We start from the raw sequence: 288,358 nt of genomic DNA, 5'->3' as shown, positions 1-288,358 counted from the left end.
GGGTATTCTCATTTTCTGTCAAGTTTGCCATAGTTAAAATTAACACTGCAAAATATACTGAATATGTATCTCATTTCACATAACTTTTGATGAAGTTTAAACTGCAGTTCCTGAGACATTTTCTCTGTAAGTGTTTGAATCTTCCTACAGTGTTAGTATACTTTGTTCTTGTAAAGCTCTTGCTTCCAGGCATTAATTCATTGTCAGTTTAGCCTTCTACCTATTTGAAAACAACTTTCAATAGAAGTAATTAATCCAGAATTTATCAGAAGTATCTTTCTTATATATATATTTTTTCTAATTATTTGGTTCATATTTTTATAAGTTTTTTTGAGAGTATCATTGTCAACAATGTATTAAAATGCATCAAAATAATACTAACATTTTCTCTAAGATTATAAAATTTTAGTTGTAGAATTATAGCCATGTAGTTCAGAGGTTCTTCATACAATTTTGGTATCAATTCAGTACTTGGAGTTTTGTTTTATAAAACACATGCTACTTAATTTTTAAATATATTTTCACTTCTAGAAGAACATCATTTTGCAGTACTTAGCCTCTGGCCAAAATTAGAAGGTAGCTATTAAGTGAATGAGTTTTTTCCCTTCCTTTCCAGTAAGTTTCCTCCAAGCCTGTATGCTGCTGGGATTTCTAAAGCACACCAGGAGGAAATAGCTGGTACTTTCCTGGTTACACTGAGTCCACTCATCAGTCAGCTTCTCACATTCCAGCCTTTTGTGGATGTGGTTTTGGACAGTAAATTAGGTAAGCTTCAAAACACATTTAATGTTAAAACATCTCATATTAATTACAATGTGTTCGATACATGGTAATTTTCCCTTACATAGTCATCCTTTTTTTAAGTTTTAAAAATTTTCTTTAAAGTTTCTTTTACTTGCTTTTCTTGGAGTATATTTCTAACTTAAAATTATAATTTTTTAATATAGCAATCAGAGTTATATAAAAATAGAGTATGTTTTTACCAATTTGCTATAACTTAATGTGTTTTTATCCCATGAAGAGCTGCCATGTGAACTACAGTTTCCCCAGTGTCTACTGCTGGTTGTCATTATGGATGAGCTGTCCTCTCGGTCTGAGGATGTGCAGGCCCTGTGGTGCACAGAGAGCCACGTCTCAGAAGCTACAGCCAGGTAACAGACACGATATTGTTTATCTCCAATCACATTACGATGGTTTAGAATGCACTGTTGTTTGCAATGACCTCGAAATTAAATTCTTTGTTATATCACATATTCTAATTAATAGTTACTATGTAGACTTCATACATATTGCTACTTAAACTATAAAATACACAAATCTTTGACAGGTGCTGAAAATATTTTAATTTTGTTCACTCTTTTAAAAGATATTGCCTAATAGTGTTATAAACATTGAGCAGAGATATAGTTGATAACATTTAAAGATGAGCTCTGATAAATGGAATGCTCAGACACTATAAGGTATCCCTTGGGAAATCTCCCTTGTATTCGTTCTTCTTGCCAATATCAGGCTCTAGTTCCTACAGTTTGGCTGTTGCTGTGTTCTAGTTTTTTATCCTTTCCTTTAGTGGCATCCTATATACCACTGTAAGGTTAGTCTTCCTAAACCCCAGCTTTTTGAGCTTGCAGTTCTCCTGCTCAGTAACTGAAGCATAATGTCCCATGTCCTCAGCTTTGCATTTAAAACCTGCTATTGTCATCATTAACTTTTGGTCCTTATCCTCTCTTTTTCTATACATATACCTTGCTCCTGTCAGACTGGTGATTCCTGTCTGCATTTTACTCAGGCTTTGTCATCTTTACCTATTATATTTTGCTTATTTTTAATTCATTTTTAAATACTCCATGAAGAATTCTTAAACCATTTCAATCTTAAAATGACTCCTCTCTGTCTGTATAATAGGGCCTATTTTTTATTTAATATATGATACCTAGTTTAGCTATTTAAGTTTCACGTTCCTTGATGAATTTTGTCTCAGACTTTGTATAGTTCTGTATTTTGTTAATCACTTGGTAAATGATAAAAGATGTATAGGAAAATTCTCCTTTAAGGAATTTCTCTAACTGTATTTTATTTTTATGGATACATGGATACATATTCATATATATTGGAAACTGTTAAAGATATATACACCTTGAGACATTTGGCTTTGGTAAAATGACGCTCTGTAGTGTTGTTACACCCACTAATTGTTAAATGTTAATAACGTTGGGTTCAATGTTTGCAATTTCCCTGCAGGGTGTCTCTACTCAAAGCCATTTTCTCCAGTTTTGAGCAGTGTTCTGGTGAACTCTCTCTACCTGTTCATTTACAAGGAGTAAAGAGTAAAGGGCAAACCGAGGTCGCTGTCACCTTGTATCAGCATGTTTGCATTCATCTGTGTACATTTATTGCTTCCCTTCACCCTTCACTGTTCCCTGAACTGGTAAGTTTGTCACTTGCAGGGCTAAGCTGAGATTACTTTTGCTTTCTTTTCATTGAAACTGTGAATCAGATATAGAAGAAAGTGTGGGGATAATAAATGTGTATGTATTTATTTACATTGGGGTATCGTTGCTTTAGAAGCCTGGCAGGCTGTAGTCCGAAGGATCATACAGAATCGGACATGACTGAAGTGACTTAACACAGCACAGCACATAGTTGTTTATGGGCTTCCCGGGTGGTGCAGCGGTTTAGCATCTGCCTGCCAGTGCAGGAGATGCAAGAGATGCAGGTTCAATCTCTGGGTCAGGAAGATCCCCTGGAGACAGAAATGGCAACCCGCTCCAGTATTCTTGCCTGGAAAATTCCGTGGACAGAGGAGCCTGGTGGGCTACTGTCCATGGGATCGAAAGCGTTGAACATGACTGAGCACTAATAGTTGCTTTACAACATTTGGTTAGTTTCTGCTGTACAGTGAAGTGAATCAGCTATATGTATGCATATATCCCTTCCCTCTATTAACTCCACTGCCACCCCATCCTACCCATCTAGGTCACCACAGAGCACTGAACTGAGTTCCCATCACTATACAACAGGTTCCCACTAGTAGTTTTAGATGGCAGTGCACATACGCCAATCCCAGTCTCCCAATTCATCCACCCACCTCCACCCTGACTGCCCTCCCTGAGGATAGTTCTGTACATCTGCATCTCTGTTCCTTCCCTGCAAATAGATTCATCTTACTATTTTTCTAGATTCCACATATATGTGATGATATCTGATATTTTTTTTTCTGACTTAACTCTATATGGCAGACTCTAGGCCCACCCATGTCTCCACAGATGACTCATATTATCTTATCCATATGTATCTATATTCCTGTCATCTTTGTCCATTCATCTGTTGATGGACATTTAGGTTGCTTCCATGTCTTTGCTATTGTAAATAGTGCTGTAATAAATGTTGGGGTGCATGTGTCTTCAAAAAATAGATAGAAGACCTAAAGAGACAATTCTCCAAAGAACACACACACACAGGCAACAAACATGCTCAGCATCACTAATTATTAGAGAAATGCAGATCAAAACTACAATGAGGTATCACCTCATACCAGTCAGAATGGCAATAATCAAAAAAATCTACAAACAATAAATTCTGCAGAGGGTGTGGAGGAAAGGGAACTCTCTTGCACTGTTGATGGAGATGTAAATTGATGCAGCCACTATAGAGGTTCCTTAAAAACTAAAAATAGAAATACCATATGACTCAGAAATGTGTATTTATTTTTGACTGCCATTCTCTCAGCTTGCACATTTTATGCTTTAATTCAGTTGTGTCTTAGGAAATGGTAATTTTAAGAGTCCTCTAGTATTCAGATGTAATATTTAGCTAAAATACTTCAGAAAACATTTGGGGTGGAAAGGTATGGAAAGACAGTGTGAGAAGAAGAAAAATGGGTCTATGATTTCACCTAATTCAGTTTCTTAAAAAGAAACAGAATAGCAGAATGTAGTACCAAGTCTCCTACAGATCCTAGGCTTAATGTGTTTGTTTTTTTTTAAACTGGAATTGTTTTGGTTTTTTAAAAATTTTTGGCTGCACCATGCAGCACACAGGACCTTAATTCCCCAACCAGAGATCGAACCTGTAACCCCTACAGTGGAAGCATGGATTTTTAACCACTGGACCACCGGGGAAGTCCCTTTTTACTGAAATTAGATTAGAAAAGATTCTGATAAAATTCTAGGGAAAAAATTCTTAAATTTTATTTTAAAATGAGTATCATTTATGATATTATAAATGGGTAATATTCAGCACATATTAAATATTGTCTTTGAATAGGTTAAGACAGAAACAGAAGTATAGGCATGTGTATTATATATATTGTTCTAGAGAGTTCAGCCTACATAGAGGATGTTTGTGGAGCCTAGTGACTGAGTTACCACATTGACAATCACTTTGCATCTCCATATCCCAGTCCAATGCTGAACATAATAAATGTTGAGGGGATGGCAACATAGATTCTTTCAGACACTAGAAAGTAGAGCTTTCCTATTGAGGATCTGTTGGGTTTTTTTGGATTGTGATAGTATTTTGTTGTTTTGAGAAATGTTAATGATAATTTATCATAACCATTTGTTTTTCATTAGGACACTGCCCTGTTGAATGCCGTTCTTAGTGCTAATATGATCACCGCTTTGCTGGCTATGGACGCATGGTGCTTCCTTGCTCGGTACAACATACTTTTTAAAATTTGGGGGTTGATTTACTGTAGTGATTGAAGTAAATGACTTTATACTTGTAACTTTATAGAAAATTAAATCTTGATAATCCTTTAACAGCCCCCCAAAATGGTTTGATTTCACATCACAGCACTGAATTAGGGACTGAGTTCCCTCTTCCTTTCTTTGGCTCAGATCAACAGAACCTATAGCTTAGGTCGTTTTGTATGTTGTGATATTCCTTTTCCATGGAAATAACTGCAGTTTAGAATATTTAGTGCTTTATGGTAGTTCATCTTGCTTTTCTGAATAATTGTATAAATAATTGTATGAAGATTGGCTTCTCTTTCACAGATATGGGACTGCTGAACTCTGTGCTCATCATGTGACCATTGTGGCCCATCTGGTAAGTAGAATTATAAAGCCTAAAACATTCAACTTCCCATGCATTTCCTTTGGGGATATGATAATCTTAAAGAATGTGAATATCAAAAGGAGAAATAGCATGTTAGCTACATGATTTTGACAGTAAATTAGTTTTTTTGTTCTGCATTAGTGCTGATGCTGAGCTTCCGTGGTAGCTCAGATGATAGAGAATCTGCCTGCAATGCAGGAGACCCAGTTTCAGTCCCTGGGTTGGGAAGATCTTCTGGAGAAGAGAAAGGCAACCCACTCCAGTATTCTTGCTTGGAGAATTCATGGACAGAGGAGCCTGGCAGGCTACAGTCCATGGGGTCACAAAGAGCTGGAGACGACCTAGTGACTTAACACTTTCACTTTCAATGTTGATGCTATTGAGAAAGATATATTAGAAAGATTGTAACGCTGGGGAATTGTCTCATATTTTCAAAATTTTTTGGAGTTTCATTGATCTGGGGAAGAAAAATTAGGTTGTTTTAGGATAAATTTAAAATTGAATACAAAGTAGAGAATAGGAGTTAGCCTTAATGTGGATGACCCAAAGTTCTTCTTACTCTCGCCTCCTTCCTCCCTCTCCCGGGCCCCTCTCTCCTGCCCCAGGCCCCTCTCTAATATGACTTAGACATCCTCACTCTTGATTTTGATGTATCTCTTTCTGAGAGAGACTAAATGTGATAGTAATTGATGCCTTTTGGGTAAAGAAGTAATGTGAATAGATACAAAGAGAAAGTTAATGATGACTTATGTTAATCTTTTCAGTGTTGATCTTTTGCTTTTAAATCTCGATGTTTATGTTCCATATAAGATTGGCATGACTGGTGTGTTTTTAGTCTCTGGATTTTGATAAGATTTTATGTGGGCCATGTGTCTTCTGTTTTTTGTTTCATATATTTCTTGGTTTACCCTATAAGGATATTGTAGACTAAATTCACTGAGGTGCATGATAACTAGGCAGCTGACATCTATGTCTCTGTGGCTAATGGTCTGGAGTGCTTACCCAATTTTTTTAAAAATCCTCATGACATCTTACACAAAACAGTGACTTTTATGTTATTTGTCACATAACTACTTTAAATAAAAGCTCTCCTAGCACATTATGATGGGAATTTTAAATTCTTTTAATGACGCTTCCATCTTACAGTTATATTCACCTCTGTACTTTTGTGCTTAGACTTAAAAAATTTCACAAGTTATCTTTCAGTAGGGGGATTAACATATCAAGTTATAATCAAAATGGTAATTAGAAATAGAAATTCCAAAGTATTGTTTTTAAATATATCAAAATTGTTTCCATATTACAAAAGTAGGTTCATGGAAGAGAAAAAATTAGAGGAAAGTGCCAAATCAAAAATTAAAATTCCATGTTATTTCCCAGAAAGAGCTGTTGTTAATATTTTGGCATATAAAAGCTTATAAAAGCTATGATTTTAAGTCTTGATCTCTGCCCTCTCTCCTGTCTTTTCCCAGATAAAATCCTGCCCTGGAGAATGTTATCAGCTCACCAACCTATCAATACTATTGAGGCGTCTCTTCTTCTTCATGGCCCCACCCCAACAGGCAAGGATATCATCTTTGTCACTGTCTTTGAGCAGCTGCTGAGAATTGGATTCAGATACTTTTGAAGGCTTTTTCACCCCCATTTATTCTACATGTAAATGTTAACATCTGAATGTAAATTTTTAATATATTGATTGCTTTGCTTATTGCTTTTAGGTGGATTTAGATTTTGATGTTAAAGAAAAGCCAGAGCTATACTTTAACATCAAGTTAAAGTGATAAAAATAGATCTTATTCAGAGCTGTCGCAATAGGAGAGAAGAGATTTCAGTGTAGAACTGGGCTCAGTTCTGAATACAGCATAGTGTGAATCTAGGGTCACGAAGCAGGGTAGGCGTCTTGTGGATAAAAATTCCTAAAAGGATACATCAGAGGTAAGGGGGTCATTCTGGCTTGACCAGATTCTTGCTGAACACAGACCAGGATGATCAGATACTAAGGGTGAGGGATTCTTTCTAAATTTAGTTATGATTCTTGCTAAAACTGGATAATGCAAGACCCAGAAAAGATGGATACAAGCCCAGGGTCAAAGGCTTCTCAAGAAGAGAGCTAAGAAGAGCTTGACTTAAGATTGGTCAAAGAGAGAGTCCTTGTCAGTATCTTTACTGCAAGTTACAGATAATCATTCTGTCTTCTGAGAGAACAGATGGTGGAGGAGTAGGTGGAGGTTGCACACATCTAACTCTGTCTTCTTTCTTCTTATTTCTCATACATTTAAGATGCTTGGAATGAAATGGTTCTGTATCCCCTGTCCCTTTAACTTACTTTGAAGAGCTAGAATATTACTTACTCTCTAAATGAAAATGATATCTTTATCTTTTTCAAAGTAAACAAGTTGAACTTTCTGGGGAAAATTGTAAGTATGATGAGCCCTAGTTGTTTGCCATTGTGAGGAAGACAAGCTCTGTGTTACAGAGGAGATTATCCAGTTACAGGAACCTTGGTAGCCTGGTGTAGTCCCTTGGATTAGTCACTTTGGAGCTCTTACAAGCTTTTTACAAAATACAGGTTCCAGGACCTAAGCCTGTGAATAGAATGGGTATGGAGTGGTGGCTGTTGGGTGAGGCTCAGTAACTTGTTTTTGTTATTATTAAATTCCTGCATGATTCTGACATGGATACAAGCTGGGGAAACACTAGGTTAGTGAAGTGGGTTAAAGGCCTTGGTGTGAATCCTGGCTTAATATGACCTTGGACAAGTCATTGTTTCTGAAACTGTTTCCCTGCCTACAAAGTGACAGAAATGTGTAACTGTTTTGAAAAATTTCGTAAGGATTTAGAGATAATATATATGAAATACTTAGCATAGTGCCGAGTTTAGAGGGTACTCAGTAAAGGCTGAGTTATTTCTGACCAGAGTGTTTACCCCAAGTCCATGCCTGCTTTCCTGCCAAGAGAGGATGGCAGGGCAGTGAGGAGCCGCACTGACCTTCTGGCCCTCTTCCTTAGGTGTCTCCAAGGCAGAAGAGCACAGCAGGCCCACCTCAGCGCCCTCCAGAAAGCATGTTAGGGTTGCTGTTCCGGCCTGTAAAACTCCTGAAGAGCTGTCTGCTCCAGATGCAATTTTACTACCTTCCACTCCCCTATCTTTAAAGGTCATACTCTTGGTTCCTGGTATATGGTTCTTCCTAGAAGCCCTGTTTAACTGGCAGGCCCTTCCTGAAGAAGTGGGATTTGGAAGAGATCCTCCATTTTCTCACTTTGTAGGAATAACATTCTTTTCCCAGAGTTGAGAAATTTTAACTTTTAGGATAATACAACTCAGAATGAATTAGCCCCAAGTGAGTTCTAGGAGGTTTGTTATAACAAACTCTAGTGTATGTTTAGAGATCTCTTACATACTTCTCAGTTTATTTTGAAATTTCCAAATAATTGCAACTATCAGATATGAAGTTATGGATAAATGAGGGGTTACTTGTAATATTTTCCTTCATTTACTTCATTTATCAAATACTGATTTTTCCTGCTGTGTTCAAGTTACTGTGGAACACTTAACATTAAGGGAGAAACATGAATTTGAATTCCTGTTCTGAGAGTCCTTGGGAGAGTTAGTTAACCCTAAAATTGAAATATTATTACTTAGATGGCAGTTGTGAGACTCAAGGAGATACAGTGTATATATGCATCAGGTGAGGATTTAACAAGTGTTAGTTGTTCTGTCATGTCATGTCATCTCTTTTTCCTTTTCTCTTAAGACATGATCCAGCATCTTAAAGGAAGCAGCAGGGAAACCTGTATTTTTTCAGATTATACTATGGACCAGGTTTTGTAATAGGCACTTTAATTCTTTTAATCCTTACCTCAGCCTTGTGGGATAGATGATATGTTATGTCCATTTTACAGATGAAGATTCAATAACTCAGGATAATTAAAGACCTTCTCCAAGCTCACACATAATAAATGACTGAGCTAGGATTCAGATAAGATCTGTTTTGCTCCCAAGTCTGTGCTCTTTCCATGTCTCCCGTATTGTTTTTAGATGGTTTTCAGGCAGCTGCTTCAGGGGCCTCCTCTGGGATGTTGCCTCTGCCTCCTTACTCCCTTTTACCCTAGGAAATATGCTTTTTTATTTCCTGAGGTTACCTGGTGGGAAAGGATATTAGTATGGTCTGGTTGAAGCACATTGGCAGCTGTGCTACCATTTTCATCTAAAGGAAAGATTATATATTTGCATTTTAAGCCCACTGGTGTATTTTTCTCTCAGTGTTAAGGAGGGAAGTCATGAGCTCTGCACATTAGATCCCCTTATATTTCACTCCTTGTGAACTGTCAGCACTAGCAGTTTTAAATCTTGAAAACTGTGTTGAGGCCAAGGTTTTCAAACCCAGAATAGTAAATAAATAAATCAGTCTTTGTATGTAACAGATCTTGGCAACACCTACCTATGTTGTCCAGGGTGTTATTATTTATAGTTCTGTTTTGGAAAGGGAACTCATTCACTCACTGGACTTTATTATAAAGAAAGGTCTTGTTTGAATTGATGTTAGTTGGCACAGTTCTCTTGGCTTTCCTGATGCAGTTTGGTTTCATGAGTAAAGCTGCCTGTTGTAATAGATGCATAGCTCATGACGGGATCCATTTTTCTGGCTTTACCAGCTGTCCCAGAAAATAGCCATGTAATTTCTCCCTTGTTTTGACAGCTAAGTATTTTCTCCAAACAAATAAAATTCAAATATAAATATGATGTGTAGAAGAGTTTCTCTGTCAGATTTAATATAGTGATGTGTTTTTTCTTTTCTCATTTTTGATGTAAGAAAATTTTTTTTCTTTCATTAAGTAGCCTTTGGATATTTGTAAAATGAATTACTCTTCTTAAAAATTACATCAATATTCCTAGAGTATACCTTAATTAGTAATTAAGTACACCATTGCTTTTGCAGTTTTTCTACCAGAAACTGATTTAAACAGTTTAGCTCTTTCTTAAAATAACTTTTGTTTGCCATTTTTATCTAGCCCATTAACATGGCATTTTAGAACAGTACTGTTTTTCTGTTAACCTGGCAAACCCTTTGAATTATTTCAGTGGTAGAATTGTTTTGCCAACCATACTGTTCTGAACACTTGCGAATGAGTTTCATATGTTGTCTAAAGTAGAGCAGAGCTGGCTAGCCCATTGGAAAACTGAACCTGTGACCTTTGCTTCTCTGTGATAGCTAAGTAGTAAACCAGAAAGGTTGGCTAAATCAATCTTGTTGGTGTATTTTGTAATATTACTGTACAAGTTGTTGAGTACACCAATTCTTAGGAAAAAAATAGACTTATTGGGTAGAAGCATTTAAAATAGCTGATATGACTAATAATTTAACATTTCTTAATGCATTTATTAGGGCTTCCCTGGTGGCTCAGGGGTTAAAGTGTCTGCCTGGAATGCGGGAGACCTGGGTTCGATCCCTGGGTTGGGAAGATCCCCTGGAGAAGGAAATGGCAACCCACTCCAGTAGTCTTGCCTGGAGAATCCCATGGAGGGAGGAGCTACAGTCCATGGGTCGCAAAGAGTCAGACACGACTGAGCGACTTCACTCACTAATGCATTTATATAGTGTTCCACTTAACCTGTGTTTTTTTCAATTTGGAAACAAATGCAGAAACAAAAAATAACTAAAATGCTTGTTCATTTAGGCTACATTGATCTGGTACCTTGTGATACTGTTACACAGTTAAGAACTATTATTTTTTGTCATACCACCCACACAACATGTGGGATCTTAGTTCTCCTACCAGGGATCCAGCCTGCTCCCCTTGCACTGGAAGTGTAGAATCAGAGACTTAACCATTGGACCACCAGGAGAAATCCCAAGAACTTTAAAAAAAATATTAAATATGGAAGCTAATACTTCACTTTGGTGTATCAGTTCACTAGACTGTCTTATGTCACTCTTGTTTTTTTAACAATTAATTTCAGGTGGAGTTTATCCAGAAATTTCCCCCAAAAGAAACAGAAAATCTGCTTCTGTGGCAGTATATTTCCTTTCAGGCATTACCTGCTGAGCTTAGGAAACAAACTGCACTTGAGGTCAGCAGAGCAGGTATTGCATGGTGTATGAAGTGGCTAGGCAGTAACCGCACGCTGGAAGAACTTGAGTCTCTGGTAAGTGCATTATGATGGCCTTGATTCATTCTGTAGCTGTTTATGAAGCTGCTTTAGTTACTGGGAATGTGTTGTTAAAAAGACACAGTTTGTGCCCTCAGAATATAGCAAGAGTTTCATATTTTTATACTGTAAGAGTCTGTGAGAAATGTGCTGTAATCTTGATTGATGTAAATATGAGAGGGGAGGGTGGAACACATTGCGAAATACTTTATTTGTAGTATAACTGCTGACATATTTCTAGATTTGGTAGAGAAGATTCTTCTTTTTGTACAACCCTCATTTTATGCAAATCTCTTCTGAGTCTTTATATACCTATTTAGAATGCTCCCTCTTAAAATAATGAAATAAAGAAGTTGATCTGTAAGTCAAAATACAATTTTGAAAACTGAATATAGTACATGTTGTTTGGTGTTTATTTGCACATTCTTTGATTCATTCATTCATTCAGCATATTTGAATGCTTATATGTGCCAAGCTCTGTTTTAGGCATTGGAGATAAAAAATATATCAAAGAACAAAACCAAAAAAAATTCCTGCTCTCATGGATTTACATTCTTTAGCTGTAGACAAAGAAGTAACACACATTTTATATATATATATATATGTAAAACTTAGATACATATTATATATCAGTTTGTGATAAGAGACAAATCAAGCAAGGTTGGGCACAGAGCATTCAAAGGGGTGAGGGTTTATTTGCAATTTTAAATTGAGTTCAGGGTTTTCTTGAGACTTATATTTCTAAACTGAGTGTAAATGTTCTGATTCTCTATTATATTTGACTGTAATCATCAAGATAATTTAAAGCATTTACATATATTGAAAGGAAATATTTCTATGTGCCTTTAAGAAACCTATTAAATACCTAGTTAGGAGATAGTGAGATTGTTCAGGTTTTGTATTCATTATACACAAATTTCTATAGTAAAGACAAAAACTTCTGTATTAGAGAAAATAAAAGCACCTATTTTCTAAAATTCAACAGATCTTTACTGTATGACCAAAACTAGATCAGCAAGTTAATGTTTATTGTAAAAGGAAATAAGTAAATCTTAAGTTAAAAGCTGTGTGGTGATTACATAAAATTAAGTGTGGTTGTTGAAGTATAATGGATGAAGGGCAAAATTTCTGATTGTTACCACACGCCAACCAACCCCATTCCTGGCCAGAGGGACAGATATGTGATATATCATTAAGAGTGAATCCAGGAAAAATTATCTTTTGTTTTAAATTCTAAATAATATACTTAGGTACTATATTTGTTTATTGAATGCAGTGTTGCTAAAATTTTTAAAGATTAATTATACAACAACAACAACAATAATTTCGTAAACTTTAAAAGGTTGCTAAGTACATAATGTGAAAAAAATTTAGTTGATAAATAGTATGAATTAGCTTGACCATATTGGCCATTTGTATCAAATCTATTTATTAAAATATGATACAGTTTCCATTTTGTTAAATTTTCAACCTAAAAGGAAAAATAAAAATTTTAGGAAAATGAAGCAAATGTTTCTGTGTATAAGGAAAAGTCATTTTAACAAAATATATTGGTTGGCCAAAAATTTGAGTGTTTCTATAACATCTTATATCTTATTTGGCCAACATAATACATGTGTTAAGACATCGCTGAAAAGATGGCTTTGGGTCTTAGAAATACACTTCTAGTATTTTTATGAAGAGTTAGAGGTAACTCAAAACCTGCAGGTAATTGGTTTCCAGCTCCTTTAGACTGATGTCTACACTCAGGTCCTTTCCCTGTCTCTCGCCTTTAGAACACAGTGCTCTCTGCTCTGCTTGCTGTATGTAATTCTTCTGGTGAAGCTCTGGATATGGGGCAGCAAACGGCAATTAAGGAAATTGGAAGTCAGCTTTCAATTCTTTTAAATGTTAAACTGGTAAGGAAAACAACTGTAATAATTTCGCTGAAGAACAAATAAAATATTGAAAAAGAGAATGAAATTTCCATACAGAGTAAAATGTATGTAGTTACTTTAGGTTCTTGGCAGCACTTGTGATTAGAACTTAAAAATGCCTACTTTTACTCTCTCAGCCAGTTCTATTTAAGTGTGATTGAATTATATTAATAAAACTAGAAACTAGTGAAGTGACAGTGACAGTCTAGCTTCTATTGTCAAGACCAGTTGGACTCTTTCTTTTCTTTTTTTAATTTCTTCTCCTACTGTTTTTTCTTCTTTCTTTGTTTGCTATGGCCTGTTTCTGTGATTCTGGAGTTCTTTTGTAAGATCTTTTGAGCAGTGCGAGAGTGGTCTGGCTTAATAGTAGAAGGGGCAAGTAAATGGATGTGGCTAACTTGTATTCCTCTTCTCCAGAAAAGCCAAAATCAGGCTAGAATTAGAATGATATATGTCCCACAGATCATTGAAATTTAAAAATCATATTTAGTTAAATATCTAACTATTGATAAGTTGAAATACTAGCCTCTGGGTGTCCCAGTCAGTGGAAGTTGAAGGCACCATTCACATTTGTGAAATAACAGAAATGGTTTTGCAGATGATATTTTATCATTAAAGTTTATGTATATGGTTAGATTTCACTGTTGTAGCATTTTAGCTTCAACAAGTTATTTCCCCTGATCCTCATTAAATCATTCAATAAATATTCACTGAGGATCTTTCCTGGTGATAAAGCTTATAATATAATAGAAGCAAGAGTTCTGGAGAGGAGAATTTTAAGACAGCTAAGGAATAAGCAAGCTTTTTCTGAGACAGATAAAAATAATGAGATGCCCATCTGAATTAAATCTCGGTTTAGAACATGGCTATACTTTTTCCTAACTGTGTGTCTAGAGGAAATTATTTAACCTCTCTACTCCTTTTTCTTAGTAGTAAAGTGAGGGTAATAATACCTGCTTCGTAGAGTTATAAGGAATAAGTGAAGTAATAAATATAAAGTGCTTAGCATATTTCCTGGAATATAATAAATGTGAATGTGGCTAGTCTTATGTAATGGAAAATTTTCGCCAAAATTATTTTGTGCTTCTTATTTAAGGTAATAGGTCAACCTTATGTTCAGCAGACACTCAGCCTTTTACTTCCACTGCTGGGATTTTTCATTCAAGATTTAGATCCTCAGCTGATAAGTCAGGTAAGAATAGTGGGCAAGCTATCTATTCTCTTATCTCTTTGATACTGAATAGTCAGACCTGTTTTGTTGTTGCTGGTAACTGCTTAGGAAACCCTGAGGTTAGGAGTCAGTTCACCTGGGAACCCTGCCTTCATAGCATTTTCAAAGGTATGCCAGAAGCTGTTGTTGAAGTTGTGTTTGTCACTCAGTCCTGTCCAATTCTTTGGAACCCCATGGACTGTAGGCCTCAGGTATGCCTCACTTTGGGTGGTTCTAAGTGATGGAAAGAGGGAAAAGGGGAGAAGGCCTTCATCTTACCTGAAGTGATTTGAGGATTTGGAATGAGTTCATAATAGACAGAACTGATCCCCTAATTCAGTTGGTTTAAGCTTACTGTCACTTAAGAAATAAAAACTATTCCAAGGTAAAGCTAGTCTTTCCTATTTAGGAAGCATATTGTAGAGAGTGAGACTAGCAACACCTTGTTTTTAGTAGCTCTGGTTTTGGTTGTGTACATGAAGAACTTAGCATTGATGTATGGCAAAACCAATACAATATTGTAAAGTAACTAGCCTCCAATTAAAATAAATAAATTAAAAAAATAAAAAATGTTTACTAATTAGGTATATTTTTAGTTACTATATATGAATTTACAGAGAATACAGTAAAATAATTGACTCAAATATGTTGATTCTGAAGATTCTAATCTTTTTTGAAAAATACTGATAGTTCTGATGTAATTGTACCTACCTTTAAAAAAAAATCGTAAATAACTAACATTTTAAAATTTCAACATAAGTAAATTATTCATTGAGACATTGCTGCCATAGAGACTATCTCAGTGCCCTTTACACCAGGCAAACTATGGCTTCCTGACTAGGTTTGCTCTTCTGTTTTCAGCATAGCTAAGGAAAATTTTTTACATTTTTCAAGGTTTGTTAATATATATATATATATATATATATATATATATATATATATGCATGCAAGCCCAGAATATTTACCATCTGGTCCTTTACAGAAAGTTTGCCAATCCATGTTTAAAGAATGAACTTCTCCCTCTAGAAATTAAAATACAAAATAATTTTTAAAGATTTAAAGGAAGAACGCTGGCATATTGTTTTTCAGAAACACATGAATTTTTTTTATTTCAATGGTTGGTAAGACTAATATTGTGGTAGTAACTGAATGAGTGATTTTATTGTTTTATTCAAATTCCACCTATGAAGTATAGGCTTTGTATAATCTTTGACTGTCCTGGGTTTGGTTTTGTTTCCCATCCTGCATGCCCATCTAAATCTTAGTTGTGTCTCTATAAAGCACTTGTTTTATAACTGCTTGTAACTATTCTTTGGTCTTTGCATCTTCAGGTCATAACTTTGCAGACCTCACTGCTTAAATTAGAGCCTCCTGACCATGTTCGATTGGCATTTCTGGATTTTCTCTCTTCTCTGGGAAAACTTTTTATACCTCAAACTATCCAGGTAATACTCTCTTAATCCTGTTGTTCCCATGTTAACAAAATCTCTAATAATTACTGAGGGATTTTCAGGCTTTAATTTCTGGGATTCTGTGGATTGCTGACAAGTGAAAATTGGAGAAAAACTATTTTGTGAAGAGAGGATGACTGTTAGTAGAACTCAAGTCATTTACTTTTAGAAAAATATATGTTGACATACAAATAATTTATAGAACTGGCTACAGTAAGATTTATGATAGTTGGGTTCTAGCATACAAAGTTCCTAAGGAAGGAAAATATGTCTTCTAGGGAACAATGTATAGTGAGAGGGAATAATGTATAGTGAGGAAATTGGGTGATTTATCAGTTATTCTCTTGGTTTCTATATCCACTAAAGGGAGCCTATTTGTTTTTTTAGAAGATATTTTTGATAATTTTGCGAAGTATATATAGTTGACAAATAAATATTTATTTATAAAACTGTAAAGGCCTGGTGATACACTTCTACTGAATCTTAAGACATACTTCACAGCAAAAAGAAGTCTTCCTCCTAAATTGAGTTTTTCCTTCCTTATTACTGTGGTTAAGACAATTCTAGACACTTGACATTTTCTCCCTACTTCTGGGTCATACTATGAAGATTTCAGTGCTGAGAACTTTTTATGTAAGTGGGGCAAAAATATGATGAATGTTTTCTCAGTACATGTTAAATAATTAAAACCTTGAAACCAAAACTTGAACTGGTTAATTTGTAAAGGGCTCTCTTGTTCAAAGGGAGACAATACCATACTGTTGGTTTTCATCATGTAAAGTTGTGTGTGAGGTAAGTGTAGACTTGACAGCTTCTTTTCAACTCTCTGGATAGAAGTATTCAAAGATACTTGCATTTGAGCTATATTTTTAGCATAAAATGAATGTAAATATATTCTGAAATTCTGTTTCATCAGTGCCATAGCCATGGACCCTTATGGGCCTAGAACCTACGGAACAAATGTTTAATAAAAGCAGAAATTACCTTACATATTCCCAGAGTGAAGTTAAGATCTAAAGAAATTTGGGGGAATTCATCAGCATAGGAGAGGCATTTAACCCATGTGATATTGATTCATTTATTCATTCAAGAAAAAGTTAAGTTCTTGCTATATGTCAGGTGCTATTTTAATCCCTATTTTAATACTGGGGATTCATTATTCAGTAAATCAAACTAATAAGTACCCTCAGCCTGTTGAGAAGCAACAGACTACTACAGTGGGGATAGATATAGGAAAAGGACTAAATTGGTGGTGAGTGCTATGGAGAGAAATAAAGCAAGAGAAGGGGAAGAAAGACTGTATACGTGGGAGTAGAGTCTGAAATCAGACTTGGTCACTGGCGTCCTCACCGTAGTGACGTGGGTAACACCTGACGCTGAGGGAGCAAACCAGGCAGGTACCCGAGGAGGCATCTCCAGAACAGGGGAAATGGGAAGCGAACACCCCGCAGCTGGAAGGATATTTGATAGGAGAGCTAACACAAAGGCAGTGGGGCTTAGAGCAAAGGAGGGACACAATTTAACACATTTTATTGTGTTCCCTGGGACAGAATTATGGAAAACTGATAACGAATGTACTTTGCTGAGGTTCTCCTCTAATAAGGTTTGGTTTTCTTTGTAGGACAGAATTTTGTCCAGCCTGTCTTCTGTTTTTGCTTCACTGCTAGCTGACAGGAACTGGCTACTAGAACAACATTCCTTGGAGGCATTTACTCAGTTTGCTGAGGTAATTAATTAGAAGGCCAGTCTGTCACAATGATGTCTAAAACATTTTCTGATATTGCAAAATATTCCAAAAACATGTATAGAGCTGCTTTTTGTATCTTAGCCATAAAATTTCTGGAGGAGATATTACTAGCCTTCTGTTTTATCGGATCTAAAAATGAAGGCCAGAGAAGGGAAGTTATTTTCCTAAGGTCCTCAGTAGTAATGATCAGAACAAGCATTCAGACTAGGTGTCCTAATTCAGATGCTGTTTGCGGTTGAATGATAATATATTTCATCTCCACCTTTCATAGGAGCTAAGTTGATGAACACAGACCTGTTAGCTCAGCTCTGTAGAGAAGGCGACCCTGCCCTGGGTTGCTTTTACTCTTAGCTGCCATTGTACAGTCCCCAAAATATTGGGATGATTGGGCAGAAATCGTTAACAGCTCACAACTTTATACTTGTGCACCCTCAAATAACTATGAGCTTATTATCTTCTGAGCGATTTTTCTTATAAAGTTGCATTTTTAATTAAAGTAGCTCTTAAAACTTGTGTACGTCTTTTTGCAGGTTATTAAAATGTACTGAAATTAGTTTTATCAATCTTTTAATAGGGAACAACTCATGAAGAGATAGTTCCACAATGTCTCAGTTCTGAAGAAACAAAGAAAAAAGTTGTATCCTTTTTGGAGAAGGTATTTTATTTGTATAGCATCCAAGTAGCAGAACATATTTTGTTATGTTACTTTTTTAAAAATTATTGCCAGGTTGAATATCCTGTTAGCTTATTAAGCAGTTGGGACCTCACTGCAGGTCAGAAGTGAAACACTTGCGTTACTCTGGCTATAGTCTGGGATACTGCAGTTTTGATCATCCAGACCCAGAGAAAAAGAATGCGGATCCCTAACTAGTAACTCACCATCATTAGACTCACACGTGGAATTGTAGGCCCAAGAGGGTCATATTCACCACCATAATCCAATCAGGGCTTTTCCAAATAGTGGCTCCCGTATTTTGTGTGAGCTTTGAAACTTACTTGGGGACAGTGGTAGGATATAAGTTAAAGGTTAACTGAAACACTAATAGAACAGTTAAACCACAAATTTAGAATACTAGGATAAAGTGAATTATGCTTAAGTACTTAATTTTCTTTCTTTTTTTTTTTTTTTTTTTACATTTCTCAGACAAGAGTATCTTATTGAAGTAGACTATGTCTCTTTTTTGTATATATGCATATATTATACATAAGCTGGATGTAAGTAAGTGTGTGTACATGGTTCTTTTAAAAATTTCTCACCCTATTCAGTAAAGGCTAGCAGATGATCGTGTTTTTTTTTTTTTTTTTTTTTTTTTTCCTGTAGGGAAGGCGTACAGTCTAAAATATTTTAACCCAAATCACACTGAGGATAATTTTTACAGATGAGTCCAACTTACTTCCAGAATTTGCCTAGTTCACAAGCTGAGCCTTGTAGTTAAACATTCGGCATTTAATACACACAGGTCTTTTCACTGAGTATCACACCATTTTGATAACAAGTTGAGAATGCTAATGTTGGTATTTACTTGGTTCTTCATGATCTCTGGCAGACAGGGTTTGTAGATGAAACGACAGCTGCGAGAGTGGAACGTATCAAACAGGAAAAAGGTACTTTCTGGGAGCCTTTGGCTAAAGTTACTCAAGAAGAAACAAAGATGTCATCTTTACAGGTATGGACTGCTCTTCACTGTGGATCAAGCTTTAATAAAACATTTGCTTTATTACTTACAAAAGTAAAACAAACTAGTGTGGTTCTTTGCCTCATACAGAATAGACATGTGAAATTGTTTTATGGTAGCTGCTCTCTTAAAAATCACATTTCTTCTTTCTGGAAGGCTAACAACACAGAGAACAGAGGTTGGACTCCAAAAAAAGTTTTAAACATGATACTGAATATACGTTTAATATAACTTTAAATTATTTGTAGTAACTTTTGGAAAAGTTATGTCTTTGTACCAGTGATACTACAAATGCAGTAGTTTTTGAACCACCGAAGAAAACTGACTCACATCCCTTCTTAAATGTTCAGTTTGCTCCTTGGCCTCATTCATCACAGTCCAGAAATGATATCTATCAAAAGGCAGAAATCTGACATTGCTAAGGATATTCAAAATTGTTTGAGCACTAATAGTATATTTGGAGTGGCAATCCATAATGGTAAATATGTTACAACTCTTAAAAACCTAATAACTGGTTTTCAAGACATGTCACTTCATGGGAAATAGATGGAGAAACAGTGGAAACAGTGTCAGACTTTATTTTGGGGGGCTCCAAAATGACTGCAGATGGTGACTGCAGCCATGAAATTAAAAGACGCTTACTCCTTGGAACGAAAGTTATGACTAACCTAGATAGCATATTAAAAATCAGAGACATTACTTTGCCAGCAAAGATCCGTCTAGTCCAGGCTATGGTTTTTCCAGTGGTCATGTATGGATGTGAGAGTTGGACTGTGAAGAAAGCTGAGTGCCGAAGAATTTATGCTTTTGAACTGTGGTGCTGGAGAAGACTCTTAAGAGTCCCTTGGACTGGAAGGAGATCAGTCCTGGGTGTTCTTTGGAAGGAATGATGCTGAAGCTGAAACTCCAGTACTTTGGCCACCTCATGTGAAGAGTTGACTCATTGGAAAAGACCCTGATGCTGGGAGGGATTGGGGGCAGGAGGAGAAGGGGACGACAGGTTGAGATGGCTGGATGGCATCACTGACTCGATGGACCTGAGTTTGAGTGAACTCCGGGAGTTGGTGATAGACAGGGAGGCCTGGCGTGCTGCGATTCATGGGGTCGCAGAGAGTCAGACACGACTGAGCAACTGAACTGAAGACGTTAACTCTTATGCCTTAAATCTACAAAGTGAAATATATCAGTAGTGTAAATAAGCTCTAAAGAATTTATATATTACGACCATCTTTAGGAAGACAATGATTTTAAAAACTGTATGGCTCTAACCCTTTGTCCTCCTTCTGGTACAGTGAAAGCATCATTATAAACTTAGCATTAAAAAGAAAAGGGCATTTAAAAAAACTCATACTTGGGGGTTTTTTGTAAGGACAGATTATATGGCTAAAGAACACTTACCTGGAGTCACTGGACAAGGCAGCACCTCTTCGTTTCCTCGGACCCTGAGCATCAGTTGTGGTAGCACCCTGAATCCCTGTCGCAAATCAACGCTGCCTTCATGTCTCTCTCCAGATGAAGGCGGGGGTAGGGGTCTCCTGCCCCTGTGAGCCAAAAACTAGAATAAAATTTCCGTATAAAACTTTACAATTTTAGAATTTGTCCTTGTAAGCTTTAGTCCAAAAGGAAAGTTCTATTTGGAATGGGGATCATGGCATTACATGTTTTTCTCATTTGTCAGCCTTGTGTGAAAAGAGCCCGTCATGAGCTCCCCTCAGAAGATGAGTACAGGTCGACACTGCAAGCAGCAATAGCAGCCTTGGAGGCGATCGAGTTACTACTCCAGAAGTCCCCTCCTCCAGACTGGCTCCTGATGGAAATGGTGACACTTCAGGAAAGGATTGATAAGCTAAAACGTCAGGTACTCTAAGGTGAAGAGTTAGTGGACTAGATCATTTTGTCAACTAGGTAAATGAGTTGAATATGATTTTTTTGTTACCCTATAGTACATTTTGTAAATGGAAATATTGACATATCTGTACATGGTCTAACACATAAAACGTTTCTGAAGTTGAATCTAGTGAAAATAAGTCTTTATTTATGGACATTTAAAGAGCAAGATTGTGAGGGATATTTCTCATTAAGGACTTTGGTACAAGGTAATAAAAGTGAAACAGTCGGTAACTGCCCAGGTCTCCACAGGGCCACTCACTCAGATAGTACCTCTGTAAACAAATAAATAAGCTGCCTAAGGAAATCTTAGCAATTTAAAATCATTTATATACTTTATAGCTAAAAGTTTTTCAGTAAGTTGTATTCCATAATAGAGTTTACTCTTCTGACAAAGAAATGGCACAGAATTAAGCTAATCAGCTTGAATTTTTGTATTTATTTTCTTTACTTCCAGAATTGCTCTGGAAGAAAGCAGTAAGTTCCACCTTTCCACAGCCACTTGCTCTTCACAGAAACTGGCCTCCGTCAGACGCACAGGCTCTTCCTCTGAGAAGGGCTGTGAACCTCTGCACTGCTCAGGGCTCTCCACCAGCAAGCCAGGTCTCCTCTCATTTCCATTGGCAGACTGGATAAAGAGCTCCTGACATGAGAAAAACAGGATGCTGGGGCTTTCTCATCTGCAGTGCCTGCTCCTGAGGTATTAGTTTGATTTTTTTTCTTTGTTTTAAAGAAATCCTTTTTCCTGAAAAGTGACTTGCAGTCACTGTCACCAGCTGTTATCGTCCCAGTTCAGATCACCATCTTCCCCCCAGCCTGTAGATTCTCCCTGCAACAAAAGAGAGCAAACAGGGGCAACCTGCTGAAACAAGTCACATTCAGATTTGAAAGATTGGGAATTTAAAAGGGGCCCAACACGTGTCTTTCGATGCCAGAATGCATTTCTTCATACATAGTTTACTATAACAGAAACGTGAAAAGAAGGGTCACTTTGGTTCCGCTATTACAAAATCACAGCATTAAAAAAAAACTTTCACAAGGACTATTTAACACTTAGCCCAAGCACTTCTATTACTACATTTTCCTGGGGAAGAAAAAAAGATGCCATTGACCGGAATTGATTTTGCTCATTTTCTGATCACATTAATAAACCAGTTGTGGGCATCAGTCTTCTCTCACTGGGAGAGTGTTTTTTTTTTTTCTTTTCTTTATAAATGGGACAATATAACTGCTTCCTGTGAGAGGGAAATAATGTAAACTAATAACACAATTTAATGATCCTCACCTCAGTAATTTCTGCTGCAGCAAATTTTGAGGAAAAGTGCATCACTGATGAGACATTATCCTTGTTGGGAACCACTGTTTCTGTCCTCAGTTCAGGCAAAATAAGAATAGCAGCTGAAGGCTTAATTTCTGGGATCATATCAGCAAACCAGTCCAACTCTGGGTCTTTCACTGGCTTCTTTTTTACCTGAATGGTAAATTCCTCTCCTAAACCCAGTTCTGATGGAACTTTAAGGCGCCTTTCTTGTGACAACACTTTTGGTGGCTTGGTTTGGCCTGGGTCATCCCTGCTTTGTGCAAGACTGGTCTTTTGGGGTAGGCTCGATTTCGAAGGCAAAGCAGGAGTGGCCTTTTGCTCCCCTGAGGTAACAGGTCTTGTGGCCATCATTCCACCTTCCAGGTTTACTTCAGTATCTAAGCTGCCAGGCTCAAAGTCATCCCAAGGCTCCTCTGCATTCAGGTTAGTGAGCAGGGACTGGGCCACTGCGTGGGTATCTGCAGGACAAACCTCTATGTTGACAGTTTTGTTCTCGGGCTCCTCAGGCTCACTCCAGTCAGGCCACTCCTCAGACTTTTTAGAACTTGATGGAAAATTTTCACTGTCTCCTGAGGTAATTTTCACTTCAGAGATGCCATTGATGGGAAATTTGATAGGCTGAGAAAATTGATCATCTGTGGGGGGATATATATGTACAAGAGTTATTCTCATAAAATGTTGGTTAAGAAATGTTGGTTAAGACATGCAATATATTTAGGAGAAAGTTAACACTGAAGAAATGTATAGACCCAATTCCTTGGAAATAACCCATGTACACTGAACTGTGATATAGCCCAGCAGAACATAAACCAACAAAGATACAAGTTAAACAAATGTGATTTGATGGGCACATACCAAGCAACAATTAACTGGAGCACCTAATCCTTTACTAAATACTCAAACATACTATATAACAAATACAAAAATGTTCTAGCCAGGCACTGATACCCTCAAGACGTTAATTATGTATACACCTTGAGAAAGTGTTGTATGCTCAAGTAGGCTGCCTCTCTTTAACATATCCTCATTTTAAATATATTTTCATTAGCATAGTCAAGTCATGAAGTCCTTTTTAGTATGGTCTGACTGTATGCTTAATCCCACAAACTTATTTAACCACAGAACTCCTCTGAACTCCTCTTTCATGGTATACCTGATAACATCTTCCAGAACTATCATACTTTGATATAATTTGGGTAAAGTCCCCAAAGTGAAGTATTTGGTGCAAAAAAGAATGCAAGCAATGTCTCCACCAGTTACGAAGAAAAGACAAGTATTTACCCTGTAGTCCAGAGAAAAAAGATGCACCCAAGGTGACTACATAATTGTAAAAAGAGAATTAAATCTCAATAGTTCCAAAATGCCCTTTAGTTTCAGAATTTTAATTACTCGGGAAAACATTCACCAAGCAGTGGAACAGCTGTATAAATTTAATAAATCTACCTGTCTGTAGAAAAGTACTGTAGTAATCTTGTGGTATGTGCTTCTTGCTGTTGATGGGCATGTTGCCAGAAAAACATTTAGGGAATATGCCAGGGGAGGGGTTCTTCATGATTGGCAAGCTCTGACTGCGCTGGCTGCAGGTGACGTGCACAGGAGAATCTGAAGATGAATAAAAACTCCAAAAAATGAAAGAGTAGTAAATTGCTTCTTTTCCTATCACATGTTAGGTGAGCAACAGTTAAGAGGAGGGGTATATTTAACACAGATAAAAAATAACCTGCTGGGAGAGGACGTCTCCAAATATTTGGAGAATCATACCTACTATGGAAGTGTCCACATGGTGGTAAACAAAGAATTCAAGCATTAAGTAAGCATTTGGAATAGAGAAAACCTTTAGGATACCTAGTTATAAAAGTTAACAGCCTTTAAAAACATCTCAATGGTGACTTAAAACTACTTGATTCTACTTTCCTTTTAAGAATAAAGAGTACAAGCACACGGATATGAATGTACTTAATGCCACAAAACTGTACACCTTAAAATGTTTAAGACAGTAGATTTTATGTTATGGACCTTTAACTCCCAACTGGAAAAAGAAAAATGTTTTAAGAAAATGTAGTCTTTAGCACCTTTTAGAAAGTTCATACTTTTAAGAATGAGTACTGGTCAAAAGGATCCTACCAAAATTTTTGACTACTTCGTCTGCCTTAGGAAAATGAGGGGGTGGCCTGGGCTGAGTCATCACAGGCCGCACCTCCCCTCCTCACCCCAGTCTGATCTTTGCAAGCCCACCACCCTCTTGCATATTTCTACCACCATCCTCCCTGCTGAAACCTACTAATTTTTCTTACAAATTGTCCCCTTCTCTACATTGTCTTCCCTAACTCTTGTTCATGCAGACTTATTTCCCTCAGGTACATTTTTCATAAACCTTAGTATCAGCCTTCATTCTTAAGTCTGATCAGGCAGGTAAACTAAGAACAGAAGGGAAAAAAAAATCTAAGAGTACCTCCTTTACACACGTCCCTCTCCCAGCAGCCCCTCTGCCCTATAGGACAAGGGCCTCTCTTTACCATAAATCTGGAATACAAGCTGCCACCAGGGTCTCAGCCATCCTGGAAGAGTCTAACATGGCAAGTCAGTGGGATTCAAGTTTTCAGGAAAATCTATTTTAATAAAAACTTATCCACTATTGATGCTTTGGTGCCCTTTTCTGTTTCCTATTCAGATTACAGAGTGATCCAAATGGAGAGTATGTAAAATATCTAGAACCAGAAAACCCCATCCAATAAATAAAGTTGTTAGGAGTGGGGACTTTTGTTAATTCAACATGTAAAGCTGTCCCTAGAGACTGACCCCTAAACCTTATCGCAAAACTATGCATATCCTCTCCTCTGGCCAGAAATTCCTCTAGTATGAAATATAAACCCTTCATCTGCTTTTTGTGTGCTCTGCTAAAAGAAAAACTGGTAACAATAGACCTCACTCAGTTTGGTGTGATGTTTCATGGCTGAAGAGGCGGCGACAGTTTCTACATCACCCTCTTGAAGCTCCTCAGAGTCACACTAACACTGACTCAGTAGCACCAAGGAAGCACTGACTCCTCAAAATTTGAGGAGTCAGTGTTGCTTTAAAAATTCTCTTGGCAGCAAAATTAGAGAAAAGTCTGGCAATTCTTTTTTACTAATAACTGTTTCCATGCTGTCTACTCACTATCATTGAGAACTGAATCAGATTCAGAGCTTCATAACATGGCCATCATCCTTCAGGGTTATACAAAGGAGCAAAAAAGCAAAGGCGCTGTCAATACAAAATTCTTATTTTTTTATAGCCTATAAAGACCAGAAATTACTGCTGCTTCCCAGGTAATAATATTTCAATGGGAACATCAGAATTAAGGATTTTTTTCTCTTAAGTACGTAAAAATCAACAGCTTGTCACCTAACAGGCCATCAAAATCAAAAGAACTTAAAACACTAAGGTGTCACTAAGAGCTGCTACAGCCTTTTTGGAAACTGACACTATTAAGATGTAAATATTCTGTATATTCTTTGACTCAGAAATTTAGAAAGGAGTGTAACAGCCATCAACAGTGAGGGAGGTCACTGAATGAATTACAGTCAATGAAATATTAGGCAGCTATCAATAAAACATTATTAGGTAGTTATGTATTGACCTGGAGACAGGTCCCTGATAAGCTGTTACATGAAAAAAATCAAGTTGTGGAACTGCATAGTATTTTTTTTTTAAAATCCTATGTGTGTGTTAAAATATATTTGTGTCTTTGTGGGCTTATTAAAAGGATGAAAGAATTTCCATTAAACCAATAAAATTGGTTACCTTAGATGCCCCAGAAGGAGGTGAAAAAGGGAAATGAACGTTTTCCTTTTAATTCTCTGTATCATTTGAATATAATCTATCTGTGTTACTTGTATAATGTTTAAAATCTAATAAGACAGTAACACTGGACCTTTTAATCACTCTTACCTTCTGGGGAAAGGTCCACAGTTTTAGTAAAGCTTGGGGCAGTGCGTTTGAAGATCTTGGTTCTCTCTCCTCCCACAACCACCTCTGGTCCAAGTAGCGAGACCAACACTGCTAGGCTGTGAAGAGTAATGGCCACGATGGAGTCGCTGGTATCACGCAGGCCCAGTAAAACCTAGGAGTAAATTGGGTAGTAAATGTACAGAACTATATTGCCTGTCTCTTCTCCCTTTCCCCCAACCCCAACAAGTAGTTGGGCTGCAGTCAGACTGTTTAAGTGAACTTCATTTCTTAGATGTGTTCTAGGTCAGTGGCTCTCTGTTTGTGGTCAAGGACCAATGTTTTCCCTTCCCAATCCAGCACACCCTGATCCTTTTTTGAAGATACAGTAAAGATGAAGTCAAATAAATACATGAGAAATGTATTAGAAATAAGACTACTCTGTTAAGTTGCTATGAAAGTTTTTAGATTATGATGCCTGTCGGCTCTTGCCTCTAAGCCACCGCCACAGAGTCCTCCCAAGGGCTGAACCCTTTTAAGTCTACAGCACCAAGTATTCCCAGGTGGTCTTCCATTCAAGTACTAACTAGGCCCGACCCTGCTTAGCATCTGAGCTCAGATGAGATGGATGCATTCAGCGTGGTAAGGCTGTAGGCAGTTTCCCAAATTGTTGGTGAATCTGAATACTCCATCCAAAAGACAGAGTTGCTGAATGGATTAAAAAAAAAAAAAAAAAAGACTCATCTGTATGTCGCCTCAAGAGGCTTCTCATGTAAGAACATACATAGATCAAAAGTGAAGGAACAGAAAAAGATGTTCCATGCAAATGAAAACCAAAAGAAATCTCGGGAAGTTATACTTAGACAAGACAAACTTTAAAACAGTAATAAAAGAAGGCATGACATGATGATACATAAATCCAACATTTATAACATTTATAAATACTTTATGGCTTCCCTGGTGGCTCAGAGGTTAAAGCATCTGCCTGGAATGCTGGAGACCTGAGTTTGATCCCTGGGTCGGGAAGATCCCCTGGAGAAGGAAATGGCAACCCACTCCAGTATTCTTGCCTGGAGAATCCCATGGAGGGAGGAGCCTGGTAGGCTACAGTCCATGGGGTCACAAAGAGTCGGACACGACTGAGCGACTTCACATGCACCAAACATAGGAGCAGCTAAATTAAAGCAAACACTGGTAGTCACTCAGTCGTGTCTGACTCTTTGCGACCCCATGGACTATAGCCCGCCAAGCTCCTCTGTCCATGGGATTCTCCAGTCAAGAATACTGGAGTGGGTTGCCATGCCCTTTTCCAGAGGATCTTCCTGACCCAGGGATTGAACACAGGTCTCCTGCATTGCAGGCAGATTCCTTACTGTCTGAGTTACATGGAAGTCCCTAAAACAAATATTAACAGGCCCTAAAGAGAGGAATAGAGCAATACATTAATAGCAGGGGACTTTAATATCCAATTTACATCAATGGATAGATCATCCAGACATAAAGCAGTAAGAAAATGTTGGCCTTAAATGACACATTAGATGGATTTAGATATACAAAGAACATTTCATCCCAAAGGAACAGAACACACATTCTTCTCTAGGGCAAACGGAACAGTCTCCAAGATGGTTCATAGGTCACGTGACAAAACAAATCTTGATAAATCGAAGAAGACTGAAATCAATCAAGTATCTTTTCTGACCCTAAGAGTATGAAATTAGAAATCAATTATAAGAAGAAAAGTGGAAAATTCAAAAATGGGGAGATTAAATAGTATGCTACTGAACAACCAATGAGTCAAAGGAGAAATCAAAAATATCTTGAGACAAATGAAAATGGAAAAAAAACAACCCATCGATGCATGCATCAATGGGATGCAGCAAAAGCAGTTCTAAGAGGAATGTTCATACTAATAAATGCCTACCTGAAGAAATAAAAATCCCACGCAAGTAATTCTAGATCTCAAGATGCTAGAAAAAGAAACCTCAAAGTCAGTAAAAGGAAGAAAATAACAGCAGAAATAAATGCGATAAAGAAAACAGAAATTCAGTGAAACTAAGAGCTGATTCCAGTGGTCATATATGGATGTGAGAGTTGGACTGTGAAGAAGCTGAGCACTGAAGAATTGATGCTTTTTAACTGTGATGTTGGAGAAGACTCTTGAGAGTCCCTTGGGCTGCAAGGAGACCCAACGAGTCCATCCTAAAGTACATCAGTCATGGGTGTTCATTGGAAGGACTGATGTGGAAACTGAAACTCCAATACTTTGGCCACCTGATGCGAAAAGCTGACTCATTTGCAAAATCCTTGATACTGGGAAAGATTGAAGGTGGGAGGAGAAGAGGACAACAGGGGATGAGATGGTTGGATGGCATCACCGACTCAATGGACATGGGTTTGGGTGGACTCTGGGAGTTGGTGATGGTCAGGGAGGCCTGGCGTGCTGCAGTTCATGGGGTCGCAAAGAGTTGGACACAACTGAGCTACTGAACTGAAGAGCTGATTTATTCAAAAGATAAAATTGACAAATCTTTAGCAAGACTCACTGAAAGAGGACTCAAAATTGTAAATCAGAGACGTTACAACTGGTACCACACAAAGGGTCATAAGAGATTACTATGAACAACCATGGTGGAGTCCCTAAGTCGTGTCCAGTTCTTTTGAAACCCCATGAACTGTAACCCACCAGGCTCTACTGGCCATGGGATTTCCCAGGCAAGAATACTGAAGTGGGTTGCCATTTCCTTCTCCAGGGGATCTTCCAAATCTAGGGATCAAACCCACGTCTTGTACATTGTCAGGCAGATTACCTACCACTGAGATGGCCACCTGGGAAGCCCCACTATGAACAATTAATGTACCAATAAATTTGACAAACTAGAAGAAATGGATAAAGTCCTAGAAACATACAACCTATCAAGACTGAGTCATAAAAAAGTAGAAAATCTGGACAGTCAGGTAAGGAGACTGAATCAGTAACCAAAAACCTACCAACAAACAGAAGTCTAGGACAGATAGCTGCTCTGGTGAATTCTACCAAACATCTGAAGAATGAATACCAACTCCTCAGATTCTTCCAAAAAACAGAAGAGTAGGGAAACTTCTTCTTCTTCTTTAAAACTCCTTTTAAAAGGTTGACATCACCCTGACACAAAACCAGAGAAGGACACCACAAAAAATTTACAGGCCAAAATCCCTTCAAGAAAATGTTCCCTTCAAGGGAACATTTCATGCAAAGATGGGCACAATAAAGGACTGAAAGTTATGGACCTAATAGAAGCTGAAGATATTAAGAAGAGGTGGCAAGAATACACAGAAGAACCATACAAAATAGATCTTTGTGACCCAAATAACCACGATGGTGTGATCACTCACCTAGACCCAGACATCCTGGAATGTGAAGTCAAGTAGGCCTTAGGAAGCATCACTATGAACAAAACTAGTGGAGGTGATGGAATTCCAGTTGAGCTATTTCAAATCCTAAAAGATGATTCTGTGAAAGTGCTGCACTCAATATGCCAGCAAATTTGGAAAACTCAGCAGTGGCCATAGGACTGGAAAAGGTCAGTTTTCATGCCAATCCCAAAGAAAGGCAATGCCAAAGAATGCTCAAACTACTGCACAATTGCACTCATCTCACACACTAGCAAAGTAATGCTTAAAATTCTCCAAACCAGGCTTTGACAGTACGTGAACTGTGAACTTTCAGATGTTCAAGCTGGATTTAGAAAAGGCAGAGGAACCAGAGATCAAATTGCCAACATCTGTTGGATGATAGAAAAAGCAAGAGTTCCAGAAAAACATCTATTTCTGCTCTATTGACCACGCCAAAGCCTTTGACTACATGGATCACAACAAACTGTGGAAAATTCTTCAAGAATTGGGAATACCAAACCACCTGACCTGCCTCTTGAGAAATCTGTATGCAGGTCTGGAAGCAACATTTAGAACTGCACATGAAACAACAGACTGGTTCCAAATAGGAAAAGGACTACAGTCAAGGTTGTGTATAGTCACCCTGCTTATTTAACTTATATACAGAGTACTTCATGTGAAATGCTGGGCTGGATGAAGCACAAGATGGAATTAAGATTGCTGGGAGAAATATCAATAACCTCAAATATGCAGATGACACCACCCTTATGGCAGAAAGTGAAGAACTAAAGAACCTCTTGAAAGTCAAAGAGGAGAGTGAAAAAGTTGGCTTAAAACTCAACATTCAGAAAACTAATTTCATGGCATCCAGTCCCATCACTTCATGGCAAATAGATGGGCAAACAATGGAAACAGTGACAGACTTTATTTTTTGGGGCTCCAGAATCACTGCAGATGGTGACTACAGCCATGAAATTAAAAGATGCTTGCTCCTTGGAAAAAAGCTATGACCAACCTAGACAGCATATTAAAAAGCAGAGACATTACTTTACCAACAAAGGTCTGTCTAGTCAAAGCTATGGTTTTTCCAGTGGTCATGTATGGATGTGAGTGTTGGACTATAAAGAAAGCTGAGCACCAAAGAATTGATGCTTTTGAACTGTGGTGTTAGAGAAGACTCTTGAGAGTCCCTTGGACTGCAAGGAGATCCAACCAGTCCATAAGGGAAATCAGTCCTGAATATTAACTGGAAGGACTGATGCTAAGAAAGATTGAAGGTGGGAGAAGGGGAAGACAGAGGATGAGATAGCTGGATGGCATCACCAACTTGATGGACATGAGTTTGAGCAAGCTCTAGGAGTTGGTGATAGGAAGGGAAGCCTGGCGTGCTGCAATCCATGGGGTCACAAAGAGTCGGACATGACAGAGCGACTGAACTGCACTGAATTCCTGATGAATGTAAGATGCCAAAATTGTCAACAAAATTAGAAAACAAATTCAACAATATATTAAAAGGATCATATACCATGATCAAGTGGAATTTTTTTCTAGTGATGCCAGGATGGTGGAACATCCACAAATCAATGTAATACACTACATTAACAAAACGAAGGATAAAAATCATATGATCATCTCAATGAACACAGAAAAAGTATCTGACAAAATTCAACATCTATTTATGATAAAAACTCTCAACAAACTGGATACAGAAGAAACATACCTCAATATAATAAAGGCCATATACAACAAGCCTACACTTAACATTACATCAAAAAGCCAAAAGCTTTCCCTCTGAGATGAGAAACAAGCCAAGGATGCCCACTGTTGCCAACACAGTGTTGGAAACCCTAGCCATAGCAATTAAGCAAGGAGGGGGGAGGGAGGGCAAAGACATTTAAATCAGAAAATAAGAAGTACTGTAAAACTATACACAATATACAGAAATTTGTAGCATTTCTATACACTAATAATGGATTGTCAGAAAAAGAAAAATTAACCCCATTTATAATTGCATCAAAGAATAAAATACATAGAAATAAATTTACCCAAGGAAGTGGAAGACCTCTACACTGAAAACTACAGGACACTGATGAAAGAAACTGAAGAAGACATAAATAAATGGAAAGATATTCTGTGTCATGGATTGGAAGAATTAATATTGTTAATAACCTGCCCATAGTTCCCTAAGCAATCTACAGACCCAATGCAATCCCTATCAAAATTCCAATGACATTATTCACAGAACTAGAATCAGTTCAGTTGCTCAGTCGTGTCCGACTCTTTGCGACCCCATGAATCGCAGCACACCAGGCCTCCCTGTCTATCACCATCTTCCGGAGTTCACTCAGACTCACGTCGGTCGAATCAGTGATGCCATCCAGCCATCTCATGCTCTGTCGTCCCCTTCACCTCCTGCCCCCAATCCCTCCCAGCATCAGTCTTTTCCAATGAGTCAACTCTTCGCATGAGGTGGCCAAAGTACTGGAGTTTCAGCTTCAGCATCAGTCCTTCCAAAGAAATCCCAAGGTTGATCTCTTTCAGAATGGACTGGTTGGATCTCCTTGCAGTCCAAGAGACTCTCAAGAGTCCTCTCCAGCACCACAGTTCAAAAGCATCAATTCTTCGGCGCTCAGCCTTCTTCACAGTCCAACTCTCACATCCATACATGACTACTGGAAAAACCATAGCCTTGACTAGACGGACCTTAGTCGGCAAAGTAACGTCTCTGCTTTTTAATATGCTGTCTAGGTTGGTCATAGCTTTTCTTCCAAGGAGTAAGTGTCTTTTAATTTCATGGCTGCAGTCAACATCTGCAGTGATTTTGGAGCCCAAAAAGTAAAGTCTGACACTGTTTCCACTGTTTCCCCATCTATGTCCCATAAACAATCCTAAAATTTGTATGAAACCACAAAAGACTCCGAATAGCCAAAGCAACCTTCAGAAAGAAGAACAAAGCTGGAAGCCTCACACTCCTTGATTTCAAAGCATATTACAAAGCTACAGTAAAATAGTATAGTATTGGCATAAAACAGACACATAGGTCAATGGAACAAAATAGCCTAGAAACAAACCTATACATATATGGTCAATTAATTTATGACAGAAATAGCCAAGAATACACAATGCAGAAAGGACAGTCTATTCAATAATGTGTTGAGAAAACTGGACAACTGTCTTATAACACATTAACTTAAAACGGATTAAGGATGTAAACATAAGACCTGAAATGACAGAACTTCTAGAAAAAAACACAGGCAGTAAGCTTTTTGACAACAGCCTTGGTGATGAATTTTTGAATCTGACACCAAAAGCAAAGGTTACAAAATCCAAAACTAAGAAATGGGATTACATCAAACTAAATAGCTTCTGCAAGGCAAAGAAAACCATCAGAAAGTAAAAAGGTAATCTGCTGAATGGGAGAAACTATGTGCAAATAATATATCTAATAAGGGGCTAAAGTTCAAAGTATACAAAAAGCTCATACAGCTCAAAGGGAAAGACAATTTGACTAAAAACTAAGTTGAAGATATGAAGAGATGTTTTCCCAAAGATGACATAAAGATGGTCATGAGTTACACGAAAAGATGCTCAAGATCACTAAACATCAGGGAAACAAACCCACAAGGAGATAGCACTGCATACCCGTTAGAATGGCTCTTATCAAGAAGACAAGAGTCAAGGGATGGTGAGGATGTGGAGCAAAGGGGACCCTTGTGTGCTGCTGGTGGGAATTTCCATAATGGGTACAGCCACTATGGAAAACAGTATAGATGTTCATCAGGAAATTAAAAATGGGATGACCATACCATCCAGTGACTCCACTTCTGGGTGTTTATTTGAGGAAAACCTTACTAACTCAAAAAGGCATGTGCACTCCCATATTCACTGCAGGATTATTTACATCAAAGTATCTCTTGATGAATGGATAAAGAAAATGCAGTATGCACATAGGAAGATTATTCAGCCATAAAAAAGCATAAAATCTTGCTATTTGCAACAACATGGACAGACCTGGAGGGCACTATGCTCTGCTAAGGGAAATAAATCAGACACAGAAAGACAAACGCTCACTTATATGTGTGTGTGTGGTGGGGGAGGTGGGGTAGAGGACAAACAGAAAAAAACAAGAACACAGATACAGAGAACAGATTAGTGGCTGCCAGGCGGAAGTGAGGAGGTAGAGAGGAAATAAAATGGGTCAAGAGGCATATACCACATTATAAAATAAAAAGGTCTTGCAGATATAATGTACAGCATAGTGACTATAGCTTATAATACTGTATTGCATATTTCAAAGTCACAAAGAATATTTTTTAAAGTTTCATCATGAGAAATTTCATAACTGTATGGTGACACATGGTAACTAAGCTTATTGTGATCATCTGCAATATATACACATCAAATCATTCTCCTGTATACCTGAAACTACATGCCCATAATATACCTCAATTAAAAAAAAAAGATTTTAAATGTTAATTTTCCATATCTGTACTCAGCTCAATGTAGCAGAACCATAACAAACAGTTCATGGACAGGCAATGTTCTGCAGAGCACACTTGAAACACTCATCTAGGTCACTAAGAGCTGTGTCCTTCACCTTGTAGCTTAACACACAAGAACAGGACTATGAAAACTTTTTTGATATCTGATGCCTATAACACCTGTCCCTAACTGAGCCAATTATGATCTCTTTCCCAGTAATAAAAACTGGAATTTAGAGAAACTGGTTATCTCTGGTTTGCTTAAAGGAAGGACAGTAAACTTGGAAACTATGGGGCAACTACGCTTCAGTTCAGTTCAGTTCAGTCGCTCAGTCGTGTCTGACTCTTTGCGACCACATGAATCGCAGCACGCCAGGCCTCCCTGTCCATCACCATCTCCCGGAGTTCACTTAGACCCATGTCCATCAAGTCCGTGATGCCATCCGGCCATCTCATCCTCGGTCGTCCCCTTCTCCTCCTGCCCCCAATGCCTCCCAGCATCAGTCTTTTCCAATGAGTCAACTCTTCGCATGAGGTGGCCAAAGTACTGGAGCTTCAGCTTTAGCATCATTCCCTCCAAAGAACACCCAGGGCTGATCGCCTTCAGAATGGACTGGTTGGATCTCCTTGCAGTCCAAGGGACTCTCAAGAGTCTTCTCCAACACCACAGTTCAAAAGCATCAATTCTTCGGCGCTCAGCCTTCCTCACAGTCCATCTCTCACATCCATACATGACCACAGGAAAAACCATAGCCTTGACTAGATGGACCTTAGTCGGCAAAGTAATGTCTCTGCTTTTGAATATGCTATCTAGGTTGGTCATAACTTTTCTTCCAAAGAGTAAGAGTCTTTTAATTTCATGGCTGCACTCACCATCTGCAGTGATTTTGGAGCCCAAAAAAATAAAGTCTGACACTGTTTCCACTGTTTCCCCATCTATTTCCCATGAAGTGATGGGACCAGATGCCATGATCTTCGTTTTCTGAATGTTGAGCTTTAAGCCAACTTTTTCACTCTTTCACTTTCATCAAGAGGCTTTTTAGCTCCTCTTCACTTTCTGCCATAAGAGTGGCATCATCTGCATATCTGAGGTTATTGATATTTCTCCCGGCAATCTTGATTCCAGCTTATGCTTCTTCCAGTCCAGCATTTCTCATGATGTACTCTGCATATAGGTTAAATAAGCAGGGTGACAATATACAGCCTTGACGTACTCCTTTTCCTATTTGGAACCAGTCTGTTGTTCCATGTCCAGTTCTAAATGTTGCTTCCTGACCTACATATAAGTTTCTCAAGAGGCAGGTCAGGTGGTCTGGTATTCCCATCTCTTTGAGAATTTTCCACAGTTTATTGTGATCCACACAGTCAAAGGCTTTGGCGTAGTCAATAAAGCAGAAATAGATGTGTTTCTGGAAGTCTCTTGCTTTTTCCATGATCCAGTGGATGTTGGCAATTTGATCTCTGGTTCCTCTGCCTTTTCTAAAACCAGCTTGAACATCAGGGAGTTCACGGTTCACATATTGCTGAAGCCTGGCTTGGAGAATTTTGAGCATTGCTTTACTAGCATGTGAGATGAGTGCAATTGTGCGGTAGTTTGAGCATTCTTTGGCATTGCCTTTCTTTGGGATTGGCATGAAAACTGACCTTTTCCAGTCCTGTGGCCACTGCTGAGTTTTCCAAATTTGCTGGCATATTGAGTGCAGCACTTTCACAGCATCATCTTTCAAGATTTGAAACAGCTCAACTGGAATTCCATCACCTCCACTAGCTTTGTTCGTAGTGATGTTTTCTAAGGCCCACTTGACTTCACATTCCAAGATATCTGGCTCTAGATTAGTGATCACGTCATCATGATTATCTGGGTCATGAGCATCTTTTTTGTACAGTTCTCCCATGTATTCTTGCCACGTCTACTATGGTCAACTACGCCTGGCCATGTGTATACCAAATAACAAAAGCTGGTCTTCAAAAGTCAAACGTGAGTGGATGTAAAGAGAAAGGAAAGGAATGAAGACCATATGGCTGAGTCCCAGCTGCTCTTGATTTCCCTCTTAGGTAGACTGACATCCTTTGATTAAAGTCTCTCTTTTGGGCTTTAGCCCATTTAAGTGGGTTTCAGTTACTTGCAACCAGAAGAACCTTGATTAAGACATTCACAAGGAGCTATCAGGAGAGGTTTTGCTCTGAATTGGCAAACATGTATAGAAGAAAGACAGAGGCAAAGCGTCTGCACCAGTCAGACACAAGGCCAGGATGACCGGACTGCCTGGTGGAGGGGGCATCATGGGTTCAGGAATCCTGGGTTCTGGTCCAATCTTTGCTGGGAATTCGCAATATGACTTAGCCAAGTAATAGTTTCATTTTTCTGGTCCAGTTTCCTCATTTACCTAAGATAAAGGTTTCCAACAGGACTCAATAAAGAAGTGTCAGTTCCAGTGCTAACAAACCAGGCACTGTCTCAAAACACAGCTGTACCAGTAAACTAAATCGTGGTTAGAATTCCGTCAGCTCATTATGGTAATCGTAAGAAACCACCCAAGCCAGAAACCCAACAGTCATCCTCTAAACTCTCCCATCTAGTGGAAAACGGAGTCCTCCCCCTTCTACCCTTCACCACCGCCACCACGTTCCCCCAGTCCTCGCCATCTCTTAGCAGGACTATTCTATACTGTCCTCACTGAACCTCCTTGCTATAGTCCATCTTCCACACTGCCACCCAAGTGAACATCAGAAATCAGCTAAGTTATTCCTCTGAAGGGGAAGTATCTCCACCGAGAGTTTTCATTGCTTTTCATGTGCTGAATATCTACTTGTTAATAGGTTGTTGCAGAAGTACTCACTGGTTTGCACTGTTGAACTGTTCCATTTGATACTGGAATATATTCTTAAATGTGGTTATGTCACACATCATTTTGATGCACATTTACTGCTTTATGTTTTTTGCTAATTATTATTGCTTGTTGTTTATATGTATTTTAGACTATGGAAATGATGTTAGACACAAAAGCAAATTTGAGCGATTTTCTTATTCAAGTTCAAAATGGGTCAAGAAGCAAGAGACAACTCACAACATCAACAAATGCATTTGGCCCAGGAACTGCTAACGAATGTCCAGTGCAGTGGTGGTTCAAGAAGTTCTGCACAGGAGACGAGTCTTGACGATGAGGAGCATGGTGGCCAGCTATAGGAAGCTGACAACAATGAACTGAGAACACCACTGACTAATCCTCTTACAACTACACAAGAAGTTGCCCAAGAACTCAATGTCAGTCATTCTACAGTCCTTCAGCATTTGAAGCAAATTGGAAAGGTGAAAGAGCTTGATAAGTGGGTGCCTCATGAGCTGACCGAAAATCAAAAAAATTGTCATTTTGAAGTGTCGTCTTCTCTTATCCTATCCAACAACAATGACTCATTTCTCAATTGGACTGTGATGTGCAACATAAAGTGGATTTTATATGACAACCAGCGAAGACCAGCTCAGTGGCTGGACTGAGTAGAAGTGCCAAAACACTTCCCAAAGTCAAACTTACACCAGAAAGGGGTCATGGTTACTGTTCGGTGGTCTGCTGCTAGTCTGACCCACTACAGCTTTCTGAATCCCAGCAAAATCATTATATCTGAGAAGTACGCTCAGCAAACTGATGAGATGCAATGAAAACTTCAACACCTGCAGCTGGCACTGGTCAACAGACTGGGCCCAATTCTCTGCAACAACGCTCAACCACACAGCACACAATCAACGCTTCAAAAGCTGAATGAATTGGGCCACAAAGTTTTGCCTCACCTGACCTCTCACCAACCGACTACCACTTCTTCAAGCACCTCGGTGCTTTTTTTGCACAGAAAATGTTTCCCCAACCATCAGGACACAAAAATCGCTTTCCAAGCATTCGTTGAATCCTGAAGCACAGATTTTTTTGCTACAGGAATTAACAAACTTATTTCTTACTGGCAAAAATGTGTTGACTGTAATGGTTCCTGTTTTTTTATTAATATAGATGTGTTTGAGGTTAGTTATAATGATTTAAAATTCAGAGTCTGAAATTACTATTACTTTTTCAAAAACCTAATACTGATCTCAGCTCAGGACCTATGACGGGACCTCTGTTTCAGAGTTAGAGTGCTTAGTTCCCCTTCTACATTCTCAGACGCAAAACAACTACAGGTAGAGTGACAACTACTGCCACAGATGTAAACACAAAGTGCTATGCTAGAGTAACGAGGCTGTAAAGCCAGCCCCCAGTGAACCACACCCCCAGTACCCATGGCCTTGTATAAACCCACCCCACAGTGAACCTGGCCTGACTTCTGTGACTCACTTCAATCAAGAGAATGTGACTGAAGTGATGTGGTCAGTTCCCAATCTATGCCTTAGGAAGGCTGCTTGGGCTCTTGTGGTCACCTTGGGCAGCCATGTAAGAAGTCCACTGACCTTGCTAGGGAAATCATGTGGAGATGTCACATGGGGGAACAAGGGCCCTGAGATGTCCAGAGACTTTGTGGAGAGAGAACCCCAGAGAAGCCTGGCTTTTCCACCCTCCCCTCTGAGGTGCCAAGGAGCTGTGTGGATGTGTCCTGGGGCCCCAGATGACTGCTGCCTTCACTGACATCCTGTGGAACAACAGAACCCACAAGCTGAGCTCAAGCAATCCAAAGAATTATGAGAATTAATAAAGTGTCGTGGGACTTCCCCGGTGATCCAGTGATTAAGTGATCCAGTGATTAAGAATCCACTTTGCAAGGTGGGGGATACAGGTTTGATCTCTGGTTAGAGAACTAAGATCCCACATGCCATGGGGTGTGCACCACAGCTACAGAGCCCTGATGCTGCAACTGAGACCCAACGCAGCCAAATAAATCAAAAGGTAAATAAATAAAATGACTGTTGCTTTAATATACTAAGTAGTTTTGGGGCAGTTTGCTACACAGATAACAAATATTCATTATCTCCCATCTTCTCACTTCTTGAAAGCAGGGAGTATGTTACACACCTCTATGGCCCCAGTACTTAGGCATAAAAACTGGCCTAAAACCAGGCCTTATCATCTTTAAATAAATTAATCTCATAGCAAAACAGACAAAATCTTTCCAAATCTCATACTGAGTTGAACAGTGTCTCCCCAAAATTCATGCCCACCCAGAATGTGACCTTAAATGAGGTCATACTGGGTTACAGTGGACCTTAAATCCAATGACCAGTGTCCTTATAAAAAGGCCATGTGCCAACAAAAGCAGAAACTGAAGCAACACAGCAAGAAGCCAAGAAACGCCAAAGGGCTACCAGAAGCTGGGAGGAGGAACGGAAGGACTCTCCCCCAGCACCTTCAGAGGGGGCCTGGCGGACACCCTGACTGCAGATTTCTGGCCTCCAGAATCATAAGAGAATAGATTTCTATTGTTTAAGCCACGCAGTTTGTGGTAATTTGTTCCATCAGTCACAGGAAACCAATACAAACCCAGAGGCCCAGAGTGGGCAAAGGTAGCAGGAGCCCTGGTGGTGGATCAGTGGGCTAAAAGCCACTGACAGGAACCATCTCCTTTCCTCTCAGCTACAGTCTAATTATTTTACAGTAAGTTAATTATGACACGTGCAGTTCCTCTTCACAAAGCATCCCACAAACGAATCTTGTTAGTTTTCCTCCAAAGAATTAGCAAGCAGAATTACAGGTTTCCGGTTATAAAGAAGCGAAGACTGACTATGCTGGTTTAACTGCTTCGCCTGGGTGACTGGCCTGGAAGTGCAGTTTTCGTGTCCACCCTTCGGGTTCCAGGAGGCTTCCACACTGAAAGGCTGTCTCAGGCCTTCTCAGCTGTTATCCAAATGCCCCCAAGCCCCCTTTTCCTTCCAGCCCACTCCCCGGGTGACTCAGGGGGCGCCCGCCGCTGACCCAAGCACCCCTACCTGGGGCAGGATGACCTTCTTCAGCTGCTCCTGCGTGAAGTGCTCCACGTAGGCCTCCAGGTGGGACAGCAGCACCACGCGCACATGCTCCTCGTGCACCTCGAAGAGCCGCAGCAGCACAGGGATCACCCGTGCCTGGAACAGCGCTGGTGAGAGGAGGCGGGGGGCTTCTCCCTGCGTGTTGTCTTCCCCCAGATCAGACGGGGAAAAAAAGCATCACTTCAGTGAAAGGAGCATGAAGCCTAGTGCATAAACTGAGCCCGGAACTTCACACACAATCCTAAGTACTCTTCAAAATTCTTATGTCCCAAATCAAAGGCAAGCGCTTCTTTGACCCCATATTACTCAAGGCTTAACTGTCTTAAGTACACTCCACCTTGTAGGAGCGTTTCTGATACACTCTTATACTTAATGTACTGCAAAGATATTACTGTTGCAGTTGTTCCTGCAAAGCCAGGAAGTGTTAAATGCTACAACAGGAGCTGGTCCTCTCTTCAGAGCAGTTAAGGAAGGTCCTTCAACAGAGACAGGCATCAGAACTATTTGGGGACCTTTGAAAATATGTATTCACCTGTCTTCCTTCTGTCCCAGACCTCGGGGGCCAGGCACAGGCAAATTTAGAAAAAGCTCCCCAGGTCATTCAGATCACCACACAGTAACCGTGCACTGTTTAAATAGGGACAAATAATTCCCAAACTCCGTAATTACCAAGAATACTTTGGAAAAAAAATTCACCTTTTTTAGGGCCGAGGAGGTAAGGAAGAAAACTCTTAACAGCTACTGGCTCTGCAAACACCAGCTGGTTAAGCAGAAGAGGCACCAACCGTGAGGCTATTAATTCCTCTGACAGGCAGCTGACTCTGTCCAGCAGGAATCTGGGGGCAAAGAAGGAAAGCCTGGGACACTGCAGCAGCTTACTTGCAGTTGAGACACATGCAGCCTGAGCCCACATCATCGAAGTGATGCATCTGAAATGTGGCTAGGGAAACTGAACAGGGGGGTCCCCAGATATTTAAGAAAAACACAGAAGGTGTGAGACAACACCAGCTAGTCAGTACATATACAACCTCCGATCCAAGCTAGGAAATTTTTTTAACAAATTGCCCCTCATTAATAATAGCAAGAGTGTCCTCTTTCCCCTCTAAAAACCCAGAGTCTTTTTAGTCAATAAAAGGTACTTTCTCAAATTTAAAACACACGTGTACTTAGTCACTCAGTCACGTCCGACTCTTTGTGACCCCCATGGACTGCAGCCCACCAGGCTCCTCAGTTCATGGAATTCTCCAGGCAAGAATACTGAAGTGGGTTGCCATTTCCTTCTCCAGGGGATCTTCCCGACCCAGGGATTGAACCTGGATCTCCAGCATTGCAGGCAGATTCTTTACTGTCTGAGCCACCAGGGAAGCCCATTTTAAAACACATAGGATATTACATTACTTAAAGTGTCTATGGTAAACAAAACACTGGCTTTTGTTAGAAGAAGCTAAGTACAAGCACTTTGTTAAGAAAGACACAGACATCAGGTATTAACACTAATAAGATGCCACCATACAATCACCCTGAGCAAGTACCTTGCCTCCTACCTAATGGGGAAATGGACCATACCAAGCATTACCTCCTTCAAGCCCCTCAGCCACTATCCACCAACAGGTCCACGGCCAGAATAATTCCCACCTCTTTTCCAGGTACCAAGGATGTGAGGGATTCCTCTTATTTAAGGCCATCGCCACAGGGCCATCGCTCCAACATTCCCTTCTACCCTAGGGCCACAGGCCAACAGCCCCCCAGCATGAGGGGGGCTTCAGTTCCTCCCTCACTCCCTCCAGCTCCATTCTGTGAGTCCAAAGACATGCTCCCATCTTTTCCAGCCTTAAAAACCGCCTTACTTGGCTCCCTTAGCAATTCAGTAGCAGCCCCATGTTCCTCTCCTCCAAGCTTTTCAGGAGGTTTTACCCAAAGGCCACGTTCTCACCTTCTGCTCACGTTTCAATTCATAGCAGTTTAATTCTCTCTGCTCAAATGGCTTTTTCTAAGACAAAGTTACAAAAGCTCTCTTGATGGCAAAGTCACTGCTATCTTTCTGAAATTCTCTACCGTTGGGAATACCAGCCCTCCTGTTTCTGAATCTCCCCTAACCACTGCTTCAGCCTCACTTGTCAGCCACTCCCTCCCCACCAGCCCCCTGACAAGCTGGGTGCCCCAAGTCCTTTTCATGCTACCCACTTTCTCTGGGAAAATGCCAGTGACTACAGGCTAATGAACCTTAATATTCACCTCCAGCTCATCCTCATCAGACTCCTCTCCTGAGATGCAGACCCATCTGCCCAAAGGCCCATGTCCACCTCTACCTGGAGGCCCACAGCCACTTCCAACCAACACGGATACCAGATCCTACGTCTTCCCTCCAGTATTTTCCAGCTCGTTTAGTGATCATCACTAAGGCTTGCCAGTTTTTATGTTTTAATATTTTTTATCTGTGTCTTCACTCTACCATCACTGCCCTTACCTGAGGCCTCCCATCTATTGCTGGCCTGCCATGGTCTGCCAACAACCCAAATCTTACATGAAGTAAAGCTGTGCCCCCTCCGTAGAAAACAGAGTAATCCACCCAAGGTGAGAGGCATCTGTCTCACAGCCTGTTTTCACTCCTTTGACAGTTTCAAGGCCTGAAGCCCACTGCTTACCAATAGCGTCAATGCTCCTCTCGGCCACATCCGAGCGTGCCTGCCCTACCCCCTCCAGCAGGACTCAAGTGGTCGTCCCTCCACACACAGGACCTGCTGCGTCTCACTGGTTCACACCGCCTCTCTAGGATAGCTTTTCTCTAACCTCCTCCTCCTTGCCCCGTCCTCTGTGTTCTCAGGACAGCCCCCTCAAGCTCCACTACTGTCTACGGATTATCAGTCTGTATCTGTTTCCTTCACCACAACTATACTTCCCAGGGTCTAGCAGAGAGCCTGACATAGAGGAAATGCCACTGAACTCTGTCTAAGAAACCCAATGACTGACTCATCTTCTCTAGGACCCCTGAAGTGATTACATGGACTTAATCCAAGTTACTAAATTTTAAGGCCTGAATTTTCTGAACTTACTTGAAAAATTCAGTTTTTTCCTCTTCGCTCTTCAATGTTAAACTTTTCAAGAAATTTACAACTTCTAGAAAATCATTCCTAAATGCCAAAAAGAAAAAAAAAAAAAACATGCAGGACAACAGATTAAAGAAGGCACATTAAATATCAAAGCCATAATGGCAGACCACACGGTCACACTACTCAACAGACACATCTCCCTGACCACGTGGACGACTCTGCTGTGACTAGTTTAGAAGACGAGTGCTCTAGGACAAGCCCTGAGGGAATTTAATAGTTTAAGAATATCAAAGGGATCTGTGAAGAGGATACATGCTTAACCACACAAATGTGTGCATATACAAACGCAAACAAATGCTGTGGTTTTAATAAAATCATCACAGTCATCCAAACATTTTGTTGTAACAGGATGTGGTTACATGAAACGTCCTCGGAGAAATGCTTTTACTGTTACAGAACAGTTGCTGATTCTCAAGTCTCCTCTGGGGAAGTAATAACTATTAAAGAGGGTTGCAGAAAGAGGCATTTCTGGTACAAGTCACAGGGATCTTCTCACGATGCCTGTTTTGTCTGGTCACTTTTCCAGCCAGGCAGGGAAGAGGGTGACAAGAGTGGGTGGTTTCCTGCAGGGCCTGCAGACAGTCCCAAAGCCAGCTCAGCTCCAAGCAAAGGCGGCCCCTGGGAGGGAGGCTTTAGCAGCAGCCAGCAGCCCCCACCAGCAGGGCTGACCTCCTCTCCTGGGTCTCCACACCTCACCTTTGCACCTGTTTCCCTATGGCATGGCAGAAAGAGCGCAAATGCCTTGACCAGAGAGTAAAATCAGATGGCTCAGCTGCCTCAGTAGGAGCTTCGGCCCTGCCTCCTCCCGCTGCCCCTGGCTGGGCTTTCCCCTCACGGGCGACAATCCCCCCACGGGCAACAATCCCCTCATATATAACAGTTTATGAAAGAGGGGGCCGGTGTGTGGTTCTGCCTTCCCTTTCCTGTTTTTATTGAAGGATAATTCAATTCAGCTTTACGATGTTGTGTTGGCTTCTGCCAAACATCACCATGAATCAGCCAGAGGTATACCTATGTCCCCTTCCTCTCCCTTGTTTCATCCACAAGTCATACTAAAGAACTCCTACCACACACAGTGATGAGAGAATCTATTTACTGTAAAGGATTCTTCTCCACAGAGGGTCTATCAGTCTGAAACATCCCCCCCCCAAAACACATGGAGATACCTTGGTTAAAGGACTCATAATGGGAAAGGTCTGAATAGCTCTTTTGGAACATAAGTAACAAGGCCCATGTGACCACAAGGAAAATACCCCCTCTGCTGTGTTTAATGATATACCTCATCCTATCTTAGAGGCCCCTCCAGGGATAATATCAACTCTCCCTTCACTCTGATTTCTCTCAGGCTTTCCGACTGCAAACCCATAAGGATTTTTAGTTTCACAACTGACATGAGTTTGATTTTGCTAATAAAAGCTATGAATGAGGAGTTAACCTGTGCAGAAGTTCTGCAGACACGGAAATTTAAAAAATGAAGGACACATAATTAAAACTAACCTTGGAGAGGTTCAAAAATCTCTCTGAATCCAGTGACAGTATTGACAGCTATACTGTGCCCTCCCTCTAAATTGACTTCTTTGCTGTTCCATCACAAATTACTAAACAAAGAAAACAATCTTCTGCCTGCCTGAAGAAAACCAAGCTCATTTCCATGCCCATCCTCCACCAACAAGTAAAATTCAACAATAACAAACTCGTATAAATAATACAATGTCAGCAAAACAGAGAGGCTGTGTTAACATTAAGTTCCTCAATTAAGTTCTCCAACTCTACACCACTGGACACAGCCTAGCTTCTTCATGTTCACAGAAGTCCTAAGGAATCCAGCTATAATGTCTAGACCCAGGTGTCCACGGTGAAGGGGTTCTAGAACTTCCTATCTGTGAGAGGAACGTGAGAGGCAATGACCACGTCTCCCTCTACTTCCCACGTGGACATGACTCACTCTCCCCTAACACTAAGGGGCAACAGCAGCAGCAGCACGAGGGCCCGCACCGCCCGGTCCTCCAAACCCCACCGCGGGAGTGTGGCCCACAGGAGGGCCAGCAGGGCCAGGCAGCGCGCCGCACCGGGAGCCTCACCTGAAGAAGTCGTGGCACAGGAGGCTGCAGAGCGCTGGCCGGCACTGCGGGCTGGGACTCAGCAGGGCTGAGTGCAAGGTCTGTTGAAAGCTGGAGAGAATATCCGCTGCAACTGAAATTCAGAGCAACAATTAGTTCCCACTGCCTCCTCCCTCCTGTTAGGACCTTTACAGCTGGAGGCCGACGGGAGCAAAAACCAACCTGGAAAAAGCCCGAACAAAGAGAGCCCTGGCTGGTGCTCAACAGCTCCCTGCCTGCCTGAAGTCAAACTCCTGGGCAGGTGGAGAAAACCATCCTGCCAACACATGCACCCCCCTGCTCCTCTTGGAGGCCCCCACCTTTCCTGACTGTCAGCTTAACTCAGCTCAGGCCTAGAGGAGGCAGCTGAGTAAGTGGCAGGTTTGAGGGCCTTTTCAATCAAGTCTCCTAACCCTCAAAACACAGGAAGTCATTTAAAGGACTGTATTTCCTCTCAAGGATGGTACAGAATTGCCACCATGCTAGAAATAGTGAAGAGCAGTGAGTTCATCACCCACAAAGGATGTCCTAGAGCTTAATTCTCAAATGTTTAGGCTGGGACAGCTCAGAGCTGATGGCTGAATGGTGCTTGTAACTTCAGAGGATGGAATGAACCAGGCAGAAGAAACTGCGTTAGAACTGCACAAAGCTGCAGCAAATGAGATACAGGCTGGTAAAGGGGCTTAATGTGTACAGACCCCAGTACATGTAAAGGATGGACATCTGAAGGCCCGGAGCAGGTGGAGGAGAGTGAAGCGGGCTGTCAAGTACGCCACCAGAGAACTCAGAGAACTGTGTGCTCAGTAGCCTGGCCTTCAAGGGCCAACCAAAGAAAAAAGTAATGAGTAAATGAAATCATGCCCCCCATCCCCCCAAAAAATCAAAAGGACTTTGAAAGAATCAAGATAAAGAAATGTTCATCTTAATTTAGAAATTAATTGTAAAAAACTCTGAATCTTATCCTCAGATCATTACATACACATCAACAGCACCATTCATTTATTTAAAGGCTGGTTTGATAAGGAATGGTCCTTAGACCATAAATACAGTACCAATCAATAAGATCATAATATAAGATACCCAAAGCCATAGTTCCAAGTTCTTCCTACTTAAAACTCTTTTAACTGTCCAAAGTGAAGAAGCCCAAAGCTTCTGCCCTCACTGCTATGACGATCTGCCCTGCACAAAGTTTCTTGGTAAGCAACGGTTCCGTACTACAATCAAACGCCACAGCATCCACCGTGGATGGCTGTCCCACTAATTCTGTAGATGCAGATAGCACAAGTCCAACTCACCCTGTTCACTTAAGACTGTAAGCAAACTTTCCACCAGTGTCCCAAAAGAATAGGCATCCCGGGCGTGTCCGTGGGACGCTGGCAGAGTCGTGAATTCTGGAGACTAAAAGCAGTAAAGACCATTACAACCAGAGGATCTGCTTCAGAAACCATTCCTAATCTTCTCTGAAGCACTTTCTCCCATTTTTGTGTTTAGTGAATCCAAAGTTAACTACGCAGTATCACACACAAATTTCTAAGCTCTTAAAATGATTAGTGAATAGAATTTATCAAAGATATTAATAATATTAAATAAGGAGGGGGGAAAGGCCATAATATATGTTTGTGGCTTTCAGAAATATTTCTGACTACAAACTGGAGTAAAAAAAATTACCAGCAGCATTATATGCACATATATGTGTAAGTACATAACAAAAACAGAAGTTTCAAAAAACAGTTCTTAGTCTTGCTCCTCAAGATGTCCGGTGATACTTTCTATTTACTCCCTTATTTTTTTTTCCCTTAAAATGCCAGTCAGGACCCCTACAAATCATTGGTTTGAAAGACACTAGTATATACACATAGCACTGCTTTGAATAAACCTGAGTTAGTTCAAGTCCTAGGTTTATACTTAAGTTTATTGTTGAGTTTGTGTTTCTTGCAAAGCACACTAAGTATGTCTTTTGGGATCAAAGTCTATAGTGGTTAAGGACAAATTTAGAAAGAACAAGTGCTTTTGAATTTATTGTTAAATATTATCTTTCTTTACCAGCACCATAATATTAATAATCACTCTTCCTCACATCTTGGAATCCCAACTAACGGCAGATAGGCAGATGATCAGCTTGGGTGAAGCAAAGGAAAGGGCTGGGCTCTTGTTTCCTCAACTCTCATGGCTTCCACAAAGGTACAAAGGCTCACCATGAAATGGTATGGTGCCCCCACTCTGCTCACACCGAGGTGCCTCTCATCTTTCAGTACCATCACAGGTGTCTACATGACCAAAACGTAAGTTGAATTTCAAGAAAAAAGGCTCTCTGCTGTGATGACATGATCAGTCTCAGAAGCCTTCAAGGCCAGAGGAATTAGGAAGTGTCTATGACTTAGCAAAAAGGTGGGCAGAGGAAAGGTTTATTGTTTTTGTTTTTTTTTAAGTTTCATACTCAGTTACAGAAAGAAGTCTTCGTGACATCTGAAGTGTATCATCTTACCATCTCTTCAGGAGGAATAGATGCTGGGTCTCTTACTGACCGAATACTCCTCAGAAACTAAGAGAAATAAATTAAGGAAAGTAAATTCAAGCATATATTTGGTGAACCAATCTCTTACATCAAGTTACAAAAGCAAAGAGCAATCAACACCAATGAAACCTTCAAACCAATGCTACAGGCTAAATACATAAATTAAAAATCTTCATCACTGAAAAATGGAGATATAGTGCCTGGTATGGCACAAGACTTAGTGGAAAATAAATATCAGTTCCCTTTCCTTTTCCTTTCAGCTGGTTTAACAGACACCCTCTGGTGTTCAGACGTATCTCTATATCTGATTTATTTATAAGGCAATTAGAAATACTTCTTTCTCATCCTACATGAAAGTGAAAGTCGCTCAGTCATGTCCAACTGTTGTGACCCCATGGACCATACAGTCCATGGAATTCTCCAGGCCAGAATACTGCAATGGGTAGCTGTTCCCTTCTCCAGGGGATCTTCCCAACCCAGGGATCGAATCCAGTTCTTCCACATTGCAGGTAGATTCTTTACCAGCTGAGCCACCAGGGAAGACCCTCATCCTATGGAGATATTAACAAATAAAAGACTTCTCCAGCATAGGACAAATCTATCATTAATCTGCTCTCTGAATCAAGTCAGTCTGAGTTGGTTGCCACATGAGATACGTAAGGACCTTATAAACTAGAGAGATAGAGCCAGCATCCACAGAACAACATTCATCTACTGACTCATCAAAGATCATTTCTCAAGAGCTTGTATGTTCCAAACGCCATCTAGGGCACCAGGAATACATATTGAATGCAAGAAATCCCTGTCCCCGGCTCACGACCTAAAATGTACACTAAGAACTTTGACAACCTGCGCTGGTTGAGCACCTGGGAAGCCCAGGAGGAGGACTACTCTTGTTAGGCAGGGGACACCTCGGGGAGGGCTTCACAAAGAGGAGATTTAACCTGATCTAGACTTCAGCGAGATGTCAGCCTCCTCTTACATCCTGCAGAGTCCAGGGGAAGAAAGGCGAAAGAACAGCACACAAGGGAAAATGCGGGTGAAGGAGGAGAACCCTGCTGGACTGCACGGAACAGGATGCAACCAGAGTGGAGCTCAATAACCGAGTGGCACCTGGAGCTGAAGGCAGGCTGGGGAGGAGCTGGTGAAGGGCCTGGAACCCTGTGGTACAGATGGGATACACCCACAGAGGGAATTACGCTGTTATACTGATTAGCTGGAAGCTGACGTCTGAGAAGAAAGGGATCAACGGGTACAGAAATAACAGAGGAATGTCTTCATGGTGGAAGGAGCATTTGAGCTGAGCCAGAGCCCCTGAAGGTACACCCGCAACAAGGCCCCCGTGAAACCTGCATACAAGGGAACAGGGGGAGTGAGGTGGAGCCAGAAGTCAGGGAGTCCCCTTGTCAGTAAGGAAATCATGATGTGTGTGTTTGTGTGTGTGTGTTTTAAAAGGCTAAGTCTAGTGGCAACATGCAAAATTATGGAAATAAGAAACAAAACAGAGAACAGTAAGACTGCTCAACTCCGGAGGGGAATTTGTAGACCTCTGTCAGACAAAATTATAAGACGGAGCACAGGCAGCAATACCATGGCCCACAAAGAGTTACGATGCACAGTACCTGACACCAGCTCTTAGGACGTAATGTATGACTCTGGAAAACACAAACAAGTGCTCAATGAGCATGTCTAATGTGCCTAATATGTGCCAGGCCCTATTCCACGTGGATGGATAAAGATACGTATACAACACTATCACCCTCAAGAAGCTCAGCCACTGGTAAAGAAGGTAGACACATGGAGGCAATTCGACATTAAACACTCAGTGGTAAAACTAAGTGCAGGTTACTACAGGAGCACAGAGGGTGGGCATTTAATGGAAAATTGATCAAGCCTCTTCCAGTCTCAAGATACCTTCGCTCTAAAATGAGAAAAGAATAGATGATGCCTAGCCCCTCTGGATGGTAAAAGCCGACAACCCCGTGAATGTGAGTATTGACAAAAAAGCCAAGTCTCCAAACCTCAGCTCACACTATTGCCGGAGCAAAGTCCCTATGGGAGAACCACACACCAAAATGCTATCAGACTCTGAGTGACACAGAGGGCCTGGCACCTGGCTTACCTCTGGCGTGGCCTGAGCAACTTTGCAGACTGTCTCCATTCCTCCCAGCTTCCAGTGCCCGTCTTCGCTCACAAACACAGACGATATGCAGACATTGTTGTGTGTGAGGTGTCCCTGGGGAAAAAATAACAGGAAGAAGATTGCCATTCCCATTTTCTGAGTGGAAGTTTTAGAAAACTAAGAACTCATCACCCAAAAAAAAAAAATATATATATATGGCAAGTCTTTCTACTTGTGGCATAATAAACAGAACTACAACTTTAAGAAATGACAAATTCAGTGATCCAGCTTAAGCATTATGAGGTTAGGAAAAAATGAAAAACACAATGGAAAGGCTTATCTCCCCCTGCCCAGTGTGGCAGGTTAATAAAGACACAAAAGCCACCGCACAGACACTGTACATCCCCATCTCCATCCGAGGTGGGAGATCCAGGTGTCCTTATAGGTAAATTTATAAGTCTTTTCAGCCTACATCATGTGCTTCAAATGCCTTTAAAGGAAAATTTTATCTTTGCTCCCATAAGGTTATTGTATTAATTTTCTCCTCTAAATACTTTCTCACCTACATTCTATCACGAACCCAGATCCACTTCACCTGAAATCTTGTCAGTAGGCATTAAAAAAATTCTGCCTGAAGAAGAGGAAAATGGAATGATAAGGACCACCAGAAATATCCCACAGACCACAGAAGAGCCAAATTTAAAACTATGTAAAAAAATAGTACAGTCAAATAAATGAGGGAAGAAGAAAACGAGAATGGGGATGAAGTATGTTTTTCTCAAACCAGAAATTATTCCAGTAGATAAGTGCACTTTAAATACTCTACCTATCAGATCCAATAGGTACACATTTTTTATATAAAACATTCTGAGGTATGTATATATATTTTTAAAGGAAAGCTTAGAATAGTATTAGGGTGTGTTTCTGCTTGAGAAAAATAAAGGCGAATAAACACTTAGGTATTTGCTTAAGACACACAAAGAGCGTCTGTGGCCTAACACACTGATCGCTGAGGTTGTCTATGACAAGAAGCAGGGCCCCGGCTTCAAGGACAGGGACTGGTTTCCTTGTCTGCACTCTCATACTATTCAAACTTTTTACCGCATTCAAACATTTTTCCAACAGAGAAAATATTCCACCACAGTGCAGCATTAATAATTCTACTTATGTGTATCTTAGAAATACTTTTAAGAGACAATAAATTCAAAGTGATATTTGGAGAGTCTATCTCCCATTAATAGAAAAAATGTTTTAAAAACACATTAAGATCAGTCAAATGCAAGGGCTTCTAACCTGTAACTGGTGTTTCTTAATCTTGGGAGGCTGCCATAGGCCTTTATACTTCAGAATGTAAATCCCATTAAGAAACTAGTAGTTCAATAATACTGTTAAGAAACAGACCACAAGTAAACAATACCACTTTATCCCCATAATAGTATTAAGGGGCTGCCTATCTTTGGCACCACCTACTTGAATGGGAAAGGGTGTGTAAAACTCTGCCTCTTTCTAAGAAATGATCATTTCTTTCATTAAAAAAAAAAAAAATTCCTGGAAACAAATAGAAACATGGTCCACACCAGCACTAATGCTACTAAACTTTTATCTCATCCTAGTAACAAATACCAGCTGTAGATATTTTTAGGTAAAGACTTATCCAAAACTAGATACAGACTATATAGTAAACTGAGATAAAGTTCTATAAGTAACTACCCAGGGACAAAGAACTTGTTGCCTGCTCCACAAACCACTTGTTTCTCTATATCATCTCATGTGCTCTTTTCCCTCAGGAAGCTTTCGGATGATAATAGTAACTTATGATTTCTATAGATGCCAAAATTCACAAGCACTACCCCATACATCAGCCTCCATCTCCCACTCATGGTCTAAATGAAAGGCTGTGAGGCAGACTGTCCAGGTTACTTACTCGGTCATGAAGGAAGATAAGAGCCAGCAATATGTCATAGATCCCAGCACAGACCTCTGCAGAAGACAATGTTTCCAAAACCACTTCCAGAGGCTGCACTCGCTCAGTGACGAGATGAATGCCGTCTGCTTCCACAGTGCAAGATAAAAACCTTAGCAAGCACGGGTGACGGAGGGTCTTCAGGTGCTTTAAAAATACAAACAGAAAAGTCGGTAAAGTTAATGACTCCACGCTTTACCGTCTGAGCCACCAGGGAAGCCCAAGATTAATTATAGTCTCAAATATATTGTAATCAATTCAGAAATGTATACTTAAATTCAAGGTCTTCTCCAGTTTCTTACCTCCCCCACCTAACCCCCAAGTTTCAAAGGAGGCAAAGAAAAATCCATGACTTGTTCTGACAGTGTTTACTTTACCAGCATTTATATTACTCTATAGAGACTTTCATTTCCATGAGTGTAAGCCCCCAAGAGCCCAGATTTCCAATGATTATTGCTATAAATTCTGAACAAAGCACCGAAAACAACACCTGAGAACTCTGAAAAGTAAACAAGAGCATGTAGACTATGGACTGCAGTCACCCAGGGGGTGAGTTTCCTGGTTCGGGGGATGTCCCTTCTCACAGCTGTGCGCTGAGGGCAGGCCCCAGGTGCAGAGCAGTGCAGCAAAGGTGGCTAAAACACGAATGGAAACTCTGCCATCTTCGTGGCCAGGAGAACCAAAGCAAGTTTGAGTATGAGGAAGCTGTCCCAGAGGAGAGAGAGCCGAGGGAGGGAGAAGAAAAGGCCCCGGTTATCTGTATGCCCACACAGGTCTCAGACCAACCCTGGAACCAAACACGCACAGGACAGACCCAAATCAGCACAGCGAAGTTTTGGAAAATGAGCTAAGGTTTGAACTACCATGCACAGGAAGGGTGAGAGGAGAGTAGTTTTTTTTTAAAAAAAGGCGGGGGCGGGGGGGGGGGGGCTTGAACCCAGGGGAATTGACCATCTGCAAATGAAAAACATCAACATTCTTCAGAGAATTATAACAGAACCAAGAGTCTATGCAACAGGGCATTCAAAATGTCCAGGATACAATCCAAAAGCACTCAGAAGATAAAGAATCATGAAACTGTGAAAAAGCAGCTAACAAATACCAACCCCAAGACTGACCAGACACCAGATACTAGAAATTATCAGAAGGAATCTGAAGCAGCTATCACCACCATTCCCGCCTGGAGAGAGAAAGAAAAGAGTTATAAAATAAGTAGAAAAACAGAAGCTCTCGGAAGAGAAATGAATGTTACATAAAAGAACTAAATGGAAATTTTATAAATTAAAAATACTACAAATTAAAAAATACAATGGATGAACTTAATAACAGAATGATAATGACAGAGACAAGACTCAGTGAACTTAAAGTTGTTAACCAATTTAAAGAACAAAGAAGAAAAAAGAAAAGAAAAGGTCAGAGCTTCAGAAACCTTGGTAACAAAAACAAAAAGTTTAATGCACGTAACTGGAGTTCTAAAAAAAAAAAGAAGAAATAATTGGGACATAAAAAAATATAATGGTTGAAAACTCCCCAAATTTGGCCAAATACTTAAGTTTACAGATTTAAGAATGTCAGTGAACGCTAAATAAGATAAATCAGAGAAAACTACATCTAAACACATTATGATCAAATTGCTGAAAATCAAAGATCAATTTAAAAATCTTAGAAGTAGCTAGAGAAAAACAACACAGATGGAGAGATAAGAAACTGAATGATACTAATTTCTCATAAGAAAACAGAATCCGAAAGATAAAGGGAAACTATCTTTAAAGCAATGAAACAAAAAAAATCATCAAACCTGAATTCTGTACCTAGCAAAAATACCCTTCAGGAAAGAAGGCAAATTAAAAGCATTTTTGATCAAGAGAACGGAAAAGTTGTTGCTAGATGATCTGCTCTACAAAAATGCTAAAGAAAGTTCAAGCTGAAAAGGAAACACCAAAGGGAAACCTGGATCTTCAGGATTGCAAGAAGAGCATCCGAAATAGTAAATATCAGGTTAAAGCTGAAGGTTACATTTTTTCCCTCTTATTTAAAATATATATGACTATGTAGAGTAAGCACTGTAACACTTGCCTGGTAAGGTTTTCCATGTGTGCGATGTATATGCATGCCTGTGTGCCTGTGTGCACACGGTTTATATACGTGTAACATAAGGACAGCAGGGTTGGAGGCTGCAGACATCTATGTGATTCCAAGGCTTCTACCTTTTATGTGACTGTGGTACAATGCTAACCACAATGAGTGGTCAGTACTAACTAATCATAGTTAATAACCATAACTAATTAAAAGTTAGTCATGTATACTGAAGTCCTCGGTGTAACTATTTTTTAAAAAATAAATATATAGCCCCAATTCAAGATACATTAAAACAGAATACTAAAAGTATTAAAATAATTTACAAGAAGGGGGAACAGAAGAACAAAAATCAGAAGGGGATGAAAAGAAAACAAATGATAAATAATTACATTAAATGTTAAAAAACTAAACACTCCAATTAAGAGTGGATAAAAAAAGGAAGATCCAACTATATGCTGCCTATAGAAGACATACCTTAGACAAAAGACAGAGATAGGTAAATGAATAGAAAATAAATGAATTTGATGGAAAAGGATATCAGTAAGCAAAAGAAGGCTGACATGGATATATTCCTATCAGACAAAATATACTTCAAGACAGAGTATGGCCAGAGATAAAATGGGACAATTACTTAAAGAATAAAAGGAATAATTCATTAAAAAGACATAACTAATTATAAACGTATATATGTATAAGAGCAGAAACTCGATACACATGAAGTAAAAACTGGGAAAATGAAAGGGAAAAACAGACAATTTCAAAATCATAGTATCAGAGTTGGAGATTTTAAAGCTCCTGTCTCAACAATCGACAGAAAAAAACAAAAAACAAAAAACAATAGAACTACCAGAAAATAAACTAAATAAAAACTTAGAAAACCTGAAAAATATCAACTACCTGAATAAAATTGAGATTTAGAAAACACTTTATCCAAATGCAGAATACAAATTCTTTATTTGATGATCAGTTTTCTAGTTAATGAAAAGAGAAAAGCTTTAAAGATAGCGTGCTGCGATTCATGGGGTCGCAGAGTCGGACACGACTGAGCGACTGAACTGAACTGAACTGAATATGATTAAGGGGATTAAATGTTTGATAAGTAAAAAAGGCAAAAAATAAGGAAGTAAGATCAACAAAATTAAAGTTTATTGTGGATCAGGGTACTAATCCATTCAAAACTGTTTTATGATCCAGCGCATTATTCAACCATCTTTAAAACTTTTCTCTTTTCATTAACTAATTAGGTGTCCCAAGTGGCTTCTTATTTGTTTAAATGAAGGAAGAAAGAATGGATTAAATCTTGCATGATTCTGAATAAGGCACTTAACTTAGCAAAAACCTTGTCACTCCTCTTTGGCATATGTAGTTATGCATAAAATTATGCATAAATTCACAGGAAAGGTTAGCAGTTAAGAATGAAATAGAAATACTTCTTGACTTAAACTTCTGCTGTTCCAAAGAACAGACGGAATGACAAGATGTCCTTGCTAAGTGTAACTAGGATATTTTCTCAATGAACATCAATTAAAGAGAAAAATGGTTTTGTTCTGGTGGAGAAAAGTGACTACTGTCGAATGAGAGTGATTTGAAACCATCTGTCGCAAAGTTACCAAGTATCGATCACGTCTCATTCACTCCACTAGGTAAGAGAATTCTGAGTAAGGACCTTTATATTATTAAATTTGAGTAGTAGTAGATATTTTGCCGATCCATGCCCACACACAGATGTTAAGTGTGCGGTATTCCTACTATTCAGCAATCAGTTATGACTCAGCCATTCAGAGAATTAATTCAAGCCTCAGGGGCTTGACTTTTCCTTACCATTCTACCTCGAACTTGCTACTTCACTTTGGAAATAACACAAAGTAGTTCTCAACTGTAGCTTAAATTCACTTGTTAAGTTTTTAGACAGGGAGAAAGCTTTACTGTCACTCTGCTAAAGAAATACAACAAAATAACAAGATGCCTAAACCAGTGAGCAAGAATCTTCAGGGAAAACTATTCTTCCTCCTACCCCTAAAATGCAAACTGGAGAAAAAGACAGAAGAGCGTTCTCTTTAAATGTTCACTGCCTGGAGGCAGGATCATAAACCAAGAATAAAATGTAGGAAGGTAAAGGGATAAAGAATTCTATGCTGGAAAGCATGCTTTTGGGTTCAGGAGATACTGAATAGGCAGGGGGAAATAACAGATCTGGAGCTCAGACAAGAGGTTTTGACAGCTATTTAGAGACAACAGGGTGAGAATGTGAAGTCTGAGAACAGTGGTGGGAACTGGCCAAGGGCCAGTGCCCCCTGCTGACCCTAACACCCTGAGGGAGGGATAACACTTCCCAAGTTCTTCTGAGCGGGTGGTGCTTGGGAGCCTTGTAAGAGAACCAGACTTTGATCATGAGGGGAAGGAAATCATTTTTTTTCAAAACTGAAAAGATACAGGGAAGTTGATTTACCAGAATGGTAAATAGCATAAAAAAGGCTGAGAGGCAGTGGAACAAAAAGAAAATGTCAGTATAAGGAAGAGCAATAAACCATTTCCCCAACAGAATTCAAGCTTCTTTAAGCACAGCAATCAGCCCTTCTATTTCTTTCTCATGCCCACACAATGTGGGTTCTCAAGTATGTTGACCAACAGCAGCGTGAACCCACCCTGGAATTAGAGCATGTCTCCTAAGGCACTACACAGAGCACCTACACAGCATCTAAATAGCTGTTCTGATGTGGCTGCTTGATAGAAAGACACTCAGGAACCATTCTTTGAGCCTGCACTCACCATGAGGCCCTAACTAAGCACTTACATCATATTATAGCAAACCATGGAGTAACCAAGTTACTTAGTTAGGACTTAGGATTTACCACCCCTTGCAGACTACAGGTTAGAAATGAATCATAATCCCAGTGAGAAAATTATACTGCTGTATCAACAGCTAATGAATTCAGGATAAAATGAGAAGGTGTGATGGACTTGAAGTACTTCTGATACTGTTTTGTGGCCAAAGGTTATACCTGCATTTCATCTTACTTCAGAGGTTAAACAGTGTGCTGAGACTGCTGTTTTTTATTTACAACATGGTTAGAAGAGTATAATCATTACCTCACAATGTTTGGCTAAGGAAACACTGTATATCTGCTTGAAATGGTAATCCTACCATTGACAGCTATTAGAAATGTCAGTGGTAGGATTAGGAACCTGATCTCTAGAGAAAGGAAGCAAGTTAACGATGGTACTTCAATATTTCAGTTATCTAGGAAACTAAGTTTCTAAAACCCATTGCAATGCCATTCGTTTCTCAAGTACTGTGACCTTCATCTAAACTCCTTATCATTTTTTTGCCATTTCAAATTTCTCAGATTCATGGTTCAGGTATTCAAAGCCACATGATAGCCCAAGGAACCTAAGGAACAAGTATGAGCTACCTGAGAAGAGTCATGGCTCAGAAGAGTATGTGTAGATACCAGGGGCAGAAAAAAATCTTCCTTCTCAAGTTTTGCAATTCCTACAGTGTGGAAGTCATCAAACACTGCATGAGCTTTGCTTCTTTCCTTTAAAACTTTTATGATTTGGATTGTTCAACTTCCATGCTACATACACCATAAAGATTAATATAATTTAAAAAATCTTATGGTCTTACAAATGATTATAAATTTCTAGTACTTCACTAGTAACAAAGAGCCAATTGTTATTTTTTAAAATGTGCAATCTTATTAGATGAAAATAACAGGAAGTATGTCAGATATTAACTGCACCTAAGCAAAAGACAGGGAGGCAAGGCATTGTATCTTTTGTAAAATCACAATAAAAAATTATCAATTCCCAGATGGGCTGGAGAAGAGACAAATGTGTGGTCTTACCAAAAGCACAATTACTTAGTGATACAACAGCCAGCCACACTTTTTATCAGAGCACATTAATGGAAAATGCATTCTGAGTAAAACATTTTCCTTAGGAACCATCTTACAACTGTTCATCTCAAGGCTAATCAGAGACATCAAATAATGAACTGGTGTGACAGACAAAATGCCTAAATTATATTCCTAACACTACATAATATAGCCCTTTATAATCATGATCAAGGTATAAACCATTTAAACAGATCTATGAAATACAGGAGTGGGTTGCCACTGCAGGGGAGAAGGCAATGGCACCCCACTCCAGTACTCTTGCCTGGAAAATCCCATGGGCAGAGGAGCCTGGTAGGCTGCAGTCCATGGGGTCGTGAAGAATCGGACACGACTGAGTGACTTCACTTTCACTTTTCACTTTCATGCATTGGAGAAGGAAATGGCAACCCACTCCAGGGTTCTTGCCTGGAGAATCCCAGGGATGGGGGAGCCTGGTGGGCTGCCGTCTATGGGGTCGCACAGAGTCAGACACGACTGAAGGGACTTAGCAGCAGCAGCATGAAATACAGGGTTCCCTGGTGGCTCAGACAATAAAGAATCTCCCTGCAGTTCTGGACACCCAGGTTTGATCCCTGAGTCAGGAAGATCCCCTGGAGAAATGGCAACCCACTCCAGTATTCTTGCCAGAAGAATTCCATGGACAGAGGAACCTGATGGGCTACAGTCCATCGGGTCACAAAGAGTCAAACATTGAGCAACTACACTTATGAAATATATATCAATGTTTCATTCTTGAGTACAAAGAGACTCAAGGTAATACAGATCATAACGTCTAAGAAAATAAAGATAATGAATCAATCTGAAAGGGCTTTCCTTTTTAGAACCTTCCTGAAGATAATCTGAATGCCTGAATACCCAAGGAAATGGCTAACTAGCCAAAGAAATATCAGCTAATATTTTCCTTTTCTCTAATCTGAAAAGATACTTAGGGCTATTTTCTTGAATTATATTCCAAGATAGTCATTTTTTCTAATGACAGCCCAGGATCCCCTGACAGCAGGTCAGCCAGCTCGCTAGCTCACTGGCGCCCTTCACAGGAACAGCAGTTAGGAGGCCTGAAGTGGGAGGAACTTCTTCATAATAATAAAACTGAAGCTGCTAGAGGTTAATGCTCTAGCGTCCCTCAGCAAGAAGTAGGGCCCAGGTCACAGTCTTTCTGGGGCATCCCATCCCACATTCCAGTTTCACATTCTTGCCGGGAGTACCACAATGCCTCAGCAAAGGAAAAAACAGCAGTTACAGTTCCTAAAATATATAATTTCCGGGTCCATCCCATCATCAGCACACCAATTAAAATGTTGTCCGTACTTACAGCATTTTTGCTAAGCTAGAATTAAGTTCCTTTATCTTCTGTGAGCCATGTAAAATCCCCTCCCAAACTCTCTCACTAAAAAAATACAATATGATGAGAAGAGCTATTACGCTGAGTTGCATAAAGGTTTTGACTTATCTATGGTATTTGACCTCGTGATGCAAGCTGGTGATGTTTCCATGAAGTAAGGACAACTGTATTTTCAAAGGCCGTGAATGAAAATATTACTATGACCTACCTCCTTGGAACTTTATTAATTTCATGATTTTTTAAAATAGAAAACAAGAAGACAGTAAAAAGTACTAGCTATTAGGTAGTCACCTATGAAGGTACCTTGGCAGCTTTATTAACCTTATCTTCGTTTTCTCTCTTATACACAAAAACTGACGCGAGTTTGCCATCTTGCAATACAGCGGGGTAAACAGCAAGTCCGGAGGGTAAGGTGAACGGCGGCTCCTTCAGGGCATAGCTCTTCAAAGCGCTGTTCTCTGAGCCCATCCCTTATTTGCTGAGACAGGGGTGCTGCAGCTCCTTCTCAAAGCCAAGCAGACCTGAAAGCAAACAGAGAACATTTCCAAACGCTGAGTGTCTGAGCTATGAGCCAGAGACAGCCAAGTAACCAGACCCAGGCACTCCGCTGTAGAAACTCCTACCACTGCCTACAATCCTCATCAACTAGGCCATTTGACAACAATAAAAGTCAAAGTTCAGCAAGTTACCTGCAAGGCTTGACAAAGAACAAGTAACAGCTCTAGAAAAAAACGCACTTAACTAAACAGACACATGCAGTTACTGTCGTTCCCAACCCCCAATGCACACACACAACTTCCACAGAGGAAAAGCGATCCAATACAGAATAAGGGCTCTCTGGCTCCCTAACCCACTTAGATCCAGTCTCACAGATTAAAGTGCTGCAAAACTTGATCATTCAAAAATGATAAACTTCTGGATGTCTAAAACAACTCACAATTATATGGAGAACGAGTCTGACAGAACGCGGTCCACTGGAGAAGGGCAAGCCACTTCAGTATTCTTGCCTTGAGAACCCCATGAACAGTATGAAAAGGCAAAATGATAGGATACCAAAAGAGGAACTCCCCAGGCCAGCAGGTGCCCAATATGCTACTGGAGATCAGAGGAGAAGTAACTCCAGAAAGAATGAAGGGATGGAGCCGAAGCAAAAACAATACCCAGTTGTGCATGTGACTGGTGATAGAAGCAAGATCCGAGGCTGTAAAGAGCAATATTGCATAGGAACCTGGAATGTCAGGTCCATGAATCCAGGCAAATTGGAAGTGGTCAAACAAGAGATGGCAAGGGTGAACGTCGACATTCTAGGAATCAGCGAACTAAAATGGACTGGAATGGGTGAATTTAACTCAGATGACCATTATATCTACTACTGCGGGCAGGAATCCCTCAGAAGAAATGGAGTAGCCATCATATTCAACAAAATAGTCCGAAATGCAGTACTTGGATGCAATCTCAAAAACGAGAGAATGATCTCTGTTCGTCTCCAAGGCAAACCATTCAACATCACAGTTATCCAAGTCTATGCCCCAACCAATAACGCTGAAGAAGCTGAAGTTGAACGGTTCTATGAAGACCTACAAGACCTTTTAGAACTAACACCCAAAAAAGATGTCCTTTTCATTATAGGGGACTGGAATGCAAAAGTAGGAAGTCAAGAAACACCTGGGGTAACAGGCAAATTTGGCTTGGAATGCAGAATGAAGCAGGGCAAAGACTAATAGAGTTCTGCCAAGAAAACACACTGGTCATAGCAAACACCCTCTTCCAACAACACAAGAGAAGACTCTACACATGGACATCACCAGATGGTCAACACCGAAATCAGATTGATTATATTCTATGCGGCCAAAGATGGAGAAGCTCTATACAGTCAACAAAAACAAGACCAGGAGCTGACTGTGGCTCAGATCATGAGTTCCTTATTGCCAAATTCAGACTTAAATTGAAGAAAGTAGGGAAAACCGCTAGACCATTCAGGTATGACCTAAATCAAATCCCTTATGATTATACAGTGGAAGTGAGAAATAGATTTAAGGGACTAGATCCGATAGATAGAGTGCCTGATGAACTATGGATGGAGGTTTGTGACATTGTACAGGAGACAGGGATCAAGACCATCCCCATGGAAAAGAAATGCAAAAAAGCAAAATGGCTGTCTGGGGAGGCCTTACAAATAGCTGTGAAAAGAAGAGAGGTAAAAAGCAAAGGAGAAAAGAAAGATATAAGCATCTGAATGCAGAGTTCCAAAGAATAGCAAGGAGAGATAAGAAAGCCTTCTTCAGCGATCAATGCAAAGAAATAGAGGAAAAGAACAGAATGGGAAAGACTAGAGATCTCTTCAAGAAAATTAGAGATACCAAGGGAACATTTCATGCAAAGATGGGCTCGATAAAGGACAGAAATGGTCTGGACCTAACAGAAGCAGAAGATATTAAGAAGAGGTGGCAAGAATACACGGAAGAACTGTACAAAAAAGATCTTCACGACCCAGATAATGATGATGATGTGATCACTAATCTAGAGCCAGACATCTTGGAATGTGAAGTCAAGTGGGCCTTAGAAAGCATCACTACGAACAAAGCTAGTGGAGATGATGGAATTCCAGTTGAGCTGTTTCAAATCTTGAAAGATGATGCTGCACTCAATATGCCAGCAAATTTGGAAAACTCAGCAGTGGCCACAGGACTGGAAAAGGTCAGTTTTCATGCCAATCCCAAAGAAAGGCAATGCCAAAGAATGCTCAAACTACCACACAATTAAACTCATCTCACATGCTAGTAAAGTAATGCTCAAAATTCTCCAAGCCAGGCTTCAGCAATATGTGAACCGTGAACTCCCTGATGTTCAAGCTGGTTTTAGAAAAGGCAGAGGAAGCAGAGATCAAATTGCCAACATCCGCTGGATCATCAAAAAAGCAAGAGAGTTCCAGAAACACATCTATTTCTGCTTTATTGACTACACCAAAGCCTTTGACTGTGTGGATCACAATGAACTGTGGAAAATTCTCAAAGAGATGAGAATACCAGACCACTTAACCTGCCTCTTGAGAAATCTGTATGCAGGTCAGGAAGCAACAGTTAGAACTGGACATGGAAGAACAGACTGGTTCCAAATAGGAAAAGGAGTACGTCAAAGCTGTATATTGTCACCCTGCTTATTTAACTTATATGCAGAGTACATCATGAGAAACGCTGGACTGGAAGAAACACAAGCTGGAATCAAGATTGCCGGGAGTAATATCAATAACCTCAGATATACAGATGATACACTTTCTCCTTATGGGAGAAAGTGAAGAGGAGCTAAAAAGTCTTTTGATGAAAGTCAAAAAGGAGAGTGAAAAAGTTGGCTTAAAGATCAACATTCAGAAAACGAAGATCATGGCATCTGGTCCCATCACTTCATGGGAACTAGATGGGGAAACAGTGGAAACAGTGTCAGACTTTATTTTGGGGGGCTCCAAGATCACTGCAGATGGTGATTGCAGCCATGAAATTAAAAGACGCTTACTCCTTGGAAGAAAAGTTATGACCAACCTAGACAGCATATTCAAAAGCAGAGACATTACTTTGCCGACTAAGGTCCGTCTAGTCGAGGCTATGGTTTTTCCTGTGGTCATGTATGGATGTGAGAGTTGGACTGTGAAGAAGGCTGAGCACCGAAGAATTGATGCTTTTGAGCTGTGGTGTTGGAGAAGACTCTTCAGAGTCCCTTGGACTGCAAGGAGATCCAACCAATCCATTGTGAAGATCAACCCTGGGATTTCTTTGGAAGGAATGATGCTAAAGCTGAAACTGCAGTACTTTGGCCACCTCATGCGAAGAGTTGACTCATTGGAAAAGACTCTGATGCTGGGAGGCATTGGGGGCAGGAGGAGAAGGGGACAACAGAGGATGAAATGGCTGGATGGCATCACGGACTCGATGGACATGCGTCTGAGCGAACTCTGGGAGATGGCGATGAACAGGGAGGCCTGGCGTGCTGCGATCCATGTGGTCGCAAAGAGTCAGACACGACTGAGCGACTGAACTGAACTGAACTGAACAAACTGGAAAATGTTTCTAAAAATGTTGAAAGACATGTTAACAAATGGAAAGCTTGTATAAATCAAGAAAACATAAAACACCAGCAGAATAATGGGAAGAGAAATAGATAACTCATTGAACACAAATGACAACAAATAAAAGAAAAAATACAATCCCATGACTGCTCTCCAAAGTATGCTAAAAAGGGGAAAAAGCAAAACTGTATAATCCCAAACATTAAAAAGACATGAGATTCTAGGAAATGCAAACTTTTCTTTAAGGACAGAAAACAGCTAAGTGGTTGCCTGGGGTGAGACGACTTAGAAGAACCATGGGAGAGGACAGGAATACGACGGGGCATAAGGACACTTTGGGGGGAATGGATATATTCAGTATACCTTGGTTATGATTATAGCGATGAGTGCTCTACTGCTATAGCTACGCACACACACACACACACGAAAGATGTGTTAAGTATTAACAGGTTTGTTGTGGATGTCAGATCATGGATGATTCACATACATGAATGTGAATGTATGTGAATTCACATTCTATGTTTGTCACAAACACAGACATATATTTGCCTGCACCTCCCAGTTGTTTCACAATAAGAGTATATCTTTCCAGGATACAAATGTTATAACCACTCGTATGGTTACAACAGACAATACACAGAGGTTCAGCAGTATTGGTGGAGTAGCAAAGGGCTTACTGTGCGCACAGGCACCTACTGTGACTGGGTTTACACTATGAAGGGAGCCACAGTCAGAAGGTTCCAACCAGAACTGCCAGGTCACATGATTTACCCATAAAGAGCCAAAAGCCTGAATATTTATGTGGAAATTTCCCTATTTTTTCAACATTGGCTCCAACATTTTTAAACCTGTATAGGCCAAACAACACATGTCTGAAAAGTTTACAGCAGTCAGTTTTTAGTTCTGGCTTTACCATAACTTAAAAAATACAAGATAAAAAGAGTTCTTACTAACTCTGGCAGCGTGGGAAGCAAGTTGTGAGCTCTAAGGAACAGCCAAAAATTCTAGGTGGATCTTTAAAAAATTTACTTTAAAATCTTCATCCTTTGGGTAAATATAAACCCAAGAATCATTATACATAGACCTTCTACTTGGGGTTTTTTTCCCCCACTTTGGTAAAGTTCCATTCAACACTTACTAGGTTATCAGAGTATGTAATACTGCTTAAAACCAAAGAATTTCAAAGGGCTACAGACCTACATATAAACCTGAATAAGGATTATAACATGTATAAGGGCTAAAGTTATGTAAAATTGACGTTTTTTTAAAACCCAAGAATGTTTCTGAGGATAAGAACTAAGCTGGCTTTGTAACAAATCCACTTAGCTCCTACCTACCAATGGAACTCCAATACTTTGGCCACCTCATGCGAAGAGTTGACTCATTGGAAAAGACCCTGATGCTGGGAGGGATTGGGGGCAGGAGGAGAAGGGGACGACAGAGGATGAGATGGCTGGATGGCATCACAGACTCGATGGACGCGAGTCTGAGTGGACTCCGGGAGTAGGTGATGGACAGGGAGGCCTGGCGTGCTGCGATTCATGGGGTCACAAAGAGTCGGACACGACTGAGCGACTGAACTGAACTGAAGAATGATAGAGGCAAAAAACAAACAAACCCCAAGCAAACAAAAAAATACCCCAAATGACAACAAGAAACAGTATTAAAAAGTATCTCAACAACAGCTGACCCTTTAAAATCACAGGAAATTAGGGGCACCCATACTCTCTTGGTCAAAAACCTGAGTATAACTTTACAGCTGACCCTCCGTATCTGCAGTCACACATCTGTGCATTCAACCAACAAAGGGGACCCAACCAACCACAGATCATGAAGTACTGCTCTAGGAAGATGTTAAAACTGAGTTTTATTTTGGTCCATGACCTAAAGAAATACCACCTGAAAATTTAAAGGAATGAACCCCTTCCTTGTGAGAACTCAAAAGGATGACATTTTATTAGTTTGAAAGCATGATTAATGTTGACAGCAGTCTACTGATACCACTCTGCAGTGCTTACACTAGCTGGATTACAGCCTACTTTCAATAAAAACTTCATTAGTTAGTTAGTGTTGATTGCTCAGTGGTGTCTCTCTGCCAGCCCATGGACTTAGCCCACCAAGTTCCTTTGTCCATAGAATTCTCCAGGCAGAATACTGGAGTGGGTTGCCATTTCCTTCTCCAAGGGATCTTCCCAATGCAGGGATGGAACCCGGTCTCCTGCACTGCAGGAAGATTCAATATGCTCTGAGCCACCAGGTAGGCCCTATTGAGAAATAAATATCAGGAGGGAAATAAAAAGATGCGCTGTTGACTGCAATTTGTATATGTCTTATAAGCAGTAATTCTTAATTTGTAGCTTCACAATTCTGTATCCTAAGAGGCACAAAAACTTGCTATAAACAATGCTTTAAAAATGACAATTCAGCTAAAAAGGACTTACTGAAATGTAATACTGGTAAACAAGAACACCTGGACTTCCAAAATGCTCTTTTTTGTTTTGAAGAGTAAAGGGGAAAGCAGCAAATCATTTAACTTTGAAATGAAAAAGTCACAAAAAGGCAGAAAAAGATATTCTAATATTATCATAGGTATTTTTCAGAATTTACCACCTGGTGGCTCCGCTGGTAAAGAACTCGCTTGCCAAAGCAGGAGACCAAGAGACACAGACTCCATCTCTGGGTCGGCAAGATCCCCTGGAGAAGATGTCAACCCATTTCCAAGCTCCAGTATTCTTCTCTGGAAAATTCCATGGTCAAAGGAGCTTGGTGGGCTAGTCGATGGGGTCGCAGAGTTGGACACGTTTGATCTCCCGCGCCCGCACACAGACACTAAAATAAAATATTGGGTAGTTTCTGACTTGTATAGCTATCATCGTCTTCTCTTTAAAATGTTGTTCACCTATCTTCCTTCATCCTTTTACTTCCTTGGGCAGCACATCAAGTTTCTAGGCCACCTGTGGGATTAAAAGTCCTTGTCTATGTTACTGGGCAACTCATACACTAAACTAAGAAATGAGTGTTCTTTAGGGAACTCGCTCTCCTTCTCAAGTAATTGGGATGATCATGATCTTAGCTCCCTCAGATTGGAAGTTCCAACGACAAGGTTTTACACTAAAGAGTTCAAAGGACATCTGGTATTGATGGGTATTTTGTTATCAGGTGATAATATTACTTGAGGCCCTTCGCTTTGATCTGTTTCACGTATACATTCCCTATAATGAACTCAGTCCAGCAATATATAATGAAGCCTTTGCGCACCGCAAGAACTAAGTGTGATTTCAGCTAAGGCACGGGATGTTTTGGGGGTATGCGCACAAGTCCTTAAAAACAACAGTAACAGGGATTCCAAAGTTCAGGACCCAACTGAGTATTCTTACGGTTTCCTATGTATGTTTCACCTTTATTCTAAACAAAATGCACTACCCAGAGACAGGAGCCAGCGGGGCCTCTGAGGCCCTGCATCGGTTTCCGATCGAGAATGAACGCAGCAGCCCAGGGCGGGCGCGAACCCAGGCTCCCGCGGCTCGGCCCCAAGCGCCCGGCACCTTCCCGCCCCGCCGCGCACATTCGCCCTTCCGGGGGCCAGCCCGGGAGCGGAGGCTGGAGGTCGGCGGGGATCTGACCGCGACTCCTCGGGGTCGCTTAGAGGCCGGGGCGGCATTCCGCTTCGCTGGCCGCTCACCTTCCACACCTGCCCGCGAGGCCGGGCTCAGCGACTCCCTTCCAGCGCCCCACCGGGCGGGGGTCGTCCGCGACGCCCAGATTGGCAGGGGGCCCGGCAGTGAGCACAGAGACTGCGCGGAGGCAGCAAGCAGCGATCAACCGGCGGCGGTGCCGCGCCGAGCTCGCCCCCGCGCGGGCCCCAAGCGCGGACCCGCGAGCGGGGCGCGCGCCCCCCGCCTCGCTGCCCGCCCGGGCCGGCCCCCTCCCCGGCGGCCCAGGCCCGCACTGACGCAGGACGCAGCTGGCGGCTCCCTGTTACCTGCGGGTGGGCGGTGGGGGAGGCGGCCAAGGGTCTTAGCTCCGGTCCCCTCTTCGCCCCGTGTTGACACCAACCACCCTCGCCTCCCCCGTGACGCTCTGGCCACTACACCCACAATCTTCTGAGTCTGGTCTCTCCGGCACCATAGAGACGGGTCCGGAAGCCGGAAAGAATGCCGGCCTTCAGCCCTCCAACGCCACCACGAGGGCTAGAGTACCCGGAACCGAGATAGAGCGGCCGCGCAGGTGTGTCTCAGGCCGGTGCCATCTTGAGTGTGGGCGCCAGTGCGGGCCCACGGCTCACTCTCTGCCCCTAGTCTCCTAGCTGGTCTGTGAAGATGTCTCTTCTCTTGGACTCTGACTTAAACGTGAAAGTCAGCCTTGATTTTAATTTTCAGCCTTTTAACTGCACGTCTTAACTGGATTTCCGCCCGAATCAAAAATGGCCGCTGGTGGCCTCTAACAAATAGAAAAGGGGCGGGACGGAGAAGAGGCATACTCTGGAAATTGGTGAGGACTTTTAGGAGAGTGACGTGGCTAACTTCGCAGCTCTGATTGGCTGTGCTGCTTGGGCCGAAGTCCTAAGAATCCCTGGCTAAAGCTGGCAGAGGTGGAAGTGATTATAGTTGAAGCCCTTTCAGATAGAGAATCTGAAGTTACGCTTAAATCAGCGGGGAGTGAAATTGGGATTATTAATAGTGTTTGTGGGTCCCTGGGTCAGGAAGATCCCTAGGAGAAGGAAACGGCAACCCACTCCAGTATTCTTGCCTGGAAAATCCGTGACCAATGGGATCGGATGGAATCGGACACGACTGGGCTTGCGCGCATACACACATTATTAATACTGATAGTTTCTACTTAATAGGATCTTGTGAAAATAAAGTGAGTAAACGTGATATTTTTAGAACTAGTTGACTCAAACCCAGTATATTTTCTCTATTATCTGACACATGATCTTAGTCATCGCTTCTATGTAATACTTTTACAACCTCACAGTTGACATAAATCAGTCAATCACCTAAAAGTTTTAAATTCTTTCTGGCTTATTACAGTTTGGATAAGGACCCTACGGTTACTTCACCAGATTAAGTGAGTGAAAGCAAATATCAAACCAAATTTTGTCCCTTGTTCAGAAATGAATATTTATTAGAAAGTAGGCACAGTTAGTATTTAATTGTCTTATTAGCTGGTTGAAAGTGTTGCTCTCCGTCCTAGGTCAGCACTGCCCTATAAAAATAGAATTTGAGCTACAAACGTAGTTTTAAGTTTTCCAGGAGCCACATCTGAAATAGTAAAAAGAGGGGCTTCCCTGGCAGTCCAGTGATTAAGGCTTTGACTTCCCACTTCAGGGGCATGGGTTACATAGCCAGAAGATTGTGATTTAAACATGCACCCAATATAAAAAATTATTAATGAGTTACTTTACATTTTTTGTACTGTCTTCAAAATCTGATATCTATCTTTTACAATTTAAACTAGCCATATATAAAAGCTCAAAATTCACATGTAGGTAGTGTGATCACACTGTTGGAAGGTGCAGTTGTAGTTAGGTTTGACCACCAGCTTGTACTGACAAGTTGAGAAACAGACCCACAGGGATGCAGAGGCAGGATTCTACTGTCAGCATCGGGCAACCAAAAATCTTGCAGACGAGTGGGAAAGCCAGAACCAACAGGGATGAAGCCTCAGATGGCATGTGCAAAGGTTGAGGACTAGAATTTTTAAACCCTGATTTATCAGGAATGGAGAGCATTCTTTTGAGATTTCATCTCTAGTATTCATCATGATAATTATTAAGCTGTTATCTTCTTCTGGTAAAAAGCCATTTCTGGCATTCACTATGATAATTCGCAAAATATCCAGTGTTATCAGAGATCAAGGTGACTAAACTATTTGTAGCTCCATCTCTGGAATGTGGCCTTTCTGGTATGATGCTAGCAAACTATTTCTGGAGTGTGGATTCATAGTTATTAGAATGCTAGCTGCTTCTAAGGCATAGCTTAAACCAAATAACCCACAAAGAATATTACACTGTCCTGAAGTAATTTAAAGTCAACCACAGATATTGTGCACCCATGTTGTAAGGAATATTGGCCTGCTTTGTAAACTGTAAACACTGCACAAATGTTATAGAACTTACAAGCTTATGTTACAGACTATGTGTATCCCATAGATATTTAAGACACATCTTTCTGAGCCATGAACTGTGCTAACCAGTGAGAAAAGAAGATAACAGTCATTACAGAAAAGTGTGTTCTTTGAGGGGGCCCAAATTAAACTTTTTAAGTGATTGAGGTGATGGTGCTAGGAATGTTACTTTTGTTTTTTGAAGTGCCTGCCCCACCACCAACAAATAAGTTTCAAACTACTGTGTGTGAAGCTGGGTATGAGCTAAATGATTCTATGCTTCCCTGGTTACTCTCTTGCTTTTCTGACAATTGCTCTTTGTTCATTTAGTTAGTCAACATATACTTTATAAGTGCTCACTATATGCCAACCTCTGCTCTAGAGACTGGGGAAACATCCTGGCAAATAAAACAAGATAAATTTCCTGTTTCTACAGACCTCTCATCCTGGAGGGGAGGTGTGGGGTGGGGGTGGGGATAAGGGGAGAGAGAGACAATAAGCATATAATTGAATAATGGTAAATCCTCTGAAAAAATGAAATAAGGTAATAATAATAGCAGCTAACATATGTTGAGTATTTACTGTTACTGTTTAGTGTTATTCATTGAAGCTGTACCTCAATCCTATTTTACCCATGGGGAACTTATGCACAGAGAGCTTAGGTAACTCGACCAAAGTCACACAGTGGTAACAGCAGAGAGTAGTTTGCCTACAGATTTCATTTTCTCAACCACCATGCCATACTGCCACCCTAATGTGATAGAGATTAACAGGTGGTGGCGGGGGGTTGGGGGGGGGGTTGGGGGCAGATACAGGACATGCCCTCCAAAGAGGACCTCTTTGTAAAGGTGATGCTTGATCTGAACACTGAATGACAATTATGTGAAGATTAGTGTGTAAACCATTCCTGGCACAGACACAGCAGTGGAAAAGTTCCCAAAGCAAGAGCTAAATTGAAGTGTTTAAGGAACAAGAAGAGGGCCAGTGTGGCTGGAGGGTTAGTAAGTAATGGGGAGAATGTTCATGAGGCCACTGGGGCTAGGGCTTGAGGGTCATGGGAAGGCATTTGGAAACCACTGAGGATTCTATGCAAGAAAGTAATGATCTAGTCTGCAGTTTTAAAAACACACTGGCAATTATGTGGAGAACCGATCATAAGGGAAAAGGGCAACAAAGAGACAGCATAGGCAACTTTAACAATAGTCTTATGTGGGGAGTAGTAGTGACTTGGGCACAAGGAACAGAGATGGAGTTAAGTGGTCAGAAATATATTATGCAATAGAGGGTTGTGGAATGAATGGTGTACCACCAGCCTCAACCACATCTAGATGTCGAAATCCTAAACCCTAGTTCATGGATTGAAGTCCTAACCCAAATGGGGATTGGGCCTTTGGCCAATAGTTTGGGTTAGATGAGGTTATGAGGGTGCAATCCTCATAATGGGATTAGTGCCTTTATAAGAAGAGACACCAGAGAGCTTACCCTCTCTCTCCGTCTCTGCCAGGACAGGGTGAGAGGCAATAGTCTGCAAGCCAGGAAGAGCGCTCTCACTAGAACTGTGCCTGTGGATGTAAATGTCTGGTGGTGAAGCCCCTGCACCTATGGTATTTTGTTTTGGTGGTGTAAGCCCACTAATACACAGAGTTAATGGTATCTGCTGGTAAGAGGAAGTGAAGTAAGGGGTCAAGGTTGCTGCCTTGGGGTTGGTTCTAGCAATTGGGTGCATGGTGAAACCATAACAAGTTCACAGAACCTGTTAGATATCCCAGTGGAACTGTGAAATCAGCTGATAAAGCTTTGAAGAGTCACTGGAAAGTTCCAGACAGGAGATAATAAAGTGGATGTCATGTTCTCATAGGTTGCAAATATCCTGATATATTGTATGATTCAGTTATACTTAACACATAAACAAAGAAAAAAGAAAGAATAAAACAGCTATAGCACAAGACAGTATCTGAACAAATGAATTTAGAGACTACTGCCTCTCTGTGTAAGATTCTTTCTCCACTATTCAGTGCTGTGCTGGTAAATGGTTAACAGCTTATAAAGTTTATTATATCAAAGATACATAGCACACAATTTACAAATGCAATAATAAAACACATAATATTCTTTATTGTAGATTCCACACAGCCAATCAATTCTCACAATATGCTTTCATTGATTTTTGCTGTACTCTTGTGTTCATGGTTAACCTATGGCTGCAGTTGGTGAATGAGTGTAGTTCTGATATGAATGGAGGTTGCTATTTTCATTTATAGTAACAGTTAAAATGCAAACAAAACAACAAAGACATGTTGGAACTTCACTCATTAATCAATGATATGAGTTATCTTCTGTGCTGAATCCAATATAGCTTTTAACAGTAAAATATTTTTTCAATTCTTATTGCTATCACAATGTAACATCTACAGTCAAGAGGGGCTTTTAAGTTTAATTTGTATTGTTATTAACATTCTTCATCACTTCATTAAGTCTAGACATTCAACAAAATGTTACACAAAGCCCTGATTTGCAGCATTTGCTGAATTCTGTAGTGTAAATACTCCCACCACGGTGAACTTCATGGTACCAATATGACATTACTGAGTGCAGAGTTGGGAAAAGATTTATTGTTTGTTGTTTGTTTTTTAGTCACTCGGTCCTTTCTGACCTGCGACGCCGTGGACTGTAGCACACCAGGCTTCCCCATCCATGGAACTTTACAGGCAAGAATACTGGAGTGGGTTGCTATTTGCTTCTCTGGTGATCTTCCCGACCCAGGGACTGAAACTGCCTCTCTTGTGTCTCCTGCATTGACAGGTGAATTCTTTACCATTGTGCCACCTAAGAAGCCCCCATAAAGATATAACAAATGTAAATAATCTCTGATCATGGATAATAATAATAGCTGGTGTCCAAACTCTCAATTCCAATCCAGCAAAACTGAGGACCAGACACTAGAGTCTAATATGCATGGTCACCTGTGGCCCCCTTCAGAGCTGCGTCTGGGAAATACGCAAGCCTTTCTCATGTCATGTCCTACAGTCGTCACTGTGCATTGTTTTCATAATCACAGTATCACTTTCTGACCAGAGCCCTTCTAGCTATTTCCCTATTTTGCTTCAAGGCTATTTTCAACTTCATCGTATATTTCCTTCCAATTTGGCAGGTTCCAAGAATTGATGCTTTTGAACTGTGGTGTTGGAGAAGACTCTTGAGAGTCCCTTGGACTGCAAGGAGATCCAACCAGTCCATTCTGAAGGAGATCAACCCTGGGTGTTCATTGAAAGGAATGATGCTAAAGCTGAAACCTCAATACTTTGGCCACCTCATTCGAAGAGTTGACTCACTGGAAAAGACTCTGATGCTGGGAGGGATTGGGGGCAAGAGGAGAAGGGGACGACAGAGGATGAGATGGCTGGATGGCATCACTGACTCGATGGACATGAGTTTGGGTGAGCTCCGGGAGTTGGTGATGGACAGGAAGGCCCGGCGTGCTGCGACTCATGCAGTCGCAAAGAGTCGGACATGACTGAGTGACTGAACTGAACTGAACTGAAAGTTAGCAGAGCTCGGTTTGAGTACACGTTTGCTGCTCACTGTCTGTAGTATTCTTGGGGAAATTCATTTTACTCAACCTCTGTGTTCTCAGCTGCAAAACAGAGATTAAAGTAGTACCTATCTGTGTCTGTGAGGGTCGGACTAGGTAAACCATATTGAGGGCTACCACATGCCAAACATTTCATTATTGTTACATCTTGTTACTGCTGTTCTGTGGCTGGTCCAGACCCCAGGGGGGCTGGCTTTATTCACCAAAGTTCTCATTGAACTCTCAGTTCAACCTTTGGGTCTGAACCCAAAGGTTCAAACCCTTTCACCTTTGAACCCTTGCTTTTCCATGGCCTTTGGGATGCAAAGCCCTAACCTCTGATTCATTTACCTGAGAGACCCCATCCTATCTTTTTAAAAAATTATATTTTAATGATCTCTTTCTCCTCTGCTGTAATATTGAGTTACACAAGGGAAATAATCTTTGCTTTGTTTATTGATCTAAACTTCATTGTAGGTTGTCAACAAGCATTTACAGATGAATGGTGAATGAAAGGGTGGAAAGTTAGACACTAGTCTGTTAACAGTCACTATTATTTTTTTCATGATATACCTGACTATTGTGTGCTGTATGTGATACACTGGGCTTCCCTGTTCATTCAGATGGTAAAGAATCTGCCTGTAATGCAGGAGACCAAGGTTTGATCCCTGGGTCAGGAAGATCCCCTGGAGAAGAAAATAGCAACCCACTCCACTATTCTTGCCTGGAGAATCCCATGGACAAAGGAGCCTGGTGGGCTATAATCAGACACGACTGAGTGAGTAACACTTTATGTGATTCACTAAGCATAGATTACTTTTGTAATTTTATTATTTTATTTTATTTTTTGATTGCAATTTCCTCCTTTTTATTAAATTATAAAACTGGCTGTCAATATACACATTTTTGGAAATGCATTTTTTCTGCTTTTGTGGAGCACATGATTTTAAACAGACAAAATATTTCTATATTAAACTTTTCAGTCTTCAAGCTATTTTGCACCGGTAGCCAAACTACCAAGTATAGATATTATAATATACAGTCAGAATTTATGGAAAATATTACAAAGACAAATGCCTTAAAAAGATGACAGTGCAGAGAAAACCATAGCTCTGAAACAGGTATAAAAATTTAGTCAAAATATTTTAGTCCATTATGGCTTTGCATAAAGCTTCAAAGGAAGAAAACTGAAGACACTTCTCATCAAAGGCACTTAAAGAATTGTAATAAAATACTTCTTTGAATTTAGTTTTGAGTCCGACAGTATTTTTTATCTATCTTTTTCACATTCTGTCCCTCACTGAAACAGTCTTGGAAGGCAGCTATTAATAAGGAAAAATAGTTATCATTTCTTAATATACATGTTAAAAATATGCAAACAGAATTAATACAGATTTTGGTCCATGGAAGCAAGTAACAGTATCAGACTGTAGTATTTCTCTTAATTCTGAGCCCAAAGCTCTCAATTCCCCAGACTCAGTCCCCTGGAGGCTCCCCAGGAGGTGCCCCACCATCGGCACAGCGCACTGAAACTGGAAAGAGCCATCCTCCCTGCTGGGTGGGAGTGCTGCTCCGAGGGAACGGCCGTGGAGCACACAGGAGTCAAAACTCGGGCATTATAATTCTGTGTCCCGGTATCGGGAAGGCTGGCTGTAATAACCACGCCTTGCATGTTATGACAGCTGCTGCCGGTATTCCTCCTCCTCAGCATCACTGCCATAGCTTCCTCTGGGATCCTGATAAAGTCTGGCAGGGCCTTTCTGTGGCTCAGGGGGCCTGGAACTTGGGTACTGGGGTGGGCCGGGATCCGGATTGTATGTTTTGATTGGAACTGCATAGATATCAGGATGCTTCTGAGCAATTTCAATGCTTGCATTCTGTGCTTCTTGGAGCTCTCGCATTCTCTGTAACTTTGCCTTGTGATCCAGCTTCTCAAATATTTTTACTTTGCCCAGGACAGACTTGGTAGCATTGTGCTGCTCCTCACTGCCCTCTCCCGTCTCCTCACCCTCTGGGGGAGGTGGAGGGCTTCAGTATAGGCCGTCCAAAAGTGGGTTTCACTGCAATAGGAGGAGGACAACCTTTGGTAGATGCCCTTGGAATTTTGTTACCAGCAGCAGCTGAGGGGTTTGACTTGTATTCATAAGATCTGGAGAAGTCAAAAGATTCTTCTCTGTTTTGGGTTTTGGCCTTGCTCTGGCTTGTATGCTGGGGGCGGGCTATTGTCCCTAAGTGGATCTCTGCTGGCAGCCCTCCTCATCTGAGCTCGTGGCTCTAGGCTGGGTTTCCTTATGCTCTCCTCATGCTGCACTGGCTCCGAGGAGCGGGTGATGGAAGACACCAGCGGCTCCTCAGCTGGCTCATCCAGCTCATTGTCAGTGTGGGCGCCTCCTTCACCGTCGGTGTCTTCAAAGTCACTGATGAGGCGGCTGTCGCAACTCAGATAGTCCGCGCCCGTGGCGGTTAAGTAGGACATGCGGTTTTCGGGATCATCATCCGTCCCTTCCATCTTTCCTTCGGAAACCCAGACTGCTTCTCCTTGCTGATGCTGAATCGTGTCTTTCAAGCTGCCAAACCAGCTGTCGTTGGCTGAAGTGAGGTTGATTGTAGCTGTGAAAAGATGTGCACAAGTTTTTTTAAGCTTGTTGGCTTGATCAAATAACTTCCGAGAACTTTTGTTAGATGATGGATTCAACCTCTGTCTCATAGTTTTGACACCTTGCCTAGAGTCTGGGTTGAAAAAGATCACAATCAGGAACCCCTGAGTATAGTTCAACAGGTCCACAGCCTTAGGAGTTACATCCAGGAGTGCGTGCTTGTCCTGTTCAATGATTTGTCTCACGGTATTTAACCACACCACCCCGGTGGATTTCTCAGATCCTGCGTCTCTTGGTTCCGTTTTAGCAGTTTGGAACAGGTCAGGCAAGTCATTTGCCAACTTCTCCAGGGCTATATCTGCTATGGGGCCGAATAAGACGACAGGTCTCTTGAAACCAGCTTCTCGAAGCAAAACCCTCTTGTAGGCCGGGAACTTGGTGCTGACTGTCACGGCAGCGATCAGGTCCTCCCGACTCTTCCATAGGTTCTTCTTCACACCTGATCTCGGGCCACGCATCCTCCAGAAGTCTGCCCTGTCCCCAGTGGTGTCTCTCTGGGCATTCTGAACGCTGGCCATTTGCTCCGCTCTGCTTTTGTTGGGGATTAAGCCTTTCTCCAGTTCATTTCCGATCCTCACGGCCAGCCTGTGGCCCAGTTTGCCATCGTAGAGTGTATCTACCACACGGAAGACCTCCCCTCTGGTGAAGGCCAGGCTCTGTGGAGTTTCCTTCTCACATTCAAAGTGGCTTCTTATAAAAAATGAATCCCCTCTGCCACAAGCCAGTATGTCTCTATACACATCAGCTCGGCTCTGAGCTAAAATGGTCACTGTTTCACCTTTGGGGGTTTCTAACAGGTAGAGAACAGCATCCTTCCGAATGAGGCCTCTGAAATCCTGGGTGTTCACCTTCAGAATCTGGTCCCCTTCTTGAAGACCTTCTTGCTCCGCAGAGGTACCCTCTTGAATGCTGGCCACAAATATCCCAACGTCATTGCCACCAGCCAGCTGGAGGCCCACACTGTCTCCCTTCTTGAACCTCACCATTTTGGTATTGGGGCCATATATTGCTAAATCTTCAGGACTTGGACGAAGAACAGCTCTTGGGGCTGGTTTTGGTGGAAGAACTGGGGTTTCCTCTTGGTATCTGGGTTCCTTGCTGGGCTCCATGCTGCCCGCAGCCACCATATCCCCAGTGGACTTCAAGGGAGCGGGTGTGGTGCCCATCCTGGACCGTCTGCCCTGCGTGTCCTCTCTCGAATTTGGTCTCTCCTTTAGCTTTTCATTTGAGGAATGGTAATCATAATCGGAATACTGCTGCCGTCTCTCCTCTGGAGAAAACGATCGGTTGGACTCTATTTCTGAGATATCTTCTATTTCTGAGTCACTGTCATTTAATGAGGGGATGTTGATGAGCGTCTGTTTGCTGTCCCTCAGCACCACGAGCTGGAGTTTCCCTCTTGACTTTTCTATCAGTTTTTGAGCATCCGTTAAAGACATGTTCTCAGTTACGGTTCCATTTATCTTGAGAATTATGTCTCCTTCATGCAGGTTGCCATCTTTAGTTGCTAGACCGGTTCTGGTCATTTCTTTTATGAAGATCTGACTCCCAAGCCGGAGACCGTATTCTTCATTTGCTTTGCTTTTCATCAGAAGGACCCCGATGGGCTTGTCTGAGTCCGGCCGCCCCCGGGGCTCTGGGCTGGGGCTGCGGCTGTGGGAGTGGGGGTGCTCACGGCTGCGGCTCTGGGATGCCCCATACCAGCCATCAGGCTGGGCCCTGTGGCCATACTCCCCCCCGGGGGTGTAGGCGCGATTGTAGACTGGTTCAATGTTCCGGCCACGGCTGCTCTCCCGGGCTCGCCTGTAATCATCGTGGTCCAGGCCCCGCTTGAGGCTGTGGCCACGGCTGCACTCCCGGGTTCGCCTGTAGTTACTTTTGTAATTTTAAAGATAACTTAATAAAGGAATAAGGAACTGAAATGTAAACTTAGATTGGAAGCTCTTGTAGTCTTACAGCTAATAAAAGTGCTCTGTGCTGTGCTTAGCCGCTCAGTCGAGTCTGACTCTTTCTGACCCCATGGATTGTAGCCTGCCGGGCTCCTCTGTCCATGGGGATTCTCCAGGAAAGAATACTGGAGTGGGTTACCATGCCCTCTTCCAGGAGATCTTCCCAACCCAGGGATCAAACCCGGCTTTCTCGCACTGCAGGCAGATTCTTTACCGTCTGAGGCACCGTGGAAGCCCAAGAATACTGGAGTGGGTAGCCTATCCCTTCTCCGGGGGTCTTCCAGACCCAGGAATCCAACACTTGCATTGCAGGTGGATTCTTTACTAGCTGAGCTGTGCTCATAGTTCTTTATTATGTGGTAACAATCTTGGCGTGTGAGAACCTGAAAGAGCAGCTGTGAAGCATTTGACAGGAAAGATGAAGGGATACAGCATGGGCACATTTCCTGACAAAGTGCTAAGTTATTGTTACATACTTAAGGTGAGAAATAGTAACGCATGATTTTCTGCTAGTTTCTCAGTTCTCTCCAAAGCTGTGTTTCTAGTTCAAGTTAAAAACTATTTGCTCTGTTACCTTAAAAAAAAAAAAGTCACCATTCCTCTCCATAGCACGCCATGAGTCCTCCCCTAAGAATCTCAGGGCTGCCTTGTCTCCTGAGTTATACCCCTCCTCCTTGCAAACATCCACCCCAATCTAAGTTCAAAATCAAGGAGGAAGAAGCAGGTTTGTTAGGACAAATAGCTTCCCTGGTGGCTCGGATGGTAAAGAATCTGCCTGTAATGCAGGGGACCTGGGTTTGATCCCTGGGTTGGGATGATGCCCTGAAGAAGGAAATGGCCACCCACTTCAGTATTCTTTCTTTCTTTTTTAATTGAAGGATAACTGCTTTACAGAATTTTGCTGCTTTCAGTCAAACATCAACATGAATTGGCCATAGGTGTACATATGTTCTCTCCCTCTTGAATCTCCCTCCTTACTGCATCTCTCTAGGTTGATACAGAGCCCTTGTTTGAGTTCCCTGAGACAGAACAGCAAATTCCCATTGGCTATCTGTTTTACATATGGTAATATAAGTTACTTCAGTATTCTTGCCTGGAGAAATCCATGGACAGAGGAGCCTGGCAGGCTACAGTCTATGGGGTTGCAAAGAGTTGGACACCACTGAGCAGGTAACACTTTCACAATCAATTAGGACAAAGGGATTCTGTGAAAAGTCTGTCCAATGGTCAGCAAACACTTTAATAAACAAATGATCCTAAAGATTTTAGATTTTGCAAGCTTTTGTCCTCACTATTGTTACTAAAGTTTATTAAAAAGCGTGTTTTCTTTTACTCCTGGCAGCTGTTCTCTCACCAATCCCTTGTATTCTTTCATCTACTTTTCTGTTCCAACTTCTACTTCTTTTTTTATTTACTTCTTTTTCCCACTGTATGGAGCAAATCAAGTCCATGAGGCATGAAGTCTTCAGACCAGGGACATTCTGGGCAGGAAAGACCACACCAGTGTGTTCAAACAAGTGGACAGGAAAGATGCCTGTGTCATAAGCGTGCAGGGAATGGTACCACTGCTACTTCCTATCATCTTGATAAGAGACAGGAGGCAAAGAGCAAGGGTTTATTTGCCTTTCTTACCTTCTCTAGAAAATAAGAAAGCAAGAAAATGCTAAAAGAATCAGGTAGGGATGTGCTGAAATCAGAGTAACCCTGAACCAAATAAACAGGTCATAACCGGAAATCAGATCAAGGAAGGGAAGTTAGGGAGTACAACAAAAATGTGATCACAGTAAGAGGGTTTGGGGAGAGATTAACCAAAACAGGACATGCCATAAGATTAAGCTCAGAACAAAAGCAGGGCTGAGGAGTGAGTCTGGTCAGGTCTCAGCACTGACTCACTGGTGCTCTTCTCCCCATCGTAGTAAACACATGTCTGCTCAAGTGGATGTGTGCACTTGGAAATTTACTTTTCATTCTGAGCATTTTATTGCTGCCCAAAGAGGGACTGGAATGATAAATGGATCAAGAAAACGGGTCTATCCATAGGATGGAATATTATTTGACCATAGAAAGGAATAAAGTACAGACTGTCTCTGACTTCTGGTGGTTTGACTTACAATTTTTCAGCTTCATGGTGGTGTTAGAGCAATATGCATTAAGCAGAAACTGTTACTTTGAATCTGAGCTTTTCCTGGACTAGTGATGTGTGGTGTAATACCCTGTCATGATGCTGAGCAATGACAGCAGCCACAGCTCTCCATCAGCCACACAACCATTCTGCACCCAGACAGCTATTCTTTTGCACTTTCAGTACACTATTCAATAAATTACATGATATATTCAACACTTTATGAAATAGGCTTTGTGTTAAATGATTTTGCCCAAAATTGTAGAGGAACTAAAGAGCCTCTTGCTAAGGGTGAAAGAAGAGAGTGAAAAAGCTGGCTTAAAACTCAACATTAAAAAAAAAACCAAGATCATGGCATCTGGTCCCATCACCTCATGGCAAATAGAAAGGGAAAAAGTGGAAGCAGTGACAGATTTTATTTTCTTGGGCTCCCTCCCAAATCACTGTGGATGGTGACTGCAACCGTGAAATTAAAAGACGCTTGCTCTTTGGAAGGAAAGCTCTGACAAATCTAGACAGCATATTAAAAAGAAGAGATATCACTTTGCCAACAAAAGTCCATGTAGTTAAAGCTATGATTTTTTCCAGTAGCCATGTACAGATGTGAGAGCTGGACCATAAAGAAGGCCAAGTGCTGAAGAACTGATGCTTTCAAATTGTGGTGCTGGAGAAGACTCAGTTATCAATAAAAAAACCCATGTAATGTGTGTGAACCTGAAGGACCATGGATATCATCTTCATCAAGTTGTTGTTCAGCATTTGTAACAAAAGTGAACTCTGAATTAACTGGTGCCTTGTGTCATATTCTATGCTACTAAAAGGCAAGTGTGAGCAAAATTAAGTGGGGTTAGTCATAAAGACAACATTAGGAATGTTAAAAAGCCAAACAAGTAGTCAGACTTAACTTCAATGAGATAAGATTGATAGGTTTCGCTTCTATTTCCAAAGTATTTCACTGCATTTCTGATTTGTGTGCAGGTTTGAGCTCCCTCTCCAAAAAACATGGGTCTCCTTTCCAAAATCACAGAATTAAGATGGATTCCTTCAGCCCAGGATTGGAAATCAATGAGCTGTGAAAGTTAAGATCACTGAGAAGTTTCAGCTCTTCCTTAACTTGCCCTCCTGGAGTCTAGACCTTAGTGGGCAGCTTCACATCCCATCTGGTACAAACAATAACATCCATGCTCTGTGAGGTTCAACCTCACAGTCATGCCCTAGCCCAGTGCTGATGACAGTGCAGCTCAAGCAGACTTGAGACACCGGTAAATTGTGGATAAGGAGGAAAAAGAGCTGACTTCCTGCTGTGGCTGCTGCTGCTGCTGCTAAGTCGCTTCAGTCGTGTCCGACTCTGTGCGACCCCATAGACGGCAGCCCACCAGGCTCCCCCGTCCCTGGGATTCTCCAGGCCAGAACACTGGAGTGGGTTGCCATTTCCTTCTCCAATGCAGGAAAGTGGAAAGTGAAAATTGAAAGTGAAGTCGCTCAGTCGTGTCCTACCCTCAGCGACCCCATGAACTGCAGCCTTCCCGGCTCCTCCATCCATGGGATTTTCCAGGCAAGCTGTCTTCCTAAGAGGTGTCTATTCTGCTCTGAAGTAGCGGTTACCAACATCTAGATTCCAGATTCACTTACTTCAGTTCCCCAAACCACCAACCCAGCAAGATTAAGATTCCTGGAACAGGAAACAGTAGTGGAAATAAAGTATGTGCTAAATATTTCTTCTCAGGGTGGGAGGTGGGAGGCAGGTTCAAGAGGGAGGGGACATGCACGTATCTATGGCTGATTAATGTTGACTTGTGATAGAAACCAACAGAATATTGTAAATTATCCTTTAATTAAAAATAAATAATAAAAAACCCAAAATACTTCTTCTCACAAGTTAATTAAGTGCAGGGTTTCTATATTGAGCTGTCACGAGGATCAAATACAAGTATTTCTTTTTACTGCAAAGTCCCATGTGTGGGAACTCTGGTCATCAAATATTTATTTCTAAATGGACTTGAGAGGTCAAGATTTGTAGGAACTGATAATTTTGCTGAGAAACAAATTAAAGTATTTGCTCTACAGAGTGACATGTTATTCTTCTCGATTATTCTTCATTTAGGTAGTAACTCATGAACTCACAGTCTTCCTGTACTTGTGTGGTGGTAGATGTGAAGAAAAAGTGAAAGTTTTAAAGAAGGCTTAGTACCTGTAATTTGAAACATTTGTATAGGCTTTAATACATATATTGTTCTGTATATAATTTACATCAATTATCAATTGCTATGTAACGAATCATCACAAATTTAGTAGCTTCAAACAGCAACTTTTTTTCTTTTTGCTCACAAATCTGTAAGGGTTTGGGCAGGGCTTGGCAGGGCAGATCATCTTGGTTCCTGTGGTGTCCTCTGTGGGGGTTTGAGGGTGGGGAGGGCTGGAATCTTCTGAAGGCTTATTTATATCTAGCTGTTAATCCTGCCTGTCTACAGGGACCTCAGGTGGGACCATCTCCATATGGCTGGGCCCCCTCACAGCATGGCAGCTAGTTCCCAGAAAACAAGGCAGAAGTGAAAGTATTTTTATGACTTGGTCTAGGATGTCATGTGGCATCATTTCGGCTTAACCCTATTGGTTGAAAATCTGGTTCAAGGAGAAGGGACGTGGACTCCATTACCAGATGGGAGGGGTGCCAGTATCACTCTGTGAGATGAGCAGGTTGGATGGGATCTGTTGGGGAGGTCATCACTGGAAAACACAATCAACTGTAGCAACCCAAAACTTAGAGGCTTGAAACAACATCAGTGTATCATTTTCAGGTTTTTGGTTGACTGGGTGGTCCTTCTTCTGGTCTCACTTATGTAACAGAATATTGGTGATCCTGGGATCACCCCAGGATTGGGGTCACCAGAGCTGAGAGAGACGGGATGTTTGGGCTTCTCTAAGTCTTTTCACAGCATGTCGGTCTCAGGGAGCATTCTACAAGGGCAAAGGTAGGAGCTATAAGCCTTCTTGAGGGGCAGACCCCAGAACTCACATATAATTTCTGCCACATTGAATTGGCCAGAGAGAGATACAAAGTGAGCCCAGATTCAAGAAGTGAAGAAACAGAGTCTGTCTCATGATGAGGAAAGCAGAAGAATACCACGGACATCTTTTTTCAACCAGTACACATGGCCTTATGGCCACAATTATTTATATTCTGTCCACATGCAGAATATACTCAATTCCCCCCCACCCCCACCACAAGTCATCTACCATTATGCCCTTAGGCTCTGGCTTGATGTGAAGGCCATCAAAATCATATTTGGGTGAGAACGAGGCTCCTGGGTGTGGGTTTCAGGTTCTCCTCTGTTACAGCCTCTTTTGGTTCGGAGATTTGTGAACTGAAAGAAGTTGCTTGACACCCCACCCTGCTACCCCCACTCAGCATGCAATGAGGAGACAAGGATGGGACAACCACAAAGGACAGTCCCAGGCCAAAAGGGGAGCTGTGGGAACTGCTGGTTTATGGCAAACCTGAAACCCTGCTGGGCATGTTTGCTCATTCCTTTCACTCTGGGGTCAGGGAATAGTTAAGGCCTAGCTTTGCTACTGCAGAATCTTCTCTATTCCATTCCCAGGTGTTAGTTCAGCTGATCTACAGAAACTTCAAACCCTACATAACACTCAGAAGAAGCAGTTTTCACAGACTTCTCTACTGGTCCCACAATTACACAAAGTCTAATTCCTGTAATAAATTCCATATGCTATATCACTCAGAGTGTCTCTGTTTTTCTGATCAAACTCTGAATGATATAAGACCAATTAAAAATAGCTGACTCCATCTGTCCCGGCATTTTTTTTAGTGGTATTACTCACTGTGGGCTTTGGATCTAGGATCTGAGATGATCCCTGTAAGGTTACAAAAAGAGCAGGGGCCAACAGTGGAATTTTGATGCAAGGAATTTCAGGGGACATAGACAAATTTATATCCTTAGAAAAACAACCAGTTTCTATCTAGTTGAACCTATGTGAGTTCAAAGACCTCATAGGTCTGCTGTCTATAGCCATAACAGTAAAGCTTCTAATTATACTTTCCATCAGTTAAAACTCTGAACAATCCAGAATGATGGCCTACATCCTGACCTGATTAAAATAAGGAAAGGGCTAAACTATTATACTGACAAGCAGGTGGCAAGACAAACATTGGTCCTCTCCTATTCTGAGCGATGGCTCTGTGCCCTGAGATCAAAGGTGGGGCTTCTGATAAAAAGCAGCAGCACCGGCAGCACTAACAGAGGAAACACAAAGACTACTTGTGGGTCAAGGAGAGCAACACCGCCGCAACCTGGAATTAGGTTAAATGCTGGGCTTCTTCCTTCCATCTGATGAGTCCCCTGTCAAAAGACTAAGCTAATCAGCACAATATGCTTAGCTCCAGGCCATCTCAGTGCAGGCAGCACAGGAAGCCAAGTGGCTGGTGAGCTGTAACTAATGGACGGACCATATAGTCAAGTAGAGGAAAACAAAATGGCTAGATAATTAATGACAAACCACTGTGGGAAAAGGAACTATCACAAGCAATGGTGTTATGGGTAGATACTCAGTTGTTAAGGAAGACGTTTCTACATCACACAGAGGGTGTAACCTGAACCCTTAACTGAGACAATAGGCGTTCTATCCATCACTGATTCTTTTCATGAAAGTGTTAGGAAGGTAGGTTTAGACAACATTCTGAGAAGCGGGCACTTACCCTTATAAGTAACTGACATACAAATTGGGATCTAAACTAGTGAAAGGTAATGAAATACACTCTAATTTGGTGTCCTAGTTTATCGGATAGTATGAACAGGTCCTAGGATTGTGTTCTTGGGGTTTCTCTAATGGCTCAGCAGTTAAGAATCCACCTGCAATGCAGGAGCTGCAGGTTTGATCCCTGGGTTGAGAAGATCTCCTGGATGGGGGGCATAGCAAATCTCATGGACAGAGGAGCCTGGAGGGCTAAAGTCCATAGGGTCATAAAGAGATGGACATGGCTGAAGTGACTTAGCACGCACACATGCAGGACTGTGTTCCTAGGATACCCTTTCCCAGGGAACAAGGTAGATGGATTCTATAGGGCTTCTGATCATAGTAACAACAGACAGTATTGATTCACTGCCTTACATTTGTGTTCAGGGACAATGACAATGTTTGTGACCAGTTGTGTAACCCAACCCCCATTTGTGATGACCATTAGGATGTTTGGTTTTCTGTGTACTGAGTTGTGTGTTTGCAGGTATTCAGGCTGGTCCTTTTTTGCTGTGGCTGCTTTAGGTGGAAGCAGAGTCCCTGATGCCTGAACTACATATAATAATTGTAGTAATACCAAAACATCAGCATCTGCGACATGTGCTGCAATAAACGATACTGATACAGGATCTACCAGCACGGGAATTTCATGCTCACAATATCACTACTCTTCATATAATTTGGACACAACCTGCAACTTAGGTGAATGGACATGCATATGGCCATTTAAAACACGCTCAGTGTGGGAATTCCTGCATGTTTACCATTCGTTGTTTGGTCGCTAAGTTGGGTCTGACTTTTGCAAACCCATGGACTGTAGCCCGCCAGGCTCCTTTATCCATGGGATTTTCCAGGCAAGAATACTGGAGTGGGTTGCCATTTCCTTCTCCAGGGGATTTTCCTAACCCAGGGATAGAACCTGCATCTTGTGCGTTTCTAGGTGGATTCTTTACCACTGAGCCATCTGGGAAGCTTGTATTTACCAATTGGTTTCCTGTGAATCAGCAATTATAAATTCTAGCTGTACATTATAATCACCCAGAGGAACTTTTAAACCATAATGATTCTTGGGATCCATTCCCAGAGATTATTAATTGGTTTGAGTTGGAGTTTGGGTACCTGCATTTTTAAAAAAACTCCTCAGGTAATTCTACTGAATGCATACTAGTATAAAATAGTACCCACCCTAGGAACTAATGTGATTGTTCTCAAGGTGTGGTCCTTGGTTCAGAGAAGCACCATCATCCTCTGGGGACTTGCTGGAGATGCAAAATTTGGGGCCCAATCTTAGACCTGCTCATCAGAAATCCTGGGATGTGGCCCAGAAATGTAGTCCAGGAAGTCCTCCAGGTGATTCTCATGTAAGCTAATGTTTGAGAGCCACTGAACTGGTGAAATTATTTGCTGGAGTTTAAGCAAGCATCATTTTACTTCTAATGGGTGAAACAATCATCTCGGGGATGAGCTGGGGCAGAACTCTGTAGTCTGACATGACTATTTGCTCTTTTTGAGAAGAAATTAATTATCCTAAGAAAATGCCTGATAAACTCCCAGGAAAATTAAGATTTCTTCTGGAGCGTCACATTGTTGTTCACTAACCTAATACTTCTTTTATCTCCCCCTCCTCCTTTTTCCTCCTCTTTTTCTTTCCTTTTTCTTCCCTTCCCTCCCGTCAATCACCCTCCTCCCTCCCTCTATGCCATAAGAGATTCATGGTAGGAGCTTCTAAGACTAAGACCAGGAAGAGAGGAAATGTTTTCCCCATAGTTACCTTTTTCAGTGTTCTTCATTCTTTTGTAGAGATCCATATTTCCTCTGGATCATTTAAAAATCCTTCTGCCTGAGAAACCAGGACATTCTTGCTACTAGAGTGCTGCATTTACCAGCCAAAGAATGCCAAAGGTTGCTGGCAAAACCAGAAGCTTATATATATTTATTCAATCTCCTTGTATACTTGACGATGAATATACAATTATAGATCAGCAGTTATTTTCTGTCAACTCATTGAAGATATTTTTCTACTGGCTATTTGCTTCCATAATTGTCAGCCTAATTATAGTATAGAATATCCTGCTGAGGTTTTATTTTTCCTCTTTGATATGCTGTAGTTTCATGCTGGTACACCTGTGTGTTTCCTGTCTTCAGATTTGGAGTTCTTCCTCATTGCTCTGACCTGAATGTTTGTTTGTGCAATTGCACAATTTATATGTTGAAACCTAACCCTCCAGGGGGGTTGATGTTAGGAGGTGGAGTCATTGGAAGGTGCTGAGGATAGGACATAAGGGTGGAACACTCATGAATGGAATTAGTGCTCTTTTTAAAAGAGTCTCTAGAGTCTCTTTCATCATGTAAAAATGACACAGTGAGTATGAAACAGGAAGTGGCCCTTATTAGCCACCACACCAAATCTGCCAACACCATGATCTTGGACTTCCTATGAGAAGGAAATGCTTGTTGATTATAACCCATACAGTCTGCAGTATGGTTTTAGTGGTTTAAACAGCCTAAGACACTCATTTTGAAGATATATTCATCTTTTATATTAGAAAATTATCTCAAGTATTGCCTTATCCCTTCTCTTCTTCTAGAACTTTCCACCTATATTTGTATCCCATAATTGCTTATATTTATATATCTTTATAACTCTGTGATGTATTCTGGCTAACTTAAAAAAAATCTAACTTTATTATCTTCCTCAGTTGTGTCTAACTTGTTTATAACTCATCTACTGAACTTGAAATATCAGTTTCTAGAACTTCTAGTTTTCCACTTGTATTTTATTTCTTGCTCATGTTTACATTACCCCTCTACTTCTTTAAATACTTTAACATAATAGAATATTCCATGAAAATTCCAACATCTGATGGGGGAAGGGTGCCTCATTTTATTGTTTCTGCTCTCTGACTGTGACTTGTTTCTTCCTGTGCTTTGTAATCTTTCCATGTGAGTTCATGTTCAGTCGATCTTATTCTGTGAGAATCTTGTGAAACCTGGGTTGAAGGTACATTCCTCAAGAGGAGAATTGTGCCTGTTTCTGCCATGTGCTCCAGAGTTTCCAATACTATACAGATAGTGTAAATTTGAACTCTAATTTCAAAGATATTCACACATGTTTGAATTTTCAAGGGAGATTTCTCTCTCTTCACAGATAGACTTTTTATTCTTCCCCATGAGATCTTTCTCACTTAAGAGTATCCATCTCCTTCACACACACAAAAAACTAAAACAAACAAAAACCAAATAAAAACAGAACCTAAAAAAGAAAAACCAAAACCAAAGAAATTGATTAAGTGTGGTATTTTTGGGTTCTAAATATCATTAAAACCAAACAACTCTATGGATCAGACTCCACTATCTTCTGCCACTTGATGTCAAAAGTCTAAGGGCAGTTAATTTTTTGGAAGATATTTTGTCTTTCTTTTCAGGATTCTCATGAAATTTTAATTCATTTTTGTCAAGAGCTTTTCCACCATATGTCAAAATAGATGTCAATCAGTTCAGTAGCTCAGTCGTGTCCAACTCTTTGCGAGCCCATGGACTGCAGCACTCCAGGCCTCCCTGTCCATCACCAACTCCCAGAGCTTGCTCAGACTCATGTCCATCAAGTTGGTGATGCCATCCAACCATCTTATCTTCTGTCATCCCCCTCTCCTCCTGCCTTCAATCTTTCCTAGCATCAGGATCTTTACCAGTGAGTCAGTTCTTGGCATCAGGGGTCCATTTTAAACAGTGGTTCACATATTGCAGGGGTAAAAATCCTTTTTAGCTGAAAAATATCATCTTTTATTATCTTTGGCTATTACTTCTGTACCTTAAAAAAAAAAAAAAAACTCTTTAATTGGAAAATGACCCAGCCAAATGTTTGATGCTCTGCTTTTTACTCTTCTACATTATTTTCTTACATATTATTTAATCTGTTATTTTCCTCTGTCATCTTAGAGAGTTTATCAAATTTTCCTTCCCCATTGCTGATTTTTTTCAGTATTATTAAAAATTCTATTCTTTAATGTAGTTCTATTTCAAGTTTTTATCCCAAATAGTAGGGAGGTTCTGGTATACTCCAAAGAAAACATATACTGAAGTTTAATGTTATCTCTTCAATTTAGTAGGCTGTCATGTATCTGGCTAAAGTGTGTATGTGGGATTTTAGATGTCTGAGGAGACGGCAGTATTTTCCAAACTTTCATTGAGGCAGCAACGAAGACCCAAAAGAATACAACTCACCTCACTGAAAATGTCAATGTATCTTCAATGATAGAATTTTGGAAAATTTGTCAATAAACAGGACAAACTGGCTGGATCTGGAAAAAATTATTCAGGTACTACTTGGCAAAAAGTAGGAAGATCAATCTGTATTTCTCTCTTATTCATGGCTTCATGACCTAAAACATGTGAGGTCCTTAAAACCTTGAAGACCAGGCAGCTTGTAAAAAATCTTGTAACAAGAACAAAGACTTTGAGGCCTTCAACTGGGTTGAAGAAAAGGCATTCTCTTTTCTGTGAGACCTTCTGACAATCTTGCTCTGAGTGCTAAGGTTTCTTGGCATGTTCCTGGTGGCATGGAGCAAGCCCTGCCACATGAAGCTAAGTGGGAGCCTAGTGACTGTAAGGTCTGATCACAGCTACAGCTAGTGACAGAAGCACGTTATTTTGTGTGATGTACCTCACAACCATTTCTGAAGTCTCTGTGAAGTCACAGTAGGACACGTGGCTTTAGTTCTACTGTGCTGTGCAGATTCAAGCAATAGGTGTGTTTCATATATGGACGGGGCAAACAAAGGGTGGAGCGGTTGTCCTCCCCAGATCCTGAGCGAATGTGATGGTGGCTCTTCCATGGAGAGGGCAGCTGTGATGTCAGGAAGATGACCAAGCTAGACGAAGCGGTGTGGACACAAGAGGAGTAAACAGAACACAGGGAACCTGTTCTTGGCCCCATGTGAGGAAGCACTTTAGGGAACTCAGAAAGCGCAGAAAACTCTTGAGGAGAAATAATTCCCAGCTATAAACCATGGCTTGAAGCCATGATAATTTAGTTCTTAAAGTAAATGTGACTTTTAATTTGTAGTCAAAATCTGGTAAGGCCAGGATATCTGGCTTACATATAAAAGGTATTTCTAAAAGTGCCCAAGGCAAAAAACTTTTGTTTTCTTAAGTATGTAAGAATGTTAGATAGTCTTCCTTATTCCTTTAGTCAAAGTTTCCTTCATAAATAATGCAAAGGTAAATTAGTCCAGGCCTGAGTGGAAAGATCACAATTTCTAAATTTGTAAATTTCTAAAATAAAAATTACAAAAATATATACAGGGAGAATGAACATGTGTGTGTAAATGCTGGAGCCCACCCTCGAAGTGTTATGAGCTGTTGTGAATATTCTTCCTAAATCAGTTTATAATAGTATGAAGGAAGTTAAGTTATAGAATGTTTGCTTTATCTCTCTAATAATATCACTTCTTATTTGTATTTATACTTTGTACATACGACAAATAATAAGGCACGATACTTAGTATTAAAGTTATTGCATTGGAAGCAAGTTATGTCACAGATAAATACATAAGTTTGGGAAAGTCATTTAATTTCTCTTGGCATGGTTTTTCCAACTGAAAGGAGTTTGATAGGGTTGTTTCTAAGGCCCTTTCCAGTTTTACTATCCTATAGTTAAAACAGAAACCAAGACAAATAAATACATGTTTTTATAAACACAAAAAATGAATAAATATCAATTATGTTGTGAGTTCAAAGACACAAATCATGTCTTAGATTCATTTATTCCCTAAGATGCTCCTGAGGAGCATCATATACTTTCTTATATGTAGCAAGTGGTAAGAAAATATCTGTTGACTATATTTAAGTTTATATGTGATTGGTTTCACAAATAAGTAGATGGACTGAATTATTTCAAAGGCTCTTTCCAGTTCTACTAATTTATGCTTAAAATATGAATCAAGTCCAATAAATAGTCTACTGACCAGTGAGATTTTAAATTCTTGTCTTTGATCTACGAATTCACTTCAAAGCCTCATATAATTTCTTCCACAGCAGGTGCTCAAGAAAATATCTGTATATTGTATTTATTTTATTTGCTCTGTTTTTAAAGTAAGTTTTTGCATATTATAACATGAATGAGTTATTTTCACAACTCATTATTATATCTATTTCTACCTATCTCATAAAAACAAGTGAACGAAGGGGAAATGGGTATCTAAGTGAGCAAATTATTTTGTTCTTTAGTTTTTGTCAATGAGACTTATTAGTTTTTCCATACTTTAGACTTCATGAATAATAAAATTAAAAAACCCAATACTAACCTAGTTTCATGTATACTAATATATGTTCTAGGTTTTCTATATTAAAATCAGAAAGACAAAATTAATTTGAATTAACTGCTGAAGAAACTCTACTCACAATGTAATTATGGTATATGTTCCACCATTAATCAAAAAATCACAGTTAATAATTCTGGGAAGCAACCTTTCAGGCGCATGGCATGAAATAAAAAAGGTGATATTCTTTTTATAAATTTTAAAGGTAGCACTGTCACGTGAAATACTCAAGAGTTTACAAGGGGGAAAAAAGGGGCAGGAAAAAAATAAAATTTATATGCACTCTATATAAGCATGTAACTCCTAATGAAACTCATTAAACAGAAACACATGATTTTTGCCAATTCATTTGTACTTTATGTTTCTTTTTAATAGAAATTAAGTTAGTCAATTAATGTACATAATGCAGTGTTTGTTTTCCAGTCTAGGTGCTTTTCAGCATTCACTTTTGAATCTCATGGTAAATGCTACTCAGCATCGAGATGTGGTTTGATGAGTGAACAGGGTCAAGCATCAACTGTACTTAACACAGGACAGAAGGGGTTCAAGTTAACCTGCAGCTAACAACAGGGAAAATTAAAAAGAGACACAGACCTGCAAATAGTATCAACATGCATTATTAGGCCAAGATTCAAAGTTAACCCAACCCACACAGCTGCCCTCTCAACTGAGAGCACACAAGGAGAGGGGTGACTTCATCGAGATCCACAGCCATAGTAGTGAGGTTCATCAGGGCGGAATCCATAAGCCGTGGCAGGGCGCCCAAGAATGCCGACAGACTGGCCAAAGCCATCCACTCCAAGGCTAAAAAGAGAAAGAGGGATACTCAGTTATATGCTTCATCCCAATGCAGGTCAAGTAAGAGGCCTGGAGATTTACACCTCCGAAATTCCCTCTAGCAGCAAAATAACGTACGTGGCTGGCTATTATTAACTTTTTTTCTTTTTTAAATTAGTAGCCATAAAAATATGTTTATTAATAACTATTTAATTCTAATAACATGTTAAAAATGTTGAAAATCTCTGTCACTAGACATCATCAGCGCAAAGAGAAAGATCAGAAAAGTTTTAATAAATTACATTCACACATGGCTTATATGCCAGAATATGAAAACATTTTATATGTTAGCAATTATCAGTAATAGAATACATTGCTAGGAAATGATAAAATTAAAACTAGTAGAATTTTGCTATTTATAATATGATCTCTATTCCATAGGACTAATCCACTATTAGTAAGGGCATGCAATTGAGTTTTAGCAGTAATCTCTCACTCAGAGCCAAATCATACTACAAGACTATGACTAAAGAAGATAAGGAATTTTTAAAAATTTGGAAGTTAGCCAGATTTGATATGCAAATTCTTCTTCTGACTCTTCAATGCAAAAAAATGACTAAATAGTGAATGTTTTGAGTTATAGCAAGCTGATTGTAACAGTAGATTGAAGTTACAAATGTAGATTGAAACATGGATAAACTATTACTTAAAAATCATTTTTTTATCTAATAATAAATTTAGAAGAAAAAGCACTTTTAAAGAGTCAGAGAATTATTAAACACTTAGCAAAATGACAAGATACTTATTTTGCCAGGCAAATATGGCAGCTCTAACATGCTCATGCATAGCTCATGCAGTGAATGCTAGTGAGCTTATTTCCAATCAAAAGAAATTATTTATAATGCAGAAATGTAAGCTTTGAAAAATAAATATATTTAAATGATTTAAGATTGTTTGAGATTATGCTAAATGGAAAGACACTTTCCCCTTTATCAGCAAAATCTCAACGATTAAAAAATATATTCATATAGGCAGTAACTTCCTCTTACAACATGAGATTAAGTTAAAACACTTTAGAAGTAACTATTAAAATGTTAAGGTTTTAAATAATTTGTGTGCATGTGTTGGATTAGGACTAAATACTAAAAATAAAGGGCATATGTTAATAATTTATGTGAATCTACCTTTCAGGGGAATGGGATTTCTGAAATACAAGGTTTACGTTAAAATCTGTAATGAAAGATCCTGGACAGATCAAACTTTTGGGCTCCTTCTATATAAAAAATTGGGTCTGTTATTTCTAAAAGCTGTTTGAAAGTTTTAAGTCTGAATTTTATTTTGAAATGCCACAATGTAAGTATGCCCTTACCACTTTGGTCCCATGAAAAAAAAAGATTAAATTTTCTGATAAAGGGAAACTATTACCCTACAGGTAGCTTTAAAGATGTTTTAGAAATTAATGGGAGTCCATGACTAGACACATCTGTATCAGTTTAAAAACAGGAAAAGTTGGCCATTGAAAAATTTTCTCTTGAAGCACTAAGGCTAACAAATACTCATGTAACTAAACAACTCTCAATTATATAAAGGATGACGAGATAGCCTGTGGATTTTAGCTCCTTTCCTTTTTCATCTTTCAGCTACTCCCTCCTTACATTTTAAAGCATCTCTTCTGAAGCTAAATAGCAGGAGACTTAGGTAAAACTCGATTTAATTTTGTTTTTATCAGTCTAGCAGCTGTGGTGAGACTACTTTCAAGAACTTGGAAACAAGAGGCATATGATTGATCAGTGAATATATATGCAAAAGTGCCTTCAAAACAGAACATCTCACAACAGAACAATATGACCGCAATTCTATCTAAAACGTGATGATGATACTGAGAAGAGAGTCTGTCAGCCATGTTGGCACAGAATAAGCTCTTCAGAGGCAACGCTGTAGTAGAACCAACCCAAGCAACTCCTTGGGGTGACTTATAACATCATCAGGACTACATGACCACTTTCTCAGGCTTGTCCTCATTGAGGAAGGGGCCTTAACAAAGGTTCTGAGCCTGAAGTTATTATATATTCAAACTGCAAAACTATTTTTTATTTCTATGATCCATAAGCAAACGTCTAATTACTGTTTTGTCATATGACCTGCCAAAAAGACATTAAGTTTATCTGCTTGATAGTTATACTTTCATTGTAAATTGACAAATGGATATTGTTTTTTGTCATATGTTAGTCACATTTTTCGATAAGAATTATGTATCCCCATGTCAGTGAAAGTAAGACCAAACCTTGAACATCAGAGTTTGAATTTCCAAGCCTGCAGGTTTACTGTGATAAACTTCTATTTATGCACTCAACCCAGTGACAACATACAAGCCGATTTTTTTGAAGTTCCAAGAATTTGAAATCAACTCATAAAATGAGTTTTTCCAAAATTATCCATCATGTATCACAGATCAAATTGCTGTTTAAAGAATATTTGAAACATTGTAACCAGTTTGGGTGATACTCTCACATTAAGTCCTACATTATTTTGTATTATGAAAGATCAATCATATCTCTACAATTAATACCTTCTAAATAAAATTCACTCTGAAACAGAATAGTTTGATTCTTTAGTCACTTATTTGGTTCTAAAATAGTGGGGAAGTTAGACTTCTGGGGATGCTAAAACCTGGAGATAGATATTCTTTTGGGACATGTGGACACTTTATTTTCTCCCTTGGCTTAAAGATGTAGCGTTGTTAATACTGAATCTGGTTCAAAACCAGGAGAGCCTAATATAAGTTTTCTGAAAAGAAGCAGATAGATTATATAAATTCTGCTGGAAAGGGATAGACACATGAAAATAAAAGGAAGTGTCACAGCAAAAACTGGCTTTTCATAATCCACTAAGACTTAAGAGTACATAGTATCAAAGCCACTTGCATGCTGTCACCAGGGCCCTTGCGAACCAAGAGAAACTATTGTGATATGCCGTACCTGCTCTTGCCCTGTATGACCAACCTACTTCAGACAAGAGTTCGTGTATTTGGCTGTTTATATTGGAATTTAATCCAACACTTGCATGTGTGTTTCTGTACATAGGTATTCTCTTCCTGGTACTCCTAACCTATATAAAAAAGCTGTGTGTTTCTTTAGATTAGAATACGCCACTACTAGACCACATTTTCTTTACAAGACTAATTATGTGGTGTCATTTAACCTTTACCCTCAACATCCAGATATCATATTTTAGGCCTCTCAATTAGAAAAATACCAAAATGCAAATATTGTTTCTTGAAAATATATAATTCTAAAGAGAATGGCTACTGTTTGCTGTGGAAAGACACCTAGGAAAGGTAAGGCCCCCTCTAATCCATTTGCTATTAAGTTTCAAGTCCCAAGAACAATGATTTTGGGGTACTTAGAAAAATAGTAAGTTCTTCCTAAGTAAAAACATATACTTAAAGTTCAAATTAAAACCACACCTAGGTTTTATTTTTAAACAATCATTTAGAGATCTAATTAGCATTCAGCAAGCAAAAGACTAAATTTCCTGTAATATTTACAAGGCTTCAGAATAAATTTTCAACAGCATTCATAGAATTCTAAACTTGAGCTGATTCAGAGAGGGAGGGAGAAAAGAAATCCAGCTATGACAAGTGATGCTCCACATGCAGCGCATGGCAAGGGCAATGGCGGCCAGCGGGAGTCCTAGGCACTCCGAGGCGCTGCCGAGACTTCTGTGCCAGAGAAGACGGCATTCCTGTAGAAACAGAAAAATCACCTACCTCTGGCTGTTTGTAGGCTTAATTAGTGCGTATTTGTAAAGCACTTTGAAATCCTTGGGTGAAAAGTGCTGCATAAGTGAAAAGTATTATCATTATTTTATTAATGTTAGATAAAAGCAATGCAAGTTTTTTCTTCTTTGAAATTTCCATGTCAGCAAAACGAATGCAAAGCAAATAATGAATATGTTAGTGGATACTGCAGGAAAAAAAAAAGGATACACTCAAGTTCTCTTTTCATAGACGCATAGTATCTTTGACTTGCAAACATTCTTAGAAATAATCTATTCTACCCTTTCATTCACAACACCCTTGACAGGGTCTATACAGTTCCTGTCATAACACCTCCATCAAACTACACTGTCAAGGCAGTTAGCCCCTTTCTATAGACACATCAAACTTTAGAAAGTTCTTTATGACAGTGAGCTGAAATCTGGTTCTATTGGTCCTAGAATTACCTTCTCAAACCACACAAGAAGTCTAATTATTCTTTAATATGACTACTTCACAACTCTCATTTAATCAATCCTCATGACATGATCTCTAAAATCATTTGCTTTCTAAAGCATTTTGATTTTTTTTTCAGTATTTATCTTAAAATAAGCTGAAAAGAAGGCAGTACTTATGTGGTCTGAAACCAGCATAGAACATAAAAATGAGATCCTGTCTCTGAGTGTTTGCTAATATAGGCCCAAACTGTGTTGATCTTGAACAAAAATTTTAAGGTGTCATTACCATAATATGGCTTACGTTGACTGTGTATGTTACAACTGTGTGTAATATACACATGGACACACATGAAACTGATAACTTAAAACTACCATGTTTAATTTCATGTTTTTAGCTTGGGTCTGTCTTTGGGGATTCTGTTCTTCCTATGATAAAATCTTTTATGACAATACATTTACAAGTAGGAAAGTGATATATTAATTATCTATCTTTGTGATCCATAAGATAATACTGAAGGCTGGAGTTCTTTTGGGATTGTCAAGTGAAAGGATTTAGCATTTTTTGGAGGAAACAGCTCCAGGATATTATAACACTGTATAAAATAATTTAGTAATAGTCTTCTAGAACAGGTCATTCTTTTTATTAATTACTCCAGTATACTGAACATAGAACCGAAATCAGTATGTTTATCTTTCTAAGTAGACTGTAAATTTATCATCAGATAAATTTATAATTTCAGCTTAAGTATGAGTTGTCATGGGAAGTTTATGTCTATATCCTTTGTACATCCATCCATTCAAATAGTACCTAAGTTTCTATAATGTGCTAAATATAGTGTTGAGAGTCAATGTTAAAAACAAAGGATGTGGTGCTTGGAAGGCAGTAAAATAAACAAGACATGGTCCCTGACCATGGATTGGCGGCAACTAACACAGAAACAAAATCTGAAAATATGCTGTGTTACCCTAGTACATTTATAAATTACTACAGAGGAGAATAGGATCAAATATTTAATATAATGTGAGAGTATACTAAAGGTTGTATAAATTGTTACAGGAGAATCTCAAGAACTAGAAAGGCTTTATAGAAAACACTTTACCTTTTAATGTATCTGTCACTTCCTGACATAGTGATTTGTTTTTGTCTTTATTTCCTATTAGAATGTAAGCACCATGAATGGTAAGAACTATCTTATCCATTGCTCTCCCACTAGCATTTAATATTGTGTCTGACATGGAATGGGATTTCAAAAAGCATTTGATTGCATGAATGGATGAATCTTAAAGGAAAAGCAGGATTTCACAAGTGGAAAGAGAGAATTCCTGGTAATGTGACAGCCTGAGCAAGAGAAAAGGCTGAAGAAGAGCAAACGATTTGTTATGGTTAAAGTCTTAAGTTTGCAATGGAAGCAGTAGCAGGAGATAAAAGGTAGAAAGAGGGAATTTTAAGACTGGATTTTGAAAGCTCTTCATATGCCACATGCATGTGTTCAAGCTAAGTCACTTTAGTTGTGTCTGACTCTTTGTGACCCTATGGATTATAGCCCGCCAGGTTCCTCTGTCCATGGGATTTTCCCAGCAAGAATACCAGAGTGGGTTGCCATGCCTTCCTCCAGGGGATCTTCCCAACTCAGGGACTGGACCTGCGTCTCTTAATCTCCATATTGGCAGGCGTGTTCTTTACCACCAGCACCACCTGTGAAGCCCTCATATGCCACACTAAGAATCAAATACTTCCGGAGAATTGTCAGTGGTTTTTAAGAAGTGAAACAACTTACTTCTGTGTTTTAGAAAGATAACTGGGGTGACAAGCAGTTGAGAAGCAACAGTACGGGGAACATTTAAGAGAATATTAAGGCTGTCTATATGTGAAGTACCGCAAGTCTGTAGAGGCAATGGCAGAACTATGATCAGATACACTACATTTCATGACAAAAAGGTATCTTTTCTCTTTTGAAATGGATTTTTAAGAGATACCTTTACTATTTGTTAACTGAGAATGAAGAGAAAAAATTTCAAAAATGGCCAAAAGTTTGAAGCTATAGTTAACTGGAATGAAACATTTTCCCTTTAACATGGGGAATATGTTTCATCAAATAACTAACAGGCTGTAGTACTCCATGTATTAATAGAAGAAATCAGATTGTAGAAGCAGTTTGTCTTTTTATTGAATAGGAAGATTATTCTGTTATTCTGGCAGAGAGAAACATATTTTTTTCTGGAAATTCATACACATAGCAACAAGAGAAGTGTGGCTTGAATGAGATAATGCCTATAAAACTATACCTAACACTTGTATTTGTTGCTGTTGTTGTTCAGTCGTTAAGCCATGTTCAACTCTTGAGACCCAATAAACTGTAGCCCGCCAGGCTTCTCTGTCCATGGGAATTCTCAGGCAAGAATACTAGAGTGGGTTGCCATTTCCTTCTCCAGGGGATCTTCCCGACCCAGGGATCAAACTTACGTCTCCTGTATTGGCAAGTGGATTCTTTACCACTGAGCCACCTTTGAATACAATACAAATGAGCCACATTTATATGCATTATAAATAATGATGCATTATTTAATCAAAATCTAAGTGTGTGCAATTTACAGATCTACCACTAGATGGAGAGCTTGCTTTATCACTGAGTACCATTTTTACAAAGTTTGAAAGCAAGCTTTATCAAACTTAAGCTTCTCAGCATATTTAACATTGACAGAATGTGGTTTCCATTGTTTTTTCATATAATTTATATCTTCAGTTTATATATTTTATATAATTTAGTTAAGCAGTTGAGTTAAATAGGAATCTCTTATCATTCATTTACAAAGTTTTGTGAATGAGGCCTATGAAAAGAACAGAAGATGCTGATTGTCCCAGACACTGAAAAATGTACTGCCTTTATAATGTTAAAGTACTACTGTCACAGGAAAGCTTCTAAAATTATCATTTAACTTGTCAATAACACTTTGTTTCTATAAGTGTATATAGAGTAGATAGATCTTTTAGGTTGCTTAAAGGTGTTACTTTTTGCTTTTGGCTTGAGCCTTTGTATCACTGAAAAAATGAGTAGAGTGAAGCAGTCTTTTAATGAGTTTCACCAATACGTACCATTTAGCTGACACTTTCCATTTAGTTTTCTTTTAATCTTTTATATGTATGATTGTCACTTATTCCCTTATTCTGATAAAATTAAATGGCTAGAGAATCTTAAAAAATCATATTTTTCATGAAATCAAACTAAGCAATATTTTCCTCAAAATTAAGGGTAAATGATAGTAGGAGTGGGAGGTTGTATTTAATGTATAAATTTGGAACTTACTAAAAATTGTTTTTGGAAAAGACACCTATCAGTTCTAAGGGGAAAATACCACCTCAGGGACAAATCCTTTCAATTTAGTTACTCTACTGAGATGCTTCAGATAAGAACCAATTTGTACTAATGATAGAGAAAGCATGTGTAAAATAGTCATTGATTCATTTCAAATGGAAAGAAGTTCCATTTCATGGACACTCTTCTAATATCATTCAATTTACACTTATTATACATCTTAATATGTTATTTAACCCATCTACAAAGCCTAGTTTAATTATATTTTTCATGTGGAGATATTACAGTTGATACTTTTTTCATATTATATTATCTGGCCCTTTTTATTTTTAAAAAACTCTTACAATCTCATTTAGATTCTTATATTAACTCTAGTTCTTGGGTATCCTAGGTCTTTTGCCATTGCTTCCGACATTTCTTCATGACAGTCTCTTTCTTCATGAGCTTCATAATTTTTTACTGTGTTCAACTTTAGGTTTTTTTGTTGTTTCTTGCCTGTCTGCTAGCTGTTGAGTTTGGGAATACTTCTACTGAGAGGTTCCAGATTTATCATACACCAAGGTCCTGGGATTTCACTGTCCTGAAACCATTTGAAAGATAATTTCTTGACTTGGGATTTCCTGAACTAGATGTATAGTATAAATTCTGACCCCACATTTTTGCATGGAGCAAGTGTATGATTCCTCTCTCTCATGAGTGACTATCTTCCCTATCTAAGTCCCTATCTAGGGTCTGAGGGCAGAAGACAAGTTTTAGTTACTTTTCTGGGCTGGTGAATTAAAATCATCTAGTCCTCTTTTCAACTGAAGAGAAAAAGGCAGCTCTTTGAAATTCCAGGCTCTATGCAGGGAATTTAGAATTTCGTTTTATCTTTCTATACCATGTAAGCTATACCTAGTTCAATATTCTTGTGGTAGTTATCTTTTGTGTGTGTGTCATGTAGCGTTATATTCTACCTTTTCTATATCTATATAGGAAGGGGTACCCAAGTCAGGTCAGTTTACCATCTTGCTGGAGTCCCTTCTACTTTATTCTTATTAATCTGCTTTGCACATCAAAGGAAAGAATGTATAAGTCCTATATTTCTGTGACTCAAAACTGGCTTTCTTGAACAGAACAATGACTTGAAAGAAATGACTGGAGCTGACAGAATATATTTTCTTTTCTCTTATCTGTAGCAGTGTTGTAGCGCTCTAATAGGTGCCTCATAGAAGTTGTCAGATGTGACTGTGATGCTGGAGTTAATTCTTACTGAAACCTGTAATGGTCTCAAAATTTCTATAGCAATCTTTTAATAAAAGTATACCATCTTGTAATCTTTAACTTGAATTTCTTCAAGTACAGGACAGGACTTCTTGAAATTAGCAGTTCTATAATATCAAGCAATGCCTCAGTTCACACTACCAAATGTTAAGGGAACTTGCTGAGCTGCTTAAGTAACCCCTAGGTCAATAAACTGAGTCATTAGCACCTCTTTTAAAGAATTGTTTATCTGTTACTGGTTCAACATTTATATAATCTGTCATAATACTTTGGTTTTTTTAAGGTACAAAAATTACTGCTGTAGGCTTAAAGTAGAGAGTTTAAGTAGCGATGTTTTCACAGTGATAGTTTGACCATACTGTCTGGTACGGAGTGAGTTAAAGCCTGAACACCACAGCTAATTACTATATAATGCTAACCTTAGTTGCTGGTTCATTTTGAGACTCTTTAAAATATGAACTGTGTATTTTACCCCTATGCACTCTCTTAATGATTTGTTTTTTTAGACTGAAATCACTTCCAGCCATCAGTTAGGCTCTTGGTCTCTACATATGCACTTCTCTAAGCACAAATATTTCTTTTTCCTATTGGTCTGCCAGCTCTGTCAGAGCAAATTTCACTTTAAACTAAATGCTATGATACTTAAAACCTCTTGGATTACTCAGGCTGCTAGTGTGATCTATGACCTTCCAAGAATGACAGCTGAACTTTCCAATTTGCTTATACTGCTTGGGGAACTAAAAGCACATGCCAAGGAGAAAAATGTTTCTGATGTTGAACAGAGAGGAGAGTTCTTGTTGGAGGTGGGAGCAAGAGACTATTAAGTACTGAAAAATACTAATAAGAAATGAAAAGAAACTAAACACGCTGTAAAGTCTAAGAGCTCGAGCGTAATTCAAAAGTTAATGCTGGCATTAAAAACTTTTTAGTCCAGTTAAAATATGAATAATGACATTCAGTTATGAAATTTAAACACCAACCAGAATCTTAGGAAGATAATGCACTATCAAAATGAACAAGTTCAAGAGATGGAACCAAAATGATCACAAATACCATACCTAATGGGCTATATCAACTCCCCATCATTCTTTATAAAATGCACAGAAACCTGACATCTAGATATAATCGAAGAGGTAAGGTAATATCATATCTAATATTCATGCTACCCATACTGACATATCAGTCTCCTCTAAATTAAAAATTAATGTTATGCTTCTGGTAAAATCTGGTCTCCAAAGTCCTTAAATAAATTATTAATACAGTTTGGGAATATTTTTATATAGTTTTGAAACTTTTAACTTTCTTTTACTACCTTTCATAAGAGGTACAAACACGTTAGTTGTAAAAAAAAAAAACTTAAAAATCTTATCAAATATATGTTAACATAAAGTTTCTAATTTATGCCCTACGCTATTTAATTATTTGTCTCAGTAATTTTTAGGCTTCAGTTCAGTTCAGTTCAGTCGCTCAGTCGTGTCCGACTCTTTGCAACTCCATGAACTGCAGCACACCAGCACTCCCTGTCCATTACCAACTCCTGGAGTTCACTCAGACTCATGTCCATCGAGTAAGTGATGTCATCCAGCCATCTCATCCTCTGTCGTCCTCTTTTCCTCCTGACCCCAATCCCTCCCAGCACCAGAGTCTTTTCCAATGAGTCAACTCTTCGCATGAGGTGGCCAAAGTACTGGAGCTTCAGCTTTAGCATCATTCCCTCCAAAGAACACCCAGGGCTGATCACCTTCAGAATGGACTGGCTGGATCTCCCTGCAGTCCAAGGGACTCTCAGGAGTCTTCTCCAACACCACAGTTCAAAAGCATCAATTCTTCAGCACTCAGCTTTCTTCACAATTCGACTCTCACATCCATACATGACTACTGGAAAAACCATAGCCTTGACTAGACGGACCTTTGTTGGCAAAGTAATGTCTCTGCTTTTGAATATGCTATCTAGGTTGGTCATAACTTTTCTTCCAAGGAGTAAGCGTCTTTTCATATCATGGCTACAGTCACCACTGCAGTGAGTTTGGAGCCCCCCAAAATAAAGTCTGACACTGTTTCCCCATCTATTTCCCATGAAGTGATGGGACCAGATGCTATGATCTTCGTTTTCTGAATGTTGAGCTTTAAGCCAACGTTTTCACTCTCCTCTTTCACTTTCATCCAGAGGCTTTTTAGTTCCTCTTCACTTTCTGCCATAAGGGTGGTGTCATCTGCATATCTGAGGTTATTGATATTTCTCCCAGCAATCTTGATTCCAGCTTGTGCTTCTTCTAGCCCAGCATTTTTCATGATATACTCTGCATAGAAGTTAAATAAGCAGGGTGACAGTATACAGCCTTGACGTACTCCCTTTCCTATTTGGAACCAGTCTGTTGTTCCATGTCCAGTTCTAACTGTTGCTTCCTGACCTGCATATAGGTTTCTCAAGAGGCAGGTCAGGTGGTCTGGTATTCCCATCTCTTTCAGAATTTTCCACAGTTGATTGTGATCCACACAGTCAAAGGCTTTGGCATAGTCAATAAAGCAGAAATAGATGTTTTTCTGGAACTCTCTTGCTTTTTTGATGATCCAGCGGATGTTGGCAATTTGACCTCTGCTTCCTCTGCCTTTTCTAAAACCAGCTTGAACATCTGGAAGTTCACGGTTCACGTATTGCTGAAGCCTGGTTTGGAGAATTTTGAGCATTACTTTACTAGCATGTGAGATGAGTGCAATTGTGCAGTAGTTTGAGCCTTCTTTGGCATTGCCTTTCTTTGGGATTGGAATGAAAACTGACTTTTCCAGTCCTGTGGCCACTGCTGAGTTTTCCAAATTTGCTGGCATATTGAGTGCAGCACTTTCACAGCATCATCTTTCAGGATCTGAAATAGCTCAACTGGAATGCCATCACCTCCACTAGCTTTGTTCGTAGTGATGCTTTCTAAGGCCCACTTGACTTCACATTCCAGGATGTCTGGCTCTAGGTGAGTGATCATACCATCACGATTATCTTGGTCGTGAAGATCTTTTTTGTACAGTTCTTCTGTGTATTCTTGCCACCTCTTCTTAATATCTTCTGCTTCTGTTAGGTCCATACCATATCTGTCCTTTATCAAGCCCATTTTTGCATGAAATGTTCCCTTGGTATCTCTAATTTTCTTGAAGAGATCTCTAGTCTTTCCCATTCTGTTGTTTTCCTCTATTTCTTTGGATTTTTAGGCTTAGCAGCCCTCAAATTACTTTTGGCTAATAAAAATCAAGTGGTGATTGATAAAGACCTTTTTTCATAGCTAAATCAAACTAAGTAATATTTTTATAAAATTGAGGGCACAAATATGGATACTAGAAACTATAAACAAATTAAAAGTACATGTTTTTAACGATTCTAAATGAGTTTATAATATCAAATATACAACAAGCATTTCCTAACATTATTATGACATTGTTTTTTAATAAGATTTATTCTTTAAATTCTATAGTGCTTTACAATTTTCAAATTTCACACATATGATTTCCCATGATCCAATAAAAACACCTTTGCCCCCATCTATATCTTGCCCCTCCCCTCCCCCTTCCCTCTGGTAACCACTAGTCTGTTCTCTATATCTGTGAGTCTGCGTTTTTGTTTTATTCACTAGTGTGCTGTATATTTTAGATTCTGCATAGAAGTGACATCATACAGTATTTACTTCTTTGTCTGACTTATTTCACTTAGCATAATTAAAACATATATTGGGCAGTGATATATAGGTATTTTCAGCCACTAACTCAGTAGTTTCAGTAATCCATACAGGTCAGATAAATATTCAATAGTTATATAGTGCCTTCTAGAGCACTTAGGATCTCAGAACATTACATAATACACCAATATTGCATTTAGCACTAGAAGAACAGGTACTAAAGTAAATCTCTACTCAAATTTATAAACCTCTTGGTTCCCGAGAATGCATTTACTATATTATAGGTCTGTACAAAAGAAGGTAAATTCATTTTCTACTTATGTCTAAGGCTAATTTTCGGTTGTCAAGATACAACCTGATTGAAGCCATCCTGGTCAACCAGGTTGCAGTCTTGTGATGATGAAACAAGGTATTTCTAATATTTTCTTCATAGGATGGGGCTAAGCACCTTTTGCAAGAACTGACAAACAAATTCAGTGCAGACTGGAATGCAGAAGTATACGATTCTAAAGATTACTTTTCTGACTTGTGTCCCCTTACTATATTTTAAATTGAAGTTATTATTTTCAAAGCAACATAAGGAAACACACTTTTTTTCTTTAATCACTGATGTAAATGGCATTTTTCCCTTGTGATTATGTTTACAAATTCAGCAAAACAAACTTAAGTATGAGCTTATCAACAACTCCTGCATTTTATTAAAGTTAGTGGGGTGTGATGACCTCAAAACGAGAATATCTGGATATGATTTCTGTCTCTACTGATATAACTTGTTTTGGTCTGTATCTGTAACTTTCTTTGTCATGACTTTTTTTGTGTGTGTGGTAAAATAAGAATAATGGCTATCCCTTTTAACATCTCTCTGCCTTGAGATTACTGTATTTCCAAGTCTCTTACAAGAACAGTACAAAGACTCTTATAGCATGTATTTGGTGTTGTTATTGTTATGACATATGAAAATGATAGAGCCTTCCCTAAAAATACTTAAGAAATTCTGGCTCCTGCCATATAATCCAGACTGTTAAGAGATACTCTATCATACTTGGCATGCTTCTTACACATGCTTTCTGTTTGCCTTTACAGAGCTCTTACATAATTCATAAAGATTTATGCCAACACATAGGCAACTAATTGTTGTTGCACTAAAATAATGCCATGGCCAATCATATCGTTCTTTACCATAGTGAGACTGGACTGCTTATATAAATAAAATTATTCAATCAAAATCCTTCAGATGCTATGTCAAGATTGAGGCAAATGATACAGCACCTTTAGGGATGAATAATATGGGGAAAGTCTCTTTACACGCTTTTTCAACTTATTTTATATTCTGGGAGTTTATTTTGAAAGTAGTAAATCAAGGATAAAGTTTTTAGTTATTCCACACAAATCATCACTTCCCACATTGCATAAGTTCCTGTACTTAGGTTTACTGCTACAGTGCTGGCTTTTCTTTGAAAAGGGCACAGGGTTATAAAAGTGTTTAGGGTGGGTATTTTCATTCTGTGATGTTCGCTGTCTTGGGATTGTGCCAACATGACAATATGGGATATATAAGCAAAGCTGGGCAACTATGAGGAGAATTCTTCAGAGAGATGGAAATGTACCATACATTTCTGAGATCACAGGCAGTACAGGGTTTTAACTAGTGTTTCCAACGGGCACATAGGTATATCTATATTAGTTATTTCAAGTATAAAGGACAAGGAAAGATTAAAAACTGATTAAAAATGATGGTGCCCACCTGCTGATGGAAAATACTATTTCCTTGCCCCAGATTTTAGAAGAGAAAGGCAAGATGCAACTGTAGGATACTGACATAGTTTCTGCTTTCCCTTAGTATATACATGGAATGAGTTGAGCTATAATCACCCAATATTTATAAAGCCCTTAAAATCCAGAAATCTTAAAAAAATAAAACATTTTGAGACTTTTAAGAATTCCTGCCTTTTACTACCTCAAAAGAGATCTCAGCATGGAGTTTAAGCACCCATGTGAATACAGCTTTATGGGGTTTCTTGTATCAGTTTAAGTTATAGTTGTAATTTAAAATTTTACTTGCCTAACTATGATCATAGAAGCCTCCTCCCATCCTTTCACATTTGAGGGGCTCTAAATTAGCCACTTGAAATTGTCCACACAAATCTGGATCCCTTTTTAAGACTGCTTTGCCTTTTAAGTTCTGACAGGCCAATAAAGAGGTGCTTTGTTTTTGGCTGGAAAAACCTGAAATGGAAAGAATTTCTGAAAAAGTGGGATGTATCAACTTTAGATAAAGCTAAACAAAAAAGACTGGCTTAAAAATATATTAAAGTATGTTATATTATTTGATACAGAATGCAGACTTATGTTCACAAATGAGATGATATTCAGAAAATCATTAACTATGCTCCTCTCTATATATCTATTCAAAAGACTATTTAAAACCTTTAATTTTGACTATAGGCACAAGAAAGTATTTGTTGATTATGCCTCTCTAGTCTGAAATATGTAGCTTTTATGTAAAAACCAACATAGACATACATAGATTTTTATGTTCACCAATAATTAACTTTAATGATAAAAGTATAAAGTTTAGAAAAATACTAATCATTCTTTTCAAATACAAAAACAAAGCATCATTTGATAATAGATTCTATAGCAGAGTGTCACATTTGTCTCTCTGAAGTAGATCTGAGTTATATTTAGTTGGCAGAGCCACTGAATACTTAATCAGATTACCAAGTGATTTGGGCTACCACTGAAAAACTTCATATTGGCCTAAAATTCCTACAAGTAAATGAAGGGGGTGATAGAGGATGAGATGGCTGGATGGCATCACTGACTCAATGGACATGAGTTTGAACAAACTCTGAGAGCTAGTGAAGGACAGGGAAACCTGGTGTGCTGTAGTACATGGGTTTGCAGAATTGGACATGACTTAGAGACTGAACAACAATAAAATCTACAGGATTATAGCTCATAGTTAATCCCCTGAATTCCAGAGTTCCCTTCCATAACCCTCAATGGAGGCTTACTGCCTTTTTTTAAAAATGAGAAAATCTAATGCATTTTAACAAATCTAAAACTCTTTCACTTAAAATTTTTCAGAATTCATCAACAGCTATGATAACAGCATTAAAAAAAGTTCAAAGACTAAACTGTTTTATCTCTCATTTCCTTGGGAATATCTACCTACCTATACGTACCTCCTTCCTTCCCTATCTACCTTACTATGTAAAATGAAAGCTTTCTACTGAGTAAACCTTTGCTCATGAGATGGGAGACATCAGAATGTAACATTTACATCAAGCTCTTTGACACAATGTCTCTTCAAATCTCACTATTCAGATTATGTTTTGTAGGACACTGACATGTTTCTTTTTCTTCCAAGGAGTAAGCGTCTTTTAATTTCATGGCTCCAATCACCATCTGCAGTGATTTTGGAGCCCAAAAAAATAAAGTCTGACACTGTTTCCCCATCTATTTCCCATGAAGTGATGGGACCAGATGCCATGATCTTCGTTTTCTGAATGTTGAGCTTTAAGCCAACTTTTTCACTCTCCTCTTTCACTTTCATCAAGAGGCTTTTTAGCTCCTCTTCACTTTCTCCCATAAGGGTGGTGTTATCTGCATATCTGAGGTTATTGATATTTCTCCTGGTAATCTTGATTCCAGCTTGTGCTTCTTCTAGCCCAGCGTTTCTCATGATGTACTCTGCATATAAGTTAAATAAGCAGGGTGACAATATACAACCTTGACGTACTTCTTTTCCTATTTGGAACCAGTTGGTTGTTCCATGTCCAGTTCTAACTGTTGCTTCCTGACCTGCATATAGGTTTCTCAAGAGGCAGGTCAGGTGGTCTGGTATTCCCATCTCTTTCAGAATTTTTCACAGTTTATTGTGATCCACACAGTCAAAGGCTTTGGCATAGTCAATAAAGCAGAAATAGATGTTTTTCTGGAACTCTCTTGCTTTTTTGATGATCCAGCGGATGTTGGCAATTTGACCTCTGCTTCCTCTGCCTTTTCTAAAACCAGCTTGAACATCTGGAAGTTCACGGTTCACATATTGCTGAAGCCTGGCCTGGAGAATTTTGAGCATTACTTTACTAGTGTGTGAGATGAGTGCAATTGTGTGGTAGTTTGAGCATTCTTTGGAAGAAAAGCTATGACCAACCTAGAGAGCATATTCAAAAGCAGAGACATTACTTTGCCAACAAAGGTCCGTCTAGTCAAGGCTATGGTTTTTCCAGTAGTCATGTATGGATGTGAGAGTTGGACTGTGAAGAAAGCTGAGTGCCGAAGAATTGATGCTTTTGAACTGTGGTGTTGGAGAAGACTCCTGAGAGTCCCTTGGACTGCAAGGAGATCCAACCAGTCCATTCTGAAGGAGATCAGCCCTGGGTGTTCTTTGGAAGGAATGATGCTAAAGCTGAAACTCCAGTACTTTGGCCACCTCATGCAAAGAGTTGACTCATTGGAAAAGACTTTGACGCTGGGAGGGATTGGGGGCAGGAGGAAAAGAGGATGGCAGAGGATGAGATGGCTGGATGGCATCACCAACTCGATGGACGTGAGTCTGAATGAATTCCGGGAGATGGTGATGGACAGGGAGGCCTGGCGTGCTGCAATTCATAGGGTTGCAAAGAGTCGGACATGACTGAGCTACTGAACTGACTGACTGACATGTTTCTAAAGAGGCAGTCTACTACATAGGTACAAAAAGCTGTTGTCTGAATCAGTCCCTCCAAAGTGCTTACTGTTATAATGAAGTAACTGAATTCTAGTGAATCACCAGACCATTAAGGAGCAGTATTATTAAACAGCCTATATAAAACTCAGGAGGTTGTATTTTAATAATAATGTGATTCTTTGCCAAATATTGCACTGCTGAGTTTAAAATGCAAAAATATTAATCTGTTTACTTATTTGTCTAAGAAAATTCATCACAATATCTTTAAAAACTATTTTTATTTTTTCTGGTTTTGAAATATTATTGACATATAATATTGTCATTAGATTATCTTCTTTTTTCTTCTGGAAGAAAATGTTAAAGTTATAATCTTTTGTAACAGAAGTTAACAAATATCATGCTCTTAAAAAAGTGTCTAAGATATTATGGCATTCTTCTCTAATGATTAATTGGTTTTGTCTAAAGATTAAGGACAAGTAAAAAATGTTTAAGACATTTATGTCACTGGGACACACACACACATTTAATCAAGGTGTGAGAACAATATAAAAGTTGGCAGGAACATGTAGAAGACCACTGATACATAAAAACTGACACTGTACTTAGTATTAATTATTTAATTATTTTTCTAAGCCTGATAATACTATTACCTTTAAAAATCTTTTTAAAGAGTGAAATAAAGAATAATAAATAGGCTACTTTAAGTCATTTCAAAAAACTATATTTTAACCCTGAACTATATATATCCTTCTCAATGGGAAAATGATTATTTCTTATTGATTTCTATCCTTTGAGCCCATCCAAGTGTTTCTAAATTAAAAAGGTTACTGAATAAAATAAATTTTAAATGTTAAAAATAAAACATTAAATGTACATTCTTACTTCAATTGTATTTTTATTTAATACTCTATAAAGTTATCTTCATTCATCATCACAGAAGCTTTAAGTAAAAATTAAAAGTATCTTTTGGAAATAAAATAATCTCCAATAGTATATAATCTGTACTTCTGATAAACTGATTATCAACAGGTCAACTAGTTAAGACCCAATAATAAGAAAGTAACAAGATCAAAAACCTTTTATTAATTTTGTATATGTGGTAAAATTTGTTTCTATAAAACATAGGCTTTTTGACAGTGAAAACTAATATAAAACTTGTAATATTGGGACATTACAAGTTTCTTTTGACAATAAATACAAGTTTCTTTTGACAATAATTTTTTTAAAGCAAGAGAAAGCTTACATTCAGTATAGATGGTACTTTTCAGTATAGGTATATTCAACTGGATATGTGGTAGTGTAACACATGTGCACTAAGATATTCTTAACTCAATCATAACAATCAAGGCAATCACCTTTATATATACAAATTACTGCAATTAAAAAGGCAGTTTTTTATGTTATGTAAGTTACTAAAAATTTTCCTATTTAGCTTAGGCTCCTACCAACAACTTTAGAAGACCTCAAGCACATAATACTATATATACATCTTGATTATATATTTAATAAATACTACACATTGTGCATTTGAAATGATCTGATTTACATTTTAAAAAGATCACAATGGTTAGTCTGGGAAAAAAATGGATTGCAAGAGAAGGTAAATATGGAAGCAGGGAGGTCAGGAGGCTATTCTGAATGGTTCAGGTGACAGATGATGGTGGTGTGGACTAGGGTACTAATGGTGGATATGGAAAGAAAAAGCCAAGTTTGAGACAGTTTAGTAATGAAAACAACAGGACTTGCAGATGATTTGCACTGGAGATAGTGGTAATAGTGAAGAAAAGGGAGGAACCAGGGGAAACTCCAAAGTTTATGGTTTGAACTTTGGTTGATGGTGACATTTGCTTAAGTGGAAGATTAGAGCAGGCACCTATTTGCATGTGGGAAACCAAAAGTTAAGTCTCATGATTTTACTAAACATTCAATTGGGTATGTTAAATACAAGAATAAAGCTGGTGCTCAGAGGAGAGGTATCAGATAAAAATACAAGCCTTTAGATAGTATTAACATTTAATGAAATGGGATCTGGATGAAATCCTCTATCTAGGTCGTGGGTGCAGTTAAGAGAAGAGGGCTCCCCAAAATGATAGGGATAGAGAACAGGGTCGAAGTTCTACAGTAACCAGCATTTAATGGTGAAAAGGAAGTGGCATATCCAGCAGAGAACACTGGGAAGGAATGGGGAAGATCCTAGAAAGAAAGTTAAATGGGGTGCTTTGAAAGTTGAAAAAGGGCCAGTTTCAAAAAGTAGGGCCTGGACATGTGTGTCAAACACTGCGGAGAGTTAAAGAGGAGAAAGGTCCATGGATTTGGCAATTTGAAACTTACGAGTGTTCTGGACAAAACTGGAGAAACAGAAGAGTGAATGAGTCTTTTGAGATGTACCGTATGAAGGTGAATGAGTCTTTTGAGATGTACCGTATGAAGAGAAATGAGAAATGGGTAGAGGCTGGAACGTGATGTTGGGGCAAAGAGTTTAACTTTGGAGATTCCACACTGAGTTTATATGCAGACAGGAATGATTTAGTAGAAGGGAGAAGAATGATGACATGAAAGAAGACCTCAGGAAGGCAAGAAGGGATGGGGTTCCAAGTGAAATGAACCAACTGCACTTTGAATAAAAAGGCACTTTCTTCACTGTAATAGAAGGAAGAGAGTGACATGGAGTAAAAGTAAGAATAGACACCTGGAGGTAAGGAGATAACCTTGGGCAAGCTGCTTAACTCAATAAGCTTTGGTTTTCCTAATGTCTCCTTCTCTGAGTTGTTGTGAAGATCAAATTAGAGAAGGGATATAACAATAGCAATTAGCATACTGTCTGGCACTCAGTAAATAAATTTCAATAAATGCCACATTATCATTAATCAGCATATTTCAAATTATAGACAGATTTGAAACAACTTTAGAGAATAACATTTTAAATAATAGAATAAAGACTAAGTCAGTATGGCATTGAAGCCTGCATGTTTCTGTTCCATTCTAGCAATTTCATTTAAAATTGGACTGGATGGTTTATGTTATAGAAATGAACTTTTTGGAGCAGTTTCACTCATTTAAGATTTTTCTTTCATTTTTTAAAGACCAACAAAAACTTAAAAAAATTGTTTTGTGCAGGAATTTTCTGTGAACTTTCATGTCCAGAATTTTGAATGTGTTATGGACTGTCTGATGCAGATTTAAAAGTAGTAGAAAAACAAAGAAGTAAACTACTTAACAGCCCCCAATACCCTCAAATACAGAGTCTAAAAATTCTGCTTTAGTTTCCATCATTTTTTTCCCACATGCAAACTTGCATGTTATAGTCTAACTACACGTAGATAGGCTTATTTGGAAACACTAATTCTAAAAGCACAAGCTACAGTTTTAAAGTTCAACATTTCTACATTATACCAAATATCTTCTGAAAAGACAAGGGTACTGCTATACATCCCTTTCTCTTAAAATTTTCATGCCATTCTTTTTTCTTACCCTTCTCCTCTTATTGGGGTAACTAACAGGCACTTTATCCAAAGTGGGTCCTCTGTTTTATCAGAAGATCTGACTCTACTTCCCCAATTTAGAATCTTATTCTGTGCTTCAACATAGTTTTCAGTTGTTGTTTTTATGACAGTTATATAAATCAATGAACTGGTATCACACACTGCTGATGAAAATAGAAATAATTTATTTTGTGAAAACAAACAGCTATAACAGAAACTGACTTCACTGGTGAGAAACCAGAAGCAGATTTCTTTTACATATTTTATATTTCATATTTATGTATAATGTGATCTATGTAAACATATAATATTAATAAAATATATTTATCAATGCCCATCATCTAAACTGGCATTCTAAAAGTGAATTTCTTGACAGAGATAAGTTCCAGCTACCGACCAGAAAATAAGTCAGTAATAAAGATAATAGGTTTAAGTGAAAAATAAATTTAGCAACATATATTAACTGAATCAAATGATTAATGCTTCAACTGGGGGGTTTCATTGTAGCAAAAAATAAATGTGACATTATTGTACTTCACTATGAAGATGTATATGTTTAACAATGTATAAGATTCAGCTTGCTTAAATGTGATTTTGAATTTCCACTTATTTATTCAACAGATATTTATAGCATTTCCAGTATTTTTAAGGACCCATATAGTAAGATGGTTTGGTGGATACTTAAAATGATGTAAGAATAGCTCTTACAATGTAGAGGTCAAGTTTTTTGAAATCCTTTAAATACTATGAAATCTCTGAAGTCAAAAGTGAAAATAATGTTCTGACTTATTAAATAAACTAATTAAGTGCAAACTTATGTTGAAACTGAATATACAACATAACCCAAGAAATAAAAAACTAGCTTCTTTATCTGAGAAGGAGAGGTTTGTGCTTTCAAGAGCATTAAACTAGACCTAATTTGAACACTGATGGTAGTACATGCGCATGTGCAGTCACTCCCTCACCCTGCCCCCCCTCACATGCACACCTTTCTCCTCTCAGCTTATTAACATTCTAAATCTTTCTCCCAGCTTTAGCCTTGCAACCACTTACTTGATAAAATAGGTCATTTAGAAAGGAAGAACGACCAATAAAATGAATTACAAAGACAACAAGATTAAACTGATTGCTTTGTTTTCATACTGTAGCTGAAATCTGCAAATATGCAGTTGGCTGTGTTTTGGCATTTAACAGCATGCGATCAGTAAGGAGGAGGAAATTTTATTCTCATTAACGGTTGCAGATTTACTGCAGTGAAAAAGGGCTATGTAACCCGAGATGTGACAGTACAGAAAGATCAAAGCCTTGGACTGGAAACCAAATAAACCCTCTGGCTACTTCCTGCAAGGAAAATTCACTTTGGCAATGTAAAACAGAGCCCAGTTAAAAACTACTCTCAGTTTTATGAGCTGTCATAGCAGCTCAAGTGGTTTGGACCGGTTGAGTTTAGAACATTATATTTCCTTGTTTTTGTCTTAGATACTTCTGTAAGCAGTTTTACAGACTTTAAAACACACACACACACAATAACAAATAAACAAAAAAGGAAACTCTTTTCTTTTGGTTGAAACTGAGAAGGTAACCACTAAACTTATTAAAACAGGCAGGTCTTCATTTGTACATTCCTTTCTCATTTACTACAGTTTAATATTTTGCCATTAGATTTATTTGGCAATATACATTTAGTTTAATAATTCATCTGTAATCTGTACAATCCCTATTCAAAATAAGTGCAAATCAGTTTACAGAACCCATATGGCTCATATCTGAGGGGTGAGCTATTTGTAATAGCACATCTGGAAGGTCTACGGGCAATATGGAGAATATGGGAATTAATTAACTTTACACTAAAAAACCTATTGGCTCTAGGTTTCATCTATTTTAAAAAATTATTTGAGAAAAAAAAAACATTTGGTTCACGTTTCTAATACAGGGGCTTTCAAAACAATTAATCATAAATACTTTAAATCACATTGTTAAATCAATCAAAACACAGACGGGCTAGACAAATCGACCCCTAAGTTTAGGAGTAAGCTCAGATTCACTGGATCCAGACTTAAGGGAAATAAAAGATGACATGCTCTATTTTCCTTTCTCTTTTATTTTTCTGGAGGGGTGGTAGTGCTTATCAACCAAATTGCTTATAATTTTAAAATTCTCATTAGACTATGAATAAGCAAGTCTTTATAATTGTAATGTGTATCCTATTATCTTAAAAAAACTCAATTTTTTTAAAAAAATTAAAGCATTTTATTGGTCAAATTTATCATAAAAGCAGTCATCCATGCTTAAGGACTTTCTCCTTTCTTTTTAAATTTATAACTCATTTCTGTATATCTGTACAGCCAACAAAAATGCTACCAATACCTATAAAAATGAATGAACTTTAACACTGGATAATCACACTTAAATGGTGGTGATATAATTAAGTTCCTAGTCACGACTGGATGAACTCCCATGTCATTTCTTCTGGTACAAAACTACACGGTAATTGATGTGTTAACATTTTTATAGGATCTAGTCATATTCAGATTACTTATTAAATTTATAGACTCAATTATACTGAAATTCTTCTCCTAAATGAAAGTCCCAATAAAGAGACAACAAATTTGGTTTTCTTTGGGAGGATCTTTGGATTTACACACAGCTATTATGCCTGCCTCCAAAACCCAAGCTCAGATCACCAGACTGAAAATTAACACGAATTTGATGAGAGCAGTTCTGCAGCCAACTTCTCTTGCTTCTAAATTTCCAAAGGAAAGCAAATCACTTAAAATATTTTTTTCAAGTCAGTATAATTTTTCTAGGATAAAATATCTTCCCAGGTTTCCAGTATTTTAAGCCTTGATTTTTGGCTTGAATTTCTATATTTCAGTAAAGTTTACAATTTGCTAATGCTGATGTGTGATAATCTAATAAAATCTGGCCTTAAAAGTTATAGGCCCAATTTACTAATAAAATGTAATTCAATTTTCCTTGGGAAATGCAAATCATTAGTATCCAAGCAGTAGAACTGAATTGAATTCCTTTGCCTTTTTTAAGATTAAAAAGAAGTTTTTTCTATTAAAAAGGCTTAACAAAGAAGTCAACTAAGACTAATATATAAGGATTCACTTATAGGCATAGTACAGTAGCATCATGTATATAAACATTTACATTGGTTAATTAGCTAAATAAAAGATTTGCTGGAGACATTAATCCTTGTAGACTGAGATTATCCCACTCATTTCATCCTCATTTTTTGTTCAACTGGATTAATCTGTGGAGAACTTAATGAACTACTTAACACAGTTTAATGGTAGTGAACTAGTTACTTGACATGTTAATAAATTTTAGCAATTTGTCTCCAAGCAATCTAAACACCAGTTTTCAGTAAACCATATACAGTGTATTAATGCAAAATAAGTAAACAATATACTGTATTATATAACAAAATCTACATATCTTACTCTGAATTTTAATAACATTTACTCTAAGCTTTCTAAAGCATAGTTCACTGTTAGACTAACATATCTGCTTGCCATTTGGAGGCAGTAATGGTGTAATACTAAGAATGCTGGCTCTTACCAAGCTTAAAGGCCTCACTATATTACCTAACTGCTTTTCGGCTAGTGCCTTAAAAATCTCTGAGCCTTAATTTCTACATTTGTTAAAACAGGGCCAATACTACTTTGCCCTACATACCTTACACACTGTTGATGATCAAATGAGACACATGATGAAATAAATGTTAGCTTTGTTGTCATTTAGTTTAGTTGCTAAGCCGTATCCAACTCTTTTTGCAACCTCATGGACTGTAGCCCACCAGGCTTCTCTGTCCATGGGATTTCTTAGACAAGAATCCTGGAGTTGCCACTTCTGTCTCCAGGGGAGCCTCCTGACCCAGGGATTGAGGTGGATTCCTACCACTGAGCCACCAGGGAAGCCCAAATGTTAACTACATGCAAGTTATTAGTCTTTGTATAATAAGATTTAGACAAAAAAGTACCTTAAATTTTATTCTTTGAAATTCTTAGAAGGCTCCTAAGACATTCCATCTTCTGAGATAAAAAAAGTAAACAACTGGCATAATTGTTGACAGTATTTAGAGAGAAAAAAACGTAATGCGATTTAATGTAAGGACTGTGTTAGAGCCAGAGTCGCACACTTAAGACACCGTTTGCTTGCACTGGTTTGCTTCTCTCATCAGAACTGTCACGTAGCTATTGCCACTCGGTCTCCTGTTTTCACATCCCACTAATTAAACCATTTCATTTCCTTAGATGGAATCTTACCTATCACAGAGTGTTATTTCCTATAAATAGTTTTATTCATTTCAAGAAACTTTACCATGCATTTCTGATTGGTTAATAAAGATGGGAAGAACTTAAAATCATTTCTACTGGTTATACTTAGCTATAGCAATTATTACTGAGCCTGAAATAACATGTTTATATATGCTAACATGTTATATATATATGTTAATGTCATTTGGACAACTGAATATAATTATAATAAAAATTTGCACAGATTTGGATATGTTTAGATCAAATCATACACCCTGAAAAGGAGTAACTTTTAAAAGTAAACAGGATATTGTCTTATTACCCAAGATCATGGTTTAGATTCTGCTGTATATGTTTTAATCATGATTTAACAAAATCCCATTTAAGCTGAAAAGCAATTCTTGCAAATATCCCAACTTCAATACAGCTACGATCAAGTATTAGAAAACTTCACAAAAATAACATTTATTCCACTATTAGGTAAGTGGATCTCACTACACTCAATGAATCTATTTTCTTTGACACACAATTATTTACTCAGTCTTTATCTCTGATTATTTCCTGAGGATAAATTCTTAGAAAAGAAATTACAGAGTTAGGGAATTTTAGGCTTCTGTTCTCTGTTACCAAATATAGTTCACTGAGGTTTTGTCCATTTAAATGCCCACAAGAGGTGTATCACAGAACCTCTTTGCTCCCATGTGTGGACATTAGCATTAAAAATTATTTTGCAACTGATAGGTGAAAATGGAAAGTGGCTGCTTTATTTGTATTCACCATGACTGGAAAAATGACTAACGTTAGAAGTTTTTTTAAAGACTTCATGAAGCATGTTCTCCTCTGAGAAAAAGTTTATAGGGAAAGAAATTAGGAACAAAAAAGTTACATACTTAATAAAGCAGTGATTTTAATGATTATCTTTAAAAGATTTAATAAGTATTTCATAATAATTCATTTAGTTCTTAAAATGCTGTGGAGCAAATGGTTGGTCTCAATATCTATCAAAGAAAATGTTTCTATGAGGTTCTTTTCATTTCTTTTGATCCTTCCATATAATTTCTATACTCCTGCCACAGTAATGAAGGTCACTAAAACTTATACTAGGAGAACAAATGGAAGAATTTGGCTTATCAATTAAAACTTTATAGAGGACTTATCAAATAAGGGATTTTATAAGCATATTTAATTTTATCTCAATATATGATAATTTCTCAATTGCCAAATTAAGGGCTGTAATATAGATAATAATTTATCTTTTGAATAACTGCTTTAACATAATATCCTAATATGTAATTCAAGGAATAATGCAAAGGGCAGTAAATATTAATACTACACAATGCCTTTTAGATAGGGAATACTGAATTTTAAGGTTGCTTTTCTCAAGTGAAATAACTGAGTTAAATAGTTGAGTATAATGAAGGTGACCTTATAGCTAAAGAATAAGTCAAAATTTTACATATAGAGTTTCATATGAAGGAAAAATTATACATTTAACAGTTTTGATAAAAGTTTTCTACTTACATATTAAGAAAATAATGTGTTAGTCCTATCTAGTACTTTTTAAAATTGTACAACTGACTAACATTTAAAATTGTGCAAATGACTAACATTTCAACAATGATTTAATGTTTTAAAGAAAATAAATTAGAGAAAACAGAATAAAATATATACATGTGAAACATCTATATATTGAACAGGAAAGTTAATGGCCAAGTATTTTAAGAAAGAGGAAAAAAGAGGCAGGCACACACAGAGAAAATGAAAGTGTGAGAATCAGATGGCTCAGATAATTCTCACATCTAGTTCATCTCTGACTTTAGTGAAACCATCAGTAAGTGACATCATTGTGCCAACCACAAAGAAGAAACCCAGGCCCTCTGAAAAATATTTTTCAAAGCCCCAAGGAAATCCAAGCAGTCCCTGAAACTTTTTTCCAGTTTATGAAAATTGGACTCCTATAAAAGAAAAATGGACCATTTTTACTGCAACAAAAACTGATTTGTAAAAGCTGGAAACAGTTTAAAAATTCTCAACATGAGGTTCTTGTTAGTCTTGAAAAGTAAGAGTTATAATAAAAAAAAAGGTTCAAAAATATGGTACAGATACATTGTATATAACGGGGGAAAAAAGCCAGTCATACTCTTATTATTTTTAATTAGCTTCAATAGCAAGTTCCAATTTACTTTCTAATACCAGTTCAGGTTTTGGGAACGCAAGATTTACATCTGACCCTCTGGGAATGGCAACCCAATAGCTAATGCCTTGGAGCCCTAATATATTTTGCATTACCCCCTAAATGTTGGGAAATTCTGGTGGCAAGAGGTTCAAACTGATAGTGACACACGTCTAAAACATGGGATTCGCTAACTGCCAGTATGTATTTTATTAAACACCCAGTCCCTCTTGTAGAATAGGATGGATGAACTTAACAATTTTCACTGGTGTCCAATTAAACTGCCTTGCAATATTACACAGATGTAGACATTCATATTAAGAAGGGCACCCTGACTTGGATTTTAAGAAACATACAATTTGAACTGTTTAAAGCATTCTCTAAATTTGACTCAGTTTCCCCATTTTAACAGATTTGTCACATTATGAAATGTGGTCATTTTAGAAAGAAAGAATTTTTTTCTGAACAATTAAAAAAACCTCTTATACAAATTAGAAATTTATTCTTTACTTTGCAGAAATCTGGGATCATATACTTCACCTGAACCCACTGAAACTGATATGTTAAAAACCCACAAAGACTGAAAAGTCACGAGTACTGGCTGAATAGCATGCCACTTGGCACTGTCATACTCTTTCATGTTCTCAAATCATTAAAAATATTTGTAATTATAAACATTCACATTTTATATATTATTTTAAAAATTATTACTATTTCAATTAATTTGACATTGCTCATTAATCAAAAACATATGATGAACAGGGAATGAATTTTTAAGTCATGTGGACAATTTTCCTCATTTAAAGGAAAAAATACCTCTCTAAATAGATAACATCTCCTGTTCTTAAAATCAGCTTTTTCAATATTTAAAATTTAATCGACATTTTTCTTTCATAATTAACCCAAATTCTTCATGTTGTTCATTAAGTCTGTTTATCCTCATTTCAACAGTAGAGATGAAGAATAAGAGTTCAACATCTTCTGTTTACATTTTTTTTAAAATCCCACTTTGCTTAAAATCAATTAAAATGAAATATTTCAAAAATATTATTTTAAGTCAATGATACTTGATCTAATAGGTTTTATATTTACCTATTGGATCTCAGAAACCTAAAGGTAGCCATTAGTTTAAAATTTCACATCTGGGACATTATGCATCAAAATTATCATGCCAAAATATGTGAATAATTGTGGAGCAATTTAAAATAAAATATTTGTAGAATTAAACTAAGTCAGACTAAATCCACAGTTACTACAAAGAACAAAATAGGAATCCCATTAGAAGACAATCCTAACCAACCAAAAATAATTGCATAACAGTAAATGATTCTACAGAGGATCAATAAAACTATGTAGCAAAGAACAACTATGAGTTTTTGGCTATATTCTAAGCTTTCTTTGTATCTCTGTTGATAAAATTTAGAGTCTCTTTATTTGATCTGTTACCTACAAAAAATAACTAAGGAAATTCACTGTAAATTATTTCTTCTGGAAATACAAAAAGAAAATGATACAGTTACTATATTTAAGGCCTGAAAAATTAAAAAAGACAAGAGATGAAAGACTTAACTTTCTCAGGGCAAGTTCTTTTTAAAGGGCAAACAATCTCAATTTAAAATGATTATAATAAATAAGTATACCATTTTTTAATTTGAAAAAATATATAGTCTACATGAAGTTTTATTAACAAATCCTTTAAACCAACGTTACCATCACATGTCTTTTATAATGTGAAAGAAGCTACTTATGTTTTTTTAATGTTGAAAAAGAACTAAAGGTACAAAAGTAAGAGAATTTTCCCAAAGTCTTTTTATAAAAAGAAACTTGTTAACAGAACTGAGGAATGAAATTCTGAAATCTTTGGACACAGTACAAAACTTAGTGAGTGTAGCCATCTCTCAAAACATACAATAAGGTTCTTAAAAATCACATAACTATACAAAACATTAGATCTTTCTCAAGTAAGTAATGCATGGTTAGTTTGCCTTTTTTAAGCTGGAAGTATATGCAGGAGACACAAAAGCAATGTTTTGTCCATAGTGAAACACAAATGGCAGAAAAATTAATCTTAAGTGCTATCAGCAAAAATCTTCAATATAAACACTGGGATTATATAGCAAAATAATTTCCTTTTCAAATTATGTTTCAGAAAACATTTGTACAGTGAACTGTCATACAATGAAATATATTAGTTATAATAATTAAATAGAATCTCTAATTATAACTAATACAGATAGAGACATCAGAAGTAGTCAAAAGCCATATGCTTTCTGGTATTTAATCATGTTTAATTTTTTTTCCCTAAGGCAAGTAGTTTCTTACCATGACAATCCAGTACACCGATGAAACAATTTCTAAAGTATTATTATTTATTTAAAGTTCACTAATGGCTACTGAACTACACATAAGGATATTGCATTTCATAAAATACTCCTGTATTTTCCACTATGCTTTTAAATTTTGTCATGACCATCAGTGAATTGTGAAACCAATATAGTGGGTCACAATCTGCATTTCAAAAATAGAATAGACTAAAACAGAACATATCATTGTGAATTACATGCAGTAAGAGTAACTGCTATTTTAAGAATTTTACTACTGAATCAAAATGGCTAATATAAAGTGATGATTCAAGAGTTATAACACATTGGTCACAACTGTATTAAAAAATTTTTTTTAATTTAATTTTTTAACTTTTTTTTAACACCAAAAACATTTTGCATTGGGGTATAGCCAACTGACAATGTTGTGATAGTTTCAGGTGAACATGCAACTGTATTCTTAAGCACACAACTGTATTCTTATTCTCCAAACAGAAATATTTGTTAATAAAATATGTAATTTTAGAAGAGAAAATTAAATCAATAATTTAAAGAAAAAAATAGTCTTAAGGGTAAAAAGACTACACCTATTCTTTGGACCATTTTAATGTGAAATTGCAATAGTCATCCTAAATTAAAGCATTATACCTTAGTAATGATACGAAGGGAAAACTATTATTTATACTTTCTGGCAAGATTTTAAAAATCTATGAGATCAGTAATGAAGCAGAATATATGTTGGGGCAAACTTTATTATAATTGTACAACAGTGCTGGCATGTCAGGATTTTTCCTTAAATATTTTATTTGAATGCCATGCAAGGAGGAAAAGTCCTTAATTTAATCAGCACATCAACTTTTTAAAAACAGTGGTATCTGAGTAATTGTTAAAATACATGTATTGTGTTCTTATTTTATATTTTATTGTATTTGGAAAACATCAAATAACCTGCATCATTAATTTGTCAAAAGTACTGCCGATTTCAATAGACAGCCTATATTTTCCAAACTGAGGGAAAAAAAATATATTTTTTTCTTAGAACTGTGATATCTTCATTTTTTTACATAGAAAAATGTGACTTTGTAAGTTAATTTAAAATCAAACAAGCATGTTCTTGAAAATATTCAGGATTTGTTTACTCTTTAATGGAAAAAGAAAAACGGGAAGTGATGAGAGAATTTTAGCTTTTTAAAATCAAGGGAAACACCATATACTAGATTTTTCTTGGAAGACTGTTTACCTGCCAGCAAATGAATGCTGCCCAACTACATCTCCATTTTGAAGGTGATAATCATTGAAGAAATCTGGACTCATGGCTCCTTCAGAGGCAACTAATCCATCTAGAAAGAAAATAGTAACTAATGAAACATCTTTGTAGGGAATAAAAAGGAAACTATTCTATTAAGTAACACAACAGAAAATAACCTCTATATTTAATCCAGAAGAAAAATGTTAGCATGATGTTCAGTTCTCTCTGAGAGTATGAATGAAGAGCATACATAAGTGTTCTGCACATTTATTAAGCATCTACTATGTTGCAGTGGCTTCCCTGGTGGCTCAGTAGGTGAAGAGTCTGCCTTCAATGCAGGACACTCAGGTGCAATCTTAGATAGGGAAGATCCCCTTGAGAAAGAAATGGCAACCCACCCCAGCATTCTTGCCTAGAAATTCCATGGACAGAGGAGTGTGGCAAGCCACAGTCCATGGGGTTGCAAAGAGTCAGACACGACTGAGTGACTAACCCTACCTATGTTGCAGTCCTATTTTATTACACAGATGAATAAGACACAGTCTCTGCCTTCAAGGAGCTTATAGTTTTGTGTAAAGACAACAAAAGATAGGGGGTGAGAAAGGATAGAGAGGAACAATAAGCCTTTCAGGCTAAGAAAGAGAATGAGTAAGGAAATAGAACAGACATTAAATAGCATGGTTTTGGTAAAGAGCAACACTCTAATATATTCCACATTTTATATCCGGGCAGCTTCATTTGTGTAGCATGATTATATATTTCAAGCAAGTGAATTTTTATATAAGCAATGCTTCACACAGACACACACACTTTGGTTAGAAACCCTTGTAAATATATTTTACATTAACTGTGTTTTTACAAAGTATACTGAATATAATTTAAAAACTTCTTGATAACACAATCTTCATTATAAACATCAACCATTATATAGTAATGCCCTAGGTTATTAGATATATTGGACTATCTATACTAAATGGTTATACTACCATGCTTTTTGAGTATTTATTAATTTGCTTATAAAGTGTTCCTTTTCCTAAACCTAAGAATTTATTATTACTTCTTGCTGATTTTAGATACTGCTTTCCCATTTGCGCCAATCTAAGAATTCAGATAACCTATTTTTGATAGAATTATGAATAAGTTTGGCTTCCCGGTGGCTCAGAGGTTAAAGCGTCTGCCTGCAATGCAGGAGACCTGGGTTCGATCCCTGAGTCGGGAAGTTCCCCTGGAGAAGGAAATGGCAACCCACTCCAGTATTCTTGCCTGGAGAATCCCAAGGACGGAGGAGCCTGGTGGGCCCCAGTTTACAGGGTCACAAAGAGTTGGACACGACTGAGTGACTTCACTCTCACTCACTCTCACTCTCTATGAATAAGTTAAGAATAAGAAGAATCTGAGGGAAAAAAATTTCAGTAATGGCTTCAGGGCTGTCTATATGGCTCTTGTAATTACTAGTTGAAAAGCTCTGAGACTTTCTAAAGTTTAAAGTATTCCAAGTTGGCAAGTGACCTCTAGGTAAATGTTGGCTAGGTTGTATCCACAACATTGTTTATAAATTTGGCACATAGTAAGCAAGCTATTTAGTAATGAGATGATCATTTTATACTTATCATGCAATAATACTTTGCTAGGTCCTGTGGAAAAAATTACAATACACAATTTCTGAAAGGAGTTTTATGTTAAGTGAAATATAAAATAGGCACTTAAGATGCAATTAAATAATATATTTTATTAATAAATGATTATATAACAGGAAGGGATTTATGTGCCAAATGAGTGCTGGAGGTGAAAAAGCTATAGCTGGATTACTGTGTTCTGCAGAGGTTAGAAAGTCCCAGTTGGAAGGGAGGGAGGAAGAGGTGTAAGTGATTTGAGTATCAATAGATAGTTGGGAACTAATGATAAAATCTGTTTAAGAGTAAGGGTATTAGAAATCAAGTATATGGTAAAATTAATAGAGCTTGCAAATGAATAAGTAAAATAATTTGTATTTCCATAACACTATCCATTTGCTATATGGATATACAGGCTTCCCTTGGGGCTGAGCTGGTGAACAGTCCGCCTGCAATGCAGGAGACCTGGGTTTGATCCCTGGATTGAGAGATCCCCTGGAGAAGGGAAAGGCCACCCACTCCAGTATTCTGGCCTGGAGAATTCCATGGACTATATAGTCCACGGGGTCACAAAGAGTCAGACATGACTGAGTGACTTTCACTATTTGCTGTATACCATATATTAAAGACTTGTATTGGTATTTAGTTGTCGAATTGCTAATCATACCTTTGGTATTTACCTTATTACTTTAAATACTTAAAGGAAGCTTAAAAGCTGAAAATTCTATAAACCAAAAGACCAGCTAAACACAAAAAAGTTACAAAAACAAAATTATGGGAATGCCAAGACACCACAGATTGAAAGTTAAGCAGCTAAAAAAATTATTTTTTATCCATCTAAGACTTTGTTAAGGTCTGGCTAAAATTAAGGTTAATACTGCAAAAATCAACAAGTTTCTCTGTTAAATTAAAACCAAATAATTACAGATCAAGTTTTATGAAATCTGCCAATTTTAGAGGAACAAAGCAAAGTGAAATGCCAAAATAAAATGTATACCACACGTTGAAAATGAATACAAAGATATTCAGCATGCCAGAGAATAAAAGATTCTAACACTCAGAAATATAACACTCAGATAAAAATATAACCAAGTAAAAATATCCAAATTATACTTTAAAAGTTTATATTACATGAAACATGGTCTAGTGAGGTGAAGCAGATAAGGAAGAAACTAAATTAAAAACTACTGTTAAATTCTCAACATCTTCATTTTGATTCAGAGTTCTCATTGTCTTCAAAGGGAAAAATGAGTAAAAAGGATAAATGGAATACAGGAAGCTACAAACAGGGATTTCATCAAACAGAGATGATACTAAAAAAAGAAACTGAGTTTAAAGATTCAGCCAGAAATTTTGTAAACCCAGAATATAGCTACTTTAAGAAATTTTATAGGCCTAGAATATAATAAGTTTAGTAATAAAATAAGCCTGATACTATATGAATAAAAACGGGTAAATTTATACTTCTGAACTTAATTGCTAATAATCCTAAGACACTGCAGTTCATTCAATAAACTATACCTTGTACACTGCCCTTTAATGACTTGACAAAATTTAGATAACTCTAATGTATGAGTAATCATTCTTCATTAGAATGAAGTTAAATGATATCTTAAATCTTCAATACAAGCAGTTTAACTTCTTCGGAACTATCTGTTTCTCAGTATTCTGTATCTAAAATTAATAATTCTTTTATAGAAATACTAGAAAGGAATTATGCATTGTTGATTGCAATCGTATTCAAATAAATTCAGGAGTATTCTTCCCAGGCTTCTATTTTACCTCACTGGTTCAAAGATAGCAGCAAGGAATCAAAGACTTTCAATGTGATGTTTAAACAGCCAGAGAACAAAGAGAAGACAGATGACATATACCAAACATTTTGTAAACTGTAGAGCATTATACACATTAAGGTTATTAAATTATTTGAAACCTTTTAGAGCAGTTATGTAACACACCTTTTTTGAGGTGCTCTAAGTAATGACGATCTACTTCTGCTTCACTGACTACACTAAAGCCTTTGACTGTGGATGACAACAAACTGTGGAAAATTCTTCAAGAGATGGGAATACTAGTCTGCCTTTCCTGCCTCCTGTGAAACCTGAATGCAGGTCAAGAAGGAAGAGTTAGAACCAGACATGGAACAATGGACTACTTCCAACTTGGGAAAGGAATATGTCAAGGCTGTATATTGCCACCCTGCTTATTTAACTTAAATGCAGAGTACATCATGAGAAATGCCGGGCTGTTTGAAGCACAAGCTGGAATCAAGATTGCTGGGAGAAACATCAATAACCTCAGATATGCAGATGACACCACCCTTATGGCAGAAAGCGAAGAGGAACTAAAGAGCCTCTTGATGAAAGTGAAAGAGGAGAGTGGAAATCTGGTTTAAAACTCAACATTAAAAAAATGAAGATCATGGCATCTGGTCCCATCACTTCATGGAAAATAGATGGGGAAACAATGGAAACAGTGACAGACGTTATTTTCTTGGGCTCCAAAATCACTGCAGATGGTGACTGAAGCCACGAAATTAAAAGATGCTTGCTCCGTGGAAAAAAAGCTATGACAAGCCTACACAGTGTATTAAAAAGCAGATCAACAAAGGTCCATCTAGTCAAAGCTATGGTTTTTCCAGTAGTCATGTATGTGAGAGTTGGACCATAAAGAAAGCTGAGCACTGAAGAATTGATGCTTTTGAACTGTGGTGTTACAGAAGACTCTTGAGAATCCCTTGGACTGCAAAAAGATCAACCAGCCCATCCCGGGGTCGCAAAGAGTTGGACAAGACTGAGTGACTGAACAACAACAACAAAATACTGATGATAATATGGTTATGAGTAAAATGGGGATATGTACTAGAATAAAAATGAAATCAAAGCAAATTTATTGCCAGTATAGGTGATTTGTCAACTTTGTCATTTCTGAAACTCAATTTAAAAAGGCTAACAAACACATGAAAAGATGCTCAACATCACTCTATCAGAGAAATGCAAATCAAGACCACAATGAGGTACCATTTTATACCAGTCAGAATGGCTGCGATCCAAAAGTCTACAAGCAATAAATGCTTGAGAGGGTGTGGAGAAAGGGGAACCCTCTTACACTGTTGGTGGGAATGAAAACTAGTACAGCCACTATGGAGAACAGTGTGGAGATTCCTTAAAAAACTGGAAATAGAACTGCCTTATGACCCAGCAATCCCATTGCTGGGCATACACACTGAGGAAATCAGAACTGAAAGAGACACATGTACCCCAATGTTCATTGCAGCACTGTTTATAATAGCCAGGACATGGAAACAACCTAGATGTCCATCAGCAGATGAATGGATAAGAAAGCTGTGGTACATATACACAATGGAGTATTACTCAGCCATTAAAAAGAATACATTTGAATCAGTTCTAATGAGGTGGATGAAATTGGAGCCGATTATACAGACTGAAGTAAGCCAGAAAGAAAAACACCAATACAGTATACTAACACATATATATGGAATTTAGAAAGATGGTAACGATAACCCTGTATGCAAGACAGCAAAAGAGACACAGATGTATAAAACAGTCTTTTGGACTCTGCGGGAGAGGGAGAGGGTGGGATGATTTTGGGAGAATGGCATTGAAACATGTATAATATCATATAAGAAATGAATCACCAGTCTAGGTTTGATGCAGGATACAGGATGCTTGTGGCTGGTGCACTGGGATGACCCAGAGAGATGGTATAGGGAGGGAGGTGGGAGGGGGATTCAGGATTGGGAACACATGTACACCCGTGGCAGATTCATGTTGATGTATGGCAAAACCAATACAGTATTGTAAATTAAAATAAAGTAAAAAAAAAAGTGGCTTACACATATTGCGTATAAAAATAAAAACTACAAAAACTCTGTATCTTTTTATATACTGTTACTGAAATACATTTATTTCTAAAAGTCAAATGAAAACACAATATTAAGGTCTTTGGCGAACTAGTTAAAAGTGAAATGACTGTGTGGGAGAACATGGATATCAACAGTGGAGAAAGTGACAGAAAGAAATGACTAAAATAGATAAATCATAACTTATTTGGCCACACTTGATAAGATATATCACATAAATATACAGGTAAATGAAAATTACAGTTTTACAATGATTCTGAGACAGAAACTAACCATTTTAAGGTTCATATTCTATAATATAGTTATATACTAAATGCTAAGAAGATTCACTACAATTAATAAAGAAGAACAGCAAAAAAGTAAAAAGTCATTTAGAAATGTGCTATAATCCATGGAGTCGCCAAGAGTTGGACATGACTTAGTGACTGAACAACAATGAAAATAGCAATACAGCTTTACAGATTATAATATACTTCCTCTGTGGGTAAAGGTTTAAAGCAAACAGCAGCAATTTCATAACAGAAAAGGAATTATTAACTACAACCACAATTATTTTAGACTAAGAAAAAAAATAATGTAACTATAAAGATATGCAGATGACACCACCCTTATGGCAGAAAGTGAAGAGGAACTAAAAAGCCTCTTGATGAAAGTGGAAGAGGAGAGTGAAAACACTGGCTTAAAGCTCAACATTCAGAAAACGAAGATCATGGCATCTGGTCCCATCACTTCATGGGAAATAGATGGGGAAACAGTGGAAACAGTGTCAGACTTTATTTTTTTGGGCTCCAAAATCACTGCAGATGGTGACTGCAGCCATGAAATTAAAAGACGCTTACTCCTTGGAAGAAAAGTTATGACCAACCTAGATAGTATATTCAAAAGCAGAGACATTACTTTGCCGACTAAGGTCCAGCTAGTCAAGGCTATTGTTTCCTGTGGTCATGTATGGATGTGAGAGTTGGACTGTGAAGAAGGCTGAGCACTGAAGAATTGATGCTTTTGAACTGTGGTGTTGGAGAAGACTCTTGAGAGTCTCTTGGACTGCAAGGAGATCCAACCAGTCCATTCTGAAGGAAATCAACCCTGGGATTTCTTTGGAAGGAATGATGCTAAAGCTGAAGCTCCAGTACTTTGGCCACCTCATGCAAAGAGTTGACTCACTGGAAAAGACTCTGATGCTGGGAGGGACTGGGGGCAGGAGAAGAAGGGGACGGCCGAGGATGAGATGGCTGGATGGCATCACGGACTCGATGGATGTGAGTCTGAGTGAACTCCGGGAGTTGGTGATGGACAGGGAGGCCTGGCGTGCTGCGATTCATGTGGTCGCAAAGAGTCGGACACGACTGAGCGACTGAACTGAACTGAACTATAAAGAGAGTTTAAATATATTCCTATTTCATATAACAAAATGAAAATCCATTTTTAATTAACCTCCAATTAAATAAATTTATATTAAAAAAATAAAAAAGAAATAAACAATGAAAAAAATAGCAAGAAAGAAACAGATACGTTTTGACATTTAACTGTTGGAAAATACAGAAGGCAATACTAATGACCAGGAAATTGCTGTTCAGTTGCTCAGTCGTGTCTGACTTTTTGCGACCCCATTGACTGAGCATGCCAGGCTTCCCTGTCCTTCACCATCTCCCGGAGCTAGCTTAAACTCATGTCCATTGAGTTGGTGATGCCATCCAATCATCTCATCCTCTGTCGTCCCTTTCTCCTCCTGCCTTTAATCTTTCCCAGCATCAGGGTGTTTTCTAATGAGTTAGTTCTTCGCATCAGTATTGGAGCTTCAGCTTCAGCATCAGTCCTTCTAATGAATATTCGGGATTGATTTCCTTTAGGATTGATTGGTTGGATCTCCTTGCAGTCCAAGGGACTCTCAAGAGTCTTCTCCAATGCCACAGTTCAAAAGCATCAATTCTTCAGCGCTCAGCCTTCTTTATGGTCGAACTCTCACATCCATACATGACTACTGGGAAAACCATAGCTTTGACAAGATGGGCCTTTTTTGCAAAGTAATATCTCTGCTTTTTAATATGCTGTCTAGGTTTGTTATAGCTTTTTTTCCCCAAGGAGCAAGAGTCTTAATTTCAGGGCTTGTAGTCACCATCTGCAGTGATTTTGGAGCCCAGGAAAATAAAATCTGTCACTGTTTCCATTGTTTACCCTTCTATTTGCCATGAAGTGATGGGACCAGATGCCATGATCTTTGTTTTCTGAATGTTGAGTATTAAGCCAGCTTTTTCACTCTCCTCTTTCACCTTCATCAAGAGGCTCTTTAGTTCCTCTTCACTTTCTGTCATAAGGGTGGTGTCATCTGCATCTGAAGTTATTGACCAGGAAGTAGCAAATACTATTTCATTCTTTAATAAAAGATAAGCCCAGGGTATCACTGGCCATTTAGCTTAACTTCTGTGGTTGAAAAACTTCTAAAGTTGCCTTTATCAGAAGCAGCCCTAAGTTTCATGGAGACTCAAAGACTTAAATAAGATGGCTCAAGCATCTAAATAAATCTGTAGTGTTATAAATTTCTGATGTTTCTGAAGATATAACTGTACATAATAAAAGACAAGAGACTACCACTATCTGGATTTCCATGACACATATCAAGAATACCACAGAGATTTTTTTAGTTGATGAACTATTTATGAAAAATAAAGTAGATAAAGAGTACAGATGGCTTGATATGAGAACTATATCAATGTAATCCCTGCTGTCAAGTGTCTACCATATTCAAGCTACCGGTATAAAAAAACAACCACCACGAGGCTATCTAATGATAACATTTCACTCCTCAAATGCTTCAATTTATTTTTCCATTAGCTGTGGCTGTTTCTAAATTTAGATATATAAAAAGATGTACAATTTAGATTTCTCACAAAGCTTAAATTGTACATTTTAATTGTATCTCACAGAAAAATGTTATGATTTTCATTTTAAGAGGTTAATTTAAATGAATTGATTTTGGAAAAATGGAATAATTTTTTAGAAATCTGTTCAGAAGCTAATTGTATTGAAACAACAAAGTTAAATACTGAGGTGGTTAAAAGCTTTATTCGTTTTTAGAAACTGTTCATTGATTCACACTGAAAAGTAGCTATCAATTTTCAAAGCAAGAAACCTGATTCTAAGAAATTCTGATTTCTATTATCAAAAAATTCATATCACATATATTTTACATGATTTTACTTCATGACGATCTCACTAGGTAAGGAACAGCTGCTTGCCATTACTGAACTAAGAAATTCTGGTTAGTTGAAATTAATGATCGACTCCATCTGGGCTGAAACACAAAGCAGATTTCATAACTACTGTTAAGTTCAGGTAGGAAGAAATCCATTTAATTTTGAAAGTAAAGTACCAACTTTCCAGGACTGAAGTACCTTAAATCAAATATAAAAATAATTGAGCCTTATGAGCAATATGCAGAGCATACAATTATGAAAACATATGAATGACTACATAGTAGGAAAAAAAAGTGAGCTATTTATTCAGATACAATTACTTTCAATGCCTTTTATTTCCAACCTACTACAGATCTTAGAAATCCTTTCCTTCATCTCTTCAACTAAATGAGTTCAATAAAGTAATTAATATTGGCAATAGTACAACACATTAGAAGGCAGAATATGCAACAACTTAGGCTCTAAGTACAGAATCCCTAGACAAAGGAAGGATGGCACAATCAACAAGGGTATAATAAATGTAAGATTCATGTAAAAATCAAATTTTACCTTGAAAATACTAGCAGAGTGTAGAATGAAAAAAACTGTTGTTATAACCTGTCTAAACCTTCCGAATCAGAGAATCAAATAGGGGTTACTATTTCAAAACTAAAGCAAGTGAAAGTCACTCAGTCATATCCGACTCTTTTTGACCTCATGGACTATATATACAGTCCATGAAATTTTCTAGGCTAGAATATTGGAGTGGGTAGCCTTTCTGTTCTTTAGGGGATCTTCCCAACTCAGGGATCAAACCCACGTCTCCTGCATTGAGGCAGATTCTTTACCAGCTGAGCCACAAGGGAAGTCCAAGGACACTGGAGTGGGTAGCCTATCCTTTCTCCAGTGGATCATCTTGACCCAGGAATTGGACTGGGGTCTCCTGCATTGCAAGCAGATTCTTTACCAACTGAGCTATGAGGAAAGCCCCAACTAAAGCAAAACCATGGCAAAATGAGACTGTTAAAATTAAACACACTGGAAAACAAAACATAAATTAGTAAACTATATATTTAAATAAATACAGAACAGAGAAAAATACCACATTTTCAAACAGTAGTAAATCTTGAAGATGTCATTTTAAGTTATACATTCTAGAAAGTAATAAATTAAGAGTAATTTTCCTTGTTTTAATTTTCCTTGTTACAGCCTTTTTAATGGCGATCACATCAAAGACTACCTTGGAAAAAGATAATGATGAGTTAATAGGTTTGCTTGGTGTGTACTGATGTTATGTCTAAAATCATTAGCAGAAGACCATTTACATACTAAAAGAAGTGCTTATAAACCTTGGGAATGAGAAAGGTGGCAGACAAAAAACCCTTATAGCATACATTAAAAGTATTTATTTTTGTCTTGGTTATCATCTTACCTGAGCTGTAGAAAAGGTCAGGTCTCTCAAGAATATCTCCTTCATGGATGTATGGCTCAATTCGATCATCACCATACAAGTACTGCTCACTCTCATCCATCTGACGACTTTCTACCATCTCCAGCCACTGAGAGTTATGCCAGCGAAACTTCTCACTCTGAATTTTCTTGGCCCATTCTTCATCATATTCCTATTGTAAACAAATAGTCAATTATTTTTTATAAGTTTATGAAGGAATTTCTTTGATACTCAGCAGTAATTTTATCTTACAAGAAGATAATTTGAGGGGGCTTTTGTTTCAGTTAGAGGAAATATTAAAATTACCTTTTTGGAATAATGTATACAATAATCAATAGAAATCAATTTATTACATATATTAAAGACATCTCTGTTTGGATTACCAATTGCTACTGCCGATGGCAAAAACTAGAAAAGCTCAAATTTCACAAATTCTTTATCTAAGTATTACTAGAATTTATGTAAGCAGCCTGACTTAAACTTCCAAATAGTTCTGTGACTAGAATTATGTGCCACTAATGACAGGTGGTTAAGCATTAAAATTATATCTTTTGCTATATCTTTTTGTTTAGATAACATTTTCACTAGCCAAAAAAAAAAGCAACATTAAAGTATTTCTTCTAAAAACTGAAATGGTTTACTACAAAAAAACAAATAGAATTTAATTCAATTCTGTTTCAACAACAGAAATAATAATGTCTTATTTGGTCATAATTATTTCTTTAAATACCTCCTGTTTGGCAATGAACTCTTGGGGAGCAAGATTGTGGCGTATTCACTGTATCTGTAACATCTGTTCACAGAGAACTTCATTGGTGGGTGTTTTTGAAGGACAAGTAGACAAGTTATAAATATTAGAAAAGCTACAGCTGAACCTATCTAGCTTCACCGGCTGTGGCTACTTCTGACAAGTATATTCACTTAAAAATCACTGGACAGTACCATGGATTACTTGGAAAAAAGACTTCTAGTATTTCTTGTCATTCTAATCACAGGTTCCTTAGTATTAAATTCCTCTGTCATATTTTTAACACTTTTGTTTATACTTTTTTTTTTTTTAAGTTGGAAAGGTACCAGGCAATACTATTGTCCTCCAGTAGTTGAAATGATTACAATAAACTTTAAATGCGAGCAATTTTCATCTAAAGCTAAGTAGGGCTCAAGTCAAAAACTGTCATCACAGAATAAATTTCTGGGATGTAAAATAAGTCTGAAAATTTATAATAAATGTAATTACTATTATAAAAATTTTTCTTGTTAAATTTGAAATTTCACATTATTGGTATATCTCTTAGCAGTGTCAGCTGTCATGCTGTGTGTTCTATAGTGCACAACTCTGAAACTTGTACCCCCACAGATCAACATTCTGAAATCCCTAGCCTCAGCTATCTTTTGTTTCTATCCTCAATGAATCTAGCTTAGTAATCATGGCAAAGTCATAGTTTCTTTATGTCTCAGAGTCTATAATTTATAGATACTAATCATGTGGTATGGTATAACACAAGAAACATTGGATAAGAACCCAGGTCTTATCCTGGGTTCTCCTTCTAGGTTTGATACTAGCGTAAGTATGCAACTTTCTAAAAGTATTTCAGTATCTTTTGGTCTCAGATTCTTTAATTATAAATCAAATCTAATATTTATTCAAATGTTCTTTAAATAAAAACCTATGATTAACACCATTACTTCATAAAGCTGTCGAAATAACTATCCCTCTGCCAAATTGAAGAATAGCAGCAATATATAGAGTTCATCTTTTAAAAATTACATAGCAATTCTAAATGAAGATACAGTATCAGAAATTTAAGAAATTGAACATGTATCAATTAAAACCAATTCCCTTTAACCCCTCTCCCCCAAATCTCTACTTTCCTCTTACACTACTACCTCTTCATCATCAGAAAATAACTCTGGGAGCTCAGATGCTCAAAAACAGCCAAGAAATGTCATCCAAATTTATCAAGCTATTGTGGAAATACTCTAGAAATATAGTTCTTTTTCTTCATTTTTGAAATGCTTCTTTTCACAAGGAGTGCACCCTAACATCCTTGCTATGGAACTTTAGTTTGTCTTGTATTTAAAGGTAAACATGCCTTATCTTTTATTTTCTTCTCTTCTCAAGTCATGACATTATTATCTTAAGCACCAGTTTTCAAAAACTCTATAAGTATCATTAAAGACTTATGGTTTGATTTTAGGTGGAATGTGCCATCCTTTTTGAAGTCCTATATCATTTTGTTTACCACTTAACCACTGAAATGTTATGAGGCCCTAACCAGCCTATTATCAGAGCCTGTTCACTATCAGGAAAACTCTTTGTCACTGGCTTCCGTCACACCTTGTATCTGATTAACACACTATAGGGTAACATAGAACTACATAGATCTGCTTTGTGTTCTAATGTAACTGATGGAAAACAGATTTCTCTTTCTCCTTTAATGTGGCAGCCCCCTAATTGAGAATGTAATATGGTTTATTTAATACAATTCTTCATACTAAATTAAAGCAGATCTAGGGTAATTAAGTTGCTCATTAAGGTTACGGTATTAGCTGCTAAAAAGATGCCTTTTATATGTTAGAAAATACTTCTTCCCAATAATATGTATACACAGATATAAACATAATTAAACACACATACATAATAGAGTTGTTGATTTTTTTATGCACATACTACCTACTTCTCAGTAGTACTGTCCCAAAAGTTGCCCTTTAGTCTTGACTATGGCATTTTCTAACCAGACCTCAAAGTAAAATTATCTCTTCAACCTCTGTTTAAAGCACTGAGGAGGCTTATCTGTGTAATATCACTTCAAATATTATGCCCAAAAGTAAAAGATATAACTAAAGGAAATTTATTTAAGTGAGAAACCATAACTTTTCTCTCATACTATATTTTTTTTAAATCTAACTGCTGACAATTAAAAAAACCAATAAAGTAACATGCATAATACTGGCAGGGACTACACACACACACACACACACACACACACATGCATGCATGTGTATGTGTGTACGTGTGTGTGTTTGTGTGTGTGTGTGTATGAGGAGGACATGTCAATCCACTCTAGTATTCTTGCCCGGAGAGTCCCATGGACAGAGGAGCATGGCAGGCTACAGTCCACAGGGTTGCACAAGAGTTGGACATGACTGAAGTAACTTGGTATGTATGCATGCACACACACACACATGTATGTATATATACACACACACACATGCAAATTCTAACTAGGAAAAGCCATAAATTTCTGCAATATAAAAAAGAACTCCAAAAGAAGACTAAACACTAAACCCAACTGGGTTTATCTTACAAAGTCCAATTTGATTGTATGGAATTGAGAATACACAACAAACTCACAAATCTGATAAATGAAAATTTGTGAAGACTGTTAAAGAAACAGGAATGAACTCCACCTGCACTGGAAAGAACATTTTAGAAGTTTCTGACAACTCATTCGAAAATCCCTGCTCTGTGCCCATCACCAACCTGCAAGCTAACTTAAAGTAACTACTTTCTATTCATTTTACCAAGTCCTATCCATTCCATGCCTTTGAAATCTCCTGAAATAACCTGAGTTTTAAAGCTAACCCTACGAAAATTTCTCTATAGCTTTCCTTTTCAAGATGTTGTATGACATTTTTAGAAGTGGTCTTCCTTGCTGGAAGTTTATTAATAAACCCACCTTTCCTGTCTGACACATACTTACCCTGGTAATTTTTGTGGAGACTCTAACAAACAATAGATGTCTTAGAAGTTAATGCAAGTATACATTAGTTTACCTCCTTTCAATATGCTAGTCTTATTAGATATAATTGTTTCTATCCTAGAATGAAGAAGGCAACCTTGTTTTCCTAGTTTGAAATAATTCCAGATTATTACAATACACAATTTGCCAGTGGTCAAAATTAAGAGTTATTAAAAGTAAAAGGCTGCCATTCAAAATCCCAGTGACACAAACCTCTGTTAGTATCAAACCACATGTAGCCTGTGGCTGGCTGGAAAGACAACAGACATCAGTCTTACTAGAGAATCTAGGCTCATTCCCTTTTCCATAAACAACCTGTAGATACAATTTGCCATTAGTACAGAGTATCTATTGATAGGGCCATGTGGTAGTACTGCTCCTAAAAGGTCAGTTCATGTCTAGACAACAGTAGCCTGGTATCCAGATTGTAAATTTTTATATTCTAGAGACTTCATGTTGCCTTTAATTTTCAGTGTCAACTTTAGTGTTTGGAACATAGCATGTGCTTACTAAACATGTATTAGATGGTTGACAACCCAGTAATGTCAGGGGAGGAAATCATTTATTAATTGGGGAGGAATTTGAGGTTCTCAAATACTTCATACAAAGCTGAAGGAATACTGAGGTATAACAATCTAATTGGGTTTTCAGAAGCTCTCTATGTATAGAGGATTCTGTTCTTCCCTTGATAATTCCCAAGGCTTGGAAGAGAAAAGACAATCATCAATTGCTGCATGATTGCCTTGGAAGATGAGAAAGCTAGGTTTCTCTCTCCTTGCTTCCCTTTTCCTTTCTGCAACTACCCCAATTCCCTGCCTCCCAAAGCTACATGTAAGGCCTAGTCAGACCTGTGACAATTTGCTGACGAGACCACAGAGACTGCATCACCAATCACGTAGTCCTCTATGTTAGAGAGTACTATGAACATATATCTGTTTCAATTCACTAATTGGCCCTAAATACTGTATATTAAACACTTTACCACTAGTGTAAAATAACATTTGCATTACTTGGGGGACAAACACTTTACTGCAGATGGCATATTTCCCTAAGGCTTGCATAGCATCTAATTTTTCTTAGTATTATTTCATGATGTTTGTCTTGAGTGCAAGAAGTTTGTTTTCTTAAAGATAAATTGCCTTAAGCTACAAATATTCCCACTCTATTTTATTTTTTATTATTATAGACTACAGCTATGCTGAACTTACTCAAGAATCAAAATCTATAGATAAAAACATCTTAAGAGATCATCTTCTTCCATTCTAGGCAGGTTTCTAACAAACAATTTTAGAAAGTTGGTTATTTAGCTGTTTTTAATGTTAATTGGACAAGACTTCATATTATCCCTTGTCAGTCTATTCCCAGTGTTTCATCATCTTTGCTGTGTCTAATCAAAGTTTCTCCTGTTTCAAATTAAGCCCATTCTCTCTTGTTTTACTCTTTAAAAAGATTTGGGACAAGCAAATAGCACTCTGAGTTGTGATCAGTAATTGAGTTTAAGCTCAAAAATCCAAAGAATAGCAGCAACGTCCCAAGTGAACCTGAGAAACTTTTCCTGATGCATTAAAATGGCCCACTCCTCAAATTTCTCCCAAATAAGGAGGCCTAGCAAGCCAGGAAACCTTTGGTCTGAGGTTAGCTGATAAACTGAGTCCAAATTCAACTTATTCAACACAGATTCAGAACATGGGTAACTGAACACATGAAGCACTTCTACACTAGCATAGGTAGTTTCCTATTTTTTTACACTGTACTAATCAAGATCTTTCAGTAACTGCACTATTCAGTTAACTTCTTTGACATGAAGTCTTAAAATGCCAAATTCAGCCATTCGGCAAGACAATCCTAAAGTAAACTACAAATACAACTATGCCTGGCCAAAACATATATTCCAAATAACTTTGCATACTTAAAATCCAAACTGTGAACAGATTATCTTCCCATATCATTTTAACAGTCAAAATGAACAGAAAATACTATAAATGATTAACTGTACAGGTGGCCCAGATGGTAAAGAATCTGCCTGCAAAGCAGGAGACAGGGTTCAATCACTAGGTCAGCAAGATTGCCTAGAGAAGGAACTAGCAACCCACTCCAGTATTCTTGCCTGAAGAATTCCATGGATAGAGGAGCCTGGCAGGCTAGATCACAAAGAGTGATCACGGGATCACAGAGAGTCGGACACAACTGAATGACTTTCATTTTCACTAAGGAAAGCAAACACTGATTCAGATTTTTAATCTATATATAAACATCACAACTAGGATTGAATTTTGGATTAGTTTGAACAAAACATATCAAGTGGCCATCATATGGTAGATGCTTCATATATATTTTCTCTAATCTCTTTAATCTTCAGAAGTATCAATGTAAACTAGATCTTCAAAAAGTTAAATAAATTGCCCGAGATTATTCAGCAGGTGAGAGAACTAGAATCAGTTGTATTCTAAATGCAATACTCTATAGGGTCAAGCTGCCACCTCATAAAGGTCAAAGGTTTAATCTAAGACCAGAACCCCTACTCAACGGAGGAGAAAAATGTTTCAAGAAGTTGCTCCTGCTGGTGCAGTTCTCTATTGACAAGCTAAAATTGAGCCAGGGCCTCGGATTCTATAGGTGTATAGTACAGAAAGGTAAAGAAACATTTTTCGAACAGAATATGGGAAGTTTCCAAAGTCTGGTGTCCATCTACCTGCTGTATTGGACTTCTCTTCTAAGAAACTCAGCTATAACTATGACTCAGTTGGTGCAGTAGCACAGGATAGGACTTCCAGATCACACTAATGATTAAAATGTGAATATCTTTATTTTTTTAAATTTAATTTAATTGGGGGCTAATTACTTTACAATATTGTATTGGTTTTGCCATACATCAACATGAATCTGCCATGGGTATACACGTGTTCCCAATCCTGAACTCCCCTCCCACTTCCCTCCCCATACCATCCTTCTGGGTCATCCCAGTGCACCAGCCCCAAGCATTTTGTAACCTGCATCGAACCTAGACCAGTGATTCGTCTCTTATATGATATTATACATGTTTCAATGCCATTCTCCCAAAAATGTGAATATCTTTAAATGGTCTCAGTTTAACAACTTTGATATTTTTGAATAACGTTTTAGAGTTTTAAGTTTTCCAAAGTATGAAATGAAACAATCTAAAATTGCTTGGCAGCATATCAAACACACTTATAAGTCTGATGTAGAGAGATTAGGTAAACCTTCAGATTACTTGTTCAAATTTGTTTTATACTAACTCACGTGATCAGATAGCATTTTAGGGAACTATATATATATCGGTAGCTGATATATCACCAGTTTCATTTCACTGATTCTTCTCAGATGTCCTCTTATTCACAAGAGTTTTTATGAATGTAATAATCTAAAATAATTTTCTTTGTGAGTTTACATTTTAACTCTGACCAAAATTTGCAAGTCCTTGCAGGATCAACAAAGTAAAATGAAGACTGAAAATGTTCATCAGATTTCAAAACATGAAGGTCCAGATGACTTTCATAAGCACCATTTCAATGGAGTAATGGATGCAGAGGAAGAACTGGTAGAAAAGAGAAAGGAGAAGGTAGGAAAGATGGGGAAATGAAAAAATAGAGGAAGTAATATTTAGAGATTTTTTCAAAATGTGGATTCTAGAGAGAAAGAGAGAGCTAGGACAGGAGATGCAGGGTGGGGAAAACTCCTACTTAAGATCAGAGAATTGAGCCCAGAGCTTAGAAATACTGGGAATGAAAACTTTATTTTATAAGAAACATATTCATATTTTACAATAAATATTTTTATAAGACTAAGCTGGTCTTTTGGAACTATCACTAACTTACATTCTTAGCCAAACCTACCTAATACAAACATCTAAATGTATTTTTACTTTCCATCAATTCTTCTCAAAATAAGGTAATTTTAAAAGTATGATAAAGGCGATTCATAACAGACTGACATCTCTCTTCTTTTTGCTTAAGGTAAGATAATCAGATATAGAATTTTAGGAAGTTTCTTACTGTTACACTATATACTTTATATACAACAATGACATTAGTGATCTCCTAGAAAATAGTACAAGAACCATGAAACTGTTCATAAACCCTGTGACCAGTGGCTTATGTGCTAAAACATCTTGGTTAAACAATGGTTAAATACATAAAGCTTCCTTATTTTAATTTATATATCAAAGCTAAAATGTCAATGTACTGATTTAGTTTTAAACCAGTAAAGATATACTGGTCAAATCCAAAAATCAGGTGATACCATATAAACATGAAATTTCTGAACTAAAATGTAGGAGACTGACCAGAAAGTACCTGTTGATTATCTGATTTTGTAATGAAATCACTAGCAGAAATGCCAACCTAGAGGATTTCAAGGGCCTTATTATTATTCTTTATAAACTTCTATTCTGATCCTTTTAAGGGGCTTCCTTGGTAGCTCAGCTGATAGAATCCACCAGCAATGCAGGAGATCCCAGTTTGATTCCTGGGTTGGGAAGATCTGCTGGAGAAGGGATAGGCTACCCACTTTGGTATTCTTGGACTTCCCTGGTGGCTCAGCTGATACTTTTGAAACACTTAAGTTAAAAATGACTGAGTAGGTTATATACAAGAAATTTTTTACAGGGTCAGCCAAAATAAATAGTGTAAATAGAGTCCAAAGAAGGAACGAGATTGCCCATGTGTGTATGTCACAAGCAAAAAAAATATTCAAAGAAAGGTAGCATCTAGCACATCCCAGGTACAAAGGTCAAGTCCAGGTGGAAGGGCAGCACAAAGTCGAAGAAGTCTCAAAGTGAGCAAGTTTCCAATGCAGGACTCAGATTATCCCTCTGATCAAATTCTTAACGGTCACATATACTTTTAAAATTTCTAAAGTCAGGAAAAACATTAAAATTGGGGGTGTTTCATCATTCCAAACTGTTCTAACAGTTAGAATCAGACATGGCACAACGAACTGGTTCCAAATTGGGAAAGGAGTATAGCTGTATATTGTCATCTTGCTTATTGAACTTATATGCAAAGTACACCATGCGAAATGCCAGACTGGATAAAGCACAAGCTGGAATCAAGGTTGCAGGGAGAAATATCAATAACCTCAGATATGCAGATGACACCACCTTTATGGCAGAACGTAAAGAGGAACTAAAGAGCCTCTTGATGAAAGTGAAAGAGAAGAGTGAAAAAGCTGGCTTAAAATTCAACTTTCAAAAAACTAAGATCATGTCCTCCAGTCCCATCACTTCATGGCAAACAGATGGGGAAACAATGGAAATAGTGACAGATTTTATTTTTCTGGGTTCCAAAATCACTGCAGATGGTGACTGAAGCCACGAAATTAAAAGATTCTTGCTCCTTGGGAAAAAAGCTATGACAAACCTAGACAGCATATTAAAAAGCAGAGACATTACCGACAAAGGTTTGTATAGTCAAAGCTATGATTTTTCCAGTAGTCATGTATGGATATAAGAGTTGGGACCATAAAGAAAGCTGAGCACCAAAGAATTGACACTTTTGAACCGTGGTGTTGGAGAAGACTCTTGAGAGTCCCTTGGACCAAGGAGATCAAACCAGTCCATCCTAAAGGAAGTCAGTCCTGAATATTCATTGGAAGGACTGATGCTGAAGCTCCAATACTTTGGCCACCTGATGCAAAGAACTGACTCATTGGAAAAGACCCCAATGCTGGGAAACACTGAAGGCAGGAGGAGAAAGGAACAACAGAGGATGAGATGGTTGGATGGCATCACCAACTGGATGGACATGAGTTTGAGCAAGCTCTGGGAGTTGGTGATTGACAGGGAAGCCTGGCGTGCTGCAGTCCATGGGGTCACAAAGAGTCAGACATGACTGAGAAACTGAAGTGAACTAACATCATTCCAAAACAACTTGTAAAACAAGTCAATGTATACAACAAAATTTATCAAAGACTTAAAAAATAGTTATGAGATTCTATTTTATTAAAAAAATTTAATGACCAAACTGTAAAGTTGATGGTGCTGAGTTTTGGCAAGACTGTCATCAACCCCCCTGCTTCTCTGCAATAATTTTTCTGAAAAACAAGTGATTCTGAGATGACATGCAGACCAAATATAAAACTTTGAATATGTATAAAATCTCTTTAAGTAAGCAACCCCTGCTCAAAAGTAGAAAGCCAAAGGTTTTAATAATGTTTAAACAATGAATTTAATGTGCAGAAGACCTAAATAGACATTTCTCTAAAGAAGACAAACAGATAGCCAATGGGCAAATGAAAAGATCCTCAACATCACTAATTATCAGAGAAATGCAAATCAAAACTACAATGAAGCACCACCTCACCCCAGTCAGAATACTATCATTAAAAAAAATCTACAAATAACAAACGCTGGAGAGGGTGTGGAGAAAAGGGAATTCTCCTACACTGTTAGTGGGAATGTAAATTGGTGTAGTCACTATGGAGAACAGTATGAAGGTTTCTCAAAAAAGTAAAAATTGAGCTGCCGTATGATCCAGCTATTCCACACCTGGGCATATATCTGGACAAAACTATTATTCAAAAGGATACATGCACCCCATATTCATAACAGCACTATTTACAATAGCCAAGACATGGAAATAACCTATCCATCCATTGATAGATGAATGGATAAAGATGTGGTACAAATATACACTGAAATACTGCTGCTACTGCTGCTGGGTTGTTCAGTTGTGTCTGATTCTTTGTGACACTATGGACTGTAGCTTGCTAGGCTCCTCTGTTCATGGGGATTCTTCAGGCAAGAATACTGGAGTGGGTTGCCATGCCCTCCTCCAGGGGATCTTCTGACCCAGGGATTGAACCCGCATCTCTTATATCTCCTGCACTGGAAGGTGGGTTCTTTACCACTAGCACCACCTGGGAAGCCCCCAAAGGAATACTACTCAACCATAAAAAATAAAATGTAATAAATAAAGCTATTTGCAGCAACATGGATGGACTGAGATAATCACACTAAGTGAAGTGAGTAAAAAACAGAGAGACAAATATCATGACATAACTTATTTGTGGAATCTAAACTATGACACAAATCAACGTATCTACAAAACAGTAATAGACTCACAGACATAGAGAACAGACTTGTGGTTGTCAAAGGGTAGAGGGGCGGGAGAGGGATAAAGTGGGAGTTTGGGGTTAGCAGATGCAAACTAGTATACATCGAATGGATAAACAACAAGGTCCTACTATATAGCACAGGGAACTATATTCAGTATCTTATGATAAAACATAATGGAAAAGAATATAAAAAAGAATGCATGTATATATATCACTTTGCTGTACAGTAGAAATTAATGCAACACTGTAAATCAACCATATTGAAATTAAAAAGTGAATTTAGTATCACTTCATTTTCTGAGCTTTACCAAAATACAAACTTGTGCTAGCTGTACCCTGAATGCAAAGTTCTAAACAGGTGTACAATGGCTCTTTCATTCCATAAAATAAATACTATTATAATTTTGGTAGGAAGAAAAATTACTTACCGCTATAATATCTAATGTATTATCACAGACTTTTCGGATTTCATTATTTTTATCATGCATCAGATCTATGAGATATGCTGGAGCCTCTATATAAAAAGTGGTTAAAGATACAAACTGATATTGAGGTTGTTCAATCATGTTAGAGAATTCTGCATTTCTCCAAATTCAAATGTTAATCTGAAATCTAACTTTAAATTTTAAAATACAATCATTAATACAAGGTGACCAAAAAATCTAATGTTTCATTTATTTGAAAAACAGGGATGATAAAGGAAAAAAATGAGATAAAAATGGGCAAGAAAATGAGCCAGTAAATCTTAAAATGTATAAGGTCATACTTTTGAAAACATGAAAATTATGAAAGTAACTAAAGAAGAAGCTCTAGAGCTGCAAGACTGTAAAACTTTCTTGATTGATTTGACCCTCCTAAAAGGTAAGAAAAATTAATTTCAAACAGAAACTCACATACAAAGTATTTCACACAATAAAGGAAAAGAATCACTGCCAATCAAGTCAAGAACAACAAAAAATCACATATATGGATATGGTTATTATAAGGAAGAGAGAACATAAGATAATTTCATATAATTTCATAGTATTTTAAAAAAAGAAAAGAATTTAAGAAAATAATACACACACACACACACATATATGAAAGAATAATAGGAATCAGAATTAGAAAACTCAGAGAAGTAATTCAGGAAATAACTAAAAATCATTTCAGATATATTAAAACTAAGTTTATAGTAATACAAGAATAAATAAAAGCAACAGATAAACTCTAAGTTAAATAGAAGGCAAAAAAGAAGAAAATTTGTAAAATTTAAAAAGATGAAAAAGATTAGAAAATGACAGATATTAAAGGTAGGCAAAGAGGATCCGACATAATAGGAATTCTAAAGACAATCATGAACAAAACAAATACTATAAACTACAACTCAAGAAAACTTTCCTAAAATTAGAATAGAGACAAAGTACAAACACTATATTTGCATACTTAGAAAAACCAAGCAAGGGTGATGAATACCAACTCAAATTCTAATAAAACTATAGTGGCTTAAAAAACAAAACAAAACCCAGAAACATGCTTTGGTTTTCCTGGCAGAAAGATCAAGTCACTTATAAGGGAAAGTAAAGTAAACTGTCATTAGACTTTTTGAAAGATAATTAGTAGACTATAGACTTCTCATTGGCAGCAATTAAAGGTAGAAAAATACCTTCAAACTGATGAGGGAAATAATGGGCAATCTAGAAATTTCATATTCTGCCAAATTATATTTAAAGAGGACAAACTAGTTATTTTCAGATACAGATGCATTCTATTACTATAGATGTTCACTAAGCAGTATAAGAAAATGTAATCAATTAAGGAAGAAAATCAATGTAGAGAAACAGAGGAACTGAATTCAGGAAAAAATAGTAAATGATGAAATAAATGCATTAACATACCATGCATGTGTGCTAAGTAGCTTCAGTCGTGTTCCACTCTTTGCAACCCTATGAACTGTAGCCTGCCAGGATTCTCTGTCCATGTGATTCTCCAGGCAAGAATACTGGAGTGGGTTTAACATACCATAAATCCTAAATAAACACTGGCTTTTACAAAGCAATAATCTCAATAATTAATTTTGAAATGTTATAAAAAGAAATCGAATGTATAAACAATAGTATAGGAAAAGGGAAGGATAAATAAAGGAAACTCAAATCCAGACAGAAGCCTCAATGAATCTAGAAGAGGCAGTAGAGAAAGTTAGAATTCCCAATACCTAGAAATGCATCTTTTCTGAATATGCAAAGTGTCATTACGTATGATGAACACCGAAAGGATACGTGTTTCCTTGATTATGACATCTCTTGTGGCTTGATGGAAAACCATTTGGTAGAAGACATAAATTATCTGACAAACAAATTCATCATCTTCTTGTTGAGCTAAAAGGCAACAGAAAGCTTCAAATAAAAATACTAAGTTATATACAAAACTGAAAAACATTGAGGGGAAAAAGTGGGGAACGAGAAAAACCAAAGGTAACAAGGAGACAGGTAAAGGACAGTTAGTTTAAATTATTTATAATATATGGCTGCCATACATCATCTATGTCTTAAATGTTTTTCTCTAAATTACATGATGATCAGTCAAAATTTTCATAATTATATATTTTCAGAAGTTATTATTAAGTTTGGTTGTTGTTAAACTAAATAGGTTATGACTTTGAAAAATAAAAATAAAAAATAAGATTTTAAAGAGAGAAATTATATCATCTCTGAGTCCAAACCAACTATTTGAGACTGTTCATCTCAAAAGGCTGTATCTAGGAAGAACTGAGAAACGAGATAGGTTTAAGAGAATAGTAACAGTGCTTTAATAGTAATTTTTGCTATATCGATACCAAGTATAAAGAAATTCATTAAATTAACCTCTAAGTCTCTAATGTGAAATGGCAAAACTTACCACCACTTATGGGGAGGTTTTTTTGGTCCTTCATAAAAATTCTTCAGATAATTTTAATTTGTAAAATAAATCTTGTTCTATTTTGTCTCTATAATGTTACCCTCACAGGACAAAAATGGTTCTTAAAAAAAAAAAAAATCACACCCTCTAAATCCTAAGTTTCTGGTAGAAATTAGATTATTATAAACAGGTTTTTTCTTCATTGAATAATATTAACAAAATTAAACTTCAATTATTGGCATGAAGCAATAAAGTAACTTTAGCTGCACTCTAATTATTCTAGTAAAAAGAATGCTATGCATGCATACAAACTAAGAAATGTTTATTGTCAGAAGAAGATGACTTTAACAGAATATCAGATGACCACTGATTAATATTATGTAATGGCAAAGGCAAATACTTATAGAAATACAATGTTTAGGTACTGGTTATGAAATTTGATTTACTAATAGTTTGACATCAACTCTTGGCAACAGTTCAGTGATATCTGTTAGACAAATATTTACAGGTCAACAGAGCATCTAACTAGTTGGGTGAAATAAACTGTGATTCCTTCAAAGTCCAGCCATTCCAAATAATTTTCCTCACTAATTTACCAAAGTACCACTCAGACTATTTGGGTTAAAATTTTATTAATTACTCTGTTGGCATACAATGTTCCCTCACTTAACCCCAAGGGTTTTAATTTTGAAAATCCATTTATTTCCAAAAAATAATAGTATACAGCCTCTGCCTGTGATAACATGTCAGAGAACATCAAAACATGGTAAAACACTGAGCTGGCTCTGTTATCTTATCTCTCAGTAATAATCAATGTGAGACAGCAATTTAAGGACCCAGGTCATTTTGTTTCAACCCTCTCCAGCTCACTACAAAATCCTCATTCTCATTATAACAACTACATTGTCTTTAGTTTCACCTCCCAATTACCTAGCCCTTCAATTACTTCTAACATGAAAACCCCTGGCTGTGAGAAGGGTGTACCAAAGCAAATCTATATATATTACTTGTAGAAATACTTCAAATATGGAGGTACTATCTCTAGATGATCATTAAAAACAATTATGTAAAAGACTTTACAAATCAGACTTTCCAAGATTAGAAGAGAAAACTGGGCAAAAGAATAAATAGGCACCTCACTTTATCTGCCGTATCTAACAGCCAATAAACACAAACAGGTACTAATTTCATTAACTATTGTTAGTCCCTCAGTCATGTCTGACTGTTTGTGACCCCATGGACAGTGTAGCCCACCAGGCTCCTCTGTCCATGGAATTCTCCAGGCAAGAATACTGGAGTGGGTTGCCATTTCCTTCTCCACATTAATTATTAGGAAGTACAAATTAATATCACAATGCAGTACCACTACGGAGGCTACAATTAAAGAGGTTCTGGATGCTGAAATATGTTGGTGATGTAGAATAACTGGAACTTTTGTACATTGCTAGAGGGACTGAAAATTGGCACAACTACTTTGGAAAACAGACTGGCATTATTTTTAGTCAAATACATGCACACTCTCTTCTACTCCTAAGTGTGTGTCTAATAGAAATGAGTAAATATGTTCACTAAATGAAACATTTAAGAATGTTTATAGGAGCATTACTTATAAAAGCCCCTTTCTCTTAAAAAACAAACAGAAAACCCACCCTACTATGAACCAATAGTTAGAAAGGAAAAATAGTAGTATATTTATTTACAAAGCAATAAATGGAAACACTTCAGTACACAACAAAGATGAATCTCACAGTTATAATACAGGGCAAAATAAACTAGATTCTCTTTCTAAAAGGTTGAAAACTAAGCAAAATTCATCTATGGGTGATAAGAGGAAAAACAGTACCCCTCTGGAGAAGGTGGCATTGACTGGGACGTGGCAGAAGAGGAATTTCTAGGGTGCTGGTAATAATTCATTTACTTATACAAGTGGGAATAACATGAGAACTCTCATTTTAAAAATTCACTGTTTTACATATACCTGTAACTTGTGTTTTTCTTTATGTACACTTCAAAAAAAGACTATTAAAATAATATAAAATACTTATATATCTGGTACAAGAAAGACTGAAATTAGATAGTCTTTTTAAGCTTTCCATATTAGCATATTTAACTTCTGTACTAATTAGCTACTTTTAATGTAAATCTGCTATGGGCCAAAGGGCATTCCTCCAAAATTCGTATGTTGAAGCCCTAAACCCAAATGTGACTATATTCAGAGACAGGGCTAGAAGGAAGTAGTTAGGGTTAAATGAGGTCATAAAGCTGGGGTCTTAATCCTATAAGATTAGTAACCTTGTAAGAAGGGATACCAGAGCACTTGTGTATGCTTGTGCTTTCTCTTGCTCTCTCTCTCCACCCAACTCCCCCCACCACATGAGGAAGTTAGGATATAACAAGGTGGCCTTGTGCAAGCCAAGAAGAAAGACCTCACCAGGAATCAAATTGGCTGGCACCTCAATAGGACTTCCCAACCTCCAGAAATATGAGAAAATGTATTTCGGTTATTTAAGCTACCCAGTCTGTGATATTTCATTATGGCAGTCCGAGCAGACTAATAAAACAAGGTCCTAGAGAACCTGGCCCTAATAAAATATATTTAGAGTCAGACAAATTTTGTATGCAGTGGAAAATGATGAACCTGGGTCCTTAAGAGCAAAATAAAGGTAAGGGGAAGACTATCTAGAACTCCTAGCCTATACTGTAATCCTAGCCAATGTGGCTAACTAAATTTATTTAAATTTTATTTAAAATCCAGGTTCTCAGTCCCAACAGCCAAATTTCAAGTATTCAATAGCCACATGTATTGGACAGTGCAGATAGAGAACATTTTCTTCATTGCAGAAAGTTTAGAGGACAACACTATATATGGATCCAGGAGGGAATATGATGATTAGAATTAGCTTCCTAAAAAACCTTTCTGATTAGAAATCAAGTTATTATAAAAAAGGGTTTGTGCAAGAAAAGAGATATAATTCAACCAAGACAAAGCTCAACAGAAAGAATAAATGGCAGAATATTTAGCTGTTCAAGGTTGATAAGCGCAGGGTAGTTATCTATAAAATTGGTTCTCAATCACTTTATAGGAACATTCTTAACCTTGCAACCTAAAGCTATTTGGTATTATGCTATCTAATTCTCATAAAATGTATATTTAATTCATTTTGCTAACTATATAATTTAAGTGGCTATAAGATGAGCAATGCAACAAGATAATATATTATCACTGCAGATAATGGGTTTATATATTAGCATAAAAATAAGATAAATTATAATTTACCATTTAGCAACTCAATGAGTGCAGGGATTATCCCAGATTTGGCTAGCAACGCAGCACAAGAGTCATCCATAGATACAGTTCCAATCATTATAACTACTTCTAAAACAAGGTCATCTTCTGCAGCACCTAGTGAAGTGAACATCACAGAAAGTTTTCATTGAAATGTCCTGATACAAATCCTTTTATATTTCCAAGATTCTAATTCACAGAAAAGATATTGAAAGCTATTAAATCAGTTCCTATGAACCTTTAACATGTGTACAAATTTGTCCCTTTCCCAAAGTTCCATGTTCAGAGAATTCCACTCCACAATGACAGTTCATGGTTTCTGGAGCAGTAGAGAGGTGGTATTGTATTTTCAATAAGTCTTTGAAAATATAAATGAATGACAATGTAAACACAGAAAATAGAAGAGTCATTTCAATGCCTCAAAGAACTTTGTGTGTGCATGCAAACTCATGTAGAGCAGGATGGTTATTTGTTAATTTTAAAAAGGCTGGATAAAAAAATAGTAAGGCAGGATAGGAAAGGGAAACTAATATTAAGAAAACATTGTTAGGGAAAATAGTATATACATATAAGAGGAGAACTAGTGACTGCTTTTCTGGGAGAAAGAAATTAGAAGTAGGGCTAGAACTAGAGGCCTGGGAACGTAGTATAATAATGGTCACAAAATACTGCTCTAGCAGCTTTACCCACAAAAGAGAGAAATAATCATGCAGAAGTGAAATACTTAGCACAGACCTGGTTTTAGTTTATCCTTGAGGTACGGAACCAGCTTATACTCCTTAAGAACCAATTCCCAGTCTAAGTCTGGAATGGTCAAATTTGCAAGAGTTCCTAAACATTCAATCACAAACTCCTCCTCTTCATCATTAGAGATCTGAGCAGCAAGGTCCCCAACATAATCCTGAATAAAACAAAATTTAATATAAATTTAAAATATTTCTACAGAAGAACTAATCTAATAATTTAATGCATAGGAAGATAAGCATCAAATGTGATTCTCTTGTTTTAATTGTAGTTCTTCAATCACTCAATCGTGTCCGACTCTTTGCAACCCCATGGACTGCTAACTTGCTAAGGGAGTCTATGGTGAATTGGTTTAAGGCAAGAAAACTGGAGTGAGGTTGAAAGGGTTAGGGACAGGGATCATAAAACAAAAACAGTATTAACTTAGGTTGAAATCTCTAGGAGCTAAACTTCCAAGGAAGTTGATAACAAGAAGAACCAACTTGGGTCATGAATTAATATTTGACAAGTAAGGAAGAGTTATATTCCAAACATAACACTTTAAAACTTCAATTCCAGGCTATTTTAATAGACAGAAATCCAAAGACAACACTTACAATAAATAAATTTTTAGTTGGTCCATCATGCTGAGAAATGTTCCTAATCATTTTCATCAGCAATGGATCCTTGAACTTCAGAGCCCTCTTCATGAGCATCTTCAGTCCGTTTCCTGATAACAACAACAGAGAAATTCCCAAATAAAATTAAGGTTCATTTAAATTTAATGATCTTTAAAATTTTCAGCTCTAAGAAACCCAATTTACACACAGAAAATACATAAATTTTATAGAATCTATTAATTTTAATAAATGTATGCCTCTCTATAATTCATATATTATGTCAAGACAGAATATTTCCATTCACTGCAGAAAGTTCCCTTGTGCTTAGCTGATCTCCCCAACACAATTACTTTTCTTCTTTTCTCCTCCTCACATTCCTCTTTTTTGTATTTTCTTTTTAAACACAGATTTTTGCCTCTTCTAGAATATCACATAAATGGAAACACAGTATGTATATGAAATGTGTACCACAAATTTGTAAAATATAAATACTTTTTGATCCATAAAAATAGCATTTCTAGGAATTTATCCTAAGAATATAAAAATGGAAACATGAAAGATTCAGAGAAAGAAAAATTACTGTAGCATTGTCTGTAATAGAAAAAAAGTGGCACAAACTATCCAAACAGCAGATTAAACGATGGAAAATCCTTTAATGAGCTATTTTTTCAGCTACTGGCAACTACATTTTATAAAAGTATTTAATCACATGGAAAGATATTCAGATATTATTAACTTTAAAAAACAAGTCACCAAATATGAAGAATCCCATTTTAATTTACAATATGCAGAAGCATTGTACCAGTTTTATCTATGACTATCTCTGGATAGTGGAAATAGAATTTTTTATTTTTTCCTATTTGCTCATTTGTACTTTTTGATAACTTACATGTATACTTCTCAAATAAGTTAAAACTACTGAGCAAACTCTGAAATACCAAAATGCATGACAAATCATTTTACGAAGATACTACAGAAACAAATAGATAATACATTTGTACTGCAACATCTTACACTGTAACAGACTGCTTTACAAATAAAAAGTTTTGTTTCATCTAGAAAATATTTTTAAAAATCAAATTGCAATTAAGGGTAACTGACAAAACAGTTTATTAAATGTTACTGGAGAAGGCAATGGCACCCCACTCCAGTACTCTTGCCTGGAAAATCCCATGGATGAAGGAGCCTGGTAGGCTGCAGTCCATGGGGTTGCTAAGAGTCGGATACAACTGAGCAACTTCACTTTGACTTTTCACTTTCCTGCATTGGAGAAGGAAATGGCAACCCACTCCAGTGTTCTTGCCTGGAGAATCCCAGGTACGGGGGAGCCTGGTGGGCTGCTGTTTATGGGGTCGCACAGAGTCGGACACAACTGAAGCGACTTAGCAGCAGCAGCAGCAGAGAGTAAGTCTGCTCATGATGTAAGAATATTTATGAGTCTGATGTTTAAGGATTTGGGCTATAATTTTTTAAATTATAGAAAGATGTAATTCACATATTTACTATAATTCTTAATTCCTTATTATCTGTTTTCTATCATTTGCCATTGGCATATTATAGAGATTATCCATGAAGCTCAAAGGCACTAACCTTCACAGATAAGCTGTACATTCCTTTTGTTAGCAGCAAGATTAATGCAGAAAGAAATGAGTTCCAAGTCAATTCGTTCATCTGAACACTCAAAGAGCATCTTCATTAACTAGCAAGAAGCACAAGACATATTTCATTTAAAACACACCCGAACACATGAAAAACACAGGCAATGTTTAATCACAGTATGTTATCGTAGATTGTATGTTGGAAATAATACAATTACATTTTCAACACAGAGTAGGCTTTTACTACTGCATACCTTAGTGAACTATTAGATGCTCAGTATTAAATATAAGCTTTCAAGTACAGTGGAGAATGTAACAGAAACATCAGACAAAGACTTTCCTTTTAAGGATTTAAAATATCGTGGGGAAGTAGAACACTCTGAGCAAAGAAAACAGCTTGTGCAAAGGTTATAAGGCAGGAAAAAATGTCATTCTGAAAAATTAAAAGAAAGCAAACATGGTTGGAATGAGGGAAACAGAGATAAAAGAAGGTAAAATCCAGAAAATGTTTGAAGTACATGTTATGGATTTGGGGCTTTATCTTAAGGAAAATGGGAAGATGTTAAAGGCTTCCAAATAACAAAAGCGTCAGAATAAGATTTATGTTTCAAGAAAATCTGACCAGTGTAAAAAACAGATTGAAATAGTGTAAGAAAATGTGCTAAGACCATCTAAAGGGCTAGCAGAAAAGTCTAGGTACAGTGATGGCTGCTCGGATTAGTTAGAATAGTGGGGATAGAGATAAAAAGGACAGCTCAGAGATATATTTAGGAAAGACAATCAAACAGGATTTAATAACTGACTGGATGTTGGCATTAAGGGAGAAGAAGAAACAAAGATGACTCCCAGGTTTATACCCTGAACAACATGAACGATGGTGCCAATGCTTACCCAAAGACAGAAACTAGAATAGGAGAAAACCTCAAAGGGAAGACAGTAATTTTGGCTTTTGGATATGTTGAATTTAAGCTGCCTATGTGACAGTCTAGTGCAGATAGTCAATAAAAGTTATAAACACAATTTTAGAAGACATGTGTTCAGACTGAATGTATGATTTTAGGAATTGTCATTTACAGTTGGTAACTGAACCTGCAAGGTCTGACCCAATCATCCAGGAATGTATATAAAATAAGGAAAGAACTCTATTTAATAAGAGAAAGAAAGATGGGTCTGGGAAGCAACAGACAGAAAAAGAGGAAGGAAAGGATAGGCTACTTATGCCATTCAGCCATATCTACATTTGTCATGACAAAGAGGTCATTGCTATATAATAAAGGAAAAATGACAAATCTTATGCCATACTTTTGAGAAGCTAGTCTACTATTATTGGTAAATAGTAAATTAACAATGCATATTATATAAAGATATTTTTCTCTTAGTCAAACTGCTAACAATATATGGAAGTTAATCCTAAAATTTATAACCTAAGATTTTCCTAAGTTTTATCTCAAGGCAATACCTTTAAGATCAACATGTCTTTGTTGATGGGTTAGATCTTATTCTGTTAAATCTTGTGGTTATTTTCTATGTTAGTTCCAAATAACTTCTCAGTTTCAAAAGGATACATGGTCAACATACCATGTGTCTGTAAAAATTAATCTTACTTTTATATACTAGCAATGAATTAAAAACACAAATCCACTTAAAGCAGCTCCGAAAAACACTTTGATATTCTAACAAAACGATATGTATGTGTGTGTGTACGTGCATGTGTGCTGTCACTTCAGTCTTGCCCCACTCTTTGTGACCCTATGGACTTCTCCCACTCTGTGACACTATGAAGCCCGCCAGGCTCCTCAGTCCATGGGATCCACCAGGCCAGAATATTAGCGCGGGTTGCCATGCCCTCCTCTGAGGATCTTCCCGACCTACGGATCAAACCCTTGTCTCTTGCACTGCAGGTGGATTCTTCACAGCTAAGCCACTGGGGAAGCCCATGTATGTATGTATGTATGTATGTATGTATGTGTGTGTGTGTGTGTAAAATTCATTTATTTGCTGTGAACTGAACTGAACAAAAACACTATAGCTGGTAAATGGTTAGTATGTATCATGCCTTTTCTCACAGAGCACCTCTTTAACGCAAATGTTGCCGCTAGTGGAATCTTTAATCACTAACACTTTTAATAATGTTGCAGAACAACAAAATATCTATGGTATAGATAAAACAACCCTAAATTACTGGATATACATTACACAAATTTTGCTACCTATGTATTAACTATCAGTTAAAATTAAATTATAAATTAATAAAAATGTAGATGACAGTACTGTAAATATATACAGTATGTTTTTCATACTATAATTAAAAACCTACTACATATAGATTTCTTTCAAACTTCTCCTGATACAAGAAGCTTTTTAAAAATAACAAAAGTCTGTTTGTTACATTAGGGTAACGCTTAAACAAGGCAAACTATGTTGTTATTTACTTGAAATTAATCTTGTAGTATGAAACTTGCCCTTAAAAATGGCATTATAGGTGATTTGTTAGAAGCTGAGGGGTTTTGTTTTTGTAATTTCTATGTTAAGTTTTGTGGTGAAATATTCAGGAGCTAGCTTTTTAAAAAATAATGGTGGTTTAAAACCTTACCCAACCCCCCACATTCCCAAATCAAGACTAAATGTTAAAGAAACATATCATGATATAGAATTAGTTTTTCACAGTAAGAGAGACACTTAAATTTTAATTAGAGCACTCACATTTTAAAATATTAATTTAGTTCAAATTCCATGTGCAACATTGTCTTTAATTTGATTGTTACAGCACTTCAAAAGTAAATGTAATTGCTAACAACTAGGAAATATTAAAACTAGATTTGTTCTGTTTTAACTATGTCCATTGTCATCTTTTACTAATTTAACAGGAAGGCACTAAAAGGGCTTCAGTCTTTGCAAGGAAGAGGCAATAGTGTTCAATCAGACAAGTCCCATATTGAGTATCAGATACCAAAGACACAGGACTGAAATCACTGTGTCTAGACTCTCTGGCACCTGACTTCACTTATTTACCAGTGACCAGAGGCCAACCCCCACAGCTCGCTATATTCACATACACCTCTACCACCACCACCCCCCTACCCAAACATCTTTGAATGATTATGGCAGAACGTTGCATGCCTCAGGAATCTCTTCTGACTGGCTACTCCCTAACTCTGCTGTTTGAAGTGATGCTCTGGTTTCTGAACTTCAGCAGATAATGGCAGGCAGGAGCAAAGGGGGCTGTCAGAAAGGACGTTTACCAGCATTCAGCTAAAAAGAGGCATATAGATCAAAGAGGGGCCAAATAGGACAACTGTGGTGGGAAACATGTGGATTACTATGAAGATTCTTGCACACTGTTCTAGGGTAAAATATTAAATAACACCATGACATCATTACCTAAACATGTACTTTGGCCATTCTATTACCAATAAATACTTTTTATAAGCATCTGGATGGCATTTGCACCTATTTAAACAAAACATGCATCTCAGAGGTCTAAATAACAATGAACTGTTAATGTGTACTCTTAACTATTATTAGAATACAACCATTAACTCCTGGTTATCCCCAAGTATGCTCACCTGAAACAATTCACCCACTGAGACCATTAAGATCATATATGAAGAAAGACTTGCCCTGACCCCCAAATTTTATAGAATACTGGAAGAGGAAAAAATTAGAATATATTGGATAATTAGAGGTAATAAAATACAAAAGAAGAAAAGCAACATAATAGTGGAAGAGATTATGAGGCATGATGAATTTATAACACCTACACCGAATGTTAAATAATTTACAAAAGTGAACTCTAATTATAGAGCATCTCAATCTATTTCCACCAAAGTCCAGCTCTTTAAGAATCAATAGAATAAATTTTCCCCAAAAGACCATCATTATGTACCTATACAACCTCTTTAGGTTAATCTAGTTTATGAAATGCTATTCTATGAGCAGTGTTAAGACACTGGTTATTTGGACTAATAAAATTCTGTAGAAAATTTAAAAAGTACAGTATAGGCTTCTTAAGTGTAAACACACTTAAGAAAATGAGTATTTAAATTGGACTCCGAGTGGTTCCAAAATAGTGAGAACTATTTACTAATGGCATCTTGTTTTAGTACAGTGTTTCACAGTTTATAAAGTTTCTTTACATATACAGCTAATGTAATTAAAGATTGTGACCATACCACCTATTCTTTTTGATTGCTGAAATGAATATGAATGACAATTTAATCACCGCTTTCCTACTATCAGGCTTCCTATGTGGTTCAGCGGTAAAGAACCCGTCTGCCAACGCAGGAGATGCAGGTTCGACTTGTGGGTCCAATTCGGGGTCGGGAAGATTCCTCAGAGGAGGAAATGGCAACCCACTCCAGTATTCTGCCTGGAGAATCCCATGGACCGAGAAGCCCGGCAGGCTACAGTCCATGGGGTTGCAAAGAGTTGGACATGACTGAGCAACTGAGCATGCAACATTCCTACTTTCGAAGTTATTTTAGGCTTGTCATTTGAAAAATTCATCTGTAATTTTTCACAATATTTACTACACAAAAATTAGTGTGCATAATTTCGAAGTGAACAAAGTATTACATTAATTCTAACATATTCCAAAACCCAGATATATAGTTTTATTTAAGAAAGTTAATCAGTTGCTGTCACAAGTGAGTTTAAAGCTCTGCTAGTATTATAAACATTACTTTGAGTAGTCAATATTTCTGAAAGGAGTATCTTTTTAATTTCTGAAGGAAGCCTGGAAATTTCAAAGTAATACCAAATTTTCTTTCTTTTATTTTACAATGTACTTTCATAATTGGCACTAGGTGTCAATTTTTCCCCAATATGTCAAAGTTGAGCCTTATAAGTACAAGTTATAGCCTGGATAGCACTTTAGGAACAAACATATTCTAGAGTATCATTTACTTTCTCAAACTATGGCTTCATACTAAAAAGTTTCAGGATGTTTACAACATAATAACTTGAAGACATTTTGAGCTTTTAAAAACAGAATATAATAAATTAAAACCCCCCAACAATGACCACTGAATGAATTTTTGAAGATTCTGTTCATGAAATATAGATCATAAATGTCCTGAAAATCCCTCTGCAGAAATGTTTGATGTTAGAAAATTATCTGGCAAGGAAATATGCATGAATTTTGCTCTTGAAAAGGTATGGGAGAATTTTCTTGTCTTTAACTACAATAATATTAATGTTTCAAAAGAAATCTGAACAGACTTTTATTTCTGATTATTTATTGAAAATAGTTTTATATCTTATGTTTGAGATTATAAATTCTATGGTATAGAGAGAAGGGTAACTCTGAATTAAACATTTAACAAAATAAGTTTTCCATCTCTTTTAGTTTACATTTCTTTTATTTAATGTCATTCTCTTTAAAATCTAATCTGGATAAAAACAATCAATTTAGACAAAATATTATTTTTTTGTCACTGCTTTCCAATTTGTATCTTGCAGTCAATGAAGTTCTGACACTAAATGAGTTTGGAAAAGAATACCCTTTGAAATTGTGAAGGAAAACCTTTGGAACATATGGAGTGAGACTGTATTAAATCACTTGTAATCTCCCTTTGACATGGCTACTCTTTTATTGAAAACTTGTTTGACAAAGAGTTTGATTACACTTTGCATCAGCTCTAGTCTGACATGTGTTATCTCTATAAGAACTTGCCATGTTAGATAAAATATGCAGTATATATGAAGGATGTCTACTTTCTGTAAACAAGCATAATTAGTTTATCCCCTGATTTAAAAGCCTAAGCAATTATCCTTGAGAGTTTATCAGCTTTTTAATTCTATGTGGATAAAGTATTAAAATTTTGGAATAGCAAATTCAATTTTTAGAACTGTTTTATTAATTTGGGATGAATAGAAGGATTAATAAGAATTAATAAAAAGAAAAGTTATGGTCTTTTTTTTACTACATATTAATCATTTGTCAAAATAATACACATTTAATAACTTACATTAGGCTAATAAGGAATTACCTAGTAGGAGGCTTAAGAAGATTACTTTAATAAGCATAATTTACTATTCATATTCTTCTAAAGTATCTTTTAAAAGTGTTTTTATTGTATATTATACATCCTGCAAGTTTTCTTTTATTTATTTATGTTGGCTGTGCTGGGGCTTCGTTGCTGCATGGTATTTTCTCTAGTTGTGGGCACTGGGGGTTACTCTCTAGTTGTGGTGTGCAGGCTTCTCCTTGAGGTGGCTTCTCCTGTGGAGTACAGGTTCTAGAGTACACGAGCTTCGGTAGTTGCAGAAAAAGGGCTCACTCAGCAGTTGTGCTTCCCAGACTCTAGAGACAGGCTCAACAGTTGTGGCACAAGGGCTTAGTTGCTCCAAGGCATGTGGGATCTTCCTGGATCAGGGATCAAACCCATGTCTGTTTCATTGGCAGGCAGATTCTTTACCACTGAACCACCAGGGAATCCCTGCTTTCTCTATTTTAGAAAGGTATATTATAAAAAATAATATTAAAAATTAGCCCAACTAGTATTCTGATCATCAGACAGTAATCAAATTAGTAGAGCTCAGTTTAATAAAATTAATGGCACAATAGTGACTTTGAATGTAAATTCTCTAAGAGTAAAATCACATACGTATGTGGTTCAGTGGTAAACAATCTGCCTGCCAATGCATTTGTTTGACCCTGAGTTGAGAAGATTTCCTGGAGAAGAAAATGGCAACCCACTTGAGTATTCTTGCCTGGAAATCTCATGGACAGAGGAGCCTAGCAGACTACAGTCCACGGGGTTGCAAAAAGAGTCAGAGACGACTTAGTGACCGAACAACAATGAATCTCAACCCTTACAGTCCATGAAAGAAAATCACTAAACTCTTTCAAGACAAATAAACCTAACATATGAAATATACCAAACAACTGAGTTATAGCAAAAATCTTTCTTGAGAACAGTGCTATAAAAGAAAGTAAAAGTATTTTGATGAAGCATTTTTTTCATCAGAGCATGCAAAGCATTTAAAACAGTCAACCACAAACAAAGGGCAAATGACAAAGTTGGGAAATGTCTGTAATATGACAAGGAGTTAAAATAGTTATTATATATATAGATCTTATGTATTAGTCCCAAAATATTGACATGCCAATGGAAAAATTATCAATAGAAGTAAAAGATTTATAATATAATGTCAACAGTAAAAATGTAAAAAATGTTTAATCTCACCAATATTCACAGAATGCAAATTAAAAAAACCCCAAACATTCCATTTTTAAAGAAATGATAGTATCTAGTGTTGTTAAAAGTGAAATGATAGTTGGGAGAAATCAACTCAGGTCTTCTTGGAAGGTAATTTGGCCATATTGTGTCAAATACACAAAACACCTTTTGACTTAGTAATTCTACTTTTAGGAATTAAAACTAAAGAAAAAAATCGAGATATGATTAAGCTTCTATATACTATGATTTTTCCCACATTATTTCATTTGCTTACATATGTTCATTTACATCAGTTTTTATGGGATAAATTAGAAAGTTATTTTCATTTTTATACTGTCTGTACTTTCAGACTGTATACAACAAATTTATATTACTTTTAGGAGGGAATTTTTAAAGAAAAAAGCTATTTGACAAATCAAGAAAAGAAAGCAAAAAACACATTTTTAAAACGCTTTTCAAAAAAAACACTTAAACCACTCACCTGTGGTATGCAGTCAGTATATGCAAACATTGATTTAAAGCGGTCATCCATGCTTATGTGGTAAAGAACACACATTGCTATTTGTTTGTAGTTTTCATTGCCTGGAAATAAGACATCATGGATATGGTGAGATTTTATATTATGCTATGTTTTGCATGCAATGACCACAAATAAATTAATTTTTTGTATAACAAACTCAAATTAATGAATTAAAACTTTTAAACTATGGAATCAATAAAAATCCTTATACAAATTCTAATTTAGAAAATATGAAATTTTTCTAATTTAGAAAAATATGAACATTTTGAGCTTCCTATTTCAATTTCCCTGCTTGCTACAACTAGAGAAAAGCCTGCCCAGCCAGGAAGACCTAGCACAGCCAAAAGTTAGTTGAGCAAGCTCCGGGAGTTGGTGATGGACAGGGAAGCCTGAGTGCTGCAAAGAGGGGTTGCAAGGAGTTGGACACAACTGAGCGACTGAACTGGACTGATTTCAATTCCAAAGTCTGGAGCACACTAACTGTGAAATATCACTAAGTTCCAAGAAATTGCAAGTATTTTACAAGGTATACTTCTGAAAAAAGTTAATCACAAACTGAAGAATTAATTGTTCTCAGCAGCCCACTAAAATGTAGATTTGGCCACTGGCCTCCCCATCCCTCCTGTTTTATCAAAATATATTTAACACATTTCAGTGATACGTACAGTAAATATAGTAAACAAAAAAGTTTATTTAATTTCTATGAATCAGAAACTGGAAAAAGAACATAAATGATAAAAAGAACCGTATTTGCAACATTAAAAAATATATGACTATTCAATACAATATTGTAAAGTAATTAGCCTCCAATTAAAATTAATAAATTTATATTAAAATAAATAAATAAAAACATTGATAGATCGAACAGAAAAAAAATACATGACTATGAATTGCTAACGGGTATACTATAGACTAATAAGCATAGTCTAAGGATTGTCTTAGAACTTCGAGGTAAGATTATTCTCATTTTATACACCTTGAAACTGAAAAAAGGAAAGTGAATAATATATCATAGATTTGAAAAATAAAATGGAACCTGAATATGTCATTTAATCCTTCTATATGCTTTCATATATCATATTTTTAGGATCTTTATACGATCTCAGTATAAAGGCAAAATTTGAGCTAGAAAAGTTGTTTTGCTAAAAAGTTTTATCCAAAAAATAATATTCTTTAAAAAATTTTTGGTTATAAGAAAATCTTGGGAGGTATTTAGAATTTTGAAAAAATCAAATATGTACATAAATTTAATTAATATATCAAGAAAATTTTAAATATATTTTAACAAGGAAGACAATTTCAACATCTGTATTCCTATGTCAACTATAGTACAAAATTACTAAAATACTTTGTTTTTTTAATAATACTAATTTATATTCTTACTGAGTTTTTCAGATATTAGATATAGCTTCGTAAGGTGGTTAGCAATTCTTGAGGACATAAACTTTGGTATTCTTACAGGCTTTGTATATGGAATTTTGTCAAAAAATATCTGCTGATTGATTCTATTTTTAATATTTAAGAAGCAAGGTGACTATAGTTAACAATTCTCTAGGCAAGAATACTAGACTGGGTTGCAATGCCCTTCTCTAGGGGATCTTCCCAACCCAAGGACTGAAACTGGGCCTTTTGTACTGCAGCAGATTCTTTACTGTCTGAGCCACCAGAGAAGCTGCTATAGTTAACAATTAGTTAACTATAACTAGTTAACTGTATTGTATATTTGAAAGTTACTAAGAGAATATGTCTTAAAAGTTCTCACAACCAGAAAAAAAAGTATTGTGTGAGGTGATAGATGTGGTAACTAACCTTAACTTACCTTACAGTGGTATAGGTAACTAACCTTATACCTAAACTTAACATATTTTACAATACATATATATATCAAGTTACCACCTTAAACTTACAATTGCTACATCAATTAGATCTCAATAAAGCTGGAAAAAAACACAATGTTATGTTTAAAAAATCAGAGGCTAGAACTGAAAAAATAAGCACAAAGACGTCACTGGTTTTACAAGATCTTCAGATGTAACACAGAAGTGTTTTAAGTAAAATCTCCGAGGGTCTTTTACAGGTAAATTTAAGAAATATAGTGAGCCTCTTTCTACAATCTTGTTTTCATGGAGCTTATTATATTAGACAAAAATATATCATATGCTAAGAAAGAACAATGTAAATCTTCAAAACAGTCTGTCAAATCAATTTTGTCATCTTTATGTGTCAGATGGGGAACCTAACAGAGAAAAATACTTCCTACATAGCCATGTTAAGCAGCTGAGCAGGGCTTTAAACACAGGTCTCTCTGACTCTAAAATCTTCACCAGAGGTGAAGTTATATACACACCAAAGATACATTACAATATCTCTCAAATAGTTTTGTATCATAAGGTGAAATGGTCTTTCAAGAGATATTATTAGCAGGTATAAAAGACTGACATACACTGACATGTGATAGGGTAAAGCACATTTTTAAAAAAGAATTTAAAAAAATCAAGACTTTTGCATCTTTTTAAATTGTTTGCTAGAGCCTATTTCTAGGGACTCTCACTTTTTAAATTGTTTGGCTAGAGCCTATTTCTAGGGACTCTCAATATCAATGTAAAAATAACTTCGTGGCATAAAACGGAAACAGTAAAATCTAGCATATGTTTGTCAGATGAATACATACTAGTAAACACTTTCATCTTAACTAAAAATCTATGAATTCATAATACTCAACCACTTGGAATATAATATATGCAGAACCTACATTTGGAGGAAAATGTAATTCAAAAATTGTGAAATAACTCCAAGAAAGAGAAAAGTAGAGACTAACTGGGTATTCCCAACTTCATTATTGTGCTCTGGGGATGAGAGCAATCTAAACAGAAAAGAGTTGGGTTTGCATGATATGCAGATTAAAAATGAAAAATTCCAACTTTCTTCTCTAGAGAGGAAAAGTATCTCTTAGGGTTTTGGTCAGAGTATATACACTTTATAGTATTTAGCTTTTCTTCTGGGGCTGAGATATTTAAAAATCCTTTTAAGGAAGTTCCAACAGTAAACTCAATATTCTGAAGACACAATCTCTTTCCTTGCCATTCCAGTTTCTTTCTGTATGCTGTTCACCTGTGGCTAGGTTCTAGTCCTACTTAGTTTTTACAAAATATTATTTGAAGGTATTTTCTCTATGTAATGGATTAACTGATCAGTAGGATTCTCAGTAGGATGCTAAGTCACACAACTTACTAAATAAATGGTAAAAGAAACAGAAGAATCAATATCCAAATTAAAATATTTTTTAACATCAAAGTAAATCATCAAACATTAAAATTCAGAATGGCACTAAGAATGAAATATGGAGAAGTGAAGTGGCTCAGTCGTGTGTGTGACTCTTTGCAATCCCATGGACTGTAGCCTAGCAGGCTCCTCCATCCGTGGCATTTTCCAGGCGAGAGTACTGGAGTGGGTTGCCATTTCCTTCTCCAGGGGATCTTCCCGACCTGGGGATCGAATCCAGGTCTCCTGCACTGCAGGCAGATGCTTTACCCTTTGAGCTACCAGGGAAGCAATGCTAAATAAATGGTAAAAGAAACAGAGAACTCAATATCTAAAATAAAAGAATTTTTAATATCAAAGTAAATCATCAAACATTAAAATTCAGAGTAGCACTAAGAATGAAATAGGATGCTATTCTGTTTGAGAAGAGTTTGTCTACTGCTGGTATTAGTTAAAAGATCCTAAACTGCAGGGTTCTCGTGGTACATCCATTCATGAATGGCGAGAGGAAACAAAGATTCACCTTTAAGAGGTCTGTGCTCCACAAACAGGATAAGAAGGAAGGTTTTCTAGAGCAAATTATATGTGTGTATACATATGTATGTGTGTATATGTATTATATGTGATTATGTATCTATATCTTTATCACTTACAAAGGACAACTCAGGAGAAAGGGTATGTGATATAATAGAAAGTCTACAGTCCTAAAATTACAGTCATTTTTAAAAAGTAGATGAATAACATATGCCAGAAACATCTCAGATACAATAGCTTATTAATACATTACTTTCTTTTTTAACACAGAAAAACCCTCTAGTTTCAAAAAGTAGGATGATTCATTGTGCTACCTGTTTTAACTCTGTTCTTCTGTGCTTGCTTTCTCCTTCTCCTCTCCCCATATTCATGGGACAGAGAAAGGTGAAAGCTCCTTGAGTTCTCCTATACCTTCCTAATTCTTTATCTGTGATCTTCTATTTTAAAAAATCTCTGAATATATCCCTGCTGCTGCTAAGTCACTTCAGTTGTGTCTGACTCTGTGTGACCCCATAGACGGCAGCCCGCCAGGCTCCCCCGTCCCTGGGATTCTCCAGGCAAGAATGCTGGAGTGGGTTGCCATTTCCTTCTCCAATGCATGAAAGTGAAAAGTGAAAATAAAGCCGCTCAGTCGTGTCCAACTCTTAGCAACCCCATGGACTGCAGCCCACCAGGCTCCTCCATCCATGGGATTTTCCAGGCAAAGAGTACTGGAGTGGGGTGCCACTGCCTTCTCCGGAATATATATATATATATATATATCCCTAATTTCCCATAATCTTTACCTAAAATGATTATCATAATCCCAAAATGTGCTAAAAAGAAAGGACTGAAGGGAATAGAAGTTTAAGGGATACAAGGCTATCCCAAAAGATTGGTGGACAGCCAATGTTTACATAACTATAATTCTTTGAGAGAGAGGAAGACAGAATTAAGCAAACTTGATAGCTCCTATTGTATGTTAATCATATATTTTCTCATTTAACCCTTAAAACTGAAGAGGTAGATATTATCTTTGATTTGTAGATGAGCTAATGACATTCATTAAGGTTATGAATCCTTCAAAAGGAAACAGCTATGAATCTGAGACTCAAACCTAGGTCTGACTATAAAGCCTGTGTGTATGTACTCTCTATTAAGTAGGCCTTCCAGGAAATAGCAGAAAGGGTGAAATAAAACCTAATAAACAGGAATTATTATCATTATTCCTTAGAGGCACAGTACAGAAAGAAAATGCAGTTAAGAAGGGACTCTATAGGATCTGGGGGTCTTGGGGAAAAAAAGGTAAGAAGATGGTAGAAGAGGGGAAGAAGGGAGGTGAAATGCAGAAAAGCAATCAGTTATTCATCAGAGTACCTGTGTCCAGATGCAATAGGTTCCAATGGGTGAAAGATCCTGACAGGGACAAATTATACTATGTCCCGAGCAGTACGGGAGACTAGATCTATAGCCGTTCTGAAACTCATTCTCACTGAGTTGGACACAAACTGCTATCATGCAGAGCTTGATTTTATGAGAAAAATGAGGTGCTAAATGCTTAAAAGTTGAATAAAGTGGTAAATAGAGGCAGTATAACATTGTGGTTCAAAGCCCAGGCCCTAGAGGCTGACTGCTTAGGTTCAATTTGTGGCTCTGCCACTTACTAGGAAAATGGCCTTCTGAGTGTTAATAACAACTATATCAATCTCAAAGAGTTGGTATGCAAGGATTAGGTGAGAGAATCCTGGTAAAACAATTAGTACTGAGTCTGATACACAATAAACTGATTCAATAAATGCCATTACTTACTATTATTATGTTGAAAATAATGTTTGTTTTACCAATAGAACACTATTCTTGCATTTTCTTTTTAAATTTATTTTTAATTGAAGGATAATTACAATATTGTGTTGGTTTCTGCCATATCACGTTTTCCTAATATATATGCTGTCTTTGTGGTTTTCTATCCTCAAGATTTGACTGTAGTTTAGAGGTAATGCAGGTTTAAGAAGCAGCCAAGATTCCTCTGAGATGGCTCTTCAGGGTTCACAGGTATATTCTGCCCCTGCAGCTGAGCCACTTGCTCCCAGTCACTTTCCTATAAAGCTCTTTTATACCCAAAGTATGGTCTTAGGAGAGTCATCTTCTGTCTCAAGGCTCCATTCAGTGACCCCTATAGGCTTCATCTGAACCCTTCATCAGCCTCTCATTCTGACACGGTTATAAACCCCTTACTCAGCACAAAAACTGGGAAAAGAAAATGATCAAAGGATAGATAACTGTCACCAGTATGTGTTCTTCCACCACCACTACCACAAACACACTGTGAAACCTCTCTTCCTTCTGTCCTGTAACATAACTTCATTTCACTCCTAGAGTAGCGAACAGCTGTGGAGGTGATGGGCTATAAGATGAAAGGATACACAGGGAAAAAGTCTGAAAACACAGAAGACAAACCTCACAATTAACTATATTACTTCACTTATCTTTAAGTAGCAAGTCCCAGGCAAATAAAATGTATAGGTGTTTCCCATTTGTTTGAGCTGAGCACAACTATACAATAGAAACTGAAATACAACCAGCACTACACCAGAGATGTATATTTTTTTCCCTTGAGGAAAGTGTGAAAGGGGGTGATGATAGATCTAAGGGACTACAATATTGCACCCAGAGGTCTATATACCCAATTTGCTGATATGTCTTCTAGATTGTATCTGGGTAAAGTTTCCCTAGAATTCAATCAATTGATTTGCAAATAACTATAAAATTGATTTTCTTCTCATTTTGTATTTAGGAAATGAAAAAAATATAAATGACACTTGTCCTTTTATTAAAAATGATGCAAATATTTTATAAATCATCTTATTACCTATGTATTACCTTGATGGTTCTAACTTCTTTATTGTTACAAATCACATATTTCTAATCTCCCCTAAAGAACTGCAAGATAGGAAGATTATAGTATATGAACCACAGGTATCTTACTCATTGACTCATAAATGACTATACAAATGATTGATTGCTTCATAAAAACACAGCCTATACCTTAATGGCATCTAGTAGATACCTGACAGCTACAGCAGAAAGACAAAGCATTGGAGGAAAAAAGTGAGTACCTGGAGGGAGAAGGTGTTTGGAAATAACCCGAATTCCTCTCTTCAAACACAGCTGCACACAGAAAGTAGAGGCTTTCTGGCAGCCAACGTGTATTATTAACTAATACTTAAAAAAAAAATTTAAAGATCACATAGCAATAAACAGCCATTAAGAGAGATTAAATGGTCCAAGTAAAATTAAGGCTTATCCTTAATAGTCTTCTTCACTCACTGGTAGAAAAGATGTGTTCTTAAAAAACAAATCCCCCCAAATTCTTGCATATCCTAAAGGAATCTGGGACTGGGAGTTACAATTTTCCCATAAGAACTCATGATTAAGAACCATAAACTCTAGCTAACCAACTATGATTTTCTCCACATCCTACAAATGGCAGACATTTCAAAAGGGTTCCTTTAAGACTTATAGACATCAATTATTCCCTAATGGCATCCCAAGTTAAAACAGTCTGCCAATAGTTGCTATGCTGGCATAGCACCAAAGGCTCTGTGAATTCTGAGTAGAGCAGTGAAAAGATTGAATATTTTGGGAACTAAGGTCCTTAATGACTAGAGGTGACTTAGTCAGATCTGTTCAAGTAATAAGCGCAGGATGAAAAAAAAAAAACGGCCTAGTCATTATGATTCCTTTGGTATTTATGGTAATAAACATGAATCATGATGAACTCACTGGCTATTAAATACAGAGGTCATAAGTACTTCGATAGGATTTCCACAGGAATTCACCGTTAATTAGCTGGATCATTATTTGAAAGCGTTACTGAATTATCTTAGCAGTTGTGCAGCCATTCGCCTCAAAATTGGTCATTCCCAGCTGAGGGCAGTTAATGCCTTAACAAACTGGTCATTAACTCCAGCAACTGATTTTGTGGGAATTACTGCACTTATAATGTACATTCAAGATTTTTTTTTTTTTCTTTTTAAAGAAATTTGTAGCTGTAGTTCAGCTGGAGCAGCTGAAGGAGGAAAAAAGTCCACTCTGGGTTGCTCTCATGACTGATTTTCTGCCAATTAAAGGGCAAACGCATGCTGATGGGTTTTGAATTTTAAAATGTCTTCAGTTTTTTTTCATCTCAAGTGATTAGTAAAAACACCATTTAGCTACTAATTTTGTAAGACACTTGGGATTTTCCATTCACAGTTCAGTCAAGCAGAGACATGAGTTCTGAACACCAGAACTCAAAGCCAAATTTCCGCTTCTGCAGTAGACCCAGCCCAACACTTTGTAAAAACAGAGTGAGAACACAAGTTATGGGCCACATTATTAGCCAGATTCTCATTCCCTTCTGCACTCCATGTCTTCGTTCAAAGCAGAAAACTCCCTTTGAAGTCACAAAGGGTCCATGAAAAGATAAGAGAAGTGGAAATATGAACACCCCCTTTATTAGAATAGAGCAGCATTAAGGTGATGAATTACCCCTGGAAAGTCTATGTGAATACAGCATACTTCAAAATTCATAAGTGCCTTTAAATTTACAGTAGAGTTGGAGCCCTTAATGCTCTATCAATATAGTGAAAAATGTCACAGGGAAAATCACCACTTAAAAGATAACTGCAACAATTATTGAACATATGTATTGACTATATTGAAATACACTAAAAAATATATTGTAAGTATATTAGATGTCCCTTTGTACATGTTTCCGTATCATTTTTTGTTTAACTTATTAGAGCACATACTGCAGATACCTAACCAGCATGACTAGATGGATAGCGTTAGTTAAAACTTGAATTTGGAGAGACCAATTTTTAAGATTGCAACTCTACTGGATAGTCTTCTTTTCTAGAATGGATTTGTTCAGTCATTTCTAACAGAGATTTGATATTAATAGATAAAAGCCAAGAGTTTTTAACCATGAGTTGGGAAGGGATGACAGAATTTATAGGTTACAATGATCAGTATGAAAACAAGTGTAAAAATAGTTTTGTGATACTATGGTTTATGGATGATTTTTGTGCCCAATTAATTTAAAAATTGTAACAAAACTTAAATTGTAAATCTACCATTAAGCTTAATAGTTCTGTCACATTAAGACACATTCATGAAATAAGTACTCCAAAATTCAGCACTTTTGACATATTTTCACTCTTTTTTACTATGTGCTGTGCTGTGCTTAGTCGCTCAGTCATGCCCAACTCTAAGACCTTTTGTAACCCACCAGGCTCCTCTGTCCAAGGGATTTTTTAGGCAAGAATACTAAAGTGGTTTGCCATTTCCTCCTCCAGGGCATCTTCCCATCCCAAGGATCAAATCCACATCCCTTGGGTCTTCTGCATTGCAGGCAGATTCTTTGCCAGCTGAGCCATTACGGAAGCCCTTTCTCTTTAGTATGTACAACGGTACATTTTGCCATGTGGTTTATTTTTTAAATATTTTCAATGTTTCAATTTTACCTTTTCTGGAGTATTCTTTTATCCAGAGCATACTACAGCTTATTTATAATACACTATAAAATATGCATACTTGTAGTACAAATGATAAGGTCTAAAATAAAGCTTAACAATGGCTGCTTTCAAGCCTATAGGCTCACATCATTCAGTTAATGTGCTTTGGTCAGCTTTTACCACCTAGAATTGGAGACACCCCAGGCAATATTCACACACCGAGTATTGGAACCAGCTGGTGATAGAAGAATCTTAAGAAAAAAGGCTTCTTGATTTAATTGGGAAAACAGGAGGAAGCATAAATTTTACTGCCATTAATAACTTCAAGCAATCTTGATATGACTCTACTTCACCCTGACAGCCAGACATGTGCTTTTTGTTAAAGTGTTTGCCACATCTGACCCTTATTGTTTGGTCACTTGATCAGGTAAGAAAATGTAGGTTTATTTACAGGATAAATGAGGCCTATTAAAATTGAGAAACAGTGTAGTAGTCTATGAGGAGCTACGTACTGAAATAGATGTGTGAAATTCCATAACAGTTGTGTAATAAACAGGCCAAATAAAGTTATAAAAAAACTACTTTAACTTTCTTAAATCATCGTAAAGGCAACTTAGTATTTAAAAAATGAAAAATAGTTCCTATTGGAAAAATGTCTGACCATTTTGCTTTTTATAAACAAGTCAGAAAAGGTTACTTATAAAATATTAATCTGTTTATAAAGACAAGCTTATTTCTTCATTTTATGATACTTTATAAATTAAGTCATATTCATATATAATGAAAAGTTAATTTAACTTTATGAGGGAATTTCAGGAGTGTTTAGAATTTAACTTCTTAAATTTTATCTTAAGGACATATGACAGAATGGTCAAAGAAAATAACCCTTAATTTTTAAGTGATCAAAGTTTAGAGTTTAACAGTATCTACTCTGGTGATCTCCAACAATAAGGAAAATCGGACTTGTTTCAACCGGAAGAAATTAAACATTTATCACTTAACTTTTGACCTGGTCTGACTCCCTACATGCTGATAAAATCTTTCTACAGCCTTGGAAAATGCCCTGAAACCCAGATTACCTAATTAATCGAGATCAAGATGAATCAGGTGCTATTCTTACTCTTAAAACCATTCTGGGTCTACTCACATTATGTAGAAAAATTTATATTCATTTACAACACCCTAGAAACTATTTTATCTTCAACTGAAGAGAATATGGTCTAACATTTGGATTCATTTTGAAATGATTCATGTGTAATTGTGAAACAGGCATGACAAAGTGCTGCTGAATCTAGGAATCCTAATTTTTCTGCCATAACCAATAAAATTAGTTTCAGCAAATTAGCATAGATTCACGACTCTCAACTTTAAAGAAATCAAAAGGAAAGAAAAGAAATGGGATGACAGCTAAAAGGTAAAAAGAGTGAAGAGTCAAGAAGAATCTTTATTAAGATGGATGAAATGATAGCATAATTCTATTTGATGGGAATGATGTAACAGAGAGGGAAAGTTAATGTGGGACAGAGGAGAACTTCTGGAGCAAGAATCTTGAGTAGGAGAGAGAATAGAATAGGGAGGGAGTATGGCTTATGGTAAGAGTAGGGGCAAGTTCATAATAATGGGAGAGAAGCAAAGTGTAGACACAGATGCAGGCAGGAGGGTAAGTGTGGCAACAGAAACTCATGGAAATTCTCTTCTACGCTTCTACTTTCTCAATCAAATAGGAAGCAAAAGGATGTAATGAGATGAGGAAAAGGTGCTGGATTTAGAAGGTAGAGGAATGACATTCTCACTTAAAAGAATGGGAGAATGACTAGACAGAGGAAACAGTATAACTGCTGGGCAGCATTAAAGGTCTAGTATTGATTATGTAGATGGTAGATTATCTAGATTATCTTTATGCAGCTGTCCATCTGAGCTCAGGGTCTTCTGTTTTCATCTTCCTATACTGTGACACATATCTCCAAACCTTCACGAAGCACCAAAGAAATTGGTAAAAATGATTCTTACTAAGATGTGAGTGGATGAACACTTAAGATATTCAAAGGGCAAGGCTGGAAGAAGCACAAGCTGGAATCAAGATTGCTGGGAGAAATATCAATAACCTCAGATATCCAGATGACACCACCCTTATGGCAGAAAGTGAAGAGGAACTAAAAAGCCTCTTGATGAAAGTGAAAGAGGAGAGGGAAGAAGTTGGCTCAACATTCAGAAAACTAAGATCATGGCATCTGGTCCCATCACTTCATGGGAAATAGATGGGGAAACAGTGAAAACAGTGTCAGACTTTATTTTGGGGGGCTCCAAAATCACTGCAGGTGGTGGCTGCAGCCATGAAATTAAAAGACGCTTATTCTTTGGAAGGAAAGTTATGACCAATCTAGATAGCATATTCAAAAGCAGAGACTTTACTTTGCCAACAAAGGTCCATCTAGTCAAGGCTATGGTTTTCCCAGTGGTTATGTATGGATGTGAGAGTTGGACTGTGAAGAAGGCTGAGCGCCGAAGAATTGATGCTTTTGAACTGTGGTGTTGGAGAAGACTCTTGAGAGTACCTTGGGACTACAAGGAGATTCAACCAGTCCATTCTAAAGGAGATCAGTCTTTTGGACTCTGTGGGAGAGGGAAAGGGTGGGATGATTTGGGAGAATGGCATTAAAACATGTATAATATCATATAAGAAATGAATCGCCAGTCTAGGTTTGATGCAGGATACAAGATGGTTGGGGCTGGTGCACTGGGATGACCCAGAGGGATGGTATGGGGAGGGAGGTGGGAGGTGGGTTCAGGATTGGGAAGACGTGTACACCTGTGGTGGATACATGTTGACGTATGACAAAACCAATACAATATTGTAATTAGCCTCCAATTAAAATAAATAAATTTAAATTTAAAATAAAATAAAGATCAAAAACAAAAAAAGGAGATCAGTCCTGGGTGTTCTTTGGAAGGAATGATGCTAAAGCTGAAACTCCAATACTTTGGCCACCTCATGCGAAGAGCTGACTCATTGGAAAAAGACTCTGATGCTGGGAGGGACTGGGGGCAGGAGGAGAAGGGGACGACAGAAGATGAGATGGCTGGATGGCATTACCGACTCAATGGACATGAGTTTGAGTGAACTCCGGGAGTTGGTGATGCACAGGGAGGCCTGGTGTGCTGCAGTTCATGAGGTTGCAAAGAGTCGGACATGACTGAGCGACTGAACTGAACTGAAGTGTAAGAGAAAATCAGGAGTATCCTATGGGAATAGGAGTGCTTGGGTCTTGACTAGAAATCCAAATATAAGATTAAGAAAACATATCTTGGCAAAACCAAACATGTCTTCCCCCTAGATTTAACCTGCTAATTTGAGACTCCTGACATACTGTTACTATGAGGAGTGCTTGCATTTAATAGGAATTAAAAGCTTGAAAAGAATGCTCTAATTCACTGGTTTCCAAACTATGTTTGAGGATGCCCAAAGGGGATCCATGGGCTTCCCTGGTGGCTCAGAGGTTAAAGCATCTGCCTCCAATGTGGGAGACCTGGGTTTGATCCCTGGGTTGGGAAGATCTCCTGGAGAAGGAAATAGTAACCCACTCTAGTATTCTTGCCTGGAGAATCCCATGGACAGAGAAGCCTTGTAGGCTACAATCCACGGGGTCACAAGCAGTCAGACACGACTGAGCGACTTCATTCACTAAAGGGGATCCACAATGTCACACCATTTTATAATGCTACTAATATATTATTTTCATTTGTTTTACTCTCATTACTTCATAAAAGGCTACATGACATAATATATATGACATACATGACATGATTTCACAATATACTGTTGAGGAAGATATGAGAGCCAGATGTCTGACTGTAAAGAAATTTGCAAAAGTAAAACTATGTCCACCCCTCTCAGTAATTTCTGGAAAAGGGTTATTTTTCATAAAAATATTTATGTTAACATATAGCAGGTTATTTTAAAATAAATATGTAACATTTTCTGTTTTATTTTTGAATATAATAAATATCCATAAACATAACTCCACATAAACCAAAAATAGTGGGGGTCCTTAATAATTTTTAAGAGTATAAAAATGTCCTGAGACCAAAAGTTTGAAATTTGATGCTCTAACCATTGAATTCAAGCAATCTCCTAATAACAGGGAACTTACAAAATAATAGAGAAAGTGTGGAAAGTGGTGACTGCCTGTAATTTACAGGTAGCTACCTCATCTGCCTAATCATTAGGTTGGTTGTGCTTACTCTATTTTTATTTTAACACATGCAAAAATTCATGTTTATAACATAAGACCTATCTGTATATTTTGTAAGGTTTATTCCATTAAGTTTAAATGCCTTTGAAAAATCAAGTTAAAGTGAAAATCAAGTTAAAAACTGAAAGGCTGACATGAAAATGAAGAACACTACTCAATTTAAAATACACATCAATGTCATTCACAAAAGGGGAAAAAGTGTAAATAAACTCAAAACTGTCCCAAAGAGTTCATCAGTGAAACTGTGGCAGCTTCTTAATGAAATCATTAAGCATGCACTCTGTAATACACTGCTTCTGTGATATTTAAGCTTTATGCACAAAGCAATGTCACGGCGAACTAGGCTCTTCTAAAAAATACATTTCAGTTGTATTTTTATGCTTGCTTCTATGCTAACATCATCCCCAAGCACATTAGACAGTACTCAGTGTATTAAGCAGCAAAACTATGGCATCTCTCAGGAGGTACAAAAACATTATTTGCCTGGTGCATCTGACAAAAAGCTATTAAAATTTAACTTTTCAAGTTACTTTTGAAACACTATCACTGCATTCTCTAGGGAACTGAAGAATACACTATGACAAGGAATTTCCTTGCCATTTCCCAACCCAGGATATTGTGATATAAGCAAGTACTCGAGACATATCAATGTCAAATGGTTTAAGGACTTATGACAAGGGAATTTTCCTTTCAAAGATATGATTCCTAGATGAGCCAAAAATCTTTAAACACTTTATAAAAGTTAACTCAATATCATAAGAAACTTGAACAAACTAACAATTATGTAAGTAAAGCTAAACTTTGTAGGTCTAATTCAATTTGCATATAATTACAATTGATGAAACCATTGGCTATGATAGGTCTCCCAGATGGTAATATAAAGTCACTAAGCATAAGAAACTATGTCAAGTACAGGGATTAATAGAGCTGAAAAGATTATAAATTGATATTGAACTAAGTGGAGATAAATTTAAGATCCTTATGAAATCTTAAGATATCAAAAAGTCAAATAAGTGAATAATTTTGGTGGTATTTAGGAAAATAAAACAAAGGAACTTAGATATAAATTTTTACAATCTTTGGATACTAGGTTTTCCAAGGACTCAAATAAAAGTTTTTAAGTATTTTGCAAGATAATGCCTTCTTTCTCTATGCCTAAGAAAAGATCAAAACTATCCAAGCAAATTGATTTCAGGATAAATCAACAAATAACAATTTAATGATAATTTCTAAAATTCCTTATCAATCCCTTTATATGTCCCTGATGTCAAAGGAAAAAACTAAATTCAAAATTTCTAAATAAAATACTCATGTGATAAAACAGTACTAACAAAATTTTTGGTTTTATTAAGAGCCTCACATGGTAAAAGGGCTGACCTATAGCACAATTTCTCCTTAACCTTTAATAGTTATTCAAATCACAAAACCTTCCACAAGTAGATATTTTTTCCCAGTTATTCGGCAATTCTTACAACAGCAGGGGTCGCAATGTACTAGTTAAATGTTTCACGATCCAAAGGAAAGGGATTAAATGTTCATATAGTGCAGCTTTATCAGAGCCTGAAAGATTCATGATGCATTATTCTCTAGTTAAAATAATCTATTATTAAGTATATGAAGATTTTTCAGTTATGGGGTCCCCAAATAAAAATAAACCTACTTAAAATCTTATAGCATTTCCAGTTGAAACAGCATCCTTTAAAAATCACTTCTGAAAAGTTCTACCAGATGTATAGCTTTACAAAAGTGCTTTTGCATTTTACCTCTTTAAAAAATTAAGTAATTTCTATATATAATGTTAAATTCAGTCATTTGTCAACTTAAACATATAAAGAATAAAGAATTTATTTCTAATGAAGAAAGCAAACTGACCAGTCATATTATATTATATACTAAATGCTCTTTAATTCCTTCTTGATAACTACAGTGAAGAAAATGTAACTCAAGTTCTTCAAATACTTGATTTATAGAAAGTTTTTCCTCTTCAAAAAAATTCCAATTCCATAGAATCATTCCAAGTGCCAGCCAAGGAGTAACCTAGAACAATGTAGATTATTCACTAATGTGTTGACTTTTAATTAACACATTAAAATTCTAAAAGAGACTGATATTTCTGAAGATTTGAAGGGAAAGAAGTCTAATCACTTTCCCTAGTTCAGTTGTCTAACTGAACATCGAATCAATCAAAGGACATAAAATCAATGATTAAGTCATAAGTAGAATTTAAAAATAATAAAAAATAGAAAATATACCGCATTGCACATAGAAATGGTAAATACTGCTTCATGAATATTTAAAAATTACCTATTAAACAAAATGTGTAATATTTATTGCAAAACATAATGTATATTAATACATACACATATATACATACAAACATATACATACATGCACATGTGAGTACTGGGTTGCAATGTAAAGTACGATACTATAGTCTGGGATAAAAGATATTTGAAAGGCACTGCTCTAGATGAATTATTTCTTATGCCTTTAAAATCTGTGCTCTCTATAATGCCAACTTCTATTTATACATAGCAGTAGTGGCCAAAAATCTTGAAAACTCAATTGAGAAGTTTATTTTATTGTATTAGAAGTTAATGATTTAATTTTTCACACATATAACATATACATTAACAAATGTAGAAATGACCATTTTATTAATCACTTATCAGGAAATCATTTTGTCTACACTACATATAATTTCTTTGAATACAGCAAAGAGCACAATCAAGCAAAACAGGTTCTTCACAGTCAAAAGAAATGTTACAAAGTCCATGCAATAAATGTTACTAGGAAGAGCACCATTTGGGCACTCACTTGGAATTCAGTTTTAACAAAATATAAATTTCAAGTAAGTTTAGTTGTTGGTTTCCAAGACCAAAGGAGATTAGAAATATATCATTAGAGGAAAGGAAAATTGCTGCCATGGAATTGCTGTTGGTACAGAAGAAATGAGAACTGACAGCCAAGGACAAGAGAGGAAAACCGAAAAACTATATAAAAAATTAAGAATACATGGCATTCTGGGGTCATTTAACAAGGGGGAATACTTGAGCTGTTAATATTTATAGCCCTGTATAATAAATTATCTTCAGAATTACAAATTCTAGTCAATGATAATAAAAACAGTAGGGAATACTTATACAGCACTTGGCCCAAGCACTCTGGCTCCAAAACCCATGGTTTTAACCACATTATACTGCTTCTCAATAAAAGTTTAAATTACATTTATGTATTAAAGTAAATTTAAGGAAATATTTATGAAAAGAATGATATAATCAATTTTTCAATACAAAAGGATTACATTCTCTTAATGGTATAAGCCTGAAAAACAAACATCAATAAAGACCCACTTCTGGATATCAATTATTTGTGTTGTATGTATTTTTACAGTAATTTCATATATAATATTGCTAATATTCACTAATATTTATCGTACTATATCATTTAACCTTCCCTATTAATGTGTACCATTATTATCTACATATTGGAGATGAGAAAACTGATGTATGGGTTAAGTGATTTGTACAATATCACATAGCTAGTAACTGAGGAAACTAACACTCAAAGTCATATAGTCTGGCTCCAGAATTCTAGCTTTTAGTCTATGTGCTTTGTGCTACTGTAGTTGCTAGGTATGCTATAATTGGTAATAGTTGCAGTAATGTCACAGGATGTACTTTCAAGAGATTCTGGTAATCCTGGAAACCCAGCTAAAATTCAGGAAAATTTAAGTGTCTTTCAGGATCATTAGCTCACCAGTGTTCCAGTTCTAATCCTTTCAAGCATTTGCCCATCCCCTTAAAGTTCTACATGGCTATGTGATTTGCTTTATCAAGGGAAATGTGAACAAAAATGACATTTTTACCTCAAAATGGAAGCCTTTAAGTTTGCAATTTTCCATTTTCTCTGTTCTCCCTTCTCTGGTGCCATGGTGACCTGGAGGCTCTGTCAATTTGGGTCCTTGACTGATGCTAACTAACATGGACCACCACTTTCAACTTCCTTATACTGGATATAAATATGAGCAAAAAATAACTTTTGTCTATTTCAAGCTACTGAGAGCTTAGAGTTGTTTATTAATAATCATAGTCTTGTCCTCCTGATTAATACATTTAATAAATAGGTTGTTTTTTCTGGGAAGTGATGGATAAAAGGGCCATTTTGGGGACTTTATAAAATAGAAACAATTCTAAAATTTACAAAATGGTTCTATTTAAAAAATTCATATTGAATCAGTTACTTGGAATTTGAAACATTTTCCCCCCAAAGGCTCAACTATATAAGCTTATTTAGCCTATAATTTAAATGAAAAAGAATTGAAATTAACAGTGCCATTAAATAATTAAATAAAAAGCATGTGAAACAGTTGTTGGGTATTCTGAACACCCGTAGATATTTTGAAGCATTTTACAGACTATAAGTTGGAAGGCACTGTTCTCTAGTATATTTTAATTTCTCTTTAATATGTATATTTTCTCCCTTTACTTGATCCTGGAACATCAGAAGATATTCTCTTTCTTTACTACATAGGATTGCCATTGCTTCTAAGGCTTGTAAGTGGAATGCAAAGGAGGAACTAAAGAAAGTTATCAAGCAAAAAACATGAACATTTGAGAAAAAGAAAAGAAACTGCTTATACTCAAATTTAATGACTTGTGAGCAATGAAAGAGAAAAAAAGGGAAAAAAGATAGTATGACTAAATAGGAATGATTTTAGAGCCTATTTAGTAGTTCTCAGATAAATAAAAAGTTTTCATGAGTTTATAAATAAATATTGGTTCTTCACATGGCAAAACAGCCAAGCTGTAACCAACTTCCTCTTTGCTTTTAATAATTATTCAAATCAAAATGTTGCTGCTAAGTCGCTTCAGTTGTGTCCGACTCTGTGCGACCCCATAGATGGCAGCCCACCAGGCTCCCCCATCCCTGGGATTCTCCAGGCAAGAATACTGGAGTGGGTTGCCATTTCCTTCTCCAATGCATGAAAGTGAAAAGTGAAAGTGAAGTCGCTCAGTCATGTCCGACTCATAGCAGCCCCATGGACTGCAGCCTACCAGGCTCCTCCATCCATGGGATTTTCCAGGCAAGAGTACTGGAGTGGGGAGCCATTGCCTTCTCCAAATCACAATAACTTTTCATATTATTTTTCAACTTATTCTACAAGAAAAATTTTGTGTATATTTTTATGAGGAATGCTTTTTAGCTGTCATCTTCTACTTACCCAGAAAGATAAGCCAAGAAGTTACTAAGGCAAGGTAACTGTAAACATCTCAACAGAATTATTTTGCTTTCAATCAGTTTTTACAGATTAGCCAAAACCAGAGGGGGAAACTTTTAATATCATCAATTTCTAGCTATATAATGTAAGGCTAAAATAATACTAGCTCTTCACTCTCCCTAGTGTAGCAAAATCTGATGCTCTAGGAATTAACAATATTTCAAAGAAAATAATGAAGCAACACTTTGAAAGAATGAGTGAAAGGAAGTAAAAAGTTTTCAGTTGCTCTTCCTATTCATTTGCTTCATTTTTCTACTTCATGACGAGTCCACAGACTTCACTGCTTCTTAGTAACAGCCTAAACTTAACGTGTTTTTAATGTATTTGTTGAAAATAACCATATTTCTCTGACTGATATATCTCATTTGGTGGTGTCCTTTTTCCAGTTTTATTCATCTAATGGACAAGTTTTTCTCTTTTAATCTCATAACTCTCCTGAACACTAGGCCTTTTTCTATCAAACATCTTTGTTGAAGATATCTTTAACATGTCTGAAATTAAATCTATCACTGATGCCCTCAAATTACTTCTTTTATACTTCTCTATTTCTGTTCCTAGCAGTAACATTCTAACAGTCATTGAGTATTTATGAATAGTTTATCATTATCCATATCCAAACAGCAGCCATGTCACATTGAGTTTACCTATGATATGTCTAAGCTATTACAAATCCTAAAATATGATGCTGTTTAAGTGCTGCACTCAATATGCCAGCAAATTTGGAAAACTGAGCCATGGACACAGGACTGGAAATGGTCAGCTTTCATTCCAATCCTAAAGAAGGGTAATGTCAAAGCATGTTCTAACTACCACACAACTGCACTCATTTCACATACTGGCAAGGTAAAGCTCAAAATCCTTCAAGCCAGGCTTCACCAGTATGTGAACAAAGGACTTCCAGATGTACAAGTTGGATTTAGAAAAGGCAGAGGAAGCAGAGATCAAATTGCCAATATCCACTGGATCATAGAAAAAGCAAGAGAATTACAGAAAAACATCTACTTCTGTTTCACTGACTATGCTAATGCCTTCGACTTATGTGGATCACAACAAACTGTGGAAAATTCTTCAAGAGATAGGAATACCAGACCACCTTATCTGCCTCCTGAGAAACCTGCAGCTCAAGAAGTATCAGTCAGAAGTGGACATGGAACAATGAACAGGTTCAAAACGGGAAAGGAGTAAGTCAAGACTATATAGTGTCACCCTGCTTATTTAATTTCTAAGCAGAGTTGTTATTGTTCAGCTGCTCAGTCATGTCTGACTCTCTGAGAGCCCATGGACTGCCTCATGCCAGGCTTCCCTATTCTTCACCATCTCCTGGAGCTTGCTCAAACTCATGTCCATTGAGTCAGTGATGCCATCCAATTATCTCATCATCTGTCATCCCCTTCTCCTCCTACCTTCAGTCTTTCCTAGCATCAGGGTCTTTTCTAATGAGTCGGCTCTTTGCATCAGGTGGCCAAAGTATTGGAACTTTAGCTTCAGCATCAGTCCTTCTAATGAACATTCAGGGTTGATTTCCTTTAGGATTGACTGGTTTGATCTTGCAGTTCAAGGGACCCTCAAGATCTTCTCCAACACCAAAGCTCAAAAGTATCAATTCTTCAGCATTCAGGATTTTTTATGGTCCAACTCTCCCATCCATACATGACTACTGGGAAAACCACAGCTTTGACTATATGGACCTTTGTTGGCAAAGTAATGTGTCTGTTTTTTAATCCTCTGTCTAGACTTGTCATAGCTTTTCTTCCAAGAAGCAAGTGTCTTTTAATTTCATGGCTGCAGTCACCATCTGCTGTGATTCTGGAGCTAAAGAAAATAAAGCCTATCACTGTTTCCCCATTTATTTGCCATGAAGTGATGGGACTGGATGCCAAGATCTTTATTTTTTGAATGATGAGTTTTAAGGCACCTTTTTCACTCTCCTCTTTCACCTCATCACCTTCGTTTTCTGCCTTAAGGATGGTGTCATCTGCGCATCTGAGGTTGTCGATATTTCTCTCGGCAGTCTTGATTCCAGCTTGTGCTTCATCCAGCCTGGCATTTCATAAGATGTACTCTACATACTGAAAAAGCTGGTTTAAAACTCAACATTCAGAAAACTAAGATCTCGACATCAGGTTCCAACACTTCATGGCAAATAGATGGGGAAACAATGGAAACAGTGATAAGAGTTTTTCTCGGGCTCCAAAATCACTGCAGATGGTGACTGCAGCCATGAAATTATAAGATGCTTGCTCCTTGGAAGAAAAAGTATGACAAACCTAGACAGCATATTAAGAAACAGAGATATTAGTTTGCTAACAAAGGTCTTTATAATCAAAACTATGGTTTTCCCAGTAGTCATGTGTGGATGTGATAGTCGAACCATAAAGAAGGTTGAGCGCCAAAGAATTGATGCTTTTGAACTGTGGTGTTGGAGAAGACTCTTGAGAATCCCTTGGACCGTAAGGAGATCAAACCAGTCAATCCTAAAGGAAATCAACCCTGAATATTCATTGGAAGGACTGATGCTGAAGTTCCAATACTTTGGCTACCTGTTGTGAAGAGCCAATTCATTAAAAAAGACCCTGATGCTTTGAAAGATTGAAGGCAGGAGGAGAAGGGGATGACAGAGGATGAGATGGGTGGATGACATCACTGACTCAATGGACATGAGTGAGCAAACTGCAGGAGTGGTGAAGGATAGGGAAGCCTGTGTGCTGCAGTCCACGGGGGTTTCAAAGAGTAGGACGTGACTGAGTGACTGAATGATGAACAATGACGCTGTATCTCTTTACCCTTTCCTTCTGCCTCATACCTGACCTATCACCTCTTCCCTAAGTGAGGCTTTCTTTACTTGTCCTGCTACCACAACATGCTATTGTTCTCATCTTTAGACTCTAGTTTTTGTGTATCCAATAGAATAATGCCAGATTATTTTCCCTAGGGCAATACTCTGATTATGACCCAACTAGCTCAAAATCCTGTAATGATTACTATCATCAATTATATTAAGTATAACTCTTAGCACAGCCTTAATCTTCATACTATCACATAAATGTATAAGAGCCCATTTTCAAAGTTATCTCCCACTATATTTCGAGTTATTGTTCCTCATATTTACCTGGCACCATCTATGCCTTAGATAATATTGACCATTTTATCTGAAATTCTTTCTACAGCCTCTATTCTTCCTTCCTTTGTAATATCATCTTGTTAAAGAGATAAGTCTATCAATATCTGTCTCAAATGGCACTTTGTAATGAAGTAACAATATGGACACATTCTTTCTTTTAAATTTAAAAATGTCTATATATTGAAAAATATTTTCTACAATGTTTAGCATTATGCTCTGCCCTAGTAGATTAACAACATTTTAATGACTTAAACTGAATAAACATAAATATCACAGGGAAGTGAAAATAAATAATCTACCTTGTTTGTTAACAGTGATTTAATATCTGTAAGAAGGAAATTTGTGCTTACAGAAAGGTAAGTCAGCAAAACTTATAGAATGTCCACTTTATATTAAATGATAACAATGATGATGTTGGTAATAAAATAATTATAGCTAATATTTATTAAGAAAATACTATGTGTCAGGTACCATTCTAAGCCCCTTGCATGCAATAGCTCATTTAATCTTCAAAATAAGTTTAAATTGGTTCTAATTATTATCCTCATTTTAGAGAGGAGGAAACCAAATCAGAGTTTGGGTAACTTGCCCAATGTAACATTCTTAAAAAGTATAAAGAGTAACAATTCTAATAAGACAGCCTGACTCCAGAAATGAGCTCCAGGAGAGATTAAAAAAATATTTTTTGTATTGAGTATCTTATATATGCCAAAATTTACTACTTGTTAATAAAATATGAAATGAGAATCCTATGAGTAATTTCCCAAAAATCTCACTTAAATCATTTGTTTCCTAGGAATAAGTGGACTGGATACTGAACAAGCCAAACAGACTATGAATTATCAGGACAAGGACTTTTATTCATCTTCATACATTAAGAATCTAACCTGATATTTGATACATAATTCTGCTGAATTTATGATAAAAAAGGATCATATAAATTAAATTCGAGTCCCACCCATTCTGCTTTTAAAGTTTTCCTGTTTCCTCACTAAATGGTTGTATTGCTTTGGTTCCCCAAAAGGAGTTCAAAGTGCTCCTCAATAGAGTTTCTTCTAAAATGCATAATCAAAGCTCTGTGTAATATTTGTGGAATGGCCAATTAATCAAATGTTCTTTGACTAACAGCCTAAAAGATTTCCTTTTCTGAGAAAAAGAAAGTAAGAAATAAATTTCCTTAAAACTTTTTTTCAAAGGGACTTGGAGAACTGAAATTTTAAATTATAATGCTCCCTATCTACTTAATCATAGTTGACTTAATATAATTATACACAGTAGCTTATTATAGTAGATAATAAATCCAACTTTGGCAGCAGATATACCTGAGTTTGAATTTGGGCTTTGTCTTTTATCCACTGTAATCATGGGTAAAGATCTGAGATGAGGATTCCACAAGATAATGTATAAAGCACAAAGCAAAATAGCTGGCAAAGTAAACATTCAATAAATTTTACTTCCAGTGTTGTAAAAAAGTAATGATGAATTTAACGAGAAAGTAGATTCACAAATTTTAGACAACTAAGAATAAGCTTAATTTTAACTATTTTAACTATTATTATTTTAACTATTAATTTATCATTCCAACTATTTCACTACTTAAAAAATTTGAATATATGGAGAAAGCTACAAACGAATGAAACTGCAGTGCTAAACAAAGAAACAGTTATAAAAGCTGAGTAAAAATTTGCTTTCTAGTTAAGAAAGGCAGTAGCATTCAAGGTGGAGGAAAAAGGCAGGTGGACAGGCACTTAGACATAAAGGAACTCTTGAGAGGATGGTAAGGGGATCAGTACGGACAAGGTATAAAGCATATGCTGGGCAGGAGCAGGTGCCTATAAAGACAGACACTTAATAGACCAAAAAGGGTTTTTAAAATACTCTGCTAAGAAGCATTATGTACTAAGAAGCATTATGTATGAGAAGCATTATGTTTGAGCACAAAAGCATTAACTCTTGAATCCACTTTTGCTATATAGGTATCTTGCTAAAAGCTAAAAGAAAATGATGTATAAATGGAATCCTCTAATATAATATTTTCTAACACTATATAAAAATGACCTTTTCTACTTAATGACAAAAAGGCTCCATAAAGGCTTGTGTATTGGTAATGAGTATTTTAAAGGTATGGCAAAATATAAGAACTCAAAGAGAATCTATCTACTTTAAAAAAATGCTGAAGAAAGGGTAATTTTTCCTTCTTGCTCCAATGGTAGTATATTTTCACTTTGGCTACACTTTCACAGGGGTAAATAGTCAAACAGCTAAAAGTTTCTATTTCATTTCATTCTATACCACCATGGAAATCCTAGCACAGGTCATTTTTCATTCATTCTTCTTAATAAGTACCTAATCAAAGAACATATACATAACAATCTTTTCAGCAGACTTTTAAAGACAGACTTAGATTTTCCAGTGACGTTGGAAATTCCAAGCAACACTATCAATTTTTAAAAAGCATACCTAAGAGTGCAGTGAGTTTGGGAAGCAGTCCAACTTGTACCATCTTATTCCTCAGTCCTGTGTCAAAGGACAGGTTTAGTAGAAGTCGAAGGGTTATATTTAGCAGATCTTCATGCTCACAAGGTATCATTTTTACCAGTTTTTCAACAATATCCATTTCTACCTATAGAAAATAATAATACAAATGCAGTCAGTCTCTATTACACAATAAGACAAAAAAGATTACAAAGAATTATCTTTTCATTGTTTTCACCCTTATGAATATGTATAAGTACTATGTATTTATTACTCTCATTTTAATCTGTAAACTTCTCTGAAACCCAACTTTTGAGGAGAAAATACATATTTCCAGTTCATCCCTTCCTTATTTCATAGCATCAAATGGAAGACAAATTACTTTGGGTTCTTGAAAGCACATTATAAACTCCACCTCTTAAGTGCCAGAACCTGTCCTAGATTAAACAAGATTCTGTCTTGGCTTTTAAGGATTCCAGTCTAAAAACAGAGCAGAGAAATTAAACAAATAATTAAAATGCAATGTGATAAATGTGGAATGTACAAAGTACTCTAGAAACAATGTGGAAGGAACGACAAGCTACCTAGAAAACACCAAATTTGAAACAAAGGTTTAAACAATGTGTAATAATTTGCTGTCTGGTAAATACATTGATAGGGTTTCCCTGGTAGCTCTGTGGTAAAGAACCTGACTGCCAAGCAGGAGATGCAAGTTTGATCCCTGGGTCGGGCAGATCCCCCAGAGAAGGAAACGGCAGCCCACTCCGTATTCTTGCCTGGTAAATCTTATGGACAGAGGAGCCTAGTGGGGTTACAGTCCCTGGGGTCACAAAAGAGTTGGACAGGACTTAGCGGCTAGACAGCAATAACAAAGACAATGATAATCTGTGTATCTGTGTGCTGAGTTGTCTCCTACTCTTTATGACCCCATGGAGGCTTCAATAATTTGGCCACCTGATGCGAAGAGCTGACTCATTTGAAAAGACTCTGATGCTGGGAAAGATTGAAAGAGAGAGGAGAAGGGGACGACAGATGATGAGATGGTTGGATGGCATCACCGACTCAATGGACATGAGTTTGAGTAAACTCCAGGAGTTGGTGATGGACAGGGAGGCCTCGCGTAATGCAGTCCATGGGGTTGCAAAGAGTCAGACACGACTGAGTGACTGAACTGAACTGAAAGCATCTATTTATACCATCCTTCTGATATCTCTAGTGCAAATTTTCAATGACCTCATAAAAATCACATTAATAACTGAGGCCTCAATATAATTTTTTCCTTTCATTCTATGCCAAGGAGTAAACAATTATTTTTAATGGTAAATTGACAATCCAACAACAATTTTTCCTTCAGACATTTATCTATATTCCACCGACACACTGCAGTCATATTCTAGAGCTCCGCATGACGAAGTACAAGTCCATCTCCAAAGACTCTCTAACCTTGATTCTCCCTTTCTCCCAGCTTAATCTTCCAAGCAGGCTGTGGGATTCAGTCGTTAACGTCACACAATAATTCCCACTGAGGCCAGTGACAAGTATTTGCCATGCTATACAGAACGGTAATTCTATTACTAGCTTCTATGGTTACATAGAATAAGTTCTTTTTTGGTTTATTTATTCATTCAACAAATGTTTCTTAACTGAGAAGGCATGTGGTTTTTACTCTAACTGTAAGAAAAACCCAAATACAAAATCACAACTTAAAAAACAAAACAGCATCAGAGCTAAGGTTGCCAGGAAATCAACTGGTCTGAAATATAAGGAAAACAGGCATACCCAAGGAGATAAGGCTAATGAGCACTGGTTTATATGGAGCAGAGCACTGAAAGAGGGCTACCACAGAATTCAGTAGGAACACTGAACAAAAACTTTTAAATAACTTAGTTAAATGCCAAATGTTAAGCAGCCTGAGACTACAGAACTCTGAAGCTATAGATGCTCAGGGAGTTTGCAACCACTTGCAAACTCTTTTCCAAGGACCTTATCAGAGGGTCATATGAAATACTAGGGATAGGATAGAAGATGGTAGAAATCTTCCACACAGAGGCATGGGCCTAAGAAAGGGGCATTACTGTTAATGGGGAAAAGACACAAAATCTTGTTCAGATCTTTTTTCTCCTATTTCCCCTAAAAAACAAAAGACTTAAGCTTCAGGTAAGTATGGCAAATCCTGTCACATCTGAAGCATTGGTGAAGACCTACTGCAGCAAGGGGAAGCAAACAGAAAAAAAATTCTAAGGAAAGAAGTTGACAGTATGACTTAGGAAGCCCCACTGCTAAAAATCATGGACACAGGACAAGCCTAAAACTAGCCTGAAACTAAATTAGAACAATGGAAAAAGTTTCTTCTCTCCCCCTCCTCACCCCTGGCACAAACTGACAAAGCCAAGTGACAAAATAACAGCAGTATATTACCGGAGGAGAGTTAAAATGAAGAGAAAGATTCTCTTTGAGGTACAGGCATACTGCAAAAGCCTGAAGTAGAGGGTGGAACATGAACACCTGAGAAAAATCCTCTGGCAATCAATATTCCACCAAAGACAAAATAATGCTAGATGAATTTGAAGCTGATGGTGCCTGGAGGGTAGCCAAACAGTTAAACTCCTGACAAAAATGACTTAAGTCCCAACATTAAAAACCAAAAAAAGGTCTGACCATTTCCATACATAAATATCATTTATCTCACTCTCCACTAATCTACACATAGTATCCAGCTTTCAACAAAAAAAATTATGATACCAAAAGAGCAAGAAAATAACCCACTGATAAGATAAGGCCATCAACAAAACCAGATTCAGATATGACTTGTCTAATTACTAGACAGAGAATTTAAAATAACTATGATTAATATGTTAAAGACCCTACTGGAAAAGATGAAAACCACAAGTGAATGGACAGAGTATCTCAGAGAAAAAATGACACCAAAAGAATTAAATTTTAAAACACATATGAAGGAAATCTTCAAAGGGCTCATTAGTAGACTTGTCATAGCTAATGCCAGAATAAGTAAACCCAGAGGTGGGTAGGTCAAAAAGCCACAAGTAAAAAATGAATTTAGCAATGTCTCAAGACATAAGAAGGTCAATATACAAATTATATATCTATATTCTATCATTCAACAGCAGAAAACTGATACTTTGTTTTTTAACAACTATCATTACAATAGTAAAACACTTAGGTATAGATCTAACAAAATATGTGCAAAATATGTATGCTTAAAACTACAAAATCATGAAAGAAATCAAGAAAGACCTAAAAAATGGAGAGTTACACCATGTTCATGGATTGAGAACTTCAATATGGTTAACACACTGTATCCTGCCAATAGACTCAATTCAGTCTCAATCAAGATTTCAAGATATTTTGTTTTCTTTAACAAAATAGACTACTTGATTCTAAATATATATGGAAAGATAAAGAATTTGAAGTAGCCAGAACAATTCTGAAAAACACCAACAACTTTTGAGGCCTCACTCTACCTGATTTCAAGACTTATTACAAAAGCTACAGTAATCAAGACAAACACGCATCAGCAAAAGCGTAGAAACAGATTAATGGAACAGAAAAGAGTCTAAAAATAAAGTCACACTTACATGGGGCAATTGATTTTCAACAACAGTACAAAGGCATTTCAATAAGGTACAAAGGCAATTTAGTGGAGAAAGGACAGTCTCTTCAACAAATGATGCAAGGGCAATTAGAAATCCATATTCAAAACATGGATGATATATATGTAAAATTATATCATATGTAAAATTAACTTAATATGTAAAATTAATTAATCATATGTAAGCACTATATGTAAAATTAACTAAAAATGCATGGATCATAGACTAAAACAAAAGCAACAACACCAACACTACAAACTCTACAAAGCTTTTTGAAGAAAATTTCCATGCCCTTAAATTAAGCAAAGATTTCTTAGATACAACTCCAAAATATAACCCATTGAAGTTTTTTTATATACTGGATTTAATAACAATTAAAACCTTTGCTCCTCACAGGAAAATAAAAACATGAACCATAAAACGGAGTAAATACTTGTAAAACATAACTAATAAAAGACTTATATTCAAAATACAAAAACAAGGCTCAAAAATTAATAAGAAGATATGCAACCCAAGGAATACATATCCTCTCTGTTCTTAAATTCATATTCTAGAATGACTTAGTCCCTTTTAAGCATATTGTATTTATACTAAAAAATTAAAACTCAATTTAAATCATTACTTGAAAGACTTTTTATGCAAACTAAATTTCCCTTAAAATACATAACCCCAAAACGCAAGGTCAATATTAGTTCATTTCAACAGTAAAATGAACTCTTTATTTAAATAAATAATAAAATGTCACAAACAAATCAGTTATCCCTCCCTTCCGTTCTTTTTAAATAAAATTGCCACAGGCTTCATCTGTCACTAATTATACTAAGAAATATGTTTCTTTCAAAAAAGCCACAGTACACACTGGTTGTTATAGAAAACTTAATAAAGTAACTTGGAGAGCTTTTTTAAAATTAATTAGTATTTCCATGGCACAGAATGAAACGTAAAATGTGCCAGGTAGGACAATCATATAGTTAAACACTAGACACTATGTTGTTCTTAAATTCAAATTCTAGAATGACTTAGTCTCTTTTAAGCATATTGTATTTATATTAAAAATGAAAACTCAATTTAAATAATTAATTGAAAGGTTTTCTATGCAAACTAAACACAGTCTTCTAATCACATTTTTGATTGATAAAAGCCCAATCCTCAAAGCTAAATTTAGTAATTTTATCTCAGTAATGCCCTCTCAATTTGATGCTTCTAAAATGAAATTTAGTTAATTAGTACTTTTATTGAAAGTTCTATGCAAAGTGACAGCTTATCAAACACTATGAGCAAATTTATTTCAGCATTTAAGTAATTATTTTTTAGTGTTTCTGAAAGCCAACATTTAAAAATTGCTTATACTTCATCTTGAAAAGCAACATAAAATGAATTTTGTCTTGGAAGCCGAGAGGAAGAGTAGGCAGCCAAATCCTGGAGATGTTTCCTTGAGCCAATTATTTAACCTCTCTAACTCTCTGCTACTTCATCTTTATAATTAAGAGTTAATCTACAAATGCAGACATAGATATTAGGTCTTGTTGAGCTCTAAGAATCCTGATTCTATATGATACCCTTAGGAAAAACGAATTCTTTTCCACAATGAAAGATGAAATGCACATCATGTACACTAAAATTCTTGCCAATCAAACTATTCTTATGACTTTGGATGAATTACCTTTTCTGATCCTCAGTTTTTCCTCCCCAATAATTTGTGACATTTGATAACATAATTTATATTATATCTTCTGAATCTATTATTTTACCAGAAAATAATTTTTCATTGTGTTTCTGAGATCATCTTTTGACAGAATAAATACATAAGAAGAAGAGTATTATCTAAATACAAATATAAGCAATGCATAGTAGATACATACTTATGGCAAATCAATGTGAATTGTGCACACTTGTTAAAGGTGAACTTATGGCAAACACATAAATGGAAGAATATATTTCAACTTACAGCAAGGGGAAACAAATACTTAGCCACACTCTAACTATACTCAGGAGTATATATTAATATATCACCATGTCATATTCTTCTAGAATATAAGATCAATGAAAACAAAAAACATGTTTTTGATTAATTTAAGTAAATGCAATCCTAAAACAGTATCAGACACAGTGATCTTCAATAATCATCAAAACTAATGATGAAAATGATGCATACTAAATATTTTTTGGTAAAATAAAATTTCATGTATTTCAAGTATCAGAATTCAAGGCATTTAATAAACCTAATTAATCAGTCTCAGGTGTTCAAAGAGCACACCACGTCATTCAATAAGCATAAGTTATTTCCTAGCTCATTAGATTTTAAAAGAAGGGAAAAAAAAACAGGTAGAAATACTATATATTTAGACTATCTGAAAGAGAATCCATTTATACTGATACTACACAGTCACCTAATGACTTGTAATAGCATATAGTTCTAAAAGTTTTCAATCAAGTTAAAGCCAATGACCCAACAGTTTCACTCCTAGAAATCTATCCTAAGAAAACAAACAGAATATAGACAAAAATGCATGTACAAATGTGTCCACTGAAGTCTTATTTATAATAGCTAAAAGCTTAAGCAACTTCAGCATCTGAAGGCAAGGTATGGTTATTGTATGATCTCTTTAACAATAACATCGTTCTTACAAAGACTCTTTAATGACACAGAAAAAAGCAGATAATTTTTATTCTGTCTTTATTTATTTACTCTTTTGTTGTGCCTTGTGGCATGTGGGATCTTAGGTTTCCCAAACAGCGATTGAACTGCACACCTGCAGTGGGAGTGCAGAGTCCCAGCCACTGGACCACCAGAAAATTCCCTATTCCATCTTTACATCTTTCTGCATTACATATACTTTTAAGCTGGAGAAATAATATATGATCACTTTGTACCATTTATCAAAAATAACTGCATCAATACAATATAAGATGGCAAACGGGAACCTACTGTAATGATACAAAAAGAAATGAAGATGGTACAAATAAAGAGGGCATTAATTAAAACAATGGCTCTGGGACCAGAATGAAGAGATAGCCTCAAGGGATCTATCAAGCAGAATCAACAGGCTGCAGCTACCAACTGGAACAATAAATGAGGAGGAGGCTGGGCTAAACTATACTGCTGCTGCTGCTGCTGCTGCTACACACTAATACCAGAAATGCAGGAGAAAAAAGAGCTTAGGGGAAAATAATAAGGCCAGATGACTCTCAATCACAATGTAAAGTTAAAATTACTTTCTATATATTATGTTTAATGTGGAAAGATTCATTTCGTATAATATATTAGGAAAATATTTTATTCAGAAAATTTCAATTATCTGGATTATTAACTAATATGAAATGTATTTCCTAATGAAGCTACATAAGTGAATTACTGCTATTGTAATTTTTTTATTCAGAATTATCTTAATCAGGGGATAATGTGTTTACTTTTTATCAAAATATTCTAACTTGAAAATGGTGAACATGGACTGTTTCAACATAAGTTACCATGTCATTTTTATTCTCCATAAAAATGCTGAGTTTCTTTAAAAATGACACAACTAGAATAAGCAGCTCAAAATTGTCCCGATCAAGAGCCTTCACCAGCATGTGAACTATGTTCTTGTTCCTCATCTTCAGCTCTGTACGTGTATCCTCCGCAAGATTCAGAAGCAAATAAAGAGCAACTGGAAAAATAAAATAAACGAGAGTTAAATAAATGGCACGTTGAATCAACAATTTAATAAATCATTTCTACTTACTAAAGTGACAGATGTAGTTCTAAGAAGATAATGTTATCTTGAAAATTTTAACTAGCTATTCATTAGAAAATTATTAACACTGACATATATGCTATAATAAATAAAGCATATATAATAATATTTTTATGATGTTGAGAAAGACACAATAACCAAAATAGGACAATGATTCCTACCTTTTTCAAACTAAAAGTTTCATGGTAATCAAATGTCAATTAAAGGTACATATTAGAAAATAATAAACAGGAAAATAGAGAAAAATAACTTTATACATGTGGAAAACAAGGTAAAATTTCAACACACAAGGGCTGCTGTGTTAAAAAAAAATGTACAGTATAGCCAGAGCTGAATTTAAGGATATACATGCTAAGTCGCTTCAGTCATGTCCAACTCTGTGACCCTATGGACTGTAGTCCGCCTGGCTCCTCTGTCCACAGGATTCTTCAGGCAAGAATACTGGAGTGGGTTGTCATGCCCTCCTCCAGGGACTCTTCCCAACCCAAGGACTGAACTAGCCTCTCTTATATGTCCTGCATTGGCAGGTGGGTTCCTTATCACTACTGCCACCTGGAGAGCCTCAATTTAAGGATCCTAAAAGACACTTACTCCTTGGAAGGAAAGTTATGACCAACCTAGATAGCATATTCAAAAGCAGAGACATTACTTTGCCAACAAAGGTCCATCTAGTCAAGGCTATGGTTTTTCCAGTAGTCATGTATGGATGTGAGAGTTGGACTGTGAAGAACGCTGAGCGCCAAAGAATTGATGCCTTTGAACTGTGGTGTTGGAGAAGACTCTTGAGAGTCCCTTGGACTGCGAGGAAATCCAACCAGTCCATTCTAAAGGAGATCAGTCCTGGGTGTTCTTTGGAAGGAATGATGCTAAAGCTGAAACTCCAGTACTTTGGCCACCTCATGCAAAGAACTGACTCATTGGAAAAGACTCTGATGCTGGGAGGGATTGGGGGCAGGAGGAGAAGGGGGTGACAGAGGATGAGATGGCTAGATGGCATCACCGACTCGATGGACATGAGTTTGAGTGAACTCCGGGAGTTGGTGATGGACAGGGAGGCCTGGTGTGCTGTGATTCATGGGGTCGCAAAGAGTTGGACACGACTGAGCGACTGAACTGCACTGAAACCTATTTTTCATATTCATATGGTTCTTGCCCCAGTAGTATGGAATAATTAGTTTTAGACTAAATGCCACTCATGTCCAAACTAACAAATCTTAAGAGCGAGATCAAAAGGATTCAACTGTTTCCAAGTAATTTATGCCTCAAAATAAAGCTCACAAATATTTATAGGAATAAAATAATATTCATCACCTAACAATGAAAATTTCACATAGTCCTGCCTCCAATCAAAGATTATTAACCATTCAAAAAAAAGCAGGAGGGACTTCCCTGGTGATCCAATGGCTCAGATTCTGAGCTCCCAATCCTGGGGGCATCTGTTCAATCCCTGATCAGGGACCTAGATCCTGAATGCCTCAACTATCACGTGAATCACAACTAAGACCCAGCACAGTCAAATTGATTAATTAACTAATTATTTTTTAAAAAGCAAGAAAACACAATCTATAAGGGGAAGAAAAATCATCCAGTTGAAAGTATCCCAGAACTGACACCACAGTTAGAATGACGGAACAGGAATATTGAAAGTCATATAACTGTGTTACAAATATTCTAAAAGTTAAGTAGAGACAAGGAAGACATACATAAAGTTAAATCTAATGTCTAGCAATGAAAACTGCAATGCCTGAGATTTGTATACTAAATTGAATTAATAGTAGTTTAGAGACTGGAGAAGAAAAGATTACTGAAATTAAAGACAAAACTAAAAACTATCCAAAATTAAACACACAAAGAAAAACAACAACAGCAAAAATGTAAAGATATCAATGAACTATGGAACCAACTTCAAGTGACCTAATATAACTGTAATTGGAGTCCCTGATTAAATAATAATTGGTAATTTTTCAAATTTGATAAAAAATATAAATCCACATTCCCAATAAGGTCAGTGAAATCCAAGAATAAGAAACATGAAGAAAGCTACATGAAAGTGAAAGTGAAACTCACTCAGTCGTGTCTGACTCTTTGAGACCCTATGGACTATACAGTCCATGGAATTGTCCAGGCCAGAATACTAGAAGTGGGTAGCCTTTCCCTCTACAGCAGATCTTCCCAACCCAGGGGTTGAATCCAGGTCTCCCACATTGCATGCGGATTCTTTACCAACTGAGCTATGAGGGAAGCCCAGCCCAGCCCAGCTAGTCAAAACAAAAAAATGGCAAAAAGTATATATGTGAATGCTCAGTTGCTGAGTTGTGTCTGACTCTTTGTGACTTTATGGACTGTAGCTTGCCAGGCTCTTCTGTCTTTGGCATTCTTCAGGCAAGAATCCTGGAGTGGGTTGCCATTTCCTTCTCCAGGGGATCTTCCAGACCCAGAAACTGAACCTACTTCTCTTGCATTGGCAGGTGGATTCTCTACCACTGAGCCACTTACATACCTCTCAATAATTACTTTAAATGCAAATGAACTAAAAGCTCCAATCAAGACATGCAGTGGCTGACTGGATACAAAAACAAGACCTATACATATGCTGCCTACAAGAGAATCAGTTCAGATCTAAAGCCACAAACTGACTGAAAGTGAGAGGATGGAAAAACCTATTCCATGAAAATGCTAACAAAAAGAAAAATGGAGGAGCAATACTTATATCAGATAAATATACTTTAAGCCAAAGACTATAACTAGAAACAAAGGAGGACATGACATAATGATACACGGATCACTCCAACAATAAAATACAATTTTAAACACATATGCATATGGAAACACAAAGACCAGAGTGAAAACAATTTTGACAAAGAACAAAGTTGGAGACATCACACTCTCTGATTCCAAACTATACTACAAAGTTACAGTAATCAGAACAGTATGGTATAGTACAAAAAACAGACACACAGATCAATGGAACAGAACAGAGAGTGCAAGAATAATTGTCAATCTATGACAATGAAGGCAAGAATATACAAGTGCTAAAGATGGCTTTTTCAATAAATAGTGTTAGGGAAACTAGACAGTTACATGTAAAAGAATCAAACTGGACTACTTTTTCACACCATACATAAACTCAAAATAGATTAAAGGCTTAAATATAAGACCTGAAACCATAAAACTCCTAGAAGAAAACATAGGCAAGATGCTCTATAACATCAACCTTAACAATGATTTTTTGAATATGTCTCTTCAGGTAAGGGAAACAAAAGTAAAAACAAACAAATCTGACTACATCAAACTAAAAAGCTTTTACACACCATTGGATACTATTATTAACAAAATGAAAAGGCAGCCCACTGAATGAGAGAAAATATTTGCAAATGACATATCTGATAAGAGGTTAATATCCAAAACATATCACACACAGCTAAACATCAAAAAATCAAACTCAATTAAAAAATTGGCAGAGGATTTGAATAGAAATTTTTCCAAAGAACACATACAGATGGCCAACAGACACATGAAAAATGCTCAACATCACTAATCATCAAGCAAATGAAATCAATACTACACTGAGATAACACCTCACACCTGTCAGAACGGCTATTATCAAAACGACAACAGATAAATGCTGGCAAGATGTGGACAAAAGTGAACCCTTGGTGTACTGTTGAAAGGAATATAAATTGGGTTCAGTCACTCTGGAAAACAATATGGTGTTCATCAAAAAGTTAAAAATAGACCTACAATATGATCCAGCAATCCTACTTCTGAGTATACATCCAAAGGAAATAAAAGCATGATCTCAAAGAGAGATTTGCACTCCCATGTTTACTCCAGCATTATTCCTAGCAGTTGAAATATGGAAGCAACCCTAGTGTCTATAGATAGATGAATGGATAGAGTTGATGTGAAATACACATTTATATAAAATATAATATATATTCCATAAAGAAATCTGAGCACCAGATAATTGATGCTTTTGAACTGTGCTGTTGGAGAAGACTTTTAAGAGTTCTCTGGACGGCAAGGAGTTCAAACCAGTCAATCCTAAAGGAAATCAGTTCTGAATATTCATTGGAAGGACTGATGCTGAAGCTGAAACTCCAACACTTTGGCCACCTGATGCAGAGAGCTGACTCCTTGGAAAAGACCCTGATGCTGGGAAAGACTGAAGGCAGGAGGAGAAGGGGATGACAGAGGATGAGATGGCTGTATGGCATCATCAACTTGATGAACATGAGTCTGAGAAGCTCAGCGAGTTGGTGATGGACAGGGAAGCCTTGCGTGCTACAGTCCATGGGGTCGCAGAGAGTCAGACACGATTGAGCAACTGAACTGAACTGATAATATATATGAAATATACACTGTTATTACTTACATATGTTATATGTAACATATATATACAGAATAGGATATTATTTGTTACTAAAAAGGGATGATATTCTGATTATTTGAGTCAACAAAGTTGGATCTTGAGGGCATCGTGCTAAGTGAAATAAGTCAGACAGGGAAGACATACACTGTAGGTTCTCACTTATATGCTTTTACGTGGAATGTAAAAACTTTGACTTCACAAAAACAAGTAAACTGATGGTTACCAGAAGCTGTATTGTGGCAGAAATGGAGACATGGCATTCAAAGAAATCAAACTTTCAATTATAAGATGAGTAAGTTCTGGGACCTAATATATAGCATGGTGACCACAGGTAAAGATACTGTATTGTATACTTGAATGGTGCTATGACACTAGATGTTAACTGTTCTCACCATAACAACAACGGAATGATAATTATGTGAGATGAAGGATTTTTTAAGTAATCTTATTGTGGTGAACATTTTGCTTTATATACTTGTATCAAACCATTACACTGTATATCTTAAACTTATACAATATTTGTTATATGTCAATTATATCTCAATAAAAGCTGGGTGAAAAACCAATAGTCAGCTACAAAGCAGTAATTTCTTATAAATGATATAAGATTTTGCATCTTATCAATGGCTGAGAAATCATATTATTAAACTGTTAAATCTTTCAACAAACCCTAGAAAGAGGAGACTGTTTTTTATTAAAGAGATTTATCTTGAAAAGTTTTACATCAGTTTCCTAAGAAAGTAACAAAATTGTCACCATGTAAGAAGATTCTTATTACTGAAAAGGTCACACATTGGATTAAAAAACCCTTTCTGATCAAAACAATTTCAAGAATGTAATTTATACATTTAAGAACTAAATGGGGCCTTTCAGTGGAAAGATAGTGGAGTGAAATTTAAAACATTAATATCAATGCTAAAGACAAGATTTTGTAGCACATTAAGATTCACAGACTTTTAAATTACTCTGACATTAGCTTTATTCATCTGACAAACATAAAACAAACTAAATGTACAGTAAGCACTCTGTTGCATTCTCATTGCTTAGGTATTCATACCTCGTAAGAGCTGTTCCTGTTTTACCACAAGCCCCTGGTATTTTTTAAATGTTTTTTCATAATCTTTTCTCAAGGTTTGGTTTTCAGGGTCTTCATCAAGTAAACAAGTTAAGGATCATCCATCCATATTCAATGAAGCAAAGTAAACCTACTGAAAAACACTATGAAAAACTATTAAATTTTATGTGCAATTTTACCCAGTTATTTTCTGCAACCAAGAGTTTAATTAAAATATTCTTCTCTGCACAATAATTGTGTTAGAATAGAACTTCTTAACCTAGGGTTCAAGGATGTGCTTGCAGACCTTGGGTAAACACATGTTTAGGCTTCACCACATACATAAATCCTTAAAAACTGTATGCATTTTACAAATGTGCACAAGTCTCCAACTTTCACCAGATTAAAAACTGGGTCCATGAACCAAAAAGGTTACAGCCTTAAAGAATGGTTTAGTTGATAAGGATAGTGAATTCTACTTCAGACAGATGTCTAGTATATTCAAAGGATGTTGATTAGATCTAAAACTTGTTAGCACCCTCTTCAGACTACATACAAAAATAAAATATCCCAAAGCGAGAGAAAAACATTTTAAAATTATATCTTATAACCCCAAACAGTCCCCTGCACACCTGCAGAAATAACCAGTTACTGCAGTATGACTTCAGGATCCCCAAGCATTCAAAAGCATCCCCTTCGTTGAATGCTACTTGCATGACAACACAGTTTCCCCTCAATTTTTGGAAATTTTAGGTACATTCAGTAAACTTGGGACTCAAGAAATTACCTACGGCCTCTAGGATTATTAAGTTATCCACATGGGTTAAGTCAATACCAGTCTAGATGTCAGAAACTTAGAGCACGCACAGAAAATTTCTAAACTTGTAAAGATCCTAATTAAGAAAAGTCAAATCTGTGTGTGTGTGTGTGTATTTTTATAGTGACTTGGGGATCTCACCAAGGGGAGGTGAAAACACGAGATATTGGGCACACGAAAACAATATTTTTATTTTTTAAAAGAGATCAATAAATTTTGGGTTCAAAAGAAAGTGACCAATATAGCTTGTTCATCTGCAAAACATATCATATGAAGACACATATGAATAAGTCTGGGCCTTCAATTAAAAATTACAGTTGTAAAAAAAAAAAGAATTACAGTTGTAGAGGAAATATGATCAGTATCTTTAAATATAAGAAATGGGATATTGAAGAGAATATCCTTATTCTATATTGCTTCAGTTTGCAAGACTAGAATCAAAGGATAGAAGTTATTGGGAAGTAGACTTTGGTACACTAGGCAAAAGAGCATTTTAATGAGTAGAATGCCAAAACACAGAATAAGTTAAAGAATAAGCAATGACATGTTAAAGAAGAGACTAATAATCCATTGGTAAGGAAGCTGCAGAAAACATTAAGGTTTCTTTCATGGGTTCTATGATTCTACAGGCATCTCAAATCTGTATGTATTTTTAAAAATAATTTTTGTACTTAATTAGAAAAATAGAATTTAAAACTATGTTCTTCACGAAAGTCACACTCATTCCAATCAAAGCTACCTTATTTCACAGAGAGAACTACATAGGCCAACAGTGGTGAGCCAGAGTTCAGCTTACTAAATGGTCTTAGGGAACATAATAGCACAGCCACTTAGAAACTCACAAATTCAGTTATCCAGGACAACAATCATTTATTCCTCTAGCTTATCACCTAATCAAAGTTAAAAAAAGATCAAAACTATATGTGAAAATATATTCATTCTGTTAATTTCAATCTTCACCTTAACCTTCAATACACTATTGCATTTTTCCAAGTAATGTGAGTGACAAAACAAAATCCCCTCTATCCAAAGCTCACAGGCAACAGTAGTGGAGTGAAATGCTGCTTCAAAGGATATCAGCTTTCTTCTTCTTAGAAAGTTCTTCTTGCCAAAGCTCATGTCTTTTTAATTCATGATCAATGATATTCATACACAGAGCTCCAATTTTATAGTGAGTGATAAGTCCATGAAACTGAGAAAAGCTTTAAAGAAGAGTTTTTAGTATGTATTTAAAGGAATACATTTTGAGGCTTCAGGAAATCTGTTTTGGATAAACACTGTACAAACAATGTAAAACAGACTTTACATACATATTTTAATAAATGAACATACCCAGAGTATACTAGGAAGACTTGAAACTGTGAGATTACTTTAAATATATTTTAAAATACAATCTTTACTTGAAATAATTTTTAAGTTAAAAATTGAACAAAAAGCGTTTTTTGTAACTAACCACCATTTGAACTATTTCAGGTTCAGTTCAATTCAGTCGCTCAGTTGTGCCCGACTCTTTGCGACCCCAAGAATCGCAGCACGCCAGGCCTCCCTGTCCATCACCAACTCCCGGAGTTCACTCAGACTCACATCCATCGAGTTTAGATATCCTCAAAATAAAATTTCAGACTACCACCGAACAAAACTAATAATATAACAGTACTATTATTGATGCTAGGAAATAAACTAGTTAAGTATTAACAATCAGGTTTTATATGTTTCCTAGGCACTTTACTCAACCAAGTACTTATTCAGTAAATTTTTATTTTGCTAATGTTGGCACATTTTTAGAACAGAGGCAAAAAATTCCCTAGAATTTCTGAAAAGTCAGAAACTTTTCACATTGCCTCAATAAGCATCCTTCTAAAGAATAAATGTCTATAAATGATACACATGAATACATAATAGGAACACATCTGCAAACATATATAGTGGATATACACAAGGATAGCTGACCCTTGAATCATACAATGACTGGGGTGGTCAACCCTCTGTGTCATCAAAAATGTACATATAACTTATAGTGGGTTCTCCATATTGGTGGTTCTGCACAAATTCAACTAGTACCTTCATATAGTATGGTGGTACATATTTAGTGAAAACTATGTACAAGTGGACCTGTGCAGTTCAACCCCATGCTGTTCAAGGGTCAACTATATATAAAACAATAACACTTACTGGCACTTACTCTAGGTCAAGCTTTTTTCTAATACCTATCTAAAGAGGCTGCTACTATTACTTTCCAAAATTACAGATGTGGAAACTGAGCATAGAAAGGTTAAGTAATGTAACTAAGACCACACAGGTTAAAACAGCAGGATTTGGATTCAAATTCAGAAAGTCTATTTCCAAAGCCCATAACTCTTAAAATTTATACCATTATATTATCCTACTGCACATGCACATGCGTGGTGAATGTAGACTGAAAGAAAGACAGAACAACAAAGGGGACAGAGAATGGAAAATAGAAGTTGAGAGGCAAAGCACTGTTAGACACATATGGAGACTGAGAAAACTAGTGATCTACTATTTAAAGCAATGACACAGACAGAGAGAGAGAGATATTAGAACTTTTATTTCCTAATTTTTACACTTACCTGGAAAAGCAAAAAAAGATGTATATTATGTTTGTAGCTAACTCAACACTTTGTTTCCAGTCTTCCCTCAGGACTCTTGCTAATGCACCAAGGGCAGTATCTAAAGAAAAAGGGGACGTACAAAAATGATCACTCAGAATCAACTCTGATAGAAAGGATAATTGGTTTTAAATGTCTACTTATCAATAAATAACAAAGCTAAGATAGAACTGGGACAAAAAGGAGGATGCTTCTTTCCAACACAGAAAGCTATTTTAAAAATTTAAATACTAAAACTTGGAGAAGGCAGTGGCACCCCACTCCAGTACTCTTGCCTGGAAAATCCCATGGATGGAGGAGCCTGGTAGGCTGCAGTCCATGCTAAGAGTGGGACACCTTAGGAAGCGACTTCCCTTTCACTTTTCACTTTCATGCATTGGAGAAGGAAATGGCAACCCACTCCAGTGTTCTTGCCTGGAGAATCCCAGGGACGGGGGAGCCTGGTGGGCTGCCGTCTATGGGGTCGCACAGAGTCAGACACGACTGAAGTGACTTAGCAGCAGCAAATACTAAAACTCACAACATGCAACTTTAAGTCTATTATCATAAACAGAAAAATAAAATATAAACAAAGTAACAAAATAAGAGTACTATGAATGACAATAAATAATGAAAAGAACCATTTATTTCTTAATTTTCATTTCTATATGCAACTGCAGTGCCAGGTTTTTAAAATCTGATTTAATGTATTTGTAAGAAAAAAAAAAACCAGCTTAAGTCTAAAAAAATAATGAGCAGTTTATAGCAGGATAACACTAGCTTCACTGAAGCAAATTAATAATCAAGCAAAACTTATAAACTGAAAAATAAGTCTAATATTTTAACGTCATGTTAAGCTGATGCTAACAGGCAAAAATAGAGCAAAAAAATCTTCCTTAAAACTTCAGGCTAGACTGATAAACATCCCTGTTAGGCCTTTCACTTTAAAATGGTAAAATTAATGAACTGATTAATGAGAATTACTATACATTAAATAAACATACAGTAATGTGACTACTTTCAAATTAGTATTGTTCATGACTGACTTAAAATCATTAAAAATGGAAATAACTGTGTATTATATAGAGATCATAATTCAACTTTCTATAATAGGCATGTAGGATATATTGTGAACTGTATTATCAGTATTTATTATGATGATAAAAGTAGTTTATTTGAGCTATCTGGCCATTCACATTATGGAACAACAAGAATTCACTATATAGTGTAATCCATTTAGTGAGGAATTTTTTCTACAAGTTGAAAAATATCCCATAATAGCATTTCATGATATTATTCATATTCATACTCATATTTATATACCAGAGCACTGGTATAATACAGGCCTTGAACAAAATTATTCTGAAGTCAAATAAATAGACAAGATGTAAAAGCTTTAAAAAGTCTTAATAAAGACCTGGTTTAGCTTTGTTTAATCCTGTGTTACCAAAGGCATTTCATCATTATTAATCCAGAGGATTCAGTACTTCTTAGAATATACTTTGGAAAATGATGTGCTATAATGTCATGAATTTAACATTTTTCTTTACTGAGGAATAGAAAAATGTCTAAAAAATCCTACAGCTATGGGAATTATTTACAGGTAATGAAGAAATAAACCAGAAGAAAATAGAAAGCTTACAAAATAGCAAAATAAACCCCAAATTAATTTATAAGTTGAATGTAATCATAATTAAAATTTCATTATGATTTTCTTAGAGAATATAATAAAGTGATTGCTAAATAATATATAATAAAATGTATAAGACCATTTCAAAAAAAAAAAATCAACACACTGGAACATGTCTCCTACTTATTCTAAAACTCTAGTCAAAGTACAAAACAAAACGTATCAAAACTAGTATGATATTGGAATGGAAATGATCAAATAGATCAATAGAAAAGAAAATAGAGTATCAAAACACACCTATGAATATATCAGAGCAGTACCAGGCACAGAATAAGCTTTCAAGAAGTATCTACTGAGTAAAAGAACGGCTGGCCTATATTAATAATAGAAAAGGCATTTCAAATCTTTGGGAAAAGAAGGAGTATTCAATAAGTACATTGGAATAACTGACTATAAAACATGGAAAAAAATAAAATTACACCTCTATCACTCACTTTCAACAAAAATGAATTCCAGGGCCAAGCACTTCTGAACAGTAGACTAAGGACCTCCAAAAATCCACTCCTCCATAAGCAAATATAATACTGGTAAAACTTTTCAAAATCAATTTTTTTTAGATCTGGAAATTAAGTAGTTTTGTGACAACTCAAGAATAACTTATCTGAGAAATAGGCTGAACTTGGTGAAAACAGTGAACTCTGTGGCATTTCAACTTGCCCTAGTTCCATCCCCTCCATGCAACTTTGTGGAAACTTTGAAAACCAACAGCATCGTATCTGTGAAAAACAGTAGCCCAGCAGCAACTGGAGGAGAGCGAGCAGTGTGGTCCTCCCCCAGGTCCGCACTCTCATGAATTATCAATACCTGATACATCAGGACGCTTGCTGAAAAGCTCCATTTCTATGGGTTTGCTTTATTTAACCTGACTCAGAGATCGCTCTTATAAACAACCTTAGTGCCAGGGCATTTGCTGAAAACTACTAGTAGCAACATTACAGCTACGTGCAGCAGCCTAGCCAACTGGAATTAACAAGAGGCTGACCAAAACACTTTGAAAAGAAAAACTGGGAAATAATATATTCATAGGGTCTTGAAAGCCTCCAACATATTCCTGGTATGCTAGACGGTCAGACACATGTGCAGGAATGGCCTCATGTCAGGGAAAGCCCTAAAAAAGCCTAATCTCTCATCTCTACCCAACCTTGACACAATATTCAAGCAGCAATTAAAGGCTAAGGTTTGTAAACTAGTTGCTTGAGCACTGAAGACATCCTCCTGCCCATACGTTCATACCCAGAGCCCCTCAGCAAAGGTTAGGATACTTGGTTCCAGGCATTTAAAGAAATCTCTATCAAATCATTAGTTACCACTAAACTGAGCAGAGGCTTCAGTGATTGCATGGACAAATAATAGAGACTTTATAGAATTAATCCAGGAAAATCATTAAAAAAACAAACAGTAAAAATAACAAGCCCAGAAGGGAGTGGAATTCTGATTTCCAGAGTTGCTACAATATTATTTCAATAACAATAACAAAAATACAATACATACAAAGAAAAAAGGACAGTATATCCCAAACTCAAGGAATATAGCATTGAATACAAACAATCCAGGAGGAAGCTCATATTTTGAATTTATGAGTCAAAGATTTTAAATTATTTTAAGTCACTATAAATATATTTAAAGAACTAAAGGAAATCATGTCTAAAGAATTAAAGGAAATACGAGAAGGTATGAAAATGCTGTCTCACCAAAGAATAATCAATAAGGAGATACAAATAATACAAGATGAACCAAACAGAAATTCTGAAGTTGCAAAGTTCAACCACTGAAATGAAAAAGTCATTACAAGGTCTTAACTACAGATGAGAATTAGAAAAAAAAAATCAACAAGTATAAAGGCAAGTTGATTAAGATTATCCAGTCTTGAACAGAAAGGAAAAAAAATGAAAACTATTAAGATAGCTTCAAAGACCTATATGACATCAACAAGCTTACTAACATGGGAGTCCCAAGAGAAAAGTATATACAGAGGAAAGAGCTGAATAAATACTTATGAAAATAATGGCCCAGACCTTCTAAATCTGATGAAAAACAATCTGCATATCCAAGAAGCTCCACAAATTCCAAGCAAGATCAGCTAAAAGATATCACCACTTAAACACATCAGAAGGTATCCCTGGTGGCTCAGATGGTAAAGAATATGCCTGCTGCCTGCAAATGTAGAAGACTTGAGTTTGATCTCAAGGTCAGAAATATCCCTTGGAGAAGGGAATGGCTACCCACTCCAGTATTCTTGCCTGGAGAATTCCATGGACAGAGGAGTCTGGTGGGCTACAGTCCACTGGATCGCAAAGAGTTCATAGTCAAACAGGCAAAAGCCAAAGGCAAAGAAAACATTGAAAGTAGCAAGAGAAAATCAATTCAACATGTTCAAAGGGTCCTCAATAAGATTAACAGCTGGTTTCACATCAGAAACCACAGAGACATAAAGCCAGAGCAATGACATAGTCAAATTACTATAAAAACAAAACAAAAAACCTTTGACAATTTGTTGTTAGCATTATGAGAAATACAAAAGAGATTCCATCAGGCTGAAGTACAAGGACATTACAGTGTAACTTAAATCCACACAGAGAAATAAAGAGCACCAGTAAAGGTAACTCTCTCTGTATCTAAAAGACATTATAAACATATTTTTGACTGTATTATTTTCTTCTGATTTTAAAATGCATACATCAATAATCATATTTCTTGCTGACAGGCTGATAATATATACAGATGTAATATGTATGAATTAATAGTATAAAGATGTGGGGTGGGAAGTATACTGAAGAAAAGTTTTTATGGACTATTAAAATTATACTGGCATTAAGTTAAACTAGATTTTTAAAACTTAAGTTGGTATCTGTAATCCCAGGGCAACTACTAAGAAAGTTAATTCAGGAAAACACATAATAGTAAATTAATAACAAAAGAATTAAAATGGAATACAAGATAATATTTCACATAAAAGAAGGCAGCCATGGAGAGACAGATCAAAACAAGATAAACAGAAAACAAACAGAATGTTAGATGACAATCCCACTTTATGAGTAATTATTTTAATGGTAAATAGAATAAACATGCCAATCAAAAGGAAGATTATTCAAATGTATTAAAAAATATGACCCAACTCTATATCCAATCTAACAAAAACACTTCAAAATCAAATACACAAAAAGGGTGACAGTTAAAGAATGGAAAAAGATATGTCAAGGGAAAAAAAAAGACAACAGACTGAAAGTAACTATTTCTAAGTATATAAAAGAAAAAGGATACATATCAATAGATGACACTTTAACAACATGGGTTTGAACTGCACACAGGTCCATTTATACTTGAACATGGACTTAAATTTATGTATGCGTGTGTCGACCTGGGCAGTTCAAACTCATGTTGTTCAACGGTAACCTGTACATGATCCATGATTGGTTGCATCCACAGATGTAGAAGAAATGGATATGGAGGACCAACTATAGCACTTGAATATCTGCAGATTTTGGTATCTTTGGCAGGCCCTGGAATTAATCCCCCATGGATATTGAGGGATGACTATATATATACATATATAAAAAAAGATGTATATTTACATGTAAATATACATATATTCACATGTATGTATAAATACAAGCTCCACAGGGTAGGAATTCCAAAAGTCTAGTGACATGAGAAAAAGATCGAACTCATTAGAAATCAGGTAAATACAACTTAAACTAAAGAGGTACTGTTTGTTAGCAACAACACAAAGGCAAAAATGTTTAAGTTTTACAGCCTTCATATTCCATGGGTCTGGATATACAGTGGCATAAACAATTTGGAGGACAATTCAACAATATGCCTAAGACATTACGACCTGTATTTCTGTATAACTTTTGTTTCTGTGTACACACTTAAAAACCCCCCGGTTTGTATATATAAATAAGATCAAAGATGTTCACTCAAGTTTCCTATTGGAAAATTTGGAAATTTTAAGACCTAATTTTAAAGTCTAATAACCATCAATAGGGGAATGGCTAAACAATATGTATATAACTTCATAAAATACAATAATCAAAAGTAGTTCAAAACTAATTAACATTGTATGTAGCTATATGCATGTAATCTCAAAACATTACTGCATGGAGAAAGAATTACCAAGTAAGAAGTATGATATAATTAACATAAAAATTCACTCTCTATTTTAACACAGGAAAAAATCCTCTCTATATATTACGTGTGAAAGTATGGAAAAGATCTGGAAGAATGAATTCCAAAGTCCTAACAGATTATAGAGTAATGGTCAAAGGGGTTTTATCTGTAATACTCTAATTTCTTAAAAATAATATATGAATATATAAGTTGCACAATTTAGAAAATATTTTAAATGTACAAATTTCCTAACTGGAATATTGGTAATATCCTATGACTCTCTGGACAGATGCCAGGATATTTTGTCCAAGCTAGAAAGTACTGATGTGCGCTGGACCACCTCCATAAAAGGAGTCTGACAATAGATAAAAAGGTATTCTCATGTGATGGAAATCAGATCATAATGATATCTTCTATATTTTAACTTTGGCTAAAGTATAATCAGAAAATTATAATAATTCTATAGTGGTATTCTATAGTGGTAAAAACGAGAAAGAAGGTTTTAAGAGTACTGTATCTCCTTTTTTTTTTATTACCTAGCACTTCTAGTGAAAAGAAAGCAAATACATGGCATCAAAGTCAAGCTAAATGAAATTTAAAAGAGTACTATTTTGGGCTGTGCTGTTTAAAAAAATACTGGAACTGTAATTTAATGAAAGCATACATGTGCAATTGTCGAAAGTCTGATTTTATATCCTAATTGAAAGAATAAAAAGTCTTCCAGAATAGAAGAAAATAAACAGTACCATTAAGACTTTGTCTTGTTTAAATTATTTGTCCATTCTCCAGAGAATATTTAAACATTATGCCCACATATTAAGAAATTTGAGTAAGAAGGGAAGTAATAAAGAGCTGGAAAACAATTGCATTCCTAAGTTTGATATAAATAATTTTAGCTTACCTCTCTATTATAATAATTTAAAAATCATATTCACAATAATTTTTAACTTTAAATATTTAGATATAAGTCTATAAATTCTACCATTCAGTAGTAGTTCTTCCAAGTTATCAGGATTTCGAGCAAGCTGTAGGATCAAAGCAGAACCCCGAACCTTGTCAGGAATATCTTCATATAATAACTCAATGTACTCATCCATGTCATTAATGTTAGCAACTTCATCAATCTGAAACAAAGGAAGAGGAAGGAAGTACTCTAAAAGAACAGCAGCACTCAACAGAGTTGTCAAAGGAATGATATTTTGTGATCAATATATTGCCCTTGATAATGAGACAAGTTTTCAAAGGACTCATAGTAGCAATCTTTTTGTACATAGCAGCAATCTTTTTGTACAGGGAGAGATTAGATCTTTGGGTGATGGAACTTCAATATGAAAATAGTCATAAACCATATGATAAAAACGGGATGTAAACAAACTCTAAAATTGGCCTATTAATAAAGTATCTTAAATGTAAAATAGTATCTACCATAATATATTAAACACTATTTTAAAACACACTGCAATTAGAACAGCTAATACTTTTCACAACTTATCAAAATAAATTGTCTAAAAAACATACCCAATAATTTTTTCCTTTATTAAATATTTATTTTCTATCTTTTTTGGGAACTTTAAAGTTCAACCACTTCTAAAAATTTCACACTTGTCTAATGTAACTGTAGGAACTACTGATGGTAAAAGCATTACCTTACAATCAGTTCTCTAATATATAAAAATACAGTCTTACCTCCATTCCTTCAAAAGGAGGTGGATCTTTAGGCTTGCTTGACTTCTCTTTTTTTTCTGTAAAAAGATTTTGTTTTAATGAGAAGAACCAGGATTTTGGATTTCTGGCTAATTTTTATTTTCAGCAGCTGAGTTTAATTCTAGCTAAGCTGGGGATCTTAAAATGAGTAATTTATGAGGTAATCTTTTTCCAATGTATAAAAAATGCTCATCTATAATACATCTGTTCTAATGAGGATATCCAGGAGAGTTTAATAATATATATAAATAATCTCCAAGTTACGTTAGGTAGCAATTTAGCTTCCTCATTGTTTAACAGTTAGGTATGTAAATAGCTAGACTTGCCAAAAAGAAGCAAAAAATCTATTTTAAGTTTTCTTTTTTTTTCCTAATTCACATTTAAGGTGAGAATAGGAAAATCAAAAACTAATGAATTAGGTAATAAAAAGACTAAAATTAAAATTAACAAAGAAAATGGAAAAGAAATAACCTGGGTAAAGTTAAGAAGCTAAAATACAGTTGCTGATTTTTTTAAACAAAATTAGGTCCATAAATTAAAAGGCAAATGTTTAATATTTGTGCTAATTTAATCCTCACTTGCTCCCAAATGGATTAAAGAGGCATTAATGGTGGTGAACATAACTTTGAGTCATTTGTTATGTTGAATTATTTGACTAACAGCAGAACTTTGTATTCTAAAAAGAAAATTAAAAAATGCTTCACTGATCTGATCTGGATCAAAAACCTAAGCAATGACTGAACATTAAAATAAGTTCAAGTAATATCAAATTTTTGATTCTAAAATTAGCAAATGCTTTACATATAACAGGAATTAATCCTGGCTGTTTTTGGAGGAAGGTAGCCATTCTAAACAAAGTTATGTTTTCTCAACAGCTAGATTTTTCTTCAAACAGATAACTTATTATGACAGTAGTTTTAATAAATAAAGAAAAAAAAAACTTATGGTAAAGAATCATATAATCAAAAACTACTATAATTTTATTTTAACCACCTTTAGGGCTAGGTTTCTGGCTTTGAAATAGTGAATATCAAGTAAAAAGAAAGAACACAGAATCATTTCTAAAAATAAATGTATATATGCTATAGCATAGCATTTCATATATGTCTCCAAACATTAGTATCTATATAAAGAAACAATTATTTGAATTTATGATAATATGAAAATTTCCTCATATTACTCTAATTTCTGGGGAAGGAGGTAAGAAGACTGATTTACCTTGAAAACTCAGTGAAAGGGTTCTCATTAAAGATATTATTTTATTTTATTACAAATGTCCACAGAATTGTATTAAGGGCTTCCCTGGTGGCTCAGAGGTTAAAGCATCTGCCTGGAATGTGGCAGACCCGGGTTTGATCCCTGGGTCGGGAAGATCCCCTGGAGAAGGAAATGGCAACCCACTCCAGTACTCTTGCCTGGAGAATCCCATGGAGGGAGGAGCCTGGTAGGCTAGAATCCATGGGGTTGCAAAGAGTCGGACATGACTGAGCGACTTCAGTACTTCAGTACAGTAGCATTATGAAAGATTAATTTTAACTATATTGTACAACCTACAGTAAGAACAGACACATCTTAAAAGCACAGGATTTACTTTTCTCATTTTGAACTTAACTTATTGAAGATATTATCTTTTATCGTCCAGTAACACTGTTACAGAAATAGTCTATCACAAAGTAGTTAAAATTTTTTGATAATATTTTCCTTATAGCACTTATTATTAATAATTAATAGGTATACAGCTAAGTAGTTGGATTGCCAGCTATGCAGTTGGAAACAATCAAGTTCAAAATGCTTATTTTTGTTTTTAAATAAATTCACAGCTATTCAATTCATTCAACAAATATATATTGATCATATAATGTGTGCTATATACTGTATACAAGGCTAACTAATAAAAGACCATATTAGGCACAAGGCATTTTTTTTGCTATGCATGGAGAGAAATGACTGCTTAATTTTTTTAAAAGTGCAAATAAATTTTCTCTTTCATTTTTTCTACTTAATACAATCAAAACTGAAGTATAAGCTATTTCAAGGGTGCCATATTCTAGAACTCAGGAATGAAAAGAAAGATATACGTAAACTTAATAAGTGAAGTGAAGTGAAAGTTGCTCAGTTGTGTCCAACTCTTTGCAACTCCATGGACTGTCCATTAATAAATACTATGAAATGGAATAAGTAACCACTGATTAATCTGAGATAACTTTCCATTTAAATATCTGTACTTTTGTTTTGAGCTTGGACATTGGAAAATGTCTTCTATAAATAATCAATTACTTAGCTCTAAGTTTAATGAATTTATTCTTTTATGAGGCAATTTAAGATAGAAGAATCATAACAATAGAGATGTTTAGCAATGAAAAAGTTTTCCTAAGAAAGATTCACAAAACATATGCATACCACAAACATTTTAACACTTAAATACTTTAGTAATCCAAATGATCAATTGTCAATAAGAAATATAGAAAATATAAATAAGTTGCTCAGGTGGAGAAAACAGGTTTCCAGGCCTCAATGCTCCCCTTTTATTATTCCAGAATCAATATGAAAGATATTTGCTTTTTTATTCCTTATTTTATCATATGTGCGCATGCACACACACACACACACTCAGTATAAATTAGATCATTTTGTAAGCCTGGAATACTAGTATGTTTGTTTATTCTTTCATTCACTTAGTCATAGCACTAACAACAACAACAACAAAAACCATCACCATTTAAATATCAAAAGTACAAACTACAGTCAAACAACTCTGGTTTTGTTTCATTTTTTAATTAATTAATTTATTTTAATTGGAGGCTAATTACTTACAATATTGAGGTGTTTTTTGCTATGGTTTTGTGTTAAAAATTTAATTGTTCTTCTACTTACCTTTTCCTGACATTGAATCACGGCGGTTCTGGAGATAGTACAACAGCTGTTCTACTTCACTTAGCTTTGAGGGATGAATGAGTTTACATTCCTCAACCACCTTCCGTGCCAGGGAAGTTATATCTGTGTTGGCATTGAGACTCTTAAGACGGATGCTGCAGGCAAATCAGAATTTTCCAACTCAGTTATTTTTAAAGTAAGTAACAATTTAAACAATACTTCTTTTAAATAATTTATAAAATATTTAAATATACCTGACATAGTCTCTTTTAGTAACATATAATAAAGTATAAGATATAGCTAGACTTAGAAAAAAATGCAAAACAATGATTTTCCTCGAATTGGACAAATGAGATAACAAAAGGAATGGTAAAGTCTACATCTGACTCATCTAGGGAGGATAGCATATCCAGAGACCAGTTATAAAACAGTCTTTCTGATGTCATATATATATATATATTTATATCATATAAAGTTTTTAATTATTAGATATGAAAATCCATAGTGACAAAAATAAATCATTTTCTTGATCATATTCACAGTCATAGTTTTCAGTTAAGGACAGAATACAATATTAACATATTTCGATTTGATTATTCTGATGGAAATTATGCAGAAGGAAAAAAAAAGTAGGATGCATTTTAAGACATATGAGGAATGCTGAGGAACAAATGAATATAGTTATATTTGTCAGTACATTAAAAAAAAATCAAACAGGTTCTTCCTCCTTTTTAAGTTAGTCCAGGAGATTCACTGCAAGATGAATAAAAAAAGGTTGTTCAAAATCTGGAAACAATTGCCAATTTACATGGATTCATGACAACAAAGAAAGCTATCAGGACAAAAAATTAGGTTCAGGGTGAAGACTCAAACTGATGGCAAGAGATTCTCGCAAGCAGATGCACTCATGCAAGGCTTAGATTCAAAAAGAGAAACATAAGAAAGGAGCCACAATGCTGAAATACTTCTTGGTGAAGACCGCTAGTGAAGATGGCTTAGTGAAAAGGCAGAGGAACCAGAGATCAAATTGCCAACATCTGCTGGATCATTGAAAAAGTGAGAGTTCCAGAGAAACATCTACTTCTGCTTTACTGACTGTGCTAAAGCCTTTGACTGTGGTGTGTGTGTGTGTGTGTGTGTGTGTGTGTGTGTAAAATTCTTTAAGAGATGGGAATACCAGACCACCTGACCTGCCTCCTGAGAAATCTGTATGCAGGTCAAGAAGCAACAGTTAGAACTGGACATGGAACAAGAGACTGGTTCCAAATTGGGAAAAGAATATGTCAAAGCTGTATACTGTCACTCTGTTTATTTAACTTATATGCAGAGTACATCATGAGAAATGCTAGCCTGGATGAAGCACAAGCTGGAATCAATCTTGCCGGGAGAAATACCAATAACTTCAGATATGCAGATAACACCACAGTTCAGTTCAGTTCAGTCGCTCAGTTGTGTCTGACTCTTTGCGATCTCATGGACTGCAGCATGCCAGGTTTCCCTGTCCATCACCAACTCCCAAAGTTTACTCAAACTCATGTCCATTGAGTCAGTGATGCCATCCAACCATCTCATTCTCTGTCAACCCCTTCTCTTCCTGCCTTCAATCTTTCCCAGCTTCAGGGTCTTTTCAAATGAGTCAGTTCTTCGCATCAGGTGGCCAAAGTATTGGAGTTTCAGCTTTAGCATCAGTCCTTCCAATGAATATTCAGGACTGATACCACACTCATGGCATAAAGAGAAGAAGAACTAAAGAGCCTCTTGATGAAAGTGAAAGAGTAGAGTGAAAAAGTTGGTTTAAAACAACATTCAGAAAACTAAGATCATGGCATCTGGTCCCATCACTTCATGGCAAATAGATGGGGAAACAATGGAAACAGTGAGAGACTTTATTTTGGGGGCCTCCAAAATCACTACAGATGGTGACTGCAGCCATGAAATTAAAAAATGCTTGCTCCTTAGAAGAAAGGTTATTCCCAACCTAGACAGCATATTAAAAAGCAGAGACATTACTTTGCCAACAAAGGTCCATCTAGTCAAAGCTATGGTTTTCCCAGTAGTCATGTATATATGTGACAATTGGACTATAAAGAAAGCTGAGCACTGAAGAATTGATGCTTTTTAACCGTGGTGTTGGAGAAGACTCTTGACAGTCCCTTGGACAGAAAGGAGATCAAACCAGTCCATCCTAAAGGAAATCAGTCCTGAATATTCACTGGAAAGACTGATGCTAAGGCTGAAACTCCAATACTTTGGCCACCTGATGTGAAAGAACTGACTCATTGGAAAAGACCCTGATGCTGGGAGAGATTGAAGGCAGGAGGAGAAGGGGATGACAGAGAATGAGATGGTTGGATGACATCCTTGACTCAATGGACATGAGTTTGAGTAAACTCCGGGAGTTGGTGATGGACAGGGAAGCCTGGTGTACTGCAGTCCATAGGGTCACAAAGAGGTGGACATGACTGAGCAAATGAACTGAAGATGGCTAAGTTTGGGAGAAACTGAAGGTATTAGAGGCAATAGGAACAGAGACCTTAGAAAAAGAGGCGACAGGGACAGAGACCTTAGAAAAATGTCCTGCACTCAGCATCTCTGAAGTCATTATTCAGATACAGATGCTCTCTCCTGAAACAAGTCTAGTAAAGTGATTTGAATATTATTCCTAGTTATACAGTCACCCCCAAATCTGGTCCTCTTGGGATTCGATAAGCTACCATACAGCTTTTAATACATTCCTTTTATGCCTGACTTTGCTGGAGAGGTTTCTATGGTCTGCAACAAGAATCCTAGCAGTACTCTGTCTCTTTATTTTAGTTTTTTCTATAATTTATTTGGTTTTTTAACTTCCTACCTTTTAAGTCTTTTAAACTACAGAATACTTTTGTATAATTTTAGCTGCACATCAGGAAGTAGAAATATAAAGGAGAATTCATCCTGAGAAAACCTCTCCAAAGACCTCTCCATGTTTAATTTTAACAAGGAACTGGGAAATCTTGAGTTTCCATAAATCTGATTGAGAACAGGCACGGTAGAAATTCTATAAATATAATTTTGGAAATTTTCTTGCTAGTCTTTTTCAGAAGAGTTTTAGATTTACAGAAAAATAGTGCAGAAAGTAGTGTTACCATATATGTCCCCACCACCCTCCCTCAATACAGTTTCTTCTATTATCACCATCTTGTGGTAACTTTGTCATAACTGATGAATCATTTTGACATACTATTAACTAAAGTGTACAGTTACATTAGGGTGCAGTCTGCAGTGTATAGTTCTGCGGGCTTGAACAAATGCCTAATTTCATGTATCCATCATTAAAGTATCACACAAAACAGTTTCAACTACCCTAAAAATGCCCTGTGTCCCACATATTCTCCCCTTCCCCACGCCATAATCCCTAAGAACCTCTAATCTACTTTTACTTCAGTTTTGCCTTTTCTAGACGGTCATAGAGCTGGAATCATACAGTATATAACCTTTCCAGTCTGGCTTCTTTCACTTAGTAATATGCATTTAGGTTCCTCTATGTTTTTTCATAGCTTGATGGTTGATTTCTTTTAGTGCTGAATAATACTTGACTATATGGATGCAACACAGTTTGCTTACTCTTTTGCCTACTGAAGTATATTTTGGTTGCTTCCAACTGTTGACAGTTATAAAGCTGCTATTAAGATTCACGTGCAGGTTTCTGTGTGGACATAAATTTTCAACTCATTTTGGGTTAATATTTAAGAGCAAAACTGTTGGATCATATGGTAAGTGTATGTTTAGCTTAGAAACTGCCAAAATGCCTTCCAAAGTAGCTGTTACATTTTATATTTTCATTAGCAATGAGTGAGTTTCTGTTGTTCTACATCCTCATCAGCATCTAGTGCTACTAGTGTTTTAGACTTTGAACATTTAATAGGTCTGTAAGTAGTATTTTGATTTAATAAAGCAGACCTTTTAAAATCATTTTTAGATTTATTTTCTACTATATATATATAAACAATCTAATTCATCATCATCTTTCCAAGTAATAGAAAGACTCTATTCTTTTAGTGTGTACATTTTTGTCCTAAATCCTTCCCTTACTAAAAGAGACAAATTATATATACATATATATGACTAGGATTTAATGTCAAATATATATGACTAGCTATATGTTTACTGATTATTTCTTTAATCAAAAAACATAATCTTCATAGGCATCCCATGCCTATTAAGAACATAAAAAACTCACCAAAAATGTGCATGTTATTTTCAGATCATAACCATAGGTTTCTCAGAAATATTCAGAAAACTGGGATTCTGTTCAAGGTGGGCTTATATATTCCTTTATCCAATAAGGGAGAATGAAATACATCTTTTGGAGCTGAGTCATAGCAATGACTGCCACTGCATTAAATGAAATTTAATGATGATTTAATTTCACATCTATCTCAAAATATGCGTTTCTCCCTCAAAACCCTCACCCTAGCCACCGTCCTTGATAAATCCTCTTGAACTATTAACAAATCATATTCTCCTTTTGGTCTCACAATAATACTCCTCTCCAAATCTTGAGTGACCAAGGATGACTATCACAAAGTTGGGTAACAGAGGTTTTTTCTCCCTTACTGATGTTTAAATCCACTTACTCTAGTCAGTCTATAGTAACTCGTTCCAGGTGGCTGACTCTTTAGTGAATATATCCCTTGTCTTGAGCACCTACAGATTTTCAAACAATAACTACAATTCTCACTTATTCTCATTTCAAATAACAACAACCAGTTCTCACTGGTTGAATAAGGCTACTACTACACTACTAAGAAACTAAAATCTAAATTTCACTTATGAAATGTGGATGCATGAGGTTCTAAAGACAAAGACCCCTAATCTGCTAGCTTTTCTTCAGAAATCAAATGAATAAAAATATCAAGATATTTCATATTTTTTCAATATGCATAAAATTTAGCCAGCAATCAGAAACACACAAATGGAAGACAGTGTGACAGAATACAAAAAACTGAGCATGTGAGTTAAAATCTACAGCATTAAGTATGTGTGTATACATGTGTGTATCTCTTCAATCTAGTGGATTATCTCAGGACTTGTTTATTTTTAAAGAACTATCTATGAAATTTAGTGTCCTTCTAACCCAAATAAGAAGATAGACTAGAGATCTTAAGACAGTCGGTAGCTTCTCTTTTCAGGTTGCTGTGCAATAAAGTTTCTTAACTGAAGCACAATTAAAGTTTGGGGCCAAATAGTTTTTTCTTAGCAGGTGGCTATTTTGTGCATAGTAGGATGCTTAGCAGCACCTCAGCTTCTACCCACTAGATAACAATAGCACCTTCCAGTATGACAACCAAAATGTTCCCTGAGGAAAAAAATTCTAACCAGTTGAGAACCACTGCTATGCATTTAAGCTGAGGTGCTTCTCAGTGAGCTAAATAACATCATATGCACTCCTAGTATCCTGACCTATACTTAACTACATTATTTTCTACACTATGTACTTAATCACTGAATATACCAAAACATACTAACTTTTTAATTAATTCCCAAGTCAAATATTTTTCTGCAGGGTAGAAACTTGGGAAACAATATTAGGTGATCTCAGACCCTTTCTACTTCCACAAAACTATGGAAAGAATGCAAGATCTTTGCCAGCACAACTGAAGACAAATGAAAAAGGCCAGTTCCCAAGGGACTCCTGAAAGTACTACAAAAGCAGAAAGGAAAGTGTGTAGAATACTGGGAGATCTAAGGTCAATTCACTGAGTCAGAAAACACTTGTCCTACTATTAACATCTTTCAGATGGCTGGATTTTTAAGGGATGAATTCAAGATACATGTCCCATTTGTGAATTCTAGAAGTCATATACCTTTCTGTAATTTCAGGGAAGAAAGAACATGGTAACAGCTAAAATACAAACTTGCTAAATTAGGCTAAAATGTCTAACATAAACATATCTCATAATTGATTTCACAAGTCATATTCTACTATATGCATTTATAAAATGGGATTAATAAGAACAGGCATTTTTCATTAGGTTCCAATTAAGTTCATAAACATGATTTTCTCTGGGATATACGCTATATTTATAACTTAATATAGCCTCTGCTTCACTAAGATAATGTAGGTTGACAGGAATGCCATAGTCATTCATTATCTATGCAAATTTAAATAACATCAGATTTCTACAAACTTTGTATAAGGTTTACTACTTTCAAATATGCACAAATGAAGAAAACTTACATTTTTTGGCATTCCTTTCGTTCTCCCAACATGGGATCCCCCATTTCTCCAAGAATGGTAGCTTCCACTTCATATTGAACAATAAGTGCTTTTTCTGATGGATGTACATCAATATTTCCTCCTTTAACTTTCCTATAAAAGAAAAACAGGATAGCTACATTAAAAGCTCACAAAATATCCAGGTGTTTATCTAGCTCCTAGTTCCAAAAGCATGTGTGTTACATTAACACATGCATTTAAATCAGATTTACTCTTGAATCGGGCCAAGAAATAATTCTTTTTCTCCAATTTTATAAACTCTTATGTTATACATATAATTCTTGGTCTTGCAGAAAGTACCTTTATGAAGAGCTCTGAAAAAAATGCATTTATCCAAAGAATCATGCATAATAGCGAGTAAAAAAAAAATTAAAATGGTTGTGGAGAGAATAACCTCAATTGAAAGTCAGCAATTTAAAACCAAAGGCAGCTGCCCCAAAATTTATATTAAAAAAAAAATTAACCTGCTCAATAGTTAACCCATTAACTGTATCACAGAAGGACATGAAGAAATTATCCAAATTGCAAAATAATACTGTTATCAATTAACATAATTATATAAATTGAATTAGTACCTAAATCACGCACAAATTGTGTAACAAAAGAGAATTTACAGGTTATATTCTATAGTCACGTGTCCAAAATTATAGTGACATGAGCAAGCTATAATCTCTGTATTGTACATTACATCCTTGTCCCTTATTGTAAGTTGTTTGTATCTACTAATTCCCTTCACCTATTTTGGCTCTCCTCTTACACTTCTCCCCTCTGGTGACCTCTAGTTTATCTGTATCTCAGTGTCTGTTTTTATGCTGTTATACTTGTTCATTTATTTTATATTCTACATATAAGTGAAAACATAGAGTATTTGTCTTTCCCTGCCTGACTTATTTCACTAATCATAATATCTTCCAGGTCCACCCATGTTGTCACAAATGTAATCACTACTTGCTATTGGTCACTTTAGCAGCAGATAAAACAAGTTTTATTAAAAGAGACTGAAGAGACTGCAATGGAAACAAGTAAAATTTCTCACTGTAATCAGAGCTGGTTATCTGCACAGTGGGATCTTTTAACCTAATGGGAAGGAAGAGAAATATGACAACATCTTAAATTCCCAAAATCAGAAACTCAAAACTTTTTCTTCAGTAGGAATGACTGGCTTATTATGCATATTTCAATGTAATTTTAAAATAACTTTTTACTTCAGTTCAGCAACCCCAGTACTGAATTTGCATAGAAGAGGGTAACTGAATCCAATTGAAGAGAATCATAAGGATAAAATATAACTGCAGATCCTAGGAGCAACCTCATACTAACACTTTCAAAGTGGGTCTTCCACATATTAACAACTGACAGAATTTCAGAATTCTTTATTACAACAAGGCTACCGAGGTAAGCCTTACAAGGTAAGGCTACAGAGCTTTACCCTCTTAAGAGGAATTTAAGAGCTTCTTGATAAAGGTGAAAGAAGACAGTAAAAAAGCTGGCTTAAAACTCAACTTTCAAAAAACTAAGATCATGGCATTCAGTCCCGTCACTTCATGGCAAAAAGATGCGGAAACAATGGACACAGTGACAGACTTTATTTTCTTGGGCTCCAAAACCAATGCAGATAATGACTGCAGCCATAAAATTAAAAGACACTTGCTCCTTGGAAGAAAACCTATGACAAACCTAGACAGCGTATTAAAAAGCAGAGACATCACTTTGGTTCTGTAATCTATATTAGAACAACAATTAACAGTCAAGTATAGACAGAAATCAAATATACAGAAGCTAAAGTCTAGGTATGTCAGCAACTAAACTAACTGACAGAAAGCTATCCAGATATAAAAAATAAAAGCAGAAACTAGGGATGCCAGTAAAAAACAGAGAATTAGAAAAATATGGATGTGTATATATATATATATATATATATATATATATATAATACACACACACAGATATATACATACATGTTAAAGAGAATGGTACCGCTTCTAAAAGGTAAGATAAATGCATGTAAATTCAAGCTAGCAGTCAAAAGCTAGAGGAACCACAGGAATTCAAGACAGTAAGCAAGTACAGCTAAAAAACAAATGTTAATATAGCACTAAAGAAACTATCTTCACTATAAAGAGAAACAGTTATTCCCTTCCTGATGAGATGGAGACCAACCCCAGTACCGAACTTAAACAGGAGGTGGTAACTGTATTCAGTTGAAGAGAATCATAAGGATAAAACATAATTGCAGATCCTAAGAGCAACCTCATAATACACTTTCAACGTGGGTCTTCTACATATTAACAACTGACAGAAAAGCATCATGGTTATCCTTTGGTTTGATATTTTGCCTTTCCCAAGGAAATTAAATAGTTCAAAGAACTTCACTATTCCTTTTCAGTTTGGGGGGTTTCTTTTGTACATGTATTTTAAAGAAACTAATTTTATTTATTTATTTACCACTAGTACAATTTGTTTACTGTAGAGAAAAACAGAACACATAAATTAGCAAAAAGAAAAAATAAACCAAAAAACCCAGGAGAAACCAATTGTTACGATTTCAGCACACATAGATCCAGACATTTTCCTATCTATACATATATAATATATAACCAGAGAATGTTAGCTCTAGAATTTCCTTAAAGAAAAGGCTTACAGTAGCAATTTGGTAGGGCTGAAACTATATTTTAATAGCAACTGACATAACAGTGATACAAGTACTAATTGTTTATATTAGTATGAGGGCTGACGGAGATTATAGGTAGAATAAACTTCTTTCCTGTTCCCCTTTGCACTACCACTGAATATATAAAATACACATATTACAAACTAAGTTCGTGTTATAAACACTGTGTGTATTAAAAATACATTAACAATTTACCATAGGACTTCCCTAGTCACAGAGTGGTTAAGAATCTACCTCCCAATGCAGGGAACACGGGTTAGATCCCTGATCTGATAGATTCCACGTGCTCTGGAGTAACTAAGCAAGACTGTGTGCCACAACTCCTGAAACCTGCACACTCTAGAGCCTATGAGCCACAACTACTGAACCCATGTGCCCTAGAGCCAGCAACTTGCAATTACTAAGCCCACATGCTTCAACGAATGAAGTCCCAGTGCCTAGAACCTGTGCTCCACCAACAAGAGAAGCCACTGGACTGAGAAGCCCATATATCACAACTAGAGAATAGTCCTCGCTCACCTCAACTCGAGAAAGCCCGCACGTAGCAATAAAGACCCAGTGCAGCCATAAGTAAATAAAAAAAATAATACCTTGTCTTTAATACTTCATATTCTCAAATTCCAGATACTCCTATTTGTTGAACACCTTGATTCTTTATTTCTAACTTACACTGCACAAAATTTACAGGATTCTCTCACAAACCACAGCAGTACACTTGGCTGATTTACAAAGTAGTTTTTCTAAAGGTTCAAAACATTTCATAATTCAGTCGCTCTGTATTTATGTACAATATAAACATTTTTCAATTGATAACCACAGTTTCAAATTCTATTTTGGTTAGTAAAATATTCCAGCTTGTTTGGGCACAATCACAAATTATGTCTATAAATAATTTGCTTTTACCATAGCAATGCACCACATCAAAATATATACTTGTATTATCACCACAAAATGAATAATTTTATCTTAAAAGCAAACTTCCTAACTGAATTTAACATGTCATTCATAATGATGACAGATATTTAACAATCAAGAGAATGAACTTCCAATTACTTGGAATTCATCAATCAGATGAGAAATAATTTAGCCCATTATTGGAATTACCTGATTTACTATTTGTAACACCTTAAGAAGCTTTACACAGTCAGCAAAAAAAAAAAAAAAAAAGACCAGGAGCTGACTATGGCTCAGTTCATGAACTCCTTATTGCCAAATTCAGACTTAAATTGAAGAAAGTAGGGAAAACCACTAGACCATTCATTTAGGTATGACCTAAATCAAATCCCTTACAATTATACAGTGGAAGTGACAAACAGATTCAAGGGATTAGATCTTACAGACAGAGTGCTTGAAGAACTATGAATGGAGGTTCGTGACATTGTACAGGAGGCAGTGATCAAGACCATCCCGAAGAAAAAGAAATGCAAAAAGGCAAAATGGTTGTCTGAGGAGGCCTTACAAATAGCTGAGAAAAGAAGAGAAACTAAAGGCAAAGGAGAAAAAGCAAAGATTCACCCATCTGAATGCAGAGTTCCAAAGAATAGCAAGGAGAGAAAAGAAAGCCTTTCTCAGTGATCAATGCAAAGAAATAGAGGAAAATGATAGAATGGGAAAGATCAGAGATCTTTTCAAGAAAATTAGAGATACCAAGGGAACATGTCATGCAAAGATGGGCACAATAAAGTACACAAACAGTACAGAAGCAGAGGATATTAAGAAGAGGTGGCAAGAATGCACAGAACTATACAAAAAAGAACTTCATGACACAGATAATCACGATGGTGTGATCACTCACCTAGAGCCAGACATGCTGGAATGGAACATCAAGTGGGCCTTAGGAAGCATCACCATGAAAAAAGCTAGTGGAGGTGATGGAATTCCAGTTGAGCTATTTCAAATCCTAAAAGATGATGCTGTGAAAGTGCTGCATGCAATATGCCAGCAAATTTGGAAAACTCAGCAGTGGCCACAGGACTGGAAGAGGTCAGTTTTCATTCCAATCCCGAAGAAAGGCAATGCCAAAGAATGTTCAAACTACCGCACAATTGTACTCATCTCACATGCTAGCAAAGTAATGCTCAAAATTCTCCAAGCCAGGCTTCAGAGTACATGAACCGTGAACTTCCAGATGTTCAGACTGGATTTAGAAAAGACAGAGGAACCAGAGATCAAATTCCCAACATCCGTTGAATCATCAAAAAAGCAACAGAGTTCCAGAAAAACATTTACTTCTGCTTTATTGACTACACCAAAGCCTTTGACTGTGTGGATCACAACAAAATATAGAAAATTCTTCAAGAAATGGGAATACCAGACCATCTTACTTGCCACCTGAGAAATCCATATGCAGGTCAAGAAGCAACAGTTAGAACTAGACATGAAACAACAATTGGTTCCAAACAGGGAAAGGAGTATATCAAGGCTGTATATTGTCACCCTGCTTATTTAACTTCTATGCAGAGTATATCATGCAAAATGCTGGGCTGAATGAAGCACAAGCTGGAATCAAGATTGCCAGGAGAAATATCAATAACTTCAGATACACAGATGACACCACCCTTATGGCAGAAAGCGAAGAACTAAAGAGCCTCTTGATGAAAGTGAAAAAGGAGAGTGAAAAAGTTGGCTTAAAACCCAACATTCAAAAAACTAAGATCATTAAAAAAAAAGCAACCTAAGATCATGGCACTATTCATGGTACACTTCATGGTAAATAGATGGGGAAACGATGTAACAGTGAGAGATTTTCCTTTTTTTGGGCTCCAAAATCACTGCAGATGGTAACTGCAGCCATGAAATTATAAGATGCTTGTTCCTTGGAAGAAAAGTTATTCCCAACCTAGACAGCATATTAAAAAGCAGAGACATTACTTTGTCAACAAAGGTCCATCTAGTCAAAGCTATGGTTTTTCCAGTAGTCATATATGGATGTTAGAGTTGGACTATAAAGAAAGCTGATCATCAAAGAATTGATGCTTTTGAACCGTGGTATTGAAGAAGACTCTTGAGATTCCCTTGGACAGCAAGGAGATCAAACCAGTCCATCCTAAAGGAAATCAGTCCTGAATATTTATTGGAAGGACTGATGCTGAAGCTGAAACTCCAATACTTTGGCCACCTGATGTGAAGAACTGACTCTTTTTGGAAAAGATGATGATGCTGGGAAAGACTGAAGGCAGGAGAAGAAAGGGACAACAGAGGATGAGATGGTTGGATGGCATCACTGACTTGATGGACATGAGTTTGAGCAAGCTCCAGGAGTTGGTGATGGATAGGGAAGCCTGGTGTGCTTCAGTCCATGAGGATGCAAAGGGTCGGACATGACTGAGTGACTGAACTGAATTGATGACACTGATACTAAACTGATGACTTTTTAACTGTTTTGCAAATTTCTTCTATTAATGGAGGATTTTCACTTTTTTTGTACAAGAGAATTAAAAGCAATGTGGTAATACACTGACTTAGAAAAAGTTGTGCTTTTAAAATCTCAATATGAAGTCAGGCTTCACAGACTGATATGAGACATCTTTCTTCACATATGATAACTGTTACCTTCAGGCAGTATTCTTAATTACTGACTTCTAAAGTACATCCTGATGTTTCTAGATTTCATATGAATGATATCATTATGATCCCTAAAATAGACAATAAACACTAACACTGTGCTCCATATTTATCATTAATTTTCTAAAGAAACAAAAGTTTAGCCCTTAATTTTTCAACAAACACATATTTATTTTTGAAAAATTATTCCTGTCAAAAGGATTTGCTGCATGTTTGTGTTCAAGACTGTGATGCAGGGAGACTTCCAGGGTGATTCAGTGGTTAAGATTCCATGCTCCAAATTCAGGGGGCCCAGGTTTGATCCCTGGTCAAGGAACTAGGGACTTTCCTGGTGGCTCAGCAGTAAAGCATCTACCTGCAATGCAGGAGAGATGGGTTCAATCCCTAGGTAGGGAAGATACCAAGGAGAAGGGAATGGCAACCCACTCCAGCATTGTTGCCTGGGAAATCTCATGGACAGAGGAGCTTGGTGGGCGACAGATCATCGGTTCCAAAAGTCAAACACAACTTGGCAACTAAACCACCACCTCAGGGAACTAGATCCCACATGTTGCAACCAGGAGCCCACATGCCGTGACTTAAAAAAAAAAGTCCCTATGCCACAACTAAGACTCAGCACAGCCAAATTTAAAAATGAAAGAAAGAAAAAAAGAAAAAGATCATGCTTATTTCTTTAAACAAATAAACAAACTCTGATGTAGCAGGCTCTTGAACTCACCTCCTCCCACAGAGTCTATACCATTTATGAAACAATTTCCTCTGAAAAAACACCCCTAAACTAGCTGAGCAACGTCTACACAGTGAGCAAACAAGAAAACTCACACTGAAGCAAATAAGACAGACTGAGAGACAGTCTTGCCCTAAACCCACCTCTGGTATGGAGACCCACAATTGGGCAAAAAGTCACAAACCTGAGCTTTTTACCTGAGGAGTAAAGGATTTAAACTCAGCATCTGGCACCCCAACTTTTAAGGCCTATACCTGAGACACCACTCCCAAGATATCTAGCTTCCATGAGACCCAAGGCAAAGTACTGAAACAGTTCTTAAAGGACTTGTGCATGCAGACTCACTCACCCTAGAGCCCAGTGCACAAGTACCTGACTGAAAAGTGCCCAGACTTTCTGTTAAAAAGGATTATTTGCTCATCTTAAAGGATTAGCCTGAGGGGCTGGCATCTAATTTAATGTAAGAGTCTACTGAAATAATCAGGATGGACGCCAGTAGGTATCATCTTTATGCTCTCCAGATCACCAGTATCTACCCTCCCCAGCCAAGAAAAGGAGCTTGTACCCCTGTCTGGTGCTCCAGTTATTCAGACTGCTGCCCAGGGACACCTCTAGATCACCTGACTCTGATGCCCAAAGGGCTTACATTCCCAGGTATATAGGAGCATAGCAGAGAAAGAATTCTTAACAGGTTACCAATCCCAAGGCACAGCAGAGAGGCAACGGACTGAGGAAACCAATGTTTCCATGAAAGAGACCTCTTAGCTTATCTCTACAGTCGTGGATTTAGGGGGCAAGGGTTGTAATTAAACACACACCTAAGGCTGACTTAGGTCATCCTCTCTAGAGACCTAGGAGGGCAGATGCTATCTTTGAGCCTTCACTCTGTCCCACCCCAGAGCATTAGTATCTCTCGAAGGGGAGTTTGTACACATATCTGGAGTGTTTTTGTGGCTGCCGCCCAGGTGATCATAATGTTCATGAGTTCAAAGGGACAATAGTGAAAGGAATAAAAACAAAAACAACAACAAAAAAATTAACTGGCTATTATCCCAGGACTCAGCTCAGAGAGAGCACTCAAAATAAAGTAGAGCACTCAAAATAAAGTAGGCTACTTGTATAATCACAAAGGTTTGAAAGACAACCAAGAGTTAGGCAGGGCTGAATGAAAAAGTTCATTTCCTAAACAAGGCTACTCCTTCCAGAATGGGAGAGGCGGCTTTTATCTAATGCACAGAAACCAAAACAGAGTCAAGGAAAGTGAAGAAACAGAGGAATGTGTTCCAAGAAAGAATAAGATAAAACCTCAGAAAAAGACTGTAATGAAACAGAAATAAGTGATTTATATGGTAGTAAAAAGTAATCACAAAAATGCTTGCCAGGCTCAGAGGAAGAACGGATGAACAAAGTGTGAATTTCAACAGAGACAGAAAATATTAAAGTACCAAATGGAAGTTACAGAGTTGAAGAATACAATAATAGAACTAAAATATACAACAGAGGCATTCAACAGTAGACTTGAAGAAACAGAGGAAAAGATCAGTGAACTCAAAGACAGGGCAATGCAACACACCCAGAGAAGCAAAAAGAATGAAAAAAGAGTGAAGATAACTAAGCTAACATCAAGCAGAGCAATATTTCCAATATATGGGTCCCAGAAAGAGAAGAGAAAGGGGAAGAACACTTATTTGAAGAAATAATGGCTGAAAGCTCCACTAATCTGAAGAAAACAGACAATCAGATTCAGGAAGCCCAGAGAGTTTCAAATAAGATGAATCCAAAGGGAGCCACAACAAGGCATATTACAAATGTCAAAAGTCAAAGTGTCAAAAGTTAAAGACAAGGAGAGAATCTTAAATTCAATAGAACAACTTGTGGCATACAAGGGAACCCCCATAAGACTATCAGCAGATATTCAACAGAAATTCTGTAGGTCAGAAGTAGCAGAATATAATCAAAATGGTGAAAGGAAAAAACTGCCAGCCAGTTTTTACTCTACACAGCCAGGTTATGTAGGCTGGCTTCACACACACATACACACACACATCTAGAAACATAATACTGAACGTAAAACTTCAGCAACATAATACTGAACAACCAATGTGTCAAAGAAGAAATCAATGCCTTTAGACAAATAAAAGTGGAAATAAAACATAAAACCTGATGCTGCAAAAGAAGTTCTAAGAGGTTAAGTTCATAGAGATAAATGCCTACATCAAGAATTAAAAAAAAAAAAAAAAAAACAGCTTTTCTGGTGGTCTAGTGGTTAAGAATCCACTTGCCAATGCAGAGGACATGGGTTTCATCCCTGATCTGGGAAGATCCCACATGCTATGAACAACTAAGCGTCACAACTACTAAACCAACACTCTATAGCCTGTGATTCACAACTACTGAGCCCATGTGCTGCAACTCCTGAAGCCTGCGTACTCAGAGCCCAGGCACTGCAGCAAGAGAAGCCACAGCAATCAGAAGCTTACACCATGATGAAGAGTAGAACAGTCCCACTCACCAGAGCTAGAGAAAACCTGCACCTAGCAATGAAGACCCAGCACATCCAGAAATAAATAAATCTTAAAAAAAAAACTCAAATAAATAACATAACTTTACACCTTAAGTTACTGGAAAAAAATATAACAAACAAAACCCAGAGTTCATAAAAGAAAGGAAATAACAAAGATCAAAGGGGAAATAAATGAAATAAGACACTATAAGGACAATAGAAAAGATCAGTGAAACTCAGAGCTGGTTCTTTGGAAAGGTAAACAAAATTGATAAACCTTTAGCTGGGCTAACAAGGAAAAAGACAGAGGTGTACAAATACCATGGAGATCTTAAGCGTTCATTGTCAGAGCACTACAATAAAGGAAGTATCATTATAAAGCATTAAGTATCATTAAAAAACAAGTCATGTACATTTGTTTCCCAGTGCACATAAATGCTATGTTTACACTATGCTGTGATATAAGTGTGCAATAACACTCTGCTTAAAAATCAATGTACTCATCTTAATTTTAAAATATGTATTTCTAAATGCTAACCATCTGTGCCTTCAGCAAGATATAATCTTTTGCAATAGTAACATCAATGATAACTGATCACAGATCACCGTAACATATATAATAATGATGGAAAAATTTGAAATATTGGGAGAAGTACCAAATATGGCACAGAGACAGTTCAGTTCAGTCGCTCAGTCGTGTCCGACTCTTTGCGATCCCATGAATCACAGCACACCAGGCCTCCCTGTCCATCACCAACTCCCAGAGTTCACTCAGACTCGCATCCATCGAGTCAGTGATGCCATCCAGCCATCTCATCCTCTGTCGTCCCCTTCTTCTCCTGCCCCCAATCCCTCCCAGCATCAAAGTCTTTTCCAATGAGTCAACTCTTCGCATGAGGTGGCCAAAGTATTGGAGTTTCAGCTTTAGCATCATTACTTCCAAAGAAATCCCAGGGTTGATCTCCTTCCGAATGGACTGGTTGGATCTCCTTGCAGTCCAAGGGACTCTCAAGAGTCTTCTCCAACACCACAGTTCAAAAGCATCAATTCTTCGGCGCTCAGCCTTCTTCACAGTCCAACTCTCACATCCATACATGACTACTGGAAAAACCATAGCCTTGACTAGACAGACCTTAGTCAGCAAAGTAATGTCTCTGCGTTTGAATATGCTATCTAGGTTGTTCATAACTTTTCTTCCAAGGAGTAAGCATCTTTTAATTTCATGGCTGCAGTAACCATCTGCAGTGATTCTGGAGCCCAAAAAAATAAAGTCTGACACTGTTTCCACTGTTTCTTCATCTATTTCCCAAGTGAACAAATGATATTGGAACAATGGTACTGACAGACTTGCTTGGTTCAGGGTTGCCACAACATTAATTTATAAAAATGCAATATCTGTAAAGTGTAATAGAGCAAACTACAATCAAATAAGGTAGGTCCATAAATAAAACCAGAAATAAAAGAGGAGACATTATAATTAATACCATAGAAATATAAAAGATCTCAAGAACTACTATTAACAAATATATTCCAACATATTAGAGAACATAGAATAGATAAATTGAAACATACACTACTCCCCCTCAAGACTGAATCATGAAAAAATAGAAAGTCAGAATAGACTGATTACTAATATGATTAAATCAGTAGCAAAAAACCTCCCAACAAACAAAAGACCAGGATCAGATGGCTTCATGGGTGAATATTTTACCAATGTTTAAAGTATCAACAGCAATCTTTTTCAAACTCTTCTCCAAAACTGAAGAAGAAAGAACATTTCCAAACTCATTTCATGAGGCCAGCATTACCATGATACCAAAACCAGACAAAGACGCTACAAGGGAGAAAAATAACCTGATCAACATAGATGCAAAACCCTCAAGAAAATACCAGCAAACCAAATTCAACAATACATTAAAACACTTATCAAATGGAATTTATTCCAGGTATGTAAGGATGGCTCAACAAAACACAAATCAATCAATGTAATATACCCAAACAAAATTAAAAATAAGAGTCATAAACATCTCAATAAGTATGGAAAAAAATTGGACAAAATTCAACATACATTTATGATAAAAACTGTCAATAAAGTGGTTATAGAGGGACAAATCTCAACACAATATAGGCCATATATGACAACCCCATGGCTAACATTATATTGAGTGAAAAACTGAAAGCTTTTCCTGAAAGATCAAGAACAAGTCAAGGATGCCAATTCTTGCTACTTCTATTTAAATAGTATTGGAAGTGCTAGCCAAAATGATTGAACAAGAAAAAGAAGTGAAAAGTATCCAAATCAGAAAGGAAAAAGTAATGCCATCACTATTTGCACATGACATGATACTACATAGAAAATCCTAGACTCCACAAAAAAACTGTTAAGAACTAGTAAAATTAAGTAAAGTTGCAAGATATAAAATCAACATACGTAAATTAGTTCCCTTTCCTTACACTAATATGAACTACCAGAAACAGAAATGAAGAAAACACTCTCATTTACAAATGCATCAAAAAAGAATAAAATATCTAAGAAATAAATTTAACCAAGGAGATGAAAGACCTGTGTATTGAAAACTGTAAGACAATAATGAAAAAAATTGAAAAAGACACAAATAAAGAGAAATAAATTCCATGCTTATGAATTAGAAGAATTAAAATTGTTAAAATGTCCATATTACCCAAAGCAATCTAAAAATTAAAATGCAATCCTTATCAAAATCTCAATGCAGAAACTATAAAACTCTTAAGAGGAAAACATAGGCAAAACACTCTTTGACATAAGTCACAGCAATATCCTCTTTGACCTACCTCCTAAAGTAATGGAAATTAAAACAAAAAGAAACAAGTGGGACTTAATTAAACTTAAAAGCTTTTGCATAGCAAAGGAAAACAAAAACAAAATGAAAAGACAATCCTCAGAAAGGGAGAAAACAACTGCAAATGAAACAACTGACAAAGGATTAATCTCCAAAATATACAAGCAGTTTATGCAGGTCAATACCAGAAAAACAACCCACCCAATCAAAAAGTTGGAGGAAGACTTAGACATTTCTCCAAAGATGACATACAGATGGCCAACAAACACACGCAAAGAGGCTCAACATGGCTGATTATTAGAAAAATGCAAATGAGGTATCAAAACTACAATGCAGTATTACCTCAAACCTGTCAGAATGGCCATCATCAAAAAATCTACAAACAATAAATGTTGGGACAGTGTGCAGAGAAAAGGGAACCCTTTTGCACTGTTGGTGGGAATGTTTCAGTCACTATGGAGAACGGTATGGAGATTCCTTAAAAACCTAGGAATAAAACTACCATATGACTCAGCAATCCCATTACTGGGCATAGAAAATCATAACTAAAAAGTCACATGTACCCCAATATTCATAGCAGCACTATTTACAACAGCTAGGATATGGAAGCAACCTAGATGTCCACTGGCAGGCAGATGAATGGATAAAGAAGTGTGGTACATATATACAAAGAAAATATTACTCAGCCATAAAAAGGAACACATTTGAGTCAGTTCTAGTGAGGCAGATGAACCTAGAGTCTGTTATGCAGGTGAAATAAGTCTGAAAGAGAAAAACAAGTTCCGTATATTAATACATATATATGGAATCTAGAAAAATGCTACCGATGAACCAATCAACAGAGCAGAAATAGAGATGCAGACACAGAGAACAGACTTTGGACACAATGAGGGAAGGAGAGGGTGGGACTCATTGAGAGAGTAGCACTGACATATATACATTACCATGTGTAAAACAGAGCCAGAGGGCAGCTGCTGTATGGGCACAGGGAGCTCATTCCAGTGCTCTGCGACAACTGAGAGGAGTGAAATGGGGAGAAAGGAGGATGGGGGGAAGGTTCAAGAGGGTGGGGGCACATGTTTGTGGCTGATTCATGTTGTTGTATAGCAGAAGCCAACATGATACTGTAAACCAACCACCCTCCAATTGAAAATAGATTAAAAAATACAAAAAAATCTCAATAGCAATTTTCACAGAAATAGAACAAAAAATCCTAAAAGTGTATAGAACAACAAAAGATCCTGAATAGCCGAAGTAATTTGAGAAAGAACAAAGTTAGCAGCATCATGTATCCTAATTTTAATCTATATTACAAAGCTATAGTAATCAAAGTATATGGTATCGGCAGAGGGAGGGTGAGATGATTTGGGAGAATGGCACTGAAACATGTATAATATCATGTAAGAATCGAATCGCCAGTCTATGTCCGATGCAGGATACGGCATGCTTGGGGCTGGTACACGGGGATGACCCAGAGAGATGTTGTGGGGAGGGGGGTGGGAGGGGGGTTCATGTTTGGGAACGCATGTACACCCGTGGTGGATTCATGTCAATGTATGGCAAAACCAATACAAAATTGTAAAGTAAAATAAAAAATAAATAAATAAATAAATAAAAACAGACTCACAGATCAACGGAACAGAATAGAGAGCCCATAAAGAAACCTGCACACATATGGCCAATCAATTTACAACATAGGAGCCAAGCATATACACCTGGGAAAAGACTGTCCCTTCAATAAATACTGTTAAGAAAACCATATGGACACATGCAAAAAAATGAAACTGTACAGGGAGGCCTGGCATGCTGTAGTCCATGGGGTCATGAAGAGTAGGACATGACCTGATGACTGAACAACTGCTATTTGATGGGCTTCCTAGGTGGTGCTGTGCTGTGCTTAGTCACTCAGTGGTGTTCGACTCTTTGTGACTCCATGGACTGTAGCCTGCCAGGCTCCTTTGTCCATGGGATTCTCCAGGCAAGAATACTGGCAGGGCTGCTATGCCCTCCTCCAGGGGATCTTCTCAACCCAGGGACTGAACCCAGGTCTCCTGTATTGCAGGCAGATTATTTAATGTCTGTCTGTGGCTTTAATGTCTAAAGCCACATTCTTTAATGTCTGAAGCCCAAGAATACTGGAGTGGGTAGCCTATTGCTTCTCCAGATCCTTCCGACCCAGGAAGCGAACCAGGGCCTCCTGCACCACAGACAGATTCTTTACCAGTGGAGCTAGCTGGGAAGCCAACTCGCTGCCAATGCAAGACACTTAAGAGATGAGGATTCCATCCCTGGGTCGGGAAGATTCCCTGGAGGAGGGCATGGTAACCCACTCCAGTATTCTTGCCTGGAGAATCCCATGGACAGAGGAGCCTGACAGGCTAGACTCCACAACTGAAGCAACATAGCACTCATGCTCTGCTATCTTACACCACGCACAAAAATCAACTCAAAATGGATTAAAGTCTTGAATATAAGACCTGAAACCATAAAACTCCTCAGAGAAAATAAAGGCAGGAAGCTCCTTGCCTTTGGTCTTGATGATTTTTTTTTTTTTTTGGATGTGACACCAAAAACTAAGGCAACACAAGCAAAAATAAACTGCTGGCACTATGTCAAACCAAAAGGCTTCTAGAGAGCAAAGAAAATGATGAACAAAATGAAAAGGTGACCTACCAAATGGAAGAAAATATTTGCAAATCATGTATCTGGCAAGGGGTTAATATCTAAAATAACTCAAGATTGTCAAAAAAACAATCTGAGGAAAAAATGGGCAGAAGATATAAAAAGACATTTTTCCAAAGGACATATACAAATGACCAAAAGTTACATTACATAAAAAGGTGTTCAACATCACTAATCATAATATAAAATCAAAATCACAATATGTATCATCTCACATCTGTTAGAATAGCTACTATCAAAAAGTCAAGAAATAAGTGCTAGAGAGGATGTGAAGAAAAGGGAACTCTGTACACAGCTAGTGGGAATTTATACTGGTTCAGCCACTATGGAAAACAGTATGGAGATTTCTCAAAAAATTGAAAATAGAACTTCTGTATGATCCAGCAATTCTATTCCAGGTATTTATCTGAAAGAAATGAAAGCACTAACTTGAAGGAATTATGTATCTCCATGTTCATTGCAGCATTATTTACAATAGCTAAGACATGGAAGGAACCTAAGTACCTATCAGTAGATGACTAGATAAAATATATGTATATAAGTGTCTGGGCTTCCTAGGTAGCTCAGTGGTGAAGAATGTGCCTGGCAATGCAGGAGATGCAGGAGACACAGGTTTGATCCCTGAATTGGAAAGATCCCCTGAAGGAGGAAATGGCAACCCACTCCAGTATTCTTACTGGGAAAACTGCACGGACAGAGGAGCCTCAGTTCAGTTCAGTCGCTCAGTCATGTCCAACTCTTTGCAACCCCATGAACCGCAGCACACCAGGCCTCCCTGTCCATCACCAACTCCCGGAGTTCACCCAAACCCAGGTCCATCGAGTCAGTGATGCCATCCAACCATCTCATCCTCTGTCATCCCTTTCTCCTCCTGCCCTCAATCTTTCCCAGCATCAGAGTCTTTTCAAATGAGTCAGCTCTTCACATCAGGTGGCCAAAGTATTGGAGTTTCAGCTTCAACATCAGTCCTTCCAGTGAACACCCAGGACTGATCTCCTTTAGGATGGACTGGTTGGAGCCTGGTGGTCTACAATTCATGGGGTCACAAAGAGTCAGACACTCCTGAGTGTGCAAGTATGCATACGCATGAACACACACAACACACATCTCTGTACACTCCCACACACATACACACTCAGCAATAAAAAGAAAATCATTTGCGACAATATGAACAGATCTTGAGTGCAATATACGATGTGAAATAATTCAGAGATAGAAAGACAAATACCATATTTTCAAACTAATATGTGAAATATAAAAGTAAAACAAAACTTGTTAGTGAACTCATAAATACAGTAAGTTGGTGGCTGCCAAAAGTGGGGATGGGGAGTGGGTGAAGGTGGTTGAAAGGTATGACCGGTTATAAAACAGATAAGACCTGGGGTTGCAATGTATAGCATGGTTTCTATGGTTAATAATACTATACTGTAACATGAAAACTGCCAAGAGAATAAATCTTAAAAGTTCTTATTGCAAGAAAAAAATTGTTATTGTGTAGTGACGGATGTTAACTAGACTTAGTGTGGTAATCATTTGACTATATATATATATCTATATCAGATCATTATGTTGTACATAATGAAACTAATATAATGGTGTATGTCAATTATATATCAATATTTTAAAAAGACTTCAATGTAATGACCTAACTTTATATTTTGAGGAACTAGAAAAAGAGCAAATGAAACACCAAACTATTAGAAGGAAGAAAATAATAAAAACAGAGATAAAAGAAATAAATAGAAAAACAACAGAGAAAATTAAAAAAATCAGAAGTTGGTTCTTTGAAGGGATCAAAAAAAATGACAAACATTTAGTTTAAGACTCAAATTACTAGACCTGGAAATTAAAGTGGGACACTACTACTATTATCTCTGACCTCACAGAGATTAAGAACTGTAAGCCAACGAAGAAGATAACCTAGATGAAATGGTGAAACTACCAGAAATTCACAAACTACCAAAATTGATGCAGAAGAAATAGTAATTCTGAATTCCCCTCAAATAAGTAAAGAGATTGAATCAGTGATGAAAAATTTGCCAACAAAGAAAAGTCTAGGACCAGCTGATTTCAACAGTGAATTCTACCAAATTAACACCAATCCTTCTCAAACTCTTCCAAAATTACGAAAAAAAAGAGAACACTTCCCAATTCATCCTGAGGCCAGTCTATCCTGATACTAAAGAAAGACAAAGACGCCATCAAAACAGGACATATTTTTAATATAATTTATGAATATCCTTTATGAATATGTATGCAAAAATTCTTACCCTTTTGCAGCTTATAGACCAACGAGAAAGACAAACAATAACAACAAAGTAGTTACGAGTGGGAAAAGACAATTTATTGGGTATTATGGAAAGCTAGCAAGTGTATCTGACCTGCATGGTGGATTCTGTGGTGGGGAAGGGCAGCTCAGGTAGACTGTGAGGTGGGAAAGGACAGTGTCACAGAAAAGTGACATTTAAGCTACAACAGGAAACATGAAGAGTTAGCTGGGTGATGAATCAGGCAAGTTCCAGACAATGAGTAGGGCACTTGGATTCTTAACACCGAAACATACAAGGATTTAAAAGAAGTAATTTCTGAAAATGTTGGGGGCAGGAGGGGAACAGAGAGAGAGATGAAACTGAAAAGGTAGGTGCTATAAAAGCAATAGAAAGCCATTAGAGAGTTTTAAGAGTCAAAAAAAATTGTTTAATCCCCACTAGATTTTAACTATTTATACTATTTGTGTGCATATCTGATTGAGGATATGAACTGTGTCTATTTCATCATTTCCTCAGTGACCAGAACAATGTTAGGCCTGCACTAAGTATTTAGTAAGTATGTACTAAGCATTATTAAATAAAAATACTAACTGGCAGTAGAAAAATGAAGCCCAATTTTTGATTCTTTAATGTATTACATAAATGTAAATATAAAGAGACTAGAGACGTCTCAGTGATAGCTACTACTATAGCTATCTGAAATAGCTATTGTAACCACTGAAACTGTAATAATCACTCTAATTAAAACTAGAGTGAATCAATTAGGTTGAAAACATACTGCCCTCTTGTTAAAAACAAAAGTAAAATTATTACAAAAGGAATACAGGTAATTACTATCAAAGAATCAATCATTAAAGTGGAATGTTCTGTAAAATATTATAAGCCATCCAGTCTATATGATTATTTGTTGGATGCACATTTCTAAACTGAAGGCAGGCAATGGAAACTCTTTATTTATGTTGTCAAAATTAGACAAAATGGAGAAGTGTATATTTCAGTCTTTCCCGATTCTGACCTTATTTTACTGCAAACATTACATCAGAGTGGCTCATTTGATTTTATTTGTTGGACTCCCCATCATATGAAAGTAAGCAATGGGTTGACAATTACAAGTCATAGGATGCCTAAGGGACCACAGGGTACAAGAATTCTATCTTCTGGCACAACTACAATTGCGTGAAAATAAGCTAATGATGTAATAGCGGCTCTTTGCTCTGGAAGAACCTGGAATTTAAAAGGTGAAGGACAATTTATTGTTTTTTTCTTTCACAAAATTTTCAATCAAGATATTTCAAATGAATGATGTAAGCAAAATTCAGTGAGGAAATAAATGCTGACTGTATACCTGCTATGATTACATGTTCTTTTTTTGAAATGTTTACTGGTAAGCCCTGGTTATATTAACAATTTCAGATATATTTCCATACAATGTGATAGACAGGCAATATACACCTTAGGCCTGCAAAGAAGGTGAATGCAGTTGGTTGTCTGGTTGATTTTACAATAGTTTCAATCATTTTTAAGAGTCTATTAAAGGTTAGATCTTTCTATGATGATTAGGGCCCTTCAAGCCAGGATAAATATATTTAGTAAAAGTATATTATGAATTGAAATGATGTCACTATCTTACACGTATGTTTTATCTTTTAAAAATATTTTTATATTTGGTTCTCATATCTCTCATTAAGTAATATTTGCCCCACTATTACATATTAGAAACGGAGTCCAAAAAAATACATGTGACTGACTAGGGTATTTACACAATCAATGATAAAGCCTTAGCTAAAAATGAAGAGTTCTTAAAATATTTTTTTCTCTTGGATCACTACTAACTCTTGGTCCAATGAAAGGTTTTTTTTTTTTTTGAGGGATGATCTTATTTTCGACCTAAGTCAAATAAATAATCGGAGATTACATTTTTCTTTAAGGAGTAATTGATACTACAAACATTTTTAAACTAAAGAAATGCCAGTTTCATGTCATGCTCCGAACAAATCTCTTGATAATTAACAAAAATTACAAAAATTACACTACATGGCAGTGAAATGAACGAAATGGATGAGGAAAGCAGAAATAGACTGGAAATCAGCATCTCAATCCAGCCTTCCATGAATTAAAAGCCACCAATTCTTTCCCCTTCATTATTTCAAAACCCCATGGCAGCGAACCCCATACTGGAGAACAGAGGCGCCAGAATACTTCATTTCCACGCACCCACAAGATTTATCTAGCAGGGGGAAATAGAGAGTCGAAGGATGGGATGGGGGGAGAGAGGAAGACGCAGTTTACTCCGCCCTTCTCCCCTCTCCCATGAACAATGTGAGGTATCGAGGAAACCATCAATGCTGTCAGGGCCCCGCTGAGTCAGGGAAGAAGGCTGGAGAAAACCGCACCCCACAAGGGCCCCTTCCTCTTTTCAATTCACCTTTATCCCTCCCTTTCCGTGATTTCTCCCCTGTCTCCCATCTCTATTCTAAGCCTCTGGCTTTGCCCAGCGACACTTCATGGTCAACCCAAGAACCTCTTAAGAATATCCTCACGGTCCGAGCAAGGAGGGGAGGACCGACCCTTGGGGAGTCGTCACCTTTTGAGGTATCTGGCGTCCTCCCCCTGCATGGCGACGGCGACGGCGGCGTGGGGAGGATGGGGGTGTCTGAGAGAGGCCGGCCGGGCTATGTCCGGGGACGCCGGCCAAAGTACCCCACACCCAAAGGCGATGACAGTCCTGAGGCCTGCAAGGCGGGGCAGCTACGGCGCTGTGGTTACCTCGGTGAGGCCACCGGCTCCTCCCACCACTCCTGAGCCCCAAAACACTGGAGCTGCTCAGACCCGCCCACAGCTGTCCGGGTGAGCTCCGCCTCAAGGCGCATGCGCCTGCTCCAGCGGCGCCAGTATGCGCAGGCTCAGTATGCGGGGCTGGCCCTTGGGACTAATCTGACGCACCCTGCACCCGAACGTGAAAGTATTTGCGGCAGATTTCAGCGTGCTTAGTTAAAGGGTGTCTCCGTGCTCACCGCCCCCTTGAGGATGGGAATTGAAAGAGTCATCTCCCGCAGTCAAATTGGAATTTTTGGTCTTTTGCTTCAAGACAGGGAGAAGAAATCCATTAGCCATTTAATTAGAGAATGCTCTTGAACAGTCCAGCCCTTGGCTAAGAACCTGTAAAGAAAGGCATATACGTGGGACATTGTGGAAAAGGCAGAGCACTGATTGCGCTGAGAAGTTGGAATTTGTGCCGATTGTGTAGCCCTTGTACAAAATGAATACAGTTAATATCAACTTTGATCAAGGGCAAATCTGTCTCTTCCATTTATCCTAAATCTACAATGCACTTCCCCCCTCCCCACCACACACACGAAAACAGCTCCTAAAATTACAACTTCAACTAACTATTCTGAACTTTGGATACTTTTGGATTCATTTTCCCTGAGACAGACAGCTCTTGGCAATTCTGGCCATAGGGCAAGGGGCTGGTTTTTTTTTTTTTGTTGTTTGTTTGTTTTGGTTTTATCTTTTTTTAATTGAAATAGAGTTGATATAATGTGCCAATCTCATCATTCTAACTGAAGTCAGAAAGACAAATACCATATGATATCACTTATATGTGGAATCAAAGAAGGGATATGAAGAAGGCCTTTCTACTCCCCACCTGCAATCCTGTCACTTACTCTAGTTCTATATTTTCAGTCACTTTGGGCTATGTCTACACCACTGTTCTGTCTTTTTCACATGCACTAAGTTAATGCAATGCAGTCCATGGAATATATAAGTATGGACACAGTCCAAACCAGTAAGAGATGGTGTTGCCTACCCATTCACACAGGCTACACTATTTCTATCAGTGTTTTAGTCATTCTTCCAGTCTTCCAGGGAAGGTTATAAAGCTAACTTTGACAGCTTTCTTTGTATCATGACCTCTTATTAAGCTATTTGAAAATCTTATTATCATTTCTTCCTTCAAGATATTTCTGCAATCCAGCTTTTCCATTCTCACTTCTACCTACTAGCCTAATCATTTCATACTTGGAATACTGCAGTTCTTTCTTATTTTGTTTTTTTTTTCTTTTTTTAAATATTCATTCTTATAACTGATACAAATTTTACAAATCATCACTTATAGGTAGATTACCTTAAAACCTCCACAATATCTAATATTGCCAGATCACAGTATCTATTAAAATGTATGTTGTTGTTTAGTCACTAAATCCTGTGTGACTCTTTTGTGACCCCATGGACTGTAGCCTGCCAGGCTCCTCTGCCAGTGTCGGTTGCCATTTCCTTCTCCAGGGGATCTTCCCAACCCAGGGATCAAACCTGCACCTCCCGCGCATTCTTGCAATGTAAGCATCTTGAGATCAGAGATTTTGCTTTGCTTACTTCTGAATCCTTAGGACAGCACCTGGCTCATAGTTGGCATCAAATAAATATCTGGAGTTGAAAAAAATGCATATCTGATCTTGACACAATAACCACAACAAAAATCTAGAGGAGAGAGGGAGGCTCAAGCGGAAGGGGCATATGTATACTCCTGACTGATTCACATTGTTGTATGGCAGAAACCAGTATGACATTGTAAAGCAATTATTATCCAATTAAAAATAAATTTTAAAAAAACTAGAAGAAATGCCCTGAGGCCAGGCAGGAAGAACTGAAAACTAGATCAATAAGAAGATAAACTGAAATTGGGGCTGAACTAGAGAAACTGTCAGTCTATAGTGGGAACAGTAGGCATCTTATTCTTGAGCCTAGGCATCTTATTCTTGAAAGTAAGAAATATTAATGGGATTGTGTCCAAAAGACACTAGTCAATTTTGAGGCAATTTTCCTTAAAAAGAATAATTACATGGTTGATTTAGCACATAATAAAAATCCAGGAGTCCATAATGATACTCTGTGACTCATAGAAAAACAGAAAAACTTCACTTTCATTGAAGGTAATGACTACATCAAATCCTTACTCTGAAAATTGATAATTAAAGGCAATAATAAAGCATTTAATCTAAGCCTTTTGGAAACCATAATTTTACCTCCTTTTAATGAGGGAAAGCTTTTTTTTTTTTTTTAACAGAAAATGTCTGCTAGTATTGGAGCAATATCATGATAGACAGTTACTATTTTGTGAACACCAAGAAATAATACACCTCATTGATTTATCATAATAATTTAAAATAATTTAAAATGTGGCAAAATTACCCACAGATTACCTGATAATTCTAAATGGAAAAAAATATGTTACTTTACAATGGGGAGATCAGCATTTTAAACAAACAGGTAAATGAGGTATCATTAGTAGTCATAGTCCCTGATAGTGTATGCAATAGGAAGCACACAAGATCACCTATTAAGTATTCTTTTTTTTTCCTTATGCAACTTCACAGGTTTTTTTTTTTAATTTATTTTAATTGGAGTATTGTAGTGGTTAAAAATATGGAACGCTTCACGAATTTGCGTGTTATCCTTGCACAGGAGCCATGCTAATCTTCTCTGTATTGTTCCAATTTTTAGTATATGTGCTGCTGAAGTGAGCACCTATTAAGTATTTTTTATGAAAATTAACCTGAATTTAACTAAATTGTTCTATCTATAAAGACTAATCTATATCTATAAAAGGGCTTAGCCTTGTGGCTCAGCCTGCAATGAAATGATCCCTGGGTTGGGAAGATACCCTGGAGAAGGGAAAGGCTACCCACTCCAGTATTCTGACCTGGAGAATTCAGTCCATGGGGTCGCATAGAGTCGGATGCCACGGAGCGACTTTCACTTTCACTTTCATAAAAGACTAATAAATGAAAATCTCAATTAAATAAAGTTGGGAAGCAGAATGAGAAGCTCTTATGGCCCCTGTTGATAGCAGAGCCTGACAGAAGAAGGAGTCTTCCTCTTTCCTAGCAAGGTCACAGTCAATGAAAAGTCACGGACTCTTCGTTTACTATAGCCCTCCCAAAATAATTTTTCTTTCTATAAAAGCATTGCATAACAGGCACTTACAAGTGGTTCACCTCAATTTCAGACCCCAAATTACAATGCTCTGCTGAGCCCAAATAAACACATCTTTGCTAAAGAAATATGTAGCAGTCTATTAGTTTCAGGTAAACAGATATCACATGCATAACTAAATAAAGAAGATGATCCAAAAGAGTGGGGAACATAACTGGATATCAAGATATATCAGAATAATAATTACAAGGTATAGAATTGACATAGAGAGCCTGAGTGAAACAGAAAACAAGACCCATGCAAGTAAGTAAACTTGAAATATGATGGAAATGAATTTTTCAGATCAGTATGGGAAAAATGTATTTTTAAAAAATGTTTTTGAAACAATTATTTATGCATATATAACAAATTAATTTGGATCTCTGCATGCATGCATGCTCAGTTGCTTCAGTTGTGTCCAACTCTTTGCAACCCCATGGACTGTAGCCCACCAGGCTTCTTAGTCCATGGGATTTTCCAGGCAAGAATACTGGAGTGGGTCACTATGCCCTCATCCAGGGGATCTTCCTGACCCAAGGATCAAACCCACATCTCCTGAATCTCCTGCATTGCTGGTCGATTCTTTGCCATTGAGCCACCAGGGAAGCCCAAACTGGATCCCTACCTCATGCCATATTCAAAAGCTAATTCCACATTGAATAAACTCTTAAGTGTAGAAGAGAAATTTTTAAAAACATTCAGAAGAAAATATAAATTATCTTTATGACATTCAGTTAAGTATACATTTAAAAACAAGATACAGAAAGCACTAAAAATAAGATACTGATGAATTCACTCCTTTAAAATTGATAACTTCTGATTATCAACAACACCACCGTAAGGAAAGTGAAAAAGATAAGTTAAAAAATGATGTGATCTATTTGCCTCACATAAAAACTAACAAACAATTAAACTATTTCAAGATCTGCTATAAATCAAAAAGGAAAACACAACTCAATGGGAAAATGGACAAAGGAGAAAAAGAATTAGGAATAGGAAGTAAAACAAAACATGAAAAGATGCTTTATCTCAATAATAACCAGGAAAATGCCAATTAAGATCATAAAAAGATACAATGTTACACTGACGAGGGTGCAAAATTTAAGAAGTCTGACAATATCAAATGCTTGTAAAAATGTGACATCCTAGAAATGATGTAGTAACCATTTCAGGCATGAGTATTCACTGCAACTTAAGAATAAAATGTCTTTGTTATTTTGTAAAGCTGAATAAAGATATTCTCTAAATTTGTGCATTTCTACCCATAGTTATATAACTCAGAAAATTCTAGCATATGTGCACAATGAGATTTGTTCCAGAACTATCAGAACAGTGTAGTGCATAATAGAAAAAGAAAAACTGAAAAAGAACTCCAAAATAGTTTTGCAGGAGAATGGGTAAATAGTTTTGAAATATTCACATAGTACAATATTATGCATCAGATTTCTCTGAACCAGAGAATGAACTAGAACTATACAGACAACATGAATGAGTATTTAGAAACATTATATTGAATGAAAGAGTAAATTGCAGATTATGTACAGTGTTTTTTAAACTGTGGTATAATTTGCATACAATAAGATACATTCTTGGTATGCAGTTCTATGAGTTTTGACAAGCACATGGCTCATACTCAAAATATAGAGCAATTCCATCATCCCTTCAGTTCCTTTGTGTTCCTTTAGAGTCATCCTATTCCCAACACTAAGCTCTGTTAAATACTGATCTGCTTTCTATTCCTATAATTTCCCTTTTTCCAGACTCTCACCTAAATATAAGTGTGTTGATACAGGCTTTCAAGTCTGGTTTCTTTCTCTTAGCATTTGGAGGCCATTCATATGGTTTCATTAATTTATTCTATTTTACTGTTAGGTAATATTCCACTGAATGAATGTATCACAGTTCATTCATTCACCATGTTTGGGTTGTTTCTAGCATTTGGAAACAATGAATAAAGCCATTATAAGTATTTACACACAGGTTTTTGTGTCAACTAAAGTTTTCTTTTCTCCTGAAAGCACTCAAGAGTAAAATTGTTCAGCTATATGGCAAATATATGAATAACTCTATGAAACTGCAAAGCTGTTTTCCAAAGTGGTTGGGCTATTTTGCATTCCCATCAACAATGTATGACTTCAGATAGCTCCATCCACATCCTCACCAGCATTTGGTATTATCAAGTTTTTAATTTGTTTAATCAAGTCATTGTAACAGATGTGTCGGGATATCTCATTTGACTAGAGTTGTATTTCTGTGATAATTAATGGTATAAGCATATTTTCATGTGCTTATTTACCATTTGTATTTTGATTGAAGTCTTTGTTCAAATATTTTTTTCATTTTTTATTTATGTTTTCACTAGCTTGACCAAACTGATCAGAGAGATAGAAACAGATATTAGATTTGAAAGATACACAGCATTAAAACTGAAACAAGAAATAGAAATTGTAAAAGCTCTATGTTTTTTAAAGAAATAAAAAACCTAATTACAATGTTTCATACAAAGAACACTCCAGGCACAGCTTTACTGATAAATTCTACCTAAGAAATAAGGTCAACTTACATACTCAAGCAGAAATTAGAGAATGGAGGAATACTTAGCGACTCACTTAAAAGGGTCGGCATTATTATGGTATCATAGTCAGACGAATATCTTTAATGACCATACATGTAATAATTTTTAACAAAATACTAGTAAGTCAAATCAGCAATATATAAAAAATACACTACACTGTGACCATATGGGGTTTAACTTAGAAATTCAAGGTTATTTAACATATGAAAATCCAATAATTTACCATACAAAAAATATAAAGGTAAATAACCCTATGATCACATCAGTAGAGGCAGAAAATCAATTTGACAGAATTCATGATGTAAAAAGCTATCAGAAAACTAAGAATAGGAGATGACATCCTCACTCTAATAAAGAATGTCTGTGCAGGTTTATTTCTGGGCTGTCTCTTCTGTCCCACTGGTGTATGTATCAGAATGTAAGATGCCACTAGGTATACTGTTTTTTTTCAAGATTGCTTTGGCTATTTGAGGCCCATTTGGTTCCATATAAAATATAGGATTGTCTTTCTACTTCGTAAAATAAAATGTATTGGAATCTCATTCGCATTGATAGATTTGATTGAATCTTTAAGTAACTTTGAACGGTATAGAAAATTTGACAATATTAAATCTTCTAATCCATTAACATGGGTTGTCTTTCCATTGTTTTTTGACTTCTTTCTTCTCATGTATTAGTGTTTTGTAGTTTTCATTGTATGTGATTTTTACCTCCATGAAGTTTATTTCTAAAATTATTATTATTATTATTATTGGGATTGCTTTTTAAATTTCTTCTTTTGATAGTTAATTGTTAGAATATAGAAATACAACTGATTTTTGTACATCAGTTTTGGATCGTGAAACTTTATTGAATCATTTATTCTAATAGATTGTTGTGGAATCTTCAGGGTTTTAATATAAAAACATGTCATCTGCAAACAGAAATAATTTTACTTCTTCATTTCCTGTTTAGATGACTTTCATTTATTTTTCATTCCTAAATGATCTGATTAGTACTTCCAGTTCTGTGTTAACTAGAAGTGGCAAAAATGAACATCCTTGCCTTGTTCCTGATTTTAGAATAAAAGCCTTCCATTTTTCACTGTTGAGTATAATGTTAGCAGTGGGCTTTTCGTAGATGGGCTTAAATACGATAATTTCCTTCTATTCCTAGTTTCTTGAGTGTTTCTATCTAGAAAGGATTGAATTTTGTCAAATGCTTTTTCTGCATCTATTTAGATGATCATATGATTGTCATCTTTCTATCAATATGATGTAAACTTATTGATTTGTGTATATTGAACCATCCATGCAGCTTACAAACAAATCTCACTTGGTCATGGTTATTTGGTCCTTTTAGTGTACTTTGAATTCAGTTTGCTAGTATTTTGTTGAGAATTTTTGTGCCTATATTCATCAGGAGTTGGGCTGCATTGCTTTGGGAAGCCTTCTTTGTAATGCCACAGTTTCTTCTTCAAAACTCTACCTTCTAGAAATTTTTCTTAAGTTCCAGACTTAGGTGTTTCTTTGTTCTCCTACTGCATTTCCTGGACTTTATGGACATGATTTGTTTATGAGTGATTCAAAAGGTATAAAATCATGAATTTCCAATTACATTTCCAATCACAGTTCTTAACACATAATGGTAACTAATAAATGGTAAATCCTGCTTTATTAAATATAATTATAACCTTCAAGAAGTACATGAAATATTCACTATGTATGTAAACAAATAACTTTACCATGGTGAGACATGTCATAATGGCAGCATGAAACAAGTAAAATGTTGACACAAGAAGAGTATAATCCACTAATGGCGAATAGAGGCTTAGGTTAGAGCTCACAAAGGATGAATAAAAAGTTGCTTACCAGAAAAGCATAAGAGAGATGTCTTAGGAAAAGGCAATACTTTATACACAGTATCTATTCAATATGTGGGGAATTCCCTGGTAGCTCAGCTGGTAAAGAATCCGCCTGCAATGCAGGAGACCCTGGTTTGATTCCTGGGTTGGGCAGATTCCCCTGGAGGAGAAATAGGCTACCCACTCCAGTATTCTTGGGCTTCCCTGGTGGCTCAGACGGTAAAGAATCTGCCTGCAATGTGGGAGACCTGAGGTTGATCCCTGGGTTGGGAAGAGCTCCTGGAGGAGGGTATAGCAACGCACTCCAGTGTTCTTGCTTGGAGAATCCCCATTTTTCAAAGGGCTTGCCAGCTGGCACTAGTGGTAAAGAACCTTCCTGCCAATGCAGGAGATGTAAGAGAAGCTGGTTCAGTTCCTTGGTTGGGAAGATCCTCTGGCGGAAGGCATGGAAATCCTCTCCAGTATTTTTGCCTGAAGAATCCCATGGACAGAGGGGCCTCACGGGCTACAGTCCATAGGGTCGCAAAGACTCAGAAATGACTGAAACGACTTAGCATGCATGCATGTGTATAATATATACACAGTGTATATACAAACAAATGAAATATCATTGTATATTTAGGTAAATGCAAGTAGTTGAGATGGTTAGAGAATTAGGTTCAAATGGGAGAGCAGTAAAAAGTAAATTTGGAAAATTCAGGAGGGGAAAAATTGTGGAAAGCCTGGTGTAAGAGAATATGGTATTTGGATAGTCTCTGCACACATCAGGAATCATGAAAGCATTTTGATATAGAAAAATTATATGTTGAAATTTATTATTTTAGCAATTAATTGTTCTATTTTTATCCACACAGCAACATAGAACAGAGATGTAAGAATTACAATTTTTTATTCTCCATATAAGTCACTTTTAAATTTCAATGCTGATTGACTTCAAGCTCAGAGAAAATCGTGTCTTACCTTGTGACTGCCTTTGGGATATCATCAAATGGCCACTGTAGCCCAAAGAATCCACATCCACTGGCTATTAATGCAGTCATCTTCTCAAATTAATTTGAGCTCACGTTGCACATCTTAATGAAAAAGAGATTTAAGTTACAAGGACCCTTTAAAATACATCCTCTTTTTGATGGTGGTAACCTCTGTTTTTCACTAATGTGATGTAAGACAACATCTATGACATCATTAGTTTTCTCCACGGGTCAGAACAAGGAGGGAAGTGGCCCACAGGGAAAATAATAAATCTCTGTGCTTTTTCTCCCCCATGTTCTCTTACAGCCTGAACCATACTTTTAGAAAATAGTTGTATCAACTATTTAAATACATGTCAGCCTGATGATTCTTAAAGACATACAGTAAAATGAATATTGTCCAGTATAAACAGAAGATGTATTTTGTCACACTTATACACACACATGTATGCACACACACAAACAACTGTGTTTGTTAACTTGTATGTGTAGTCATATATGTACATATTCTGTTGGAAGTTCCCAGCTTTTGTGTATGTACTTTTGGAGATGTGTGCATGACATGTTGAGGGAAGAAGAGGATCTGAGTATATCCAGCCAGATCAGCTGGGTTTGTTAACTTAACCAAAAGTTATAAGCAGGCATTACTTTAATCTTCAGTATGCTAAAATGAATAGACATAGTTCCTGACTTGAAGAATTGTATCTACATCCAGTAGAGATACACACAGAATGAATACATTTCAAAGAAATACATTCTATGATAGAGCTATAATTTATCTCTGTAGAAACTGAGGAGATGACTGTGGATTCACACACTTAATTCTATTCTGCACAATGCATTCATCCAAGAATTGAGGCTTTAAGAAGAATAAAATACAGACCTTATACCTTGAAGGAGTTCAAATATATGAATAGGCAATCAGGGAACAAGTAATTGGTGTCTCAGCCTTATTTGCCACACATCTACATTCCACATTAAATTTTGTCTTGTATTTGTCCTAGATTATTTTAAACTGCTCTTACCTATTAAGTTTTTTTTTTCTATAAAGAATATGCCACACCATCTCTTTTCAATTTATTGCTTCAATTCCATGATCTTTCACTATGACAGAAGTTTCACTTGAGTTAGATATATTAATTGAATTCTATCTCTTTCTCATTAAATACACATTTGTTTAGTGCATATTATGTGTTCCAGAAACACTATAGAGCTGAACTAGTAGTCTGGATAAATTCAGGCAAAGGCTGTATTAGTAATCAGACCTCTCCCATGAAACCTTGGTAGCAGAATTAGAAAATGTTTAGAGTATTTAGAGCAAAGTGTTTATGACATGTCCTCTGGGTTACTAAGAACAGAACCAGAACTGCCAATTCATTCTAGATCAGTTCCTAGCAACGGCCAGTTAGCAACAATTTTAAAGTTGGATAAGAAATTAATTTGTGCTTGCTGGGTTGAAACATATGATGTTCTAATGAGTGACATAACTCCATCCTTTTAAGTATAGGGCTGAAATTAAGTAATATGTATTTGGAGAAGGAAATGGCATCCCACTCCAGTACTCTTGCCTGGAAAATCCTATGGACTCAGGAGCCTGGTAGGCTACAGTCCATGGGGTCGCAAAAAGTCGGACACGACTGAGCGACTTCACTTCACTTCACTTCACTTCAATATGTATTTGACTATAAAACATTTAACTTTTTTTTCTTTCTTTCTCCTTTTTTCCCTTTCTCTTCCTTCCTTCTTTATCCCTAATTCTCTTCCTTTTGTTTTTCTTTCTTTTTGTGTGTAGATAGCATGTGCCATAAAAATAATAGCATAATGGAAAAAGAATTTTTTCTGATTTGGAAAAATTTCTGCCAAATTGATGTCCCTTTAAGCAACCATTACCATACTAGGGAAGGCAGTAGATATATATCAAAGACCATGGGAAATGGTTGAAATAAGATCAGAGTCTTTCCAGTGTGTGTTAGTAACCAAAAGTACTTGAAATTCATTTTGCTTCAGTTCATACTTCAATACTTTGTCCACGTTACTGTTTTTTTTATAAGTGAGAGAGATAAAATAAGATGTTGCTATTCCAAGTTTGACAAATTGTAAAATATTTCTCTCAAATCAATCCGCTCCCTGCCTTTCCCATTCATTGGCATATGAACTTCTTTTTCTTTCTAGATGAGTCCGTTGAGACTACGTCAGCATTACTCTAAGCAGAAGATGCTAGTATTCCAGCACAAAAACAAAATTAAGTAAAAATGAAGTAAACAAAATGCTGCTTGTCCATTTACCAGAATTTTGTCTCCTCAGGACGTGGAAGTGTGTACTTCACTTTAAATGGTATCTTGACTGAATGCTAACAAATAATCTCCCCCATAACCAAGTGGACATGCTAGTGAAAATTTCTCCATCTGAACTAAGGAAACATTAACAACCTAAACATTTTTTTTTAACAAGATTGGTTTTATTTTACCTTATGAAAATATTTTCATGGCTCCCAGAATACCTTTCTCTTTTAAACCCTTGAGATGTTGGGCTAGGATTGATTCCAGGGTTATTCTGTTGCCAGTACATTTGAGTTTATAATATCATTAAAATTGAACAAATATGAAAAGCCTGAAATGGAAAGTCAAATATAAACTAAAAGGAACATATACTCTACTCTTTCATTTTGCTGGTCAATTTACTCAAAGCAAAGAAAAAGTAAAACAGGCAATAGGAAGTGTTCAGTAAATAAGTTTTGAATGAATATCTATAGACAAGGAGGGAAATCACCAGATAAAGTGAAAATTACTGGTGCTTTTCATAAAGTAATAGGTTCTGTGGGCTCAATGGTAAGGAATCTACTTGCCAAGGCAGGAGACATGGGTTCAATCCTTGGGTCAAGAAGATTCTCTGGAGAAGGAAATGGTAACCCACTCAAGTATTCTTGCCTGGGAAGTCCCATGGACAGAGGAGCCAGGAGAGCTACAGTCCATGAAGTTGCAAAAGAGTCAGAAATAATAGCGACTAAACAACAACAATGTAGGTTCTACATTTAACTGCATGTAGGCCACTCGAGTAAAGAGGATCTGGGGCTTTTGCATTTTTTCCTCTTAAATAATATATTCTTCATGGAGAGAGTAGTGGACAAGAGGGAGGCTTGGTGATAGTCCTTTATTTACTTCCACCTCAGTATGCATTTATTTTGTCTCTATCTTATTGGTTGCTGCTGGCCTGAGGATAAATCTATTTTAGTGTACTAAGAAAACTATATAGTCATATGGAGGACACATTTTTAATAAGGTTATTTGTTTTTTATGTTAATTTGTGTGAGTTCTTTGTATTTTGGATATTAATCACTTATCAGACGCATCATTTACAAATATCTTCTATTCAGTAGGTGATGTTTTCATTTTGTTGATAGTTTCTTTGCTGTACAAAGGTTTTTTAGTTTGATATAGTCCTATTTTTAATTATCATTTTTGTTTCACTTGCTTAAGGAGACCTAGTTAAACATACATAGCTAAGGCTGTTATCAAACAGCATATTGCCTGTATTTTCTCCTAGGAGTTTTATGGTTTCAGGCCTTACATTTACATATTTAATCTATCTTAAATTTATTTTTGTATGTGATATGAGAAAGTAATTCAGTCTGATTCCCTTGCATGTGGCTGTCCCGCTCTCCTAACAACATTTATTGAAAAGACTGCCTTCTCTGTTGTATTTTCTTCTTCATTGTAGATTAATTGACCATAAAAGTTTAGGTTTATTTCTGGGCTCTCTATCATGTTCTACTGATCTATGTGTCTGTTTTTGTGCCAGTACTATACTTTTTTTGATTACTGTAGTTTTGAAGTATAGTTTGAAATTATGGAGCGTGGTATCTCCAGCTTTGTTCTTCTTTCTCAAGATTGTTTCAGCTATCTGGTATCTTTTGTGTTTCCGTACAAATTTTAGAATTATCTGCTCTAGTTCTATGAAAGAATGTCATTGGTATTTTCATAGGAATTGAATTGCATTTGTAAATTGCTTTGGGAAATAGAGTCATTTCAACAATATTAATTCTTCTAATCCATGAGCACAGTTTATTTTTGCATTTGTATAGTGTTCAATTTTTCATCAGTGTCTAATAGTTTTCTGTGTACAGGTCTTTTGCTTCCTTGGTTAGATTTGCTTCTAGGTATTTTATTCTTTTTTTATGCAATTGTAAATGGGATTGTTTTTCTCTGGTAGTTTGTTATTAGTGTATAGAAATGCAACACATTTCTGCACGGTAATTTTGTTTCCTGCAACTTTAATGAATTCATTTATTAGTTCCAGTAGTTTTTTGGTGGTGTCTTTAGGGTTTTCTATATATAGTATTGTGTCATCTGCAGACAATTACTGTTTAGCTTCTTTTCAATTTGAATTTCTTTTATTAGTGTATTTATTTTTGTGTATAATTGCTGTGGCTAGGACTTCCAGTACTAAATTGAATAAAAATGGTGAGAGTGGGCATCCTTGTCTTGTTCCAAATGTTAGAGGAAATATTTTTAGCTTTTCATTGTTGAGTATAATATTAACTGTAAGCTTGTCATACGTGGCCTTTATTTTGTTGAGGTATGTTCCCTCTACATCTAGTTTGTTGAGAGTTTTATCATAAATGAATGTTGAATTTTTCGCAAGTTTTTCTGCATTTATTGAAATGATTGTCTGATTTTTCTTCTTCACTTTATTAATGAGGTGTGTGACATTGATTGATTTGCTGGTAGTAAACCATTCTTGGTTCCCTGGGATAAATCTCATTTTATCATAATATATGATCATTTTAATGTATCATTGAACTCAATTTGCTAATATTTTGTTGAGAACTTTTGTGTCTATACTGAACCGGGATTTTTGCCTGTAATTTTCTTTTTGTGATGTCTTTGCTGATTTTGGTATCAGGGTGATGCTGGCTTTATAGAATGAGATCAGAAGCATTCCTTCCTCTGAAATTTTTTTGAATAGTTTGAGGAGGATGGGTGTTAACTCCTCTTTAAAATGTTCAGTAAATTTCACATCTGATCTTATACTTTTCTTTGTTGGGAGTTTAAAAAAATTTTTAAATTTAATTTCATTACTGGTAATTGGTCTGTTCATATTTCCATTTATTATTCAGCCTTCAGAAATTATACATTTCTAGGAATTTGTCCTTTTCTTTTAGGTTGTCCTTCAGTTTTTATTCAATGTCTTGTAATCGTTTTAGTTGTCCGAAGCATAGTCTTTACTATATTTTTTAGGAAGAGCTCATGGAAACAATATTCCTTGAGGTCTTGCTTATTGCTAAGAGTTGTTTGTGCTTTTTATACTTGAAATTCAGTGTTACTAAATATAAAATCCTTGGCTCACATTTTCTTTCCTTAAATGTCTTAAATTTGTTACTTTATTTTCTTCTGGCATAAAGTGTTGCTGATTAAAAGTTTGTTAATGTAATTTTCTGTCCTTTATAAGTCACACATGTTTTTTGCCTAAAAGTTCAAATATTTTTTCTCACAAGGTGTAGTAATTTTATTGGACCATGTTTTGATGCTGGCTATTTTGCAAGAATAGAGTGAGTTACGTGGTGTACTCTTTCAATATGTAGGGCTTCCCTGATAGATCCGTTAGTAAAGAGTCTGCCTACAATGCAGGAGACCCCAGTTTGATTCCTGGCTCAGGAAGATCTCCTGGAGAAGGGATAAGTTACCCACTCCAGTATTCTTGGGCTTCCCTTGCCTGCAAGGCAGGAGACCTGGGTTTGATCCCTGGGTTGGGAAGATCCCTTGGAGAAGGGAAAGGCTAATCTGGCTATTCAGAATTCTGGGCTGCCAACAGTCGTACACGACTGAGCAACTTTCACTTCACTTCTTCAGTTTGCAGTTTCATATCCTTTTAAAAAATATCAGGAATATTTTCTTGAATTATAATTTTAAAAATTTGTTTTGTTCTCTTCCTTGGGTTTTCATTTTCAGAGATTCCTAATATTCATATATTGCAACTTCCTTACCTGTCTTAAATATTTGTCATTTTCTCTTAAATTCATTTTGTCACTCTTCTTTTCATTATAATTTAATTTTTCCTCTTGATTTACAAATTTTAATTATTTGTTGCATTAATTTACTCATGTATTCTAGTAGAATTTCCATTTCTTAAATATTTAAAAATTTTAATTATATTTTGAATTGTATTACCTTACTTTTGTGTTATGTTACTATTTCATGTTTTATATCATTAACATAGATTGAGTTCTTCTGAAGTAATAATTTACAGTTTTGACCCTTTTTGTTTTCTCTTTCATGTCTTTCTGGTGTGATTTCATTGTGATTATATGGGATCTGAACTAGATACATTTTTAGTTGTTCATGTTTTATAAAATTATTTTACCTGAATGTTTAGAAAGTAGTAGTAGATTTTCTAACTTAATATTCCTCCCCCTTCTGCTATTTGCATACAGTGATTTAAATAAAAGAGCATCTTGCTTTCTGAGATTTTCAGACTCTGTTCTGCTTCCCCACTTTTGTCTGTATCTTCTCCCTTTTTTGTCTCTTTCTTTCTAAATCATGCTTGCATTCCAAGTGTCTCCTCCATATAGAGAACTGTGCCATGATGCGTCAAGTGTGAGCATCCCTGGACAGTAGACTGGTCACCTTTAAAGAACTGACAATAGGTCCTTTACATCCACATGATGCTGGAGGGAACAACACCTTTCTCAGTTTCAGCCATTTTTCTCAAACTGGCACATTGTACTTTTCAGGTACTATCTACTGAAGTTTCTTTGTTCTCTTATTCTTCAGATCATCAAATGCCTTGTTATTTTCCCCTGTTTTTTTTATTTTCCCACACAGATGCCAATGGCACACAGGTCTTGTGGCTAATGGTAGTTTGTCTCTACCTGCTTTTATTTTGAGGTTGTGTTGTGCCTTGTTACCCAGTTTGCTGAATTTTTGTTTTTGCTATCTGTGTGCTTAGTCGTTCACTTGTGTTCAACTCTTGCAACCCCATAAACTGTAACCTTCCAGGTTCCTCTGTCCATGGGATTCTCCAGGCAAGAATATTGGAGTGGGTTGCCATTTCCTTCTCTAGGGGATCTTCCCGACCCAGGAATCTAACCCAGGTCTCCTTCATTGCAGGCAGACTCTTTACAGACTGAGCTACAAGGGAAGCCCATTTTTTGCTATCTAGATGCTGTCTTTTTAACATGGTAATCCAGGAGGTCCTAAAAATCTATGCTGCCACTACTATCTTCCTAGAATCTCACAACAGTTGTTCTTTCTGAGGCTCAAGAAGATACATTTGCCTAAGATCACACAGCTAGCACAGAAGGCAAATGTATTTTAATGCATCTTGATTAGGACGCGGTACAGAGAAACTGCTCACTGCATGGTACAGAGAAACTGCTCACTGCATGGTACAGAGAAACTGCTCAATGCATGCTCTTTCTGTCCTACTTCCTTCTCCCCCTTCCCCTCTTCTCTTCCTTCATTGCCTCCACTTCTTCCTCATTCCCTCCAGAGCATAGATTTAAATCCAGTTATATCTGACTTCAAAGCCTTTGCAAGTTTATTTGATATACTATGCATCTAACCCATAATGTGAAGTCACTGGAGCTTTTAATTCAGTGCAACCATTTAAACAAAATTAGTTTCACTAAAACCTACACTCGTCTTGATCTAAGAACATTTTCCTCTTGGTTTTATGCTCACATACTTTTCAATTGAATTATATAAATGTCACATTCTTTGACACGTGCCTCACTAAAACATGGTTTGTTAGAAGTAAATTGATGCTCTTATTTTAATGAATATATTTACAGGCATTTTATGTAATTCTTTAAAAACTTCCTTTTTCATCTTTCACCTCCACCTAGGAAACCACCATTTAATAAGAAGTAAATTGAGAAGATCCCTGGAAAAGGACATGGCAATCCACTCCAGTATTCTTGCTAGGAAAATCTTGGTGACAGAGGAGACTCGCAGCCTACAGTCCATGGTGTTGCAAAGAGTTGGACATGACTGAGCACACACACACACACACAGTTGAAACCTGAACCTAAAACACCTTGATTTCACCTTCAAGCTTAAAATCTACAGAATTTAAGGAGATTTTAAACTTGACTAAGTCAAATGTCCTGCTCTTGAAAAATTTTATAAAAGCACTACTTTGATTTAAAAACTATACTGCCCTGGGACCCACGTCCATAAAATCCCAAGCTCCTTTGCTTAGGGTGTTTGGCTTCTGATGATACTTGATTGAAACTGATTCACTCAAAAATTGGATACACCATGAAGGCTCCTGGGGAATTTATACAGTGCACTCTGTTATGTAAAAACTCCCAATATACTAATTCTCCATAATCCACTCAGTTCAGTTCAGTCGCTCAATTGTGTCCGACTCTGCGACCCCATGAATCGCAGCACGCCAGGCCTCCCTGTCCATCACCAACTCCCAGAGTTCACTCAGACTCACGTCCATCAAGTCAGTGATGCCATCCAGCCATCTCATCCTCTGTTGTCCCCTTCTCCTCCTGCCCCGAATCCCTCCCAGCATCAGAGTCTTTTCCAATGAGTCAACTCTTCGCATGAGGTGGCCAAAGTACTGGAGTTTCAGCTTTAGCATCATTTCTTCCAAAGAAATCCTAGGGCTGATCTCCTTCAGAATGGACTGGTTGGATCTCCTTGCAGTCCAAGGGACTCTCAAGAGTCTTCTCCAACACCACAGTTCAAAAGCATCAATTCTTCGGCGCTCTGCCTTCTTCACAGTCCAACTCTCACATCCATACATGACCACAGGAAAAACCATAGCCTTGACTAGACGGACCTTAGTCGGCAAAGTAATGTCTCTGCTTTTGAATATGCTATCTAGGTTGGTCATAACTTTTCTTCCAAGGAGTAAGCGTCTTTTAATTTCATGGCTGCAGTCACCATCTGCAGTGATTTTGGAGCCCAAAAAAATAAAGTCTGACACTGTTTCCACTGTTTCCCCATCTATTTCCCATGAAGTGATGAGATCAGATGCCATGATCTTAGTTTTCTGAATGTTGAGCTTTAAGCCAACTTTTTCACTCTCCATTTTAACTTTCCATAATCCACATGTAAGGCCAATTAGTAATTAGATCTTGGGGAGCAAAATCTTGCCTATATGAAGTCACCACACAAATCCTAAGGGATTCAAAGCTCTATTTCAAGCCAATGCCTTTATAAAATCCTGTTCCAGTCTTTCGCTCTATAATGGATTTCCCAGGTTGGTAATCCAGCAACAGAAAATGCCATTTCCTTATTTTTTGAACTTCCTGCTCTTACTGTGCAAGCTTGTTTCTTACTGTTTGAATTTACTTATTGTGGTTTGCATAAAATTATCCTTCACTCATCTACACATAGTAGATAATGGTTATTTGCCTATAAATCTAACCGGTACTGAGTTTTATTTACCCTCCTGCTCTGTGGGCACTCTCTGAACAAACGAGCAGTTGTTCTTGAAACATTTTCCATTTTTATGGGATTTGGAACTGTTTCTCCTTGTTGCTTTGTGTGCTTTTTAGCAGCTTGAGGCTCCTTCTTTCATGGTGTTTACTCTGGAGCTGGTGTGAACAGAGGCTCTTGGAAATGGTAGAGTGTTAATATCCCGGAGTGTGTCTTGCTTCATGTAAAAGATTGCTTCTTTCGGCTGCTGGGAGCTGCAGCCGAGGCAGGCCTTTCACAACACACACAGACATACACATGGAATCATGAATGGTCACACACCTACGCTCACCCTTTCGTGCTCTGATTTCACATGTACGGAAACAGGCAAGGAAACCTGACCCCTTGTTGATTGGAACGTTACTTTGCATTCATTTACAGAATATTTGGAAACTCACATATGTTTCTCATTAATGCTCATGTTTGATTGTTCTATGCAATTCTTTTAAAGATTAAATAAACCTGTATCAGAAATTGTCACTTTGCTTTAAAGAAGCACATTCAGCTCTCTCTGGGGAAGCAAAGAAAGAATGACATGAAATATTTCTGTTCTCTTACATGTATTTCCATAAATGAGATTGGCATTACGACATAATAATACATTTGAGGTTCGAGGGATTTTAAATAGCTTTTGAACAAATCGAGCACAAAGTGGCATTACTTATACAAAGAAACTCATTTAAAACAGAGCCTGTTAATGAAATGTGGTTTAGAATCATGTCTGTTTTAAATATTTAATGCTCAGAATTAAAAGTTCAGAACATTAAAAGTTACTGGGCCAGAGACTTAAAGTTAAGTAAGCTGATACCTGAATATCATAACTGTAAATTTGGAGGTACATTAATTGCTTCAACCCACAAGGGCATGATTTGGTAAGGTCATACCCAGCACAATATTCTTAGGCCTTAATGCCTTCATAAATTTCCAAAAATGCAGTTATTTGAATCTATTTCTGGTTTACCTAACAAACCTACAGGCTGTTGCCAAATGCAGCCTGGTTATGTTGTAGCCCCTTTAAGAAAAAGGGGAAAAAATACCCTCTCTCTGTTGGGCTGCACCCCATAGGCCTGTAAGGCCTGCACTTGCCCAGCTTCAAGATGGAAGAAAGAACCCGTAATCAGCAACAGAGACATCAAGGGTTTAATGGATGGGGGAGCTTACATGTCTGGAGCAATGTTCTGGAGCCACACCCCACATTGTGCCACGGATGGTAGGGAGGATTACCAGTCATAGGGGAATTGATGTCAAATGGGTCTATTTGTGACCAGGGAGATCTGTAGAGAGGCATGCCTCTCACTGCCCCTTTGATAAGAGTAATCACTAGCTGGAGCTTGGGGCAAGTATGCAGGATAGTCAGTCACATGAACAGGTGTATGTGAAGCAGGCTCTTGTCAGGCAGGGATATCAGAGAGCAAGAGAGCAACCATCTTCAGTGGCCTAATAATATCTATCTACCTGCATGCATGCTCAGCTGTTTTGATCATGTCCAACTCTTTGTGACCCCTTGGACTGTAGCCTGCCAGGGTCCTCTGTCCATGGGATTCTCCAGGCAAGAATAGTGGAGTGGGTTGCCATGCCCTCCTCCAGGGGATCTTCCAAACCCAGGGACTGAACCCATGTCTCCTGGGTCTCCTGCATTGCAGGTGGATTCTTTATCACTGAACCACTGAGGAAGCCCATCTATCTATCTACCTAGCATCTATCTACATTTCTGAATCCAAGTGGCTAAAGCAAGTATTACAAGACCCAGATATCAGATTCACATCACCTCCTGACTCCTTACCTACTCTTTCAGTTCACTTTTTCATTCTACACATTTTGGACAGTGTTTTGAATATTAGTCATATTTTTAATTTCCTATATTTGACATCTTGGGTGCCTTGGGGAACATGGGAAGTGTTGCCTTTCCCAGCAGTTCTCTAGTTCCTAGAGATAGCAAACAACTTGCCTGTGAACATACCTTTGACATGCAAACCAATCAATCAGAGCTCGTAACCTCCAACCACCTCCATTGCAAATTCTTACACACCAAGCAAGTAGTCTCCCTGTGACTGGGTACCAGATAACTGGGGATTTGGCTTCCCAAGTGGTGCTAGTGGTAAAGAACCTACCTGCCAATACAGGAGACACGAGTTCAATCCCTGGGTGGGGAAGATTCCCTGGAGTAGGAAATGGCAACCCGCTCCAATATTCTTGCCTGGAGAATTCCATGGACAGAGAAGCCTGGCAGACTACAGTCCTTAGGGTCACAAAGAATCAGACATGCCTGAAGTGGCTTAGCATGCAACCGGGGATCACCTCTATGGCCTAGAACCTATTGAAATTATTCAAACTATGTGATCCTAAACTATCCATTGTGTACTTACCCATTCCTCCCCTCAAAACACCTACCTCAAAATTACTCTGCCTCATAGTTTCTTCTTCTCCTCTCTGCTCCTGACTGACCCAGTGCTTCTTTGTGTGGTCCTGCAGGCCATGGAATGCCCCTGCCTCTTGGGAACTATAGCGATAAGCCTTTTTTTTTTTTCAGTAGTGGTTGTTCCTAGTCTGTTGACCTCACCATACTTGATTAAAATCAATCCTGAGTGCATTGTAATACATTTTGGCATTCACCCCTATCATAGATTTCTGGCTTTTTTTTTTTTCTTTCCCTAGCTCTTTTTGCTTCCTACTACTGAAAAGCTTTCTAATTCTGGACCATCTCTAACAGTATTAGACACTCCTTTTTGGTGAGGTATCCTCTCATAAAACTCCTGACACAGAGGAATATCTTGAATTAAGGGTTATTAAACATTAGCCAGGCCCCTGGCTTGGATGTAAAGGTGCTCTATCCTGCCAGGCATAACCCAGTCTTCAAAGCTGCCTCAGAAGTGGAGATAGTTTCAATGGCAATGAACTTCTGCTGGGCCTGCCCAAGGCTCTGCTATTACCTCAAGCCCACAGCTAGTCTTACCTCACTAATCATGTTTCAGATCCCAGTTCTCCCATGGAGTGTAAGAACCTTCTGCCTTAATATTCCAGGCTCATTTCTGTTCCTTCTTATCTATTTTCTCCACCATTTTCACCTAATAATCTTACTATCTAGCCAGCATTCTATCGATCCTTAAATCCTTTATTAGATCTCTAATAATACCACTTTCCTTACATCTGATTATATTTCATTGAACATTTTGCCATTTGTTGTCTTTTCCTTTTTATTTCATGTGTGTTCTTCTTGTGCAGCTGGATTCTTAGATTTTAAAATCCTTGGCACTGTTAAAAATCTTGGAATTTGGAGTCAGAAGACTTGAGCGCATGTGCTAATTTTTTTACTTACAAGCTGCATTAGTCTGCTTGGACTTTCATACTACAATACCACAGGCTGGATAATTTGGACAACAGAAATTTATTTTCTCACAGTTTTGGAGGCTATAAGTTCAAGATCAAGGTAATTCAGGGTTGGTTCCTGGTAAGGAATCTCTTCCTGTCTTGTAAACAATTGCATTCTCACTCTATCCCCATGTGCCTTTTCAAGATACATGCATCTGAGAAGAGATAAAACAGAGCTTTCTGGTGTCTTTTCTTGTAAGAACACCAATCTCATCAGATCAGGACCCCCAACTTATGTTCTCATTTAATTTTAATCATTCCAAATTTTAAAATTTATGTGGAAACACAAAAGTTCCCCCAAACCAAAGCAATCCTGAGAAAGAAAAATGGAGCTGGAAGAATCAGGCCCCCTGACTTCACACTATGCTACCAAGCTATAGCGATAAAAACAGTATGCTACTGGCACAAAAACAGAAGTACAGATCAATGGAAGAGGATCAAAAGCCCAGAAATAATCCCGTGAACCTATGGCCAATTAATCTGTGACAGAGAAGGCAAGAATATATAATGGAGAACAGACAGTCTCTTCAATAAGTGGTACTAGGAAGACTGGGCAGCTACAGGTAAAATAATTAAAGGAGAACATTCTCTAACACTGTACACAAATATAAGCTAAAAATGGATCAAAGACCTAAATGCAAGCCAGACACTATAAAACTCTTAGAGGAAAGCATAGTCAAAATATTCTTTGACATAAATCAGAAAATGTATTTTTTGATCTACCTTCTAGAATAATTTAAATAAGAACAAAGCTAAGCAAATGGGACTTACTTAAAAGCTTCCGCACAGCAAAGGAAATCATAAATAAAACGAAAAGATGGCCAACAGAATGGGAGAAAATATTTGCAAATGAAGTGACCAACAAGGAATAGATCTCCAAAATATACAAACAGCTCATGCAGCTCAATATCAAGAAAACAACACAATCAAAAACTGGGCAGAAAATCTAAATAGACATTTCCCCAAAGAAGGCATACAGATGGCCAAAAAAGCAAATGAGAAGATGTTCAACATCACTAATCATTAGAGAAATGCAGATCAAAACTGCAATGGGTTATACCTGGAGAAAACCATATACCTGGAGAAAACCATAATCCAAAAGGACACATGCACCCCAGTGATCACTGCAACACTATTTATAGTAGCCAAGAAATGGAAGCAACTTCAATGACCATTGACAGAGGAATGAATAAAGATGTGGTACATATTTTCAATGGAATAGTAACAAAAAAGGGAATGAAATAATGCCACTTCCTGCAACGTGGATGGACTTAAGAGATTATCATACTAAGTAAATCAGACAAAGACAAATATCATATGATATCATTCATAAGTGGTATCTATTTTTTAAAAAATGATACAAATGAATACTCACAAAACATAAACAGACTTACAGATATTGAAAACAAACTTATGGTTACCAAAGGGGAAATGTGGTGGAGAGGGATAAATCAGGGCTTGGTATGAACACACACATACTACTATATATTAGATAACCAATAAGGACCTATTGTATATCACAGGGAACTCTACTCAATAATCTGTGATAACCTATGTGAGAAATGAACATAAAAATGAATATATGTATATATATAATTGAATCACTTTGCTGTACACCTGAAACTAACACATTGTAAATCAACTATACTCCAATAAAATTTTTTTTTAAATTACTCTTTAAGAACCAGCTTTATTATTGCCTCCTCCATGAAGCATTTTCTAAGTCTCCTGTTAGAATAAGTATCCACATAATCCTGTTTTTATCTTAAAAAGAGCACATTCCAAATATTATCAAAATTATCTTTTCACCCTCTGTCTTTCCCAATTCTTCAAAAAAAAATCCATGTTTTATTAATGTATTTTTAAAATTTTTTTTAAATTTATTTATGATCATGAAAATGTTAGTCGCTCAGTCATCTCTGACTCTTTGCAACCCCATGAACTGTAGCCTGCGAGGCTCCTCTATCCCTGGGACTCTCCAGGCAATAATACTGGATTGGGTAGCCAAGCCATCCTCTAGGGGAACTTCCTGACCCAGGGATCCAACCCAGGTCTCCTGTACGGTAAGCAGATTCTTTACCATCTGAGCCAGCTGGCCCAGGAAGAGTTCTGCTTATTTATTTATAATAAATGTATATATTTATTATAAATGGTTATTATAAATATTTATTTCTGACTGTGCTGTCTTCATTGCCGCATATGTGCTTTCTCTAGTTGCAGTGCACAGGCTTCTAATTGCAGTGGCTTCTCGTGTTGCAGAGCATAGGCTCTAGCATATGCGGGCTTCAGAAATTGCAGTTTGTGAGCACCAGAGTGTAGGGTCAGTAGTTGTGGTGCTGGGGCTTAGTTGCAGCTTGCAAGCTTAGTTGCTCCATGGGATCTTTCTGGGCCAATGATCGAACCTGTGTCCCCTGCATTGGCAGGCGGATTCTTAACCACTGGACCACCAGGGAAGTCCTTATTAAAGTATTTTATTTCAGCTTCTGAAACACAATAGCTTCTTAGTAAATATTTCTTGGAATTATTGGATTTTTATTCTTAACATATTTATTTTTTACAACAAATGTTATTTTCAGGGCTGGCACTACACAGATAATATAAAGTTTGCCTCTAGTATTCTTCTGCTATAATCTTTTTCTTCCTAACTTTTAATGCATACTGGATTGTCTTCATGCTTTTCCAGCACTTATCTCATGATTAAGAATATGTCTCTTATAGTTTTATAACACTAAACTGTTACTAAGGGATATACCAAAGGAATTAATTGTGTAATTTTTGGCACCAAGACATCTGTTTAGGGGGTATTTATTTTGGTGGGCATGAGACTTTCCACTGGTTAAATTATTGTAAGTATGCCCCTACCTCATATAGCTCTTTACCACTATAATTAAATAATCTTGGAATTCCACAGATCTCTTCAGTGTGAGTTCTTCCCATATGACCAAACATCTCATTATGACTAAATTCAATTTGGAGAAATGTTGGCTAAACATAATAAAAAGTTCCTTTTAATTGAGAGATATTGAACTCAAATACCTCTAACGTGTCCAACATGAATTTCATATGGTAATTTCTCAATTTATTCAATGTTTACTATTTAGGATATTGGTTGATTATTATACAGATTTCTTCCCTGGCTCTGCAAACAAAACTACCAGAATTGAACCTCAGTACATTAGCATTCCATCTGAAGAATTTTTCATTCTGGCTTCTCATTATGTTCTCAGTCCACCCACCACATATTCTCTTCTCCAGTTATATGAGACTCTTTCTAAAACACAAACCACTGTTTTTTCACTACTTTATAGCTTAGCTCATGTAGCTTGTTTTCTCTGAATTCCTCTTCTCTTAGTTATTTCTCTTTAACATTTTGACTCATCTTTCATTGCCAACTCTCCTAAGAAGTAGTGATTGATTTTAAAATAGAATGAATTCCTTCTTCTATCTCCTCTAATAATTTTGTCTAGATTATAGAATGTATTACAGTGTTGTAGTTTACTGTACCTCGTGACTATTACCCACTGAAATATGAATTCTTTGAGAAAGGTTTGTGTCTTCCTCAAATTTTTTTTTTCTCCCTTCTCAACCCATTTCAGTTCCTAGAAACTTAGAACAATTTGCCTTATACCCGATGGAAGGATGTAGTAATAAGTAAAGTCAGTAAATCAGTTGAACCAGCATATACTGGACACTAAAATAAAGTTATATATATTTAGAATAAACTTTTTTTTCAGTGCTATAGGACTATTTTAGACTTGGTTTTTTTCATTTGTGTTAATGGCATTAGCAAAGTGAACTGTATATATTACTATAACCATAGAGTGATGCATTCAAGTGAGAGTCTGGATGGCAGTAGAGGAGGTGCAGGGATTAAATGGATGGTTGATTGTTTGACCTAAGGATTTCTTAATCTGAAATTAAATGATATCTGTGATTTTCATCACTAGCCTAAGCAGAAGTTTTTAGACTAAGTAGATGCTGGCCATGGTGCTGAAGATTTAAATTACATATGCTTATCTCTTAGCCATAAGGGTTTTACACAACATCGTAAAAATCAAATCAGTGCCAGTCTATTGGACAAATTTTTGTTTCCAGACATTGTCTTAATACTTATGGTAAGAAATGAGGAAAAAGATTCTTAGAATAGGGAGGTTTAAAATTTAGCAGGTTTGATGACTTAAATCTTGAGAAAAATTGGGTGTACAATATTGTTTTCCTTCTATATAAGCTTTACCTGTTGATTAATATTTTTATGTGTGTGAAGTGTAGGCCTTAATGAAAACTAAATGTGGAAGTGCTGAAGTGTTACTATGTATATTCCTTTCAAAGCTTGTTTAGGTGAAAGTAACTGGAAAATATTATCTGAATATGAAGGAGAAGGAATAAAATAACAAATCTTTCAAATACTGTTGCTAACATATTTTTCAGTTCAGTTCAGTCACTCAGTCATGTCCAACTCTTTGTGACTCCATGAATTGCAGCACGCCAGGCCTCCCTGTCCATCACCAACTCCCAGAGTTCACTCAGACTCACGTCCATCGAGTCAGCGATGTCATCCAGCCATCTCATCCTCTGTCGTCCCCTTCTCCTCCTGCCCCCAAATCCCTCCCAGCATCAGAGTCTTTTCCAATGAGTCAACTCTTCGCATGAGGTGGCCAAAATACTGGAGTTTCAGCTTTAGCATCAGTCCTTCCAAAGAACACCCAGGACTGATCTCCTTTAGAATGGACTGGTTGGATCTCCTTGCAGTCCAAGGGACTCTCAAGAGTCTTTTCCAACACCACAGTTCAAAAGCATCAATTCTTCAGCGCTCAGCTTTCTTCACAGTCCAACTCTCACATCCATACATGACCACTGAGAAAACCATAGCCTTGACTAGATGGACCTTTGTTGGCAAAGTAATATCTCTGCTTTTGAATATGCTATCTAGGTTGGTCATAACTTTCCTTCCAAGGAGTACACATTTTTAAAGACAATCTATTTCCACATGGTAAGGTGTTTTTTGTTGTTGTTCTGTGCTTCTTTTTTATCTCTCATGATTGTTGAAGGAGTAAATAGAAATAATGGCAATAACGCATTTTGTAAACTAAAACTTCCTATGCAAATACAAGATTTTATTATTGCTATTTCAAACTTGATCTTGATTTTGACTTTCATCTTTTATCCTACTCTTCAAGCTAAGGTACACAAATCTGGGGTGGTATGTGAAGACTTTCTCAGAAATAAAATGTCTGAAATAGGTTAAAGGAATAAATATCCAGACATTTGACTTTGATATATACCTGTCCCCAAAATTGATCTGCCTAGACAAAGTATGTGTTTTGAAGGACAAGTATTACTTTGTCACCTTCTTTTTCTCAGTTGTTTGTTCTCCACTTTACAGTCAGGATATCCCATTTAAGATATTACTATGATACATTTTTCTGAGGTGTAAAAAAACGTCTGTGGCTCCAAACAGTAGGACAATTTGAAATATTAATGTGATATTGATAAATGGTTGCTGTGGGCCACAGTTTCATTTGCAAGTAAAATTTCCACTTCTTTGTTTCCAACAAAGCAGAAAGAACATATAATTTAACTAATAGCTGATATCTAATTAAAAGAGAACAGGTCATACATGATTTTGACATAAAAATCATAAATATAAATAAAATTTTAGATATAATGTAATAATACTTTTATTCCCATACTATGAAGACTGTTTCTCAGTGTCTATACCTATTAAAACAAATAAAATTTTGATCAGCCCTGTTTCATTGTGAAAGTCGCTCAGTCATGTCCAACTCTTTGTGATTCCATGGAATTTTCCAGGCCAGAATACTGGAGTGGGTAGCCTTTCTCTTCTCCTGAAGAATCTTCCCAACTCAGGGATCAAACCCAGGTGACTGAGCTATCAGGGAATCTGCCTGCAATGCAGGAGACCCTGGTTTGATTCCTGGGTTAGTAAGATCCCCTGGAGAAGGGATAGGCTACCCACTATCCAATATTCTTGTTCTTCCCTTGCTGGCTCAGCTGGTAAAGAATCTGTCTGCAATGTGGAAGACCTGGGTTCAATCCCTGGATTCGGAAGATCCCCTGGAGGAGGGCATGGCAACCACTCCCATTTTCTGGCCTGGAGAATTTCATGGACTATATAGTCCATGGGGTCACAAAGGGTCGGACATGACTGAGTGACTTTCACTTTCACTTTTCTGTCTCATTGTACTAGTCAATTGTTTATTTACAGATACATTAAATATGTGAAAATATGAGATCCAATTTATCTTATTAAAAGATACATTTCTAATAAAAATTTCATTTTATTTAAAAATTATGTATGGGATCTTAACAAAAATTATGTTTTGACTTCTTATTTTTGAAGTGCCCAGGGTCTTTGGTGTTTATAGGGTTTTTTTTTACTATATCTATACTCAATTCCTTCATTTTGTCTAGTTGCAGTGCTTTATATTGTATTTGTTTACTGATAACTCCTAGTATACAAGTATAATATAAAATTAAATTCCGAATTATGAAACCCAGAATTATGAAGTCAACTAATTTGTCAACTTCTCCACTTATATAACATCTTAAAGTTTTGAGATTTTCTCAAAATTTTTGAACCCACAGCTTTTTCTGTTCGCTGAAGGATACTCTATACTCTGTGTTTGCATTCCAAACCTTGAAGTTATTCTTGGTTCTTTTCTTTCTTTTACATCCCACATCCACTCTGTCAAGTGGATGTCTTACTTATCTTCTATTAGCTTTACCATCAAACTATATTTGGACTCTGTTGACTTCTTACTATTCCACTGCTAACAACTTGGCTCGAGCCTGGATCATATCTTACCTCTATTAATGCAGTAGCTTCCTAAATTGTGTCCTGAGCCCACATTTGTCATCTTATACTATTCTCAGTCAACAGCCAGAATCATCTTGTTTTACACGTTTACTCCTCTCAATATTCTGAAAAGGTAGCTGTAACGATTAATTTTATGTGTCAACTTGGCTGGACCATAGTGTCTAGATATTTGGTCAAACATTATTCCAGGTGTTTCTATGAGAGAGTTGTTCTATAATATTAACATTTAAGTTGGTGAACTTAGAGTAAAACAGATTGCTCTTCATAATATGGATGGGCCTCATTCAATCAGTTAAAGGTCTGATAAGACAAAAGACTGACCTCCGTCAGCAAATGGCTTTCAGACTGGAATTATATTGACTATTCCCTGGGGTTTCCTGCCATCTGGCCAATCCTGCAGATTTCAGACCAGCCAATCTCTATAAATGAGTGAGCCAATTATTTAAAATCATCCCTATGTATCTATCTATCTACTTATCTATTTTCATCTTATTGGTTTTGATTCTCTGAAGAATTTGAATTAATAAAGTAACATTTTTAAATACTTTTTAAAAAAGATCAGATTACCTGATAATACCTATTCATTGATGCTCTAAGGCAAGAAAATAAAGTGAATATTTAGATGTTCTCCTTCAATTTTTAAAAAATATTCTAATATGCCCATTAACCAAAGTTTTCAAAACCATTAGCATTATATATAAATTTTTAACTCTCTGCTGCCTTTATATATTTGTCTCATTTTTAAATTCCCAATATTATGCTATGTGTGATTTCTCTAGGATTTTAAAATCAGTATTGTCAGATGTTTATTTATTTTATTAATCTTCTCAAAGAATCAGCTGTTGGTTTCTGTCATATCTTTGATTTTATTTTATTCATTTCTGTCTTTTAAATTTTTCTCTGTTATATGTGGAATGTTTAGCTCATTATTTTTTAATTTTTAAAACTAGCAATTTTAGTTAAAGTTGCATATTACATGGTCCACAATCCATCATCCAAAATTCTTGGGCTCAAATGTGTTTCAGAATTTAGTGTTTTTGGATATTAGAATGGCAATGTGTTATACACTGAACATTATAAAAATCCTGGGTGTATATCCGGAGAAAAACATGATCTGAAAAGAAACACACCCCAATGTTCATGGCAGCACTGTTTACAATAGCCAAGACATGGAAGTAACTTAAATGTTCATCAACAGAGGAATGGATAAAGAAGATGTGGTCCATACATACAATGGAATATTTAAAGTGAAGTCAATCAGTCATGTCCGACTCTTTGCGACCCCGTGGACTGTAGCTCACCAGGCTCTTCTGTCCATGGGATTCTCCAGGCAAGAATACTGGAGTGGGTTGCCATTTCCTTCTCCAGGGGATCTTCCCAACCCAGGGATCGAACCCAGGTCTCCTGCATTGCAGGCAGACACTTTAACCTCTGAGCCACCAGGGAATGGAATGGAATGGAATGGAATGGAATATTACAATGGAATATTACTTGGCCATTAAAAATGAAATAATGCCATTTGCAGCAATATGGATGACCCTGGAGAGTGAAGTGAAGTAAGTCAGACAGAGAAGGAGAAATATTGTATGACAACCCTTATAAGTACAATCTAAGAAGAAATGATACAAATTAACTTACAAAACAGAAAGAGACTCACAGACTTCGAGAAGGAGCTTATGGTGTGGGTGGGGGAAGGATGGGGGGGAAGGAAAAATTAGGGAGTTTGGGATGAGCATGCACACAGTGCTCTGTTTAAAATTGATAACTAACAAGGACCTACTGTATAGCACATGAAACTCTGCTCAGCGTTATGTGGCAGCCTGGATAGGAGTCGGGTTTAGGGGAGAATGGATACATGTATATGAATGGCTGAGTCCCTTTAATGTTCACCTGAAACTATCACTACAGTTCAGTTCAGTTGCTCAGTCGTGTCCAACTCTTTGTGACTCTGTGGACTGCAGTATGCCAGGCTTCCCAGTCCATCACCAACTCCCAGAGCTTACTCAAACTCATGTCCATCGAGTTGGTGATACCATCCAACCGTCTCATCCTCTGTCATCCCCTTCTCCTCCCACCTTCAATCTTTCCCAGCATCAGGGTCTTTTCCAATGAATCAGTTCTTCGCATCAGGTGGCCAAAGTATTGGAGTTTCAGCTTCAGCATCAGTCCTTCCAATGAATATTCAGGACTGATTCCCTTTAGGATGGACTGGTTGGATCTTCTTGTAGTTCAAGGGACTCTCAAGAGTCTTCTCCTACACCATGGTTCAAAAAAGCATCAATTCTTTGGCACTCAGCTTTCTTTATAGTCCAACTCTCATATCCATACATGACTACTGGAAAAACCATAGCTTTGACTAAATGGTCCTTGGTTGGGAACGTAATGTCTCTGCTTTTTAATATGTTTTCTAGGTTCACATCTTTTAATTTCATGGCTGCAGCCACCATCTGCAGTGATTTTGGAGCCCCAAAAAACAAAGTTTCTCATCTATTTCCCCATCTATTTGCCATGAATTGATGGGACCGGATGTCATGCTCTTAGTTTTTTGAATGTTGAATTTTAAGCCAACTTTTTCACTCTAATCTTTCATTTTTATCAAGAGGGGGCTCTTAAGTTCTTCTTCACATTCTGCCATAAGGGTGTTGTTATCTGCATATCTGAGGTTATTGATATTTCTCCTGGTAATCTTAATTTCAGTGTGTGCTTCATCCAGCCCGGCATTTCTCATGATGCACTCTGCATAGAAGTTAAATAAGCAGGGTGACAATACACAGCCTTGATGTACTCCTTCCTATTTAGGACCAGTCTGTTGTTCCATGTCCAATTCTAATTGTTGCTTCCTGATGTGCAAACAGGTATCTCAGGAGGCAGGTCAGGTGGTCTGGTATTTCCATCTGAAGAATTTTTCACAGTTTGTTGTGATCCACGCAGTCAAAGGCTTTGGCATAGTCATTAAAGCAGAAGTAGATATTTTTCTGGAATTCTCTTGCTTTTTCGATGATCAGCGGTTGTTGACAATTTGATCTCTGGTTCCTCTGCCTTTTCTAAATCCAGCTTGAACATCTGGAAGTTCTAGGTTCACATGCTCTTGAAGCCTGGCTTAGAGAATTTTTAGCATTACTTTGCTAGCGTGTGAGATGAGCACAATTGTGTGGTAGTTTGAACATTCTTTGGCATTGCCTTTCTTTGGGATTGGAATGAAAACCGACCTTTTCCAGTCCCGTGGCCACTGCTGAGTTTTCCATATTTGCTGGAATATTGAGTGCAGCACTTTCACGGCATCATGTTTCAGGATTTGAAATAGCTCAGCTGGAATTCCATCACTTCCACTAGCTTTGTTCATGGTGATGCTTCCTAAGGCCCACTTGACTTCCCATTCCAGAATGTCTGGCTCTAGGTGAGAGATCACACCATCGAGGTTATCTGGGTCATGAAGTTCTTTTTTGTGCTGTTCTTCTGTGTATTCCTGCCACCTCTTGTTAATATCTTCTGCTTCTGTTATGTCCATACCATTTCTGTCCTTTATTGTGCCCACCTTTGCATGAAATGTTCCCTTGATATCTCTGATTTTCTTGAAGAGATCTCTAGTCTTTCCCAGTCTATTGTTTTCCTCTATTTCTTTGCATTGATCACTGAGGAAGGCTTTCTTTTCTCTCCTTGATATTCTCTGGAACTCTGCATTCAAATGGGTATATCTTTCCTTTTCTCCTTTGCCTTTAGCTTCTCTTGTTTGTTAATTGGCTATACCTCAATACAAAATAAAAAGTGAAAAAAAATCCCCAGTGAGATCTGTGCCAATACTCTCTATTTATATACATTGAAATAATAAAGACTAAGCCTCATATCACATCAGGTCAGGTTTTGATGTCAAATTTTTTAAAAAATTGGCTTTCATGGATTTGGGGCATTCAGAATTGCAGATGACAGTTAGTTTTGTGTGTCTCACATGATTAGGTATGAAGTGCCTTTATTTAGGACTTTCCAGGTGGCACTCGGAGAAGGCAATGGCACCCCACTCCAGGACTCTTGCCTGGAAAATCCCACGGATGGAGGAGCCTGGTGGGCTGCAGTCCATGGGGTCGCTGAGTCGGACATGACTGAGCGACTTCACTTTCACTTTTCACTTTCATGCATTGAAGAAGGAAATGGCAACCCACTCCAGTGTTCTTGCTTGGAGAATCCCAGGGATGGGGGAGCCTGATGGGCTGCCGTCTATGGGGTCACACAGAGTCGGACATGACTGCAGTGACTTAGCAGCAGCAGCAGCTGGTGGCACTAGTGGTACAGAACCTACTTGCCAATGTAGGAGACATAAGAGATGTGGGTTCAATCCCTGGGTCAGAAAGATCTCTTGGAGAAAGGCATGGTGACCCTTTACAGTATTCATGCCTGGAGAATCCCATGGACAAAGGAGCCTGGTGGGTTTCAGTCGATGGGGTCCACAGGGTTGGACATGACTGAAGCGACTTAGCACACACACATATTATGGCCGTTAGTGTTACAACTGCTATAAGCAAGGCTGTTTGTGAGCATATGTTTTCATTTTTCTTGGTTGAATACCCAGGAATAGAATTTCTATGTTACATAGTAGATGCATGTTTAACCTTTTGAGAAACTGCCAAAGAGCTGTCTGAAGAAGTTGCATTATTTTGTATTTCTAGCAGCAATGTATTAGCATCCCAGTTACTCCTCATCCTCTCCAAAATGTGATATATATTTCGTTTTAGCCATTGTTATATGAGAACCACAATGTCATTGTCATTTGATTTTGCATCTCCCTAATGACAAATGATGTTGAGGATGTCTTCATGAGCTTGCATGTCCTTTGTGTTTTTTGTAAATCATCTGTTTCTCCTAGTCTTGAGAAGTAGCGTTGTTTAGATTAGGTCTTATGGGTCTCAGAAGTGCAACCCTGCCTGTCCACCAGAGCTGGGTGCTCCAGGGATATCCTGTATATGGGCCATGTATGTCCTTCTGTTGTGGTGGGGCCGCAGCTGCTATTGCATGCCATTGTGTGATTGGCTTTCAGCATGGCTACTGGACCTGCAATGGCTGCTGTGGAACTCTGGTGGATGTGGGCCAACTATGAGGTCCAGCCAAGGTGTGGGAGCGGGCAGGGCTCTCAGTGGTGTGTGCCCTCTGGCACTAACAGGTTGGAGGGAGAATTCCAAGATGATGCCCAGCCAGTGGCAGCATTTAGAAAAGTAGCCTGAGACTGCAAAACTGCCTCCCACTCATGTCTCAGTTCCTGATGTTATTGTAAATGGTAGTACTTAAAAATTTTTTTCTAATTGTTCATTGCTACTATATAGAAATGCAGTAGATTTTTGTATATTGACTTTGAATCATGAAACATTGTTAAAATCACCTATTAATTCTAGTTGTTTTCTTAGAGTTACCTTAGGAGCTTTTACATATACAATCATGTCATCTGCAAATAAAGATGATTTTTCCTTTTTCCAATTTCTATTATTTTTTCTTCTGTCTTCTTGCACAAGCTAGAATATCCAGTATAAATTCAACAGAAGTGATTAAAGTGAACATTTCTGTTTTGTTTAGTAAACAGGGTTTGTTTTCTTTTTAGGGCAAAAACATTTTCTCTTTCATTGATAGGTATAATACTAAGTTTTTTGTAGATGAATTTTATAAGGTTTCAGATATTTTCTTCTATTATTAGCTTGCTGAAAGTTTTACCATAAATGTGAGAAATGCCTTTTCTGCATCTACTGAAATAATAATAAGATTTTCTTCTTTAATTTGCTGATGTAGTGAATTCTATTGAGTAATTTTCAAATGTTAAGTAAACTTCACATTCTGGTGCCAAATCCAATTTGTCATGGTGTATTATCCTCTTCATGTATTACTGTTTTCAATTTGCTAGTGTTTTGTTAAGGAATTTTACATCTATGTTCATAAGGTATATTGGTCTCAGTTTTCATTTCTTTTTGCTTTACTTTTTTCTCTGTCTGGTTTTTAGTATCAGGGTAATACTAGTCTCATAAAGCTGGTTTCTAAGCGTTCCCTCCTCTATTTTTGTACAATATTGATATTATTTCTTTTTTAATTGTTTCATAGAATTTACCAATACATCCTTCTGAGTTTGTTCCATGATTCTTTTCTCTACTGTGTCCATTTTGCTTATTAACTTACTGAATGTATTCTCTATCCCCAATAATTTGTTTTCTTCATTTTTAGATTTTCCTTTAGACTCTTTTCTATAATATCAATCTTTTTGTTAAAATTCCCCATCTGCTCATGTAAGTTGTCCATTTCTTCATTAGATTTCAAAATACATTTTATCATACTTATTTGAAAATCCTAGTTTGATAATTCCAACATCTGGGCCATTTCTCAGTTCAGTTCTGTTCAGTCACTCAGTTGTGTCCGACTCTTTGCGACCCCATGAACCGCAGCACCCCAGGCTTTCCTGTCCATCACCAAGTCCCGGAGTTTACCCAAACCCATGTCCATTGAGTTGGTAATGCCATCCAACCATCTCATCCTCTGTCGTCCCCTTCTCCTCCTGCACTCAATCTTCCCCAGGATCAGGGTCCTTTCAAATGAGTCAGCTCTTCACATCAGGTGGCCAAAGTATTGGAGTTTCAGCTTCAACATCAGTCTTTCCAATGAACACCCAGGACTGATCTCCTTTAGGATTGGTTGGATCTCTTTGCAGTCCAAGGGACTCTCAAGAGTCTTCTCCAACACCACAGTTCAAAAGCATCGATTCCTCAGCACTCAGCTTTCTTTATAGTCCAACTCTCACATCCATACATGACTGCTGGAAAAACCATAGCCTTGACTAGACAGACCTTTGTTGGCAAAGTAATGTCTCTGCTTTTGAATATGCTATCTAGGTTGGTCATAACTTTCCTTCAAAGGAGTAAGTGTCTTTTAATTTCATGGCTGCAATCACCATCTGCAGTGATTTTGGAGCCCCCCAAAATAAAGTCAGCCACTGTTTTCACTGTTTCCCCATCTAAATGCCATGAAATGATGGAACTGGATGCCATGATCTTCGTTTTCTGAATGTTGAGCTTTAAGCCAACTTTTTCACTCTCCTCTTTCACTTTCATCAAGAGGCTCTTTAGTTCTTCTTCACTTTCTGCCATAAGGGTGGTGTCATCTGCATATCCGAGGTTATTGACATTTCTCCTGGCAATCTTGATTCCAGCCTGTGCTTCTTCCAGCCCAGCATTTCTCATGGTGTACTCTGCATATAAGTTAAATAAGCAGGGTGACAATATACAGCCTTGACATACTCCTTTCCTATTTGGAACCAGTCTGTTGTTCCATGTCCAGTTCTATCTGTTGCTTCCTGGCCTGCATACAGATTTCTCAAGAGGCAGGTCAGGTGGTCTGGTATTCCCATCTCTTTCAGAATTTTCCACAGTTTATTGTGATCCCCACAGCCAAAGGCTTTGGCATAGTCAGGAAAGCAGAAATAGATATTTTTCTGGAGCTTTCTTGCTTTTTTGACTATCCAGCGGATGTTGGCAATTTGATTTCTGGTTCCTCTGCCTTTTGTAAAACCAGCTTGAAAAATCTGGAACTTCATGGTTCATGTATCGCTGAAGCCTGGCTTGGAGAATTTTGAGCATTACTTTACTAGCATGTGAGATGAGTGCAATTGTGCGGTAGTTTGAGCATTCTTTGGCATTGCCTTTCTTTGGGATTGGAATGAAAACTGACCTTTTCCAGTTCTGTGGCCACTGCTGAGTTTTCCAAATTTGGTGGCATATTGAGTGCAGCACTTTCACAGCATCATCTTTCAGGATTTGAAATAGCTCAACTGGAATTCCATCACCTCCACTAGCTTTGTTTGTAGTGATGCTTTCTAAGGCCCACTTGACTTCCCATTCCAGGATGTCTGGCTCCAGGCAAGTGATCACACCATCGTGATTATCTGGGCCATCTCTATGTTTTCTCTATTTTGTAATTTCATGATGGGTTATCTTCTCATATTTTTTGTCTGTGTCTCATAATTTTTGATTGAATGCAAGACACTCTGAGTAGAAGTATAATAGATTGTAAGGTAAAAAACATTTACTCTCTGAAAAATGTGTTCCTTTTCTTCTGAGAGGTCATGAAATGATTAAATTAGTCTGTGCTTGAATTAAGTCCAGATTTTGTGAGTGCTTTAAGTATCTTCATGGAAACATAGCTTTCATATTTCCCCAGTTGTCATCTGATGCTGCCTAACTATAAAGCATGGAGTGCCAAATGTGTACCTCAGTTCACAAAATTTAGCAAGTCTTCACCAAAAGGTAGTCCTCTCTCAAAAATCTTTCCTTTCCTCCAGAATTAGACTGCGATTGCTTCATCTATGGCAACCCATGGGCTGCCCAGGTGGCACTAGTGGTAAAGAACCCACCTGCCAATGAAGGAGATGTAAGTGATGTGGGTTCGATCCCTGGCTTGGAAAGATCCCCTGGAGAAGGGCATGGCAACCCACTCCAGTATTCTTGCCTGGAGGATCCCATGGACAGAGGAGTCTGGTGGGTTATAGTCCATGGGGTTGCAAAGAGTTGGACATGACTGAAGCAACTGAGCACACATATGGCAACCCAGAAGGGTGTTCTCAGTTCTGCTGCTTTTCCCTTAGCTTTAGGGAAACCTGGGTACTTGTGTTTTCATAATGGAGTCTCTCTCAGTGCTCCTTTACTCCCCTTAGCATCACACTGCTGTTGCCTAGTGTTTGGTGCAAGACTTAGAGTGTGTGTGTGTAGAGTTGGTAGGGAGGCAGAAAGGATTTCACTTGGTTTTCCATCTCTGCCCTTGACTCAAGCAGTTTCCGCTTGCATAGACCTCAGAGGAAACTCTCTGGTCTCCTTTCTTCTTCAGCAGCAGACAGCTGCTATCTTGTACATAGTGCAGGGGCCAGAGCACAGAGCAATTCTCTCAGTTTTTCTGCTCTGTCCTCAGTCTTAGGGGTGCCTTGCATGTGTGTGATTTAGCAGATGACTCTCTCAATTCTCCAGGCCTGCTCTCAGGCTTTTTCATGAGCTCTCAGTTAAGGACTATGAAAAGAACTCAACTGTGAACTTCTTTCACAGTTGATGAATGTTTCAGACTCTCCTCCTGCCTGGGACTCTCAGGAGTCTCTACTACCATGCCAGCCCACACATAGCCTTTTAATATTTATTAAGATTTCAACTCTTTTCTTTTTACCCATGGCTGGGTTGATGTCCTTCTCTTTCTGCTGCTCTGTCAAAGGAGACACAGTGGTGAGTGCTGTCTCTCCTTAGAAGAGCTTGTCAGTCTTCTGATTCTAGTTCATTAAATTACCTTGTGATATCAGATTGAAGCCATTACTTAGTTAACTCATATTATCATTTACATTTTAGCTCAACCTTCATTTTCTAATCAAGAGCTTCTATGTTCTAGACCATAAAATACCCTTACTTTTCCTTCCCACAGAGTTTTGCTCCTCTTCATTGTTAATGCATGCATGCGTGCTAAGTTGCTTCAGTCACGTCCAACTGTTTGTAACTCTATGGACTGTAGTCAGCCAGGCTCCTCTGTCCATAGGACTCTCCAGGCAAGATTCCTGGAGTGGGTTGCCATGCCCTTCTCCAGGGTATCTTCCCAACCCAGGGACTGAACCTGTGTCTCTTAGGTCTCGTGCACTGGCAAGCATATTCTTTACCAATAGCACCACCTGGGAAGCCCTTCTTGTTAATAGTTATTATATATTATTTTACTTCTAAAATGTCTGCAGCATTCTTGAAGGCAGATATTATGCCTGTCTTAACTCATTCTTATGTATCCCAAACCCTAGTAAAGAGTCTAATATTAGTAGGTACTCAATAAAGTATTAGTAGAACTGAATTCTCACTTGATTTCCTGTGAGATATTTTGAGTTCCTGACTGAATGATAGAGGAAGGGAGATCATTTCTTTTTGGATTTGAACATCATCTGAATCCTCACTGATCCTCTAACAGTTTGAATGATCATTTCTTCTTATTCCCAACATTGCTGGGAAGGGCATATTTGTCTTCGAAGTTAGGACTATGGTCGCTGGCATCATCTAGTCTGTTTTGTGTCCCATCCCTTTCCCTAGCAGATAAATGACCTTGGCAAACTACTTAATGGCTCAGAATCTCACTTTCCTCATTAATAAATGTCACCCATCTCACTGAGTTGATATAAGAATTAATCGAATTAATGTGTATAAAGACCTAGCACCTAGTACATACTCATAAGTGGTTAAGTACTGTCTTCACTACTGTTTTGTTCTTTTTTTGTTGTTTTTCCAAGAAGAGATGAAAATTACCACTCATTAAAAGGACTCTCTAAGAAGGAATAAGCAATTATGCGTATCTCCTTCCACTAGAGTCAGTATATCATTAAATTGCTTCTTTTATTCCTTCTCTTCTTTCCTTTTTTTAGACTTATCTTAATTAGTGTGTTCAAGGGTGATTAATACAACAGGGTAAAAGAAAGTCAAGAAAGAATAGCTAATGTCAAATATGAGTATATCAATATTAATCTACTGAAATTTAATCAGGCAAGAACAATTTTATCCACTTTGAGGTGGTACTGATATTTAGAGAGATTGTGCACTATCTAGAGGCTTAAGAATCCTTTGCTTTATAAAATTTCAACACAAAGCTAGGTTCACGGTGGGAACCCTGAGAGTTAAACCTCCTAACTCTAAAGTAAACTCAGGAAATTCCTTGGAAAGCGGAAGTCCTGCTATGACATTTCCAGATCTTTCTTTGGACTTTTTTCTTCCTCTGAAAATTTCTCCCCTGACTATGGAGAAGGGGTGGAGAGACTCAAAGACCAACTCTGTCTGGATCTGTCTAGGTCTGAGGGTGTCCTATTGTGCTTTGTTCAATCTATTTTTAATTTCTGCATTGTCAGCACCTGATCTAACTTGTCCAGTCATCTGGTTTAGCTGCATAAGCCTGGTTTGGCCACTACCACTCGTAAGAAGTAGCCAACCAATACTGGCACAGTAACACCGCAGTCAGGAGAAAAGTCTGGAACATATGGCAGCATTAATCAGAAATAGTGTCATGAGTTCTTAACCAAATCCTAAATCAGATGGGGCAACCAAAGAATCAAGTTCAGGTTACTAGGTTGGCCTGAGAAATAGATTAGCATGAAGGAAGTGACAGATGCAGCAAACTGGAAGAAAATCAAGAATGCAGAAAATGATATCAGTTTTCCAAGCCAAAGTTAGGAACATTAATGATAAGAGCAGAGTTGTTAAGGCAAGAAGAGGACCACAGAAAAATCAGAAAATGGGACAAATGAGGTGAATTGTTAAGCCAAGGTCAGAAAACTGTAGGTCAACTTCAGGGAGGATGAAAATATGTTGATTCAGGTTTACAGCCAAGATCTGTATAGAGTCAAGGAGGTAGGTCACTGGTAAAACTAACATTACCTCCAAACCTTACATACTTGACTATACCTCCAGGTAACACTGTCTGTCCCTTACCCTATCTTGTTTCAAACTTGCTAGCTTTCCTAGTGACTTAGTAAAGAATCTGCCTGCAATGCAGGAGACCTGAGTTCAATCCCCGGGTCAGGAAGATCCCCTCAAGAAGGAAATGGCAACCCACTCCAATATTCTTGCCTGGAAAATCCCATGGACAGAGGAACCTGGTGGGCTATAGTCTATAGGGTTGCCAGGGTCGGACGCGACTTAGTGACTAAACTACCACCACATTTCCCTGAAACTTCATGAGAAAGGAAAGGAAATAAGGTCATCAAGCACCTGCCCAAATTTGCTGTACTAATCCCCACCCCAGTCCTAAGTATATTTTTTGCATTGATGAACCACAAACCTGACCTGTATAGCCTTTAAGTTTTTGCACCATCTTAGACCCTGAGAGCTGATGGATCGTGATGACAGATAGTGGTGCTCATTAAAGGTCCATTGGTCCCCAGCCTCAGCCCAACTACCCAGTTTTTATTCTTTTTCCCCCAAAGTTACTTTTTTAGCTGTTTTTTCTGCATTTACCAGCTTATTTCTAAATAACAAGCTTTTCTCTTCTATTTCTTGATATTTTCCTGTTTTAGATATTATATACTGACACACTTGTAGTGAAAAATGAACATTTAGGTTTCTTACACCCCTGCCTCTTATCCCCACTTCACTTCTACATTTTTCAAACCATTAAATCATAATTTTTGTTAAAACCATATTCAGTATTATTAATAATATTCATAGCTGTGCTATGCAGTTATAGTATGCATGTGTGCTTAGTCATGTCCGACTCTCCGCAACCCTATGATGTGTAGCCTACCAGGCTCCTCTGCCCATGGGATTTTCCAAGCAACAGTACTGAAGTGGGTTGCCATTTTCTCCTCTAGGGGATCTTCCTGACCCAGGGATTGAACCTGTGTCTCTTACATCTCCTACATGGCAGAGTCTTTACTGTTGAGCCACTGCAGAAGCCTATGGAGTTATAGTAACTTACACTTTTTATTCTTTTATAACTTTTGATTTTCTCTGGAATCAATATTAAAAACCTCCTTTTCTAGTTCCTTAGAGTTCTATGTACCTATTACATATTTCTCCCTACACTCTGTTGGTCTCTTCCTACTAGATCCAAGATATCAGGTAAGGCATTTATTTCCTCCCAGAGACCTCAACTGTCTTGCTCTAAACTGTTTGGTGATTATCTAGAACTGCAGCATACTGCTGTTCTGGAGATTTCTTTCACTAGAACCCTGAGGTTTTCTTTTTTCTTTAGATCATGTATTTCTTATTTTCCTTGATCCTGTAGATTCAAAATACTTCATGCTCCATTGTTCTTTTTTTTTCAATAATCACATTCTGCCCGTTAATTTTTATAATATAAACTTTGTGCTTCAGGGGTCTGCTAATTTCTTATTTTCTTAGTATTAATAGAATTTCAAATTTTAACCTTAAAAATTTCAGTTCTTCCTAATGGTGAAAAAAACTGAGGAAAACCAAAAGGGGAAAATGTCCCCTCATTCTTCACATTTATGTAAAAGAGATAATCTCCATATTATAAAACTCACCCTGATAAAATGATGATCAGAGAAGTTTACAAAAATCTCAATTTTTATACTCTTGTCCAATAATAAGTATTTGCTTACTATGTTATTCATTTAAAACTTCTTAGAAGCATTATTTGTAGAAAAAATCTTAAAGACACCCAGATAGAATTTATTGCTATGTCTTATTATATACACTATATTCCTTCCAATTTTTGACTTGACAATAAGATTCAAATAATAATAATATTCAGTAATATTACTCAAATAATATTCAAATGGACATGTCTTTGGGGGTGAAAACTATAAATACTTCTGAAGTTTATTTGTTGAGCTATAAAAAGATCATAAATGAAAAAACATCTATGATACTTCTGTGTTCTTTATACAGTCAAAATTGTAAGAGTTTTATCTCATTTAGCATCAATAATCTCCTGTCTCCCTCTTGGTTTTACACTCTCATTTTGGTGTAGCACATTCTTTAGTATCTTCTTTTAGTAAAATGGTAGATGGGAGGTAATATTTAGTACCTTCTTCCATGTCAAAAATATGTCATTGTTTTTCCTACATGTCATAATGGATAGTTTGGTAGAATATTCATATTTTAGAATGGAAATAATACTTTTTCACAATTTTGTAAATCTTCCTGTTATTGCTATGTAGCTGCCACTGCTACCATTCAAAAGTCTGATGATAGTCTGTGGTGCGGTGTGTGTGTGTTCAGTCATGTTCAACTCTTTGTGGCCCCAGGGACTGTAGACCATCAGGCTCCTCTGTCCATGGGATTTTTCAGGCAAGAACGCTGGAGTGAATTTCCATTTCCTCCTCCACGGGGTCTTCCAGACCCAGAGATCGAACTCAGATCTCTGAATTGACAGGCGATTCTTTACCACTGAGCCACCTGGGAAGCCCTGATGATGGTCTGAGCCATCATTATCTCTCATCTGGCTATTGCAGAAACCTAAGTAGTCTCCCTGCTTCCAGTCTTGCCTTGCTATAGTACATTCTCAAAGTAGCAGCAGGGTGATCCTTTTAAAAAGGACGTCCTTTTACCCCTCTTTCCTTCCCCCACTGTGTCTACAAGCCAGTTCTCTGTATCTGCATCTTCATTCCTTCCCTACAAATAGGCTCATCATACCATTTTACATATATATGCTGCCATGTGTAAAAAAGATAGCTGGTGAGAAGTCACTGTGTAACACAGGGAACCCAGCCTGGTGCTCTGTGATAACCTAGGGTCGGGGAGGGGAGGAAGGCTCAAGAGGGAGGTGATGTATGTATAATTATGGCTGATTTGCATTTGTTGTATGGTAGATACCAACACAACATTGTAAAGTTTGTAACACAGTAAATAAAAAAAAATTATTATTTTTAAAATAAATTAAAAAAAGAAGTCCTATCATGAGACTCTCTGTTCAAAACCTTGCAATGACTTCCGTCCTCACCCTGAGCACCGTCAGTATCCTTTCAGGCCCTGTGTCCCCTGTTCTCATCTTTACTGTCCTTTTCCATGCTTACTCTGCTCCAGGCACATTGGCCACCCAGTTGCTATATAAACAGGCCAGATGCATTACCACTTTTGCACTGGCTGCCTCTTGGCCAGGAAAGCTCTTCACCCAGACATCTGCAAGGCGGATGCCTTCACTTCCTTCAAGTCTTTACTAAAACTCACCTGGTAAAAGAAAACTATCCTGATTATCCCGTTTTAAACTACATGTCATTTTCCTCTCTTTTGACTCCAAATCATATTATCCTGCTCTGTTTTTCTTTCTTTGTGGCATTTTCAATTTCTAACAAGCTATATTATTTGCTTTTATATTTTATCTATTTCCTAGGCTCTAGGAGGGAATAGAACTTCATCTATTGTGTCATGCATACAGCCCCACTTCCAAATCAGCACAGAGTTGGTGCACAGTAAATGTCATTCGAATGAATAAACAGGACTGATGATTATAGTCTTCTTCCATATAATGTGACAGAGACCATTCATTGTAGAAACATTTCTGAGGCAGAGGTTATATATACAATCAAACTTTTCATCATTTTACTCCTTCCATCTGTTTTCCATATTGTAGATAAAATAATCTTTCCAAAATGCAAACCTGGTTATGTTAGCCCCGTCTCCACCTTCTTCCCTTCTGCTTAAGATGTGCTAAATGGCTTTCTGCATTTTTAGTTTTGACAGAAGTCTTTGACACAGTTTATAAAGCTCTGCACAGATTGCTTCTTGCAATCTAAGCCAGAGGGTCTTTGCACAAGCTGTTCCTTCTTCTTGGAATGCTTTTCCCTCCTTTCTTTGCATAATTATTTCCATGATCAAAGCCACATTAACAGTGGAGGAAAGAGCCTGGAAATAAGACCAGGCAAGGGGCCTGAGCAGGTTTCTTTGATTTATAAAAAATTTAAGTTTCAGATATTCAGGATAAATAAATTCTGGTGATCAAATGTATAACAAGAAGACTATAGTTAATACCATTGTGTTGTAGGGAATTCCCTGGTGGTCCAGTGGTTAGGATTCTGTGTACCTGAATTCAATCCCTGGTCAGGGAAATAAAACCCCACAAGCTGTGAGGCACAGTAAAAAAAATATATATATATATTGTATATTTGAAATTTGCAAAAAGTATATTTTAACCATTCTTATAAAAAAAAGATAACTGAGGTAAAGGATATGTTAATTAATAAACATTTCTCAATGTCTATGTATATGTAAGCATCACACTGTACACCTTAAAAATATACCATTTTTATTGGTCAATTGGGCCTCAGTAAGGGCTTCCCTGGTGGCTCAGTGGTGTAGAATCCGCCTGCAATGCAGGAGACCCAGGAAGGAAATGGCAACCCATTCCATATTCTTGCCTGGGAAATCCCGCCGTCAGAGGAGCCTGGCTACAGTTCAGGGGTCACCAAAAAGACCCACAGGACTGAGCTACTAAACCACCACCACCAACACTTCAGTAAAGCTCAGAGGGAGAAAAAAGTTACCACTAGTTCACACTGCTTCTTCTAACATCTTCTAGTCCTGGTCCTTAAAACTATTAAATAGATTAATTATGCTAAAAATAAAAACAAACCAAAAAAAACCAGAAACACTGTCCAATTTACTCTAATGAGAAGCATCTGTCTTTCCCTTCTCGTTAACTCCTGCTTATTCCTTGGGCCTCAGCTCAGGGGTAACTTTCTCAGGGCAGTGTTCCCTAAAGAGACCATCTCCACCTTTGGGAGGCTCTCTCCTTAGCACTCAACAGAGAGATGCTTGCTTTCACAAGCCTGTGATTACCTGGCTACTTTCTATTGCTTACACTAGACTCTGAGCTTCATGAGGATAAGGGACTGAGATTAGTTTTGTTCACTATTTGACCTCAGTGCCTAGTACAGTATCAAGGTAGGTGATCAAAAAATCATTTATTAAAAAAAAATTTTTTTTTTGGCTGTGCCATGTAGCTTTCAGGATCATAGTTCCCCAGATGAAGATTAAGTTTGGGTACTGGCAACAACTCCAGGGAAGCAGACTTCCCTGCTGGCTCAGACGGTAAAGCGTCTGTCTACAATGTGGGAGACCTGGGTTTGATCCCTGGGTTGGGAAGATCCCCTGGAGAAGGAAATGGCAATCCACTCCAGTACTATTGCCTGGAAAATCTCATGGACAGAGGAGCCTGGTAGGCTACAGCCCATGGGGTCGCAAAGAATCGGACACAACTGAGCCACTTCACTTCACTGGCAACAAAAGGGCCATGTCCTAACCCCTGAGCTACCAGGTAATTCCCTCCAAAAATTGTTTTAAAATGGATGCATGGGTGTAAAACTGCCTGTTTAGCCATTGACTTTCATTCTATATCAGATCCTATCGTATCACCAATGTTCCATGATTCTTCCAGATTATTAGTGCTCTAAACTTTAAGACTTGCTCTTTTTCCACCTAGTGACATGTACTACATTCAACAAAGTCACAGGAGGTCTGTATATCTGCTCTTCTGTTGGTCTTCCTTGAGTTCTTAATAATTGCCTCATGTGGCTCTTCAAAATTAGAATCTTGATGTCAGTCACTGTATTTGAATAGAATCCCATGGACAGAGGAGCCTGGTGGGCTACAGTCCACGGGGTCGCAAAGAGTCAGACACGACTGAGCGACTTCACACACACACACACACACACACACACACTTTTATATTAACTGGGCTCACTTTGGCTAAAGCCAATTTTAAATGTGGTTCTAGAGTTGTCTAACTTTAAGAACCACCAATTCTAAAAGTATGTGTACTCTAACTTTTAAAAAATTTGGTTAGACTGCTCTGAGTGTATGCAGAACTTTCATATTATACCTTTCAGATCTTAATAAAAACTTTCAAAATCCAGATAAAAGAAGTGTTGGAGGTGAGCCTAGGAATAGGGAATGAGTGATGAAAAAAAAAAGAAAGAAAAAGGAAGGTGAACACAGAGTGGATTAGCAAAGTGAAGCCAGGAATTTTTTCACACCAGGTTTCTAATTCTTTCTATAGAATATGTGGAGGTGTAAAAAAGTTATTGTCTTCTGATACTTGGCTTCTGACATTTGGCTTCAAGTTTCATTTTAGGTTAGAGGGGGAAGAATTCCCTGTATAATGAAGATTTTACTGACCTCGTCAGCAAGTCTAGGAGTTGTTTTTCTACCAGAAGTGATGGATTTGCTGTGATCTAGTCATAATCTGTTACTCAGTCCTACTCTGGCAAGTTTCACAGATTTATAAAAGAGATGAGTCAATTAGGAATCCAGCCTGGGCAATTAAGAAATGGAACAAAAGTTAGGAGGCTTCATCTGGCTTCAAATGCAAGGCTGTCTTGCTTACTCTCTAGGTACCCTGGATGTACACATGCAAGCACCAGTAGAGAGACGTATTATTTTAAATTATGTCGCTGAATCCATCAGTATTCACAATTGCACAAAATATAACATGCTGGCCAAAATATGATTAAAATCAGCCCAGGAAAATGACCCAAGAGAATCAAGCAGTTTATGACCTTGGCTGTCACTAGGTATTTAATTCATTCAAAGCACCCTTTATAACTGGAATGATAGGGGAGATTTTTACAATGATTCCAGAGGTCTTGATAGATGCACCAAGAGTAAAGGAGGGACAGCATCTCAGCCTCACTTTATTCTTGTCTTGCTTTCATCAGAGAGCCAGAGCAGTTGGAGAGTGATCTGTTGATTCTGCACAGAGGACCAGTCAGTGGAGCTTCAGAGGTTACCCTGGCCTAACATTGGCATTTCATAGTAATGTTTCTGTGGTGTGTGTACAGCTTAATTGCCAGTATCACCTGTAACTAGCATTTATACAATCATTCTTTTGGAATAGTGGAGCTATAACAATAAAAACACACTAAAACAAATATGCTCTACCCTTAATATCAATCAAAAGACAGCTTTAGTTAAAAACAAAAGTAAAAGCAAAACATACTTGGTCTAACAAGTTATTCTGTGTGAAAAAGGAAGACTGTCCAAAACATATAAATCATGGCCTTCTCTCTGCGGTAAGCACTTTTTTCCCCTCAGAATTATCATTTTGTAATCGGAAAAGCCCTGGAGTTTAAAGTATGCCTCGTACAAATGTCACTTCCAAGCTTCAGTGCTAAGCCAGAGGAAATATTATCCTAGTGGTCTCCAAGGTCCAATGTCTAGGTGTTGGATACATGATAAACTTACATGGAGCTTTCTTAGTGAGATATAGTCCTCCAGAGGATTGAATTTTTCAAGGCTTAGTATAACCCAACCCTTTAAATAAGATTTAAGCTTCCCTTGTCAGGTTCCTTTAAGAGCTTTTTAAATTTTTTTTATTTGCTGCTTTGACCAGGTTCTAATCCCTAGTCCCCAGTGACAACTTTTGGCCATCTCAACCATTTCATGTCTGCTTTCCAGGGCCTGGGGCAGCTTGTACAACTGAAGATATTTCTTTTCTTCTTTCACAGAAGAACCTCATTGAAATAATATGAGCTGGAAAAGTGCAATAATAATGATTTTATGATAGAATTGTAATTACTGGAAATAGAGAATGGGTCTACCAATTCACACCTTAACCTTGGACTTCCCAGCCTCTAGAACTGTGAGAAACAAATGTCTATGTTTAAGTTACCCAGTCTGTGGTAGTTTGTTAATAGCAGTCTGAGCTAAGACAACAACTAAAAATGTAAAATACTTTCTTGTACTTAAAAATGATGTGGAAATTTCTAGGCACCAGAAACAAAAAGGGAACTCAAAGCCAGAATGAAAATTTGGAGCTGATACCACGGCATCCAATGGGATTAGCTGATTATTATATAGACCCAAGGGCTTCCCAGGTGGCTCAGAGGTAAAGAATCTGCCTGCCAATGCAGGAGACTTGCAGGATGTGGGGTTAGATCTCTGGGTGGGGAAGGTCCCCTGGAGAAGGAAATGACAACCCACTTCAGTACTCTTGCCTGAAGAATCTCATGGACATGAGAGCCTGGAGGGGTACAGTCCAAATTCAGGGCGCTGACACTGGCTCCTATAGAGCCTAGGACAACTCCACAGTCCAGTGGGGCCGCTGCCCACATTGGAGCACAGGGCAGCCGCAGCCTCCCAGTGCGCTTTTCTCTGTTCAGTCATAGTGGGTGGGCAGTGGTCGGGAGATCCAGATCAAGACCTGTAACATCTTCTCCAACTTCCCTGGGCTCGGGACAACTGGCAGCAAAGGGACGGATTCCTCTCTCTTCATGACAGGCTGTTCCAGGCATTGGAATGCGCTTCCACCCAAGGTTGACTGCAGGCTGGCCTCAGCCTTCCCCCGGAGTATGTGGAGAAATGTTCACCATCATCTTTGGTCAGTGTGGCCACATCTGCTCACGCAAGAAGAAACTTTGTTAGTTTGTTTGTTTTCCACTCTTTCTTCTTGCTCCTATCTCGGTGAAGGAACATCCAGCAATGAGATTTAAAAAAATACAGTAATATTTTATATATATATATATATACATACATGCTCAGTCATTTCAGTCGTGTCTGACTGTTTGACACCCCATAGTCTATAGCCTGCCAGGTTCCTCTATCCATGGGGTTCTCCAGACAAGGATACTGAAGCGGGTTGTCACACCCTCCTCCAGGGGATCTTTCTGACCCAGGGATGGAACCCATGTCTCAATGTCGCCTGTATTGGCAGGGGAGTTCTTTACCACTAGAACCACCTGGGAAGAGTGTCTAGGGGATATACACACACACACACATATGGGCTTCCCACGTGGCTCCAGTGGTAAAGAACCTCCTGCCACTGCAGGAGACACAACAGACGTGGGTTCACAACAGTCCCTGGAGTGGGACCATCCCCTAGAGGAGGAAACTCCAGTATTCTTGCTTGGAGAATCCCATGGACAGAGGAGCCTGTTGGACTATAGTCCATCAGGCACAACCGACTCTTTGCCTAATGACTTAGCGTATACCCTAGAAGTGACTTAGCATATACCCTAGAAACAGAAGGAAGGACCTTTAATGTCCTGACACCCTTAGCAATGACTTCCTAGGCCTCTGTGATTTGGTACAGACTTAAGAGAAAAATGCACTTTTGAGATAGGCTACCTAAGTTCAAACTCCTAATCCTACAATTTATCAACTCTGTGATATATTATACAATCTTTCTATGCATCAATTTCCTGATCTATAGAGTGGGAATTTAAAGAAGAACCTTCTCAAAGAGGTACATAGAATAATACCTGGAATAATTTGTGTGTTCTATAAATGTTTACTTAGTATTATCAGTGAGTTTGAGCAAACTCCAGGAGATAGTGAAAGACAAAGAAGTTTGGCATGCTGCAGTCCATGACGTTGCAAAGAGTTGACAGGACTTAGCAACTAAACAACAAAATTAGTGAAATGCCCGTAAAAGCAAATTAGAAAAACTTTCTAAAAAGTATCACAAAGTTTAGGAAGAATATAGGGAATTGAGAGTCTCACACTGCTGGTGGATGATAAATGTCTGTATCCACATTGGAAAGCAGCTTTGCAATGCGTAGCAAAATTAAAGAAGTCCATAGTCTGCTGCTGCTGCTGCTGCTAAGTTGTTTCAGTCGTGTCCGACCCTGTGCGACCCCATAGACGGCAGCCCACCAGGCTCCCCCATCCCTGGGATTCTCTAGGCAAGAATGCTGGAGTGGGTTGCCATTTCCTTCTCCAATGCATGAAAGTGAAAAGTCAAAGTGAAGTCGCTCAGTCGTGTCCAACTCAGCGACCCCATGGACAGCAGCCTACCAGGCTCCTCCGTCCATGGGACTTTCCAGGCAAGAGTACTGGAGTGGGGTGTCATTGCCTTCTCCATTGCATAGTCTACAACCGACGAATTCCACTAGAGCACACTCTCTAAAGCAACTCTCATACCTGTGCACCAGGAGGCTTTTAGAAGGATGGTGGTAAACTAAAAGATTGGAAGCAACCTAAATGTTCATTAATAGGGAAAGATTAAAGTTATACAGTTATGTAATGGAATACTGTATTGTAGTTAAAATGAATGGGTGAGTGAATGACTGTGTGTGTGCTGGCTCCCCCTCTCCCCATTGTACACTGAATATGTAATGTCCTGGATAAAATATCAAGAACATAGAGCTGACTCAGTAAAGTGAGTTGCAGAATACCAACTTGCATCCAGTTAAAAATTAGCAAGACAATTTATGGCTAAGTACATATATACTGAAAATACAAACACCTAGATAGGAAGGATGCATACCTCAAATTGGCCTGTGTTTTCTGAGAAAAGCAGACTTCCCTGGTGGCTCAGATGGTAAAGCATCTGCCTACAATGCGTGAGACCTGGGTTCAATCCCTGGGTCAGGAAGCTCTCCTGGAGAAGGAAATGGCAACCCACTCCAGTGTTCTTGCCTGGAAAATCCCATGGATGGAAAAGCCTGGTAGGCTATAGTCCATGGGGTCGCAAAGAGTCGGACATAACTGAGCAGCTTCACTTTCTCTTTCTCAGAAAGGCAGTGGAGCAATCCTGGTAGGGAAGAGCTCCCAACTGTATTTCAGTGACTGTTTAATTCTTAGAAAGACAAACAAATCTAAATCTTATACAGCATAATAAAGCATTTGTTAACATTTGATGGTAACATGAATGCTTGTTTTGTAAATCTCCATAAAGCTGAATTTTCAAAATCCAGTAAATAAGGAAATAAAAAACATAATTGTGGCAGAGAAGAAAGTATCTATTTTTTCCAGCTTTTAGTTGGAACAAATAAATACCCCAGAAGTTTTTGAAGCTCCCTGGGTGAGGTTCACACTTTGAGAAACTCTGTTATCAATGCCAGGTTATCCAAAGGACACCAAGAATACAAGTTTCTAGGGTTGAGGAGTGGCAGGACACTGGGGAGGGCGGGGGCAGGTAGGGATTGAAACTGAGAGACAGAACAGAGGGAACTTAATTTTGTATTACATAGTGTGGGTTGGACAGCATATTCTTTTACTTATAGCTCTTAAAAACCTTATACCTGGTACTGGTACATGTTCAGTTTCAGCTGAAATCAGTTTGTTATTCAGTCATTGAGTTGAGTCCGACTCTTGCAATACCTTGAACTATGTAGCCTGCCAGGCTCCTCTGTCCATGGGATTTACCAAGCAAGAATACTGGAGTGGGTTGCCATTTCCCTCTCCATAAAAAAGAAAAGAATAGAATACTTATCGCAAAATTTAGCTTGTGAAATGCCCAACAGGGTAATTGTAGAGGCTATATACATATGAAAACACTGTTGAGGAGAAAGCCAAGGACAAGTTGAGTAAGAGCAAAGATATCAGTTAAAGGCGAGGTGTGAAAGGAGGGCTTCCCTAGTGGCTCAGCGGTAAAGAATCCACCCACACTATAAGAGCCACAGGGAGACACGGGCTCAGTCCCTGGGTTGGGAAGATTCTCTGGGGGAGAATGGCATGGCAACCTACTCTAGTATTCTTGCCTGGAGAATCCCATGGAGGGAGCCTGGC

The 288,358-nt window shown here is 37.2% G+C and overlaps 4 protein-coding genes, 1 non-coding gene and 1 pseudogene across 10 annotated transcripts in view; 1 reads left to right on the top strand and 5 right to left on the bottom strand.

Moving 5' to 3' along the window:
• The window catches only part of CUNH1orf112 (chromosome unknown C1orf112 homolog), a 51,219-nt gene extending 28,945 nt beyond the window's left edge, over positions 1-22,274 (top strand). The window contains exons 11-25 of one of the 2 annotated variants that reach the window (XM_040263544.1): positions 617-765; positions 1,022-1,151; positions 2,239-2,425; positions 4,572-4,654; positions 4,998-5,049; positions 6,531-6,620; positions 11,021-11,206; positions 12,985-13,107; positions 14,222-14,317; positions 15,667-15,780; positions 17,408-17,512; positions 18,108-18,188; positions 19,081-19,200; positions 20,888-21,067; positions 21,554-22,274. In XM_040263544.1, the coding sequence (XP_040119478.1) occupies positions 617-765; positions 1,022-1,151; positions 2,239-2,425; positions 4,572-4,654; positions 4,998-5,049; positions 6,531-6,620; positions 11,021-11,206; positions 12,985-13,107; positions 14,222-14,317; positions 15,667-15,780; positions 17,408-17,512; positions 18,108-18,188; positions 19,081-19,200; positions 20,888-21,067; positions 21,554-21,577 (1,720 nt within the window). In that variant the 3' untranslated portion in view covers positions 21,578-22,274. Of the gene's footprint in view, positions 1-616; positions 766-1,021; positions 1,152-2,238; positions 2,426-4,571; positions 4,655-4,997; positions 5,050-6,530; positions 6,621-11,020; positions 11,207-12,984; positions 13,108-14,221; positions 14,318-15,666; positions 15,781-17,407; positions 17,513-18,107; positions 18,189-19,080; positions 19,467-20,887; positions 21,068-21,553 lie in introns of those variants that run through there. The other variant, XM_040263543.1, reaches the window with a different exon arrangement.
• On the bottom strand, positions 19,225-67,765 carry SCYL3 (SCY1 like pseudokinase 3). 2 transcript variants are annotated; one of them, XM_040263545.1, is made up of 15 exons: positions 67,313-67,765; positions 59,574-59,791; positions 51,912-52,097; positions 49,988-50,101; positions 47,836-47,892; positions 46,646-46,748; positions 45,333-45,444; positions 43,195-43,272; positions 40,838-40,977; positions 40,103-40,287; positions 26,348-26,519; positions 23,861-24,019; positions 22,382-23,052; positions 20,608-21,925; positions 19,225-19,600 (listed from the first exon to the last, which is right to left on the bottom strand). In XM_040263545.1, exons 2-14 carry the CDS (start codon positions 59,736-59,738, stop codon positions 21,866-21,868), a joined length of 2,202 nt encoding a protein of 733 aa, XP_040119479.1. In that variant the 5' UTR covers positions 59,739-59,791; positions 67,313-67,765; the 3' UTR covers positions 19,225-19,600; positions 20,608-21,865. The 2 variants fall into 2 exon arrangements, with proteins under 2 accessions (XP_040119479.1, XP_040119481.1); XM_040263547.1 differs by lacking the exons at positions 19,225-19,600; positions 51,912-52,097; positions 59,574-59,791; positions 67,313-67,765 and adding an exon at positions 50,550-50,630 and having other exon boundaries at positions 21,223-21,925.
• Positions 26,883-27,000, bottom strand: LOC120880676 (annotated as a pseudogene).
• A 6,198-nt stretch (positions 67,766-73,963) lies between the features above and the next one.
• On the bottom strand, positions 73,964-85,567 carry LOC120879849 (tight junction protein ZO-2-like). The gene is given in 4 exon segments (XM_040262841.1): positions 73,964-75,031; positions 75,033-75,203; positions 75,205-77,541; positions 85,473-85,567. Coding segments are annotated over 4 exon segments (3,009 nt in total). The 3' UTR covers positions 73,964-74,625.
• A 5,580-nt stretch (positions 85,568-91,147) lies between these two features.
• KIFAP3 (kinesin associated protein 3) lies at positions 91,148-237,256 on the bottom strand. Of its 4 annotated transcripts, none has more exons than XM_040263541.1 (21): positions 237,009-237,241; positions 217,150-217,281; positions 210,930-211,084; positions 208,038-208,093; positions 207,334-207,475; positions 200,534-200,633; positions 199,020-199,144; positions 197,129-197,227; positions 191,434-191,612; positions 184,337-184,499; positions 159,911-160,011; positions 152,238-152,346; positions 150,645-150,757; positions 150,040-150,205; positions 149,296-149,421; positions 145,400-145,498; positions 143,570-143,655; positions 132,307-132,496; positions 122,197-122,296; positions 95,356-95,423; positions 91,150-91,613 (listed from the first exon to the last, which is right to left on the bottom strand). In XM_040263541.1, exons 1-20 carry the CDS (start codon positions 237,038-237,040, stop codon positions 95,378-95,380), a joined length of 2,319 nt encoding a protein of 772 aa, XP_040119475.1. In that variant the 5' UTR covers positions 237,041-237,241; the 3' UTR covers positions 91,150-91,613; positions 95,356-95,377. The 4 variants fall into 4 exon arrangements, 3 of the variants coding, with proteins under 3 accessions (XP_040119474.1, XP_040119475.1, XP_040119476.1); XR_005724992.1 differs by lacking the exon at positions 95,356-95,423 and adding an exon at positions 106,103-106,266 and having other exon boundaries at positions 91,154-91,613; XM_040263540.1 differs by lacking the exon at positions 95,356-95,423 and having other exon boundaries at positions 91,148-91,613; positions 237,009-237,256.
• Positions 237,257-239,845: 2,589 nt separating this feature from the next.
• On the bottom strand, positions 239,846-239,953 carry LOC120880706. Its single transcript, XR_005725108.1, has one exon. It is a non-coding gene; the product is annotated as a U6 spliceosomal RNA (small nuclear RNA).
• Positions 239,954-288,358: the final 48,405 nt, after the last annotated feature.

The sequence above is a fragment of the Oryx dammah genome, unplaced genomic scaffold (genome assembly GCF_014754425.2).
Source record: "Oryx dammah isolate SB20612 unplaced genomic scaffold, SCBI_Odam_1.1 HiC_scaffold_21, whole genome shotgun sequence".
NCBI classification, from domain to species: Eukaryota; Metazoa; Chordata; class Mammalia; order Artiodactyla; family Bovidae; genus Oryx; species Oryx dammah.
Note: the sequence above shows the minus strand (reverse complement) of the source record. Positions and strands in the feature narration are given on the sequence as shown.

What these genes read in the sequence shown, in the direction of transcription:
- SCYL3 (XM_040263545.1), bottom strand. Translation starts at nt 59,738, where the DNA reads ATGGGCTCAGAGAACAGCGCTTTGAAGAGCTATGCCCTGAAGGAGCCG. An exon ending in TACAGTCTTAAGTGAACAGG is followed by an intron (nt 45,445 to 46,645) that starts GTGAGTTGGACT and finishes TCTGAATTTCAG; the next exon opens with TTGCAGCGGATATTCTCTCC. An exon ending in CTGCAGCAGAAATTACTGAG is followed by an intron (nt 21,926 to 22,381) that starts GTGAGGATCATT and finishes CTTTTGTTGCAG; the next exon opens with GGAGAATCTACAGGCTGGGG.
- KIFAP3 (XM_040263540.1), bottom strand. Translation starts at nt 237,040, where the DNA reads ATGCAGGGGGAGGACGCCAGATACCTCAAAAG. An exon ending in CAACTAAAAATTTATTTATT is followed by an intron (nt 150,206 to 150,644) that starts GTAAGTGTTGTC and finishes TGTTTTATTCAG; the next exon opens with GATTATGTTGGGGACCTTGC. An exon ending in ATACATTAGATATTATAGCG is followed by an intron (nt 132,497 to 143,569) that starts GTAAGTAATTTT and finishes TGTTTACAATAG; the next exon opens with GAATATGATGAAGAATGGGC.